At 46.3% G+C, this 281,206-nt stretch overlaps 3 protein-coding genes across 5 annotated transcripts; 2 read left to right on the top strand and 1 right to left on the bottom strand.

The window, feature by feature from the left end:
- Positions 1-46,968: 46,968 nt before the first annotated feature.
- On the bottom strand, positions 46,969-62,681 carry LOC106566262 (interleukin-10). The gene is made up of 5 exons (XM_045691997.1): positions 61,818-62,681; positions 59,847-59,906; positions 58,781-58,942; positions 54,467-54,529; positions 46,969-48,853 (listed from the first exon to the last, which is right to left on the bottom strand). Exons 1-5 carry the CDS (start codon positions 61,986-61,988, stop codon positions 48,758-48,760), a joined length of 552 nt encoding a protein of 183 aa, XP_045547953.1. The 5' UTR covers positions 61,989-62,681; the 3' UTR covers positions 46,969-48,757.
- A 37,355-nt stretch (positions 62,682-100,036) lies between these two features.
- Positions 100,037-221,418, top strand: LOC106566258 (sarcolemmal membrane-associated protein). 2 transcript variants are annotated; one of them, XM_045691995.1, is made up of 20 exons: positions 100,037-101,673; positions 112,439-112,586; positions 123,208-123,280; positions 134,079-134,115; positions 139,933-139,995; positions 151,306-151,401; positions 157,707-157,778; positions 160,130-160,270; positions 166,983-167,120; positions 167,448-167,616; positions 179,071-179,145; positions 182,592-182,672; positions 183,136-183,195; positions 186,135-186,335; positions 189,377-189,682; positions 196,409-196,526; positions 207,738-207,909; positions 209,271-209,399; positions 212,329-212,416; positions 219,292-221,418. In XM_045691995.1, the coding sequence occupies exons 1-19, from the start codon at positions 101,476-101,478 to the stop codon at positions 212,410-212,412; spliced, it is 2,361 nt and encodes a 786-aa protein (XP_045547951.1). In that variant the 5' UTR covers positions 100,037-101,475; the 3' UTR covers positions 212,413-212,416; positions 219,292-221,418. The 2 variants fall into 2 exon arrangements, with proteins under 2 accessions (XP_045547951.1, XP_045547952.1); XM_045691996.1 differs by lacking the exon at positions 179,071-179,145.
- A 26,274-nt stretch (positions 221,419-247,692) lies between these two features.
- Positions 247,693-253,064, top strand: LOC106566260 (uncharacterized). 2 transcript variants are annotated; one of them, XM_045692109.1, is made up of 3 exons: positions 247,693-248,345; positions 252,163-252,338; positions 252,669-253,064. In XM_045692109.1, the coding sequence occupies exons 1-3, from the start codon at positions 248,089-248,091 to the stop codon at positions 252,785-252,787; spliced, it is 552 nt and encodes a 183-aa protein (XP_045548065.1). In that variant the 5' UTR covers positions 247,693-248,088; the 3' UTR covers positions 252,788-253,064. The 2 variants fall into 2 exon arrangements, with proteins under 2 accessions (XP_045548065.1, XP_045548064.1); XM_045692108.1 differs by having other exon boundaries at positions 252,163-252,350.
- Positions 253,065-281,206: the final 28,142 nt, after the last annotated feature.

The raw sequence follows: 281,206 nt of genomic DNA, 5'->3' as shown, positions 1-281,206 counted from the left end.
GTGCAGTATGTAATGGAGTAGGGCCGCCAGCTACTGGGTGTGCAGTATGTAATTGAGTGGGGCCACCATCTACTGGGTGTGCAGTATGTAATGGAGTAGGGCCGCCAGCTACTGGGTGTGCAGTATGTAATGGAGTGGGGCCGCCAGCTACTGGGTGTGCAGTATGTAATGGAGTGGGGCCGCCAGCTACTGGGTGTGCAGTATGTAATGGAGTGGGGCCGCCATCTACTGGGTGTGCAGTATGTAATGGAGTGGGGCTGCCAGCTACTGGGTGTGCAGTATGTAATGGAGTGGGGCAGCCAGCTACTGGGTGTGCAGTATGTAATGGAGTAGGGCCACCATCTACTGGGTGTGCAGTATGTAATGGAGTAGGGCCGCCATCTACTGGGTGTGCAGTATGTAATGGAGTGGGGCCGCCAGCTACTGGGTGTGCAGTATGTAATTGGAGTAGGGCCGCCAGCTACTGGGTGTGCAGTATGTAATGGAGTGGGGCCGCCAGCTACTGGGTGTGCAGTATGTAATGGAGTGGGGCCGCCAGCTACTGGGTGTGCAGTATGTAATGGAGTGGGGCCGCCAGCTACTGGGTGTGCAGTATGTAATGGAGTGGGGACGCCAGCTACTGGGTGTGCAGTATGTAATGGAGTGGGGCTACCAGCCACTGGGTGTGCAGTATGTAATGGAGTGAGGCCACCATCTACTGGGTGTGCAGTATGTAATGGAGTAGGGCCGCCAGCTACTGGGTGTGCAGTATGTAATGGAGTGGGGCCGCCAGCTACTGGGTGTGCAGTATGTAATGGAGTAGGGCCGCCAGCTACTGGGTGTGCAGTATGTAATGGAGTGGGGCCGCCAGCTACTGGGTGTGCAGTATGTAATGGAGTAGGGCCGCCAGCTACTGGGTGTGCAGTATGTAATGGAGTGGGGCCGCCAGCTACTGGGTGTGCAGTATGTAATGGAGTGGGGCCGCCAGCTACTGGGTGTGCAGTAATTAATGGAGTTGGGCCTCGAGGCAACTGGGTGTGCAGTATGTAATGGAGTGGGGCCGCCAGCTACTGGGTGTGCAGTATGTAATGGAGTAGGGCCGCCAGCTACTGGGTGTGCAGTATGTAATGGAGTGGGGCCGCCAGCTACTGGGTGTGCAGTATGTAATTGAGTGGGGCCACCATCTACTGGGTGTGCAGTATGTAATGGAGTAGGGCCGCCAGCTACTGGGTGTGCAGTATGTAATGGAGTGGGGCCGCCAGCTACTGGGTGTGCAGTATGTAATGGAGTGGGGCCGCCAGCTACTGGGTGTGCAGTATGTAATGGAGTGGGGCCGCCAGCTACTGGGTGTGCAGTATGTAATGGAGTGGGGCCGCCATCTACTGGGTGTGCAGTATGTAATGGAGTGGGGTAGCCAGCTACTGGGTGTGCAGTATGTAATGGAGTAGGGCCTCCATCTACTGGGTGTGCAGTATGTAATGGAGTAGGGCCGCCAGCTACTGGGTGTGCAGTATGTAATGGAGTAGGGCCGCCAGCTACTGGGTGTGCAGTATGTAATGGAGTGGGGCCGCCATCTACTGGGTGTGCAGTATGTAATGGAGTGGGGTAGCCAGCTACTGGGTGTGCAGTATGTAATGGAGTAGGGCCACCAGCTACTGGGTGTGCAGTATGTAATGGAGTAGGGCCACCAGCTACTGGGTGTGCAGTATGTAATGGAGTAGGGCCGCCAGCTACTGGGTGTGCAGTATGTAATGGAGTGGGGCCGCCATCTACTGGGTGTGCAGTATGTAATGGAGTGGGGTAGCCAGCTACTGGGTGTGCAGTATGTATTGGAGTGGGGCCGCCAGCTACTGGGTGTGCAGTATGTAATTGGAGTAGGGCCGCCAGCTACTGGGTGTGCAGTATGTAATGGAGTGGGGCCGCCAGCTACTGGGTGTGCAGTATGTAATGGAGTGGGGCCGCCAGCTACTGGGTGTGCAGTATGTAATGGAGTAGGGCCGCCAGCTACTGGGTGTGCAGTATGTAATGGAGTGGGGCAGCCAGCTACTGGGTGTGCAGTATGTAATGGAGTGGGGCCGCCATCTACTGGGTGTGCAGTATGTAATGGAGTGGGGTAGCCAGCTACTGGGTGTGCAGTATGTAATGGAGTGGGGCCGCCAGCTACTGGGTGTGCAGTATGTAATGGAGTGGGGCCGCCAGCTACTGGGTGTGCAGTATGTAATGGAGTAGGGCCGCCAGCTACTGGGTGTGCAGTATGTAATGGACTGGGGCCGCCAGCTACTGGGTGTGCAGTATGTAATGGAGTGGGGCCGCCAGCTACTGGGTGTGCAGTATGTAATGGAGTGGGGCCGCCAGTTACTGGGTGTGCAGTATGTAATGGAGTGGGGCCGCCATCTACTGGGTGTGCAGTATGTAATGGAGTGGGGCCGCCAGCTACTGGGTGTGCAGTATGTAATGGAGTAGGGCCGCCAGCTACTGGGTGTGCAGTATGTATTGGAGTAGGGCCGCCAGCTACTGGGTGTGCAGTATGTAATGGAGTGGGGCCGCCAGCTACTGGCTGTGCAGTATGTAATGGAGTGGGGCCGCCATCTACTGGGTGTGCAGTATGTAATGGAGTAGGGCCGCCAGCTACTGGGTGTGCAGTATGTAATGGAGTGGGGCCACCAGCTACTGGGTGTGCAGTATGTATTGGAGTGGGGCCACCATCTACTGGGTGTGCAGTATGTAATGGAGTTGGGCCTCCAGCAACTGGGTGTGCAGTATGTAATGGAGTAGGGCCGCCAGCTACTGGGTGTGCAGTATGTAATGGAGTAGGGCCGCCAGCTACTGGGTGTGCAGTATGTAATGGAGTGGGGCCGCCAGCTACTGGGTGTGCAGTATGTAATGGAGTGGGGCCACCATCTACTGGGTGTGCAGTATGTAATGGAGTAGGGCCGCCAGCTACTGGGTGTGCAGTATGTAATTGAGTGGGGCCACCATCTACTGGGTGTGCAGTATGTAATGGAGTAGGGCCGCCAGCTACTGGGTGTGCAGTATGTAATGGAGTGGGGCCGCCAGCTACTGGGTGTGCAGTATGTAATGGAGTGGGGCCGCCAGCTACTGGGTGTGCAGTATGTAATGGAGTGGGGCCGCCATCTACTGGGTGTGCAGTATGTAATGGAGTGGGGCTGCCAGCTACTGGGTGTGCAGTATGTAATGGAGTGGGGCAGCCAGCTACTGGGTGTGCAGTATGTAATGGAGTAGGGCCACCATCTACTGGGTGTGCAGTATGTAATGGAGTAGGGCCGCCATCTACTGGGTGTGCAGTATGTAATGGAGTGGGGCCGCCAGCTACTGGGTGTGCAGTATGTAATTGGAGTAGGGCCGCCAGCTACTGGGTGTGCAGTATGTAATGGAGTGGGGCCGCCAGCTACTGGGTGTGCAGTATGTAATGGAGTGGGGCCGCCAGCTACTGGGTGTGCAGTATGTAATGGAGTGGGGCCGCCAGCTACTGGGTGTGCAGTATGTAATGGAGTGGGGACGCCAGCTACTGGGTGTGCAGTATGTAATGGAGTGGGGCTACCAGCCACTGGGTGTGCAGTATGTAATGGAGTGAGGCCACCATCTACTGGGTGTGCAGTATGTAATGGAGTAGGGCCGCCAGCTACTGGGTGTGCAGTATGTAATGGAGTGGGGCCGCCAGCTACTGGGTGTGCAGTATGTAATGGAGTAGGGCCGCCAGCTACTGGGTGTGCAGTATGTAATGGAGTGGGGCCGCCAGCTACTGGGTGTGCAGTATGTAATGGAGTAGGGCCGCCAGCTACTGGGTGTGCAGTATGTAATGGAGTGGGGCCGCCAGCTACTGGGTGTGCAGTATGTAATGGAGTAGGGCCGCCAGCTACTGGGTGTGCAGTATGTAATGGAGTGGGGCCGCCAGCTACTGGGTGTGCAGTATGTAATGGAGTGGGGCCGCCAGCTACTGGGTGTGCAGTATGTAATGGAGTAGGGCCGCCAGCTACTGGGTGTGCAGTATGTAATGGAGTGGGGCCTCCAGCTACTGGGTGTGCAGTATGTAATGGAGTAGGGCCGCCAGCTACTGGGTGTGCAGTATGTAATGGAGTGGGGCCGCCATCTACTGGGTGTGCAGTATGTAATGGAGTGGGGCCGCCAGCTACTGAGTGTGTAGTATGTAATGGAGTTGGGCCACCATCTACTGGGTGTGCAGTATGTAATGGAGTGGGGCCGCCAGCTACTGGGTGTGCAGTATGTAATGGAGTAGGGCCACCATCTACTGAGTGTGCAGTATGTAATGGAGTGGGGCCGCCAGCTACTGGGTGTGCAGTATGTAATGGAGTGGGGCCGCCAGCTACTGGGTGTGCAGTATGTAATGGAGTAGGGCCGCCATCTACTGGGTGTGCAGTATGTAATGGAGTGGGGCCGCCAGCTACTGGGTGTGCAGTATGTAATGGAGTAGGGCCTCCATCTACTGGGTGTGCAGTATGTAATGGAGTAGGGCCGCCAGCTACTGGGTGTGCAGTATGTAATGGAGTGGGGCCGCCAGCTACTGGGTGTGCAGTATGTAATGGAGTGGGGCCGCCAGCTACTGGGTGTGCAGTATGTAATGGAGTAGGGCCGCCAGTTACTGGGTGTGCAGTATGTAATGGAGTAGGGCCGCCAGCTACTGGGTGTGCAGTATGTAATGGAGTGGGGCCGCCAGCTACTGGGTGTGCAGTATGTAATGGAGTGGGGCCTCCAGCTACTGGGTGTGCAGTATGTAATGGAGTGGGGCCACCATCTACTGGGTGTGCAGTATGTAATGGAGTAGGGCCGCCAGCTACTGGGTGTGCAGTATGTAATGGAGTGGGGCCACCATCTACTGGGTGTGCAGTATGTAATGGAGTGGGGCCACCATCTACTGGGTGTGCAGTATGTAATGGAGTGGGGCTGCCAGCTACTGGGTGTGCAGTATGTAATGGAGTAGGGCCGCCAGCTACTGGGTGTGCAGTATGTAATGGAGTGGGGCCGCCAGCTACTGGGTGTGCAGTATGTAATGGAGTGGGGCCGCCAGCTACTGGGTGTGCAGTATGTAATGGAGTGGGGCCACCAGCTACTGGGTGTGCAGTATGTAATGGAGTGGGGCCGCCAGCTACTGGGTGTGCAGTATGTAATGGAGTAGGGCCGCCAGCTACTGGGTGTGCAGTATGTAATGGAGTAGGGCCGCCAGCTACTGGGTGTGCAGTATGTAATGGAGTGGGGCCGCCAGCTACTGGGTGTGCAGTATGTAATGGAGTGGGGCCTCCAGCTACTGGGTGTGCAGTATGTAATGGAGTGGGGCCTCCAGCTACTGGGTGTGCAGTATGTATTGGAGTGGGGCCACCAGCTACTGGGTGTGCAGTATGTAATGGAGTGGGGCCTCCAGCTACTGGGTGTGCAGTATGTAATGGAGTAGGGCCGCCAGCTACTGGGTGTGCAGTATGTAATGGAGTGGGGCTGCCAGCTACTGGGTGTGCAGTATGTAATGGAGTAGGGCCGCCAGCTACTGGGTGTGCAGTATGTAATGGAGTAGGGCCGCCAGCTACTGGGTGTGCAGTATGTAATGGAGTAGGGCCGCCAGCTACTGGGTGTGCAGTATGTAATGGAGTGGGGCCGCCAGCTACTGGGTGTGCAGTATGTAATGGAGTAGGGCCGCCAGCTACTGGGTGTGCAGTATGTAATGGAGTAGGGCCGCCAGCTACTGGGTGTGCAGTATGTAATGGAGTAGGGCCGCCATGTTTTTAAATGAGGATCCATCCTATATGATTGTAATCTCCTTCGTAACGTTACGGTTCAGTTGGTGTGTGGATGGATGTAAATAGAGCTCATATCCAGAGGAGGGTCTTTCTAAGTATTTATTTTGTTTTGACTAATGCTAAAGGTGTGTTCTTTCTGTGCTTTTACAAGAACTAACCCAAGATAGAGACCACGCCTGTCGATGCAAATTATTCATAGTGGGCAGAGCCAAACACCACCTAGCGAGATTCTATTGGCGTGTTTTAAGCATGTATTTGCATATTTAGATGAGGGAACAGGCCTTCCCTGTAGCTCAGTTGGTAGAGCATGCTGTTTGCAACGCCAGGGTTGTGGGTTCAATTCCCACGGGGGGGCCAGCACAGGAAAAAAAAATATATATATATCTGAAATTGTATGAAATGTATGCATTTACTACTGTAAGTCGCTCTGGATAAGAGTGTCTGCTAAATGACTAAAATGTAAAAAAAAATGTAAAAATGGACCGCCTCTGTGCCGATGCTCATATAATATTCCAATCTCCATGGCAACGCTATACAGACACTCCTGACCTGTTAAACCGATATATCATTTCAGGATTGGTTAAGTATAGGGGTTAGGTTTGATTAAGGGATCAGTTTCAGATTTTGAATAGTCGTTTTGCAAGTCAGCAGTGTGCTTTTGTCTCACAATCTCCACCACCAGCCTGCCTGCTCCTGCATTACCTCCAAATCACCAGCAGGTGGCAGCACTCAGCCAGGAATCACTGGGCCTGCAAGGTTACTCAGTGTGTGTGTGTGTGTGTGTGTGTGTGTGTGTGTGTGTGTGAATGCATTAGGGATCATAACCAGACGTGGCACCATAGGTTCAAAAGTGGTGTGGCAATCTCATAACCTGGTCAGGTAAAACTCTGGGTCCTATTTGTAGGCTATGACAAAATATTGTTATTCTAGATAGCTTCCTCTTTTTCTCTGTGCTAGGATTATATAGCTGGGGTTTTCTTGTCTGGTCATGTAAATTGGAAACACTCCAATCCTAAAGTGGATCAAACCCTTTCAAACTTCCACAAACCTTGTTATTAGTCCTTTTTAATTTGATATTATATCGAAAGAGCCAGAGACAACAACTTCAATGGACAACATCCTCTGTAGTTTAGTGAACTACTGTAGCAGGGCTGGACAACATCCTCTGTAGTTTAGTGAACTACTGTAGCAGGGCTGGACAACATCCTCTGTAGTTTAGTGAACTACTGTAGCAGGGCTGGACAACATCCTCTGTAGTTTAGTGAACTACTGTAGCAGGGCTGAACAACATCCTCTGTAGTTTAGTGAACTACTGTAGCAGGGCTGGACAACATCCTCTGTAGTTTAGTGAACTACTGTAGCAGGGCTGGACAACATCCTCTGTAGTTTAGTGAACTACTGTAGCAGGGCTGGACAACATCCTCTGTAGTTTAGTGAACTACTGTAGCAGGGCTGAACAACATCCTCTGTAGTTTAGTGAACTACTGTAGCAGGGCTGGACAACATCCTCTGTAGTTTAGTGAACTACTGTAGCAGGGCTGGACAACATCCTCTGTAGTTTAGTGAACTACTGTAGCAGGGCTGGACAACATCCTCTGTAGTTTAGTGAACTACTGTAGCAGGGCTGAACAACATCCTCTGTAGTTTAGTGAACTACTGTAGCAGGGCTGGACAACATCCTCTGTAGTTTAGTGAACTACTGTAGCAGGGCTGGACAACATCCTCTGTAGTTTAGTGAACTACTGTAGCAGGGCTGGACAACATCCTCTGTAGTTTAGTGAACTACTGTAGCAGGGCTGAACAACATCCTCTGTAGTTTAGTGAACTACTGTAGCAGGGCTGAACAACATCCTCTGTAGTTTAGTGAACTACTGTAGCAGGGCTGGACAACATCCTCTGTAGTTTAGTGAACTACTGTAGCAGGGCTGGACAACATCCTCTGTAGTTTAGTGAACTACTGTAGCAGTACTACTGTAGACTGACAAACTGGCTGACTAACAAACTGGCTGACTAACATTACTGGACTAAAAAACTGGCTGACTAACATTACTGGACTAACAAACTGGCTGACTAACAAACTGGCTGACTAACATTACTGGACTGACAAACTGGCTGACTAACATTACTGGACTAACAAACTGGCTGACTGAAATTACTGGACTGACAAAATGGCTGACTGACTTTACTGGACTAAAAAACTGGCTTACTAACATTACTGGACTAACAAACTGGCTGACTGACAAACTGGCTGACTGACATTACTGGACTGACAAAATGGCTGACTGACTTTACTGGACTAAAAAACTGGCTTACTAACATTACTGGACTAACAAACTGGCTGACTAACATTACTGGACTAAAAAACTGGCTGACTAACATTACTGGACTAACAAACTGGCTGACTAACATTACTGGACTGACAAAATGGCTGACTAACATTACTGGACTAAAAAACTGGCTAACTAACATTACTGGACTAACAAACTGGCTGACTAACATTACTGGACTGACAAACTGGCTGACTAACATTACTGGACTAACAAACTGGCTGACTAACATTACTGGACTGACAAACTGGCTGACTAACATTACTGGACTAACAAACTGGCTGACTGACAAACTGGCTGACTAACATTACTGGACTGACAAAATGGCTGACTAACATTACTGGCTGACTAACATTACTGGACTAACAAACTGGCTGACTGACATTACTGGACTGACAAAATGGCTGACTAACATTACTGGCTGACTAACATTACTGGACTGACAAACTGGCTGACTGACAAACTGGCTGACTAACATTACTGGACTGACAAACTGTCTGACTAACATTACTGGACTGACAAACTGGCTGACTGACAAACTGGCTGACTGACAAACTGGCTGACTAACATTACTGGCTGACTGACTAACTGGCTGACTGACATTACTGGACTAACAAACTGGCTGACTAACAAACTGGCTGACTGACATTACTGGACTAACAAACTGGCTGACTGACATTACTGGACTATCAAACTGGCTGAATGACAAACTGGCTGACTGACATTACTGGACTGACAAACTGGCTGACTGACAAACTGGCTGACTAACATTACTGGACTAACAAACTGGCTGACTAACATTACTGGACTGACAAAATGGCTGACTAACATTACTGGACTAACAAACTGGCTGACTAACATTACTGGACTGACAAAATGGCTGACTAACATTACTGGACTGACAAACTGGCTGACTGACAAACTGGCTGACTGACGTTACTGGCTGACAAACATTACTGGACTAACAAAATGGTTGACTAACATTACATTAAATTTTATTGATTATTTACGTTAAAAAATAACTAAAGTTGTATTAGGAAAGTTGTTTGAAATGTTTGGACAAAGATTACAGGAAACTTATGAGATATTTTGGAGTCATGTTGGGCGAGTTGGAACCGGTGTTTTTCTGGATCAAACGCGCCAAATAAATAGACATTTTGGAGATATAACGACGGAATTAATCGAACAAAAGGACCAGTTATGATGTTTATGGGACATATTGGAGTGCCAACAGAAGAAGATCTTCAAAGGTAAGGCATGAATTATATCGTTATTTCTAAGTTTTGTGTCGCGCCTGGCGGTTTGAATTATGATTGTCATGTGTTTGTTTGATGGGGTGCTGTCCTCAGATAATAGCATGGTTTGCTTTCGCCGTAAAGCCTTTTTGAAATCTGACACGGTGGCTGGATTAACAAGAAGTTCAGCTTTAATTTGGTGTATTGCACTTGTGAATGTATGAAAGTTAAATATTTCTAATCATTTTTTATTTTTTTGGCGCTCTGCCATTTCACCGGATGTTGTTGAAACGTTCCGCGAGCGGAACCCCCAGCCGTAAAAGGTTTTAAGGTAGTTTGTCAGTCCAGTAATGTTGTTGTGAAATTGTTAGATTACTTGTTAGATATTACTGCAGAATAGAAACCTTTTGCAGCAGCAGCAATAGTAACAGCAGCAGCAATAGTTACAGCAGCAGCAATAGTTACAGCAGCAGCAATAGTAACAGCAGCAGCAATAGTTACAGCAGCAGCAATAGTTACAGCAGCAGCAATAGTTACAGCAGCAGCAATAGTAACAGCAGCAGCAATAGTTACAGCAGCAGCAATAGTTACGAGCAACAGCAACAGGTTACAGCAACAGCAATAGTTCGCTGCAACAGCAATAGTTACAGCGGCAGCAATAGTCACGTTGCGGCAACAGCAATGTTGTTACAGCAACAGCAACGTTGCTGTTAACAGCAACGTTGCAGCAATAGTTCAACGCGTGCAACAGCAATAGTGCAACAGCAGCGTTGTTAGCAACAGCAACAGCATGTTGCGCAACAGCCACGGCGTAGCAACAGTCAACAGCAGCAGCAATAGTCACGTGCGTTAACAGCAGCAGCAATGTTGCAGCAGCAGCAAGTTGTTCAGCCAACAGCAATAGTTGCAGCAACAGCATGCGTTGCCAACAGCAGCTGTTGTTAACAGCAGCAATAGTTCGCTGCAGCAACAGTCACAGTTGCGGCAACAGCAACGTTGTTGCAAATAGTTACGGTTGCAGCAACAGCACAGCAGCGCAATAGTCACGTTGCCGCGGCAACAGTCACGGGCGGCAAATAGCAACGTTGCCGCAGCAACAGTCGCAGTTGTTGCAACAGCAGCAATAGTTGCAGCAACAGCAATAGTTGCAGCAACAGCATGTTGCAGCAATAGTTACAGCAGCAGCAATAGTTACAGCAGCAGCAATAGTAACGGCGGCAGCAATGTTGGCACAGCAGCAGCAACAGTTACAGCGGCGCAGCAATAGTTACGGTGCAGCAACAGCAACGTTGCTGCAACAGCAGCGTTAGCAACAGTCACGTTGCAGCAGCAATAGTTACAGCGTTGCAGCAAATAGCAACGTTGCAGCAGCAATAGTTACAACAGCAGTTGCTGGTAACAGCAGCAGCTGTTGAACAGCAGCTGCTGTTAAACAGCACGTTGTGCAACAGCAATAGTTACGCAGCAACAGCATGCAATAGTTACGGCAACAGCAATAGTTGCAAGCACGCGCAGCAATAGTTACAGCGGCAGCAGCAACAGTTGCCGCTGTTAACAGCAACGTTGCGCTGTTAACAGCAACGGCAGTTGCAACAGCACGGCGGCAGCAATAGTCACAGCTGCAGCAACAGCAACAGTTGCGAGCAACAGTCAGCGTTGCTAACAGCAGCGTGCAAATAGTAACAGCAGCAGCAACAGTCATTGTTGCAGCAAGCAACAGTTGTTGCGGCAAATAGTTACAGCAGCAGCTGCAACAGTCACAGCTGCAGCAATAGTAACAGCGCGGCAATAGTTACAACAGCAGCAATGTTGCAGCAGCAGCAATAGTTACAGCGGCGTGCAACAGCATTGTTGTTAAACAGCAACAGCGTGCAGCAATAGTTACAGCGTTGCAGCAACAGTCAGTTGTTGCGCAACAGTTACAGCAGCGGCAATAGTTACAGCGGCTGTGCAACAGCAACAGCGTTGCAACAGCACGTGGCAGCAATAGTTACAGCAGCAGCAATAGTTACAGCAGCAGCAATAGTCACAGCTGTTGCCAACAGTCACGTTGTTGCAAACAGCAGTAGTTGCAGCAACAGCAAGTTGCGTTAACAGCACGTTGCTAACAGCAGCGGTTGCAGCAGCAGCAATAGTTGCAGCAACAGCAACGTTGTTGCAGCAACAGCAATAGTTGCGGCAAACAGCAATAGTTGCGTTGCAGCAGCAGCAATAGTTACAGCAGCAGCAATAGTTACAGCAGCAGCAATAGTTGCAGCAGCAGCAATAGTTGCAGTTGCAACAGCAATAGTTGCGGCAGCAGCAATAGTACAGCCGTTGCTAGCAACAGCAACAGCGTTGCAGCAACAGCAATAGTTGCAGCAACAGCAATAGTTGCAGCAGCAGCAATAGTTCGCAGCAGCAATAGTTACAGCGAGCAGCAACAGTTACGGCAGCAACAGCAACAGTTGCGTTAGCAACAGCAATAGTTGCAACAGCACGTGTTGCAGCAACAGTCACAGCAGTTGCCAACAGTCAGCGAGCAATAGTCAACAGCAGCACATGTTGCAGCAACAGCAATAGTTGCAGCAACAGCAGCAGCTGTTGCCAACAGCAGCGTTGCTGCAACAGCACGCGCTGCTGCAATAGTTACAGCAGCTGTTGCGCAACAGCAATAGTTAGCAACAGCAGCAGCTGCTGTTGCAACAGCAGCTGTTGCGCAAACAGCAACACGTTGCGGCAACAGCAGCGTTGCGGCAGCAGCAATAGTTACAGCGGCAGAATAGTCACGGCAGCGGCTGCAACAGCAACAGCTGCTGCAGCGGCAGCAATAGCAACAGCAACAGCTGCAGCGGCTGCCAACAGCAACAGCTGCAACAGCAATGTTGCAGCAACAGCAACGTTGCGGCAACAGTCACGTTGCAGCAGCAACAGTCACGTTGCGGCAACAGCAATAGTTGCAGCAACAGGAATAGTTGCAGCAGCAGCAATAGTTACAGCAGCAGCAATAGTTACAGCAGCAGCAATAGTAACAGCAGCAGCAATAGTAACAGCAGCAGCAATAGTTACAGCAGCAGCAATAGTTACAGCAGCAGCAATAGTTACAGCAGCAGCAGCAATTGCAAAGCAGCAATTCAACAGCAGGTCAATTTAAAATACACCACTGTTTTTAACGTTGGACATTTTTATTTGAGTCTAGTTGGTGCAATCTCAGCTGATGTTATCAGCCAATGTAAACACTTTAGTTTACTGTCTGAATTGGCTCTGCATAGTTTATAGTACCTTAATCTCATGGCCTGTTGAGTTAAAGGAAGCTGACCCATTTCTCCTAAACCAGCTTAGTTCATATATTTTCACTGACTGTTTTATTACCACAAACGAGGTGTGAGAGATATGAAACCACTAAACATCCTTTATCTCTCTCTCACACAGTCACGTGCAATATGTCTTTACCTAACTTCTGTCAGTTGGGGACTTCCTCTCCCATCGTCGCAGCCGCAGTTTTCAGTAGTTATGCATAACTATCAGACCACAGCACTACAACGGTAGAAGAAAGAGCAGAACATTTCCATTAAGTTTGAACCATTTGTTAATTGTCTTTTGAGGTTGTATGTTAACGTGGTTGGTAAAGTTCAGATGGACTTGTCTCTCTAGGATGGCTTCTGAACTTCAATCACTCTCTCTCTTCCATCTCTCTCTCTCTCTCTCTCTCTCTCTCTCTCTCTCTCTCTCTCTCTCTCTCTCGTCCCTCTGTCTGTCTTACATTTCTCTCTCTCTCTCTCTCTCTCTCCTCGTCCCTCTGTCTGTCTTACATTTCTCTCTCTCTCTCTCTCTCTCTCTCTCTCTCTCTCTCTCTCTCTCTCTCTCTCTCTCTCTCTCTCTCTCTCTCGTCCCTCTGTCTGTCTTACATTTCTCTCTCTCTCTCTCTCTCTCTCTCTCTCTCTCTCTCTCTCTCTCTCTCTCCTCGTCCCTCTGTCTGTCTTACATTTCTCTCTCTCTCTCTCTCTCTCTCTCTCTCTCTCTCTCTCTCTCTCTCTCTCTCTCTCTCTCTCTCTCTCTCTCCTTGTCCCTCTGTCTGTCTTACATTTCTCTCTCTCTCTATCTCTCTCTCTCTCTCTCTCTCTCTCTCTCTCTCTCTCTCTCTCTCTCTCTATCTCTCTCTCTCCTCGTCCCTCTGTCTTTCTTCCATTTCTCTATCTCTATCTCTATCTCTCTCCCCTCGTCACAAACACCTGTGCCAAACACTCTGACTTTCATTTAAACTCATCTGTAGTGTGAAGAGCAGCTTGTGTGTGTGGTCAACCACACTTTAAGAGGGCGAGATTAGATGATTCTGCTGTGTGTGTTGCAGCATGGATGGGAAAAACTGCTCAGTCATATCCAGGACACCAGGCCTTCACAAAGAGAGGTATGACACACACACACACGTAAACAGTGTCTGAAATTGTCTCTGTTTGCTAACTGTGTGTGTTGCAGCATGGATGGGAAAAACTGCTCAGTCATATCCAGGCCAGAGGAGACCAGGCTCTTCACAAAGAGAGGTATGACACACACACACACACACACACACACACACACACACACACACACACACACCTCTGTACACACACACACACACACACACACCTCTGTACACACTCTCCATGCCTGAACTATTACATTTACATTTAAGTCATTTAGCAGACGCTCTTATCCAGAGCGACTTACAAATTGGTGCATTCACCTTATGATATCCAGTGGAACAACCACTTTACAATAGTACATCTATATCTTTTTTTTGGGGGGGGGGTAGGAGGATTACTTTATCCTATCCCAGGTATTCTATACAGTGTAAAGGTACGTTAAGATGGTTTAAAATCTTTAACCCCCCCAAAGAAGTACGATAAATCATGTGACATGGTTTGGACATAACTACTCATTCAAGGGTTTTAAACAAATCAAAATATATTTCAGATTTCAGATTCTTCAAAGTAGCCACCCTTTGCCTTGATGACAGCTTTGCACACTCTTGGCATTCTCTCAACCAGCTTCACCCGGAATACTTTTCCAACAGTCTTTAAGTAGTTCCCACATATGCTGAGCACTTGTTGGCTGCTTTTCCTTCACTCTGCGGTCCAACTCATCCCAAACCATCTCAATTGGGTTGAGGTCAGGTGATTGTGGAGGCCAGGTCATCTGATGCAGCACTCCATCACTCTCCTTCTTGGTCAAATAGCCCTTACACAGCCTGGAGGTGTGTTGGATCATTGTCCAGTTGAAAAACAAATGATAGTCCCACTAAGCCCAAACCAGATGGGATGGCGTATCGCTGCAGAATGATGTGGTAGCCATGCTGGTTAATTGTGCCTTGAATTCTAAATAAATCCTGACAGTGTCACCAGCAAAGCACCCCCAGAAATGTGAAAAATGTGCACAATTGTGGACTTCGTCATCCATTTCGTATGTGTACTACGTCATCCATTTCATATGTGCACTACGTCATCCATTTCGTATGTGTACTACGTCATCCATTTCGTATGTGTACTACGTCATCCATTTTGTATGTGTACTACGTCATCCATTTTGTATGTGTACTACGTCATCCATTTCGTATGTGTACTACGTCATCCATTTCGTATGTGTACTACGTCATCCATTTTGTATGTGTACTACGTCATCCATTTCGTATGTGTACTACGTCATCCATTTCGTATGTGCACTACGTCATCCATTTCGTATGTGTACTACGTCATCCATTTCATATGTGTACTACGTCATCCATTTCGTATGTGTACTACGTCATCCATTTCGTATGTGTACTACGTCATCCATTTTGTACGTGTACTACGTCATCCATTTCGTATGTGTACTACGTCATCCATTTCGTACGTGCACTACGTCATCCATTTCGTACGTGCACTACGTCATCCATTTCATCTACGTCATCCATTTCATATGTGTAATACGTCATCCATTTCATATGTGCACTACGTCATCCATTTCATCTACGTCATCCATTTCATATGTGTAATACGTCATCCATTTCATATGTGCACTACGTCATCCATTTTGTATGTGTACTACGTCATCCAATTCATCCATTTTGTATGTGTACTACATCATCCATCTCATATGTGTACTACGTCATCCATTTTGTATGTGTACTACGTCATCCATTTTGTATGACATTACAAAACATTGCCCAAAAAATGTGTATATATATATATATATATATACACATTTTTTGGGCAATGTTTTGTATATACAAACATATATATACAAAACATTGCCCAAAAAATGTGTATATACAAAACATTGCCCAAAAAATGTGTATATATATATATACACATTTTTTGGGCAATGTTTTGTATATATATATTCTGGGGGGGGATTGTTGAAATTTGTATGATATGTTGTGAATTCCTATTTGTACAATATGTTACAAATTTGTAATTGCTTAAGATCCCAGACTACATCATTAACCATTAGTGGGAGAAATGTAAAACTGGCCCAAGATCAGTGTCTAGGGGCAACTTCGCCCTACACCTCGAACATGCAGATATAATGCCTTACTCATGTCATTTCCACAGTGACGGAAGGAAGTGAGGACTTCACAAACTGAAGCAAAACACAAAACTCAGAGTTGTTGTGATGAATTCTCTATACATCCTAACACATGATGGGATCGTTAGAGAGATGGCCTCTTGTGACGATGTTTAGGGTAAGAGAGGGGCCCGTTGGTGACGATGTTTTCCTGGTTTTGGGGACGTTCAGCCATGCTGTCTATCTTTGACCTGTGCTGCATGGACATGCACGCACACACACACACACACGCACACACACGCACACACACACACACACGCACACATACACACACACACACACACACACACACACACACACACACACACACACACACACACATACACACATACACACATACACACACACACACACACACACGTACACACACACACACAGATAAATGGACCTCTCTGCCTCTATCTGAATCCTTGTACCTAGAAACATAATACTCTTGTGTTGTTTTGGAAACACTGTCTCGGTATGTTGCGTCAGAGTATGCTATTTGCTTTTTCTTGACGTTCTAAAATTCAGAAAGTATTCTTGAACGAACACACACTGAGACTACAGCTGTGTGCAGATGCAACACTGTCTATGGTTAGATGCACTCCACTGACATCATGCTCTATAGAAACATGGAAACTGAAAACCCAAAGTGACACCTGTAGTTTGGCATCTTTCTCAGCTGTTGACTGTTATGGTGAAGATCACTGTATCACTGTAACACAATCACTGTAAACACTGTATCCCTGTAACACAATCACTGTAAACACTGTATCCCTGTAACACAATCACTGTAAACACTGTATCCCTGTATCACTGTAAACACTGCATCACTGTATCACTGTAAACACTGCATCACTGTAAACACTGCATCACTGTATCACTGTAAACACTGCATCACTGCATCACTGTAACACCATCACTGTAAACACTGTATCCCTGTATCACTGTAAACACTGTATCCCTGTATCACTGTAAACACTGTATCCCTGTATCACTGTAAACATTGTATCCCTGTATCACTGTAAACACTGTAACACCATCACTGTAAACACTGTATCCCTGTATCACTGTAAACACTGTAACACCATCACTGTAAACACTGTATCCCTGTAAACACTGCATCACTGTATCACTGTAAACACTGTAACACCATCACTGTAAACACTGTATCACTGTAAACATTGTATCCCTGTATCACTGTAAACACTGCATCACTGTATCACTGTAACACCATCACTGTAAACACTGTAAACACTGTATCACTGTAAACACTGCATCACTGTAAACACTGTATCCCTGTATCACTGTAACACCATCACTGTGAACACTGTAAACACTGTATCACTGTAACACTGTATCACTGTAACAATGCAACACTGTATCACTATCACTGTAACATTGTAACACTATCACTGTATCACTGTACTCTATTGACTCAAATAACAAATAACTTCTTTCTTTTGACCTTTCCACTGCTGAGAGTCTTTGTACTATTTCTACCTCTATCAAATCAAATCAAAATGTATTAGTCACATGCGCCGAATACAACAGGTGTAGTAGACCTTACAGTGGAATGCTGAATACAAGCCCTTAACCAACAATGCAGTTGAAAAAATACCAATAAGAATAAGAAATAAAAGTAACAAGTAATTAAAGGGCAGTAGTAAAATAACAATGTGGAGGCTATATACAGGGTATTACGGTACAGAGTCAATGTGGAGGCTATATACAGGGGTACCGGTACAGAGTCAATGTGGAGGCTATATACAGGGGGTACCGGTACAGAGTCAATGTGGAGGCTATATACAGGGGGTACCGACAGAGTCAATGTGGAGGTTCAGGGTCGGTACAGAGTCAATGTGGAGGCTATATACAGGGGTATACGGTACAGAGTCAATGTGGAGACTATATACAGGGGGTACCAGTACAGAGTCAATGTGGAGGCTATATACAGGGTGTTACGGTACAGAGTCAATGTGGAGGCTATATACAGGGTATTACGGTACAGAGTCAATGTGGAGACTATATACAGGGGGTACCAGTACAGAGTCAATGTGGAGGCTATATACAGGGTGTTACGGTACAGAGTCAATGTGGAGGCTATATACAGGGGGTACCAGTACAGAGTCAATGTGGAGGCTATATACAGGGGGTACCGGTACAGAGTCAATGTGGAGGCTATATACAGGGGGTACCGGTACAGAGTCAATGTGGAGGCTATATACAGGGGGTACCGGTACAGAGTCAATGTGGAGGCTATATACAGGGGGTACCGGTACAGAGTCAATGTGGAGGCTATATACAGGGGGTACCGGTACAGAGTCAATGTGGAGGCTATATACAGGGGGTACCGGTACAGAGTCAATGTGGAGGCTATATACAGGGGTACGGTACAGAGTCAATGTGGAGGCTATATACAGGGGGTACCGGTACAGAGTCAATGTGGAGGCTATATACAGGGGGTATTACGGTACAGAGTCAATGTGGAGGCTATATACAGGGTATTACGGTACAGAGTCAATGTGGAGGCTATATACAGGGTATTACGGTACAGAGTCAATGTGGAGGCTATATACAGGGGGTACCGGTACAGAGTTAATGTGGAGGCTATATACAGGGGGTACCGGTACAGAGTCAATGTGGAGGCTATATACAGGGGGTATTACGGTACAGAGTCAATGTGGAGGCTATATACAGGGTATTACGGTACAGAGTCAATGTGGAGGCTATATACAGGGGTACCGGTACAGAGTCAATGTGGGGGCTATATACAGGGGGGTACCGGTACAGAGTCAATGTGGAGGCTATATACAGGGTATTACGGTACAGAGTCAATGTGGAGGCTATATACAGGGGGTACCGGTACAGAGTCAATGTGGAGGCTATATACAGGGTATTACGGTACAGAGTCAATGTGGAGGCTATATACAGGGTATTACGGTACAGAGTCAATGTGGAGGCTATATACAGGGGGTACCAGTACAGAGTCAATGTGGAGGCTATATACAGGGGGTACCGGTACAGAGTCAATGTGGAGGCTATATACAGGGTATTACGGTACAGAGTCAATGTGGAGGCTATATACAGGGGGTACCGGTACAGAGTCAATGTGGAGGCTATATACAGGGGGTACCGGTACAGAGTCAATGTGGAGGCTATATACAGGGTATTACGGTACAGAGTCAATGTGGAGGCTATATACAGGGGGTACCGGTACAGAGTCAATGTGGAGGCTATATACAGGGGGTACCAGTACAGAGTCAATGTGGAGGCTATATACAGGGGGGGACCGGTACAGAGTCAATGTGGAGGCTATATACAGGGGCTACCGGTACAGAGTCAATGTGGAGGCTATATACAGGGGTACCGGTACAGAGTCAATGTGGAGGCTATATACAAGGGATACTGGTACAGAGTCAATGTGGAGACTATATACAGGGGGTACCGGTACAGAGTCAATGTGGAGGCTATATACAGGGTATTACGGTACAGAGTCAATGTGGAGGCTATATACAGGGGGGTACCGGTACAGAGTCAATGTGGAGGCTATATACAGGGTATTACGGTACTGAGTCAATGTGGAGGCTATATACAGGGGGTACCGGTACAGAGTCAATGTGGAGGCTATATACAGGGGGTACCAGTACAGAGTCAATGTGGAGGCTATATACAGGGGGTACCAGTACAGAGTCAATGTGGAGGCTATATACAGGGGGTACCGGTACAGAGTCAATGTGGAGGCTATATACAGGGGGTACCGGTACAGAGTCAATGTGGAGGCTATATACAGGGGTTACCGGTACAGAGTCAATGTGGAGGCTATATACAGGGGGTACCGGTACAGAGTCAATGTGGAGGCTATATACAGGGGTACCGGTACAGAGTCAATGTGGAGGCTATATACAGGGGTACCGGTACAGAGTCAATGTGGAGGCTATATACAGGGGGTACTGGTACTGAGTCAATGTGGTGGCTATATACAGGGGTACCAGTACAGAGTCAATGTGGAGGCTATATACAGGGGGTACCGGTACAGAGTTAATGTAGAGGCTATATACAGGGGTACCGGTACAGAGTCAATGTGGAGGCTATATACAGGGGGTACCGGTACAGAGTCAATGTGGGGGCTATATACAGGGGGTACCGGTACAGAGTCAATGTGGGGGCTATATACAGGGGGTACCGGTACAGAGTCAATGTGGAGGCTATATACAGGGGGTACCGGTACAGAGTCAATGTGGAGGCTATATACAGGGGGTACCGGTACAGAGTCAATGTGGAGGCTATATACAGGGGGTACCGGTACAGAGTCAATGTGAAGGCTATATACAGGGGGTACCAGTACAGAGTTAATGTGGAGACTATATACAGGGGGTACCAGTACAGAGTCAATGTGGAGGCTATATACAGGGGGTACCGGTACAGAGTCAATGTGGAGGCTATATACAGGGGGTACCAGTACAGAGTCAATGTGGAGGCTATATACAGGGGGGGACCGGTACAGAGTCAATGTGGAGGCTATATACAGGGGGTACCGGTACAGAGTCATTGTGGAGGCTATATACAGGGGTACCGGTACAGAGTCAATGTGTAGGCTATATACAAGGGATACTGGTACAGAGTCAATGTGGAGACTATATACAGGGGGTACCGGTACAGAGTCAATGTGGAGGCTATATACAGGGTATTACGGTACAGAGTCAATGTGGAGGCTATATACAGGGGGGTACCGGTACAGAGTCAATGTGGAGGCTATATACAGGGTATTACGGTACTGAGTCAATGTGGAGGCTATATACAGGGGGTACCGGTACAGAGTCAATGTGGAGGCTATATACAGGGGGTACCAGTACAGAGTCAATGTGGAGGCTATATACAGGGGGTACCAGTACAGAGTCAATGTGGAGGCTATATACAGGGGTACCGGTACAGAGTCAATGTGGAGGCTATATACAGGGGTACCGGTACAGAGTCAATGTGGAGGCTATATACAGGGGGTACTGGTACTGAGTCAATGTGGTGGCTATATACAGGGGTACCAGTACAGAGTCAATGTGGAGGCTATATACAGGGGGTACCGGTACAGAGTTAATGTAGAGGCTATATACAGGGTGTTACGGTACAGAGTCAATGTGGAGGCTATATACAGGGGGTACCAGTACAGAGTCAATGTGGAGGCTATATACAGGGGGTACCGGTACAGAGTCAATGTGGAGGCTATATACAGGGTATTACGGTACAGAGTCAATGTGGAGACTATATACAGGGGGTACCAGTACAGAGTCAATGTGGAGGCTATATACAGGGTGTTACGGTACAGAGTCAATGTGGAGGCTATATACAGGGGGTACCAGTACAGAGTCAATGTGGAGGCTATATACAGGGGGTACCGGTACAGAGTCAATGTGGAGGCTATATACAGGGGGTACCGGTACAGAGTCAATGTGGAGGCTATATACAGGGGGTACCGGTACAGAGTCAATGTGGAGGCTATATACAGGGGGTACCGGTACAGAGTCAATGTGGAGGCTATATACAGGGGGTACCGGTACAGAGTCAATGTGGAGGCTATATACAGGGGGTACCGGTACTGAGTCAATGTGGAGGCTATATACAGGGGGTACCGGTACAGAGTCAATGTGGAGGCTATATACAGGGGGTACCGGTACAGAGTCAATGTGGAGGCTATATACAGGGGGTATTACGGTACAGAGTCAATGTGGAGGCTATATACAGGGTATTACGGTACAGAGTCAATGTGGAGGCTATATACAGGGTATTACGGTACAGAGTCAATGTGGAGGCTATATACAGGGGGTACCGGTACAGAGTTAATGTGGAGGCTATATACAGGGGGTACCGGTACAGAGTCAATGTGGAGGCTATATACAGGGGGTATTACGGTACAGAGTCAATGTGGAGGCTATATACAGGGTATTACGGTACAGAGTCAATGTGGAGGCTATATACAGGGGTACCGGTACAGAGTCAATGTGGGGGCTATATACAGGGGGGTACCGGTACAGAGTCAATGTGGAGGCTATATACAGGGTATTACGGTACAGAGTCAATGTGGAGGCTATATACAGGGGGTACCGGTACAGAGTCAATGTGGAGGCTATATACAGGGTATTACGGTACAGAGTCAATGTGGAGGCTATATACAGGGTATTACGGTACAGAGTCAATGTGGAGGCTATATACAGGGGGGTACCAGTACAGAGTCAATGTGGAGGCTATATACAGGGGGTACCGGTACAGAGTCAATGTGGAGGCTATATACAGGGTATTACGGTACAGAGTCAATGTGGAGGCTATATACAGGGGGTACCGGTACAGAGTCAATGTGGAGGCTATATACAGGGGGTACCGGTACAGAGTCAATGTGGAGGCTATATACAGGGTATTACGGTACAGAGTCAATGTGGAGGCTATATACAGGGGGTACCGGTACAGAGTCAATGTGGAGGCTATATACAGGGGGTACCAGTACAGAGTCAATGTGGAGGCTATATACAGGGGGGACCGGTACAGAGTCAATGTGGAGGCTATATACAGGGGGTACCGGTACAGAGTCAATGTGGAGGCTATATACAGGGGTACCGGTACAGAGTCAATGTGGAGGCTATATACAAGGGATACTGGTACAGAGTCAATGTGGAGACTATATACAGGGGGTACCGGTACAGAGTCAATGTGGAGGCTATATACAGGGTATTACGGTACAGAGTCAATGTGGAGGCTATATACAGGGGGGGTACCGGTACAGAGTCAATGTGGAGGCTATATACAGGGTATTACGGTACAGAGTCAATGTGGAGGCTATATACAGGGGGTACCGGTACAGAGTCAATGTGGAGGCTATATACAGGGGGTACCAGTACAGAGTCAATGTGGAGGCTATATACAGGGGGTACCAGTACAGAGTCAATGTGGAGGCTATATACAGGGGGTACCGGTACAGAGTCAATGTGGAGGCTATATACAGGGGGTACCGGTACAGAGTCAATGTGGAGGCTATATACAGGGGTTACCGGTACAGAGTCAATGTGGAGGCTATATACAGGGGGTACCGGTACAGAGTCAATGTGGAGGCTATATACAGGGGTACCGGTACAGAGTCAATGTGGAGGCTATATACAGGGGTACCGGTACAGAGTCAATGTGGAGGCTATATACAGGGGGTACTGGTACTGAGTCAATGTGGTGGCTATATACAGGGGTACCAGTACAGAGTCAATGTGGAGGCTATATACAGGGGGTACCGGTACAGAGTTAATGTAGAGGCTATATACAGGGGTACCGGTACAGAGTCAATGTGGAGGCTATATACAGGGGGTACCGGTACAGAGTCAATGTGGGGGCTATATACAGGGGGTACCGGTACAGAGTCAATGTGGGGGCTATATACAGGGGGTACCGGTACAGAGTCAATGTGGAGGCTATATACAGGGGGTACCGGTACAGAGTCAATGTGGAGGCTATATACAGGGGGTACCGGTACAGAGTCAATGTGGAGGCTATATACAGGGGGTACCGGTACAGAGTCAATGTGAAGGCTATATACAGGGGGTACCAGTACAGAGTTAATGTGGAGACTATATACAGGGGGTACCAGTACAGAGTCAATGTGGAGGCTATATACAGGGGGTACCGGTACAGAGTCAATGTGGAGGCTATATACAGGGGGTACCAGTACAGAGTCAATGTGGAGGCTATATACAGGGGGGGACCGGTACAGAGTCAATGTGGAGGCTATATACAGGGGGTACCGGTACAGAGTCATTGTGGAGGCTATATACAGGGGTACCGGTACAGAGTCAATGTGTAGGCTATATACAAGGGATACTGGTACAGAGTCAATGTGGAGACTATATACAGGGGGTACCGGTACAGAGTCAATGTGGAGGCTATATACAGGGTATTACGGTACAGAGTCAATGTGGAGGCTATATACAGGGGGGTACCGGTACAGAGTCAATGTGGAGGCTATATACAGGGTATTACGGTACTGAGTCAATGTGGAGGCTATATACAGGGGGTACCGGTACAGAGTCAATGTGGAGGCTATATACAGGGGGTACCAGTACAGAGTCAATGTGGAGGCTATATACAGGGGGTACCAGTACAGAGTCAATGTGGAGGCTATATACAGGGGTACCGGTACAGAGTCAATGTGGAGGCTATATACAGGGGTACCGGTACAGAGTCAATGTGGAGGCTATATACAGGGGGTACTGGTACTGAGTCAATGTGGTGGCTATATACAGGGGTACCAGTACAGAGTCAATGTGGAGGCTATATACAGGGGGTACCGGTACAGAGTTAATGTAGAGGCTATATACAGGGGTACCGGTACAGAGTCAATGTGGAGGCTATATACAGGGGGTACCGGTACAGAGTCAATGTGGGGGCTATATACAGGGGGTACCGGTACAGAGTCAATGTGGGGGCTATATACAGGGGGTACCGGTACAGAGTCAATGTGGAGGCTATATACAGGGGGTACCGGTACAGAGTCAATGTGGAGGCTATATACAGGGGGTACCGGTACAGAGTCAATGTGGAGGCTATATACAGGGGGTACCGGTACAGAGTCAATGTGGAGGCTATATACAGGGGTACCGGTACAGAGTCAATGTGGAGGCTATATACAGGGGGGTACCGGTACAGAGTCAATGTGGAGGCTATATACAGGGGGTACCGGTACAGAGTCAATGTGGAGGCTATATACAGGGGGTACCGGTACAGAGTCAATGTGGAGGCTATATACAGGGGGTACCGGTACAGAGTCAATGTGGAGGCTCTATACAGGGGGTACCAGTACAGAGTCAATGTGGAGGCTATATACAGGGGGGGACCGGTACAGAGTCAATGTGGAGGCTATATACAGGGGGTACCGGTACAGAGTCAATGTGGAGGCTATATACAGGGGTACCGGTACAGAGTCAATGTGGAGGCTATATACAAGGGATACTGGTACAGAGTCAATGTGGAGACTATATACAGGGGGTACCGGTACAGAGTCAATGTGGAGGCTATATACAGGGTATTACGGTACTGAGTCAATGTGGAGGCTATATACAGTGGGTACTGGTACAGAGTCAATGTGGAGGCTATATACAGGGGGTACCAGTACAGAGTCAATGTGGAGGCTATATACAGGGGGTACCAGTACAGAGTCAATGTGGAGGCTATATACAGGGGTACCGGTACAGAGTCAATGTGGAGGCTATATACAGGGGTACCGGTACAGAGTCAATGTGGAGGCTATATACAGGGGGTACTGGTACTGAGTGAATGTGGTGGCTATATACAGGGGTACCAGTACAGAGTCAATGTGGAGGCTATATACAGGGGGTACCGGTACAGAGTTAATGTAGAGGCTATATACAGGGGTACCGGTACAGAGTCAATGTGGAGGCTATATACAGGGGGTACCGGTACAGAGTCAATGTGGGGGCTATATACAGGGGATACCGGTACAGAGTCAATGTGGGGGCTATATACAGGGGGTACCGGTACAGAGTCAATGTGGAGGCTATATACAGGGGGTACCGGTACAGAGTCAATGTGGAGGCTATATACAGGGGGTACCGGTACAGAGTCAATGTGGAGGCTATATACAGGGGGTACCAGTACAGAGTCAATGTGGAGGCTATATACAGGGGGTACCAGTACAGAGTCAATATGTCGGGGCACCGGTTAGTTGAGGTAATATGTACATGTAGGTAGAGTTATTATGTGACTATGCATAGATAATAACAGAGAGTAGCAGCAGAATAAAGGGGGGGGGGGGGGCAATGCACATAGTCTGGGTAGCCATTTGATTAGATGTTCAGGAGTCTGATGGCTTGGGGGGAGAAGCTGTTTAGAAGCCTCCTGGACCTAGACTTGGCGCTCCGGTACCGCTTGCCGTGCGGTATCAGAGAGAACAGTCTATGACTAGGGATGCTGGAGTCTTTGACCATTTTTAGGGCCTTCCTCTGACACCGCCTAGTATAGAGGTCCTGGATGGCTGGAAGCTTGGCCCCAGTGATGGACTGGGCTGTACGCACTACCCTCTGTAGTGCCTTGCATTCGGAGGCTGAGCAGTTGCCATACCAGGCAGTGATGCAACCAGTCAGGATGCTCTTGATGGTGCAGCTATAGAACCTTTTGAGGATCTGAGGACCCATGCCAAATCTTTTCAGTCTTCTGAGGTGAAATAGGCTTTTGTCGTGCCCTCTTCACGACTGTCTTGGTGTGCTTGGACCATGTTAGTTTGTTGGTGATGTGGACACCAAATAACTTGAAGCTCTCAACCTGCTCCACTACAGCCCCGTCGATGAGAATGGGGGCATGCTCGGTCCTCCTTTTCCTGTAGTCCACAATCATCTCCTTTGTCTTGATCACATTGAGGGAGAGGTTGTTGTCCTTGCACCACACTGCCAGGTCTCTGACCTCCTCCCTATAGGCTGTCTCATCGTTGTCTGTGCTCAGGCCTACCACTGTTGTGTCTTCGGCAAACTTGATGATGGTGTTGGAGTCATGCCTGGCCATGCAGTCGTGAGTGAACAGGGAGTATAGGAGGGGGCTGAGCACGCACCCCTGAGGGGCCCCGTGTTGGATATCAGCGTGACAGATGTGTTGTTACCTACCCTTGCCACCTAGGGCGGCCCGTCAGGAAGTCCAGGATCCAGTTGCAGAGGGAGGTGTTTAGTCCCAGGGTCCTTAGCTTAGTGATGAACTTTGAGGGCTCTATGGTGTTGAACCCTGAGCCCTGTAGTCAATGAACAGCATTCTCACATAGGTGTTCCTTTTGTCCAGGTGGGAAAGGGCAGTGTGGAGTGCAATAGAGATTGACTCATCTGTGGATTTGTTGGGGCGGTATGCAAATTGGAGTGGGTCTAGGGTTTCTGGGATAATGGTGTTGATGTGAGCCATGACCAGCCTTACAAAGCACTTCATGCCTACAGACCTGAGTGCTACAGGTCGGTAGTCATTTAGGCAGGTTACCTTAGTATTCTTGGGCACAGGGACTATGGTGGTCTGCTTAAAACATGTTGGTATTACAGACTCAGACAGGGAGAGGTTGAAAATGTCAGTGAGACACTTGCCAGTTGGTCAGCGCATGCTCAGAGTACACATACTGGTAATCCGTCTGGCCCAGCGGCCTTGTGAATGTTTACCTGTTTAAAGGTCTTACTCACGACGGCTGCGGAAAGCGTGATCACACAGTCTTCCGGAACAGCTGGTTCTCTCAAGCATGTCTCAGTGTTATTTGCCTCGAAGCGAGCATAGAAGTAGTTTGGTACATATAATAACATCTCCTGTAAGTATGTTACCGTCTCCTGTATATTACATCTCCTGTATATTATCGTCTCATGTAAGTATGTTACCATCTCCTGTAAGTATAATACCATCTCCTATAAATATATTACCATCTCCTGTTGTATATTTCCATGTCCTGTAAATATATTACCATCTCCTGTAAATATATTACCATGTCCTGTAAATATATTACCATCTCCTGTTGTGTATTACTGTCACGTCCTGACCATAGAAAGATGTTATTTTCTATGGTAGAGTAGGTCAGGGCGTGACAGGTTTTTTTCTTCTTCTATGTTTTCTATTTCTATGTTGTCAGGGTCTAGTTTTGTATTTCTATGTTGGGGTTTTATTTGGGATGATCTCCAATTAGAGGCAGCTGGACTTTGGTCCGCTTCTCCTTACGACAGCCGTGACAGAATCTCCCACCACCAAAGGACCAAGCAGCGTGGTATGGACCAGTGGACTATTGAGGAGCTAAGGAGGAGTATATCCAGGGCTTTGGAGGATTTAGGGGCAGGAGAAATTTGCCTCCCATGGGAACAGGTGGAGGCAGCGAGAGCACGGCAACAAGGGAAGCACGAGAGGCAGCCCCAAAAACATTTTTTGGGGAGATTGGCAGAGTCAGGTTGGAGACCTGAGCCAACTCTTCGTGCTTACCGTGAGGTGCGTGTTACCAGTCTGGCGCCACCTGTGCCAGCCCCACGCATCAGACCTCCAGTGTGTCTTCCCAGTCCAGAGCTTCCGGCGACGTTCCCCAGTCCGGTGAGACCTGTTCCGGCTCCACGTAAGAAGCCTCCAGTGATGATCCATGGTCCGAAGCCTCCAGTGATGATCCATGGTCCGAAGCCTCCAGTGATGATCCATGGTCCGAACCCTCCAGTGATGATCCATGGCCCGGAGCCTGTAGGGATAATCCATGGCAAGAAACCTGTAGGGATGATCCATGGCACAAAGCCTCCAGTGGTGATCCATGGCACAAAGCCTCCAGTGGTGATCCATGGCACAAAGCCTCCAGTGATGATCCATGGTCCGTACCCTCCAGTGATAATCCATGGCCCGGAGCCTGTAGGGATAATCCATGGCAAGAAACCTGTAGGGATGATCCATGGCACAAAGCCTCCAGTGGTGATCCATGGCACAAAGCCTCCAGTGGTGATCCATGGCACAAAGCCTCGAGTGGTGATCCATGGCACAAAGCCTCCAGTGGTGATCCATGGCACAAAGCCTCCAGTGGTGATCCATGGTCCAAAGCCTCCAATGGTGATCCATGGCGCGGAGCCTGCAGTGACGATCCATGGCATGGAGCCTGCAGCAACGGTCCACAGTCCGGAACCTCCTGAGACGGCCCACAGTCCGGAACCTCCTGAGACGGTCCACAGTCCGGAACCTCCTGAGACGGCCCGCAGTCCGGAACCTCCTGAGACGGCCCACAGTTCGGAACCTCCTGAGACAGCTCTCAGTCCAGAGTCTTCAACGACGGCCTGCAGTCCAGAGTCTTCAACGACGGCCTGCAGTCCAGAGTCTTCAACGACGGCCTGCAGTCCAGAGTCTTTAACGACGGCCCCCAGTCCGGAACCTCCTGAGACGGCTCTCAGTCCGAACCCTCCGGCAACATTCCCCAGTCCAGAGTCTTCAACGAAGGCCTGCAGTCCAGAGTCTTCAATGACGGCCCGCAGTCCAGAGTCTTCAACGACGGCCCGCAGTCCAGAGTCTTCAACGACGGCCCGCAGTCGAGAGTCTTCAACGACGGCCCGCAGTCCAGAGTCTTCAACGACGGCCCGCAGTCCAGAGTCTTCAACGACGGCCCGCAGTCCAGAGTCTTCAACGACGGCCCGCAGTCCAGAGTCTTCAACGACGGCCTGCAGTCCAGAGTCTTCAACGACGGCCTGCAGTCCAGAGTCTTTAACGACGGCCCCCAGTCCGGAACCTCCTGAGACGGCTCTCAGTCCGAACCCTCCGGCAACATTCCCCAGTCCAGAGTCTTCAACGACGGCCCGCAGTCCAGAGTCTTCAACGACGGCCCGCAGTCCAGAGTCTTCAACGACGGCCTGTAGTCCAGAACCTCCAGCGGCGGTATGCATTCCAGAACCTCCGGTGATGATCCACAGTCCGGTAACACAAAAACAGATGGATCAGCGGGCGGAGCGGAGGTTACGCCCCGAACCGGAGCCGCCTTCTCTGTTGGAGGATCCGCGGGATGAGAAGGTTCTGCTTACTGCACCAGAGCCGCCATAGACATTAGACACCCTCCCTTTTTTTGGGGTTGGTTCTTTTGTTGTCGGTGCGTTCGAAGTCCGCACCTTTGGGGGGGGTACTGTCACGTCTATGTTTCTACTCTGCGTCATGGTTTGTTGTTTTTGTTCGTTCAGTTTATTTGTGTATGTATTGCAAAGTTTCACAGTGAGAATAAAATGTGGAACGACACACACGCTGCACTTTGGTCCGCTTCTCCTTACCACAGCCGTGACATCTTGTAAATATATTACCATTTCCTGTTCTGTATTACCATGTCTTATAAATATATTACTGTGTCCTGTAAATATATTACCATCTCCTGTTGTGTATTACCATGTCTTGTAAATATATTACTGTGTCCTGTAAATATATTACCATCTCCTGTTGTATATTACCATCTCCTGTAAATATATTACCATTTCCTGTTGTGTATTACCATGTCCTGTAAATATATTACCATTTCCTGTTGTATATTACCATGTCCTGTAAATATATTACCATTTCCTGTTGTGTATTACCATGTCCTGTAAATATATGACAATTTCCTGTTGTATATTACCATTTCCTGTTGTATATTACCATTTCCTGTTGTGTATTACCATTTCCTGTTGTATATTACCATTTCCTGTTGTATATTACCATGTCCTGTAAATATATTACCATCTCCTGTTGTGTATTACCATTTCCTGTTGTATATTACCATTTCCTGTTGTGTATTACCATGTCCTGTAAGTATATTACTGTGTCCTGTGTTTTAAAGTCGATCTGAGTTTTTACAACATTTTTACTTGCTATTCCTTTTTGGAATTCTAGTGATTATAGATCTAAAGATACAGTACAGTAGTAGTATGGTTTAATGTGGTCTCTCCTGATGTAGTTACAGTAGTAGTATGGTTTAATGTGGTCTCTCCTGATGTAGTTACAGTAGTAGTATGGTTTAATGTGTTAATGTGGTCTCTCCAGGTGTAGATACAGTAGTAGTATGTGTTAATGTGGTCTCTCCAGATGTAGATACAGTAGTAGTATGGTTTAATGTGTTAATGTGGTCTCTCCTGATGTAGTTACAGTAGTAGTATGGTTTAATGTGTTAATGTGGTCTCTCCTGATGTAGTTACAGTAGTAGTATGGTTTAATGTGTTAATGTGGTCTCTCCTGATGTAGATACAGTAGTAGTATTGTTTAATGTGTTAATGTGGTCTCTCCAGGTGTAGATACAGTAGTAGTATGGTTTAATGTGGTCTCTCCAGATGTAGTTACAGTAGTAGTATGGTTTAATGTGTTAATGTGGTCTCTCCTGATGTAGTTACAGTAGTAGTATGGTTTAATGTGGTCTCTCCAGATGTAGCTACAGTAGTAGTATGGTTTAATGTGGTCTCTCCAGATGTAGTTACAGTAGTAGTATGGTTTAATGTGGTCTCTCCAGATGTAGCTACAGTAGTAGTATGGTTTAATGTGGTCTCTCCAGATGTAGATACAGTAGTAGTATGGTTTAATGTGGTCTCTCCAGATGTAGCTACAGTAGTAGTATGGTTTAATGTGTTAATGTGGTCTCTCCAGATGTAGATACAGTAGTAGTATGGTTTAATGTGGTCTCTCCTGATGTAGTTACAGTAGTAGTATGGTTTAATGTGGTCTCTCCAGGTGTAGTTACAGTAGTAGTATGGTTTAATGTGGTCTCTCCTGATGTAGTTACAGTAGTACTATGGTTTAATGTGTTAATGTGGTCTCTCCTGATGTAGTTACAGTAGTAGTATGGTTTAATGTGTTAATGTGGTCTCTCCTGATGTAGATACAGTAGTAGTATGGTTTAATGTGTTAATGTGGTCTCTCCAGATGTAGATACAGTAGTAGTATGGTTTAATGTGGTCTCTCCTGATGTAGATACAGTAGTAGTATGGTTTAATGTGGTCTCTCCAGATGTAGATACAGTAGTAGTATGGTTTAATGTGGTCTCTCCAGATGTAGTTACAGTAGTAGTATGGTTTAATGTGTTAATGTGGTCTCTCCTGATGTAGTTACAGTAGTAGTATGGTTTAATGTGGTCTCTCCTGATGTAGATACAGTAGTAGTATGGTTTAATGGTTTAATGTGGACTCTCTAGATGTAGATACAGTAGTAGTATGGTTTAATGTGGTCTCTCCTGATGTAGATACAGTAGTAGTATGGTTTAATGTGGTCTCTCCTGATGTAGTTACAGTAGTAGTATGGTTTAATGTGTTAATGTGGTCTCTCCTGATGTAGTTACAGTAGTAGTATGGTTTAATGTGGTCTCTCCTGATGTAGATACAGTAGTAGTATGGTTTAATGTGGTCTCTCCTGATGTAGATACAGTAGTAGTATGGTTTAATGGTTTAATGTGGTCTCTCCTGATGTAGATACAGTAGTAGTATGGTTTAATGTGGTCTCTCCTGATGTAGTTACAGTAGTAGTATTGTTTAATGTGTTAATGTGGTCTCTCCAGGTGTAGATACAGTAGTAGTATGGTTTAATGTGGTCTCTCCTGATGTAGTTACAGTAGTAGTATGGTTTAATGTGGTCTCTCCTGATGTAGATACAGTAGTAGTATGGTTTAATGTGGTCTCTCCAGATGTAGATACAGTAGTATGGTTTAATGTGTTAATGTGGTATCTCCTGATGTAGATACAGTAGTAGTATGGTTTAATGTGTTAATGTGGTCTCTCCTGATGTAGATACAGTAGTAGTATGGTTTAATGTGTTAATGTGGTATCTCCTGATGTAGATACAGTAGTAGTATGGTTTAATGTGGTCTCTCCTGATGTAGTTACAGTAGTAGTATGGTTTAATGTGTTAATGTGGACTCTCCAGATGTAGATACAGTAGTAGTATTGTTTAATGTGTTAATGTGGTCTCTCCTGATGTAGATACAGTAGTAGTATGGTTTAATGTGGTCTCTCCAGATGTAGCTACAGTAGTAGTATGGTTTAATGTGGTCTCTCCTGATGTAGTTACAGTAGTAGTATGGTTTAATGTGTTAATGTGGTCTCTCCAGATGTAGATACAGTAGTAGTATTGTTTAATGTGTTAATGTGGTCTCTCCTGATGTAGATACAGTAGTAGTATGGTTTAATGTGGTCTCTCCAGATGTAGATACAGTAGTAGTATGGTTTAATGTGTTAATGTGGTCTCTCCTGATGTAGATACAGTAGTATGGTTTAATGGTTTAATGTGGTCTCTCCTGATGTAGATACAGTAGTAGTATGGTTTAATGTGGTCTCTCCAGATGTAGTTACAGTAGTAGTATGGTTTAATGTGGTCTCTCCAGATGTAGATACAGTAGTAGTATGGTTTAATGTGGTCTCTCCAGATGTAGTTACAGTAGTAGTATGGTTTAATGTGGTCTCTCCAGATGTAGTTACAGTAGTAGTATGGTTTAATGTGGTCTCTCCTGATGTAGATACAGTAGTAGTATGGTTTAATGTGGTCTCTCCAGATGTAGATACAGTAGTAGTATGGTTTAATGTGTTAATGTGGTCTCTCCTGATGTAGATACAGTAGTAGTATGGTTTAATGTGTTAATGTGGTCTCTCCTGATGTAGTTACAGTAGTAGTATGGTTTAATGTGGTCTCTCCTGATGTAGTTACAGTAGTAGTATTGTTTAATGTGTTAATGTGGTCTCTCCAGATGTAGTTACAGTAGTAGTATGGTTTAATGTGGTCTCTCCAGATGTAGATACAGTAGTAGTATGGTTTAATGTGTTAATGTGGTCTCTCCAGGTGTAGATACAGTAGTAGTATGGTTTAATGTGGTCTCTCCTGATGTAGATACAGTAGTAGTATGGTTTAATGGTTTAATGTGGTCTCTCCTGATGTAGATACAGTAGTAGTATGGTTTAATGTGTTAATGTGGTCTCTCCTGATGTAGATACAGTAGTAGTATGGTTTAATGTGTTAATGTGGTATCTCCTGATGTAGATACAGTAGTAGTATGGTTTAATGTGGTCTCTCCTGATGTAGATACAGTAGTAGTATGGTTTAATGTGTTAATGTGGTCTCTCCTGATGTAGTTACAGTAGTAGTATGGTTTAATGTGGTCTCTCCTGATGTAGATACAGTAGTAGTATGGTTTAATGTGGTCTCTCCTGATGTAGATACAGTAGTAGTATGGTTTAATGTGGTCTCTCCTGATGTAGTTACAGTAGTAGTATTGTTTAATGTGTTAATGTGGTCTCTCCAGATGTAGATACAGTAGTAGTATGGTTTAATGTGGTCTCTCCTGATGTAGATACAGTAGTAGTATGGTTTAATGTGGTCTCTCCAGATGTAGATACAGTAGTATGGTTTAATGTGTTAATGTGGTATCTCCTGATGTAGATACAGTAGTAGTATGGTTTAATGTGTTAATGTGGTCTCTCCTGATGTAGATACAGTAGTAGTATGGTTTAATGTGTTAATGTGGTATCTCCTGATGTAGATACAGTAGTAGTATGGTTTAATGTGGTCTCTCCTGATGTAGTTACAGTAGTAGTATGGTTTAATGTGTTAATGTGGACTCTCCAGATGTAGATACAGTAGTAGTATTGTTTAATGTGTTAATGTGGTCTCTCCTGATGTAGATACAGTAGTAGTATGGTTTAATGTGGTCTCTCCAGATGTAGCTACAGTAGTAGTATGGTTTAATGTGGTCTCTCCTGATGTAGATACAGTAGTAGTATGGTTTAATGTGTTAATGTGGTCTCTCCTGATGTAGATACAGTAGTAGTATTGTTTAATGTGTTAATGTGGTCTCTCCTGATGTAGATACAGTAGTAGTATGGTTTAATGTGGTCTCTCCAGATGTAGTTACAGTAGTAGTATGGTTTAATGTGTTGTGTCTCTCCTGATGTAGATACAGTAGTATGGTTTAATGGTTTAATGTGGTCTCTCCAGATGTAGATACAGTAGTAGTATGGTTTAATGTGGTCTCTCCAGATGTAGTTACAGTAGTAGTATGGTTTAATGTGGTCTCTCCAGATGTAGATACAGTAGTAGTATGGTTTAATGTGGTCTCTCCAGATGTAGTTACAGTAGTAGTATGGTTTAATGTGGTCTCTCCAGATGTAGTTACAGTAGTAGTATGGTTTAATGTGGTCTCTCCTGATGTAGATACAGTAGTAGTATGGTTTAATGTGTTTGTCTCTCCAGATGTAGATACAGTAGTAGTATGGTTTAATGTGTTAATGTGGTCTCTCCTGATGTAGATACAGTAGTAGTATGGTTTAATGTGTTAATGTGGTCTCTCCAGATGTAGTTACAGTAGTAGTATGGTTTAATGTGGTCTCTCCAGATGTAGATACAGTAGTAGTATGGTTTAATGTGTTAATGTGGTCTCTCCAGGTGTAGATACAGTAGTAGTATGGTTTAATGTGGTCTCTCCTGATGTAGATACAGTAGTAGTATGGTTTAATGGTTTAATGTGGTCTCTCCTGATGTAGATACAGTAGTAGTATGGTTTAATGTGTTAATGTGGTCTCTCCTGATGTAGATACAGTAGTAGTATGGTTTAATGTGTTAATGTGGTATCTCCTGATGTAGATACAGTAGTAGTATGGTTTAATGTGGTCTCTCCTGATGTAGATACAGTAGTAGTATGGTTTAATGTGTTAATGTGGTCTCTCCTGATGTAGTTACAGTAGTAGTATGGTTTAATGTGGTCTCTCCTGATGTAGTTACAGTAGTAGTATTGTTTAATGTGTTAATGTGGTCTCTCCAGATGTAGTTACAGTAGTAGTATGGTTTAATGTGGTCTCTCCAGATGTAGATACAGTAGTAGTATGGTTTAATGTGTTAATGTGGTCTCTCCAGATGTAGATACAGTAGTAGTATGGTTTAATGTGGTCTCTCCTGATGTAGATACAGTAGTAGTATGGTTTAATGTGGTCTCTCCTGATGTAGATACAGTAGTAGTATGGTTTAATGTGGTCTCTCCTGATGTAGATACAGTAGTAGTATGGTTTAATGTGTTAATGTGGTCTCTCCTGATGTAGTTACAGTAGTAGTATGGTTTGGTGTCTTGGTGTGGACTCTCCAGATGCGTGCCTCTCTTCAAATGGCACCCTATTCCCTATTTAGTGCACTACTTTTGACCAGGCCCACACGACTCTGTTCAAAAGTAGTGCACTATATAGGGAATGTGTTGCCATCTGCGATGCAGATACATACTCCTGTGACAACAGGCCTCAGTACGCTAACCTTTACCCTATACTCTGGATGAGTCAGAGCCTTCTCATCTTCAGCTGATGCTCTCAACTAGAAAGCTTTGATGAATTGCCTGGTAGTTAAGCAGAGTCAGTGTGAATTGCCTGGTGGTTCGGGTTAGAGTCAGTGTGAATTGCCTGGTGGTTCGGGTTAGAGTCAGTGTGAATTGCCTGGTGGTTCGGGTTAGAGTCAGTGTGAATTGCCTGGTGGTTCGGGTTAGAGTCAGTGTGAATTGCCTGGTAGTTAAGCAGAGTCAGTGTGAGTTGCCTGGTGGTTAGGGTTAGAGTCAGTGTGAATTGCCTGGTGGTCAGGGTTAGAGTCAGTGTGAATTGCCTGGTGGTCAGGGTTAGAGTCAGTGTGAATTGCCTGGTGGTCAGGGTTAGAGTCAGTGTGAATTGCCTGGTGGTTAGGGTTAGAGTCAGTGTGAATTGCCTGGTGGTTAGGGTTAGAGTTATGTTATGACTGTTTCACTGATTCACGTTCCAGAGATTATCTTCACACCGATTTAGCTACTTCCTGAGAATATCTCTGACTCCTGTTGGTGCAGTACAAGAATATATACACACACACACACGCGCGCATACACACACACACACATACACAAGTGTCTCTCTGCAGAAATGCGTCAGCATCGGTCTCAGATGGAAACCACAGATAGAAGCGCATTCGTCAGATAAAATATGTGGACTAAGGTTTAGTTTCAGTATGTTTTCTCATTTGCTTTCTAGAACCTAAAAAGGTTGTTCAGCTGTCCCCATAGGAGAGCCAAATAACCCATTTTGGAACCCTGTTTTCTAAGTATATTCAAACAACAAAACTGAACTTTGGTCAAATGTTTTTACTGGTTTGTTCCCGATTTTTAAAGGTGAGGCCAGTATGGTTGTCATTACAGTAAAGGTCCGTTGCCTGCTGGTAAGTGCTCTGGGGAAGGTTTGCTGCTGCTGGTAAATCAGTGTTGCCCCCCCCTGAGGTAGAGTGTAGAAACAAGTAGCTTCGGTTCTGCTGTTACGGTTAGGATTAACACATGGTGTCGACCCTCCCTCCGTCTGGTAGGATTAACACATGGTGTCGCCCCTCCCTCCGTCTGATAGGATTAGGATTAACACATGGTGTCGACCCTCCCTCCGTCTGATAGGATTAGGATTAACACATGGTGTCGACCCTCCCTCCGTCTGATAGGATTAGGATTAACACATGGTGTCGACCCTCCCTCCGTCTGGTAGGATTAACACATGGTGTCGACCCTCCCTCCGTCTGATAGGGTTAGGATTAACACATGGTGTCGACCCTCCCTCCGTCTGGTAGGATTAACACATGGTGTCGACCCTCCCTCCGTCTGATAGGATTAGGATTAACACATGGTGTCGCCCCTCCCTCCGTCTGATAGGATTAGGATTAACACATGGTGTCGACCCTCCCTCCGTCTGATAGGATTAACACATGGTGTCGCCCCTCCCTCCGTCTGATAGGATTAACACATGGTGTCGACCCTCCCTCCGTCTGATAGGATTAACACATGGTGTCGACCCTCCCTCCGTCTGATAGGATTAGGATTAACACATGGTGTCGACCCTCCCTCCGTCTGATAGGATTAACACATGGTGTCGACCCTCCCTCCGTCTGATAGGATTAGGATTAACACATGGTGTCGACCCTCCCTCCGTCTGATAGGATTAGGATTAACACATGGTGTCGACCCTCCCTCCGTCTGATAGGATTAGGATTAACACATGGTGTCGACCCTCCCTCCGTCTGATAGGATTAGGATTAACACATGGTGTCGACCCTCCCTCCGTCTGATAGGGTTAGGATTAACACATGGTGTCGACCCTCCCTCCGTCTGATAGGATTAGGATTAACACATGGTGTCGACCCTCCCTCCGTCTGATAGGATTAGGATTAACACATGGTGTCGACCCTCCCTCCGTCTGATAGGATTAGGATTAACACATGGTGTCGACCCTCCCTCCGTCTGATAGGATTAGGATTAACACATGGTGTCGACCCTCCCTCCGTCTGATAGGATTAGGATTAACACATGGTGTCGACCCTCCCTCCGTCTGATAGGGTTAGGATTAACACATGGTGTCGACCCTCCCTCCGTCTGATAGGATTAGGATTAACACATGGTGTCGACCCTCCCTCCGTCTGATAGGATTAGGATTAACACATGGTGTCGACCCTCCCTCCGTCTGATAGGATTAACACATGGTGTCGACCCTCCCTCCGTCTGATAGGATTAACACATGGTGTCGCCCCTCCCTCCGTCTGATAGGATTAGGATTAACACATGGTGTCGCCCCTCCCTCCGTCTGATAGGATTAACACATGGTGTCGACCCTCCCTCCGTCTGATAGGATTAGGATTAACACATGGTGTCGACCCTCCCTCCGTCTGATAGGATTAGGATTAACACATGGTGTCGACCCTCCCTCCGTCTGATAGGATTAGGATTAACACATGGTGTCGACCCTCCCTCCGTCTGATAGGATTAACACATGGTGTCGACCCTCCCTCCGTCTGATAGGATTAGGATTAACACATGGTGTCGACCCTCCCTCCATCTGATAGGATTAACACATGGTGTCGACTCTCCCTCCGTCTGATAGGATTAGGATTAACACATGGTGTCGACCCTCCCTCCGTCTGATAGGATTAACACATGGTGTCGACCCTCCCTCCGTCTGATAGGGTTAGGATTAACACATGGTGTCGACCCTCCCTCCGTCTGATAGGATTAGGATTAACACATGGTGTCGACCCTCCCTCCGTCTGATAGGATTAACACATGGTGTCGACCCTCCCTCCGTCTGATAGGATTAGGATTAACACATGGTGTCGACCCTCCCTCCGTCTGATAGGGTTAACACATGGTGTCGACCCTCCCTCCGTCTGAAAGGGTTAGGATTAACACATGGTGTCGACCCTCCCTCCGTCTGATAGGATTAGGATTAACACATGGTGTCGACCCTCCCTCCGTCTGATAGGATTAGGATTAACACATGGTGTCGACCCTCCCTCCGTCTGATAAGATTAACACATGGTGTCGACCCTCCCTCCGTCTGATAGGGTTAGGATTAACACATGGTGTCGACCCTCCCTCCGTCTGATAGGATTAACACATGGTGTCGACCCTCCCTCCGTCTGATAGGATTAACACATGGTGTCGACCCTCCCTCCATCTGATAGGATTAACACATGGTGTCGACCCTCCCTCCGTCTGATAGGATTAGGATTAACACATGGTGTCGCCCCTCCCTCCGTCTGATAGGATTAGGATTAACACATGGTGTCGCCCCTCCCTCCGTCTGATAGGATTAGGATTAACACATGGTGTCGACCCTCCCTCCGTCTGATAGGATTAACACATGGTGTCGACCCTCCCTCCGTCTGATAGGATTAGGATTAACACATGGTGTCGCCCCTCCCTCCGTCTGATAGGATTAGGATTAACACATGGTGTCGACCCTCCCTCCGTCTGATAGGATTAGGATTAACACATGGTGTCGACCCTCCCTCCGTCTGATAGGATTAGGATTAACACATGGTGTCGACCCTCCCTCCGTCTGATAGGATTAACACATGGTGTCGCCCCTCCCTCCGTCTGATAGGATTAACACATGGTGTCGACCCTCCCTCCGTCTGATAGGATTAACACATGGTGTCGACCCTCCCTCCGTCTGATAGGATTAACACATGGTGTCGACCCTCCCTCCGTCTGGTAGGATTAACACATGGTGTCGACCCTCCCTCCGTCTGGTAGGATTAACACATGGTGTCGACACTCCCTCCGTCTGGTAGGATTAACACATGGTGTCGACCCTCCCTCCGTCTGGTAGGATTAACACATGGTGTCGACCCTCCCTCCGTCTGATAGGATTAGGATTAACACATGGTGTCGACCCTCCCTCCGTCTGATAGGATTAACACATGGTGTCGACCCTCCCTCCGTCTGATAGGATTAACACATGGTGTCGACCCTCCCTCCGTCTGATAGGATTAGGATTAACACATGGTGTCGACCCTCCCTCCGTCTGATAGGATTAACACATGGTGTCGACCCTCCCTCCGTCTGATAGGATTAACACATGGTGTCGACCCTCCCTCCGTCTGATAGGATTAACACATGGTGTCGACCCTCCCTCCATCTGATAGGATTAACACATGGTGTCGACCCTCCCTCCGTCTGATAGGATTAGGATTAACACATGGTGTCGACACTCCCTCCGTCTGATAGGATTAACACATGGTGTCGACCCTCCCTCCGTCTGATAGGATTAACACATGGTGTCGACCCTCCCTCCGTCTGATAGGATTAACACATGGTGTCGACCCTCCCTCCATCTGATAGGATTAACACATGGTGTCGCCCTCCCTCCGTCTGATAGGATTAGGATTAACACATGGTGTCGACCCTCCCTCCGTCTGATAGGATTAGGATTAACACATGGTGTCGACCCTCCCTCCGTCTGATAGGATTAACACATGGTGTCGACCCTCCCTCCGTCTGATAGGATTAGGATTAACACATGGTGTCGACCCTCCCTCCGTCTGATAGGATTAGGATTAACACATGGTGTCGACCCTCCCTCCGTCTGATAGGATTAACACATGGTGTCGACCCTCCCTCCGTCTGATAGGATTAACACATGGTGTCGACCCTCCCTCCGTCTGATAGGATTAACACATGGTGTCGACCCTCCCTCCATTTGAAAGGATTAGGATTAACACATGGTGTCGACCCTCCCTCCGTCTGGTAGGATTAACACGTGGTGTCGACCCTCCCTCCGTCTGATAGGATTAACACATGGTGTCGACCCTCCCTCCGTCTGATAGGATTAACACATGGTGTCGACCCTCCTTCCGTCTGATAGGGTTAGGATTAACACATGGTGTCGACCCTCCCTCCGTCTGATAGGATTAACACATGGTGTCGACCCTCCCTCCGTCCAATAGGATTAACACATGGTGTCGACCCTCCCTCCATCTGATAGGATTAACACATGGTGTCGCCCCTCCCTCCGTCTGATAGGATTAGGATTAACACATGGTGTCGACCCTCCCTCCGTCTGATAGGATTAACACATGGTGTCGACCCTCCCTCCGTCTGATAGGATTAACACATGGTGTCGACCCTCCCTCCGTCTGATAGGATTAACACATGGTGTCGACCCTCCCTCCATCTGATAGGATTAACACATGGTGTCGCCCCTCCCTCCGTCTGATAGGATTAGGATTAACACATGGTGTCGACCCTCCCTCCGTCTGATAGGATTAGGATTAACACATGGTGTCGACCCTCCCTCCGTCTGATAGGATTAACACATGGTGTCGACCCTCCCTCCGTCTGATAGGATTAGGATTAACACATGGTGTCGACCCTCCCTCCGTCTGATAGGATTAGGATTAACACATGGTGTCGACCCTCCCTCCGTCTGATAGGATTAACACATGGTGTCGACCCTCCCTCCGTCTGATAGGATTAACACATGGTGTCGACCCTCCCTCCGTCTGATAGGATTAACACATGGTGTCGACCCTCCCTCCATTTGAAAGGATTAGGATTAACACATGGTGTCGACCCTCCCTCCGTCTGGTAGGATTAACACGTGGTGTCGACCCTCCCTCCGTCTGATAGGATTAACACATGGTGTCGACCCTCCCTCCGTCTGATAGGATTAACACATGGTGTCGACCCTCCTTCCGTCTGATAGGGTTAGGATTAACACATGGTGTCGACCCTCCCTCCGTCTGATAGGATTAACACATGGTGTCGACCCTCCCTCCGTCCAATAGGATTAACACATGGTGTCGACCCTCCCTCCATCTGATAGGATTAACACATGGTGTCGCCCCTCCCTCCGTCTGATAGGATTAGGATTAACACATGGTGTCGACCCTCCCTCCGTCTGATAGGATTAACACATGGTGTCGACCCTCCCTCCGTCTGATAGGATTAGGATTAACACATGGTGTCGACCCTCCCTCCGTCTGATAGGATTAGGATTAACACATGGTGTCGACCCTCCCTCCGTCTGATAGGATTAACACATGGTGTCGACCCTCCCTCCGTCTGATAGGATTAACACATGGTGTCAACCCTCCCTCCGTCTGATAGGATTAGGATTAACACATGGTGTCGACCCTCCCTCCGTCTGGTAGGATTAACACATGGTGTCGACCCTCCCTCCGTCTGATAGGATTAACACATGGTGTCGACCCTCCCTCCGTCTGATAGGAGTAACACATGGTGTCGACCCTCCCTCCGTCTGATAGGGTTAGGATTAACACATGGTGTCGACCCTCCCTCCGTCTGATAGGATTAGGATTAACACATGGTGTCGACCCTCCCTCCGTCTGATAGGATTAACACATGGTGTCGACCCTCCCTCCGTCTGATAGGATTAACACATGGTGTCGACCCTCCCTCCGTCTGATAGGATTAACACATGGTGTCGACCCTCCCTCCGTCTGATAGGATTAGGATTAACACATGGTGTCGACGCTCCCTCCGTCTGATAGGATTAACACATGGTGTCGACCCTCCCTCCGTCTGATAGGATTAACACATGGTGTCGACCCTCCCTCCGTCTGATAGGGTTAGGATTAACACATGGTGTCGACCCTCCCTCCGTCTGATAGGATTAACACATGGTGTCGACCTTCCCTCCGTCTGATAGGATTAGGATTAACACATGGTGTCGACCCTCCCTCCGTTTTATAGGGTTAGGAACATTGTACCTGAACTAGAAATGGAAAAACCTGGACTCACATAATTAGTCTTTACATTATAGTGTTATTTAACAGCAGCAAAGGTCAGAGACATTATAATGTTATTTAACAGCAGCAGAGGTCAGAGAAACGGATGTATATCAGCATTTATATACACTGCATTCGGAAAGTACCCAGATCCCTTTACTTCTACATTTTGGTATTTTATAACCTTGTTCTAAAATTAATTACATTTTTTTTCTCATCCATCTACACACAACACCTCATAATGACAAAGCTAAAACATGTCTTTAGAACTTTTTGCAAATTTATAAATAAAATAAAAAACTCATAACATTTACATAAGTATTCAGACACTTTTCTCAGTACTTTGTTGAAGCACCTTTGGCAGCGATTACAGCCTTGAGTCTTCTTGGGTATTACGCTACAAGCTTGGCAACACCTGTATTTGGGCAGTGTCTCCCTTTCTTCTCTGCAGATCCTCTCAAGCTCTGTCAGGTTGAATGGGGAGTGTTGCTGGACAGATATTTCCAGATCTCTCCAGAGATGTTCGATCGGGTTTAAGTCCGGGCTCTGGCTGGGTTACTCAAAGATATGTGTGCTTCCTGTTGGAAGGTGAACCTTCTCCCCAGTCTGAGATCCTGAGTGCTCTGGAGCAGGTTTTCATCAAGGATCTCTCTGTACTTTGCTCCGTTCATCTTTACCTCAATCCATTTTTTTCCTTCTAATCTTTACAGGAAAATGCCATGGGCACTATCTGATGTGTGGAGACATTTCACTGCAGCTAATGTAGAAGGAAAAGCTCTGTACATTTGCAAATACTGTGCCAAATCATATGTGAAGAATGCAACAAAGATGCAGAATCATCTGGCCAAGTGCATAAAGTTCCCTCAGCGCTCACAACAAGCAACCTCTGACTAAAGTCCCTCTACTTCTATTGGAGGTGAAAATGATGAATCAGACACCTTATCGATAGCAACAGCTAACGGTCCTCCTGGAATCAGAAGTTTATTTTGACTCAATGGAGGAACGTAGTCAGAGAAATGCTGATGAATGTCTCGCGCGAGCTGTGTTTGCAACTGGTTCACCTCTGGTGCTCACAGGCAATGTGTATTGGAAGAGGCTTCTGAATGTTTTTCACCCAGCATACACCCCTCCAACCAGACATGCTTTATTTACTAATTTGCTGGATGCAGAGTTCAACAGAGTTCAAGTGAAGGTCAAGCAAATCATAGAGAAAGCAGACTGCATTGCAGTCATCTCTGATGGGTGGTTGAATGTTCGTGGACAAGTGTCGTGTCTTTGGCATCATTAAACTGAAGACATGTTTATCAAATAACTCTCTGTAATTATTATTACGCGATTAAACTGATTAATCGTGTAACTGTAATTAACTAGGAGGTCGGGGCACCAAGGAAAATATTCAGATTACAAAGTTATAATTTTCCTAATATAACTTTCAGATATTATAATATCTGATCGATTAGTCTCCTGATTAATGCCGTATTATTTACCTCACGTCAGTCTCATTCCAAACGTCGTAAATTGTTGGTTATCTGCACGAACCCAGTCTTCACTATGAGTCATCCATACATCAATTGTCTTAAAATCATTTATTTACTAACTAAATAATTCACAGAAATGCATAGCAAACAGATATGGTTACAAGGAAATGATAGGAGAATGTGCCCTAGTGGGCTGAACCGGCATGGCGGCGTGTTAGACAAAAGGGGAGTGGTGGTCAGCTGAGAAGACACTACAGAGTTGATAAATATTAACAATTGAAATGCTAATCCTTTGCCCATGAACGCTCACTCATTCGGGAACAATGAGCAATCAATATATATTTACGCTCAGTGTGTCGTCGGGATCTTTGTTGAAAAGTTCGGTTCTGTTCGAGAGTTTTGTCCTCGCGTTCTCTCTCTCTCTCTCTCTCTCTCGGTTAGAATGGATATTTCAAAGTGACATTCATTAATGTCGTTATAGAACGGATGTTTCGTCGGTCTTCGCGTTCAATGATACCGAATTCCTAGCTGCAGACTAGTAATTAATATCAAAGACTTGTTATTATTCTGTCGGTATCAATAGTCTAAGAGTTTAACCACGTGGTATGGTTACAGTTCAGAACGAGGAATGCGTGGTCAAACCTTCAGCCAACTCTAATGGAGGTCAGCTCGGTCTGGTGATAGAAAATCTGGGTGGGGGTTATATTCGGAACATAGAAAAGGCTGTCTCATGATGCCAGGTCCTGTCTGTGTCCCTGGGGGCATGCCAAGGACGTAGTTAAGACTCCAAAGGGAATTTGAGTTTCCTTCACTAAACAGTCCAAAATCACATTACACAATATCACAAACAGTTCCATCCTTATTCATTAATTTTATACAACCATTAGATATAAGTCTCACAACTGAGGCTATTATATAAACAGAGCCATGGTAATGTGCCCTTATTGTCTCTCATGAGTTTCACAAAATTGTACCAAACGGACCAGTTCGTAGCTGGATTCTTCACCGATCTTTTATACCTTCTTACATAAATGACATAAATGTCATTCGGTTCGCCAGTCCTGTGAGGTGGAAGAATTCCTTTGACTCTCTATGAAAACACTGTCTTTATATTGTGGCCATGAGGCGGGACATTTTCTTATGAATTTACGACCCTCTCACAGGGCCTGGGTAGGGGGAGGTAGGGGGATGGTACATAGAAAACCCAAAGAGGGCAACGTCATGACACAAGGAACTAACTACATCATCTCCACCCCTCAACCAGTATTCTACAAGAGCACAGACACAAGGGACAACAGACACACCGGTCTCTACATTGCAGATGAGCTGAAGGCAGTCATCAATGACCTTGGACCACAGAAGGTATTTGCACTGGTGACAGACAATGCTGCGAACATGAAGGCTGCTTGGTCTAAAGTGGAGGAGTCCTTCCCTCACATCACACCCATTGGCTGTGCTGCTCATGCATTGAATCTGCTCCTTAAGGACATCATGGCACGGAAAACAATGGATACAGTCTACAAGAGAGCCAAGGAAATGGTTAGGTATGTGAAGGGTCATCAAGTTATAGCAGCAAACTACCTCACCAAGCAAAGTGAGAAGAATAAGAGCACCACATTGAAGCTGCCCAGCAGCACCCGTTGGGGTGGTGTTGTCATCATGTTTGACAGTCTCCTGGAGGGGAAGGAGTCTCTCCAAGAAATGGCCATATCACAGTCTGCCGATATGGACAGCCCCATCAAGAGGATCCTCCTGGATGATGTATTTTGGGAGAGAGTGGTAAGCAGCCTGAAACTCCTGAAACCTATAGCAGTAGCCATTGCACGGATTGAGGGAGACAATGCCATCCTGTCTGATGTTCAGACTCTGCTTGCAGATGTAAGAGAAGAAATCCGTACTGCCCTGCCCACTTCACTGTTGCTCCAAGCAAAGGAAACTGCAGATCTGAATACATCAAAAAGGGTGAAGACTTCTGCCTGAAGCCCATACACGCCGCAGCGTACATGTTGGACCTCAAGTAAGCTGGCAAGAGCATCCTGTCTGGTGCAGAGATCAACAAGGCCTATGGTGTCATCACTACTGTGTCTCGCCACCTTGGCCTGGATGAGGGCAAGGTTCTTGGCAGTCTGGTGAAAGTGCACTTCCAAGCAAGGGCTTTGGGATGGAGATGCAATATGGCAGTCGTGCCAACATATCTCATCAGCCACCTGGTGGAAGGGACTTTGTGGATCTGAGGCTCTTTCTCCTGTTGCCTCCATCATCCTCCAAATCCCGTCAACATCAGCCGCCTCTGAGCGCAACTGGTCCTTGTTTGGGAACACACACACACCAAAGCACGCAACAGGCTGACCAATACAAGGGGTGAAAAATTGGTGGCCATCCGGGCAAATTTGAGGCTTTTTGAGCCTGACAACGAGCCATCCTCAACAAGGTTGGAAAGTGACAGTGAAGATGAGGCCTCAGAGTCTGATGTTCAAGAGGTGGACATTGAGGAGGTCCAGGGAGAAGACATGGAAGCCTGAGAGGAAGACAACCAAAGCTTTAGTTTCTAGACTATCATTTTATGTTGAAAACGTTTTTGGGAGATGTGATGGATCATTGGGGATCATTCAATATTCCCTTTCTTTTGTTGTTCAGTGAAATCATCCCATGTGAAGAGTCAACTCATTTAATTAAAGTTCAATTCATAAATAAATTGGGTTTTTTTTCTATTGGAAGGATTTAATCATTTGCAATTATGTCTACTTATGATAAGGTAAATGGTTTATGTTTCTGTCTCCATATGATATGGTAAATATATCCAATGCAAAAAACATCTACAATAAAATGGTATTAATAGTAATTTGCATATTTTCCCTGTTAATTCCCATATATTTCTGTTAATTCCCATATATTCCCGTTAATTCCCACGGAAAGTGTCCACCTCTGAATATTCCCCAAAATGTGCAACCCTACCCATCGCTGAAGCGTTCTTAATGACGTGTGGAAGAACTGGCCCTCACTCACCACTTAAAAGGCTTTACAATTTAAAGGTAAACAAAAGCACTGAGGTAAAAATGGTTTCAAAGTAGTAGATTTATTTTAAAACTGCAGTTAAAATCATGAATAAATACCAAAACATTGCCAGCTAAAACACTTCAAAGTTGTTTTAAAAAAAATAAATACATTCTACCTCACAAACATTTAGGCACAACTATTTAAAATGCCAGGGGAGCTAATTATTAGTCAAAAACATAGACCATGAAGAGGTGGCAGTTATTGATTCTTCTACAAAACAAAATACGCTTTCAACATTATCCAATTAATAAATTATGGTGCAAAATTCCACTTTATTACAAAGACAGATTTAATTCAAATCAGTAGTGACATTGGTAATAAAAATAGGATATATTTTTAAAATGCCACAATATGTTGTAAACACGGTCATTCGTAATAATCATTATTACAGGCCAGTATATGATTCCTTACCACATCGTGGTTAGAATAACATCACATCATGATAATGCTAATATCCAAACTACACTAAACAAAAATATAAAACGCAACATGTAAAGTGTTGGTCCCATGTTTCATGAGCTGAAATAAAAAGATCGCAGAAATGTTCCGTACTCACAGAAAGCTTATTTCGCTCAAATGTTGCTTACCCCTTGGCCAAGATAATCCATCCACCTGACAGGTGTGGCATATCAAGAATCTGATTAAAAAAAGCATGATTATTACACAGGTGCACCTTGTGCTGGGGGACAATAAAAGGCCACTCAAAGATGTGCAATTTTGTCATTTTGATCAATGGCAATTTTATACCGTGACGAGATCCTGACGCCCATAGTCATGCTATTAATCCGCCACCATCACCTCATGGTTCAGCATGATAATGCACGGCCCCATGTCTCAAGGATCTGGACACAATTCCTGGAAATGGCCCAGTTCTTTCCATGGCCTGCATATTCACTCAGGATGTTTGGGATGCTCTGATTCGACGTGTACGACGGGCGTGTTCCAGTTCCAGCCAATATCCAGCAACTTCACGCAGCCATTGAAGAGGAAGTGGGGAAACATTCAACAGGCCACAAATCAACAGCCTGATCAACTCTATGCGAAGGAGATGTGCTTGAGGCAAATGGTGGTTTTCTGATCCACGCTCCTACCTTTTTTTTTTTAAAGGTATCTGTGACCAACAGATGCATATCTGTATTCCCAGTCATGTGAAAATCCATAGATTAGGGCCGAATGAATTTATTTAAATTGACTGATTTCCTTTATGTGAACTGTAACTCAAGTCAAATCTTTTGAATATTGTTACATGCTGCATTTATTTATATTTTAGTTCAATGTACTCGATTATCTGAAGAAGGACTTCCAGAAAGTGTTAATCATGAGAATCGATACAAAATGATACTTTACAGCAGAATGTTTTAGTCAATATGACTGATTAATAAACATGATGCTGATGATGAATGTGGTTCAGGACTTTAGTGAGAAGTTCCTGTGTGGCGTAGTTGGTAGAGCATGGCGCTTATTAGGTCATGAACACGGGTTGACTTCCCACTGGGCCCGTGCATACTAAAATGTATAAAGGCAGTACTGTACTGAACACGAATTAGGATAAGAAAATCATCTCTTAATAAATGGTAAATATTATAATTATTAGGTCTTCAGGACTTTAGAGAGTCGGTCTTCGAGAACGACTAAAGAGTAAGATTAAACACTAACGGGAGGACTTCTATTGAATGTTTGAAAAAAGGTTCCTTTAGTCTCGCTTCCGCAAAGACACAGATTCCTTCCTGGACTGAACATGCAGTTTAGAGGTTTAGGGTTGGAGGTTATTAGAGGTTTGAGGTTATCTACAGCACTCTGGGTAATTCTGGTTGGTCCATGCTCAGGGTCAGTGTGTCCTGGTTGGCTGAGGTAGTGGTTAGGGGTCAGTGTTTGGGTCTCTGAGAGACCAGGTACTCCTCAATGTAGTTGAAGAGCAGGTCCAGCTCTCCCATTGCCTTATAAAGGCCCTTATCCTGCATCTAGACACACAGGAAGCACACACTCAGGTTAGAGGAAGCACACCTTGTGAGGACACAGAATTCATGTTCCATTCAAAATCCTATTTTCCCTAACCCCTAACCCTAACCCATACTCTTACCCTAACCCTAACTTTAACCCAAAAACCTAACCTTAACACTAAACCTAATTCTAGTTCCTAACCCTAAAACTAACCCTAGCTCCTAACCAACCCTAAACCTTAACACTAATTCTAATCTTAAACCTAAACCCCCAAGAAACAGCATTTGACCTTGTGGGGACCAACAGAATGTTCCCAGTTGGTCAAGTCTCTGTTCTTTTACTATTCTTATGGGGATTTCTGGTCCAGTACACACACACCCACACACACACACACACACACACACACTCTATTAGGATCCCCATTAGCTAACGCCGTAACGCTAGCTAATCTTCCCGGGGTCCAACACCAATTAACAAGACATTACAAACAACCACAAATCAAGATTTCACAAACATTCAACAAGTAGACAATACAGACGATTAAAACACCTGACAGGAAACACATTTAACATTCAGTTGATGCTTTCTACTTCCTGTCCAGTCATATGGTCTATCACATTAGATGTTGTTTCTATTTCCTGTCCAGTCATATGGTCTATCACATTAGATGTTCTTTCTATTTCCTGTCCAGTCATATGGTCTATCGCATTAGATGTTCTTTCTATTTCCTGTCCAGTCATATGGTCTATCACATTAGATGTTCTTTCTATTTCCTGTCCAGTCATATGGTCTATCACATTAGATGTTCTTTCTATTTCCTGTCCAGTCATATGGTCTATCACATTAGATGTTGTTTCTATTTCCTGTCCAGTCATATGGTCTATCACATTAGATGTTGTTTCTATTTCCTGTCCAGTCATATGGTCTATCGCATTAGATGTTCTTTCTATTTCCTGTCCAGTCATATGGTCTATCACATTAGATGTTGTTTCTATTTCCTGTCCAGTCATATGGTCTATCACATTAGATGTTGTTTCTATTTCCTGTCCAGTCATATGGTCTATCACATTAGATGTTGTTTTCTACTTCCTGTCCAGTCATATGGTCTATCACATTAGATGTTCTTTCTATTTCCTGTCCAGTCATATGGTCTATCGCATTAGATGTTGTTTCTATTTCCTGTCCAGTCATATGGTCTATCACATTAGATGTTCTTTCTATTTCCTGTCCAGTCATATGGTCTATCACATTAGATGTTCTTTCTATTTCCTGTCCAGTCATATGGTCTATCACATTAGATGTTGTTTCTATTTCCTGTCCAGTCATATGGTCTATCACATTAGATGTTGTTTCTATTTCCTGTCCAGTCATATGGTCTATCACATTAGATGTTGTTTCTATTTCCTGTCCAGTCATATGGTCTATCACATTAGATGTTATTTAATTTTTTTCTTGAAGGTTGATTTACTTTTTGCCTGAGAAATATGGATTGGTAAAGAGTTCTAAGACAACCCAAGCCAAGGACAAATCACCTTAATACACAGTTTTATATAGAGACATAGCTGATTTCTGCCCTGAATTTGCCTGTCTGGTTTGGTGGTTATGCGTGTTGCTAGTATGTACTGGCCTGAAAAATACTGTTATATTTATATATAACATTCCTAAAGAAAATCAGAAGACAAGATAGTAATTTGTTTTCAATGTGAAGCCATGAGAGATTCTGAGGCATTTGGATAATATTAATACGGCTAGAGCGTATTAATATTATATTATTATGAATTCATTAATATTAATATTATTATGAAGAGCTAATCTGGCAGCCCTGTTCTGAGCAATGAAGAGCTAATCTGACAGCCCTGTTCTGAGCAATGAAGGGCTAATCTGGCAGCCCTGTTCTGAGCAATGAAGAGCTAATCTGGCAGCCCTGTTCTGAGCAATGAAGAGATAATCTGACAGCCCTGTTCTGAGCAATGAAGAGCTAATCTGGCAGCCCTGTTCTGAGCAATGAAGAGATAATCTGACAGCCCTGTTCTGAGCAATGAAGAGCTAATCTGACAGCCCTGTTCTGAGCAATGAAGAGCTAATCTGACAGCCCTGTTTTGAGCCATTTGGAGCTTTTTTATATCTTTCTTTGCTGCAGATGACCATATAACTGGACAGGACCAGGGATTGACCATACAACTGGACAGTACTCTAAGTGTGACAGGACCAGGGATTGACCATATAACTGGACAGTACTCTAAGTGTGACAGGACCAGGGATTGAACATATAACCAGACAGTACTCTAAGTGTGATTGGACCAGGGATTGACCATATAACTGGACAGTACTCTAAGTGTGACAGGACCAGGGATTGACCATATAACTGGACAGTACTCTAAGTGTGATTGGACCAGGGATTGACCATATAACTGGACAGTACTCTAAGTGTGATTGGACCAGGGAGTGACCATATAACTGGACAGTACTCTAAGTGTGATTGGACCAGGGATTGACCATATAACTGGACAGTACTCTAAGTGTGATTGGACCAGGGAGTGACCATATAACTGGACAGGACCAGGGATTGACCATATAACTGGACAGTACTCTAAGTGTAACAGGACCAGGGATTGACCATATAACTGGACAGTACTCTAAGTGTGATTGGACCAGGGAGTGACCATATAACTGGACAGTACTCTAAGTGTAACAGGACCAGGGATTGACCATATAACTGGACAGTACTCTAAGTGTGATTGGACCAGGGATTGACCATATAACTGGACAGTACTCTAAGTGTGATTGGACCAGGGAGTGACCATATAACTGGACAGTACTCTAAGTGTAACAGGACCAGGGATTGACCATATAACTGGACAGTACTCTAAGTGTGATAGGACCAGGGATTGACCATATAACTGGACAGTACTCTAAGTGTGATTGGACCAGGGATTGACCATATAACTGGACAGTACTCTAAGTGTGATTGGACCAGGGATTGAATCACCTGATTCAGTGTGATAGATGTTACATACTCTGAACATGTTCTTGTAACAGTAATTCCCTCACCCATCTTAATAACAATATTATCTATGTGTTCTGACCATGATGAAGCTGCTTCCAACATGATGCCTAGTAGTTTCATTTTTTTCACTTCCTCTACATGCATTCTATTCATCTACACATTCAATTGGGGATCATCAGCAAGCACATATCTTCAACCAAATACAATACATTTAGTTTTAGAAATGTTCAACACCAATTAGTTCATATCAACCCAGTCAGACACCATTCTTAGTTCACCTCTCAGTACATCTGTTAGCTCATTACATTGTGATGCTGCGCTATACATTGTAGGGTCATCAGCATACATGACCACTCTTGCTTTGTTCATTACTGAAGGTAAATCATTAGTAAAGACAGAGTAGAGAAGTGGTCCTAGGCAGCTTCCTTGAGGAACACCTCAGTGTATATCTTTACTGTTTGAAAAACTACCATTACAAAACACTTTTGGCCTTCTCCTGGATAGATAGCTTTCCATCCAGGATAGAGCTGCAGACTTCAAACCATAACATTTGAGTTTACCTAGTAACAGTTCGTGGTCAATTACATCAAAAGCAGCACTGAAATCCAGCAACACTGCACCAACTAACTTCCTGTCATCCATACTCTTTAACCAATCATCTGTCATATGTGCTAAGGCCGTACTCATAGAATGCCCTTCTTTGTATGCATACTGGAAACCCGTTATCAGACCATTACATGAGAAATAATACTTGATTCATACAGATACAATTTTTTCCAATAATTTACCTAACACAGCCAGCAAGTTTATATGATGATTATGAGGACCAGTGAATGCAGATTTTTTTTTATCCTTAGGTAGTGGAATAACCTTTGACTCTTTCCAGACTTCTGGGCACACCCCGTACATCAAGCACTTATTAAACATATGAGAGATTGGTGTAGATATTTGGTTAGCTGTAACTCTAAGTAATTTGTCGTCTAGATTATCTGTACCAGGCGACTTGTCATCCGAAAGAGACAACAGCATCCTTTCTACCTTTTCTCTTTCTACTTGATGACATTTGAACCTGCATTGCCTCTCCTTCATGATACAATCTTTTATAAGGGTGTATGACATGGAGCCATCGGTTGGAATCATAGCATTCCTCAACTTGTCCACTTTGCCTGTAAAATATTGATTCAAGTAGTTTGCGATGTCGTGTGGTTTTGTCAATAAATATACCCTCTGACATGTTCTGGTCATCCTAACCATGTTTAAGGATTATTTAAGATCTACTACACAATTAATGTATTTATAATGGTCATAATATTTGTGTTTTTTTAAATGCTAGTGCAGAATATTTATTATAAAACATTGTTCTAGTGTCACTGTATCAGTGGAAGTTACAGTGGCACGAGGTTACAGTGGCACGAGGTTACAGTGGCACGAGGTTACAGTGGCACGATGTTACAGTGGCACGGAGTTACAGTGGCACGAAGTTACAGTGTCACTGTATCAGTGGAGGTTACAGTGGCACGAGGTTACAGTGGCACGAGGTTACAGTGGCACGAAGTTACAGTGGCACGAAGTTACAGTGTCACTGTATCAGTGGAGGTTACAGTGGCACGAGGTTACAGTGGCACGAGGTTACAGTGGCACGAGGTTACAGTGTTGCTGTATCAGTGGAGGTTACAGTGGCACGAGGTTCCAGTGGCACGAGGTTACAGTGGCACGAGGTTACAGTGTCACTGTATCAGTGGAGGTTACAGTGGCACGAGGTTACAGTGGCACGAGGTTACAGTGGCACAAGGTTACAGTGGCACGAGGTTACAGTGGCACGAAGTTACAGTGTCACTGTATCAGTGGAGGTTACAGTGGCACGAGGTTACAGTGGCACGAGGTTACAGTGGCACGAGGTTACAGTGTCACTGTATCAGTGGAGGTTACAGTGGCACGAGGTTACAGTGGCACGAGGTTACAGTGGCACGAGGTTACAGTGGCACGAAGTTACAGTGGCACGAGGTTACAGTGGCACGAAGTTACAGTGACCATAACTTGGTTGCACTCACTAGGAAAACTACAATACCCAAGGCTGGCCCTAAGGTAATCTACTGCAGGTAGGACTCACTTGTGGATGAGATTACAAATGTGCAATGGTTAGAAGTGTGTAGTAAGGATGATCCTGAAATGTCACTAAATTTGTTTATGAAATGATTTATGAGTAGAGCTGATAAGCACGCCCCTTTAAGAAAATGCACTGTGAGGTCAAACGGTGCCCCATGGATTGATGACGAGCTGAGAAATTCCATGATTCAACTTTATGATGCCCAAAAAAGTAACAGATAAATCTGGAACTCTGATAAGCAAAGTTACTGTAAATGAAGAACATGTCCGCCTCTTTTGTTGAATCAGAGGGTATATTTATTACAAAACCACTCGACATCGCAAACGACTTTAATGAATATTTTATGTACACACACAGATACACACACACACACACACACACACACACACACACACACACACACACACACACACACACACACACCCATGAACACACACACACACACACACACACACACACACACACACACACACACACACACACACACACACACACACTCAGAGCCTGCAGGGGACTCACCTTTTTATATGAGGAGATGAAGTTGTTGATGTCAAACGGTTTCTTACAGGAGAAGTAGTTCCTCTGTGGGGAGAGGAAGAGATCAGATCTAGTGACAGCAATCCCCACGCTGCAATATTGTTGGGAGGCTTCAGGCTACTACAGTAGTACACTGGAAACAGACAGACAGACAGACAGACAGACAGACAGACAGACAGACAGACAGACAGACAGACAGACAGACAGACAGACAGACAGACAGACTCTCTCTCTAGCGTGAGGTTGTTCGATGCTGTGTAAGTTAGGAAGTAACCGTGTCAGTGTTGTGTGTTTGGGGTTAGACCGCCAGCTGGTCCCTAACTCTGTCCAGCTAGGGGGATAGAACCTGATGAAGCATTAATGATATGACACACATCCATGGAATATATAGGACCAGATTATATAGGACCAGACTATATAGGACCAGATTATATAGGACTATATAGGACCAGACTATATAGGACCAGACTATATAGGACCAGACTATATAGGACCAGATTATATAGGACCAGACTATATAGGACCAGATTATATAGGACTATATAGGACCAGACTATATAGGACCAGACTATACAGGACCAGTTTATATAGGACCAGATTATACAGGACCAGACTATATAGGACCAGACTACATAGGACCAGACTATATAGGACCAGTTTATACAGGACCAGACTATACAGGACCAGACTATACAGGACCAGACTATATAGGACTATATAGGACCAGACTATATAGGACTATATAGGACCAGACTATACAGGACCAGACTATACAGGACCAGACTATATAGGACCAGACTATATAGGACTATATAGGACCAGACTATACAGGACCAGACTATATAGGACCAGACTATATAGGACTATATAGGACCAGACTATACAGGACTATATAGGACCAGACTATATAGGACCAGACTATACAGGACCAGATTATACAGGACCAGATTATATAGGACCAGATTATACAGGACAAGACTATACAGGACCAGACTATATAGGACCAGACTATACAGGACCAGATTATACAGGACCAGATTATATAGGACCAGATTATACAGGACCAGATTATACAGGACCAGACTATATAGGACCAGACTATATAGGACCAGACTATACAGGACCAGACTATACAGGACCAGACTATATAGGACTATATAGGACCAGACTATATAGGACCAGACTATATAGGACCAGACTATATAGGACCAGACTATATAGGACTATATAGGATCAGATTATATAGGACCAGACTATACAGGACCAGACTATACAGGACTATACAGGTCCAGACTATATTGGACCACTCTATATAGGACCAGACTATATAGGACTATATACGACCAGACTATATAGGACCAGACTATATAGGACTATATAGGACCAGAGTATATAGGACCAGACTATATAGGACCATATAGGAATATATAGGACCAGACTATATAGGACTAAATAGGACCAGACTATACAGGACCAGACTATACAGGACCAGACTATACAGGACCAGACTATATAGGACTATATAGGACCAGACTATACAGGACCAGACTATATAGGACTATATAGGACCAGACTATACAGGACCAGACTATATAGGACTATATAGGACCAGACTATATAGGACTATACAGGACCAGACTATATAGGACCATATAGGAATATATAGGACCAGACTATATAGGACTATATAGGACCAGACTATATAGGACTATATAGGACCAGACTATACAGGACCAGACTATACAGGACCAGACTATATAGGACTATATAGGACCAGACTATACAGGACCAGACTATACAGGACCAGACTATACAGGACTATATAGGACTATATAGGACCAGACTATATAGTACCAGACTATACAGGACCAGATTATAGAGGACCAGACTATACAGGACCAGACTATATAGGACCAGGCTATATAGGACCAGACTATACAGGACCAGACTATATAGGACCAGACTATATAGGACCAGACGATACAGGACTATATTGGACCAGACTATATTGGACCAGACTATATAAGACTATATAGGACCAGACTATACAGGACCAGACTATATAGGACCAGACTATATAGGACCAGACTATACAGGACTATATAGGACCAGACAATATTGGACCAGACTATACAGGACTATATAGGACCAGACTATACAGGACCAGACTATACAGGACCAGACTATACAGGACTATATAGGACCAGACTATACAGGACTATATAGGACCAGACTATATAGGACCAGACTATACAGGCTATATAGGACCAGACTATATAGGACCAGACTATATAGGACTATATAGGACCAGACTATATAGGACCAGACTATATAGGACTATATAGGAACAGACTATATAGGACCAGACTATATAGGACCAGACTATATAGGACTATATAGGACCAGACTATATAGGACCAGACTATATAGAACTATATAGGACCAGACTATACAGGACTATATAGGACCAGACTATACAGGACCAGACTATATAGGACTATATGGGACTATATAGGACCAGACTATATAGGACCAGACTATATAGGACCAGACTATATAGGACTATATAGGACCAGACTATATAGGACTATATAGGACCAGACTATATAGGACTATACAGGACCAGACTATATAGGACTATATAGGACCAGACTATATAGGACTATACAGGACCAGACTATATAGGACCAGACTATATAGGACCAGACTATATAGGACCAGACTATACAGGACCAGACTATATAGGGCCAGACTATATAGGACTATATAGGACCAGACTATATAGGACTATATAGGACCAGACTATATAGGACTATATAGGACCAGACTATATAGGACTATATAGGACCGGACTATATAGGACTATATAGGACCAGACTATATAGGACTATATTGGACCAGACTATATAGGACCAGACTATATAGGACCAGACTATATAGGACTATATAGGACCAGACTATACAGGACTATATAGGACCAGACTATACAGGACTATATAGGACCAGACTATACAGGACCAGACTATATAGGACTATATAGGACCAGACTATATAGGACCAGACTATATAGCACCAGACTATATTGGACCAGACTATATAGGACCAGACTATATTGGACCAGACTATACAGGACTATATAGGACCAGACTATATTGGACCAGACTATACAGGACTATATAGGACCAGATTATACAGGACCAGACTATACAGGACTATATAGGACCAGATTATACAGGACCAGATTATATAGGACCAGATTATACAGGACCAGATTATATAGGACTATATAGGACCAGACTATACAGGACCAGACTATATAGGACTATATAGGACCAGACTATATAGGACCAGACTATATAGGACTATATAGGACCAGACTATATAGGACCAGACTATATAGGACTATATAGGACCAGACTATATAGGACCAGACTATATAGGACTATATAGGACCAGACTATATAGGACCAGACTATATAGGACTATATAGGACCAGACTATACAGGACTATATAGGACCAGACTATACAGGACCAGACTATATAGGACTATATAGGACTATATAGGACAAGACTATATAGGACCAGACTATATAGGACTATATAGGACCAGACTATACAGGACTATATAGGACCAGACTATATAGGACCAGACTATACAGGACCAGACTATATAGGACCAGACTATATAGGACCAGACTATATAGGACCAGACTATACAGGACCAGACTATATAGGACCAGACTATATAGGACTATATAGGACCAGACTATATAGGACTATATAGGACCAGACTATATAGGACCAGACTATATAGGACTATATAGGACCGGACTATATAGGACTATATAGGACCAGACTATATAGGACTATATAGGACCAGACTATATAGGACCAGACTATATAGGACCAGACTATATAGGACTATATAGGACCAGACTATACAGGACTATATAGGACCAGACTATACAGGACTATATAGGACCAGACTATACAGGACCAGACTATATACGACTATATAGGACCAGACTATACAGGACCAGACTATACAGGACTATATAGGACCAGACTATATAGGACCAGACTATACAGGACCAGACTATATAGGACCAGACTATATAGGACCAGACTATATAGGACCAGACTATATAGGACCAGACTATATAGGACCAGACTATATAGGACTATATAGGACCAGACTATATAGGACTATATAGGACCAGACTATATAGGACCAGACTATATAGGACTATATAGGACCAGACTACTCTAACAGGATATCTGACCAGGCTACTTACGCATTGGACGATCTCCTTCTTCAGCTCGTGGAAGATGTTTCCGATGGAGTCGATGGGAGATTTAAAGTTGTGTGTTCCGTTGTTGTTGTTCATGGCGTTGGGCAACACCGTGTTGAGGTAGAACTTCAGGATGCTGTCCATAGTGTGACACCCCACCGGGCTCTGATGATGAGGAAACAAGGTCATCAACATCACAACTTTGCTAGGTATTTCTGGAGAGAGGAGCAAACACACTCCCTAACTAACCTTAACCCTAACTGAAGATGAGGAATTTATAACTAACTAACCTTAGCTAACCTTAACCCCAACTGAAGATGAACTCACCTTGATGTGGTCTAGGATCCCCTCGTCTGTCAGAGGAGACAGTATGAACTCACCTTGATGTGGTCTAGAATCACCTCGTCTATCAGAGGAGACAGTATGAACTCACCTTGATGTGGTCTAGAATCACCTCGTCTATCAGAGGAGACAGTATGAACTCACCTTGATGTGGTCTAGAATCCCCTCGTCTATCAGAGGAGACAGTATGAACTCACCTTGATGTGGTCTAGGATCACCTCGTCTATCAGAGGAGACAGTATGAACTCACCTTGATGTGGTCTAGAATCCCCTCGTCTAGAAGAGGAGACAGTATGAACTCACCTTGATGTGGTCTAGGATCACCTCGTCTATCAGAGGAGACAGTATGAACTCACCTTGATGTGGTCTAGGATCCCCTCGTCTATCAGAGGAGACAGTATGAACTCACCTTGATGTGGTCTAGGATCACCTCGTCTATCAGAGGAGACAGTATGAACTCACCTTGATGTGGTCTAGGATCCCCTCGTCTATCAGAGGAGACAGTATGAACTCACCTTGATGTGGTCTAGAATCACCTCGTCTATCAGAGGAGACAGTATGAACTCACCTTGATGTGGTCTAGAATCCCCTCGTCTATCAGAGGAGACAGTATGAACTCACCTTGATGTGGTCTAGAATCCCCTCGTCTATTAGAGGAGACAGTATGAACTCACCTTGATGTGGTCTAGAATCCCCTCGTCTAGAAGAGGAGACAGTATGAACTCACCTTGATGTGGTCTAGAATCCCCTTGTCTAGAAGAGGTGTCTCCAGCTCATCATTAGCCTCCTGCAGACAACAAACAGCCCAGTTTAGTGAAGTCTGTTTTATATCATATCCAATCAAGCAGTGGGTGTAAACGGTACAATAAGGTACTTACTAAAGGGTTGTATATAAAGGGTAGATCAAGCAGTGGGTGTAAACGGTACAATGATATGCTTGGTAAGGGTTATATACAGTGCCTTCGGAAAGTATTGACCCATTTACTTTTTCCTACTTTTGTTAGGTTACAGCCTTGTTCTAAAATTGATTAAATAGTTTTTTTTCCCCCTCATCAATCTACACACAATACCCCATAATGACATCACAATACCCCATAATGACATCACAGTACCCCATAATGACAAAGCGAAAACAGGTTTGGAACCACCAAGACTCTTCCTAGAGCACTCAGGGGAGATGGTCCTTGGTCAGGGAGGTGACCAAGAACCCAATGGTCACTCTGACAGAGCTCCAGGGTTCCTCTGTGGAGATGGGAGAACCTTCCAGAAGGACAACCATTGCTGCAGCACTCCACCAATCAGGCCTTTATGGTAGAGTGACCAGACGGAAGCCACTCATCAGTCAAAGGCACATGACAGCCCGCTTGGAGTTTGCCAAAAGTCACCTAAAGGACTCTCAGACCATGAGAAACAAGATTCTCTGGTCTGATGAAAACAAGATGGAACTGTTTGGCCTGAATGCCAAGCGTCACGTCTGGAGGAAACCTGGCACCATCCCTACGGTGAAGCATGGTGGTGGCAGCATAATGCTGTGGGGATGTTTTTCAGCAGCATGGACTGGGAGACTGGTTAGGATCGAGGGAAGGATGAACGGAGCAAAGTACAGAGAGATCCTTGATGAAAACCTGCTCCAGAGCGCTCAGGACCTCAGACTAGGGCGAAGGTTCACCTTCCAACAGGACAACGACTCTCAGCACACAGCCGAAACAATGCAGGAGTGGAATCGGGACAAGTCTTTGAATGTCCTTGAGTGGCCCAGCCAGAGCCCGGACTTGAGCCAGATCAAACATCTCTGGAGAGACCTGAAAATAGCTGTGCAGCGACGCTCCCCATCCAACCTGACAGAGCTTGAGAGGATCTGCAGAGAAGAATGGGAGAAACTCCCCAAATACAGGTGTTTCAATCTTGTTGTGTCATACTCAAGCCTGGTTAAATAAAGGTTAAATTAAAGAAATATATATATATATATATATATATATATATATATATATATATATATATATATATATATATATATTCAGAATAAGGCCGTAACATAACAAAATGTGTAAAAAGTCAAGGAGTCTGAATACTTTCCTAAAGCACTGTGTAGAGTACTTACATAGTAGTATATTAATTGAAATATATACATATATATATAGAGTCCTTACATAGTAGTATATAAATGTATATATATTAGAGTACTTACATAGTAGTATATTCATATAAATGTATATATAGAGTACTTACATAATACTAATTCATATAATATATAAAAGTACTTACATAGTATATTAATATAAATGTATATATATATATATATATATATATATAGAGTACTTACATGGTAGTATATTAATATAAATGTATATATATTAGAGTACTTACATAGCAGTATATTAATATAAATGTATATATATTAGAGTACTTACATAGTAGTATATTCATATAAATGTATATATAGAGTACTTACATAGTACTAATTCATATAATATATAAATGTGTATATATATATATATATATATATAAGTACTTACATAGCATATCAATATAAATGTATATATATAGAGTACTTACATAGTGGTATATTCATATAAATGTATATATATAGAAAGTACTTTCATAGTAGTATGTTAATATACAAGTATATACATATTAGAGTACTTACATAGTAGTATATTCATATAAATGTGTATATATATATATATGGAGTACTTACGTAGTAATCTCTGATGGTGGAGAAGGCGGTGCGGAGTTCCTTCAGTCTGACGGGGAAGCCCTCTATAAAGGAGCAGCAACGGTCGGAGCACGGTGCACGTCTGCACTGGGCATGCTCACACTGCAGCGCTGCAGCCAGCAGCAGGGATAGGAGGAGAGAGCAGGGAGACATCCTGGAGTCTACTGGTGCTGGAGATACTGATCCTCTGGTCCTGGAGTCTACTGGTGCTGGAGATACTGATCCTCTGGTCCTGGAGTCTACTGGTGCTGGAGATACTGATCCTCTGGTCCTGGAGTCTACTGGTGCTGGAGATACTGATCCTCTGGTCCTGGAGTCTACTGGTGCTGGAGATACTGATCCTCTGGTCCTGGAGTCTACTGGTGCTGGAGATACTGATCCTCTGGTCCTGGAGTCTACTGGTGCTGGAGATACTGATCCTCTGGTCCTGGAGTCTACTGGTGCTGGAGATACTGATCCTCTGGTCTTGACACCGTCTGGTGCTGGAGTCTACTGGTTCTCCTTGTCCTGTAGATGTCCTGTTCAGCAGCAGACAGGAGAGCATGTGTACTGTCTGGCCTCAACCCTTCATCATTTATACCCTGAGAAACTCTATCCTCACCTATTTCCTTTGTGATGTGATCTGGTGATTCGGGGGAAGGGGGAGGGAGTTCCTGACAGAACTAGGGTTAACTCCGTAAACTTGATGTTCATGATGCAACATATTCAGTCATTTACATGTCTGTTGCGTTGGGGAAAGTTCTGACTGTGTAATTTACTTCCTCCTCATTCCAATTCTCTACATCATCTAGACCATAGACAGAAATAGAGAGAAATTCCTGGTATAGACATTTAAATAGATTTGAAAAAAAGGCATGATTCATGTGAAATATCTATTAATATGTTTCATTTGCTTTGTAGATTTATCCCCGTTTCACCCTATCATGATATAATTCTGCTAGTCCAGTGTTTCTCTCAATTATGTACTTACTGGTCTTATTAATTGTGCATCAATTAATTCAAACAGTTTCTTTTGACCCCATATGACAGTGTTTCCTAACTCCAGTCCTGCAGCACCCCACAACAGTGTTATTTGTTTACAAATACTGGCATGCTTAGATGACCTGCTGTAAAATTGGATTAGATTACCTGCTGTAAAATTGGATTAGATTATCTGCTGTAAAATTGGATTAGATTATCTGCTGTAAAATTGGATTAGATTATCTGCTGTAAAATTGGATTAGATTATCTGCTGTAAAATTGGATTAGATTACCTGCTGTACAATTGGATTAGATTACTGGATTAGATTACTTAGCCCACTTTGGCTAAGGACGTGAGGGTTTTATGTCTCCTCCTGCTCGGTGTGTGCCCAGTGTAAGGCTCCTAGACCCCTGCCCAGAGGTAAACTACATCCCTTACCTGTTCCACAACGACCTTGGTCACATCTGTCAGTGGATTTCCTAACGGATCTTCCTCCCTCACAGGGAAATACCACGATCCTGGTCGTTGTGGATCGTTTTTCTAAGTCCTGTCGTCTCCTCCCTCTGCCTGGTCTCCCTACGGCCTTACAGACTGCGGAGGCCCTGTTTACTCACGTCTTCCGGCACTACGGCGTGCCTGAGGAAATAGTGTCGGATCGAGGTCCCCAGTTCACGTCGAGAGTTTGGAAGGCGTTCATGGAATGTCTGAGGGTCTCGATCAGCCTTACCTCAAGTATTCACCCCGAGAGTAATGGGCAGGTAGAGAGAGTCAACCAGGATGTGGGTAGGTTTCTGCGGTCCTATTGCCAGGACCGGCCGGGGGAGTGGGCGGTGTTCGTGCCCTGGGCCGAGATGGCTCAGAACTCACTCCGCCACTCCTCCACTAACCTCTCCCCCTTCCAGTGCGTATTGGGGTACCAGCCGGTTCTGGCACCGTGGCATCAGGGTCAGACCGAGACTCCTGCGGTGGACGACTGGTTTAGGTGCGCGGAGGAGACATGCGAGTACGCCTGTGTCCATCTCCAGCGAGCCGCGCGTCGCCAGAAAGCCAGCGTGGACCGTCACCGCAGTGAGACCCCGGTGTTCGCACCTGGGGACCGGGTCTGGCTCTCGACCCGTAACTTGCCCCTCCGCCTGCCCTGCCGGAAGCTGGGTCCGCGGTTTGTGGAGCCATTTAAAGACCTGAGGAAGGTGAACAAGGTATGTTATAGATTACAGCTTCCCTCTGATTATCGTATTAACCCCTCGTTCCATGTTCCATGTCTCTCCTCAGGCCGGTGGTGGCTGTTCCGCTCCAGGAATCTGAGGTGCGGGAGGTCCCTCCACCCCAGCAGACATTGTTCGTTCCATCCTGGATTCGAGGCGTCGGGTGGGGGGCCTTCAGTACCTCGTGGAGTGAGAGGGGTACGGGCCGGAGGAGAGGTGCTGGGTTCCGGTTGCAGATGTTTTGGATCCTGAACTGCTGCGGGAGTTTCACCGTCGCCAGCCGGATCGCCCTGCGCCTCGTCCTCCGGGTCGTCCTCGAGGCCGGTGTCGGCGCGCCGCTGGAGCCGCGCGTCAAGGGGGGGGTACTGTCACGACTTCCACCAGAGTCGACTCCTCTCCTTGTTCGGGTGGCATTCGGCAATCGACGTCACCGGCTTTCTAGCCGCTCCATTTTTCATATATCCATTTGTCTTGTCTTGTCATTTACCCAGTGAAGCTACTTGTATTTAACCCTCTGTGTCACGTCCTGACCAATTTAGGGATTATTTGCTATTGTAGTTTGGTCAGGACGTGGCAGAGGGTATTTTGTTTATGTGTTTCGGGGTGGTGGTTTATGTAGTAGGGTGTTTGATTTATTATTTCTGGGTTTTGGTCTATGTTTGTATTTCTATGTTCTTTCTGGTTTGTTGTATTTCTATGTTTAGGTTGATGGGGGTTGGACTCTCAATTGGAGGCAGGTGCTTTCTCGTTGCCTCTGATTGAGAGTCCTATATATGGGTAATTGTTTGGTTTGGTGTTGTGGGAGATTGTTTCTTGTTTTGCCTGTGCGAGCCTGACAAGACTGTTTGGTTGTTCGTGCGTTCTTCGTTTTGTTATTTTGGTGTTCTCTTTATTTAAAATAAATAACAAGATGAGCATCCACATTCCTGCTGCGTTTTGGTCCTCTATTCCCGACGACAGCCGTTACAGAATCTCCCACCACAATAGGACCAAGCAGGGGAGAATGGAGCGATGGGAATATGATATGGACTGTCGGGAAAAGGAGACATGGGCAGAGTTGAGGAGAGGCATTTCCAGGGCTGTGGAGGATTTAAGGGAGCCTGAGAGGCAGCCCCAAGATTTGTTTGGGGGGGGCACACGGGTAGTTTGGCTGGGCGAGGAGTGTGCCCCAGGCCAAATCCCCGTACCTTTTTTGGGCAACCAGTGACTGGACAGGTCCCGTGCTTCGGGGTAATGGGTACTGTGGCGAGGCCAAGTATTTTTAGGCCGGTACGCGCAGTACCAGCGCCCCGCATTTGCCAGGGGGAAGTGGGCATCCAGCCAGTAAGAGCGATGCCAGTTCTGCGCTCGAGACCGCCAGTAAGCCTCTACGGTCCAGTGCGTCAGCCCAGTCCGACTCGTCCTGTTCTCGCTCCCCGCACTAGCCCTGAGGTGCGTGTTCCCAGGCTGATACCTCCAGTACCAGCACCACGCATCAGGCTTCCAGTGCGTCAACCCAGTCCGACTCAGCCTGTTCCCACTCCCCGCACTAGCCCTGAGGTGCGTGTCCCCAGACTGGCACATCCAGTACCAGTACCACGCATCAGGCTTCCAGTGCGTCAGCCCAGCCTCGAGAGTTCGGCAATAGTGTGCAGTCCAGAGTATCCAGCAACAGTGTGCAGTCCAGAGTATCCGGCACCAGTGTGCAGTCCAGAGTATCCGGCACCAGTGTGCAGTCCAGAGTATCCGGCAACAGTGTGCAGTCCAGAGTATCCGGCAACAGTGTCTCGTCCGGAACCGAGGGAGACTGCCTGCGACCCGGAACCGAGGGAGACTGCCTGCGACCCGGAACCGAGGGGGCCGGCCTGCGACCCGGAACCGAGGGGGTCTGCCTGCGACCCGGAACCGAGGGGGCCGGCCTGCGACCCGGAACCGAGGGGGTCTGCCTGCGACCCGGAACCGAAGGGGTCTGCCTGCGATCCGGAACCGAAGGGGTCTGCCTGTGACCCAGAACCGGGTGAGTCTGCCTATGACCCGGAACCAAGGGAGTCGATCAGCAACCCGGAACTGAGTAAGTCTGTTGACAATCCGGAGCTAAATATGATTAACTGTGTATCGAATGAGTCTGCCTACAGTGTGGAATGGAAGAGGTCTGCCTACGATCCGGAACGATGGGAGTCTGCCTACGGCCCGGAACTGAGCAAGTCTGTCTGCAGCCTGGAGGGCAGTAGGCCTGAGCCGGAACCACCTCCAGTTTAGGTGGGTTGGGGAGGGGGGGTGTAGCACAGGTGCCCGTCGTTGACGGCAGCCACCCTCCCTTCCCTGCCTTTAGTTTAGGGGGATTTTTGTCTGTTTTTGGGGATTATGTTTTTTTTGTGTAAGGTGCATCCGGGGTTTGCACCTTTAGGGGGGGTAATGTCACGTCCTGACCAATTTAGGGATTATTTGCTATTGTAGTTTGGTCAGGATGTGGCAGAGGGTATTTTGTTTATGTGTTTCGGGGTGGTGGTGTATGTAGTATGTAGTAGGGTGTTTGATTTATTATTTTCCGGGTTTTGGTCTATGTTCTATGTTTTGGTATTTCTATGTTCTTTCTGGTTTGTTGTATTTCTATGTTTAGGTTGATGGGGGGTTGGACTCTCAATTGGAGGTGTCACAGGATCCAACGAAAGTGGCGCCCCTCCTCGGTCGGGCGGCGCTCGGCGGTCGTCGTCGCCGGCCTATTAGCTGCCACCGATCGTTGTTTCTGTGTCGTTTAGTTTTGTCTGTCTGTTCCGCACCTGTTTTGTGTCTGTCATTAGTGGGGGCTTATTTAATGTGTGTTTTCAGTTGGGGTTTTGTGCGGGATTGTTTATTGTCCACTCAGGACGGTGGGACGTATTTTTGTACGTTGTGTTTCCGACAGTTTTGTCAAAAGATTTACCGGGCTGCGCCTCTTGCCTTTTGTGCCGTGGAATATATACCTTTTTGTGTTTTATGGGAATGTGTTTTTCCCAGGCAAACTTTGTGTAGCGCCCTGTGCTTTACGGCCTTTGTGTGTGTCATTTCATTAAAAGACACTCACCTCCAGCACCTCTGTCTCCTGCATCTGATTCCGCCTCTACACCAGTCCAAATCAGTTGTGACAGGAGGCAGGTGCTTTTCTCGTTGCCTCTGATTGAGAGTCCTATATTGTGGGAGATTGTTTCTTGTTTTGCCTGTGTGAGCCTGACAAGACTGTTTGGTTGTTCGTGCGTTCTTCGTTTTGTTATTTTGGTGTTCTCTTTATTTAAAATAAATAACAAGATGAGCATCCACATTCCTGCTGCGTTTTGGTCCTCTATTCCCGACGACAGCCGCGACGTTACACTCTGTTTCCCATCATGTTTTGTGTGTAATTGTTATTGTGGTGTTAGTTTTCGCGCTTTACTTTTATGTTCCGTTTTTTGAGCGCGTTTGATTTATGTAGTGCTCTCATTTTGGAACTATAATAAAAGTGTGCCTGTTCATTATACTCTGCTCTCCTGCACCTGACTTCGCCTCCAATACACCTTTCGACAGTGAGAGTGAGTATGAGAGCGAGAGAGAGAGAGAGAGAGAGAGAGAGAGAGAGAGAGAGATCATGTGCTAGTAAATCACATTTGAAAACGTCTCTTTTTTAAAAATATTATTTTGTGATTAAAAATACGTTTATTTTTAAGTTTTAAAGACCGCCCTACTCATCTTAAATACACTTGATGTCACTGAAAAAGAGAGAGATAAAAGAGAGAGAGAGAGAGAGATATGAGAGAAAGAGAAAAGAGATGAGAAAGAAAGGGTGTGTTTCACAGCTGTGACTCTTCTGTTCGTCTGCTCTGTGGTTCTCTCCGTCTCTTCTCATCTCTACTTACATAGTAGTATGTTAATATAAAAGTATATACATATTAGAGTACTTACGTAGTAGTATATTAATATAAATGTATATATATATATATATATATATATATATATATATATATATATATAATAGCCCGTGGTTCACTCCAGACCTGACTGCCCTTGACCAGCACAAAAACATCCTGTGGCATAAGGATTTAGCTTCAAATAGCCCCCGCGATATGCAACTTTTCGGGGAAGTTAGGAACAAATATACACAGGCAGTTAGGAAAGCCAAGGCTAGCTTTTTCAAACAGAAATTTGCATCCTGCAGCACAAACTCCAAAAAGTTCTGGGACACTAAAGTCCATGGAGAATAAGAGCACCTGCTCCCAGCTGTCCACTCCACTGAGGCTAGGAAACACTGTCACCACCGATAAATCCACAATAATTGAGAATTTCAATAAGCATTTTTCTACTGCTGGCCATGCTTTTCACCTGGCCACATCCCTACCCTGGTCAACAGCCCTGCACCCCCCACAGCAACTTGACCAAGCCTCCCCCATTTCTCCTTCACCCAAATCCAGATAGCTGATGATCTGAAAAAGCTGCAAAATCTGGACCCCTACAAATCAGCCAGGCTAGACAATCTGGACCCTCTCTTTCTAAAATGATCAGCCGAAATTGTTGCAATCCCTATTACTAGCCTGTTCAACCTCTCTTTCGTGTCGTCTGAGATTCCCAAAGATGGAAACTGCCGCGGTCATCCCCTTATTCAAAGGGGGAGACACTCTAGACCCAAACTGCTACAGAGCTATATCTATCCTACCCTGCCTTTCTAAGGTCTTCGAATGCCAAGTTAACAAACAGATCACCGACCATTTCGAATCCCACCGTACCTTCTCCGCTATGCAATCTGGATTCCGAGCTGGTCATGAGTGCACCTCAGCCACGCTCAAGGTCCTAAACGATATCATAACCGCCATCGATAAGAGACAATACTGTGCAGCTGTATTCATCGACCTGGCCAAGGCTTTCGACTCTGTCAATCACCACATTCTTATTGGCAGACTCAATAGCCTTGGTTTCTCAAATGACTGCCTCGCCTGGTTCATCAACTACTTCTCAGACAGAGTTCAGTGTGTCAAATCGGAGGTCCTGTTGTCCGGAACCTCTGGCAGTCTCTATGGGGGTACCACAGGGTTCAATCCTCGGGCCGACTCTTTTCTCTGTATACATCAATGATGTCGCTCTTGCCGCTGGTGATTCTCTGATCCAACTCTACGCAGACGACACCATTCTGTATACCTCTGGCCCTTCGTTGGACACTGTGTTAACTAAACTCCAGATGAGATGCAATGCCATACATCTCTCCTTCTGTAGCCTCCAACTGCTCATAAATGCAAGTAAAACTAAATGCATGCTCTTCAACCGATCGCTGCCCGCACCTGCCTGCCTATCCAGCATCTTTACTCTGGACGGTTCTGACTTAAAATATGTGGACAACTACAAATACCTAGGTGTCTGGATAGACTGTAAACTCTCCTTCCAGACTCACATTAAGCATCTCCAATCCAAAATTAAATCTAGAATCGGCTTCCTATTTCGCAACAAAGCATCCTTCACTCATGCTGCCAAAAATATCCTCGACAAACTGACTATCCTGCCGATCCTTGACTTCGGCAATGTCATTTACAAAATAGCCTCCAACACTCTACTCAGCAAACTGAATGCAGTCTATCACAGTGCCATCCGTTTTGTCACCAAAGTACCATATACTACCCACCACTGCAACCTGTACGCTCTCGTTGGCTGGCCCTCGCTTCACATTCGTCACCAAACCCACTGTCTCCAGGTCATCTATAAGTCTTTGCTAGGAAAAGCCCCGCCTTTTCTCAGCTCACTGGTCACCATAGCAGCACCCACCTGTAGCACGCACTCCAGCAGGTATATCTCACTGGTCACCCCCAAAGCCAATTCCTCCTTTGGTCGCCTTTCCTTCCAGTTCTCGGCTGCCAATGACTGGAACGAATTGCAAAAATCATTGAAGCTGGAGATCCATATCTCCCTCACTAACTTTAAGCACCAGCTGTCAGATCACTGCACCTGTACATAGCTCATCTGTAAATTGCCCATCCAACTACCTCATCCCCATACTGTATTATTTTTTTTATCTTACTCCTTTCACCCAAGTATCTCTACTTGCACATTCATCTTTTGCACATCTATCACTCCAGTGTTTATTTGCTAAATTGTCATTTTTTTCGCCACTATGGCCTATTTATTGCCTTACTTCCCTTATCTTACCTCATTTGCACACACTGTATATAGACGTTTTCTATATTGTGTTATTGACTGTATGTTTGTTTATTCCATGTGTAACTCTGTGTTTTTTTTGTGTCGCACTGCTTTGCTTTATCTTGGCCAGGGCACAGTTGTAAATGAGAACTTGTTCTCAACTAGCCTACCTGGTTAAATAAAGGTGAAATTAAACAATTTTAAAAAATTGGCAAATCTGACCATATTTCTATCCTACTGATTCTTACAAGCAAAAATTAAAGCATCTATAAAAAAGTGGTCCGATGAAGCAGATGCTAAACTACAGGACTGTTTTGCTATCACAGACTGGAATATGTTCTGAGATTCTTCCGATGGCATTGAGGAGTAGCCAGTCAACTAGCCATCCAGCCTCCGCACTGACCTAAAGGCTAGAGCTGCCGCTTTCAAGATGCGGGACTCTAACCTGGAAGCTTATAAGAAATCCTGCTATGCCCTCCGACGAACCATCAAAAAGGCAAAATGTCAACACAGGACTAAGATTGAATCGTACTACACCGGCTCTGACGCTCGTCGTATGTGGCAGGGCTTGCAAACCATTACAGACTACCAAGGGAAGCACAGCCAAGAGCTGCCCAGTGACACGAGCCTACCGGACAAGCTAAACTACTTCTATGCTCGCTTCGAGGCAAATAACACTGAAACATGCATGAGAGCACCAGCTGTTCCGGAAGACTGTGTGATCACGCTGTCCACAGCCGATGTGAGTAAGACCTTTTAAACAGGTCAACATTCACAAGGCCGCAGGGACAGACGGATTACCAGTATGTGTACTCTGAGCATGCGCTGACCAACTGACAAGTGTCTTCACTTACATTTTCAACCTCTCCCTGTCCGAGTCTGTAATACCAACATGTTTCAAGCAGACCACCATAGTCCCTGTGCCCAAGAATACTAAGGTAACCTGCCTAAATGACTACCGACCCGTAGCACTCACGTCTGTAGCCATCAAGTGCTTTGAAAAGCTGGTCATGGCTCACATTAACACCATTATCCCAGAAACCCTAGGCCCACTCCAACTTGCCTACCTCCTTAACAGATCCACAGATAATGCAATCTCAATTGCACTCCACACTGCCTTTTCCCACCTGGACAAAAGGAATACATATGTGAGAATGCCATTCATTGACTACAGCTTAGCGTTCTACACCATAGTGCCCTCAAAGCTCATCAATAAGCTAAGGACCCTGGGACTAAACACCTCCCTCTGCAACTGGATCCTGGACATCCTGAAGGGCCGCACCCAGGTGGTGAGGGTAGGTGACAACACATCCACCACACTGATCCTCAACACAGGGGCCCCTCAGGGGTGCGTGCTCAGTCCACTCCTGTACTCCCTGTTGACTGCATGACCGCATGGCCAGGCACGACTCCAACACCATCATTAAATTTGCTGATGACATAACAGTGGTAGGCCTGATCACCGACAACGACGAGACAGCCTATAGGGAGGAGGTCAGAGACCTGGCCGTGTGGTGCCAGGACAACAACCTCTCCCTCAACGTGATCAAGACAAAGGAGATGATTGTGGACTACAGGAAAAAGAAGACTGAGCACGCCCCCATTCTCATCGACGGGGCTGCAGTGGAGCAGGTTGAGACCTTCAAGTTCCTTGGTGTCCACATCAACAACAAACTATGGTCCAAGCACACCAAGACAGTCGTGAAGAGGGCACGACAAAACCTATTCCCCCTCAGGAAACTGAAAAGATTTGACATGGGTCCTCAGATCCTCAAAAGGTTCTACAGCTGCACCATCGAGAGCATCCTGACCGGTTGCATCACTGCCTGGTACGGCAACTGCTCAGCCTCCGACCGCAAGGCACTACAGAGGGCAGTGCGAACGGCCCAGTACATCACTGGGGCCAAGCTTTCTGCCAACCAGGACCTCTATACCAGGCGGTGTCAGAGGAAGGCCCTAAAAATTGTCAAAGACTCCAGCCAACCTAGACGTAGCCTGTTCTATCTGCTACCGCACGGCAAGCGGTACCGTACAGCCAAGTCTAGGTCCAAGAGGCTTCTAAACAGCTTCTACCCCCAAGCCATAAGAATCCTGAACATCTAATCAAATGGCTACCCAGACTATTTGCATTGCCTCCCCCCGCCCCTCTCCCCCTCTTTACACCGCTTCTACTCTCTGTTGTCATCTATGCATAGTCACATAATAACTCTACCTACATGTACATACTACCTCAACTAACCGGTGCCTCCACATTGACTCTGTACCGGTACCCCCTGTATATAGCCTCCACATTGACTCTGTACCGGTAACCCCTGTATATAGCCTCCACATTGACTCTGTACCGGTACCCCCTGTATATAGTCTCCACATTGACTCTGTACCGGTACCCCCTGTATATAGCCTCCACATTGACTCTGTACCGGTACCCCTTGTATATAGCCTCCACATTGACTCTGTACCGGTACCCCCTGTATATAGCCTCCATATTGACTCTGTACCGGTACCCCCCTGTATATAGCCTCCACATTGACTCTGTACCAGTACCCCCTGTATATAGCCTCCACATTGACTCTGTACCGGTACCCCCTGTATATAGCCTCCACATTGACTCTGTACCGGTACCCCCTGTATATAGCCTCCACATTGACTCAGTACCGTAATACCCTGTATATAGCCTCCACATTGACTCAGTACCGGTACCCCCTGTATATAGCCTCCACATTGACTCAGTACCGTAATACCCTGTATATAGCCTCCACATTGACTCTGTACCGGTACCCCCTGTATATAGCCTCCCCATTGACTCTGTACCGGTACCCCCTGTATATAGCCTCCACATTGACTCTGTACCGGTACCCCCTGTATATAGCCTCCACATTGACTCAGTACCGTAATACCCTGTATATAGCCTCCACATTGACTCAGTACCGGTACCCCCTGTATATAGCCTCCACATTGACTCAGTACCGTAATACCCTGTATATAGCCTCCACATTGACTCTGTACCGGTACCCCCTGTATATAGCCTCCACATTGACTCTGTACCGTAATACCCTGTATATAGCCTCCACATTGACTCTGTACCGGTACCCCCCTGTATATAGCCTCCACATTGACTCTGTACCGTACTACCCCTGTATATAGCCTCCACATTGACTCTGTACCGGTACCCCCTGTATATAGCCTCCACATTGACTCTGTACCGGTACCCCCTGTATATAGCCTCCACATTGACTCTGTACCGTAATACCCTGTATATAGCCTCCACATTGACTCTGTACCGGTACCCCCTGTATATAGCCTCCACATTGACTCTGTACCGGTACCCCCTGTATATAGCCTCCACATTGACTCTGTACCGGTACCCCCTGTATATAGCCTCCACATTGACTCTGTACCGGTACCCCCTGTATATAGCCTCCACATTGACTCTGTACCGGTACCCCCCTGTATATAGCCTCCACATTGACTCTGTACCGGTACCCCCTGTATATAGCCTCCACATTGACTCTGTACCGGTACCCCCTGTATATAGCCTCCACATTGACTCTGTACCGGTACCCCCTGTATATAGCCTCCACATTGACTCTGTACCGGTACCCCCTGTATATAGCCTCCACATTGACTCTGTACCGTAATCCCTGTATATAGCCTCCACATTGACTCTGTACCGGTACCCCCTGTATATAGCCTCCACATTGACTCTGTACCGGTACCCCCTGTATATAGCCTCCACATTGACTCTGTACCAGTACCCCCTGTATATAGCCTCCACATTGACTCTGTACCGGTACCCCCTGTATATAGCCTCCACATTGACTCTGTACCGTACTACCCCTGTATATAGCCTCCACATTGACTCTGTACCGGTACCCCCTGTATATAGCCTCCACATTGACTCTGTACCGGTACCCCCTGTATATAGCCTCCACATTGACTCTGTACCGTAATACCCCTGTATATAGCCTCCACATTGACTCTGTACCGGTACCCCCTGTATATAGCCTCCACATTGACTCTGTACCAGTACCCCCTGTATATAGCCTCCACATTGACTCTGTACCGTATACCCTGTATATAGCCTCCACATTGACTCTGTACCGGTACCCCCTGTATATAGCCTCCACATTGACTCTGTACCGGTACCACCCTGTATATAGCCTCCACATTGACTCTGTACCGTAATACCCTGTATATAGCCTCCGCATTGACTCTGTACCGGTACCCCCCTGTATATAGCCTCCACATTGACTCTGTACCGGTACCCCCCTGTATATAGCCTCCACATTGACTCTGTACCGTAATACCCTGTATATAGCCTCCACATTGACTCTGTACCGGTACCCCCTGTATATAGCCTCCACATTGACTCTGTACCGGTACCCCTGTATATAGCCTCGCTATTTCTGTTTTACTGCTGCTCTTTAATTACTTGTTACTTTTATCTCTTAGTCTTATCCCTATTTTTTGAAACTGCACTGTTGGTTAGGGACTCGTAAGTAAGAATTTCACTGTGAGGTCTACACCTGTTGTATTTGGCGCATGTGACAAATACAATTATATTTGATTTGATTTATCATGAAGCCTGTTCACTGGGACACAAACCTGACCTATATTATGAAGCCTGTTCACTGGGACACAAACCTGACCTATATTATGAAGCCTGTTCACTGGGACACAAACCTGACCTATATTCTCTTCTATTGAAATGATTTCTTCTTCTTCTTCTGTGTTCAGGATTTAAAATCAGTGCTTTACTTTTCTTCATTGGATTGGAGTAGTTCAAAATGGAAAATAAGATATGACAGTTTGTTGTTATGCTTTAGATTGAGATTGTGTGAGTCGGAGTCTCACTCCTGTTTCCCTGAGCATTTAAAAACGAATAAAACTAACACACACACTCACTCTCTTGTCTCACACGTCATCAAATCACATCTGCTCTGAAAACCTTGGGTTTTCGAAGTACAGTATGGCGTGAACACCTCCGGGAATGAGGATTGTGTTTTCGTACGAGGTGAGGTATGCTATTGGTTGTTCAGACTTTTCAGGTTTAAAAATCTTCCTAGCATGCAATGTTTAGTCTGATGTTCTCTCCCTAAGCAGGATGTGTCTGGGTGTTTTCATATCACACTGTGTGCACGTTTTGGTAATGTGCTGAAACTGTCTGACCTCATTTCAGATCAAACAGAGATGGTCAGAGGTGACTGGCTGACTCATTGGCTGACTGGCTGGCTGACTGGCTGGCTGGCTGGCTGACTGGCTGGCTGACTGGCTGGCTGACTGGCTGACTGACTAACTGGCTGGTTGATTGGCTGACTGACTCATTGGTTGACTGGCTGCATAACTGGCTGGCTGGCTGGCTGACTGACTGGCTGACTGACTGGCTGACTGGCTGACTGGCTGCATAACTGGCTGACTGACTGACTAACTGGCTGGCTGACTGGCTGACTGGCTGACTGGCTGCTGACTGGCTGACTGACTAACTGGCTGGTTGATTGGCTGACTGACTGACTGACTCATTGGTTGACTGGCTGCATAACTGGCTGGCTGGCTGGCTGACTGGCTGACTGACTAACTGGCTGGCTGACTGGCTGACTGACTAACTGGCTGGTTGATTGGCTGACTGACTGACTGACTCATTGGCTGACTGGCTGCATAACTGGCTGACTGACTGACTAACTGGCTGGCTGACTGGCTGACTGACTAACTGGCTGGCTGGCTGGCTGACTGGCTGATTGACTGGCTGACTGACTAACTGGCTGGCTGACTGGCTGATTGACTGGCTGACTGACTAACTGGCTGGCTGGTTGGCTGACTGGCTGACTGACTAACTGGCTGGCTGACTGGCTGACTGACTAATTGGCTGGCTGGTTGACTGGCTGGCTGACTGACTAACTGGCTGGCTGGTTGACTGGCTGACTGACTAACTGGCTGGCTGGTTGATTGGCTGACTGACTGACTGGCTGACTGGCTGACTGACTAACTTGCTGACTGACTGACTGGCTGGCTGGTTGGCTGAATGACTGGCTGGCTGAATGACTGGCTGACTGACTAACTGGCTGGCTGGTTGATTGGCTGACTGACTAACTGGCTGGCTGGTTGATTGGCTGACTGACTAACTGGCTGGCTGGTTGACTGGCTGACTGACTAAGTGGCTGGCTGGATGATTGGCTGACTGACTGACTGGCTGGCTGGCTGGCTGACTGGCTGGCTGGTTGTCTGACTGACTGGCTGGCTGGCTGACTGGTTCAATGACAGGTAAGTCATGGGATGTGAAGTTGTGTTATTATTGACATTGCTGCTTTTCAGATTAAGATTCATTTGTTCATTTACCATGAATGTGATTTCTGAGGATGTGGTCCTGTACAACAGTCTATTTATCCCCGTGTGTTTCTGTCTTTCAGCAGGTCAAATCAAATCAAACTTTATTTGTCACATGAGCCAAATACAACAACCTTACCGTGAAATGCTTACTTACAAGCCCTTAACCCACAATGCACTCCAATTCGCATACCACCACAACAGATCCACAGACGATGCAATCTCAATCGCACTCCACACTGCCCTTTCCCTCCTGGACAAAATGAACACCTATGTGAGAATGCTATTCATTGACTACATCTCAGCGTTTAACACCATAGTGCCCTCCAAGCGCATCACTAAGCTAAGGACCCTGGGACTAAACACCTTCCTCTGCAACTGGATCCTGGACTTCCTGATGGGCCGCCCCCAGGTGGTGAGAGTAGGTAACAACACATCTGCCACGCTGATCCTCAACACTGGGCCCCTCAGGGGTGCGTGCTTAGTCCCCTCCTGTACTCCCTGTTCACTCATGACTGCATGGCCAAGCACGACTCCAACACCATCATTTAGTTTGCTGACGACACAACAGTGGTAAGACTGATCACTGACAACAATGAGACGGCCTATAGGGAGGAGGTCAGAGACCTGGCAGTGTGGTGCCAGGACAACAACCTCTCCCTCAATGTGAGCAAGACAAAGGAGATGATCGTGGACTACTGGAAAAGGAGGGACGAACAGGCCCCCATTAACAACGACGGGGCTGAAGTGGAGCGGGTCGAGAGTTTTCAAGTTCCTTCAGTCCACATCACCAACAAACTATCATGGTCCAAACACACCAAGACAGTCGTAAAGAGGCCACGACAACAACTTTTCCACCTCAGGAAACTGAAAATATTTGGCATGGGTCCCCAGATCCTCAAAAGGTTCTGCAGCTGCACCATCGAGAGCATCCTGACTGGTATGGCAACTGCTTGGCATCTGACTGTAAGGCGCTACAGAGGGTAGTGGGTACGGCCCAGTACATTACTGGGGCCAAGCTTCCTGACATCCAGGACCTCTATACCTGGCGGTGTCAGAGGAAGGCCCAAAAAATTGTCAGACTCCAGTCACCCAAGTCATAGACTGTTTTCTCAAGTGATACCAAGTCTAGGACCAAAAGGCTCCTTAACAGCTTCTACCCCCAAGCCATATGACTGCTGAACAATTAATCAAATTGCCACCTGGACTATTTACATTGACACCCCTTTGTTTTTACACTGCTGCTACTCGCTGTTTATCATCTATGCATAGTCACTTTACAAATTACCTCGACTAACCTGTACCCCCGCGCATTGACTTGGTACCGGCACCCCCTGTATAGAGCCTCATTACTAACCGTCCCTACTAACGGCACCCCTGTAATAGTCATTACTACGGTACCCCCTGTATATAGTCTCATTACTAACCGGACCCCTTTAGTCCATTACTACTACCCCCTGTATATAGTCTCATTACTAACCGGCCCCCTGTATAGCTCATTACTAACCGGTACCCCCTGTATATAGTCTCATTACTAACCGGTACCCCCTGTATATAGCCTCATTACTACCGTCCCCGCTTTTCTCCCTTTTCCTCATTCTGTCCCCCTGTATATAGCCTCATTCTCCCCTGTATATAGTCTCGTAATTGTTATGTAATTTTCTTGTGTTACTTTATTTGAATTTTTTTTTCACTTTACTTTATGTAGTAAGTATTTTCTTAACTCTGTTTATTGAACTGCATTGTTGGTTAATGGCTAGTAAGTAAGCATTTCACAATAAGGTCTACACCTGTTGTGTTTGGCGCATGTGACAAATACAATTTGATCCAACAAGACTCCAGCTATAAACCCTTTGGCAGGTGCCCTGCTCCGAAGTTCAATTGTATCAGCTCAAGTCAGACTTCGGCTGCATATTTTCCGCCATTTTCTTCAAATCTGAAAACGTTGTGAAGCCACGGCCATTTTCTGAATTGCATTATGGGGCCCTAAAAGCACAGAAATAGTGTCCACTGCTTGTATACTTTGTATTTTGGCAAATGTAGTACAACATCCTGGAACTTTTGGCATACGAACTATATCCATACCATGACCAATAAGCATACTCTACATACATTTTTACATTTTGGTCATTTTTTTTGTACCGGCCCCCCGTGGGAATTGAACCCTCAACCCTAGCGTTGCAAACACCATGCTCTACCAACTGAGCCACAGGGAAGACTACGTACTCAATTTACGTCACAAATAGTATTGTTAGTGTGGTTAGTATGAGTATTCGTACACAGCTTCGGTTTGTATTGCTACTACTCTATAGATTGAGATTATGGTTAATTCTTTAGCTAGCTCGCTGGCTACATGTCTAAACAAAACACCCCAAGTTAAAGTGTACTGTTAGCTCGCCTGCTAATGTTATGTGCATGATCTGTGTTGTAATATTATCTCAAAAAGAAATGTCCATTGCTAGTTATAGCCTAATGTTAGCTAGCTAATTAATATTAAACGTAGCTGGTTAGCTTTAGCTAGCTTTGACAATCGGTTTGTATTGCTAGTACTCTATGGGTTAAAGTGGTTAATGTCCACACACAATGTGTTATGGTTGTGACTGGGGTTAGGGGTTACGGTTGTGACCAGGGTTAGGGGTTATGGTTGTGACTGGGGTTAGGGGTTACGGTTGTGACCAGGGTTAGGGGTTATGGTTGTGACCGGGGTTAGGGGTTACGGTTGTGACCGGGGTTAGGGGTTACGGTTGTGACCAGGGTTAGGGGTTACGGTTGTGACCAGGGTTAGGGGTTATGGTTGTGACCAGGGTTAGGGGTTATGGTTGTGACCAGGGTTAGGGGTTACGGTTGTGACCAGGGTTAGGGGTTACGGTTGTGACCAGGGTTAGGGGTTATGGTTGTGACCAGGGTTAGGTGATATGGTTGTGACTGGGGTTAGGGGTTATGGTTGTGACTGGGGTTAGGGGTTATGGTTGTGACCAGGGTTAGGGGTTATGGTTGTGACCAGGGTTAGAGTCAGGGGCAGGGTTAGGTGTTATGGTTGTGACCAGGGTTAGGTGTTAAGGTTGTGACCAGGGTTAGGTGATATGGTTGTGACCAGGGTTAGAGTCAGGGGCAGGGTTAGGTGTTATGGTTGTGACCAGGGTTAGGGGTTATGGTTGTGACCAGGGTTAGGGGTTATGGTTGTGACCAGGGTTAGGGGTTATGGTTGTGACCAGGGTTAGGGGTTATGGTTGTGACCAGGGTTAGGGGTTATGGTTGTGACCAGGGTTAGGTGTTATGGTTGTGACCAGGGTTAGAGTCAGGGGCAGGATTAGGTGTTATGGTTGTGACCAGGGTTAGAGTCAGGGGCAGGGTTAGGTGTTATGGTTGTGACCAGGGTTAGGTGTTATGGTTGTGACCAGGGTTAGAGTCAGGGGCAGGGTTAGGGGTTATGGTTGTGACCAGGGTTAGGTGTTATGGTTGTGACCAGGGTTAGGTGTTATGGTTGTGACCAGGGTTAGGTGGTATGGTTGTGACCAGGGTTAGAGTCAGGGGCAGGGTTAGGTGTTATGGTTGTGACCAGGGTTAGGGGTTATGGTTGTGACCAGGGTTAGAGACAGGGGCGGGGTTAGGTGTTATGGTTGTGACCAGGGTTAGGTGTTATGGTTGTGACCAGGGTTAGGAGTCAGGGGACCAGGGTTAGGTGTTATGGTTGTGACCAGGGTTAGAGTCAGGGCAGGGTTAGGTGTTATGGTTGTGACCAGGGTTAGGTGATATGGTTGTGACTGGGGTTAGGGGTTACGGTTGTGACCAGGGTTAGGTAATATGGCTGTGACCAGGGGTTAGAGTCAGGGGCAGGGTTAGGTGTTATGGTTGTGACCAGGGTTAGGGGTTATGGTTGTGACCAGGGTTAGGGTTATGGCTGTGACCAGGGTTAGAGTCAGGGGCAGGGTTAGGTGTTATGGTTGTGACCAGGGTTAGGTGTTATGGTTGTGACTGGGGTTAGGGGTTATGGTTGTGACCAGGGTTAGGGGTTATGGTTGTGACCAGGGTTAGGTGTTATGGTTGTGACCAGGGTTAGGGGTTATGGTTGTGACCAGGGTTAGGGGTTATGGTTGTGACCAGGGTTAGGTGTTATGGTTGTGACCAGGGTTAGGGGTTATGGTTGTGACCAGGGTTAGAGTCAGGGGCAGGGTTAGGTGTTATGGTTGTGACCAGGGTTAGGTGTTATGGTTGTGACCAGGGTTAGGTGTTATGGTTGTGACCAGGGTTAGAGTCAGGGGCGGGGTTAGGTGTTATGGTTGTGACCAGGGTTAGGTGTTATGGTTGTGACCAGGGTTAGAGTCAGGGGCAGGGTTAGGTGTTATGGTTGTGACCAGGGTTAGAGTCAGGGGACCAGGGTTAGGTGTTATGCTTGTGACCAGGGTTAGAGTCAGGGGCAGGGTTAGGGGTTATGGTTGTGACCAGGGTTAGGGGTTATGGTTGTGACCAGGGTTAGGTGTTATGGTTGTGACCAGGGTTAGAGTCAGGGCAGGGTTAGGTGTTATGCTTGTGACCAGGGTTAGAGACAGGGGCCAGGGTTAGGTGTTATGGTTGTGACCAGGGTTAGAGTCAGGGGCCAGGGTTAGGGGTTATGGTTGTGACCAGGGTTAGGTGTTATGGTTGTGACCAGGGTTAGAGTCAGGGGCCAGGGTTAGGTGTTATGGTTGTGACCAGGGTTAGGTGTTATGCTTGTGACCAGGGTTAGAGACAGGGGCAGGATTAGGTGTTATGCTTGTGACCAGGGTTAGAGACAGGGGCAGGGTTAGGTGTTATGGTTGTGACCAGGGTTAGAGTCAGGGGCAGGGTTAGGTGTTATGGTTGTGACCAGGGTTAGGGGTTATGGTTGTGACCAGGGTTAGGGGTTATGGTTGTGACCAGGGTTAGGTGTTATGGTTGTGACCAGGGTTAGAGTCAGGGGCAGGGTTAGGTGTTATGCTTGTGACCAGGGTTAGAGACAGGGGCAGGGTTAGGTGTTATGGTTGTGACCAGGGTTAGAGTCAGGGGCAGGGTTAGGGGTTATGGTTGTGACCAGGGTTAGGTGTTATGGTTGTGACCAGGGTTAGGGGTTATGGTTGTGACCAGGGTTAGGGGTTATGGTTGTGACCAGGGTTAGGTGTTATGGTTGTGACCAGGGTTAGGGGTTATGGTTGTGACCAGGGTTAGAGACAGGGGCGGGGTTAGGTGTTATGGTTGTGACCAGGGTTAGGTGTTATGGTTGTGACCAGGGTTAGAGTCAGGGGCAGGGTTAGGTGTTATGGTTGTGACCAGGGTTAGAGTCAGGGGCAGGGTTAGGTGTTATGGTTGTGACCAGGGTTAGGTGATATGGTTGTGACTGGGGTTAGGGGTTATGGTTGTGACCAGGGTTAGGTAATATGGCTGTGACCAGGGTTAGAGTCAGGGGCAGGGTTAGGTGTTATGGTTGTGACCAGGGTTAGGGGTTATGGTTGTGACCAGGGTTAGGTAATATGGCTGTGACCAGGGTTAGAGTCAGGGGCAGGGTTAGGTGTTATGGTTGTGACCAGGGTTAGGTGATATGGTTGTGACTGGGGTTAGGGGTTATGGTTGTGACCAGGGTTAGGGGTTATGGTTGTGACCAGGGTTAGGTGTTATGGTTGTGACCAGGGTTAGGTGATATGGTTGTGACCAGGGTTAGGGGTTATGGTTGTGACCAGGGTTAGGTGATATGGTTGTGACCAGGGTTAGGTGTTATGGTTGTGACCAGGGTTAGAGTCAGGGGCAGGGTTAGGTGTTATGGTTGTGACCAGGGTTAGGTGTTATGGTTGTGACCAGGGTTAGGTGTTATGGTTGTGACCAGGGTTAGAGTCAGGGGCGGGGTTAGGTGTTATGGTTGTGACCAGGGTTAGAGTCAGGGGCAGGGTTAGGTGTTATGGTTGTGACCAGGGTTAGAGTCAGGGGCAGGGTTAGGTGTTATGCTTGTGACCAGGGTTAGAGTCAGGGGCAGGGTTAGGGGTTATGGTTGTGACCAGGGTTAGGGGTTATGGTTGTGACCAGGGTTAGGTGTTATGGTTGTGACCAGGGTTAGAGTCAGGGGCAGGGTTAGGTGTTATGCTTGTGACCAGGGTTAGAGACAGGGGCAGGGTTAGGTGTTATGGTTGTGACCAGGGTTAGAGTCAGGGGCAGGGTTAGGGGTTATGGTTGTGACCAGGGTTAGGTGTTATGGTTGTGACCAGGGTTAGAGTCAGGGGCAGGGTTAGGTGTTATGGTTGTGACCAGGGTTAGGTGTTATGCTTGTGACCAGGGTTAGAGACAGGGGCAGGATTAGGTGTTATGCTTGTGACCAGGGTTAGAGACAGGGGCAGGGTTAGGTGTTATGGTTGTGACCAGGGTTAGAGTCAGGGGCAGGGTTAGGTGTTATGGTTGTGACCAGGGTTTGGGGTTATGGTTGTGACCAGGGTTAGGGGTTATGGTTGTGACCAGGGTTAGGTGTTATGGTTGTGACCAGGGTTAGAGTCAGGGGCAGGGTTAGGTGTTATGCTTGTGACCAGGGTTAGAGACAGGGGCAGGGTTAGGTGTTATGGTTGTGACCAGGGTTAGAGTCAGGGGCAGGGTTAGGTGTTATGGTTGTGACCAGGGTTAGGTGTTATGGTTGTGACCAGGGTTAGGGGTTATGGTTGTGACCAGGGTTAGGTGTTATGGTTGTGACCAGGGTTAGGTGTTATGGTTGTGACCAGGGTTAGAGTCAGGGGCAGGGTTAGGTGTTATGGTTGTGACCAGGGTTAGGTGTTATGCTTGTGACCAGGGTTAGAGATCAGGGGCAGGGTTAGGTGTTATGGTTGTGACCAGGGTTAGGTGTTATGCTTGTGACCAGGGTTAGAGACAGGGGCAGGGTTAGGTGTTATGGTTGTGACCAGGGTTAGAGTCAGGGGCAGGGTGTTAGATACTGTCGTGAGTGAAAAGCCCAGGAAGACTGTTGTTTCTGAGATCCTGGATCTGGCGTGCCTGGCATGTATGTATGTATGTATGTACGTATGTACGTATGTATGTATGTATGTATGTATGTATGCATGTATGTATGTATGTATGTGCAACATGTAAAGTGTTCGTCTCGTGTTTCGTGAGCTGAAATAAATAAAAAATCCATACATTTTCCATTCGTACAAAAAGCTTATTTACATTTACATTTAAGTCATTTAGCAGACGCTCTTATCCAGAGCGACTTATTGCTCTCAAATTTTGAAAACAAATTTGTTTATCGCTGTTCGTGAGCATTTCTCTTTTGTCAAGATAATTCATCCACCTGACAGGTGTGGCATATCCAGAAAATGATTAAACAGCATGATCATTACACAGGTGCACCTTGTGCTGGGGGCGTTAAAAGGTCACTTTAAAATGTTCTGTTTTGTCACACAACACAACAGGTTTTGAGGAAGTGTACAACTGACTGCAGAAATGTCTGTAATAAACCCCTTTTGTGGGGAAAAACTAATTCTGATTGGCTGGGCCTGGCTGCCAAGTGGGTTGGCCTATGCCCTCCCAGTCCCACCCATCGCTACACCCCTGCCCAGTCATGAGAAATCCATAGATTAGAGCCAATTTCATTTATTTCAATAGACTGATTTCCTGATATGAACTGTAACTCTTTAAAATATTTTAAATTGTTGCATGTTGTGTTTATTTTTGTACAGTATAGCAATACTGATACAGCATACACTGAGTTTACCAAACATTAGGAACACCTTCCTGTGATAGACTAGACAAGACAGAATATGGGTTAGCACTGCCATCTGCTGGTCATGTGGTGGTACTGACCTTCACTCGTCGCCCTTAGAAGAGCCTCAATTAGTCAGGGCATGTACTCGACAAGGTGTTGAAAGCGTTCCAATATGAGATGCTGTCCCATGTTGACTCCAATGCTTCCCACAGTCGTCAAGTTGGCTGGATGTACGTTGGGTGGTGGACCATTCTTGATACACACAGGAAATTGTTGAGCTTGAAAAACCCAGCAGCGTTGCAGTTCTTGACACTAACCGGTATGCCTGGCACCTACTACCATACCCCGTTCAAAGGCACTTAAATCTTTTGTCTTGCCCATTCACCCTCTGAATGACACATATACACAATCCATGTCTGAAGGCTTATTAAAAATCCTTCTTTAACCCGTCTCCTCCCCTTCATCTACACTGATTGAAGTGGCTTTAACAAATTACATCAATAAGGGATCATAGATTTCACCTGGATTCACCTGGTCAGTCTGTCAAGGAAAGAGCAGGTGTTCTTAATGTTTTGTATACTCCGTGTGTGTGTATGTGTATATATATTTACAGCTGAAGTCGGACGTTTACATAACACCTTAGCCAAATAAATTTAAACTCACGTAGCTAGCTAGCTATCTAGCCAACTTTACAGTTTTATCTCAATCTCTTCATTCAAAGACTCAATCATGGACACTCTTACTGACAGTTATGGCTGCTTTGTGTGATGTATTGTTGTCTCCTATATGTGTTTTGTCCTATATTTTTATTTAATTTATTTTAATTTTAATCTCAGTCCCCCTGCAGGAGGCCTTTTGCCTTTTGGTAGGCGCCATTGTAAATAAGAATTTGTTCTTAACTGACTTACCTAGTTAAATAAAGATTAAATAAAAAAAGACATACTGTATAGATAGGTAGCTGTTGATATTTAATCATCTTAGCTAGCTAACTTCATATTAGCTAGCTATCATAATGTATTTATCTCTGTATAACAAACTCCAAATGCATTTGTACATAGCTAGCTATCAGCCATGGAGGGTGAAAGGTTAGCAGCACCAACTCTCAGTGAGAGAGGAGGCTGTTCTGGATAGGGCAGGTACTTGTGTAGTTCCTGTCCCTAGAAGTGACGACAGAGATAATAATAACATAATATTCAGTACGGTGTAATTTGAGTATTATGAAGTCTGTTTCTTGTGAGGTTTTCTGTCCTCAGATAAAGAGCTCTGTGAAAGCCAGTCTACATATGAAAGAGGTCCCAATGAAGAGCAGTGGTTCTCAGTCCTGGTCCTTGGGACTCAAAGGGGGGCACAAGCTTCGAGTGGTATTTATGTATTCATTTGTGATGTTATCCTTGATATATGATCCTGTCACGACTTCCACCGAAGGTGGCTCCTCTCCCTTATTCGGGCGTCGCTCGGTGGTCGTCGTCGCCGGCCTACTGGCTGCCACCGATCCCATTTTCCCTTCTTCGTTTAGTACTGTCTGGTTTTACACACCTGTGTCTTGTTGTACTGGTTTCGGTGGGTTTATATTTCCCCGCTGCAGGTTAGGCTGTGTATTGATCCCCCCCCTCTCTTGCTAGAGGCATTGTTACAGATCCTGGTATTGATTCCCCCCCTCTCTTGCTAGAGGCATTGTTACAGATCCTGGTATTGATTCCCCCCCTCTCTTGCTAGAGGCATTGTTACAGATCCTGGTATTGAATCCTGTTTATGTCACATGAACATGTGTGTGTGCACATGCATCTATCAATCCAATGTTATCATAATATGTTATCAGGGATATTATACTTTAATAATCCACAATGACCTGGTGATGTAAAAGTCTAATAATGTCGTTATGTTCCATATTCCTACAGATACCTTGTAACTGGAGATTCCTTCAAAACGATGACCAACAGTTAACGTGTAGGGCACTGCAAGGTTGGGTGACCAGGGCCATCTGGGACTGCTTCCTGGAAGAATTCAGGTGTGTGAAGGCTACCTGTGTCCTGTATAACTTCATGAGGATGGAAACGAGGACCAGGAGGGGATCTGCAGCTCGCCGCCGCATGCCAGAGGAGAAGTCTGATGCTCTACTGCAGGATGTTTCAAGGATGGGGTCCAATAACGCGACAAGAGAGTCAATCCGTGTGCGGAAGATCTTCACCTCCTACTTCTTCGAAGAGGGTGCTGTTCCCTGGCAACACCACAGACTACACTATGCACAACCAAAGGCTCTTTCAAGAGCCATCCACATCGCAATAAGAGTATTCTTCCATTTACTTAGCGATGTCAATCGCCGCTGGTGATTTGAATCAAGTCGTAAATGTTTTACTTTTTCACAGCCTCCCACGCCACATTCGCACCACTTGACGGTGCCGCCGCGCCCTTTCTGAATGAATGGGAAGCTGTGTTTCACCGCACGGCACGCTAGTGAACACGGGGCGTTGTCCAGGACACGCTACAATGTCTACATTTTTTTTTATATTACCTTTATTTAACTAGGCAAGTCAGTTAAGAAGAAATTCTTATTTACAATGACGGCCTCGGAACAGTGGGTTAACTGCCTTGTTCAGGGGCAGAACGACAGATTTATACCTTGTCAGCTCGGGGATTTGATCTTACAACCATTTCAGGTACTAGTCCAACGCTCTAACCACTAGGCTACGCTGCCTCTAACCACTAGGCTACACTGCCACCACAAATTTGCTGATTCTGGACGTCCAGCTCAGAGATATATTCCTCAATAAGCTGACAGTTTCCACATTGGAAATTTGTCCAGACAATATTATCCCGGAACAGTGAAAAATAGGTACAGCTCCTACATGGGATGAAATGTTCACCGTAGTCTCTGAAGGTGGTTGCTTCCAATCAGGAAGAAGTCCGTTTCCTCGTATGGCAGAAAGTGGAAAATGCCATTTTGGAACAATTCTGTTAAAATCCATGCAAATAAAATAGGTTGTTGAGGAATCAGTTAAAAGTCAATCAATCCACAGTGTGATAGTCAGTTAGATTGAATCACTCAGTTTGTAGGATCACCACAGTGTGATAGTCAGTTAGATTGAATCACACAGTTTGTAGGATCACCACAGTGTGATAGTCAGTTAGATTGAATCACACAGTTTGTAGGATCACCACAGTGTGATAGTCAGTTAGATTGAATCACTCAGTTTGTAGGATCACCACAGTGTGATAGTCAGTTAGATTGAATCACTCAGTTTGTAGGATCACCACAGTGTGATAGTCAGTTAGATTGAATCACTCAGTTTGTAGGATCACCACAGTGTGATAGTCAGTTAGATTGAATCACACAGTTTGTAGGATCACCACAGTGTGATAGTCAGTTAGATTGAATCACACAGTTTGTAGGATCACCACAGTGTGATAGTCAGTTAGATTGAATCACACAGTTTGTAGGATCACCACAGTCACCACAGTGTGATAGTCAGTTAGATTGAATCACACAGTTTGTAGGATCACCACAGTCACCACAGTGTGATAGTCAGTTAGATTGAATCACTCAGTTTGTAGGATCACCACAGTGTGATAGTCAGTTAGATTGAATCACACAGTTTGTAGGATCACCACAGTGTGATAGTCAGTTAGATTGAATCACACAGTTTGTAGGATCACCACAGTGTGATAGTCAGTTAGATTGAATCACACAGTTTGTAGGATCACCACAGTGTGATAGTCAGTTAGATTGAATCACACAGTTTGTAGGATCACCACAGTGTGATAGTCAGTTAGATTGAATCACACAGTTTGTAGGATCACCACAGTCACCACAGTGTAAGGGGCTTTTATGTGGACTGGATCTTTATTATTTACCACTTGTATCCTGTTTCAGTAAAAGTGAAATCCGACCTTATTGCATGTTAATAACATGTTTCGAGTACATGGAGAAAAAAAAAGTGAAATACTGTCAGCTTTTATGACGCTTTTTTTTAATGATGAAGACAGATGGTATCTGAGATGGTATCTGAGCATTGCATTCTTTCAAGATGCAGAAATAAATAAATCATATTTCTCCACTCCTGTTCCCAAGTCCAAACTTGGCCTACTTTTGGTGTATAATTTTACTGCAAGAAATTGTTTAATTGTGCAGGAGTTCATTATTATAATTTTATTTTATTTCACCTTTATTTAACCAGGTAGGCCAGTTGAGAACAAGTTAATAATAAGGGTATGTGTGAGGTTATCAGTGGCAAACTCAAAACACAACACAACACTAAACAATACATGAATTGCACTATAATGATGATAAACGGTACCCACAAACTATTAGGGCCTACATAAAACTGTCCCAACAGTAGAGCTTTATTTTCAGCACCACGGGGGGCCAGCACAGAAAAAAAAAAAAATAATGTATGAAATGTATGCATTCACTACTGTAAGTCGCTCTGGATAAGAGCGTCTGCTAAATGACTAAAATGTAAATGTAAATGTAAATGAATCCTTACCACCGCTACACCTGGATATCAGCGGAGCCTCGTCTGGCAGCCACACAGTTCATTCAGCCTCATTTACTGCCGTTTTTAAAAAACATAGCTGATATGGCTGACTTGCTTAAACAAATGTGGTGGATAAGAGGCAATACTTAATTTCGATTAAGGCATTAATGAGCGAGCTAAGACGGACGTAGTCAATATAAACATTTGTTCAGCACTTTTGAAATGTGCAGCGACAGAATTCTGAACATGGGCCACTCTTAGAGTATTCTCCCTGTACACCAAGTCAGAACCGTAGGAAAAACGGCGGCATATAAGCAGACAATGGAAGCTCTTACAATATTCAACAATTACATTTCTCTGGCCTATGGTGTTTCATGTAAATGCTTATCCTTTACAGCTTGGAAAAGAAACCTTTTCAGATAGATGTTTTAAACCCAGAGTTGGACCACACACCCTCTCCACCGAATAGCAGAAAGGGGGAAGCAAAATAAGGATTGCTTTGCGACACTTGCAGTTAACCATTGATTCCTTCCAAACCGCTCATTGTTGAATTTATGATTTCCGACTTGTTGTCTAATGTTTATGTCCAATGACCGATGAGCACCGATACGTTTTATCTATAATTTCTCTTCATATGACAAGAAGTGAAAAGGATTTTCCAGTAGATTGTCGACGTGATTCATGATGACGACTGCTTTTCTAGCTGAGATTTGTAAGTATGATGTTGACATGATCAGTCCAATCAAAGCTGTGGTAGATATAACGTGATTTGACGTCATTTTATCTGTGGCCAATGACCTCGAGCCTTCTTGGATGGGCACTTCTAATGTTACTCTATGACAGCAGCCAAAGGGGCTTTAATTTTCTAGCTCTCCCTGTAGATTTTGCAGTGACGTAATGTCAACCAATCAGGCCGCAACTAGAGAAGATTACCAACCCCTACGCTCTGTATTTTCCGCTGGTTGCCCCATATATAAATATATGGATGAGCGGGTGATACCAGCCAGGGGAGTAGATTCATTTTAATCACAGCAATACGTCCTAACCAAGAGAGTGATACCACCCAGGGGAGTAGATTCATTTTAATCACAGCAATACGTCCTAACCAAGAGAGTGACAATGACAACCAACTAGTCAAATCATCCTTAATCTGTCGCAAGATTGAATTTAGATTAGATTTAACCATATCATCATGGCAGTATGGAACCCGTATTCCTAAATATTTAAACCCATTTGTATGAGAGCTGAAAGGGTGATGTCACTGGATTTTCTGGGTTCTTACATACGCCCAATGGTAACGGTCGTCGTATGTAATGGACAAAAGCGCAGCGGGTTGAGTGCTCATTTTAACTTTTATTTGAACACTTAACGAAACAAAACAAGAAAACGAACGAACGCACAGTAATGCTAAACACAGCAGTGCAAAAACAACTTCCCACAAAAGACAGGTGAAAACAGGGCTACCTAAGTATGACTCCCAATCAGCAAGAACGATATACAGCTGTTCCTGATTGAGAGCCATACCAGGCCAACAAAGAAATACACAACATAGAAAACCCATAGAAATACAAAACATAGAACAATACCCAAAAATCCCAGAACACAAAACAAACACCCCTCTTACATAAATACATATCCCAACAAACCCCGAACCACATAAAACAAACACCCCCCTGCCACGTCCTGACCAAACTACAATAACAAATAACCCCTTATACTGTTCAGGACGTGACACCAATGGTAGATTTCACTGTTTGATTTATACTCTTGAGAAGGAACTAAATGAATCAAAGACGTCCAGGACAGCTGGGACAGACTCGTTTGGGTCACTCAAGAACAGTAATACATCATCAGCATATAATATAAAACGTTATGCTCCCTTCTTTTTAGTCTCAATACCCTTGATGCTACGATGGGTTCTGATGGCTTCTGCCAGGGGTTTCATGACTAAAAGGGACAGCCTGGTCATGTGCCCCTTTCCAGAGAGAAGGGGGCAGATGTTGTTCCATCAACCTTAGAGGGGAAGAGTACAGAAGTCTAACCCTGTCTATAAATGTTTTACTAAGCGAGAACCAGTTGAACACATTGAATAAGTACGGCCACTCTATTCGGTCAAAAGCTTTCTCTGTGTCGAGTGAAACCACAGCAGATTTTTTTAATAACTGCTTTTATTTTAGAATATTGAATTACTCTAAGAAGCTCCATGAACGAAGCCAGTCTGATCTGGGTCAACAATGGACGGGAGAATTGTCACGTTTGTGTGTTGGAACGGTACCAAGCCGCAGCGTTTGTATCGTTCCACATCTTTATTAATATGTGAAACTATGCAAGACAATACAATACAACAAACCGTGACGACAGAGGGTGCAACATGCACTAACTCAAAAATAATCTCCCACAAAACAAAGGTGGGAAAAACAACTACTTAAATATGATCCCCGATCAGAGACAACGATGACAAGCTGCCTCTAATTGGGAATCATCCAACAACAAAAAAACATAGAAAAACAGAAACTAGACCCAAACAACATAGAAAAATTAAACTAGAATAAACCCTCCAGTCACGCCCTGACCTACTCTACCATAGAAAATAAGAGCACACAATGGTCAGGACGTGACAAGAATAGGATCCAATCTTTTAGCTAAGACCTTGGCAAGGATTTTCTCATCAACTTTCAGTAGGGAAATGGGTCTATAGGAAGAAGGCTCTTCCAAGTCTTTATTTTCTTGGGGTATTAACGTAATTGAGGCATTCTGAAGAGTCGGAGATAGAGATTCCACTAAGAGTGAGAATACATTCTGGTTAATAATGAGGCAAGGCAATTTTTAAACACTCTGGCCCTTAAACTTTTCCAGAGGGTAATTCATCGATTGATTGAGCTACTTCCGTACTAGTTATTGGCATGTTCAGGATTGAGCTGTCATGCTCCGAGACCTGACAAAGTTTTAAGCGATCAATATGTTTATCCGGCAGGTAGTTATGTTTTGAGAATCCTAAAGAGTATAGTAATTTATAGAACTGAGTAAACGTACTGTTAATCTCAGAGCTGAAACACTGGTTGCCTGATGCATCTTTAACGCATGCAATAGAGTTGTGATTAAGGCGACAACAACTCAGATTAGCTGAGAGGCTTCCAGATGTACCATGCTCATAGATTATTTCAGATACTTCCAGATGTACCATGTTTATAGATTAGCTCAGAGGCTTCCAGATGTATTACCATGCTCATAGATTATTTCAGATACTTCCAGATGTACCATGTTTATAGATTAGCTCAGAGACTTCCAGATGTACCATGTTTATAGATTAGCTCAGAGACTTCCAGATGTATTACCATGCTCATAGATTAGCTCAGAGGCTTCCAGATGTATTACTATGTTTATAGATTAGCTAAAATACTTCCAGATGTACCATGTTTATAGATTAGCTCAGAGACTTCCAGATGTACTACCATGCTCATATAGTTTTCTACTACTGAATAGCTTTTTTATGCTCTTTGAGAAAGCAGTGTGTTAAGAGCTGTCCTGCTAATAGCAGTAAAGCCAAATTCAATGTTACATCCAATATTTTTTTTTCTTTCAATAACTTTTTTGAAAAATTCTAAATCAAATAGCAAAATGATCCTTGGTATGACCATCTTAAAACAATTCCATGTGTTGGCTTAGAACCTCCCCCCCAGGTTTAGACAGGGCCCAGACAGGGCCTGCCGGGGCGGCAGGTAGCCTCGCGGTTAGAGCGGCAGGTAGCCTAGCGGTTAGAGCGGCAGGTAGCCTAGCGGTTAGAGCGGCAGGTAGCCTAGCGGTTAGAGCGGCAGGTAGCCTAGCGGTTAGAGCGGCAGGTAGCCTAGTGGTTAGAGCGTTGGACTAGTAACCAAAAGGTTGCGAGATCCAATCCCTGAGCTGACAAGGTACAAATCTGTCGTTCTGCCCCCTAAACAAGGCAGTTAACCCACTGTTCCTAGGCTGACATTGTAAAATAAGAATTTGTTCTTAACAGACTTGCCTAGATAAATAAAAACAGCACTTGGACTCTGAGGTTAAGAGCTGTCTTTGCCACCACCTTGGATGGGTATTTTATGTTCCTGTTCTAAATTAGAAAGTTGTAATTCCAGAAATATTGGTTCAGACATAAAAAAATATATATATATTTATGCACAATAATATGATATCAGGCCACGCAAATAATCTTTGGTGGTTTTCAATAACATAGATGGATTAGTGTCGTCGTTGTCATTCTCTTTAACAAAAAGTATCATGTCTTTACATATGCTCTCACGGGGAGTTGTGAGTTGTGTTCTTAAAGAAAAACTCCATAGAAATGAATGCGTGATAAGAAATATGGATTGAACCTATTGTACATCTCCTGACCAGACCAACAAGGTGTAAAGAGAAATAAGTCTAACCTCCCATATGAACCATGATGGTTAGAGAACAATGAGAAAGTAGTCTCACCTCCCATATGAACCATGATGGTTAGAGAACAATGAGAAAGTAGTCTCACCTCCCATATGAACCATGATGGTTAGAGAACAATGAGAAAGTAGTCTCACCTCCCATATGAACCATGATGGTTAGAGAACAATGAGAAAGTATTCTCACCTCCCATATGAACCATGATGGGTTAGTCTTTGGTTGAGGGATGTGTTAAACATTAAATATCAACCAGCCTTATTTCATTAGTAATTTTGCCCAAAACTTGAGAGCTTTTACCTATTGACTTACCTCTTGGTGACTTATCAAGAACACATTTCCAATCTCCGCCAATGATTGTTATTGGAGAATTAAAAGATTAAACAAATAAGAAGGGTCATTTTCTCAACATATAGATATCCCTGTATTAAAATATAGCAATCCTCCTAATCATACATTTTCTCCCCATATACAGTGCCTTCGGAAAGTATTCAGACCACTTGATTTTTCCACATTTTGCCTTATTCTAAATTTGATAAAAAAAATATATACACTGCTCAAAAAAATAAAGGGAACACTAAAATAACACATCCTAGATCTGAATGAATGAAATAATCTTATTAAATACTTTTTTCTTTACATAGTTGAATGCGCTGACAACAAAATCACACAAAAATAATCAATGGAAATCCAATTTATCAACCCATGGAGGTCTGGATTTGGAGTCGCACTCAAAATTAATGTGGAAAACCACACTACAGGCTGATCCAACTTTGATGTAATGTCCTTAAAACAAGTCAAAATGAGGATCAGTAGTGTGTGTGGCCTCCACGTGCCTGTATGAACTCCCTACAACGCCTGGGCATGCTCCTGATGAGGTGGCGGATGGTCTCCTGAGGGATCTCCTCCCAGACCTGGACTAAAGCATCCGCCAACTCCTGGACAGTCTGTGGTGCAACGTGGCGTTGGTGGATGGAGCGAGACATGATGTCCCAGATGTGCTCAATTGGATTGAGGTCTGGGAAATGGGCGGGCCAGTCCATAGCATCAATGCCTTCCTCTTGCAGGAACTGCTGACACACTCCAGCCACATGAGGTCTAGCATTGTCTTGCATTAGGAGGGACCCAGGGCCAACCACACCAGCATATGGTCTCACAAGGGGTCTGAGGATCTCATCTCGGTACCTAATGGCAGTCAGGCTACCTCTGGCGAGCACATGGAGGGCTGTGCGGCCCCCAAAGAAATGCCACCCCACACCATGACTGACCCACCGCCAAACCGGTCATGCTGGAGGATGTTGCAGGCAGCAGAACGTACTCCACGGCGTCTCCAGACTGTCACGTCTGTCACATGTGCTCAGTGTGAACCTGCTTTCATCTGTGAAGAGCACAGGGCGCCAGTGGCGAATTTGCCAATCTTGGTGTTCTCTGGCAAATGCCAAACGTCCTGCACGGTGTTGGGCTGTAAGCACAACCCCCACCTGTGGATGTCGGGCCCTCATACCACCCTCATGGAGTCTGTTTCTGACCGTTTGAGCAGACACATGCACATTTGTGGCCTGCTGGAGGTCGTTTTGCAGAGCTCTGGCAGCGCTCCTCCTGCTCCTCCTTGCACAAAGGCGGAGGTAGCGGTCCTGCTGCTGGGTTGTTGCCCTCCTACGGCCTCCTCCACGTCTCCTGATGTACTGGCCTGTCTCCTGGCAGCGCCACCATGCTCTGGACACTACGCTGACAGACACAGCAAACCTTCTTGCCACTGCTCGCATTGATGTGCCATCCTGGATGAGCTGCACTACCTGAGCCACTTGTGTGGGTTGTAGACTCCGTCTCATGCTACCACTAGAGTGAAAGCACCACCGGCATTCAAAAGTGACCAAAACATCAGCCAGGAAGCATAGGAACTGAGAAGTGGTCTGTGGTCCCCACCTGCAGAACCACTCCTTTATTGGGGGTGTCTTGCTAATTGCCTATAATTTCCACCTGTTGTCTATTCCATTTGCACAACAGCATGTGAAATGTATTGTCAATCAGTGTTGCTTCCTAAGTGGACAGTTTGATTTCACAGAAGTGTGATTGACTTGGAGTTACATTGTGTTGTTTAAGTGTTCCCTTTATTTTTTGAGCAGTGTATATTCCTCATCAATCTACACACAATCAAAAACAGGTTTGTAGAATTTTTGGGCTAATTTATAAAAAATGAAAAACTGAAATGTCACAATTACATAAGTATTCAAACCCTTTACTCAGTACTTTGTTCAAGAACCTTTGGCAGTGATTACAGCCTTGAGTCTTCTTGGGTATGACGCTACAAGCTTGGCACACCTGTATTTGGGGAGTTTCTCCCATTCTTCTCTGCAGATACTCTCAAGCTCTGTCAGGTTGGATGAGGAGCATTGCTGCACAGCAATTTTCAGGAGAGATGTTCGATTGGGTTCAAGTCTGGGCTATGGCTGGGCCACTCAAGGACATTCAGAGACTTGTCCCGAAGCCACTCCTGCGTTGTCTTGGCTGTGTGCTTAGGGTCGTTGTCCTGTTGGAAGGTGAACCTTCACCCCAGTCTGAAGTCCTGAGCGCTCTGGAGCAGGTTTTCATCAAGGATCGCTCTGTACTTTCCTCCGTTCATCTTTGCCTCGATCCTGACTAGTCTCCTAGTCCCTGCCGCTGAAAAACATCCCCACAGCATGATGCTGCCAACACCATGCTTCACCGTAGGGATGGTGCCAGGTTCATCCAGACGTGACGCTTGGCATTCAAGCGAAATTGTTCAATCTTGGTTTCATCAGACCAGAGAATCTTGTTTCTCATGGTCTGAGAGTATTTAGGTGCCTTTTGGCAAACTCCAAGCAGGCTGTCATGTGCCTTTTACTGAGGAGTGGCTTCCATCTGGCCACTCTACCATAAAGGCCTGATTGGTGGAGTGCTGCAGAGATGGTTGTCCTTCTGGAAGGTTCTCCCATCTCCACAGAGGAACCCTGGAGCTCTGTCAGAGTGGCCATTGGGTTCTTGGTCACCTTCCTGACCAAGGCCCTTCTCCCCCGATTGCTCAGTTTGGCCGGGCGGCCAGCTCTAGGAAGAGTCTTGGTGGTTCCAAACTTATTTCATTTAAGAATCATGGAGGCCACTGTGTTCTTGGGGACCTTCAATGCTGCAGAAATGTTTTGGTACCCTTCCCCAGATCTGTGCCTCGACACTCCTGTCTCGGAGCTCTATGGACAATTCCTTCGACCTCATGGCTTGGTTTTTGCTCTGACATGCACTGTCAACTGTGGGCCCTTTATATAGACAGGTGTGTGCCTTTCCAAATCATGTCCAATCAATTGAATTTACCACAGGTGGTTTCCAAGTTGTAGAAACATCTCAAAGATGATCAATGGAAACAGGATGCACCTGAGCTCAATTTCGAGTCTCATACCAAAGGGTCTGAAAACTTATGTAAATATTTCAGTTGTTTTTTTTTATACATTTTGTTTGTCATTATGGGGTATTGTATGTAGATTGATGAGGAATTTTGTTAATTTAATACATTTTAGAATACGGTTGTAACGTAACAAAATGTGGAAAAATTCAAAGGGTCTGAATACTTTCCAAAAGCACATTTCAGTCGACGCTCTTATCCAGAGCAACTTACAGTAGTGAATGCATACATTTCATACAATTTTTTTTTCTTCATATTTTCCTACTGGTCCCCCGTGGGAATCGAACCCACAACCCTGGCATTGCAAACACCATGCTCTACCAACTGAGCCACACGGGACTGTATTCGAGTTGAATGAACCAATGATCTGCTATCATACCGGCAGTAATTTACATAATGAGAGAATATCTTTATCCATAATAACACCATATAGCCTTGTACTCCAGTTATTTAATTCGTTTTTGTTTTGTTTCACACATGGTCATTATGATCCGTTCTACATGTAGGCTGCTGCGAATTATGAGATAGGCCTTATCATGCCCACAAGTGAGTCTCGCTTCTCATCACAAGCGGGAAAAAGAGTCATTACTTGCCGTGCAGAGTTGGTTTGATGGAATTGTTGTAATAGGCCTCTGCGTTTTGATGGTTAAAAAAAGGTTTTGGTAGTTCCTTGGAAGGTGATGATCAGTCTGGCAGGGGTGAATTATCCCGTTCTGTATTTCTGCCTCACGTAGGTGTGTTCTGATATGATTGAACATGGCTCTCATTCTGGACGTTTCGACAGTCATGTCGGGAAAGATCTTTACCTTCATCCCACGGAAGTTCATAGCTCCTTTTTTTTCCTTAACAGATGTATGATTGGATGTTTGATCTGGTACTGCTGCATCCTCACGATCAAGGGGTCTGTCAGCATGTGTAGATGGTTTCGGTCCAATTCGATGTGCATTCTCCACAGCTGATTCACCGGGAAGATCCTCAGCCTGGATAAGTTTTGTGAAAAAAGCTGTCATGGAAGCCATCCGATTTCCTTGTTCGATGTCATTATCAGGTCCTATGACACGAAGATTACATTTATGACTGTGCATTTCCAAAACGTCAAGCTTGTTGCGAAGTTTGGCGTTTTCTTCTGAGAAAAGGGATTCTTCAAATTCAGACACCCTGTCATCCACTTTAGACATGGCTTTATCGACTATGGCTATATTCTCATTACACTCCACGACTGATATCGTAGTGGTTTCCAGACTTGGTTGGAGCTTGTTGTCTATTGCTGTCAGGCGTGAAAGCAGATGTAATTTCTTATGCAATAGCCTAGAGTTTTTTAGGCATGTTGTATTCATTGTTTTACCAGTACGGCGTACCCCCACTATTTATTTTACTGGGATGCGGAACAGGTGTTGTGCTGAAAAGTTCCCCCCTGCCGAAATCGCACCCCCCCTTCTAATGTCCTTAATTTTGTGGCTAGAGTCAAATACTTTCTGTGGCAAACACTACTGGTCAACATGAGCTACCAACATGGTTCAGAAGTGTGCCAGGCCTTGCAGTCCCAAGATAGAAGGGAAGGGGATTTCAGTAGGCAAGAAAATAGCCCTGCCGAAATCCTACCCTCCCATTCTGATTTCCTTCATTTTGTGGAGACAAATACTTTCTGTGGCACACATCAGAGTCAAATACTTTCTATAGAACAAACTTCTTGTCAGGATAGGCAACCGAAATGAATAATTAATGAATGTGTGTTATATTAAACATAGAGGAGGGAGTAAAATGTAGGCAAGCAATAAACATTTCAGAACAACTACTAGTCGAATAAGAGATGGGAGAGATGATGAATTTTGGCAAAGATATTTATTTATAGACCAATACACTGAAACAAATATCCAAACCGAAAACTGCAGACATTACTAGTGCCTCCCCCGCGAACAAACCGACGTAAAATATTAAATGAAACGCAGCCTGACGTGATCATAAATCTCAACTAGCAAGCAAGTCGCAGCAATGAATAGAGTGCCTGCGCGTCCAAGCAAGTCGCAGCGCGTTCACGCGAAGGGGGGGCTTTTCGGTACAACCCCGGACCATACCATCTTACCACCGGACCATACCACCTTACCACCGGACCATACCACCATACCACCGGACCATACCATCTTACCACCGGACCATACCACCTTACCACCGGACCATACCACCATACCACCGGACCATACCACCTTACCACCGGAACATACCATCTTACCACAGGAACATACCATCTTACCACCGGACCATACCACCTTACCACCGGACCATACCACCTTACCACCGGACCATACCACCTTACCACCGGACCTTACCACCTTACCACCGGACCATACCACCTTACCACCGGACCATACCACCTTACCACCGGACCATACCACCTTACCACTGGACCTTACCACCGGACCATACCACCTTGCCACCGGACCATACCACCTTACCACCGGACCATACCACCTTACCACCAGACCACACCACCGGACCATACCACCTTACCACCGGACCATACCACCTTACCACCGGACCATACCACCTTACCACCGGACCACACCACCGGACCATACCACCTTACCACCGGACCATACCACCTTACCACCGGACCATACCACCTTACCACTGGACCTTACCACCGGACCATACCACCTTGCCACCGGACCATACCACCTTACCACCGGACCATACCACCTTACCACCAGACCACACCACCGGACCATACCACCTTACCACCGGACCATACCACCTTACCACCGGACCTTACCACCATACCACCGGACCAACACCACCGGACCATACCACCTTACCACCGGACCACACCACCGGACCATACCACCTTACCACCGGACCATACCACCTTACCACCGGACCACACCACCGGACCATACCACCTTACCACCGGACCACACCACCGGACCATACCACCTTACCACCGGACCATACCACCTTACAACCGGACCATACCACCTTACCACCGGACCACACCACCGGACCATACCACCTTACCACCGGACCATACCACCTTACCACCGGACCATACCACCTTACCACCGGACCATACCACCTTACCACCGGACCATACCACCTTACGTTCACCCTTGATTGCTGTTCCTATCTCTTCACTTATGATAGAGCGGGTAAGGATTCATTCAGCTCATGCTGTCCCCCTGCAAATTGTAAACCCGATTCGGTGCACCCCATTACATCGACAGTGCAGTTTCTCCGTTTTCTCGCTCATCTTTGTTCTTTCTTCTGTTTTGTCGCGTTAACGCGGTGACATCACCACATCAACTCGTTAATTAATGTTACCTACTTTCAGATAATGAAAGATTAGATTATTCTTGTAAATTCTAATTTAAACGGGGGCTCAACATTCCGTGCTCACTTCATCTTCTTAAAATCTAACCCTAACCTTAAATTAAGACCAAAAACCACATTTTTAATCTCATACATTTTTTTGTTTTTTTTTAATTTAGCCAAGTCTGACTTTGTGCTTGTGGTAACTAGTGACAACGGAAAACCGGATGTATGCACTGCAGCGCGTCATTAACGTCTATTTTGATTGGATCCCAGTCTGTCAATCTGTTTGTCAAGTTCCCGCCTCCAATTACGTTATGGGCATGTCGCGTGCGCTAATGGCGGTTGCGCTGTCCGGTTCGGTTTTTGTGTATATTGTTATGAGTATGGCGGCGGATACTTACGGAGGACGTCAACTTGTTAGAAATGTTCAGTTCAACTGAAGAAAGCTTTAATTCAAACTTTTTTTGTAATCGATAGCGTTTCGACGCGACACGTTTGTTGGACTTCAGAAGATTACTGGACAGGTGATGAGAGAGTGTAGCTAAACTTGTCTCCGTTTTTCCGAAGTCTGCTGTCAGTCAGCTAACTACCTAGTCTTCCTATGTAAAGTCTTTCCGACTCGGCTAACGTGAACTTTTTACAATGAGGACAGTTTATTATCTACTTGTTTTGAGTTGCTTGTCAAAAAATAACACAAGTTTACCTGAAGTAACACCATAGAACCGTTCCAGAGCTAGTTGATCACGACTTTTCACCCGAAGAGGCCCGACTACTATTCCAGCTAAATGACAAGTTCTTAGCGCGTTAGCATAACTAGCCATATAGCTAGCTAGTTTTTATAACAGTGTTATTGCACAAGGCCTGTCCAGCTCTACTTACCTCTACAATAGTCGTTTTAAGGCGTGTCTTTGAACCTGTTTGGAACATTATGCTTCACGATTAGAAGGATTTGTTGCTGTTTGGGGCCCTGAAAGTAAATATTAGCCTGTTAGCCTTCCTAAGTTGGGAGTGGCTAGAGGTTGCATTAGCTAGTTAGACATTTAGCTAGCAAACAACCTCAGATACACACTCTCTTTAGCACCCGTCCATAGTGAGTATGATAAACAACTTAATGTTAACTCAGCCTCTATGGGGGAAAAAACACTTATTGATGACATATTAAACCACGGTCAAATTGTCAACGGGTGTGTTTCAATGGCTAGCGGTATCATCAGCAGGCACAGTGATAGGAAACCGCGCAATGGTCAGATTGTGTAATATAGCTATCTGGATTTATCCGATGGGCTAAAGATTAGCTGCCTGCCGCTAACTTGCGCGGCATAATATAGCTTCTCTCGCTATACATGTTGATGGACGTGGGAAAATATTTTCTAGATTACTACTGTTGCTATCGTCAAATGGTTTTGGCTGTACTGTATTGTGGCCTGTACGTAGTCGTATTGAGTCATTCACTGGACGTAATGTAGCTCTGTAGAAAGAGACCATACATATATGTTTATTTAGTAATTTTTACATTAATACAGGAGGTTTTACGTGTCTCTTTGAATCAAAAGAAGAAAAAACGTCCAAATAAATGGCTAGCTAGCAGTACCTAACTTAAACAAAGAAGAGCCAGACAGCGAATAGCCAGGTTACATGGTTTTTAACACAACAGCCGAGGTTTGAAGACTGAAGTTAGTCAATCTGGATCAAGAAATCTTGTCTTTCGTCGCTGATTGGAGTAACACTCCCAAGCCATCATCAATGCCTTCAGCGCTGGCCATCTTCTCCTGCCGTCCGAATTCACACCCTTTTCAGGAACGTCATGTCTACCTGGACGAGCCGGTCAAGATCGGGCGCTCTGTGGCACGATGCCGACCCGCTCAGAACAACGCGACGTTCGACTGCAAGGTTCTGTCACGGAACCATGCCCTGGTCTGGTTTGATCACAAGACTGGCAAGGTGAGTCTCTCTCAACCAGTCGGCTAACTACTGGCTTTTACCTTGCATGGTACAGCTTTTACCTAGCATGGTACAGCTTTTACCTTGCATGGTACAGCTTTTACCTAGCATGGTACAGCTTTTACCTTGCATGGTACAGCTTTTACCTTGCATGGTACAGCTTTTACCTAGCATGGTACAGCTTTTACCTTGCATGGTACAGCTTTTACCTAGCATGGTACAGCTTTTACCTTGCATGGTACAGCTTTTACCTTGCATGGTACAGCTTTTACCTAGCATGGTACAGCTTTTACCTTGCATGGTACAGCTTTTACCTTGCATGGTACAGCTTTTACCTTGCATGGTACAGCTTTTACCTTGCATGGTACAGCTTTTACCTTGCATGGTACAGCTTTTACCTTGCATGGTACAGCTTTTACCTAGCATGGTACAGCTTTTACCTTGCATGGTCATTGTACTTTTTTTTTTAAATTTCACCTTTATTTAACCAGGTATTTATATATTATATATATATAACCCTTTATTTAACCAGGTAGGCCAGTTGAGAACAAGTTCTCATTTACAACTGAGACCTGGCCAAGATAAAGCAAAGCAGTGCGACACAAAGAACAACACAGAGTTACACATGGAATAAACAAACATACAGTCAATAATACAATAGAAAAAGTCTATACACAGTGTGTGCAAATGAGGTAAGATTAGGGAGGTAAGGCAATAAATAGGCCACAGTGGTGAAGTAATTACAATTTAGCTATTAAACACTGGAGTGATATAAATGTGCAAGTAGAGATACTGGGGTGCAAAGGAGCAAGATAAATAAATAAATAACAATATGGGGATGAGGTAGTTGGATAGATGGGCTGTTTACAGATGGACTATATACATGTGCAGTGATCTGTGAGCTGCTCTGACAGCTGGTGTTTAAAGCTAGTGAGGGAGATGTGAGTCTCCAGCTTCAGTGATTTTTGCAATTCGTTCCAGTCATTGGCAGCAGAGAACTGGAAGGAAAGGCGGCCAAAGGAAGAATTGGCTTTGGGGACGACCAGAGAGATATACCTGCTGGAGCGCGTGCTACGAGTGGGTGCTGCTATGGTGACCAGTGAGCTGAGATAAGGCGGGGCTTTACCTAGCAGAGACTTGTAGATGACCTGGAGCCAGTGGGTTTGGCGACAAATATGAAGCGAGGGCCAGCCAACGAGAGCGTACAGGTCGCAATGGTGGGTAGTATATGGGGCTTTGGTGACAAAACGGATGGCACTGTGATAGACTGCATCCAGTTTTCTGAGTAGAGTGTTGGAGGTTATTTTGTAAATGACATCGCCGAAGTCGAGGATCGGTAGGATGGTCAGTTTTACGAGGGTATGTTTGGCAGCATGAGTGAAGGATGCTTTGTTGCGAAATAGGAAGCTGATTCTAGATTTAATTTTGGATTGGAGATGTTTGATGTGAGTCTGGAAGGAGAGTTTACAGTCTAAACAGACACCTAGGTATTTGTAGTTTTCCACATATTCTAAGTCAGAACCGTCCAGAGTAGTGATGCTGGACGGGCGGGCAGGTGCGGGCAGCGATCGATTGAATAGCATAGATTGTCTAGCCCTGCTGATTTGTAGGGGTCCAGATTTAGCAACTCTTTCAGAACATCAGCTATCTGGATTTGGGTGAAGGAGAAATGGGGGAGGTTTGGGTAAGTTGATGTGGGGGGGTGCAGGGCTGTTGACCGGGGTAGGGGTAGCCAGGTGGAAGGCATGGCCAGACTTAGAAAAATGCTTATTGAAATTCTCAATTATTGTGGATTTATCGGTGGTGACAGTGTTTCCTAGCCTCAGTGCAGTGGGCAGCTGGGAGGAGGTGCTCTTATTCTCCATGGACTTTAGTGTCCCAGAACTTTTTGGCTTTTGTGCTGCAGGATGCATATTTCTGTTTGAAAAATCTAGCCTTTGCTTTCCTAACTGACTGTGTATTTTGGTTCCTGACTTCCCTGAAAAGTTGCATATCGCGGGGGCTATTCGATGCTAATTAACTGACTTGCCTAGTTAAATAAAGGTTAAATAAATGGTGGTCTCCCTCAATTTCACCCTTTACTCTTCCTCCTCACCCCTTCCTTCCCGTCAGGTCTGCCTGTGACAGTCTTTCTCAATAGCAAGGCTGCGGTCACTGAGTCTATACATAGTCAAAGATTTCCTTAAGTTTGGGTCAGTCACGGTGGTCAGGTATTCTGCCACTCTGTCTCTCTGTTTAGGGCCAAATAACATTCTAGTTCGCTCTGTTTTTTTTGTTGTTGTTAATTACTTGACACATTGGAAGTAATTATCTTTTTGTTTTCTCATGATTTGGTTGGGTCTAATTGTGTTGCTGTCCTGGGGCTCTGTGGGGTCTGTTTGTGTTTGTGAACAGAGCCCCAGGACCAGCTTGCTTAGGGGACTCTTCTCCAGGTTCATCTCTCTGTAGGTGATGGCTTTGTTATGGAAGGTTTGGGAATCACTTCCTTTTAGGTGGTTGTAGAATTTAACGGCTCTTTTCTGGATGTTGATAATTAGCGGTTATCAGTCTAGTTCTGCTCAGCATGCATTATTTAGTGTTTTATGTTGTACACAGGATATTTTTGCAGAATTCTCAACTTGCTGTTTGTTCCATTTTGTGAATTCTTGGTTGGTGACCCCAGGCCTCAACCATAAAGGGCAATGGCTTCTGTAACTGATTCAAGTATTTTTAGCCAGATCCTAATATGTATTTGAAATGTTATGTTCCTTTTGATGGAGGTAGAAGGCCCTTCTTGCCTTGTTTCTCAGTTGGTTCACAGCTTTGTGGAAGTTACCTGTAGCGCTGATGTTTAGGCCAAGGTATGTATAGTTTTCTGTGTGCTCTAGGGCAACGGTGTCTAGATGGAATTTGTATTTGTGGTCCTGACAACTGGACCTTTTTTGGAACACCATTATTTTTGTCATACTGAGATTTACTGTCAGGGACCAGGTCTGACAGAATCTGTGCAGAAGATCTAGGTGCTGCTGTAGGCCCTCCTTGGTTGGGGACAGAAGCACCAGATCATCAGCAAACAAACATTTTACTTCAGATTCTAGTAGGGTGAGGCTGGGTGCTGCAGACTGCTCTCTCTCTCTCTCTCTCTCTCTCTCTCTCTTTCTCTCTCTCCTGCCTGAACAGTCACTGCCAGACAGGCATGTTGAACAGGCTTGTAATCAGCCGCAGGTAACTCCATGGAATCGGTCAGTCTGCCACCTTACGAGAAATAATGGATCATAGCTGTTGACACACAATGACAGCCAGCTATGGCAACTGTACTGAGAAGTTCTGTTTTGTATAGGGTTATAGGGACAGTGCTTTTTGTGTCTACTTGTCTGTCTCAAATCAAATTTTTATTTGTCATATGCTTTGTAAACAATAGTCTGACTAACAGTGAAATCCTTACTGACAGGTCCCAATAATGCAGAGAAAAATAATAGAAAGTAAACATGATAAAAAATACACACTAATAACATGGCTATATACAGGGTACCAGTACTGAGTCAGTACTGAGTCAATGTGCAGGGGTACGACGTAATAACATGGCTATATACAGGGGACCAGTACTGAGTCAATGTGCAGTGGTATGAGGTAATAACATGGCTATATACAGGGGACCAGTACTGAGTCAGTACTGAGTCAATGTGCAGGGGTACGACGTAATAACATGGCTATATACAGGGTACCAGTACTGAGTCAGTACTGAGTCAATGTGCAGGGGTATGAGGTAATAACATGGCTATATACAGGGGACCAGTACTGAGTCAGTACTGAGTCAATGTGCAGGGGTATGACGTAATAACATGGCTATATACAGGGGACCAGTACTGAGTCAGTACTGAGTCAATGTGCAGGGGTATGAGGTAATAACATGGCTATATACAGGGTACCAGTACTGAGTCAGTACTGAGTCGATGTACAGGGGTACGACGTAATAACATGGCTATATACAGGGGACCAGTACTGAGTCAGTACTGAGTCAATGTGCAGGGGTACGACGTAATAACATGGCTATATACAGGGGACCAGTACTGAGTCAGTACTGAGTCGATGTACAGGGGTACGACGTAATAACATGGCTATATACAGGGTACCAGTACTGAGTCAGTACTGAGTCAATGTGCAGGGGTACGACGTAATAACATGGCTATATACAGGGTACCAGTACTGAGTCAGTACTGAGTCAATGTGCAGGGGTACGACGTAATAACATGGCTATATACAGGGTACCAGTACTGAGTCAGTACTGAGTCAATGTGCAGGGGTACGACGTAATAACATGGCTATATACAGGGGACCAGTACTGAGTCAGTACTGAGTCAATGTGCAGGGGTACGACGTAATAACATGGCTATATACAGGGTACCAGTACTGAGTCAGTACTGAGTCAATGTGCAGGGGTACGACGTAATAACATGGCTATATACAGGGTACCAGTACTGAGTCAGTACTGAGTCAATGTGCAGGGGTACGACGTAATAACATGGCTATATACAGGGGACCAGTGCTGAGTCAGTACTGAGTCAATGTGCAGTGGTATGAGGTAATAACATGGCTATATACAGGGTACCAGTACTGAGTCAGTACTGAGTCAATGTGCAGTGGTATGAGGTAATAACATGGCTATATACAGGGTACCAGTGCTGAGTCAGTACTGAGTCAATGTGCAGGGGTACGACGTAATAACATGGCTATATACAGGGGACCAGTACTGAGTCAGTACTGAGTCAATGTGCAGGGGTACGACGTAATAACATGGCTATATACAGGGTACCAGTACTGAGTCAGTACTGAGTCAATGTGCAGTGGTATGAGGTAATAACATGGCTATATACAGGGGACCAGTACTGAGTCAGTACTGAGTCAATGTGCAGGGGTACGACGTAATAACATGGCTATATACAGGGGACCAGTACTGAGTCAGTACTGAGTCAATGTGCAGTGGTACGACGTAATAACATGGCTATATACAGGGTACCAGTACTGAGTCAGTACTGAGTCGATGTGCAGGGGTACGACGTAATAACATGGCTATATACAGGGTACCAGTACTGAGTCAGTACTGAGTCGATGTGCAGGGGTATGAGGTAATAACATGGCTATATACAGGGTACCAGTACTGAGTCAGTACTGAGTCAATGTGCAGGGGTACGACGTAATAACATGGCTATATACAGGGGACCAGTACTGAGTCAGTACTGAGTCAATGTGCAGTGGTATGAGGTAATAACATGGCTATATACAGGGGACCAGTGCTGAGTCAGTACTGAGTCAATGTGCAGGGGTACGACGTAATAACATGGCTATATACAGGGTACCAGTACTGAGTCAGTACTGAGTCGATGTGCAGGGGTACGACGTAATAACATGGCTATATACAGGGGACCAGTACTGAGTCAGTACTGAGTCAATGTGCAGTGGTATGAGGTAATAACATGGCTATATACAGGGTACCAGTGCTGAGTCAGTACTGAGTCAATGTGCAGGGGTACGACGTAATAACATGGCTATATACAGGGGACCAGTACTGAGTCAGTACTGAGTCAATGTGCAGGGGTACGACGTAATAACATGGCTATATACAGGGTACCAGTACTGAGTCAGTACTGAGTCAATGTGCAGGGGTACGACGTAATAACATGGCTATATACAGGGGACCAGTGCTGAGTCAGTACTGAGTCAACGTGCAGTGGTATGAGGTAATAACATGGCTATATACAGGGGACCAGTACTGAGTCAGTACTGAGTCAATGTGCAGGGGTACGACGTAATAACATGGCTATATACAGGGGACCAGTACTGAGTCAGTACTGAGTCAATGTGCAGGGGTACGACGTAATAACATGGCTATATACAGGGTACCAGTACTGAGTCAGTACTGAGTCAATGTGCAGGGGTACGACGTAATAACATGGCTATATACAGGGGACCAGTGCTGAGTCAGTACTGAGTCAATGTGCAGGGGTACGAGGTAATAACATGGCTATATACAGGGTACCAGTACTGAGTCAGTACTGAGTCAATGTGCAGTGGTATGAGGTAATAACATGGCTATATACAGGGTACCAGTACTGAGTCAGTACTGAGTCAATGTGCAGGGGTACGACGTAATAACATGGCTATATACAGGGGACCAGTACTGAGTCAGTACTGAGTCAATGTGCAGGGGTACGACGTAATAACATGGCTATATACAGGGGACCAGTACTGAGTCAGTACTGAGTCAATGTGCAGGGGTACGACGTAATAACATGGCTATATACAGGGTACCAGTACTGAGTCAGTACTGAGTCAATGTGCAGGGGTACGACGTAATAACATGGCTATATACAGGGGACCAGTACTGAGTCAGTACTGAGTCAATGTGCAGGGGTACGACGTAATAACATGGCTATATACAGGGGACCAGTACTGAGTCAGTACTGAGTCAATGTGCAGGGGTACGACGTAATAACATGGCTATATACAGGGTACCAGTACTGAGTCAGTACTGAGTCAATGTGCAGTGGTATGAGGTAATAACATGGCTATATACAGGGGACCAGTACTGAGTCAGTACTGAGTCAATGTGCAGGGGTACGACGTAATAACATGGCTATATACAGGGTACCAGTGCTGAGTCAATGTGCAGGGGTACGACGTAATAACATGGCTATATACAGGGGACCAGTACTGAGTCTGTGTAGGGGTATGAGGTAATAACATCGCTATATACAGGGTAACAGTACTGAGTGTGTGTAGGGGTATGAGGTAATAACATGGTTATATACAGGGTACCAGTACTGAGTGTGTGTAGGGGTATGAAGTAATAACATGGCTATATACACAGGGTAACAGTACTGAGTGTGTGTGTAGGGGTATGAGGTAGATGCTGTATGTACAATTGAAGTGGGAGGTTTACATACACCTTAGCCAAATACATTTAAACTCAGTTTTTCACAATTCCTGACATTTAATCCTAGTAAAAATTCCCTGTCGTAGGTCAGTTAGGATCACCACTTTATTTTAAGAATGTGAAATGTCAGAATAATAGTAGAGAGAATGATTTATTTCAGCTTTTATTTCTTTCATCACATTCCCAGTGGGTCAGAAGTTTACATACACTCAATTAGTATTTGGTAGCATTGTCTTTAAATTGTTTAACTTGGGTCAAACGTTTCAGGTAGCCTTCCACAAGCTTCCCACAATAAGTTGGGTGAATTTTGGCCCATTCCTCCTGACAGAGCTGGTGTAACTGAGTCAGGTTTGTAGGCCTCCTTGCTCGCACAGTGGCTAGATGTGCCAAGCTTATAGAGACATACCCCAAGAGACTTGCAGCTGTAATTGCTGCAAAAGGTGGCTCTACAAAGTATTGACTTTGGGGGGGTGAATAGTTAAGCACACTCAAGTTTTCTGTTTTTTTGTCTTATTTCCTGTTTCACAATAAAATATATTTTCCATCTTCAAAGTGGTAGGCATGTTGTGTAAATCAAATGATACAAAACCCCCCCAAAAAAATCCTTTTTAATTCCAGGTTGTAATGCAGCAAAATAGTAAAAATGTGAAGGGGGGGGGGGGGGGGTGAATACTTTTGCAAGCCACTGTACAGGACTGTTTTGCTTGTGTAGACTGGAATATGTTCCGGGATTCATCCGATGGCGTTGAGGAGTTTACCACATCATCAGACACCAGCTTCCTGTTTGCCAAACTCTGCCCTCCTAAATAATAAATAATGTTGGGCGTCCAGGGGAGGTTTTAGTGTGCTTCCCAAATGGCACTCTATTCCCCATAGGGCTCTGGTCAAAAGTAGTGCACTATGTAGGGAATAGGATGCCATAGGGCTCTGATCAAAAGTAGTGCACTATATAGGGAGTAGGGTTCCATAGGGCTCTGATCAAAAGTAGTGCATTTCTTGTGACCACACCCCAAATCTAATGAGATGACCTTAACTGTAAATGTAGTTTTTTTTGTCATCAACCATTGACCTTCAATTAATTGCATTTAAATCAACTATCAAAATGAAAAGGAACCAATAAATACATTTACTCAAAATTGTCACATATTTTGGTGAATCCGTCTTTTGAATACAACTGCAAATTGCCACAGTTGCAAGGACATCTCAGGAAGTTAATGAGCCTGGATAAAAAGACTGTTAATGGAAGACACAAAACAAACGCCCCCCCTCCCCCCAGCTGCCTCAAGGCGACACCCCACCCAACATGCATTACATACCTCCCCCAAGGCCTTTCTCATGTACCCACATGCACATCAATCCAGTTCTGTAGTAGAATCGGCACGTTTCCTTGATGAAAAGGTCGTCGTTTTTGTCTGGCAGTAATGCTAGTAGGTTACTTTCACAGGGCTGAGAAACCCTTCAGATCAGTGAGTCCTGGACTGGGTACAGTATAGCACAGTTGGCACAGACCAGCCTACCTGAGAAGCCCTGGGCTTCAGTTGCACTAGGTCATGTGTGAGGAGTTCAATGTGATTCAAACTTTGACAGACAGATAATGTGTGCTTTTTCTCTGGATGTTTACCAAACCAGTTACTGTCCTCCACCCACTCCATATCAGTAGGCCTACAGTTCATCATGAACTAGTAAGTTTGCCTAACTGATTTCAGTGCTGCTGTAACCGGTCCTCTCCCTCAAATCCCTGGAGGACTAAATGGCTGTTTTATAAGCTAGGTGTCGATGTGCCATGTGCTTCCTGTTGCTATTAACCAGGCCTCTCTGAACATCTTAGTTTGAACAGCGTTATAGGTGCAGCAGACAGCGTCTGGAGGTGAATATAGACAGATTACACACCCCTTACTTGAAATGCAAGTCTTGCTCTTCCTACTAATACACTACATCCCCCTTGCTGCTTGAAGGACAAACCAGATCGTGCTGATAAAGCAGCGGGTGTCCTGTCTTCCCCGACCGCAGAACATCAGCCGTAAGGTCCTGTCTTCCCCGACCGCAGAACATCAGCCGTAAGGTCCTGTCTTCCCTGACCGCAGAACATCAGCCGTAAGGTCCTGTCTTCCCTGACCGCAGAACATCAGCCGTAACCTCCTGTCTTCCCCGACCGCAGAACATCAGCCGTAACCTCCCGTCTTCTCTGACCACAGAACATCAGCCGTAACCTCCCGTCTTCTCTGACCACAGAACATCAGCCGTAACATCAGCCGTAGCGTCCTGTCTTCCCCGACCACAGAACATCAGCCGTAGCGTCCTGTCTTCCCCGACCACAGAACATCAGCCGTAGCGTCCTGTCTTCCCCGACCGCAGAACATCAGCCGTAACTCTATACTGAACAAAAATATAAACACAACATGTAAAGTGTTGGTCCCATGTTTCATGAGCAAAGATAAAAGTTCTCTCTGAAATGTTCCATACGCACAAAAAGCTTTTCTCATTTTGTGCACATTCGTTTACATCCCAAAGCATTTCTCCTTTGCCAAGATATGCCACACCTGTCAGCATGGTCATTACACATGTGCACCTTGTGCTGCGGGGAAAAAAAGGCCACTCTAAAATGTGTAGTTTTGTCAACACAATGCGATTGGCTTGCTGACTGCAGGAATATCCACCAGAGCTGTTGCCGGAGAATTGCATTTAAATTTCTCTACCACAAGCCGCCTCCAACGTCGTTTTAGAGAATTTGGCAGTATGTCCAACCGGCCTCACAACCGCAGACCATGTGTAACCACGCCATCCCAGGACCTCCACATCCGGCTTCTTCACCTGCGGGATCGCATGCGCTCCAGCAGGTATATCTCACTGGTCACCCCCAAAGCCAACACCTCGTTTGGCCGCCTCTCCTTCCAGTTCTCTGCTGCCAATGACTGGAACGAATGGCAAAAATCACTGAAGTTGGAGACTTATATCTCCCTCACTAACTTTAAGCATCAGTTGTCAGAGCCGCTTACCAATCGCTGCAGCTGTACACAGCCCATCTGTAAACAGCCCACCCAACCAACTACCTACCTCATCCCCATATTTGATTTTTTCTTTCTGCTTTTTTGCACACCAGTATTTCTACCTGCACATCCTCATCGGTACATCTATCACTCCAGTGTCAATTGCTAAATTGTAATTACTTCGCCACTATGGCCTATTTATTGCCTTACCTCTTTACTTAATTTCCACACACACTGTATACAGATTTACTATTGTGTTATTGACTGTACGTTTGTTTGTTCCATGTGTAACTCTGTTTTTGTTGCACTGCTTTGCTTTATCTTGGCCAGGTCGCAGTTGTAAATGAGAACTTGTTCTCAACTGGCCTACCTGATTAAATAAAAAATTAAAGTCTGAGGGGGGTGGGTGCTGAGGAGTATTTCTGTCTGTAATAAATCCCCTTTGTTGGGATAAACTAATTCTGATTGGCTGGTCCTGGCTCCCCTGTGGGTGGGAATGTGCCCCTGCCCCGTCATGTGAAATCTATAGATTAAGGCCTAATGAATTTATTTCTTCATATGAACTGTATCTCAGTAAATTCTTTGAAGTTTTTGCATGTTGCGTTTTATATTTTGGTTCAGTATATTTCCAAATGTGTGTTCTCATGGCTCTCTTGTCCCTCTGCAGCAGACCTATGGTGAGCAATGTGTTTGGAACATCGCAATGCACATAGAATTGTGAAAATTGCAATGCATATTCTATCGGCACCAAAGTATCGTGATAATATCGTATCATAAGGTCCCTGGCAATTCCCAGCCCTAAACTATAGTATTGTAACTTGTTCTATAGTATTGTAACTGTGTATTCCTCTTCTCTGTATTTCAGTTCTACCTGCAGGACACTAAGAGTAGTAACGGGACGTTCATCAACAGCCAGCGTCTGAGCCGGGGGTCCGAGGAGAGTCCTCCCTGTGAGGTCCTCTCTGGTGACTTCATCCAGTTCGGTGTGGACGTCACAGAGAACACCCGTAAAGGTACACACACACACACACACAACGATGATGTCTGGTGTACAGTCGAAGTTGGAAGTTAACATGCACTTAGGTTGGAGTCATTAAAACTCGTTTTTCAACTCTCCACAAATTTCTTTTTAACAAACTATAGTTTTGGCAAGTCGGTTAGGACATTTACTTGACATCATGGGAAAATCGAAAGAAATCAGCCATGACCTCAAGAAAGAAAATTGTAGACTTCCACAAGTCTGGTTCATCCTTGGGAGCAATTTCCAAACGCCTGAAGGTACCACGTTCATCTGTACAAACAATAGTACGCAAGTATAAACACCATGGGACCACGCAGCCGTCATACCGCTCAGGAAGGAGAGGCATTCTGTCTCCTAGAGATTAACGTACTTTGGTGCGAAAAGTGCAAATCAATCCCAGAACAACAGCAAAGGACCTTGTGAAGATGCTGGAGGAAACAGGTACAAAAGTATCTATATCCACAGTAAAACAAGTCCTATATCGACATAACCTGAAAGGCCGCTCAGCCAGGAAGAAGCCACTGCTCCAAAACCGCCATAAAAAAGCCAGACTACGGTTTGCAACTGCACATGGGGCCAAAGTTGGTACTTTTTGGAGAAATGTCCTCTGGTCTGATGAAACAAAAATAGAGCTGTTTGGCCATAATGGTAATTGTTATGTTTGGAGTAAAAAGGGGGAGGCTTGCAAGCTGAAGAACACCATCCCAACCGTGAAGCATGGGGGTGGCAGCATCATGTTGTGGGGGTGCTTTGCTGCAGGAGGGACTGGTGCACTTCACAAAATAGATTGCATCATGAGGATGGACAATTATGTGGAAGTTGAAGCTTGGTCACAAATGGGTCTTCCGAATGGACGATGACCCCAAGCATATTTGGGGGCGGCAGGTAGCCTTGTGGTTAGAGCGTTGGACTAGTAACCGAAAGGTTGCAAGATCTAATCCCCGAGCTGACAAGGTACAAATCTGTCGTTCTGCCCCTGAACAAGGCAGTTAACCCACTGTTCCTAGGCCGTCATTGAAAATAAGAATTTGTTCTTAACTGACTTGCCTAGTTAAATAAATACTTCCAAAGTTGTGGCAAAATGGCATCAGGACAACAAAGTCAAGGTATTGGAGTGGCCATCACAAAGCCCTGACCTCAATCCTATAGAACATTTCTGGGCAGAACTGAAAAAGCGTGTGTGAGAAAGGAGGCCTACAAAGCTGACTCAGTTACACCAGCTCTGTCAGGAGGAATGGGCCAAAATTCACCCAACTTATTGTGGGAAGCTTGTGGAAGGCTACCCAAAACATTTGACCCAAGTTAAACCTTTTAAAGGCAATGCTACTAAATACTAATTGAGTGTATGTAAACTTCTGACCCACTGGGAATGTGATGAAAGAAATAAAAGCTGAAATAAATCATTCTCTCTACTATTATTCTGACATTTCACATTCTTAAAATAAAGTGGTGATCCTAACTGACAGGGAATTTTTACTAGGATTAAATGTCAGGAATTGTGAAAAACTGAGTTTAAATGTATTTGGCTAAGGTGTATGTAAACTTCCGACTTGTACAGTGGGGACAAAAGTATTTGATCCCCTGCTGATTTTGTACGTTTGCCCACTTAGAAAGAAATGATCAGTCTATAATTTTAATAGTAGGTTTATTTGAACAGTGAGAGACAGAATAACAACAAAAAATCCAGAGAAACGCATGTCAAAAATGTTATAAAATGATTTGCATTTTAATGAGGGAAATAAGTATTTGACCCCTCTGCAAAACATGACTTATTACTTGGTGGCAAAACCCTTTTTGGCAATCACAGAGGTCAGATGTTTCTTGTAGTTGGCCACCAGGTTTGCACACATCTCAGGAGGGATTTTGTCCCACTGCTCTTTGCAGATCTTCTCCAAGTCATTAAGGTTTCGAGGCTGACGTTTGGCAACTCAAACTTTCAGCTCCCTCCACAGATTTTCTATGGGATTAAGGTCTAGAGACTGGCTAGGCCACTCCAGACCTTAATGTGCTTCTTCTTGAGCCACTCCTTTGTTGCCTTGGCCGTGTGTTTTGGGTCATTGTCATGCTGGAATACCCATCCACGACCCATTTTCAATGCCCTGGCTGAGGGAAGGAGGTTCTCACCCAAGATTTGACGGTACATGGCCCCGTCCATCGTCCCTTTGATGCGGTGAAGTTGTCCTGTCCCCTAAGCAGAAAAACACCCCCAAAGCATAATGTTTCCACCTCCATGTTTGACGGTGGAGATGGTGTTCTTGGGGTCATAGGCAGCATTCCTCCTCCTCCAAACACGGCGAGTTGAGTTGGTGCAAAAGAGCTCCATTTTGGTCTCATCTGACCACAACACTTTCACCAGTTGTCCTCTGAATCATTCAGATGTTCATTGGCAAACTTCAGACGGGCATGTATATGTGCTTTCTTGAGCAGGGGGACCTTGGGGCGCTGCAGGATTTCAGTCCTTCACGGCGTAGTGTGTTACCAATTGTTTTCTTGGTGACAATGGTCCCAGCTGCCTTGAGATCATTGACAAGATCCTCCCGTGTAGTTCTGGGCTGATTCCTCACCGTTCTCATGATCATTGCAACTCAACGAGGTGAGATCTTGCATGGAGCCCAAGGCCAAGGGATATTGACAGTTCTTTTGTGTTTCTTCCATTTGCGAATAATCGCACCAAATGTTGTCACCTTCTCACCAAGCTGCTTGGTGATGGTCTTGTAGCCCATTCCAGCCTTGTGTAGGTCTACAATCTTGTCCCTGACATCCTTGGAGAGCTCTTTGGTCTTGGCCATGGTGGAGAGTTTGGAATCTGATTGATTGATTGCTTCTATGGACAGGTGTCTTTTTTTACAGGTAACAAGCTGTGGTTAGGAGCACTCCCTTTAAGAGTGTGCTCCTAATCTCAGCTCGTTACCTGTATAAAAGACACCTCGGAGCCAGAAATCTTTCTGATTGAGAGGGGGTCAAATACTTATTTCCCTCATTTAAAATGCAAATCAATTTATAACAATTTTGACATGTGTTTCTCTGGAGATTTTTGTTGTTATTCTGCCTCTCACTGTTCAAATAAACCTACCATTAAAATTATAGACTGATCCTTTGTCAGTGGGCAAACGTACAAAATCAGCAGGGGATCAAATGATTTCCCCCCCCCCACTGTATGTGTGTAGTATGTGGGTACTCATCAGAGTTGGATAGAGCCCCCTAATTATGGCTTCTCTTGTGACAGCATGGGCAGGGCCTTATTCCTAACCAAACTGAAAAGGTGCATACTGCCACCTACTGTGCTGGAGTTTGTGTGTAGTCTAAAAGCCTTCAACAGTGAAAGTACGTCCATCTCGATGGTTCACATAGGGTGCCTACAAAACAAGGCCTGCATCCCAATGATCTGTTCTCCCTCCCAAAGTGTGCACTCGTTCACTTCCATTCACTGATTCGAAAGGAAATGACTGGTATAAGAAAAGGTGAAAACTCTCCAGTCTATTCCTCCACCAATCCAATTCTTTTAGATTTATGGGAAGTAGTGAACGAGTGGAGTGTTCAATTCAAGAGAAAGGAGCCATTATTGGGTGGGTTTTGAGGTTAGTTTGCACTGCAGAAGAATGCCAACAGAGATGTAGTAGAACTTGCTATCAGCTTTTTTTTTGTCCCACACAGGATTCAATCCGTTTGCTCTTTGTTGGCTTTGGGTTGTTTTTAAAGGTAATTTCCAATTGAGCTATGAGGCGTTTTTACTGTTTAAAGGGGTACTTCAGGTTTAGCATGCTAGCAGATAACCGTAGACTTCCCGTCATTGCGTTGACGCTAGTTAGCATCGGCTCTTGAAACTACCTCTAACTTCCTTCACACTGAACACGGAGACATACAAGTGGTATCAACTGTCCATCTGATTCTGGGGAACGTGATGCTTCCAGGCTCTGCACATTAAACCGAAATGTCTGGAGGTGAGCCCACTACAATGTTTAGATGTCTGGACGGGAAGCCCACTAGAATGTTTAGATGTCTGGACGGGAAGCCCACTAGAATGTATAGATGTCTGGACCGGGAGCCCGCTGGAATGTATAGATGTCTGGACCGGGAGCCCGCTGGAATGTATAGATGTCTGGACCGGGAGCCCACTGGAATGTATAGATGTCTGGACCGGGAGCCCACTGGAATGTATAGATGTCTGGACCGGGAGCCCACTGGAATGTATAGATGTCTGGACCGGGAGCCCACTGGAATGTTTAGATGTCTGGACCGGGAGCCCACTGGAATGTATAGATGTCTGGACCGGGAGCCCACTGGAATGTATAGATGTCTGGACCGGGAGCCCACTGGAATGTATAGATGTCTGGACCGGGAGCCCACTGGAATGTATAGATGTCTGGAATGGGAGCCCGCTGGAATGTATAGATGTCTGGACCGGGAGCCCGCTGGAATGTATAGATGTCTGGACCGGGAGCCCGCTGGAATGTATAGATGTCTGGACCGGGAGCGCTCCTCCCATTTGCCGTTCAAGTGCATGGGCAACAGTAGGCAGGCTATCAGTGATTTACCCACCACTTTGCAATGTGAGTTGGAGGCAGAATGCATTTTGAAAACATACTGTACAGTCATGGCCAATAGTTGAGAATGACACACATATTAATTTCCACAAAGTTTGCTGCTTCAGTGTCTTTAGATATTTTTGTCAGATGTTACTATGGATACTGAAGTATAATTACAAGCATTTCATAAGTGTCAAAGGCTTTTATTGACAATTATATGAAGTTGATGCAAAGAGTCAGTATTTTCAGTGTTGACCCTTCTTTTTCAAGACCTCTGCAATCCACCCTAGCATGCTGTCAATTAACTTCTGGGCCACATACTGACTGACTGGCAGCCCATTCTTGCATAATCAATGCTTGGAGTTTGTCAGAGTTTGTGGGTTTTTGTTTGTCCACCCTCCTCTTGAGGATTGACCACAAGTTCTCAATGGGATTAAGGTCTGGGGAGTTTCCTGGCCATGGACCCAAAATATCGATGTTTTGTTCCCCGAGCCACTTATCACTTTTGCCTCATGACAAGGTGCTCCATCATGCTGGAAAAGGCATTGCTCGTCACCAAACTGTTCCTGGATGGTTGGGAGAAGTTGCTCTCGGAGGATGTATTGGTACCATTCTTTATTCATGGCTGTGTTCTTAGGCAAAATTGTGAGTGAGCCCACTCCCTTGGCTGAGAAGCAACCCCACACATGAATGGTCTCAGGATGCTTTACTGTTGGCATGACACAGGACTGATGGTAGCGCTCACCTTGTCTTCTCCGGACAAGCTTTTTTCCGGATGCCCCAAACAATCGGAAAGGGGATTCATCAGAGAAAATGACTACCCCAGTCCTCAGCAGTCCAATCCCTGTACCTTTTGCAGAATATCAGTCTGTCCCTGATGTTTTTCCTGGAGAGAAGTGGCTTCTTTGCTGCCCTTCTTGACACCAGGCCATCCTCCAAAAGTCTTCGCCTCACTGTGCGTGCAGATGCACTCACACCTGCCTGCTGCCATTCCTGAGCAAGCGCTGTACTGGTGGTGCCCCGAACCCACAGCTGAATCAACTTTAGGAGACGGTCCTGGTGCTTGCTGGACTTTCTTGGGCGCCCTGAAGCCTTCTTCACAACAATTGAACTGCTCTCCTTGAAGTTCTTGATGATCCGATAAATGGTTGATTTAAGTGCAATCTTACTGGCAGCAATATCCTTGCCTGTGAAGCCCTTTTTGTGCAAAGCAATGATGACGGTACGTGTTTCTTTGCAGGTAACCATAATTGACAGAGGAAGAACAATGATTCCAAGCACCACACTCCTTTTGAAGCTTCCAGTCTGTTATTTGAACACAATCAGCATGACGAGTGATGTCCAGACTTGTCCTCGTCAACACTCTCACCTGTATTAACGAGAGAATCACTGACATGATGTCAGCTGGTCCTTTTGTGGCAGGGCTGAAATGCAGTGGAAATATTTTTGGGGATTCAGTTCATTTGCATGGCAAAGAGGGACTTTGCAATTAATTGCAATTCATCTGATCACTCTTCATAACATTCTGGAGTATATGCAAATTGCCAGCATACAAACTGAGGCAGCAGACTTGGAAAATTAATATTTGTGTCATTCTTAACTTTTGGCCACTACTGTACATATACAGTACCAGTCAAAAGTTTGGACACCTTATTCCATGGTTTGTCTTTATTTTTTTATTTATTTTTTACTATTTTCTACTTTGTAGAATAACAGTGAAGACATCACAACTATGAAATAACACATGGAATCGTGCAGTTACAAACAAAAGTGTTATATTTGAGATTCTTCTATGTAGCCACCATTTGCCTTGATGACAGGTTTGCACACTCTTGGGATTCTCTCAACCAGCTTCAAGAGGTAGTCACCTGGAATGCATTTCAATTAGCAGCTGTGCCTTGTTAAAATTCATTTGTGGAATTTCTTTCCTCAATGCGTTTGAGCCGGTCAGTTGTGTTGTGACAATGTTGTTAGGGGTGGTATACAGAAGATGGCCCTAACACCAAGTCCATATTATGGCAAGAACAGCTCAAATAAGCAAAGAGAAATGAGAGCAAGTTTCATCATAGTGCTTGGTTTTTGCAGCTGCACTTAAAGAAACGTCCAGTTCTTTACATTTTTCAGATTGACTGACCTTCATGTCTTTATAGTAATGATCATAGTGAACATTTCACAAAAACCATCAAGCGCTATGATGAAACTGGCTCTCATGAGGACCTCCACAGGAAAGGAAGACCCAGAGTTACCTCTGCTGCAGAGGATGAGTTGATTAGTTACCAGCCTCAGAAATTGCAGCCCAAATAAATGCTTCAGAGTTCAAGTAACAGACATCTCAACATCAACTGTTCAGGGGAGACTGTGTGAATCAGGCCTTCATGGTCAAATTGCTGCAAAGAAACCACTACTAAAGGACACCAATAAGAAGAAGAGACTCGGTTAGGCCAAGAAATACGAGCGATGGACATTAGACCGGTGGAAATCTGTCCTTTGGTCTGGAGTCCACATTTGAGATTTTTGGTTCCAACCACCGTGTCTTTGTGAGAGTAGGTGAACGGATGATCTCCACATGTGTGGTTCCCACCGTGAAGCATGGAGGAGGAGGTGTGATGGTGTGGGGGTGCTTTGCTGGTGACACTGTGATTTATTTAGAATTCAAGGCACACTTAACCAGCAAGGCTACCACAGCATTCTGCAGTGATACGCCATCCCATCTGGTTTGGGCTTAGTGGGAATATCATTTCGTTTTTCAACTGGACAATGACCCAAACACACCTCCAGGCTGTGTAAGGGATATTTGACTCAGAAGGAGAGTGATGTAGTGCTGCATCAGATGACCTGGCCTCCACAATCACCCGACCTCAACCCAATTGAGATGGTTTTGGATGAGTTGGACCGCAGAGTGAAGGAGAAGCAGCCAACAAGTACTCAGCATAAGTGAGAACTCCTTCAAGACTGCTGGAAAAGCATTCCAGGTGAAGCTGGTTGAGAGAATGCCAAGAGTGTGCAAAGCTGTCATCAAGGCAAAGGATGGCTACTTTGAAGAATCTCAAATATATTTTGATTTGTTTAACACTTTTTTTTTGGTGTGTGTTATGCTGCTGGCCATTTTAAAATGCATAGTTAGGCCATGATGTAAGGATCTTGGCAGGGAGTCCAGGGTGTGTGTGTGTGTACACGCGTGCTCTCTGAGGAGAGAAGTGTTTTGGAGAGTTGACAGACGGCAGTAGTGTTTGATTGCACCTCTAGAAGTGTTGAAACCAGAACACATGAAATGGCTGCTTGCTTCATAATGCAAAAATAGCTTCTTAGTAACTCAAATACACTATATTAGGTTTTGGTGCGACCCAGATTTCCATACCGTTTCTGGACTATTCCGGGGTATACGATATTACCGAACGTGCACACAAGGGATGCTATTTTGGCAACAGGGATCCTGATCCAGGAGGAATGTTTTATCCAAGAAGCTTGACATTTAATATTTAGCCATTTAGCTAGCAAGTTAGCAAACCAAATGCACAGCTGGAGCTCTGAGTTGGATATAATTGGACACTTCTTAGATTTCTTATACTTACACATCATAGTTATAAGCAGTTCTGTATCATGCACACTGCCTCAAATGTATTTATGATTTTAAACGGTATTGTCCATTTTGAAATACTCTGGTGTATGGTTTAACCAGTATATTGCCCAAGCCTACACCATTTCATCACAGGGTCTTGGTAACTGACGGGTGATCTGCATCAGTGTGGTTGTTTCTCCACTATGAATAAATTAGTTGGAAGTTTACATACACTTTAGCCAAATACATTTAAACTCCGTTTTTAACAATTCCTGACATTTAATCCTAGTAAAAATTCCCTGTTTTAGGTCAGTTAGGATCACCACTTTATTTTAAGAATGTTAAATGTCAGAATAATAGTAGAGAGAATGATTTATTTCAGCTTTTATTTTATTTCATCACATTCCCAGTGGGTCAGAAGTTTACATACAGTCAATTAGTATTTGGTAGCATTGCCTTTAAATTGTTTAACTTGGGTCAAACGTTTTGGGTAGCCTTCCACAAGCTTCCCACAATAAGTTGGGTGAATTTTGGCCCATTCCTCCTGACAGAGCTGGTGTAACTGAGTCAGGTTTGTAGGCCTCCTTGCTCGCACACTCGCTTTCAGTTCTGCCCACATATCTTCTATGGGATTGAGGTCAGGGCTTTGTGATGGCCACTCCAATACCTTGACTTTGTTGTCCTGACGCCGTTTTGCCACAACTTTGGAAGTATGCTTGGGGTCATTGTCCATTTGGAAGACCCATTTGCGACCAAGCTTTAACTTCCTGACTGATGTCTTGAGATTTTACATTTACATTTTAGTCATTTAGCAGACGCTCTTATCCAGAGCGACTTACAGTAGTGAATGCATACATTTCATACGTTTCATACATTTTTTTTCTCCGTACTCTGTCAATATATCCACATAATTTTCCTCCCTCATGATGCCATCTATTTTGTGAAGTGCACCAGTCCCTCCTGCAGCAAAGCACCCCCACAACATGATGCTGCCACCCCCGTGCTTCACGGTTGGGATGGTGTTCTTCGGCTTGCAAGCCTCCCCCTTTTTCCTCCAAACATAACGATGGTCATTATGGCCAAACAGTTCTATTTTTGTTTCATCAGACCAGAGGACATTTCTCCAAAAAGTACAATCTTTGTCCCCATGTGCAGTTGAAAACCGTAGTCTGGCTTTTTTATGGTGGTTTTGGAGCAGTGGCTTCTTCCTTGCTGAGCGGCCTTTCAGGTTATGTCAATATAGGACTCGTTTTACTGTGGATATAGATACGTTTGTACCTGTTTCCTCCAGCATATTTACAAGGTCCTTTGTGCTGTTCTGGGATTGATTTGCACTTTTCGCACCAAAGTACGTTCATCTCTAGGAGACAGAACGTGTCTCCTTCCTGAGCGGTATGACGGCTGTGTGGTCCCATGGTGTTTATACTTGTGTACTATTGTTTGTACAGATGAACATGGTACCTTCAGGCCTTGAAATACATCCACAGGTACACCTCCAATTGACTCAAATGATGCCAATTAGCCTATCAGAAGCTTCTAAAGCCATGAAATCATTTTCTGGAATTTTCCATGCTGTTTAAAGGCACAGTCAACTTAGTGTATGTAAACTTCTGACCCACTGGAATTGTGATACAGTGAATTATAAGTGAAATAATCTGTCTGTAAACAATTGTTGTAAAAATTACTTGTCATGCACAAAGTAGACGTCCTAACCGACTTGACAAAACTATAGTTTGTTAACAAGAGAATTGTGGACTGGTTGAAAAACGAGTTTTAATGACTCCGACCTAACTGTATGTAAACTTCTGACTTCAACTGTATATGACACTAATAGATCCGCCTCCTCTTGCAGCCCTTTTTGTAGTACTGCCCGTAGGTACCCCCCTGTCAAGAACGCAACTCTTTTAGCTACACGGCTAATACTCCAGAACTGGAAGATGGCAGTTCCTCCATCTTGTAAATATTCGGTGGGAGTTTTGTGCTCTCTGAAATTAGACTTGTGGGAACCCCAAACTGTTTTATGAGGCTTGGGCTCCGTTCCGGGTCTCACTTTAAACAGTCCATCCTCTGATGGAATTCATATTAAAACCAAAATCGGTTTGTATTTGACCCCCCCCCCCGGTGACTTAAGGGCTGGATGAGCATTTCTTTGTGTTCTTTGGGGGGGGGGGCATTAAGGTTAATGACTATTGTTTCTTATTGAATGTGACTTGCGGATGCCTTGTTCATCTTGCCTTGTCAGAGACTGTGACATTGTTTTGCCCTGTTTTAAAAAAAATGTGTTTACAGTTACATAAAAAAAAATGTTTTACATTTTCTTTGTACATCTGCAAACGTTTCTAATAACCTGTTTTTACTTTGTTATTATGGAGTATTGTGTAGATTGATGAGAAAATAACTATCCATTTTAGAATAAGGTAACAAAATGTGGAAAAAGTCAAGGGGTCTGAATACTTTCCGAATGCGCTGTAGGAATGGGTCGTGACATGAGGGTGTATAATGAAGCGTGTTCTGTGGCTGTGTTGCAGTCACCCATGGCTGCATAGTGTCTACAATCAAGCTGTTTCTGCCGGACGGCTCGGAGGCACGACGACGATCAGAGTAAGTACTTTAGTAATACTAGTCAGGCAAACAACTAGGAAAACTGACTGTATAATTCCCGGTGTCTGCCCAGGTGTAAAATACATTTTACACCGTCAAATATGATTCTCCATCAACTGAATAATTCAATGGGGGTCTTTCTCTAACATGTAATTAACATTTATATCCAGAAAGTCATATTTTATATTTCGTAACCCTAATACATCTGATATCTCTGACAGACCACATGCTGAGATCTCTCTTTGTTTCTCAAAAAGCCAAATGAACATGAACCGAATTCACACGGAACAAAACAGATTAAATAAAATAAAAAATGTACCCTGCAGAATTAAATGGGGGGGAAAAACCTTCTAAATTAACATGACACAAACTGGATTACATGGAGAAACATCTAAATTAACATGACACAAACTGGATTACATGGAGAAACATCTAAATTAACATGACACAAACTGGATTACATGTATATATAAAAACAATTTTTTTTTTAATTGCCAATTGTGATGACTGGCTCGATTATGTAGTAAAATTTGAAGTGGTGCTTTTTACATTGGATAAAAGTAGAGACTCAGAGCTAGAAAATGGTATCGTACGCTGCAGTTGAGGAAACAATGGGGAAAGTCATTCTGCCTTGATAGTTGATGAACTTGTTACCTCACTTTTGAGAAAAATGGCCCTGGAATGTTTTGGTACACCTACTGGAGAGCTCTTCTTTGTCTCCACCCATTCAGCATCGTTCACACCCTCTTCAGCTTTAGCCCCACCCATCTCTTTAAGGATTCACATGTGAGGCTAAACGACCAAAGATTTCAAGACTAAAGGCTGGTTTATATTATGGGTGTGTTCATTCTGGAGTGCCAGTGTGTGCTCAGAGTGCGCTCTGGGTGTTTGTAAAGTCTGAGGGCACACTGGACGCTCTGGCCGAGGAGTAGGGTTGATCCGAGCGTTCTGACCTGACTGCACCCCCAAGCTAACTGGTTAACGTTTGCTAGCTACTTCCAGACAAATGAGGGAACAGCTCAATCTGACCATTTTACTTGCCCAAGCAAAGCTTGTTAACTGTTTTTACATTATCCGGAGGGTTGGTGACTGCAACTGTGCTGCTGGCAACAATTTGAATTACACTGGATGAGGTCTCCTCTCCTCTGTAGTGCAGTAGACTGGATGAGGTCTCCTCTCCTCTGTAGTGCAGTAGACTGGATGAGGTCTCCTCTCCTCTGTAGTGCAGTAGACTGGATGAGGTCTCCTCTCCTCTGTAGTGCAGTAGACTGGATGAGGTCTCCTCTCCTCTGTAGTGCAGTAGACTGGATGAGGTCTCCTCTCCTCTGTAGTGCAGTAGACTGGATGAGGTCTCCTCTCCTCTGTAGTGCAGTAGACTGGATGAGGTCTCCTCTCCTCTGTAGTGCAGTAGACTGGATGAGGTCTCCTCTCCTCTGTAGTGCAGTAGACTGGATGAGGTCTCCTCTTAGAGCCCATGTGTAGTACAGTAGACTGGATGAGGTCTCCTCTTAGAGCCCATGTGTAGTACAGTAGACTGGATGAGGTCTCCTCTTAGAGCCCATGTGTAGTACAGTAGACTGGATGAGGTCTCCTCTTAGAGCCCATGTGTAGTACAGTAGACTGGATGAGGTCTCCTCTTAGAGCCCATGTGTAGTACAGTAGACTGTTTAAGGATGTGTTTGTTTGCTTGTGTTTTACAAGGTGTGTGTGGTTATGGGACACATGACTTGCCCACATAATGTTTCCCTTGGCAGACCAGACCTCTCGCCCCCTCCTTTTTCTCACTCACTCACCCTCCCTCTCTCCCTCTCTCCCTCTCTCCCTCTCTCTCTCTCTTTGCCTTGGCTCCATCACAGGAGAGGTCTGATTTGCCAACTGTAACCACATGGAAAGCGTGTGGAAACAGGCCAGCCACCCAGACCATGCTTCAGCAGCGGGTTGTAGTCACTCAGCCAGCAGAGAGAAATAATACCCATTCAGGACTGGAATCTATAAAGACCTTTATGACATGAGCCTCAGGAAAACCGTGTGTTGTCCTGGCTGGCTGCAGTATGAGGCCTGGCTGGCTGGCTGGCTGGCTGCAGTATGAGGCCTGGCTGGCTGCAGTATGAGGCCTGGCTGGCTGCAGTATGAGGCCTGGCTGGCTGCAGTATGAGGCCTGGCTGGCTGCAGTATGAGGCCTGGCTGGCTGCAGTATGAGGCCTGGCTGGCTGCAGTATGAGGCCTGGCTGGCTGGCTGGCTGGCTGCAGTATGAGGCCTGGCTGGCTGCAGTATGAGGCCTGGCTGCCTGGCTGCAGTATGAGGCCTGGCTGGCTGGCTGCAGTATGAGGCCTGGCTGGCTGCAGTATGAGGCCTGGCTGGCTGGCTGCAGTATGAGGCCTGGCTGGCTGGCTGGCTGCAGTATGAGGCCTGGCTGGCTGCAGTATGAGGCCTGGCTGGCTGCAGTATGAGGCCTGGCTGGCTGCAGTATGAGGCCTGGCTGGCTGGCTGGCTGGCTGGCTGGCTGCAGTATGAGGCCTGGCTGGCTGCAGTATGAGGCCTGGCTGGCTGCAGTATGAGGCCTGGCTGGCTGCAGTATGAGGCCTGGCTGGCTGGCTGGCTGGCTGGCTGCAGTATGAGGCCTGGCTGGCTGGCTGGCTGGCTGGCTGCAGTATGAGGCCTGGCTGGCTGCAGTATGAGGCCTGGCTGCCTGGCTGGCTGCAGTATGAGGCCTGGCTGGCTGGCTGGCTGCAGTATGAGGCCTGGCTGGCTGCAGTATGAGGCCTGGCTGGCTGCAGTATGAGGCCTGGCTGGCTGCAGTATGAGGCCTGGCTGGCTGGCTGGCTGGCTGCAGTATGAGGCCTGGCTGGCTGCAGTATGAGGCCTGGCTGGCTGGCTGGCTGGCTGCAGTATGAGGCCTGGCTGGCTGGCTGCAGTATGAGGCCTGGCTGGCTGGCTGGCTGGCTGGCTGCAGTATGAGGCCTGGCTGGCTGCAGTATGAGGCCTGGCTGGCTGCAGTATGAGGCTTGGCTGGCTGCAGTATGAGGCCTGGCTGGCTGCAGTATGAGGCCTGGCTGGCTGGCTGGCTGCAGTATGAGGCCTGGCTGGCTGGCTGGCTGGCTGGCTGCAGTATGAGGCCTGGCTGGCTGGCTGGCTGGCTGGCTGCAGCAAGAGGCCTATCCCTCTCCCTCCCTCTGCTGGCTCAGACTTCGACAACACTATTTAAAACCCTCAGGGAGTGTAGGGCCCTATGAAATCTGTTGCGCAGAATGCGGACGGAATCTCGGAATAAACAGACAATGAAATGGAATTAATCAAATTTAGTAGGAAATCAACAAGGTATTGAACTAATTAGAAAATTCATTAATTTGCCCAAGATTACCAAGTTATGGTGGTAGTTTAAAAAAAATATATCTCTTTCTACTTTACCCATCCATCTATTATTGGTGGACAGTTACAGTATATTAGTATTGTCTATGTGGTCAGTTAAGTGAAATGGCCACCACAAATATTTGACTACTTACCAGATTTCCTATGGAATCTCAGGAAACTTACCTCTGGTTCATCACATCAACGAGAAGAAGTGTCTTTAAAAACCATGTTCTGCCAACTAGAAGCCGTCCCGGAGGAATCCAGGCTGGCCGAGGGTGCATCTATCAGGCCTACCAAAACTATCAGTCATGTAGAAGAGTCTTAACTGCAATAAAGAAAGCAGAATATACAAAAGCGTCCCACTCTCTGCCAAATATCCTAATCTGCAATTACAGATTCCTGCTTAAAAAAAAAATTCATCGATCATCCAGGGCAGAAATTGGTGATGTAATGAAAACATTTCAGATTCCCTAAACATAGAGGGTGTTCAGGTGTGACAGAATATGGAAGGAAGAGGGCTGGTCATGTATGTAGATGAGTCTCCGGGTCAGGAGACGGCACGACGTCGAGGAGTCTCCGGGTCAGGAGACGGGATGACGGCGAGGAGTCTCCGGGTCAGGAGACGATAGGACGTCGAGGAGTCTCCGGGTCAGGAGACGGCACGACGTCGAGGAGTCTCAGGGTCAGGAGACGTCGAGGAGTCTCCGGGTCAGGAGACGGGATGACGGCGAGGAGTCTCCGGGTTAAGAGACGGCGAGGAGTCTCCGGGTTAAGAGACGGCACGACGTCGAGGAGTCTCCGGGTCAGGAGACGGGATGACGGCGAGGAGTCTCCGGGTCAGGAGACGGGATGACGGCGAGGAGTCTCCGGGTCAGGAGACGGGACGACGTCGAGGAGTCTCCGGGTCAGGAGACGGCACGACGTCGAGGAGTCTCCGGGTCAGGAGACGGGATGACGTCGAGGAGTCTCCGGGTTAAGAGACGGCGAGGAGTCTCCGGGTTAAGAGACGGCACGACGTCGAGGAGTCTCCGGGTCAGGAGACGGCACGACGGCGAGGAGTCTCCGGGTCAGGAGACGGGATGACGTCGAGGAGTCTCCGGGTCAGGAGACGGCACGACGTCGAGGAGTCTCCGGGTCAGGAGACGGGATGACGGCGAGGAGTCTCCGGGTTAAGAGACGGCACGACGTCGAGGAGTCTCCGGGTCAGGAGACGTCGAGGAGTCTCCGGGTCAGGAGACGGGATGACGTCGAGGAGTCTCCGGGTCAGGAGACGGGATGACGTCGAGGAGTCTCCGGGTCAGGAGACGGGATGACGTCGAGGAGTCTCCGGGTCAGGAGACGGCGAGGAGTCTCCGGGTCAGGAGACGGGATGACGGCGAGGAGTCTCCGGGTCAGGAGACGTCGAGGAGTCTCCGGGTCAGGAGACGGGATGACGTCGAGGAGTCTCCGGGTTAAAAGACGGCGAGGAGTCTCCGGGTTAAGAGACGGCACGACGTCGAGGAGTCTCCGGGTCAGGAGACGGGATGACTAAGAGGAGTCTCCGGGTTAAGAGACGGCGAGGAGTCTCCGGGTTAAGAGACGGCACGACGTCGAGGAGTCTCCGGGTCAGGAGACGGGATGACGGCGAGGAGTCTCCGGGTTAAGAGACGGCACGACGTCGAGGAGTCTCCGGGTCAGGAGACGTCGAGGAGTCTCCGGGTCAGGAGACGGGATGACGTCGAGGAGTCTCCGGGTCAGGAGACGGGATGACGTCGAGGAGTCCTCCGGGTCAGGAGACGGCGAGGAGTCTCCGGGTCAGGAGACGGCGAGGAGTCTCCGGGTCAGGAGACGGGATGACGTCGAGGAGTCTCCGGGTCAGGAGACGGGATGACGTCGAGGAGTCCTCCGGGTCAGGAGACGGCGAGGAGTCTCCGGGTCAGGAGACGGGATGACGTCGAGGAGTCCTCCGGGTCAGGAGACGGCGAGGAGTCTCCGGGTCAGGAGACGGCACGACGTCGAGGAGTCTCCGGGTCAGGAGACGGCACGACGTCGAGGAGTCTCCGGGTTAGGAGACGGCACGACGTCGAGGAGTCTCCGGGTCAGGAGACGGCACGACGTCGAGGAGTCTCCGGGTCAGGAGACGGCACGACGTCGAGGAGTCTCCGGGTTAAGAGACGGCACGACGTCGAGGAGTCTCCGGGTCAGGAGACGGGATGACGGCGAGGAGTCTCCGGGTTAAGAGACGGCACGACGTCGAGGAGTCTCCGGGTCAGGAGACGTCGAGGAGTCTCCGGGTCAGGAGACGGGATGACGTCGAGGAGTCTCCGGGTTAAGAGACGGCGAGGAGTCTCCGGGTTAAGAGACGGCACGACGTCGAGGAGTCTCCGGGTCAGGAGACGTCGAGGAGTCTCCGGGTCAGGAGACGGGATGACGTCGAGGAGTCTCCGGGTTAAGAGACGGCGAGGAGTCTCCGGGTTAAGAGACGGCACGACGTCGAGGAGGCTCCGGGTCAGGAGACGGGATGACGGCGAGGAGTCTCCGGGTTAAGAGACGGCACGACGTCGAGGAGTCTCCGGGTCAGGAGACGTCGAGGAGTCTCCGGGTCAGGAGACGTCGAGGAGTCTCCGGGTCAGGAGACGGGATGACGTCGAGGAGTCTCCGGGTCAGGAGACGGGATGACGTCGAGGAGTCTCCGGGTCAGGAGACGGGATGACGTCGAGGAGTCTCCGGGTCAGGAGACGGGATGACGTCGAGGAGTCCTCCGGGTCAGGAGACGGCGAGGAGTCTCCGGGTTAAGAGACGGCACGACGTCGAGGAGTCTCCGGGTCAGGAGACGTCGAGGAGTCTCCGGGTCAGGAGACGTCGAGGAGTCTCCGGGTTAAGAGACGGCGAGGAGTCTCCGGGTTAAGAGACGGCACGACGTCGAGGAGTCTCCGGGTCAGGAGACGGGATGACGGCGAGGAGTCTCCGGGTTAAGAGACGGCACGACGTCGAGGAGTCTCCGGGTCAGGAGACGTCGAGGAGTCTCCGGGTCAGGAGACGGGATGACGTCGAGGAGTCTCCGGGTCAGGAGACGATAGGACGTCGAGGAGTCTCCGGGTCAGGAGACGGGATGACGTCGAGGAGTCCTCCGGGTCAGGAGACGGCGAGGAGTCCTCCGGGTCAGGAGACGGCGAGGAGTCTCCGGGTCAGGAGACGGCGAGGAGTCTCCGGGTCAGGAGACGGCGAGGAGTCTCCGGGTCAGGAGACGGCGAGGAGTCTCCGGGTCAGGAGACGGCGAGGAGTCTCCGGGTCAGGAGACGGCGAGGAGTCTCCGGGTCAGGAGACGGCGAGGAGTCTCCGGGTCAGGAGACGGCGAGGAGTCTCCGGGTCAGGAGACGGGATGACGTCGAGGAGTCCTCCGGGTCAGGAGACGGCGAGGAGTCTCCGGGTTAAGAGACGGCACGACGTCGAGGAGTCTCCGGGTCAGGAGACGGCACGACGTCGAGGAGTCTCCGGGTCAGGAGACGTCGAGGAGTCTCCGGGTTAAGAGACGGCGAGGAGTCTCCGGGTTAAGAGACGGCACGACGTCGAGGAGTCTCCGGGTCAGGAGACGGGATGACGGCGAGGAGTCTCCGGGTTAAGAGACGGCACGACGTCGAGGAGTCTCCGGGTCAGGAGACGTCGAGGAGTCTCCGGGTCAGGAGACGGGATGACGTCGAGGAGTCTCCGGGTCAGGAGACGGGATGACGTCGAGGAGTCCTCCGGGTCAGGAGACGGCGAGGAGTCTCCGGGTCAGGAGACGGCGAGGAGTCCTCCGGGTCAGGAGACGGCGAGGAGTCTCCGGGTCAGGAGACGGCGAGGAGTCTCCGGGTCAGGAGACGGCGAGGAGTCTCCGGGTCAGGAGACGGCGAGGAGTCTCCGGGTCAGGAGACGGCGAGGAGTCTCCGGGTCAGGAGACGGCGAGGAGTCTCCGGGTCAGGAGACGTCGAGGAGTCTCCGGGTCAGGAGACGGGATGACGTCGAGGAGTCCTCCGGGTCAGGAGACGGCGAGGAGTCTCCGGGTCAGGAGACGGCGAGGAGTCTCCGGGTCAGGAGACGGGATGACGTCGAGGAGTCCTCCGGGTCAGGAGACGGCGAGGAGTCTCCGGGTCAGGAGACGGCACGACGTCGAGGAGTCTCCGGGTCAGGAGACGGCACGACGTCGAGGAGTCTCCGGGTTAGGAGACGGCACGACGTCGAGGAGTTGAGTTTGAGGTGTATTTGGATCCAGTTGCATTTAGAGCGGCTTCCATGATCTCAACAGATGTTGACACTTTACCATCCTCTATGGTGTTGTGACTTTTTACTTTCATTCATCTGATGACTTATCTAATGTTTAATTTTTTATTAATCATTTAACAATTAACTCATTAGGTATTTGGGGCACCACGAGAGCTGTTGTTTTAAATGCTAATGCTCTTTACCATCACAACCATAAAACAGGCAACGTATTAATTATAACCTCTTATCATATCATCATTCTGAACAGTCGTAATCTTGGATTTGCAAAAAAACCCAACCTTTACTTGTGGTTCAGCACTACACATTGGTTTAATTATTTATTTACTAGGTAACTAAATAATAACACAGTATAAACATACACACTTAACTGACTTGCCTTTTTAAATAAAGGTAAAATAAAATAACTTTAAGACAAAGGTCAGTCAATACAGAACATTTCAAGAACTTTGAAAGTTTATTCAAGTGCAGTCGCATAAACCGTCAAGCGCTGTGATGAAACTGGCTCCCACAGGAAAGGAAGACCCAGAGTTACCTCTGCTGCACAGGATAAGTTCATTAGAGTTACCAGCCTCAGAAATTGCAGCCCAAATGAGTGCTTCACAGAGTTCAGGTAACAGACACATCTCAACATCAACTGTTTCAGGGGAGACTGCGTGAATCAGGCCTTCATGGTCGAATTGCTGCAAAGAAACCACTACTAAAGGACACCAATAAGAAGAAGAGACTTGCTTGGACCAAGAAACGCGAGCGATGGACATTAGACCGGTGGAAATGTGTCCTTTTGGTCAGTAGTCCAAATTGGTGATTTTCATCTTTGTGAGACTCTGTGTGGGTGAGCTGATATCCACGTGTATTTCCCACCGTGAAGCATGGAAGAGAAGGTGTGATGTTGTGGACGTGCTTTGCTGTGACACTGTCAGTGATTTATTTAGAATTCAAGGCACACTTAACCAGCATGGCTACCACAGCATTCTGCAGCGATACGCCATCCGGTTTGGTCTTAGTGGGACTGTCATTTGTATTTCAGCAGAACAATGACCCAACACCGTTTCAGGCTGTGTAAGGGCTATTTTTACTAAGATGGAGAGTGATGGAGTGCTGCATCAGATGACATGGCCTCCACAATCCCCCACCTCAACCAACTTGAGATGGTTTGGGATGAGTTGGACCGCAGAGTGAAGGAAAAGCAGCCATCAAGTTCTCAGCATATGTGGGAACTCCTTCAAGACTGTTGGAATTACTGGTGAAGCTGGTTGAGAGAATGCCAACAGTGTGCAAAGGGTGGCTGTTTGAAGAATGTCTGAAACCCTGGACCCACTCCAATTCGCATACCGCCCCAACAGATCCACAGATAATGCAATCTCAATCGCGATCCGCGCTGCGCTTTCCCACCTGACTTGGACAAAAGGAACAACTACGTGAGAATGCTGTTAATTGACTACAGCTCAGCATTCAACACCATAGTTCCACCAAACCTCATCACTAAGCTAAGGACCCTGGGACTAAACACCTCAGTCTGCAAATGGAGGGCCGAACAGGCCCCTATTAACATCGACTGGGCTGAAGTGGAGCGGGTCGAGAATTTCAAGTTCCTTGGTGTCCACATCACCAACAAACTATCATTTTCCAAACACACCAAGACAATTGTGAAGAGGGCACGACAAAACCTATTCCCTGGCATGGGTCCTCAGATCCTCAAAGTTCTTCAGCTGCACTATCGAGAGCATCCTGACCGCTTGCATCACTGCCTGGTACTGCAACTGCTCGGGCTCTGACCACAAGGCACTGCAGAGGGTAGTAAGAATGGCCCAAACTCCCTGACATCTGGGACAACTATACCAGGCGGTGTCAGAGGAAGGCCCCAAAAAATTGTTGGAGACTCCAGCCACCCAAGTCATACACTGTTTCTCTGCTGCCGCACGGCAAGCGGTACCGGAGTGCCAAGTCTAGGACCAAAAGGCTTCTTAACAGCTTCTACCCCCATAAGACTACTGAACAATTAATCAAATGGCCACCTAGACTATTTACACTGACCCCCCCCGTTTTTACACTGCTGCTACTCACTGTTTAGAATGAATGCATAGAGGACCAGAGCTGTTTTGCTATTCACTTTTATTATCTATTATCTATGCATAGTCACTCCAAATTACCTCGACTAACCTGTACCCCCCGCACATTGACTCTGTCCCGGAACCCCCTGTATGTACAGTTGAAGTCGGAAGTTTACGTACATCTTAGCCAAATACGTTTAAACTTAGTTTTTCACAATTCCTGACATTTAATCCTGTTTTTAGGTCAGTTAAGATCACCACTTTATTTTAAGAATGTGAAATGTCAGAATAATAGTAGAGAGAATGATTTATTTCAGCTTTTATTTCTTTCATCACATTCCCAGTGGGTCAGAAGTTTACATACACTCAATTAGTATTTGGTAGCATTGCCTTTAAATTGTTTAACTTGCGTCAAACTTTTCGGGTAGCCTTCCACAAGCTTCCCACAATAAGTTGGGTGAATTGTGGCCCATTCCTCCTGACAGAGCTGGTGTAACTGAGTCAGGTTTGTAGGCCTCCTTGCTCGCACACGCTTTTTCAGTTCTGCCCACAATTGTCTATAGGATTGAGGTCAGGGCTTTGTGATGCAGTGGCTTGTGAGGCCGGTTGGACGTACTGCCAAATTCTCTAAAAACGTCAATTGAGGCGGCTTATGGTAGAGAAATGAACATCCAATGCTCTGGTAGACATTCCTGCAGTCAGCATGCCAATTGCATGTTCCCTAAATTTGAGACATCTGTGGCATTGTGTTCTGTGACACAACTGCACATTTGAGTGGCCTTTTTATTGTTCGCAGGTTCAATTGTGTAATGATCATTCTGTTTAATCACTTTCTTCGTATGCCAGACCAAGCAGATGGATGGATTATTTTGGCAAAAGAGAAATGCTCACTAACAGGGATGTAAACAAATGTATGCACTAAATTTAAGAGAAATACCCTTTTTGTGCATTTGGAACATTTCTGGGATCTTTGTATTTCAGCTCATGAAACATGGAACCAACACTTTACATGTTGCGTTTTCTATTTTAGTTCAGTGTTGAATAGCCATTCAGACTATTATGTTAAACGTTGAATTACTGTTGTTTGTTATAAACTGTTGAATGCGCTTTATCATCCTCCTGAACTGAACTCTGATCTCTGTCCTCTCCACAGTGTCATCCAAGCACCTTTACCACTTCCTGTTGATAAGGTAGGCGGATTCGTCTGTTTGTGTGTGTGTGTGTGTGTGTGTGTGTGTGTGTGTGTGTGTGTGATGTGCATCACACCTTGTCTGCACGTCATCAGATGTACGTTTGTTGTTGTTGAAACGCTAAAACCTGAACTACAGACTTCGGTTTAAATCTGACATCGTTTTGAAATACTTTTATTTTGGATCCTACGGCTCTGTTGGGCTAAATTGCTGTGAGCGCTGCTATCTGTCCCGGGATCCTGCCAGTTTCCGCATAGGGGGAGAGACGTGAAAGCCCAGCCTAGCCTAGCTGGCTCGGCGATCTCAAATGGAGGCCGCTATTGAACGTTTCCAGTGCTGCAGGAGCTGTGTTTACTTTGCTTTGTTCCTGGACGATGTGGACCTCGCTGACTTTAAATGTAGCAACTACTTGCTTGCAGAGTGGCTACTCTTAGCAAGCAAGTAGCAAACCTACACAATCTACTGGGGAACCCTCGCCCGCCTACTTTTTTCTTCCACCCCGGACGCCGCTCTGGTCTGGTTTAAGTTTCGCCGCAGTGTCAGCTCTCCACAGCCAACTGGCTGGCAGGGTTCCATCCCCTGGAGAACGGAGCTGTTCTCGACCAAACCAACCAGTTATGGAGGTACGTCACTCGCCGTGGAAGTCGAAGAAAGCCTCCTCTGGCAACGGGGGGGGGGCCCTTTATCCAGAGGTTCTGGCGCCGCCTTCGTTGTGGGCTTTAAGATCGGATCCGGAGGTACCTGCATCTTCGTCCTCGGTTCTGTCTCCTTCTCCGGTGGCTTCTACCTCGGGTTCAGATCCTCTGAGTTCCCAGCCTCATCAGACCGTGAGGCTTCCTGAGAGACCGGCCCATTCAGCATCACCAGCTGTCATCATAGGCAGCTCTATGGTGTGAAATATCTCGGTTCCCAAGGTAAAAACACTGTTCTACACAGGAGCACGAGTACAGGACATCACAAGGCTGCTTCTGACTGTTCTAGGACAGATGCCGGGAGCTCATGTCGTTTGACCCCACATGGACTAACTCAGAACATTTTGAAAAAGGATTTTAAAGAACTGATTTTAGCTTTAAAAGACTCCAAAAAAATGGCCAATAATTTCATGTCCAGTACCATCGTTGGGTGTGAAAGATTCAGCAAACTGCTGGTGTTACACATCTGGCTGAAAGACTACTCTAGCTCTGCTGGAGTCACTTTTATAGATAACTTTGACACCTTCAGACATGCCAGCAACAAACGCTGACGCCACATCCTACTATATCGGACCATTTTATGAAAGACAAGAATTGTAACTTTTGAATTCCGTTAAGTCTGTGTGGAGAGGTGAAAAAAATGGTCTATCAACTAAAACAAGCCACCTGGGTCTGACAATCTGGATGGAAAATTACTGAGGATAATAGCAGACGATATTGCCACTCCTATTTGTCACATCTTCAATTTAAGCCGACTAGAAAGTGTGTGCCCTCAGGTCTGGAGGGAAGCTAAAGTCATTCCGCTACCTAAGAATAGTAAAGTCCCCTTTACTGGCTCAAATAGCACACCAATCAACCTGTTACCAACCATTTAGTAAACTTCAAGAAAACATTATTTGACCAGATACAATGCTATTTCACAGTAAACAAATTGACAACAGACATTTTTAGCACGCTTATAGGGAAGGACACTCAACAAGCACTTAAACAAATGACTGACTGGGAGAAATTGATGATAAAATGGTTGTGGGGGCTGTCTTGTTAGATTTCAGTGCGGCTTTTGACATTATTGATCATAGTCTGCTGCTGGAAAAACTTATGTGTTATGGCTTTACACCCCCTGCTATAATGGCTTTACACCCCCTGCTATAATGGCTTTACACCCCCTGCTATAATGGCTTTACACCCCCTGCTATAATGTGGATAAAGAGTTACCTGTCTAACAGAACACAGAGGGTGTTCTTTAATGGAAGCCTCTCCAACACAATCCAGTTAGAATCAGGAATTCCCCAGGGCAGCTGTCTAGGCTCCTTTTTCCATTTTTACTAACGACATGTCACTGGCTTTGAGTAAAGCCAGAGTGTCTATGTATGCGGATGACTCAACACTAAACACGTCAGCTACTACATCGACTGAAATGACTGCAACACTTAACAAAGAGCTGCAGTTTGTTTCAGAATGGGCGGCAGGGAATAAATTAGTCATAAATATTTCTAAAACTAAAAGCATTGTATTAGGGACAAATCATTCACTAAACCCTAAACCTCAACTAAATCTTGTGATAAATAATGTAGAAGTTGAGCAAGTTGAGCTGATTAAACTGGTTGGAGTTACCCTGGATTGTAAACTGTTATGGTCAAAACATATTGATACAACAGTAGCTAAGATGGGGAGAAGTCTGTCCATAATAAAGCGCTGCTCTGCCTTCTTAACAACACTATCAACAAGGCAGGTCCTACAGGCCCTAGTTTCTACCTTAACAACACTATCAACAAGGCAGGTCCTACAGGCCCTAGTTTCTACCTTCTTAACAACACTATCAACAAGGCAGGTCCTACAGACCCTAGTTTCTACCTTCTTAACAACACTACCAACAAGGCAGGTCCTACAGGCCCTAGTTTCTACCTTCTTAACAACACTACCAACAAGGCAGGTCCTACAGGCCCTAGTTTCTACCTTCTTAACAACACTATCAACAAGGCAGGTCCTACAGACCCTAGTTTCTACCTTCTTAACAACACTATCAACAAGGCAGGTCCTACAGGCCCTAGTTTCTACCTTCTTAACAACACTATCAACAAGGCAGGTCCTACAGACCCTAGTTTCTACCTTCTTAACAACACTACCAACAAGGCAGGTCCTACAGGCCCTGGTTCTGTCGCCCCTGGACTACTGTTCAGTCGTGTGGTCAGGTGCCACAAAGAGGGACTTAGGAAAATTGCAATTGGCTCAGAACAGGGCAGCACGGCTATCCCTTGGATGGATGTACCCACATTGCAAACATGAATATGCATGTCTGAGCTGTATGTTTAAACTACTGGCACACAGCTCAGACACCCATGCATACCCCACAAGACATGCAACCAGAGGTCTCTTCACAGTCCCCAAGTCCAGAACAGACTATGGGAGGCGCACAGTACTACATAGAGCCATGACTACATGGAACTCTATTCCACATCAGGTAACTGATGCAAACAGTAGAATCAGATTATTAAATAAAAGAATACACCTTATGGAACAGCAGGGACAGTGAAGCAACACATAGGCACAGACGTGTTCAAACGCACACGATAGCATAGGCACTATACACACATGTACACATGGCTTTTGTGTTGTAGATATGTGGTAGTGGCGTATGGGCCTGAGGGCACACACTCAGTGTGTTGTGAAATCTGTTCTGAATATATTGTATTGTTTTTAAAATTGTTTAACTGCCTTAATTTTGACGGACCCCAAGAAGAGTAGCTGCTGCCTTGGCAGGAACTAATGGGGATCCATAATAAACCCTAGGAAGAGTAGCTGCTGCCTTGGCAGGAACTAATGGGGATCCATAATAAACCCCAGGAAGAGTAGCTGCTGCCTTGGCAGGAACTAATGGGGATCCATAATAAACCCCAGGAAGTGTAGCTGCTGCCTTGGCAGGAACTAATGGAGATCCATAATAAACCCCAGGAAGAGTAGCTGCTGCCTTGACAGGAACTAATGGGGATCCATAATAAACCCCAGGAAGAGTAGCTGCTGCCTTGGCAGGAACTAATGGGGATCCATAATAAACCCCAGGAAGAGTAGCTGCTGCCTTGGCAGGAACTAATGGGGATCCATAATAAATTGGATCCGTCATTGTGTGCTTGTAAACAAGCACCACATGACTGCGGACTACCGCTAAGTTTCATAATGAAAAATTTGACAGGTGAAATGAAGAATCTAATCTCCTAACGTGTTGCACAAAAGTGAAAATTGTTTTGACAGTATTGAAAAACCATCCTGTGGCTATTTCCAAATACCCCGGGATGCTGCCCTGCTCTATACATACCCCGGGATGCTGCCCTGCTCTATACATACCCCGGGATGCTGCCCTGCTCTATACATACCCCGGGATACTTCCCTGCTCTATACATACCCCGGGATACTGCCCTGCTCTCTACATACACGGGATGCTGCCCTGCTCTCTACATACATGGGATACTTCCCTGCTCTATACATACCCCGGGATGCTGCCCTGCTCTATACATACCCCGGGATGCTGCCCTGCTCTATACATACCCCGGGATACTTCCCTGCTCTATACATACCCCGGGATGCTGCCCTGCTCTATACATACCCCGGGATGCTGCCCTGCTCTATACATACCCCGGGATGCTGCCCTGCTCTATACATACCCCGGGATACTGCCCTGCTCTATACATACCCCGGGATACTGCCCTGCTCTATACATACCCCGGGATACTGCCCTGCTCAATACATACCCCGGGATACTGCCCTGCTCTCTACATACACGGGATACTGCTCTGCTCTATACATACCCCGGGATACTTCTCTGCTCTCTACATACCCCGGGATGCTGCCCTGCTCTATACATACCCCGGGATACTTCCCTGCTCTCTACATACCCCGGGAGCTGCCCTGCTCTATACATACCCCGGGATACTTCCCTGCTCTCTACATACCCCGGGATGCTGCCCTGCTCTATACATACCCCGGGATACTTCCCTGCTCTCTACATACCCCGGGATGCTGCCCTGCTCTATACATACCCCGGGATACTTCCCTGCTCTCTACATACCCCGGGATGCTGCCCTGCTCTATACATACCCCGGGATACTTCCCTGCTCTCTACATACCCCGGGATGCTGCCCTGCTCTATACATACCCCGGGATACTTCCCTGCTCTATACATACACGGGATACTTCCCTGCTCTATACATACCCCGGGATGCTGCCTTGCTCTATACATACCCCGGGATACTTCCCTGCTCTATACATACACGGGATACTGCCCTGCTCTCTACATACATGGGATACTGCTCTGCTCTATACATACCCCGGGATACTTCCCTGCTCTATACATACACGGGATACTGCCCTGCTCTCTACATACATGGGATACTGCTCTGCTCTATACATACCCCGGGATACTTCCCTGCTCTATACATACCCCGGGATACTGCCCTGCTCTCTACATACATGGGATACTGCTCTGCTCTATACATACCCCGGGATGCTGCCTTGCTCTATACATACCCCGGGATACTGCCCTGCTCTCTACATACATGGGATACTGCTCTGCTCTATACATACCCCGGGATACTGCTCTGCTCTATACATACCCCGGGATGCTGCCCTGCTCTATACATACCCCGGGATACTGCCCTGCTCTATACATACCCCGGGATGCTGCCCTGCTCTATACATACCCCGGGATGCTGCCCTGCTCTATACATACCCCGGGATGCTGCCCTGCTCTATTCATACCCCGGGATGCTGCCCTGCTCTATTCATACACCAAGGCACATATTGGCTGGAACAGTGACATCCAGCTAGTCAGGAAAATTGGCACGGCCCTCCCTACCTATTTATCATAATACATGAAATTTCACTTGTTATTATTTCACTCTGAGTAGGTTGTGAGCATGTCGCGATCTCGCTGCCCTTTCCAGTTGATGAGCCTAGGTAGTAGGCTGCCTGATAAGGTGTGTGTTCAGGTGTGTGCGTAGACCCAGTGTCCCTGTCTTACCTGATGTGTGTGTGTGTGTGTGTGTGTGTGTGTGTGTGTGTGTGTGTGTGTGTGTGTGTGTGTGTGTGTGTGTGTGTGTGTGTGTGTGTGTGTGTCCTCCTCCTCCTGCAGGTTGCGGCCAACACCCCCATTATGTACTCTCAGGAACTCTTCCAGCTCTCCCAGTATCTGCAGGTATGTAAGGAACAACACTGACACCTACTGGCCACACACTGTTACTGCATGGCACTGTGCTCTTTATGTCTACTTTACTTTATCTGAAGATTTGAACTGTTCGCTCTTGCGATCAGCTCTGTATTATGCTGACTGGGCCCTACGTGTTATTATGCTGACTGGGCCCTACGTGTTATTATGCTGACTGGGCCCTACGTGTTATTATGCTGACTGGGCCCTACGTGTTATTATGCTGACTGGGCCCTACGTGTTATTATGCTGACTGGGCCCTACGTGTTATTATGCTGACTGGGCCCTACGTGTTATTATGCTGACTGGGCCCTACGTGTTATTATGCTGACTGGGCCCTACGTGTTATTATGCTGACTGGGCCCTACGTGTTATTATGCTGACTGGGCCCTACGTGTTATTATGCTGACTGGGCCCTACGTGTTATTATGCTGACTGGGCCCTACGTGTTATTATGCTGACTGGGCCCTACGTGTTATTATGCTGACTGGGCCCTACGTGTTATTATGCTGACTGGGCCCTACGTGTTATTATGCTGACTGGGCCCTACGTGTTATTATGCTGACTGGGCCCTACGTGTTATTATGCTGACTGGGCCCTACGTGTTATTATGCTGACTGGGCCCTACGTGTTATTATGCTGACTGGGCCCTACGTGTTATTATGCTGACTGGGCCCTACGTGTTATTATGCTGACTGGGCCCTCACGTGTTATTATGCTGACTGGGCCCTACGTGTTATTATGCTGACTGGGCCCCTACGTGTTATTATGCTGACTGGGCCCTACGTGTTATTATGCTGACTGGGCCCTCACGTGTTATTATGCTGACTGGGCCCTACGTGTTATTATGCTGACTGGGCCCTACGTGTTATTATGCTGACTGGGCCCTACGTGTTATTATGCTGACTGGGCCCTACGTGTTATTATGCTGACTGGGCCCTACGTGTTATTATGCTGACTGGGCCCTACGTGTTATTATGCTGACTGGGCCCTACGTGTTATTATGCTGACTGGGCCCTACGTGTTATTATGCTGACTGGGCCCTACGTGTTATTATGCTGACTGGGCCCTACGTGTTATTATGCTGACTGGGCCCTACGTGTTATTATGCTGACTGGGCCCTACGTGTTATTATGCTGACTGGGCCCTACGTGTTATTATGCTGACCGGGCCCTACGTGTTATTATGCTGACTGGGCCCTACGTGTTATTATGCTGACTGGGCCCTCACGTGTTATTATGCTGACTGGGCCCTACGTGTTATTATGCTGACTGGGCCCTACGTGTTATTATGCTGACTGGGCCCTACGTGTTATTATGCTGACTGGGCCCTACGTGTTATTATGCTGACTGGGCCCTACGTGTTATTATGCTGACTGGGCCCTACGTGTTATTATGCTGACTGGGCCCTACGTGTTATTATGCTGACTGGGCCCTACGTGTTATTATGCTGACTGGGCCCTACGTGTTATTATGCTGACTGGGCCCCTACGTGTTATTATGCTGACTGGGCCCTACGTGTTATTATGCTGACCGGGCCCTACGTGTTATTATGCTGACTGGGCCCTACGTGTTATTATGCTGACTGGGCCCTACGTGTTATTATGCTGACTGGGCCCTACGTGTTATTATGCTGACTGGGCCCCTACGTGTTATTATGCTGACTGGGCCCCTACGTGTTATTATGCTGACTGGGCCCTACGTGTTATTATGCTGACTGGGCCCTACGTGTTATTATGCTGACTGGGCCCTACGTGTTATTATGCTGACTGGGCCCTACGTGTTATTATGCTGACTGGGCCCTACGTGTTATTATGCTGACTGGGCCCCTACGTGTTATTATGCTGACTGGGCCCTACGTGTTATTATGCTGACTGGGCCCTACGTGTTATTATGCTGACTGGGCCCTACGTGTTTATTATGCTGACTGGGCCCTACGTGTTATTATGCTGACTGGGCCCTACGTGTTATTATGCTGACTGGGCCCCTACGTGTTATTATGCTGACTGGGCCCTACGTGTTATTATGCTGACTGGGCCCTACGTGTTATTATGCTGACTGGGCCCTACGTGTTATTATGCTGACTGGGCCCTACGTGTTATTATGCTGACTGGGCCCTACGTGTTATTATGCTGACCGGGCCCTACGTGTTATTATGCTGACCGGGCCCTACGTGTTATTATGCTGACCGGGCCCTACGTGTTATTATGCTGACCGGGCCCTACGTGTTATTATGCTGACTGGGCCCTACGTGTTATTATGCTGACTGGGCCCTACGTGTTATTATGCTGACTGGGCCCTACGTGTTATTATGCTGACTGGGCCCTACGTGTTATTATGCTGACTGGGCCCTACGTGTTATTATGCTGACTGGGCCCTACGTGTTATTATGCTGACTGGGCCCTACGTGTTATTATGCTGACCGGGCCCTACGTGTTATTATGCTGACTGGGCCCTACGTGTTATTATGCTGACTGGGCCCTACGTGTTATTATGCTGACTGGGCCCTACGTGTTATTATGCTGACTGGGCCCTACGTGTTATTATGCTGACTGGGCCCTACGTGTTATTATGCTGACTGGGCCCTACGTGTTATTACTACGTGTTATTATGCTGACTGGGCCCTACGTGTTATTATGCTGACTGGGCCCTACGTGTTATTATGCTGACTGGGCCCTACGTGTTATTATGCTGACGGGCCCTACGTGTTATTATGCTGACTGGGCCCTACGTGTTATTATGCTGACTGGGCCCTACGTGTTATTATGCTGACTGGGCCCTACGTGTTATTATGCTGACTGGGCCCTACGTGTTATTATGCTGACTGGGCCCTACGTGTTATTATGCTGACTGGGCCCTCACGTGTTATTATGCTGACTGGGCCCTACGTGTTATTATGCTGACCGGGCCCTACGTGTTATTATGCTGACTGGGCCCTACGTGTTATTATGCTGACCGGGCCCTACGTGTTATTATGCTGACCGGGCCCTACGTGTTATTATGCTGACTGGGCCCTACGTGTTATTATGCTGACTGGGCCCTACGTGTTATTATGCTGACTGGGCCCTACGTGTTATTATGCTGACTGGGCCCTACGTGTTATTATGCTGACTGGGCCCTACGTGTTATTATGCTGACGGGCCGAGATGTTTTTAGTCGAACAGTGACAAATGTATGAAGAAAAATAATGATGTAACACAAGACACCTGTCTGATTCGCACCTGTCTGTTTTTGCACCTGTCTGATTCTCACCTGTCTGATTCTCACCTGTCTGATTCTCACCTGTCTGAGTGGACTAATCCAATGCGGAGGCCGCGGGGATTGTTCACCAGTCGTACATTTACTGTTTACCATTTATAATTTACAATGTTTGTTTGTTTACAGTGATTTCTGTTAATGCATTCAATATATGTATTAGTACAGTCTTACCGTTGTCATCGAAGGAGTGGACACGTTGTTTGCAGAGCGCAGAACCGAGCCTACACTTGTGAGGATAAAGTTCTGGTTTATTTCATTCCATTTTGGAGTTGTCAATTTATTCATTGTCTTTTGTTTTTTGAGCACTCATGTCAATCTTGAGTAAGGACATGCACCTGATTATGAATATTACCTGGCCTGATTATGCATGGAGCTAGGCTACCTGGCCTGATAATGCATAGAGCTAGGCTACCTGGCCTGATAATGCATAGAGCTAGGCTACCTGGCCTGGTTATGCATAGAGCTAGGCTACCTGGCCTGGTTATGCATAGAGCTAGGCTACCTGGCCTGATTATGCATAGAGCTAGGCTACCTGGCCTGATAATGCATAGAGCTAGGCTACCTGGCCTGATAATGCATAGAGCTAGGCTACCTGGCCTGGTTATGCATAGAGCTAGGCTACCTGGCCTGATTATGCATAGAGCTAGGCTACCTGGCCTGGTTATGCATAGAGCTAGGCTACCTGGCCTGGTTATGCATAGAGCTAGGCTACCTGGCCTGATTATGCATAGAGCTAGGCTACCTGGCCTGGTTATGCATAGAGCTAGGCTACCTGGCCTGGTTATGCATAGAGCTAGGCTACCTGGCCTGGTTATGCATAGAGCTAGGCTACCTGGCCTGGTTATGCATAGAGCTAGGCTACCTGGCCTGATTATGCATAGAGCTAGGCTACCTGGCCTGATAATGCATAGAGCTAGGCTACCTGGCCTGGTTATGCATAGAGCTAGGCTACCTGGCCTGATAATGCATAGAGCTAGGCTACCTGGCCTGGTTATGCATAGAGCTAGGCTACCTGGCCTGGTTATGCATAGAGCTAGGCTACCTGGCCTGATTATGCATAGAGCTAGGCTACCTGGCCTGATTATGCATAGAGCTAGGCTACCTGGCCTGATTATGCGTAGAGCTAGGCTACCTGGCCTGATAATGCGTAGAGCTAGGCTACCTGGCCTGATTATGCGTAGAGCTAGGCTACCTGGCCTGATTATGCGTAGAGCTAGGCCACCTGGCCTGATTATGCGTAGAGCTAGGCTACCTGGCCTGATAATGCGTAGAGCTAGGCTACCTGGCCTGATTATGCGTAGAGCTAGGCTACCTGGCCTGATTATGCGTAGAGCTAGGCTACCTGGCCTGATTATGCGTAGAGCTAGGCTACCTGGCCTGGTTATGCGTAGAGCTAGGCTACCTGGCCTGGTTATGCGTAGAGCTAGGCTACCTGGCCTGATTATGCATAGAGCTAGGCTACCTGGCCTGATTATGCATAGAGCTAGGCTACCTGGCCTGATTATGCATAGAGCTAGGCTACCTGGCCTGGTTATGCATAGAGCTAGGCTACCTGGCCTGGTTATGCATAGAGCTAGGCTACCTGGCCTGGTTATGCGTAGAGCTAGGCTACCTGGCCTGATTATGCATAGAGCTAGGCTACCTGGCCTGATTATGCATAGAGCTAGGCTACCTGGCCTGATTATGCATAGAGCTAGGCTACCTGGCCTGGTTATGCATAGAGCTAGGCTACCTGGCCTGGTTATGCGTAGAGCTAGGCTACCTGGCCTGGTTATGCGTAGAGCTAGGCTACCTGGCCTGATAATGCGTAGAGCTAGGCTACCTGGCCTGGTTATGCGTAGAGCTAGGCTACCTGGCCTGGTTATGCATAGAGCTAGGCTACCTGGCCTGATAATGCATAGAGCTAGGCTACCTGGCCTGATAATGCATAGAGCTAGGCTACCTGGCCTGATAATGCATAGAGCTAGGCTACCTGGCCTGATAATGCATAGAGCTAGGCTACCTAGCCTGGTTATGCATAGAGCTAGGCTACCTGGCCTGATAATGCATAGAGCTAGGCTACCTGGCCTGGTTATGCATAGAGCTAGGCTACCTGGCCTGGTTATGCATAGAGCTAGGCTACCTGGCCTGATTATGCATTTAGCTAGGCTACCTGGCCTGATAATGTGTAGAGCTAGGCTACCTGGCCTGATAATGTGTAGAGCTAGGCTACCTGGCCTGATAATGTGTAGAGCTAGGCTACCTGGCCTGATAATGCGTAGAGCTAGGCTACCTGGCCTGATAATGCATAGAGCTAGGCTACCTGGCCTGATTATGCGTAGAGCTAGGCTACCTGGCCTGATAATGTGTAGAGCTAGGCTACCTGGCCTGATAATGCATAGAGCTAGGCTACCTGGCCTGATAATGCATAGAGCTAGGCTACCTGGCCTGATTATGCATAGAGCTAGGCTACCTGGCCTGATAATGTGTAGAGCTAGGCCTGGTATCAGATCCCCAAATGGGCACAATATATATTTCTGATTGTCTTAACTCCATCACTGGAGCTTCTCAAAGTAATTTTATCTTTGCCTCAAAAAGCAAGTAAACAAAGTGTGTTTTTACATCCATTGAGAATGACAATAGTTCCTCAATTTTGTCCTATTTAAAACCTCTTTCCAGTTCTCTCCCTTTCCATAACCACACGGCATGACAGGGGAAATATGTAATCTGGTGATAATGTCATAAAATAGGCCTACCTGATTACTCCTTATCCCTTGCAAATAGCCTACAGATGTTTCTGTCCAGAGCTCACTGGCACAGGGAAGCTCTGATACCATGTTGCAAGGTTGCTAGCCAGAGCTTCAGGCACAAGTTAATAGTTGACACAATGTTTCAAGTCCCTTGCGGACAGGCCATGCATAGCCAATGTGATTTATGGGATATTTATTTTTATCAGGATATTTTCTACCTGCAGGCTGCGATGTTTTTAATTTGTTGGCTTTATGAAGGCTATTTTTACATGTTGTCAATGGTTACTAGTTAGGTTTTTCCACTTTTTCATTTAGATTTGAATAGAATTTTGATTAACTACATGACAATGATTTTGACATATGAAGACGTTATTATAAATGAAATTAAACTGTTCCAAGAAATGTGTGCATATGAAAATCATAACTGGCAGGAACATCAGTAGAAATGGTAATTTCTAGGCCTAGCTGACCTGATAAAATGGAAAAGGCTGCCGACAGCCTATTACCTGCAACTTCAGGAGCGTAAGTGCAGAATCTGTGAAGGCCGGGAGGAGGAGGAGGAGGAGGAGGAGGAGGGTCGGAACAGGTTTTTTTATTCTGGTATCTTGATCTCTGGCTCCCTCTTTTTAGCAATGTGTCTTAATTTTTAATCACAGTGCTTAAAGCATCAGGCAAGCTCATTAGATGGATGACTGACGATGGATACAGCTTGGTGTGTGTGTGTGTGTGTGTGTGTGTGTGTGTGTGTGTGTGTGTGTGTGTGTGTGTTAGAGGTCGGCCGATTATGATTTTTCAACGCCGATTATTGGAGGGCCCCAAAAAAAAAGGCGCTGCCGATTAATCGGCCGATTTTCTATTTATTTGTAATAATGACAATTACAACAATACTGAATGAGCACTTATTTTAACTTAATATAATACATAAATAAAATCAATTTAGCCTCAAATAAATAATGAAACATGTTCAATTTGGTTTAAATAATGCAAAAACAAAGTGTTGGAGAAGAAAGTAAAAGTGCAATATGTGCCATGTAAGAAAGCTAACGTTTAAGTTCCTTGCTCAGAACATGAGAACATATGAAAGCTGGTGGTTCCTTTTAACATGAGTCTTTAATATTCCCAGGTAAGAAGTTTTAGGTTGTAGTTATTATAGGAATTATAGGACTATTTCTCTCTATACGATTTGTATTTCATATACCTTTGACTATTGGATGTTCTTGAAGGCACTTTAGTATTTCCAGTGTAACAGTATAGCTTCCGTCCCTCTCCTCGCTCCTACCTGGGCTCGAACCAGGAACACATCGACAACAGCCACCCTCGAAGCAGCGTTACCCATGCAGAGCAAGGGGAACAACTACTCCAAATCTCAGAGCGAGTGACGTTTGAAACGCAATTGGCGCACACCCGATAACTAGCTAGCCATTTCACATCGGTTACACCAGCCTCATCTTGGGAGTTGACAGGCTTGAAGTCATGAACATCGCAATGCATTGCGAAGAGCTGCTGGCAAAACGCACGAAAGTGCTGTTTGAATGAATGCTTACGAGCTGCTGCTGCCTACCACCGCTCAGTCAGACTGCTCTATCAAATCATAGACTTAATTATAATATAATAAACACACAGAAATACGAGCCTTAGGTCATTAATATGGTCGAATCCGGAAACTATCATCTCGAAAACAAAACGTTTTTTTCTTTCAGTGAAATACGGAACCGTTCCGTATTTTATCTAACGGGTGGCATCCATAAGTCTAAATATTGCTGTTACATTGCACAACCTTCAATGTTATGTCATAATTAATTACGGCCTTTGTTAGGAATAAACGGACTTCACACAGAGAAGTGACACAATTTCCATAGTTATAAGAAATTCATGTTAGCAGGCAATATTAACTAAATATGCAGGTTTAAAAATATATAATTGTGTATTGATTTTAAAGAAAGGCATTGATGTTTATGGTTAGGTACATTGGTGCAACAACAGTGCTTTTTTCGCGAATGCGCTTGTTAAATCATCACCCGTTTGTCGAAGTAGGCTGTGATTCGATTAGAAATTAACAGGCACCGCATCGATTATATGCAACGCAGGACACGTTAGAAACTAGTAATATCATCAACCATGTGTAGTTCACTAGTGATTATGTTAAGATTGATAGTTTTTATAAGATAGGTTTAATGCTAGCTAGCAACTTACCTTGGCTTCTTGCTGCCCTCGCGTAACAGGTAGTCAGCCTGCCATGCAGGCTCCTCGTGGAGTACAATGTAAGGCGTTGGACTAGTAACCAGAAGGTTGCAAAAACGAATCCCCGAATCCCCCCTGAACAAGGCAGTTAACCCCCGTTCCAAGGCCCTCATTGGAAATAAGAATGTGTTCTTAATCTGACCTGCCCAGTTAAATAAAGGTGTAAACAAAAAATAATCGGCAAATCGGTGGCCAAAAATACCGATTACCGATTTGTTATGAACACTTGAAATCGGCCCTAATTAATCGGCCATTCCAATTAATCGGTCGTCCTCTAGTGTGTGTGTGCAGCTGAAATCGGAAGTTTACATACACTTAGGTTGGAGTCATTAAAACTAGTTTTTCAGCGACTCCACAAATTTCTTGTTAACAAACTATAGTTTTGGCAAGTCGGTTAGGACATCTACTTTGTGCATGACACAAGTCATTTTTCCAACAATTGTTCACAGACAGATTATTTCACTTATAATTCACTGTATCACAATTCCAGTGGGTCAGAAGTTTACATACACTAGGTTGACTGTGCCTTTAAACAGCTTGGAAAATTCCAGAAAATGATGTCATGGCTTTAGAAGCTTCTGATAGGCTAATTGACATAATTTGAGTCAATTGGAGGTGTACCTGTGGATGTATTTCAAGGCCTACCTTCAAACTCAGTGCCTCTTTGCTTGACATCATGGGAAAATCAAAAGAAATCAGCCATGACCTCAGAAAAACAATTATAGACCTCCACAAGTCTGGTTCATCCTTGGGAGCAATTTCCAAATGCCTGAAGGTACCACGTTCATCTGTACAAACAATAGTATGCAAGTATAAACACCATGGGACCACGCAGCCGTCATACCGCTCAGGAAGGAGACGCGTTCTGTCTCCTAGAGATGAACGTACTTTGGTGCGAAAAGTGCAAATCAATCCCAGAACAACAGCAAAGGACCTTATGAAGATGCTGGAGGAAACAGGTACAAAACTATCTATATCCACAGTAAAATAAGTCCTATATCGACATAACCTGAAAGGCCGCTCAGCAAGGAAGAAGCCACTGCATCACAAAGCCCTGACCTCAATCCTATAGACAATTGTGGGCAGAACTGAAAAAGCGTGTGCGAGCAAGGAGGCCTACAAACCTGACTCAGTTACACCAGCTCTGTCAGGAGGAATGGGCCACAATTCACCCAACTTATTGTGGGAAGCTTGTGGAAGGCTACCCGAAAAGTTTGCCCCAAGTTAAACAATTTAAAGGCAATGCTACCAAATACTAATTGAGTGTATGTAAACTTCTGACCCACTGGGAATGTGATGAAAGAAATAAAAGCTGAAATAAATCATTCTCTCTACTATTATTCTGACATTTCACATTCTTAAAATAAAGTGGTGATCCTAACTGACCTAAAACAGGGAATTTTTACTAGGATTAAATGTCAGGAATTGTGAAAAACTGAGTTTAAATGTATTTGGCTAAGGTGTATGTAAACTTCTGATTAACTGTATATATATATATATATATATATATATATATATGAAATATATATATAACTGTATGTATGTGCCATGTTATGTTTCCTCATGGTTATGCCTTATTCACTGTGTATTCACTGTATATTTATTTATGTGCATTTCACCATTAGTGTCCAGGACCCAGTTGTACAGGGCGCGGTGCAGACCCAGTGTAATAATGAGCTTGGAGGGTACTATGGTGTTGATGGCTGAGCTATAGTCAATGAACAGTGTTTTGATGTAGGTATTCCTCTTGTCCAGATGGGACAGGGCAGTGGGCAGTGTGGCGGCGATTGCATCATCTGTGGATCTATTAGGGCGGTAAGCAAATTTAAAGTGGGTCTAGGGTGGCAGGTAAAGTAGAGGTGATATGATCCTTGACTAGTCTCTCAAAGAACTTCATGATGACAGAAGTGAGTGCTACGGGGCGATAGTCATTTAGTTCAGTTACCTTTGCTTTCTTGGGTACAGTAACAATGGTGGACATCTTGAAGCAGGTGGGGACAACAGACTGGGATAGGGAGAGAGTGAATATGTCCGTAAACACTCCAGCCAGCTGGTCTGCGCATGCTCCTAGGACGCAGCTAGAGATGCCCTCTGGTCCGGTAGCCCTGCGAGGGTTAACGCGCTTAAATGTCTTACTCACTTCGGCCACAGAGAACAAGAGCCCACAGTCCTTGGTAGCGGACCGCGTCGGTGGTGCTGTTACCCTCAAAGCGGGTGAATAAGGTGTTTAGCTTGTCCAGGAGCAAGACGTGGGTGTCCGTGACGTGGCTGGTTTTCCCTTTATAATTTCTGATTGTCTGGAGTCCCTGCCATACGTCTCATGTCTGAGCCGTTGAATTGCGACTCCACTTCGTCTCTGTACTGACATTTTGCCTGATTGATTGCCTTACAGAAGGAATAACTACACTGTTTGTATTTCAACCGTATTACCAGTCACCTTGCCATGGTTAAATGCGGTGGTTCGCGCTTTGTTTTGCGTGAATGTTGCCGTCTATCCTCAGTTTCTGGTTTGGGTAGGTTTTAATAGTTTCCTTACCTCGCCCCGCTCTCTCCTTCCTGCGTCCCTCCTTCCCGCTCCTCTCTCCTTCCTTCCCGCTCCTCTCTCCCTCCTTCCCGCTCCTCTCTCCCTCCTTCCCGCTCCTCTCTCCCTCCTTCCCTCTCCTCTCTCGCCCTTTCTCTCCCGGTCTCCTTCTCTCTCCTCCCCCCTCGTTCTCTCTGCTCTCTCGCCCTTCCTCTCCTATCGCTCTCTCTCCTTCCTGCGTCCCTCCTTCCCGCTCCTCTCTCCCTCCTTCCCGCTCCTCTCTCCCTCCTTCCCTCTCCTCTCTCGCCCTTTCTCTCCCGGTCTCCTTCTCTCTCCTCCCCCCTCGTTCTCTCTGCTCTCTCGCCCTTCCTCTCCTATCGCTCTCTCTCCTTCCTGCGTCCCTCCTTCCCGCTCCTCTCTCCCTCCTTCCCTCTCCTCTCTCGCCCTTTCTCTCCCGGTCTCCTTCTCTCTCCTCCCCCCTCGTTCTCTCTGCTATCTCGCCCTTCCTCTCCTATCGCTCTCTCCCTCCCTCGCCCCTCTCTCCCCCCGGCAGGAGGCCCTACACAGAGAGCAGATGTTGGAGCAGAAGTTGGCAACGCTGCAGTGCCTACTGGCCACCACGCAGGAGGCTTCAGAGAGCAGCTGGCAGGTACCGTTACACAGTATTTTGGGAATTTTATTGACAGATATAGGTTAAAATGGTGAGGTGGTGAGATGGATGAACTAATAGGTTAGAGGGATGCAACACAGGAAGTTGGCGGGAATAGAATGTAACCACTGCCTCCAGTGCCAATATGTGGTCCTGAGTCGTTAGCAGTACCACCAGACCCTGATACTTAAGCCCTGTGTGCCTTCCCTGTAGCTCAGTTGGTAGAGCGTGGTGTTTGCAACGCCAGGGTTGTGGGTTCGATTCCCACGGGGGACCAGCACAGAATTTTTTTTAAATGAAATTGTATGAAATGTATGCATTCACTACTGTAAGTCGCTCTGGATAAGAGCGTCTGCTAAATGACTAAAATGTAAATGTAAAATGTATCCAGCCCTGTGTTGTATCCAGCCCTGTGTTGTGACCAGCCCTGTGTTGTAACCAGCCCTGTGTTGTGACCAGCCCTGTAACCAGCCCTGTGTTGTGTCCAGCCCTGTGTTGTGACCAGCCCTGTAACCAGCCCTGTGTTGTGTCCAGCCCTGTGTTGTGTCCAGCCCTGTGTTGTAACCAGCCCTGTGTTGTGTCCAGCCCTGTGTTGTGTCCAGCCCTGTGTTGTGTCCAGCCCTGTGTTGTAACAAGCCCTGTGTTGTAACAAGCCCTGTGTTGTGTCCAGCCCTGTGTTGTAACCAGCCCTGTAACCAGCCCTGTGTTGTAACCAGCCCTGTGTTGTAACCAGCCCTGTGTTGTAACCAGCCCTGTGTTGTAACCAGCCCTGTGTTGTGTCCAGCCCTGTGTTGTGTCCAGCCCTGTGTTGTGTCCAGCCCTGTGTTGTGTCCAGCCCTGTGTTGTGACCAGCCCTGTGTTGTGACCAGCCCTGTGTTGTATCCAGCCCTGTGTTGTATCCAGCCCTGTGTTGTATCCAGCCCTGTGTTGTATCCAGCCCTGTGTTGTGACCAGCCCTGTAACCAGCCCTGTGTTGTAACCATCCCTGTGTTGTAACCATCCCTGTGTTGTGACCAGCCCTGTGTTGTGACCAGCCCTGTGTTGTAACCAGCCCTGTGTTGTGACCAGCCCTGTGTTGTGACCAGCCCTGTGTTGTGACCAGCCCTGTGTTGTGACCAGCCCTGTGTTGTGACCAGCCTTCACAGCTACTGAATCTGCACCACAACTGACCTTTTACTGCTTTTGTAAAACGCAGTTGCATTGCCTTACGCGGCTAAATGCTCTGTTTTCTGATGCGGCTAAATGCTCTGTTTTCGGACGCGGCTAAATGCTCTGTTTTCTGACGCGGCTAAATGCTCTGTTTTCTGATGCGGCAACATGCTCTGTTTTCTGATGCGGCTAAATGCTCTGTTTTCTGATGCGGCTAAATGCTCTGTTTTCTGATGCGGCTAAATGCTCTGTTTTCTGATGCGGCTAAATGCTCTGTTTTCTGACGCGGCTAAATGCTCTGTTTTCTGACGCGGCTAAATGCTCTGTTTTCTGACGCGGCTAAATGCTCTGTTTTCTGATGCGGCTAAATGCTCTGTTTTCTGACGCGGCTAAATGCTCTGTTTTCTGACGCGGCTAAATGCTCTGTTTTCTGACGCGGCTAAATGCTCTGTTTTCTGACGCGGCTAAATGCTCTGTTTTCTGACGCGGCTAAATGCTCTGTTTTCTGACGCGGCTAAATGCTCTGTTTTCTGATGCGGCTAAATGCTCTGTTTTCTGACGCGGCTAAATGCTCTGTTTTCGGACGCGGCTAAATGCTCTGTTTTCGGACGCGGATAAATCACACATAATGTTGCTGCTACCGTCTCTTAATGACTGAAAAGAGCTTCTGGACATCAGAACTGGGATTACTCACCTCCAATTGGACGAGGAGTTGTTCTTCGATGAGTCGGATATACTACGGACACCCGGCCCAGATCCCCGTGATTCGCTGGAAAAGGAAACGTAGGTTTTGCGGAAAGAGATCAGGATGCCTTGTGAGGATCAGACAACGAGTTTTGCTAGCTAACGTTCAATCGCTAGAAAACAAATTGGGACGAACTGAAAGCACGTATATCCTACCAACGGGACATTAAAAACTGTAATATCTTATGTTTCACCGATTCGTTGCTGAACGACGACATTAAGAAAATACAGAAGGCGGGTTATACACTCTATCAGCAGGATAGAGCAGCAGCCTCTGGAGACGGTGGCCAAGACGAGGACCTATGTAAGAATGCTGTTCATTGACTACAGCTCAGCATTCAACACCATAGTACCCTCCAAACTCGTCATTAAGCTGGAGGCCCTGGGTCTCTGCCCCTCCCTGTGCAACTGGGTCCTGGACTTTTCTGACGGGCCGCCCCCAGGTGGTGAAGGTAGGAAACAACATCTCCACTTCGCTGACCCTCAACACTGGGGCCCCACAAGGGTGTGTGCTCAGCCCTCTCCTGTACTCCTTGTTCACCCACGACTACGTGGCCATGCATGCCTCCAACTCAATCATCAAGTTTGCAGACGACACAACAGTAGTGGGCTTGATTACCAACAATGACGAGACGGCCTACAGGGAGGAGGTGAGGGCACTCAGAGTGTGGTGTCAGGAAAACAACCTCTCACTCAACATCAACAAAACAATGGAGATGATCGTGGACTTCAGGAAACAGCAGAGGGAGCACACCCCTATCCACATCGACGGGACAGCAGCGGAGAAGGTGGAAAATACCTGGGGGTACACATCACAGACAAACTGAAATGGTCCACCCACACAGACAGTGTGGTGAAGAAAGCGCAACAGCGCCTCTTCAACCTCAGGAGGCTGTCACTCAAAACCCTCACTAACTTTTCCAGATGCACAATCGAGAGCATCCTGTCTGGCTGTATCACATCCTGGTACGGCAGCTGCTCCACCCTCAACCGCAAGGCTCTCCAGAGGGTAGTGGGTAGTGAGGTCTGCACAACGCATCACCGGGGGCAAACTACCTGCCCTCCATGACACCTACACCACCCGATGTCACAAAAAGATCATCAAGGACAGCAACCACCAGAGCCACTGCCTGTTCACCCCACTACCATCCAGAAGGCGAGGTCAGTACAGGTGCATCAAAGCTGGGACCGAGAGACTGAGAAACAGCTTCTATCTCAAGGCCATCAGACTGCTAAACAGCCATCACTAACTCAGAGAGGCTGCTGCCTACATTGAGACCCAATCACTGGACACATTAATAAATAGATCACTAGTCACTTTAATATTGTTTACATATCTTACATTACTCATATCACATGTATATACTGTATTTTATGCCATCTACTGCACCTTGCCTATGCCGCTCGTCCATATACTTATATGTACATATACAATCAATCGATAATAAAATAGATCAACTACGAGCACATAAATCCTAGCAACGGGACATTAAAAACTGTATTGTCTTATGTTTCACCGAGTCGTGGCTGAACGACGAGATGAATAACATACAGCTGGCTGGTACCGGCAGGATAGAACAGCAGCTTCTGGTAAGACACGGGGCGGCGGTCTATGCATTTTTGTAAACAATAGCTGGTGCACGATATCTAAGGAAGTCTCAAGGTTTTGCTCGCCAGAGGTAGAGTATATCATGATAAGCTGTAGACCACACTACCTACCGAGAGAGTTTTCATCTGTATTTTTCGTAGCTGTTTACATTCCTCCACAGTCAGAGGCTGGCACTAAGACAGCATTGATTGTTATTCCGCCATAAGCAAACAACAGGAAACCGCTCACCCAGAGATGGCGCTCCTAGTAGCCGGGTACTTTAATGCAGGGAAACTTAAATCAGTTTTACCAAATTTCTGTCAGCATGTTAAATGTGCAACCAGAGGGGAAATAACTCTAGATCACCTTTACTCCACACACAGAGATGCATACAAAGCTCTCCCTCGCCCTCCATTTGGCAAATCCGACCACAACTCTATCCTCCTGATTCCTGCTTACAAGCTAAAATTAAAGCAGGAAGCACCAGTGACTCGGTCTATAAAAAAGTGGTCAGATGAAGCAGATGCTAAACTACAGGACTGTTTTGCACAGACTGGAATATGTTCCGGGATTCTTCCGATGGCATTGAGGAGTACACCACAGTCACTGGCTTCATCAATAAGTGCATCGAGGACGTTGTGCCCACAGTGACTGTACATACATACCCCAACCAGAAACCATGGATTACAGGCAACATTCGCACTGAGCTAAAGGCTTGAGCTGCCGCTTTCAAGGAGCGGGACTCTAACCCGGAAGCTGATAAGAAATCCCGCTATGCCCTCAGTCGAACCATCAAACAAGCAAAACGTCAATACAGGACTAAGATCGAATCGTACTACACTGGCTCTGACGCTCGTCAGATGTGGCAGGGCTTGCAAACCATTACAGACTACAAATAGAAGCACAGCCGAGAGCTGCCCAGTGACAGGAGCCTACCAGACAAGCCTAGTCACTTCTATGCTCGCTTCGAGGCGAGTAACACTGAAATATGCATGAGAGCACCAGGCGTTCCGGACGACTGTGTGATAACACTCTCGGTAGCCGATGTGAGCAAGACCTTTAAACAGGTCAACATTCACAAAGCTGCGGGGCCAGATGGATTACCAGGATGTGTCCTCAAAGCATGCACTAACCAACTGGCAAGTGTCTTCACTGACATTTTCAACCTCTCCTTGACTGAGTCTGTAATACCAACATGTTTCACATAGACCACCATAGTCCCTGTGCCCAAGGAAGCGAAGGTAACCTGCCTATATGATTACCGCCCCGTGGCACTCACGTCTGTAGCCAGGAAGTGCTTTGAAAGGCTGGTCATGGCTCACATCAACAGCATCCTCCCGGATCCCCTCCATAGCAGAGTAGCCGCACACAAGCCTAAGATCACCATGCCCAATGCCAAGCGTCAGCTGGAGTGGCGTAAAGCTCGCCCCCATTGGACTCTGGAGCAGTGGAAACGCATTCTCTGGAATGACGAATCACGCTTCACCATCTGGCAGTCCTGACGGACGAATCTGGGTTTGGCGGATACCAGCAGAACGCTACCTGTCCGAATGCATAGTGCCAATTGTAATGTTTGGTGGAGGAGGAATAATGGTCTGGGGCTGTTTTTCATGGTTCAGGCCCCTTAGTTCCAGTGAAGGGAAATCTTAACGCTACAGCATGAAATTACATTATAGACGATTCTGTGCTTCCAACTTTGTGGCATCAGTTTGGGGAAGGCCCTTTCCTGTTTCAGCATAACAATGCCCCTGTGCACAAAGCGAGGTCCATACAGAAATGGTTTGTCGAGATCGATGTGGAAGAACTTGACTGACCTGCACAGAGCCCTGACCTCAACCCCATCGAACACCTTTGGGATAAATTGGAACGCCGACTGCGAGCCAGGTCTAATCGCCCAACATCATTGCCCGACCTCACTAATGCTCTTGTGGCTGAATGGAAGCAAGTCCCTGCAGCAATGTTCCAACATCTAGTGTAAAGTCTTCCCAGAAGAGTGGAGGCTGTTATAGCAGCAAAGGGGAAACCAACTAAATAGTAATGGCCATGATTTTGGAATGAGATGTTCGACGAGCAGGTGTCCACATACTCTTGGCCATGTAGTGTATGTAAAACACTGGAAAATCCAATCTTTGACTGCACTGGGCCTTAATCTCGAGAGAAGACAGGTTAAAGGCTCAATGTTCTCTTACATATAGACCATGTCCAAAACAACTAACACTCTGAATTCAATGTTCAGTCATTTTAATCGTAAAGTCATGTCTTTCTACACAATACCACAAGACATTTTATTCCAATCTGGGAGGTAAACTCGATTTAAGAATTCAATCATTTTGCTATGTATTTACTGTATTTATTGTACTGACCCATCTCTCTCTGTCTCTCTGTCTCTCTGTCTCTCTGTCTCTCTCTGTCTCTCTCTGTCTCTCTCTGTCTCTCTCTGTGTCTCTGTCTCTCTCTGTGTGTCTCTCTCTCTCTCTGTGTGTCTCTCTCTCTCTCTGTGTGTCTCTCTCTCTCTCTGTGTGTCTCTCTCTCTCTCTGTGTGTCTCTCTCTCTCTCTCTGTGTCTCTCTCTCTCTCTGTGTGTCTCTCTCTCTCTCTCTCTCTCTCTGTGTCTCTCTCTCTCTCTCTCTGTGTCTCTCTCTCTCTCTCTCTCTCTCTCTCTCTCTCTCTCTCTCTCTCTCTCTGTCTCTCTCTCTCTCTGTCTCTCTCTCTCTCTCTGTCTCTCTCTCTCTCTCTCTCTCTCTCTCTCTCTGTCTCTGTCTCTGTCTCTGTCTCTCTCTCTGTCTCTCTCTCTCTCTGTCTCTCTCTCTCTGTGTGTGTGCTAGGCTCTGATAGATGAGGACCGGCTTCTCTCCAGACTAGAGGTGATGGGCAACCAGCTACAGTCCTACTCTAAAGTAAGAACATTTAAATTATAAATACTGAAGTAAGAAAATTTTTTAAAATAAGTCTGACCAAGACAATATATACTGAACAAAAATATAAACGCAACATGTAAAGTGTTGGTTTCATGAGCTGAAATAAAAAAAATCCCAGATTATTTTTCAGATGCACCAAAAAAAAAAGTATTTCTCTCAAATTTTTTGGCACAAATGTGTTTACGTTATTGAGCATTTCTCCTTTTGCCGAGATAATCCATCCACCTGACCAGGTGTGGCATATCAAGAAGCTGATTAAACTACATGGTCATTACACAGGCCTTCCAGGGCCAACCAATAGCCACAGCCCAGTCATGGGATAGCCATAGATTAGGCCTAACGAATTGACTGATTTTCTTTATACGAACTAAATCAGTAATATCGTTGAAATTGTTGCTTTAATATTTTTGTTCAGTATGTACAGTATGTTTGTACAGTGCATTTGGAAAGTATTCAGACCCCCTTGAATTCTACACATTTTTATTACATTACATACCTTAACCTGAAATTGATTTAAATTGTTTTATTTCGTCATCAGTCTATACAGAATACTCCATGACGACAATGCAAACACAGACCCTATTCCGAATGCAGTGTGTGTACAGTACCTGTCAAAAATGTACTCAATACTTTGTTGAAACACCTTTGTCAGCCTCGAGTCTTCTTGCGTATGATGCTACACGCTTGGCACACCTGTACTTGAGATGTTTTATTTGATCTATTTTAGAATAAGGCTGTAACGTATGTGGAAATAGGCAAGGGGTCTGAATACTTTCCGAATGCAGTGTACAGTACCTCTGTCAAAAATGTAGCCACACCTACTCATTCAAGGGTTTTTCTTTATTTTTTTACTATTTTCTACATTGTAGAATAATAGTGAAGACATCAAAACTATGAAATAACACATATGGAATCATGTAGTAAGCAAAAAAAGTGTTGAGGAAAAGTTTATTCAAGTGCAGTTGCAAAAACCATCAAGCGCTATGATGAAACTGTCTCTCATGAGGACCGCCACAGGAAAGGAAGACCCAGAGTTAACTCTGCTGCAGAGGATAAGTTCATTAGAGTTACCAGCCTCAGAAAATGCAGCCCAAATAAACACTTCAGAGTTCAAGTAACAGACACATCTCAACATCAACTGTTCAGAGAACTGTGAATCAGGCCTTCATGGTTGAAATGCTGCAAAGAAACCACTACTAAAGGACACCAATCAGAAGAAGAGACTTGCTTGGGCCAAGAAACACGAGCAACGTACATTAGACCAGTGGGAATCTGTCCTTTGGTCTGTTGAGTCCAAATTTAAGATTTTTGGTTCCAACCACCGTGTCTTTGTGAGAGACAGAGTAGGTGAGCGGATGATCTCCACATGTGTGGTTCCCACCGTGAAGCATGGAGGTGGAGGTGTGATGGTGTGGGGGTGCTTTGCTGGTGACAGTGATTTATTTAGAATTCAAGGCACACTTAACCAGCATGGCTACCACAGCATTCTGCAGCGATACGACATCCCATCTGGTCTGTGCTTAGTGGGACTATCATTTGTTTTTCAACAGGATAATGACCCAACACACCTCCAGGCTGTGTAAGGGTTAGTTGACCAAGAGGGAGAGTGATGGAGTGCTGCATCAGATGACCAGGCCTCCACAATCCCCTGACCTCAACCCAATTGGGATGAGTTGGACCGCGGAGTGAAGGAGAAGAAGCCAGCATGTGTGGGAACTCCTTCAAGACTGTTGGAAAAAATATTCTAGGTGAAGCTGGTTGAGAGAATGCCAAGAGTGTGCAAAGCTGTCATCAAGGCAAAGGGTGGCTACTTTGAAGAATCTCTTTGTTTAACACCTTTTTTATTTAATTTTTTATTTTTTTACCTTTTATTTAACTAGGCAAGTCAGTTAAAAACAAATTCTTATTTACAATGACGGCCTACCGGGAATTGTAAGAGTGACAGATTTTGTACCTTGTCAGCCCGGGGATTTGATCCAGCAACCTTTCAGTTACTGGCCCAACGCTCTAACCACTAGGCTACCTGCCGCCCCAAACTACATAACTACATGATGTGTTATTTCATAGTATGACTTTGACATACTAATAGACATGTATAACTATGGACATACTAATAGACATGCATGTTTTGTCATGTATTTGGTTAAGAGTTATTTTGAGGGGACGTCTCTCTCTCTCTCCCTCTTTTCTCTCTCTCTCTTTCTCTCTCTCTCTCTCTCTCTCCCTCTCTTTTTCTCTCTCCCTCTCTTTTTCTCTCTCTCTCTCTCTCCCTCTCTTTCTCTCTCCCTCTCTTTCTCTCTCCCTCTCTCTCTCCCTCTCTTTCTCTTCAGAACCAAATGGAGGATGGGATGCGTAACGAGCTGGTAACTCTGCAGGAAGACAAACACAACTATGAGATTACTGCCAAAGAGTCCCTGAGGAGGGTCCTACAGGAGAAGATAGAGGTGGCTAGGAAGCTGTCAGAGGTTGAGGTGAGACTGACCTACCTGTTGAATCCACCTCATTTTCTAGCGCTATTAAAGCACGGAAGCCAAACGTGGAAACAGCGGATACAACCTGTTCCATGCTCATGCGTTGTTTTAATGAATATGCGCCTCTAGAAATCCCAGCATTAGCATGTTTCTGTTAGCTGATCCACCGTATTATTGTCCTGCTGATGTGCCTGGACCTTTTTTAGGCTAAACTGCTGAGGAAAAACCCCATAACCCGTCCGATTTGGTTGCCCAATCAGGCGATCTAGATGCACTTATTTCTAAATGAATATGCATTCAAAACACCGGACTCATTCAAAAACACCGGACTCATTCAAAAACACCGGACTCATTCAAAAACACCGGACTCATTCAAAAACACCGGACTCATTCAAAAACACCGGACTCATTCAAAACACCGGACTCATTCAAAAACACCGGACTCATTCAAAACACCGGACTCATTCAAAACACCGGACTCATTCAAAACACCGGACTCATTCAAAACACCGGACTCATTCAAAACACCGGACTCATTCAAAAACACCGGACTCATTCAAAAACACCGGACTCATTCAAAACACCGGACTCATTCAAAAACACGGACTCATTCAAAAACACCGGACTCATTCAAAAACACCGGACTCATTCAAAAACACCGGACTCATTCAAAAACACCGGACTCATTCAAAAACACCGGACTCATTCAAAACACCGGACTCATTCAAAACACCGGACTCATTCAAAACACCGGACTCATTCAAAACACCGGACTCATTCAAAACACCGGACTCATTCAAAAACACCGGACTCATTCAAAACACCGGACTCATTCAAAAACACCGGACTCATTCAAAAACACCGGACTCATTCAAAAACACCGGACTCATTCAAAAACACCGGACTCATTCAAAAACACCGGACTCATTCAAAAACACCGGACTCATTCAAAAACACCGGACTCATTCAAAAACACCGGACTCATTCAAAACACCGGACTCATTCAAATGACGTGGGCTATTCACTGCAGTTTCCAGCCTAGAGTAGAGTTTTGTACTCACTTCAAAATGATTCTAACATTCTTCAGTACATTGTTTTTGTAGCCTGGGTAGGATACATTTGTTGGCCCTAAATTATGGTAGCTTTTGGACCTTGAACCTGGGGTCTGGGAGGGAGACCACTCAGCCTGGGGAGAGTACGTAGTGGAGCTACCTTGGACCCCTTGGCCTGGGAGGGAGACCACTCAGCCTGGGGAGAGTACGTAGTGGAGCTACCTTGGACCCCTTGGCCTGGGAGGGAGACCACTCAGCCTGGGGAGAGTACGTAGTGGAGCTACCTTGGACCCCTTGGCCTGGGAGGGAGACCACTCAGCCTGGGGAGAGTACGTAGTGGAGCTACCTTGGACCCCTTGGCCTGGGAGGGAGACCACTCAGCCTGGGGAGAGTACGTAGTGGAGCTACCTTGGACCCCTTGGCCTGGGAGGGAGACCACTCAGCCTGGGGAGAGTACGTAGTGGAGCTACCTTGGACCCCTTGGCCTGGGAGGGAGACCACTCAGCCTGGGGAGAGTACGTAGTGGAGCTACCTTGGATTTCATGATCTGATCAGTGTTTTTTTTTGTTGTCACTGTGTAAATTGACTGGATATATTATTTTCAGTATTAAGCCAAACATTGAGCTTTTGAACTCTGGGATAATATGCGTAGCATATGCTTCTTATCCAGGATATAGGCTGCGTCTGTCTTCATTGTTCTGTTGCGCAATTACCATGCTAACAGCCTATTGGAGGAGAGATGCATGCTTTCCCTTGCTCGCTGAATGTAGAATAGGCTACAGCAATAACAGGCGGGTAGTTGGAAAGAAGAAGCCCGTATTTTCCTATAGTTAACACTGGCCTACATCCTGACAAAATACACCATATGAGTTTCCTGCTAATGTAGCTTTCTGGACCTTCTGAACTGTGGAGAACGGACCCAGACTGATCCGGATGGTTGCGTGACCAGGCCTAGTGAGAACGGACCCAGACTGATCCGGATGGTTGCGTGACCAGGCCTAGTGAGAACGGACCCAGACTGATCCGGATGGTTGCGTGACCAGGCCTAGTGAGAACGGACCCAGACTGATCCGGATGGTTGCGTGACCAGGCCTAGTGAGAACGGACCCAGACTGATCCGGATGGTTGCGTGACCAGGCCTAGTGAGAACGGACCCAGACTGATCCGGATGGTTGCGTGACCAGGCCTAGTGAGAACGGACCCAGACTGATCCGGATGGTTGCGTGACCAGGCCTAGTGAGAACGGACCCAGACTGATCCGGATGGTTGCGTGACCAGGCCTAGTGAGAACGGACCCAGACTGATCCGGATGGTTGCGTGACCAGGCCTAGTGAGAACGGACCCAGACTGATCCGGATGGTTGCGTGACCAGGCCTAGTGAGAACGGACCCAGACTGATCCGGATGGTTGCGTGACCAGGCCTAGTGAGAACGGACCCAGACTGATCCGGATGGTTGCGTGACCAGGCCTAGTGAGAACGGACCCAGACTGATCCGGATGGTTGCGTGACCAGGCCTAGTGAGAACGGACCCAGACTGATCCGGATGGTTGCGTGACCAGGCCTAGTGAGAACGGACCCAGACTGATCCGGATGGTTGCGTGACCAGGCCTAGTGAGAACGGACCCAGACTGATCCGGATGGTTGCTTGACATTGTAGCCATTCCTCATTGGACTGTGATATTGTAGCCATTCCTCAATGGACTGTGACATTGTAGCCATTCCTCATTGGACTGTGATATTGTAGCCATTCCTCATTGGACTGTGATATTGTAGCCATTCCTCATTGCGCTGTGTTATTGGTAGAATACATTTTAGAGTATTTAATACATTGTAAATTGGGGACTACAGTAGCCGAGCTGTTAGACTGTCCTCGTGTATAGGTTGATGAGTCTATTGTCCTGCTAATGGCTCATCATGGAAACGTCGTTTGCAGAATTCACAGCCTGCTACGCTTGTGAAAAACAAAACGCCTCGAGCTGTCATCACTACTGTAAATAAACACTGTATCTAGTGGTACAAATATATTATTGTATTCAACAATTTTTTTTAATTACGCACATCATTTTACATTTTTTCCTAACAAGTGGTTGCCATGGTGAATAATCCAATAATAATTGGAATGACAAGGCTCTCGGAACTGATTTAAGAGGCGGATTCTAAATGAAAATACTTGCAGTGCAATAAAATGTCCCTGTAGATCTAATTACATTTAGAGGGTTGAAGGATTCTACATTTAATATCCATGGGGGCAAATCTGGTTTGTGATATTGATTTTAGAAATGTAAAACCTTACAGGGAATATCTAAGGGTGCTTTTATATAATTATAATGCAGGGTTAATACTATAATAATAACAGATGGGCTTCTATCTTCAATATAATCATTCATTCAGAAGGTTAAACACACAGGTTTTAGACCTGCGGTAGGTTATAATAATCTGCCTTCTGGGAATGTTAAAAAGTTATGGTTGGAGTTAGAAATTTGGCTGTCCAGAAGTATTAAAATCAACCAATGTCGGCCTTTAAATGCTTTATTATCCAAATGTTTAAAGTGCGTGTGGGCGACGGAGTGAAACAAAATGGTGCAGTTTGAGGCCATGAGGTGGAGAGTGATGCTGGAGATAAAATGAGTACCCCAAAAAAAGGGAAATAAAGCTTGCAACACGCATCTGATTATTCATTATGAATAAGATTTATTTTGTTTACATTCTTCATTGTAAACACAATGTCACAAATAAATAATTGAACACACACACGAGCAGATTAACTTCGTCGAAACATTTTTTATTCAAGACTACCAGAAAGAATGTTGGTACTTAATTATTTTGATCCAAAGCCAAGATTGATGGAGTCACTCTGCTTTATGCTGACAAATCCTCGCTGGACTCTTTCATTCAGTTTCTTCTTCAAGTCAGCAAAGAAGGACACCGTGTTTCAGAAACTCACTTTATATAGAGGGGCTATCACTCTTTCACTCTGTGGTAAATACAGACAGTTTGTTATTTAGAATGATTTCTTTCTGTTTTTAGTGGGAGAGAAACCAAAAGCACACTGTGCCTATTTTTCAAAAATCGTCAGTCCACATGTCAAGTGACATTCCCCTATTTGTATTTACCCAAGCTCTGTCTTAATTCCAGGACCACCGACAGTTTGTTATTGTTGCCTGATGCAGGACTCTAGTGCCAGAAGAGAGATTCTCAGACTGAAAACACCTCCATTAATTTATGAAAAGATCATTTGTGCCACAGTTTAGACTACTGATAGATCAGCGTTCTAACTCCCCCTTGTGATAGTGTGGCGCAGAGACAGAATGCCACCATCTACCACTAACGGTCGCGGCATAAACTCAAAACTTTTTCATGCCAACTTCAATTCAATTAATATAAAATTACACTTAGACTTGTATATTTGACCCTTTATAATCTAGAAGTTGACTCTTTCTAATAATTGACTCTGGTAAGTTTGCCACTGCCACTGCAGTAAGGAAGTAAAGTCGAATCCATTGCTTCCGTTGTTTGGCTGTGCCCACAGCAATGTTCCAAAATGAACTGGATAGGGGTAGATTTGAGACTAGGTGTAGAGCTGGTCAGGAAGCTGTCAGAGGACGAGGTGAGACAGACCTTCATACCTGGCTGGGGCCTGTTCAGTACAGCACAACGTTGCTAAACATTTTCCAACATTTGTCTATTAGACATGGTAAAATACATGATTAAGCTTGTCCTGGCTGACTGCTGGGTGGAGTGGTTAAATACATGATTAAGCTTGTCCTGGCTGACTGACTGCTGGGTGGAGTGGTTAAAAACATGATTAAGCTTGTCCTGGCTGACTGCTGGGTGGAGTGGTTAAATACATGATTAAGCTTGTCCTGGCTGGCTGACTGCTGGGTGGAGTGGTTAAATACATGATTAAGCTTGTCCTGGCTGGCTGACTGCTGGGTGGAGTGGTTAAATACATGATTAAGCTTGTCCTGGCTGACTGACTGCTGGGTGGAGTGGTTAAATACATGATTAAGCTTGTCCTGGCTGACTGACTGCTGGGTGGAGTGGATAAATACATGATTAAGCTTGTCCTGGCTGACTGACTGCTGGGTGGAGTGGTTAAAAACATGATTAAGTTTGTCCTGGCTGACTGACTGCTGGGTGGAGTGGTTAAATACATGATTAAGCTTGTCCTGGCTGACTGTTGGGTGGAGTGGTTAAATACATGATTAAGCTTGTCCTGGCTGACTGACTGCTGGGTGGAGTGGTTAAATACATGATTAAGCTTGTCCTGGCTGACTGACTGCTGGGTGGAGTGGTTAAATACATGATAAAGCTTGTCCTGGCTGACTGCTGGGTGGAGTGGTTAAATACATGATTAAGCTTGTCCTGGCTGACTGACTGCTGGGTGGAGTGGTTAAATACATGATTAAGCTTGTCCTGGCTGACTGACTGCTGGGTGGAGTGGTTAAATACATGATTAAGCTTGTCCTGGCTGACTGACTGCTGGGTGGAGTGGTTAAATACATGATTAAGCTTGTCCTGGCTGGCTGACTGCTGGGTGGAGTGGTTAAATACATGATTAAGCTTGTCCTGGCTGACTGACTGCTGGGTGGAGTGGATAAATACATGATTAAGCTTGTCCTGGCTGACTGACTGCTGGGTGGAGTGGTTAAAAACATGATTAAGTTTGTCCTGGCTGACTGACTGCTGGGTGGAGTGGTTAAATACATGTTTAAGCTTGTCCTGGCTGACTGTTGGGTGGAGTGGTTAAATACATGATTAAGCTTGTCCTGGCTGACTGACTGCTGGGTGGAGTGGTTAAATACATGATTAAGCTTGTCCTGGCTGACTGTTGGGTGGAGTGGTTAAATACATGATTAAGCTTGTCCTGGCTGACTGACTGCTGGGTGGAGTGGTTAAATACATGATTAAGCTTGTCCTGGCTGACTGTTGGGTGGAGTGGTTAAATACATGATTAAGCTTGTCCTGGCTGACTGACTGCTGGGTGGAGTGGTTAAAAACATGATTAAGCTTGTCCTGGCTGACTGACTGCTGGGTGGAGTTCCATATTTATGATTTTTTTTCCTTTTAGCGAAGCCTCAGTAACACGGAGGATGAGTGTTCCCACCTGAAGGAGATGAATGAATGTGTTGTGTATCTGATGTGATTCCTCCAGAGATCTCTCAGTAACACGGAGGATGAGTGTTCCCACCTGAAGGAGATGAATGAATGTGTTGTGTATCTGATGTGATTCCTCCAGAGATCTCTCAGTAACACGGAGGATGAGTGTTCCCACCTGAAGGAGATGAATGAATGTGTTGTGTATCTGATGTGATTCCTCCAGAGATCTCTCAGTAACACGGAGGATGAGTGTTCCCACCTGAAGGAGATGAATGAATGTGTTGTGTATCTGATGTGATTCCTCCAGAGATCTCTCAGTAACACGGAGGATGAGTGTTCCCACCTGAAGGAGATGAATGAATGTGTTGTGTATCTGATGTGATTCCTCCAGAGATCTCTCAGTAACACGGAGGATGAGTGTTCCCACCTGAAGGAGATGAATGAATGTGTTGTGTATCTGATGTGATTCCTCCAGAGATCTCTCAGTAACACGGAGGATGAGTGTTCCCACCTGAAGGAGATGAATGAATGTGTTGTGTATCTGATGTGATTCCTCCAGAGATCTCTCAGTAACACGGAGGATGAGTGTTCCCACCTGAAGGAGATGAAGGAGAGGAACCATGAGGAGCTCAGAGAACTGGCTAATAAATACAACGGAGCCATCAACGAGATCAAGGACCTCACTGACAAGATAAAGGTAGTGGTCAGAGGCCTCTATCTCAATTAGCTTTATTCCTCTCTTCCTATCTCCTCGCCTCCTTCTCACCTGTACTGGAGAGAAGGTACAGGGTCCTTCCCCTATGATCTTCTCCCATGGGTTTTGGAGAAAGAGGCGAGGAGATAGGATCCAGGAAATGGAGTAAAGATTCCTTGAGAAAAGTGCCAGGGTTTGGGGATGTGGAATAAGCCTTGACTTGATGTGGCAGAGCTGAGTGATATTGCTATTTTAGTGACCACCCCAACCAAAAAGTACCCATAGCATAATTTCGTGTGTGTGTGTGTTTGTTCCTGTGCCCGTGTGTAGCTGGCGGAGGGTCGTCGGGAGGAGTTGAATCAGAAGGGTCAGCTGGAGAAGAAGGAACTCCAGCTCTGTATTGATGAGCTGGAGGAGAAGGAGCAGGCTCTGCAGGCCCGTATCGAGGCCTTACAGGCTGATAACGACTTCTCTAACGAACGCCTCACTGCCCTGCAAGGTAATATAACACACACACACACTGGTGCTGCAGACCTTTGCTGCGTAGTCATGAAAGATGCCATGGGTTATGGGTTAAATCTCCTCTTGATTTATGACCGCTGAAATGTCACTGTGTGGGGAAGAGTTTTCCCTAACCAATCCCAGCAGGGGAAACGGTGATCTAGGATTGGCTTGTTTTAGTCACTCCACATCCTCTCTAATCTGTTGTCGTTGTTTCCAGTTGGTTTAGAACAGCTGCAGGAGAAAAGCATCAAGGACAACAACAGTTTAGGTGGGCCGGCGGTCTGGGTGGGCCAGCGGTCTGGGTGGGGCGGCGGTCTGGGTGGGCCGGCGGTCTGGGTGGGCCGGCGGTCTGGGTGGGCCGGCGGTCTGGGTGGGCCGGCGGTCGGCGGTCTGGGTGGGCCGGCGGTCTGGGTGGGGCCGGCGGTCTGGGTGGGGCGGCGGTCTGGGTGGGGCGGCGGTCTGGGTGGGGCGGCGGTCTGGGTGGGCCGGCGGCTGGCGGTCTGGGTGGGGCGGCGGTCTGGGTGGGGCGGCGGCGGTCTGGGTGGGCCGGGCGGCGGTCTGGGTGGGCCGGCGGTCTGGGTGGGCCGGCGGTCTGGGTGGGCGGCGGCCGGGCGGTCTGGGTGGGGCGGCGGTCTGGGTGGGCCGGGCGGTCTGGGTGGGCCGGGCGGTCGTCTGGGTGGGCCGGCGGTCTGGGTGGGGCGGCGGTCTGGGTGGGGCGGCGGTCTGGGTGGGCCGGCGGTTTGGGTGGGCCGGCGGCGGTTTGGGTGGGCCGGCGGCGGTCTGGGTGGGCCGGCGGCGGTCTGGGTGGGGCGGCGGTCTGGGTGGGCCGGCGGTCTGGGTCTATCAGTTACCTTGCATAACTCATCTTTTCTTCCGTTGCTTGTTCTTCTTTGTTCCGTCCCGACGTCCGTTTCCGTCAATCTTGCTTCTTGTGTTCTGTGTGAACAGTAGCTGGCTGCTGGTTACTGTAGATATTGGTTGTTTATCAAGCATGTAAGAATCCTGCTGTACCCAGGCTCTGTGTTTCTGTGTTGGGAGATCTGATACTGTATGGGATATGCAGTAGGAGTAACCATGATACTGTATGGGATGGGCAGTAGGAGTAACCACGATACTGTATGGGATATGCAGTAGGACTAACCAGGATACTGTATGGGATATGCAGTAGGACTAACCAGGATACTGTATGGGATATGCAGTAGGACTAACCATGATACTGTATGGGATATGCAGTAGGAGTAACCATGATACTGTATGGGATGGGCAGTAGCAGTAACCACGATACTGTATGGGATATGCAGTAGGAGTAACCACGATACTGTATGGGATATGCAGTAGCAGTAACCATGATACTGTATGGGATATGCAGTAGCACTAACCACGATACTGTATGGGGTGTGCAGTAGGACTAACCATGATACTGTATGGGGTGTGCAGTAGGACTAACCATGATACTGTATGGGGTGTGCAGTAGGACTAACCATGATACTGTATGGGATGGGCAGTAGCAGTAACCACGATACTGTATGGGATATGCAGTAGGAGTAACCACGATACTGTATGGGATATGCAGTTATTACCACTTATGGATATGCAGTAGGAGTAACCACGATACTGTATGGGATATGCAGTAGGACTAACCACGATACTGTATGGGATATGCAGTAGGATTAACCATGATACTGTATGGGATGGGCAGTAGGAATAACCACGATACTGTATGGGATATGCAGTAGGAGTAACCACGATACTGTATGGGATATGCAGTAGTAGTAACCACGATACTGTATGGGATATGCAGTAGGACTAACCACGATACTGTATGGGATATGCAGTAGCAGTAACCACGATACTGTATGGGATATGCAGTAGGATTAACCACGATACTGTATGGGATATGCAGTAGGAGTAACCATGATACTGTATGGGATGGGCAGTAGCAGTAACCACGATACTGTATGGGATATGCAGTAGGAGTAACCACGATACTGTATGGGATATGCAGTAGCAGTAACCATGATACTGTATGGGATATGCAGTAGGACTAACCACGATACTGTATGGGATATGCAGTAGGACTAACCACGATACTGTATGGGATATGCAGTAGGACTAACCATGATACTGTATGGGGTGTGCAGTAGGACTAACCATGATACTGTATGGGGTGTGCAGTAGGACTAACCATGATACTGTATGGGGTGTGCAGTAGGACTAACCATGATACTGTATGGGATATGCAGTAGGACTAACCATGATACTGTATGGGATATGCAGTAGGACTAACCACGATACTGTATGGGATATGCAGTAGGACTAACCACGATACTGTATGGGATATGCAGTAGGACTAACCATGATACTGTATGGGGTGTGCAGTAGGACTAACCATGATACTGTATGGGGTGTGCAGTAGGACTAACCATGATACTGTATGGGGTGTGCAGTAGGACTAACCATGATACTGTATGGGATATGCAGTAGGACTAACCACGATACTGTATGGGATATGCAGTAGGACTAACCACGATACTGTATGGGATGTGCAGTAGGACTAACCATGATACTGTATGGGATGGGCAGTAGCAGTAACCACGATACTGTATGGGATATGCAGTAGGAGTAACCACGATACTGTATGGGATATGCAGTAGGATTAACCACGATAGTGTATGGGATATGCAGTAGGAGTAACCACGATACTGTATGGGATATGCAGTAGGAGTAACCATGATACTGTATGGGATGGGCAGTAGCAGTAACCACGATACTGTATGGGATATGCAGTAGGAGTAACCACGATACTGTATGGGATATGCAGTAGCAGTAACCATGATACTGTATGGGATATGCAGTAGGACTAACCACGATACTGTATGGCATATGCAGTAGGACTAACCATGATACTGTATGGGATGGGCAGTAGGACTAACCATGATACTGTATGGGATATGCAGTAGGACTAACCACGATACTGTATGGGATATGCAGTAGGACTAACCATGATACTGTATGGGGTGTGCAGTAGGACTAACCACGATACTGTATGGGGTGTGCAGTAGGACTAACCATGATACTGTATGGGGTGTGCAGTAGGACTAACCATGATACTGTATGGGATGTGCAGTAGGACTAACCACGATACTGTATGGGATGTGCAGTAGGACTAACCATGATACTGTATGGGATATGCAGTAGGACTAACCACGATACTGTATGGGATATGCAGTAGGACTAACCATGATACTGTATGGGGTGTGCAGTAGGACTAACCACGATACTGTATGGGATATGCAGTAGGACTAACCACGATACTGTATGGGATGTGCAGTAGGACTAACCATGATACTGTATGGGATGGGCAGTAGCAGTAACCACGATACTGTATGGGATATGCAGTAGGAGTAACCACGATACTGTATGGGATATGCAGTAGGATTAACCACGATAGTGTATGGGATATGCAGTAGGAGTAACCACGATACTGTATGGGATATGCAGTAGGACTAACCACGATACTGTATGGGATATGCAGTAGCAGTAACCACGATACTGTATGGGATATGCAGTAGGACTAACCACGATACTGTATGGGATATGCAGTAGGAGTAACCATGATACTGTATGGGATGGGCAGTAGCAGTAACCACGATACTGTATGGGATATGCAGTAGCAGTAACCACGATACTGTATGGGATATGCAGTAGCAGTAACCATGATACTGTATGGGATATGCAGTAGGACTAACCACGATACTGTATGGCATATGCAGTAGGACTAACCATGATACTGTATGGGATGGGCAGTAGGACTAACCATGATACTGTATGGGATATGCAGTAGGACTAACCACGATACTGTATGGGATATGCAGTAGGACTAACCATGATACTGTATGGGGTGTGCAGTAGGACTAACCATGATACTGTATGGGGTGTGCAGTAGGACTAACCATGATACTGTATGGGGTGTGCAGTAGGACTAACCATGATACTGTATGGGATGTGCAGTAGGACTAACCACGATACTGTATGGGATATGCAGTAGGACTAACCATGATACTGTATGGGATATGCAGTAGGACTAACCACGATACTGTATGGGATATGCAGTAGGACTAACCATGATACTGTATGGGATATGCAGTAGGAGTAACCATGATACTGTATGGGATGTGCAGTAGGACTAACCACGATACTGTATGGGATATGCAGTAGGACTAACCATGATACTGTATGGGATATGCAGTAGGACTAACCACGATACTGTATGGGATATGCAGTAGGACTAACCATGATACTGTATGGGGTGTGCAGTAGGACTAACCACGATACTGTATGGGATATGCAGTAGGACTAACCATGATACTGTATGGGGTGTGCAGTAGGACTAACCACGATACTGTATGGGATATGCAGTAGGACTAACCATGATACTGTATGGGATGGGCAGTAGCAGTAACCACGATACTGTATGGGATGGGCAGTAGCAGTAACCACGATACTGTATGGGATATGCAGTAGGAGTAACCATGATACTGTATGGGATATGCAGTAGGACTAACCATGATACTGTATGGGATATGCAGTAGGACTAACCACGATACTGTATGGGATGGGCAGTAGGATACATGAGCTGAAATAAAAGATCCCATTAATTTTGCAGTAGCACAAAAACCTTTGGTTACAAATTTGTTTACGTTCCTGTTAGTGAACATGTCTCCTTTGCCAAGATAATCCATCCACCTGTGGCATATCCAGAAGCTAATTTAACAGCGTGATCATTACACAGGTGCACCTTGTGCTGGGGACAATAGAAGGCCACTCTAAAATGTGCAGTTTTTACACCACAATGCCACAGATGTCTCAAGTTGAGGGAGCGTGCAAATGGCATGCTGACTGAAGGAATGTCCACCAGAGCTGTTGCAAGAGAATTTGTTCATTTCTCTACCATAAGCCGCCTCCAACATTGTTTTAGAAAATGTAGCAGTACGTCCAACCGGCCTCAGTTCCGCTGACCACGTGTGGCCACGTCAGCCCAGGACCTCCACGTCTGGCTTCTAAACCTGCGGGATCGTCTGGTGGGGGGAATAAAGCCCTTTGCTTCGAGAAACTGGTTCTGATTGGCTGGGCCTGGCTCCCAAGGGGTGTGCCTATGGCTGCGTCCCTGCTCAGTCATGTCAAATCTATAGATTAGGGCCTAATATATGTTTATTTCAATTCACTGGTATGTATTGTAAAATCGTTGAAATTGTTGCATGTTACATTGATTTTTGTTGAGTATTGCATACAAATATAGGTTCTGCTGGTCTAGACTGGGGTACTGTATACTAATATAGGGTTCTGCTGGTCTAGACCGGGGTACTGTATACTAATATAGGGTTCTGCTGGTCTAGACCGGGGTACTGTATACTAATATAGGTTCTGCTGGTCTAGGCCGGGGTACTGTATACTAATATAGGGTTCTGCTGGTCTAGACCGGGGTACTGTATACTAATATAGGGTTCTGCTGGTCTAGACTGGGGTACTGTATACTAATATAGGGTTCTGCTGGTCTAGGCCGGGGTACTGTATACTAATATAGGGTTCTGCTGGTCTAGACCGGGGTACTGTATACTAATATAGGGTTCTGCTGGTCTAGACCGGGGTACTGTATACTAATATAGGGTTCTGCTGGTCTAGACCGGGGTACTGTATACTAATATAGGGTTCTGCTGGTCTAGACCGGGGTACTGTATACTAATATAGGGTTCTGCTGGTCTAGACCGGGGTACTGTATACTAATATAGGGTTCTGCTGGTCTAGACCGGGGTACTGTATACTAATATAGGGTTCTGCTGGTCTAGACCGGGGTACTGTATACTAATATAGGGTTCTGCTGGTCTAGACCGGGGTACTGTATACTAATATAGGGTTCTGCTGGTCTAGACCGGGGTACTGTATACTAATATAGGTTCTGCTGGTCTAGGCCGGGGTACTGTATACTAATATAGGGTTCTGCTGGTCTAGACCGGGGTACTGTATACTAATATAGGGTTCTGCTGGTCTAGACCGGGGTACTGTATACTAATATAGGGTTCTGCTGGTCTAGACCGGGGTACTGCATACTAATATAGGGTTCTGCTGGTCTAGACCGGGGTACTGTATACTAATATAGGGTTCTGCTGGTCTAGACCGGGGTACTGTATTCTGCTGGTCTGTTCTACAATGTAGAAAATAGTGAATATAAAGAAACTGGACTTTTTCCACTTTTTGTTACGTTTTTCCCCTCATTAATCTATACACAATACCCAATAATGACGTCACAATACCCAATAATGACATCACAATACCCCATAATGACATCACAATACCCCATAATGACATCACAATACCCCATAATGTGATGACGTCACAATACCCCATAATGACATCACAATACCCCATAATGACATCACAATACCCCATAATGACGTCACAATACCCCATAATGACGTCACAATACCCCATAATGACATCACAATACCCCATAATGACGTCACAATACCCCATAATGACGTCACAATACCCCATAATGACATCACAATACCCCATAATGACATCACAATACCCCATAATGACATCACAATACCCCATAATGACATCACAATACCCCATAATGACATCACAATACCCCATAATGACGTCACAATACCCCATAATGACGTCACAATACCCCATAATGACGTCACAATACCCCATAATGACATCACAATACCCCATAATGACGAAGCAAAAACAGATTTTTTTTAATATTTTGCAGATGTATTAAAAATAAACAAACAGAAATTACCTTTGCATAAGTATTCAGACCCTTAACTCAGTACTTTGTTGAAGCACCTTTGGCAGCCATTACAGCCTCGAGTCTTCTTGGGTATGACGCTACAAGCTTGACACACCTGTATTTGGGCAGTTTCTCCCATTCTTCTCTGCAGATCCTCTCAACCTCTGTCGGTTTGGATGGGGAGCGTCGCTGAACTGCAATTCTCAGCTCTCTTCAGAGATCTTAGTTCGGGTTCAAGTCTGGGCTCTGGCTGGGCCACTCATGGACATTCAGAGACTTGTCCCGAAGCCACTCCTGCGTTGTCTTGACTAAGCACACGCTTAGGGTCGTTGTCCTGTTGGAAGGTGAACCTTCTCCCCAGTCTGAGGTCCTGAGTAAAGGGTCTGAATAATAAACCTAATCATTTCTAAACCTGTTTTTGCTTTGTCATTATGGACTAATGTGTGAAGATTGAATATTTGTCTTATTCCATTTTAGAATAAGGCTGTAACGTAACAAAATGTGGAACAAGTGAAGGAGTCTTTTCAGAATCAACTCTCATAATAGGATGCCTGTGTATATGGCTGAGTCAACTCTCATAATAGGATGCCTGTATATATGGCTGAGTCAACTCTCATAATAGGATGCCTGTATATATGGCTGAGTCAACTCTCATAATAGGATGCCTGTATATATGGCTGAGTCAACTCTCATAATAGGATGCCTGTATATATGGCTGAGTCAACTCTCATAATAGGATGCCTGTATATATGGCTGAGTCAACTCTCATAATAGGATGCCTGTATATATGGCTGAGTCAACTCTCATAATAGGATGCCTGTATATATGGCTGAGTCAACTCTCATAATAGGATGCCTGTATATATGGCTGAGTCAACTCTCATAATAGGATGCCTGTATATATGGCTGAGTCAACTCTCATAATAGGATGCCTGTATATATGGCTGAGTCAACTCTCATAATAGGATGCCTGTATATATGGCTGAGTCAACTCTCATAATAGGATGCCTGTATATATGGCTGAGTCAACTCTCATAATAGGATGCCTGTATATATGGCTGAGTCAACTCTCATAATAGGATGCCTGTATATATGGCTGAGTCAACTCTCATAATAGGATGCCTGTATATATGGCTGAGTCAACTCTCATAATAGGATGCCTGTATATATGGCTGAGTCAACTCTCATAATAGGATGCCTGTATATATGGCTGAGTCAACTCTCATAATAGGATGCCTGTATATATGGCTGAGTCAACTCTCATAATAGGATGCCTGTATATATGGCTGAGTCAACTCTCATAATAGGATGCCTGTATATATGGCTGAGTCAACTCTCATAATAGGATGCCTGTATATATGGCTGAGTCAACTCTCATAATAGGATGCCTGTATATATGGCTGAGTCAACTCTCATAATAGGATGCCTGTATATATGGCTGAGTCAACTCTCATAATAGGATGCCTGTATATATGGCTGAGTCAACTCTCATAATAGGATGCCTGTGTATATGGCTGAGTCAACTCTCATAATAGGATGCCTGTATATATGGCTGAGTCAACTCTCATAATAGGATGCCTGTATATATGGCTGAGTCAACTCTCATAATAGGATGCCTGTATATATGGCTGAGTCAACTCTCATAATAGGATGCCAGTCGTTATGGCTGAGTCAACTCTCATAATAGGATGCCTGTATATATGGCTGAGTCAACATGTCTAGAGGAGTTGTCTGGGGGTCGATGTTAAACTGCCACGGTGAAGACGTCTGGGGGTCGATGTTAAACTGCCACGGTGAAGACGTCTGGGGGTCGATGTTAAACTGCCACGGTGAAGACGTCTGGGGGTCGATGTTAAACTGCCACGGTGAAGACGTCTGGGGGTCGATGTTAAACTGCCACGGTGGAGACGTCTGGGGGTCGATGTTAAACTGCCACGGTGAAGACGTCTGGGGGTCGATGTTAAACTGCCACGGTGAAGACGTCTGGGGGTCGATGTTAAACTGCCACGGTGGAGACGTCTGGGGTCGATGTTAAACTGCCACGGTGAAGACGTCTGGGGGTCGATGTTAAACTGCCACGGTGGAGACGTCTGGGGGTCGATGTTAAACTGCCACGGTGGAGACGTCTGGGGGTCGATGTTAAACTGCCACGGTGAAGACGTCTGGGGGTCGATGTTAAACTGCCACGGTGGAGACGTCTGGGGGTCGATGTTAAACTGCCACGGTGAAGACGTCTGGGGGTCGATGTTAAACTGCCACGGTGAAGACGTGGTTTGACTGGAGATGTTCCATGAAGTAATGCAGATCATATCCTCCACTGAGTCATCAATCAGCTCTGATGATCCAAACACAGCTGATCTCTGATTAAAAGGCCCGCGACCCCCTGAGCCATTACGTACACCAAGGTGAAGTCTAGTCCTATTCTGGCCAATCCAGAAATAACCTGGACAGGTAGCCAATTGGGAACCAGCTGGATGATATCCAGGCCAAGGTGCTTGAAACAATGACAACGGGTTTATTATCGTCTGATGAAGGGTCAATATTTCAGTTCTCTTACCTTTCAGAGACCTGCATGAGACCCAATTTGAGGGGCGGCATGCCTTGGTTTGCAGTGGTATGAGCCTGGTCGTTCCCACTGGTATGTAGTGGTAGGAGCCTGGTATGAGCCTGGTATGTAGTGGTAGGAGCCTGGTATGTGGTGGTAGGAGCCTGGTATGAGCCTGGTATGTAGTGGTAGGAGCCTGGTATGTAGTGGTAGGAGCCTGGTATGTAGTGGTAGGAGCCTGGTATGTAGTGGTAGGAGCCTGGTATGTAGTGGTAGGAGCCTGGTATGTAGTGGTAGGAGCCTGGTATGTAGTGGTAGGAGCCTGGTATGTAGTGGTAGGAGCCTGGTATGTAGTGGTAGGAGCCTGGTATGTAGTGGTTGGAGCCTGGTATGTAGTGGTAGGAGCCTGGTATGTAGTGGTAGGAGCCTGGTATGTAGTGGTAGGAGCCTGGTATGTAGTGGTAGGAGCCTGGTATGTAGTGGTATGAGCCTGGTAGGAGCCTGGTATGTAGTGGTAGGAGCCTGGTATGTAGTGGTAGGAGCCTGGTATGTAGTGGTAGGAGCCTGGTATGTAGTGGTAGGAGCCTGGTATGTAGTGGTAGGAGCCTGGTATGTAGTGGTAGGAACCTGGTATGTAGTGGTAGGAGCCTGGTATGTAGTGGTAGGAGCCTGGTATGTAGTGGTAGGAGCCTGGTATGTAGTGGTAGGAGCCTGGTATGTAGTGGTAGGAGCCTGGTATGTAGTGGTAGGAACCTGGTATGTAGTGGTAGGAGCCTGGTATGTAGTGGTAGGAGCCTGGTATGTAGTGGTAGGAGCCTGGTATGTAGTGGTTTGAGCCTGGTATGTAGTGGTAGGAGCCTGGTATGTAGTGGTAGGAGCCTGGTATGTAGTGGTATGAGCCTGGTATGTAGTGGTATGAGCCTGGTAGGAGCCTGGTATGTAGTGGTAGGAGCCTGGTATGTAGTGGTAGGAGCCTGGTATGTAGTGGTAGGAGCCTGGTATGTAGTGGTAGGAGAATGGTATGTAGTGGTAGGAGCCTGGTATGTAGTGGTAGGAGCCTGGTATGTAGTGGTAGGAGCCTGGTATGTAGTGGTAGGAGCCTGGTATGTAGTGGTATGAGCCTGGTATGTAGTGGTATGAGCCTGGTATGTAGTGGTAGGAGCCTGGTATGTAGTGGTAGGAGCCTGGTATGTAGTGGTATGAGCCTGGTATGAGCCTGGTATGTAGTGGTAGGAGCCTGGTATGTAGTGGTAGGAGCCTGGTATGTAGTGGTAGGAGCCTGGTATGTAGTGGTAGGAGCCTGGTATGTAGTGGTAGGAGCCTGGTATGAGCCTGGTATGTAGTGGTAGGAGCCTGGTATGTAGTGGTAGGAGCCTGGTATGTAGTGGTAGGAGCCTGGTATGTAGTGGTATGAGCCTGGTATGAGCCTGGTATGTAGTGGTATGAGCCTGGTATGTAGTGGTAGGAGCCTGGTATGTAGTGGTATGAGCCTGGTATGTAGTGGTAGGAGCCTGGTATGTAGTGGTAGGAGCCTGGTATGTAGTGGTAGGAGCCTGGTATGTAGTGGTATGAGCCTGGTATGAGCCTGGTATGTAGTGGTATGAGCCTGGTATGTAGTGGTAGGAGCCTGGTATGTAGTGGTAGGAGCCTGGTATGTAGTGGTATGAGCCTGGTATGTAGTGGTATGAGCCTGGTATGTAGTGGTAGGAGCCTGGTATGTAGTGGTAGGAGCCTGGTATGTAGTGGTATGAGCCTGGTATGAGCCTGGTATGTAGTGGTATGAGCCTGGTATGTAGTGGTAGGAGCCTGGTATGTAGTGGTAGGAGCCTGGTATGTAGTGGTAGGAGCCTGGTATGTAGTGGTATGAGCCTGGTATGTAGTGGTATGAGCCTGGTATGAGCCTGGTATGTAGTGGTAGGAGCCTGGTATGTAGTGGTAGGAGCCTGGTATGAGCCTGGTATGTAGTGGTAGGAGCCTGGTATGTAGTGGTAGGAGCCTGGTATGTAGTGGTAGGAGCCTGGTATGTAGTGGTAGGAGCCTGGTATGTAGTGGTAGGAGCCTGGTCGTACTATGTTAGTAATGGAATCTCCATGTCTTTGTCAGAGGTGATAGATGCCCACCTGCAGAACAGCCAGACAGCAGCAGGAGACCGCCTTGCCAATCCTGACAGACTCAAAGGTAAGGGAAGCTTTTGGTTCAACATGAGTCAGCAGGTAGCCTAGTGGGGCCATAGTGGTTAGAGCTTTGGGGCGTGGAACCAAAAGGTTGCTGGTTAGAATGATCTGTCTGTGCCCCTGAGCAAGGCACTTAATCCTAATTTGTGCCGTCCTACTATGGCTGACCCTGAAAAACAACACATTACACTGCAGCTATCGTCCTACTATGGCTGACCCTGAAAACAACACCTATCATACTACTATGGCTGACCCTGTACAACAACACATTACACTGCAGCTATCGTACTACTATGGCTGACCCTGTAAAACAACACCTATCATACTACTATGGCTGACCCTGTACAACAACACCTATCATACTACTATGGCTGACCCTGTACAACAACACCTATCATACTACTATGGCTGACCCTGTACAACAACACCTATCATACTACTATGGCTGACCCTGTACAACAACACCTATCATACTACTATGGCTGACCCTGTAAAACAACACCTATCATACTACTATGGCTGACCCTGTACAACAACACCTATCATACTACTATGGCTGACCCTGTACAACAACACCTATCATACTACTATGGCTGACCCTGTACAACAACACCTATCATACTACTATGGCTGACCCTGTACAACAACACCTATCATACTACTATGGCTGACCCTGTAAAACAACACCTATCATACTACTATGGCTGACCCTGTACAACAACACCTTTCACTGCACCTATCCAGTGTATGTGACAATGCAACATCTATAGATGGATAAGCTCCATTCTGACCAGCAGCACCACCCTGTGAACATACCAGATATAGCCTGGCACAGTGTTAGTTTCAGCTGTAATCTCGTTGGCCTGGGTCAGCTGATATCATGTCTCTGCAGGCTAAACCAGTTTAAAGTACAGCTGTAGTCTCGTTGGCCTGGGTCAGCTGGTATCATGTCTCTGCAGGCTAAACCAGTTTAAACTACAGCTGTAATCTCTTTGGCCTGGGTCAGCTGGTATCATGTCTCTGCAGGCTAAACCAGTTTAAACTACAGCTGTAATCTCTTTGGCCTGGGTCAGCTGGTATCATGTCTCTGCAGGCTAAACCAGTTTAAACTACAGCTGTAATCTCTTTGGCCTGGGTCAGCTGGTATCATGTCTCTGCAGGCTAAACCAGTTTAAACTACAGCTATAATCTCTTTGGCCTGGGTCAGCTGGTATCATGTCTCTGCAGGCTAAACCAGTTTAAACTGTAATAGAGAGGCAACCAATGTAATTTGCTGGGTCATTGTTACCAAATGATGCGCATAGTCTCATTCATTGGTCGGAGCGGGAGAAGCTAAATGCCGTGCTAATTTCTGAAGATTTAATATTGACATGGCACTGGCTCCCCAAAAAAACTGCTGGAACAATGACAATTTAATCAGTGGGTGATCTGGAATAAAATGACAACGTAATCAGTAGGTGAGGGGGATTTCAGTTAAAGTGGGGGGACAAAAAGCATACAATTCCCCCATCCATAATCTGATAGTGGGGTGGTAGATACTCAGTCTGCTCTATGAGGATCATTTTAAATGGGAAATGAATGTAAATGCAAAAAAAAAGTGCATAGAACCGAATCGCATCACTTTGTTCCCCTTATCAAACAGTTGCACCAAATCATTTAAGATTAAAGCGTATGGTTCCTGTATGTTATCAGAGCCCATCTACACTGAACAACAATATAAACACAACATGTAAAGTGTTGGTCCCATGTTTAATGAGCTGAACTTTTCCATATGCGCAAAAAGCTTTTTTCTCTCAAATTTTGCACACAAATTTGTTTACGTCCTTGTTTAGTGAGCATATCTCCTTTGCCAAGATAATCCATCCATCTGACAGTTGTGGCATATCAAGAAGCTGATTAAACAGCATGATTATTACACAGGTGCACCTTGTGCTGGGGACAATAAAAGGCTACTCTAAAATGTGTAATTTTGTCACACAACACAATGCCATAGATGTCTCACGTTTTGAGGGAGCGTGCAATTGGTATGCTGACTGCCGGAATGTTCACCAGAACTGTTGCCAGATTATTGAATGTTAATTTCTCAACCATAAGCCGCCTCCAACTTCTTTTTAGAGAATTTGGCAGTACGTCCAACCGTCCTTAGTACCGCAGACCAGGTGTAACCAGACCAGGTGTAACCAGGCCAGGTGTAACCAGGCCAGGTGTAACCAGGCCAGGTGTAACCAACCAGGACTTCCACTTCTGTCTTCTTCACCTGTGGGGATCGTCTGAGACCAGCCACCCGGACAGCTGATGAAACTGATTTTACACAACCAAAGATTTCTGCACAAACTGTCAGAAACCGTCTCAGGGAAGCTCTTCTGCGTACTCACCGATTCAGCGTTGTAACAGACTTCAAATGCTCACCTTCGATGGCCACTGGCACACTTGAGACGTGTGCTCTTCACAGATGAATCCCGGTTTCAATTGTACCTGGCAGTATGGCGTCGTGTGGGCGAGCGGTTTGTTGACGTCAACGTTGTGAACAGAGTGCCCCATGGTGGAGGTGGGGTTATGGTATGGGCCCCATGGTGGTGGTGGGGTTATGGTATGGGCCCCATGGTGGAGGTGGGGTTATGGTATGAGCCCCATGGTGGAGGTGGGGTTATGGTATGGGCCCCATGGTGGAGGTGGGGTTATGGTATGGGCCCCATGGTGGAGGTGGGGTTATGGTATGGGCCCCATGGTGGAGGTGGGGTTATGGTATGGGGCCCATGGTGGAGGTGGGGTTATGGTATGGGGCCCATGGTGGAGGTGGGGTTATGGTATGGGCCCCATGGTGGAGGTGGGGTTATGGAATGGGCCCCATGGTGGAGGTGGGGTTATGGTATGGGGCCCATGGTGGAGGTGGGGTTATGGTATGGGCCCCATGGTGGAGGTGGGGTTATGGTATGGGGCAGGCATAAGCTACGGACAACCAACACAATGGCATTTTATCAATGGTAATTTGAATGCAACAGAGATACCGTGATGAGATCCTGAGGCCCGTTGTCGTGCCATTCATCCACCGCCATCACCTCATATTACAGCATGATAACGCACGGCCCGTTGTCGTGCCAGTCATCCACCGCCATCACCTCATATTACAGCATGATAACGCATGGTCCAGTGTCAACAAGGATCTGTACACAATTCATGGAAGCTGAAAATGTCCAAGTTCTTCCATGGCCTCCATACTTACCAGACATATGTCACCCATTGAGCATGTTTGGGATGCTCTGGATCGACCTGTACGACAGCGTGTTCCAGTTCCCACCAATATCCAGAAACTTCACAGAGCCATTGAAGAGGAGTAGGGACAACATTCTACAGCCTGATCAACTCTACATTTGTAGACATGTTATTTCATGTGATTTTATTTGAAGTTCAGTGTTCTGAGAGTGTTTGTATCTTCCTGTCTCTCTGTAGAAAACCAACTGGATGCTAAAGACTCTGAAATGTCAGATACACTGAGCCCCAGCAAGGACCGCAGCAGTGACGACACGTCGGGTAACAACACCTCATAAATAGTAAAATATATAAACAAGACATCTTTTTTTTTTGGCTAAAAGATTAACAATTGTGAAGTTGTCAGAGTTATGTAAATATTTTATATTCATTTATGAGGACCGAAGAAGTAAAATAATTTGACTTTGTATATTAATTCATGATGCTAATAAATACGTTTTCGTGTTTATGAACTCAAAACATGTACGTAAATGTACAATATTAACATTGTAACGTTGTAAATGTATTGTTGTATTATTTGAACCCTGAATGATGAAATGATATAAGCAGTATTGTGTCCAGAACAGAGCCGTGGAATAACAATAGATCTCCTGTCACTCGTTTAGTTTTCTTGTTTGTCCTGGTCTGGTCCTAGCTCACTGTTAATCCTCTCTCACTCGCTCTGTTCACTCTTCCTCTGCTCTTTCTCTCTTTCTCTTCTTTCTCTCTGTCTCTGTGTGTGTAGATGGAAACATGGATGATCATGAGCTGAACGAGCCACAGAACAGGGTCGCCCTGCTCAAAGGTAATACATATTTAATGTTTTATTGCGTCTCGTTGCCATAAAATCTGTTGTCAAGAGGTAGCTGGATGGATCAAGAGTGCCAAACCTGGCTAGTGCCTGGGGGACTATTGAATATATATATTTGGAGGTTTGGGGGTGGAGTGGGATGGGGGACTATTGAATATATATGGAGGTTTGGGGGTGGAGTGGGATGGGGGAGTGGCTGCTGGAGGGGTGGGGTGGTGGACCCTGATGGAGTGGCTGCTGGATGGGGTGGTGGACCCTGATGAGTGGCTGCTGGAGGGGGTGGGGTGGTGGACCCTGATGGAGAGGCTGCTGGAGGGGGTGGGGTGGTGGACCCTGATGGAGAGGCTGCTGGAGGGGTGGGGTGGTGGACCCTGATGGAGAGGCTGCTGGATGGGGTGGGGTGGGGTGGTGGACCCTGATGGAGAGGCTGCTGGATGGGGTGGGGTGGGGTGGTGGACCCTGATGGAGAGGCTGCTGGAGGGGGTGGGGTGGGGTGGTGGACCCTGATGGAGAGGCTGCTGGAGGGGGTGGGGTGGTGGACCCTGATGGAGAGGCTGCTGGATGGGGTGGGGTGGTGGACCCTGATGGAGTGGCTGCTGGAGGGGGTAGTGTTGGGGGGCTGGACCCTGACGGAGTGGCTGCTGGAGGGGGTCGGGTTACAGGGGGGTGGAAACTCTCTTCCAACATATTCCCCAAGTGCAAAAATTGTCATGAAAGGACTGGAGTGGGTTAGAATGGGCTGGTCGAGGAGTGGACCCCCATCTGAAAGGACTGGAGTGGGTAAGAATGGGCTGGTCGAGGAGTGGACCCTCATCTGAAAGGACTGGAGTGGGTTAGAATGGGCTGGTCGAGGAGTGGCTCCCCATCTGAAAGAACTGGAGTGGGTTAGAATGGGCTGGTCGAGGAGTGGACCCCCATCTGAAAGGACTGGAGTGGGTAAGAATGGGCTGGTCGAGGAGTGGACCCTCATCTGAAAGGACTGGAGTGGGTTAGAATGGGCTGGTCGAGGAGTGGACCCCCATCTGAAAGGACTGGAGTGGGTAAGAATGGGCTGGTCGAGGAGTGGACCCCCATCCGAAAGGACTGGAGTGGGTTAGAATGGGCTGGTCGAGGAGTGGACCCCCGTCTGAAAGGACTGGAGTGGGTTAGAATGGGCTGGTCGAGGAGTGGACCCCCATCTGAAAGGACTGGAGTGGGTTAGAATGGGCTGGTCGAGGAGTGGACCCCCATCTGAAAGGACTGGAGTGGGTTAGAATGGGCTGGTCGAGGAGTGGCTCCCCATCCGAAAGAACTGGAGTGGGTTAGAATGGGCTGGTCGAGGAGTGGACCCCCATCTGAAAGGACTGGAGTGGGTTAGAATGGGCTGGTCGAGGAGTGGACCCCCATCTGAAAGGACTGGAGTGGATTAGAATGGGCTGGTCGAGGAGTGGACCCCCATCTGAAAGGACTGGAGTGGGTTAGAATGGGCTGGTCGAGGAGTGGCTCCCCATCCGAAAGGACTGGAGTGGGTTAGAATGGGCTGGTCGAGGAGTGGACCCCCATCTGAAAGGACTGGAGTGGGTAAGAATGGGCTGGTCGAGGAGTGGACCCTCATCTGAAAGGACTGGAGTGGGTTAGAATGGGCTGGTCGAGGAGTGGACCCCCATCCGAAAGGACTGGAGTGTGTTAGAATGGGCTGGTCGAGGAGTGGACCCCCATCTGAAAGGACTGGAGTGGGTTAGAATGGGCTGGTCGAGGAGTGGACCCTCATCTGAAAGGACTGGAGTGGGTTAGAATGGGCTGGTCGAGGAGTGGACCCCCATCTGAAAGGACTGGGGTGGGTTAGAATGGGCTGGTCGAGGAGTGGACCCTCATCTGAAAGGACTGGAGTGGGTTAGAATGGGCTGGTCGAGGAGTGGCTCCCCATCTGAAAGGACTGGAGTGGGTTAGAATGGGCTGGTCGAGGAGTGGCTCCCCATCTGAAAGGACTGGAGTGGGTTAGAATGGGCTGGTCGAGGAGTGGACCCTCATCTGAAAGGACTGGAGTGGGTTAGAATGGGCTGGTCGAGGAGTGGCTCCCCATCTGAAAGGACTTAAAATACTCCCGCACGGACCGGTAGTAATTAGGGACTGAGGCAGAGCCATGGTTGATTATTCATCACTGTAGTGTGTCACAAATCATTTGAGCAACAGGCAGCCAGCCACGTGTGGTGGTTATACAGATACGGTGCAGATGTCCGTATCTAGGCTTGGCGATATACCGTATGCTGGGGTGTTTAGAGCGTCGGACTGGTTAGAGCGTCGGACTGGTTAGAGCGTCGGACTGGTTAGAGCGTCGGACTGGTTAGAGCGTCGGACTGGTTAGAGCGTCGGCGATATACCCCGTATGCTGGGGTGTCTCGAAATACCGACGTCTCGTAGAGATGTTTGCTACGCCAGTGCATATAACTATTCAGTGAAGTATAACTGAGAAATCTAACAAGTGTGAAATGATCCAGCTCAGGGCTCCAGCGATGCATGTGGTTTGCTAACTTCCCAGCTGTGAAGATCAAGCTTCTTGGTAGCAGCTGAGACCTTCAACCCCCTCCTGGATCCAGATCCCTGTCTTTTTATTTTAAATAGCGCTTCTTCTGTGCACATTTGGGAATACCATATACCCTTGTATGGTACCGGAAACGGTATGAACATCTGCATACTGCCCAACCCTATCTGTAACTTCCTGATCAATTATGAAAACATAAATAAACAACTGACTTTGATTAGACATTTTTCTGTGGCTTGGGTGGCCTTTCAATCTAAGCCCCAGCTTTTGCATTCCATGTACTCTGTACACCTACCCAGCATGGGTTCAGATCCCACTCACCGCTCTAGCACCCTCATCTCTAGCACCCTCATCTCCTTACTTTCCTCTATGCCTATATCTAACTATATCCCACCTGTCCGTCCCGGTCTAGATGAGCTGCGGATGGCCAGCCTGGAGCCTGGGGACAGAGAGCAGGTGATTCACCACCTCCACAAACAGCTGCTGGAGACCCAGGAGTTGGCCAACACAGGCAAGCAGAAGTGTCTGGAGCTCCAGGCCTTACTGGAAGAGGAGAGGAGGAGTAACAGGCAGCAGACTGAGGAGTCAGCCAAGCAGATCCACTACCTACAGAGTGAGTATAGTACCGAGCGGTACCTGCAAGAGGGACTTAACTAGAGTTAACCATGGGGCGGCAGGTAGCCTAGTGGTTAGAGCGTTGGACTAGTAACCGAAAGGTTCCTAGATCGAATCCCTGAGCTGACAAGGTACAAATCTGTCGTTCTGCCCCTGAACAAAGCAGTTAGCTGTTCCTAGGCCGTCGTTGAAAATAAGAATTTGTTCTTAAGTGACTTACCTAGTGGCTGCTGGAGGGGTTGGGGTGGTTGACCCCTAAAGGTGAAATAAAAAAAACAGACTTGGATCACATACACACATATATATACAATATATATCCAATGCCTTCGGAAAGTATTCAGACCCCATGACTTTTTCCACATTTTGTTATTCTAAAATTATTCTTATTTATTTCTTATCAATCTACACACAACACACCAAAATGACAAAGCGAATACATGTTTTTAGAAATGTTCGCAAATGTATTAAATATAAATAAACAAACCTTATATAAATAAGTATTCAGACCCTTTGTTATGAGATATGAAATTGAGCTCAGGTGCATCCTGTTTCCATTGATCATCCTTGAGATGTTTCTACAACTTGATTGGAGTCCACCTGTGGTAAATTTGATTGATTGGACAGATTTGGAAAGGAAAACCCATGTCTGTATAAGGTCCCACAGTTGACGGTGCATGTCAGCTAAAACCAAGTAAGGGGATTGAAGGAATTGAACGTAGAGCTCCGAGACAGAATTGTGTCGAGGCACAGATCTGGGGAAGGGTACCAAAAAATGTCTGCAGCATTGAAGGTCCCCAAGAACACAGTGGCCTCCATCATTCTTAAATGGAAGAAGTTTGGAACCACCAAGACTCTTCCTAGAGCTGGCCGCCCGGCCAAACTGATCAATCAGGGGAGAAGGGCCTTGGTCAGGGAGGTGACCAGGAACCCGATGGTCACTCTGACAGAGCTCCAGGGTTCCTCTGTGGAGATGGGAGAAACTTCCAGAAGGACAACAATCTCTGCAGCACTCCACCAATCAGGCCTTTATGGGAAAGTGGCCAGACGGAAGCCCCTCCTCAGTAAAAGGCACATGACAGCCTGCTTGGAGTTTTGCCAAAAGGCCCTTAAAGGACTCTGACCATGAGAAACAACATTCTCTGGTCTGATGAAAGCAAGATTGACCTCTTTGGCCTGAATGCCAAGCGTCACATCTGGATGAAACCTGGCACCATCCCTACGGTGAAGCATGGTGTTGGCAGCATCATGCTGTGGGGATGTTTTTCAGCGGCAGGGACTGGGAGACTAGTCAGGATTGAGGGAAAGATGAACGGAGCAAAGTACAAAAAGATACTTGATGAAAACCTGCTCCAGAGCGCTCAGGACCTCAGACTGGGGTGAAGGTTCACCTTCCAACAGGACAATGACCCTAAGCACACAGCCAAGACAACACAGGAGTGGCTTCGGGACAAGTCTCTGAATGTCCTTGAGTGGCCCATCAAGAGCCCAGACTTGAACCTGATCGAACATCTCTGGAGAGACCTGAAAATAGCTGTGCCGTGATGCTCCCCTTCCAACCTGACAGAGGTTGAGAGGATCTGCAGAGAAGAATGGGAGAAACTCCCCAAATACAGGTGTGCCAAGCTTGTAGCGTCATACCCAAGAAGACTCGAGACTGTAATCGCTGCCAAAGGTGCTTCAACAAAGTACTGAGTAAATGTTTCAGTTGTTTAGTAAAAAAAAATGTATTAAACAATTATACATTTCTGCCATGCTAGAGTCAACTGTAAGTGCTGTTATTGTGAAGTGTAAACGTCTAGGAGCAACAACGGCTAAGCCGCAAAGTGGTAGGCCACACAAACTCACCGAACGGGACCGCCGAGTTCCGAGTTCGTAATAATCGTTTGTCTTCGGGTTGGAACACTCACTACCGAGTTCCAAACTGCCTCGTGCTGACATTGCTTCCAAAGCATTGTTCGTTGGGAGCTTCATGAAATGGGTTTCCATGGCCGAGCAGCCGCACACAAGCCTAAGATCACCATGCGCAATGCCAAGCGTCGGCTAGAATGTTGTAAAGCTCGCCCCCATTGGACTCGGGAGCAGTGGAAACGTATTCTCTGGAGTGATGAATCACTCACCATCTGGGTTTGGCGGATGCCTGGTGAATTCTACCTGCCCGACTGCATAGTGCCAACTGTAAAGTTTGGTGGACTAGGAATAATGGTCTGGGGCTGTTTTTCATGGTTCGGGCCCCTTAGTTTCAGTGAAGGGAAATCTTAACTCTTCAGCATGAAATTACATTATAGACGATTCTGTGCTTCCAACTTTGTGGAAACAGTTTGGGGAAGACCCTTTCCTGTTTCAGCATGACAATGCCCCCCCGTTCACAAAGTGAGGTTGTCTAGTGGAAAGCCAGAAGAGTGAAGGCTGTTATAGCAGTAAAGGGGGGACCAACTCTATGGTAATGCCCAAGATTTTGGAATGAGATGTTCGAAAAGCAGGTGTCAACATACTTTTACACATGTAGTGTACAAAACATTAAGGACACCTTCCTATTAATGACTTTCCCTCAGAACAGCCTCAGTTCATCAGGGTCATGGACTCTACAAGGTGTCAAGCGTCCCACAGGGATGCTGGCCCATGTTGACTCCAATGCTTCCCCACAGTTGTCCAGTTGGCTGGATGTCCTTTGGGTGGTGGATCATTCCTGATACACACTAGAAACTGTTGAGCGTTATAAACCCAGTAGCGCTGAAACAAACCGGTTCGCCTGGCACCTACTTCCATCCCACGTTCAAAGGCACTTAAATCTTTTGTCTTGCACGTTCACCCTCTGAATGGCACATGTACACAATCCATGTCTCAATTATCAAAAGGCTAAAAAAAATCCTTCTTTAACCTGTCTCCTCCCCTTCATCTACACGGATTGTAGTGGATTTAACAAGTGACATCAATAAGGGATCATAGCTTTCACCTGGATTCACCTGGTCAGTCCATGTCCTGAAAAGAGATGTTCTATATTATATAGTGTACATGAAAGTATATACGATCTGTTTCCAGGTCAGTTGGGGAAGCTAGCGGTAGACATGGAGGAGCTGAAGGAGCGAAGAGAGAGCAGCGTCAGCAGCACACAGGAGGAGCTGTACTCGACTCAGGAGGAGGTGCTCGTTCTCCACCACGCCATGGAGGCCGCCACAGCCGAGAGGGAGCGAGACATCGCCGCCCTGCAGAGGGACCTGGGAGGTGTCACGGCCGAGCTGGAGAAGTGGCGTCAGGCTGCGTCCAAATACGAACAGGAGATCAACTCCCTGCAGGCCACCTTCCAACAGCAGAGCCTGCACCAGCAGAGCACTAACGATCTACAAGGTACGATACTAAACCGAATCGCTGACCCCTAAACCCATCATCACTAGACTCCAGTGGTGATGTAGAACACTAGACTCTCCAGTGGTGATGTAGAACACTAGACTCTCTAGTGGTGATGTAGAACACTAGACTCTCTAGTGATGATGTAGAACACTAGACTCTCTAGTGGTGATGTAGAACACTAGACTCTCTAGTGGTGATGTAGAACACTAGACTCTCTAGTGGTGATGTAGAACACTAGACTCTCTAGTGGTGATGTAGAACACTAGACTCTCTAGTGGTGATGTAGAACACTAGACTCTCTAGTGGTGATGTAGAACACTAGACTCTAGTGGTGATGTAGAACACTAGACTCTCTAGTGATGATGTAGAACACTAGACTCTCTAGTGGTGATGTAGAACACTAGACTCTCTAGTGGTGATGTAGAACACTAGACTCTAGTGGTGATGTAGAACACTAGACTCTCTAGTGATGATGTAGAACACTAGACTCTAGTGATGATGTAGAACACTAGACTCTCTAGTGGTGATGTAGAACACTAGACTCTAGTGATGATGTAGAACACTAGACTCTAGTGGTGATGTAGAACACTAGACTCTCTAGTGGTGATGTAGAACACTAGACTCTCTAGTGATGATGTAGAACACTAGACTCTCTAGTGATGATGTAGAACACTAGACTCTCTAGTGGTGATGTAGAACACTAGACTCTCTAGTGATGATGTAGAACACGGCACTAGACTCTCTAGTGGTGATGTAGAACACTAGACTCTCTAGTGATGATGTAGAACACTAGACTCTCTAGTGGTGATGTAGAACACTAGACTCTCTAGTGGTGATGTAGAACACTAGACTCTCTAGTGGTGATGTAGAACACTAGACTCTCTAGTGGTGATGTAGAACACTAGACTCTCTAGTGGTGATGTAGAACACTAGACTCTCTAGTGGTGATGTAGAACACTAGACTCTCTAGTGATGATGTAGAACACTAGACTCTCTAGTGGTGATGTAGAACACTAGACTCTCTAGTGATGATGTAGAACACTAGACTCTCTAGTGATGATGTAGAACACTAGACTCTCTAGTGATGATGTAGAACACTAGACTCTCTAGTGGTGATGTAGAACACTAGACTCTCTAGTGGTGATGTAGAACACTAGACTCTCTAGTGGTGATGTAGAACACTAGACTCTCTAGTGATGATGTAGAACACTAGACTCTCTAGTGGTGATGTAGAACACTAGACTCTAGTGGTGATGTAGAACACTAGACTCTAGTGGTGATGTAGAACACTAGACTCTCTAGTGGTGATGTAGAACACTAGACTCTCTAGTGATGATGTAGAACACTAGACTCTCTAGTGATGATGTAGAACACTAGACTCTCTAGTGATGATGTAGAACACTAGACTCTCTAGTGATGATGTAGAACACTAGACTCTCTAGTGATGATGTAGAACACTAGACTCTCTAGTGATGATGTAGAACACTAGACTCTCTAGTGATGATGTAGAACACTAGACTCTCTAGTGATGATGTAGAACACTAGACTCTCTAGTGATGATGTAGAACACTAGACTCTAGTGGTGATGTAGAACACTAGACTCTAGTGGTGATGTAGAACACTAGACTCTCTAGTGGTGATGTAGAACACTAGACTCTCTAGTGGTGATGTAGAACACTAGACTCTCTAGTGATGATGTAGAACACTAGACTCTCTAGTGGTGATGTAGAACACTAGACTCTCTAGTGATGATGTAGAACACTAGACTCTCTAGTGATGATGTAGAACACTAGACTCTCTAGTGATGATGTAGAACACTAGACTCTCTAGTGATGATGTAGAACACTAGACTCTCTAGTGGTGATGTAGAACACTAGACTCTCTAGTGGTGATGTAGAACACTAGACTCTCTAGTGGTGATGTAGAACACTAGACTCTCTAGTGATGATGTAGAACACTAGACTCTCTAGTGGTGATGTAGAACACTAGACTCTCTAGTGATGATGTAGAACACTAGACTCTCTAGTGGTGATGTAGAACACTAGACTCTCTAGTGATGATGTAGAACACTAGACTCTCTAGTGATGATGTAGAACACTAGACTCTCTAGTGATGATGTAGAACACTAGACTCTCTAGTGGTGATGTAGAACACTAGACTCTCTAGTGATGATGTAGAACACTAGACTCTCTAGTGGTGATGTAGAACACTAGACTCTCTAGTGATGATGTAGAACACTAGACTCTCTAGTGATGATGTAGAACACTAGACTCTCTAGTGATGATGTAGAACACTAGACTCTCTAGTGATGATGTAGAACACTAGACTCTCTAGTGATGATGTAGAACACTAGACTCTCTAGTGATGATGTAGAACACTAGACTCTCTAGTGATGATGTAGAACACTAGACTCTCTAGTGGTGATGTAGAACACTAGACTCTCTAGTGGTGATGTAGAACACTAGACTCTCTAGTGATGATGTAGAACACTAGACTCTCTAGTGATGATGTAGAACACTAGACTCTCTAGTGATGATGTAGAACACTAGACTCTCTAGTGGTGATGTAGAACACTAGACTCTCTAGTGGTGATGTAGAACACTAGACTCTCCAGTGGTGATGTAGAACACTAGACTCTAGTGATGATGTAGAACACTAGACTCTCTGTTCTACATTATCTACATTATCTAACGTTTAAGTTCCTTGCTCAGAACATGAGAACATATGAAAGCTGGTGGTTCCTTTTAACATGAGTCTTCAATATTCCCAGTTAAGAAGTTTTAGGTTGTAGTTATTATAGGAATTATAGGACTATTTCTCTCTATACCATTTGTATTTCATATACCTTTGACTATTGGATGTTCTTATAGGCACTTTAGTATTGCGTAAAACTGACTATCCTACCGATCCTCGACTTTGGCGATGTAATTTACAGTATAGCTTCCGTCCCTCAGACAACAGTGAGTTGCAGTAGTCAGGACGGGAGATGACAAGTGCCTGGATTAGGACCTGCGCCGCTTCCTGTGTGAGGAAAGGTCGTACTCTACGGATGCCAAAGGGGGCGGTGTTTCAATCTACTGCAAAGATAGCCTGCAGAGTTCTGTATTACAATCCAAGTCTGTACCCAAACAATTCGAGCTTCTACTTCTAAAAATTCACCTTTCCAGAAACAAGTCTCTCACTGTTGCCACTTGTTATAGACCACCCTCTGCCCCCAGCTGTGCCCTCAATACCATATGTGAACTGATTGCCCCCCATCTATCTTCAGAGCTCATGCTACTAGGTGACCTAAACTGGGACATGCTTAATAACACCCCGGCCATCCTACAATCTAAGCTAGATGCCCTCAATCTCACACAAGGAACCTACCAGGTACAACCCCAAATCCGTGAACATGGGCACCCTCATAGATATCATCCTGACCAACTTGTCCTCTAAATACACCTCTGTTGTTTTCAACCAGGATCTCAGCAATCAATGACTCATTGCCTGCGTCCGTAATGGGTCCGCGGTCAAACAACCACCCCTCATCACTGTCAAACGCTCCCTAAAACACTTCTGCAAGCAGGCCTTTCTAATCGACCTGACCCGGGTATCCTGGAAGGACATTGACCTCATGGCGTCAGTTGAGGATGCCTGGTTGTTCTTTAAAAGTGCCTTCCTCACCATCTTAAATAAGCATGCCCCTTTCAAAAAAATGTAGAACTAAGAACAGATATAGCCCTTGGTTCACTCCAGACCTGACTGCCCTCGACCAGCACAAAAACATAATGTGGTGTACTGCACTAGCATCGACTAGTCCCAGCGATATGCAACTTTTCAGGGAAGTCCGGAACCAATATACACAGGCAGTTAGGAAAGCTAAGGCTAGCTTTTTCAAACAGAAATTTGCATCCTGTAGTACAAACTCCAAAAAGTTCTGGGACACTGTAAAGTCCATGGAGAACAAGAGCACCTCCTCCCAGCTGCCCACTGCACTGAGGCTAGGTAATACGGTCACCACCGATAAATCCATGATAATCAAAAATTTCAATAAGCATTTCTCTACGGCTGGGCCATGCTTTCCTCCTGGCTACCCCAACCCCGGCCAACAGCCCTGCACCCTCCACACCAACCCAGATGTTCTGAAAGAGCTGCAAAACCTGGACCCCTACAAATCAGCTGGGCTTGACAATCTGGACCCTCTCTTTCTAAAACTATCCGCCGCCATTGTTGCAACCCCTATTACTAGCCTGTTCAACCTCTCTTTCGTATCGTCTGAGATCCCCAAAGATTGGAAAGCTGTCGCGGTCAACTCCCTCTTCAAAGGGGGAGACACTCAAGACCCAAACTGTTACAGACCTATATCCATCCTGCACTTCCTTTCTAAAGTCTTTGAAAGCCAAGTTAACAAACAGATCACTGACCATTTCGAATCCCACCGTACCTTCTCCGCTGTGCAATCCGGTTTCTGAGCTGGTCACGGGTGCACCTCAGCTACATTCAAGGTCCTAAACGATATCATAACCGCCATCGATAAAAGACAATACTGTGCAGCCGTCTTCATCGACCTGGCCAAGGCTTTCAACTCTGTCAATCACCGTATTCTTATCGGCAGACTCCACAGCCTTGGTTTCTCAAATGACTGCCTCGCCTGGTTCACCAACTACTTCTCAGATAGAGTTCAGTGTGTCAAATCGGAGGGCCTGTTGTCCGGACCTCTGGCAATCTCTATGGGGGTGGCACAGGATTCAATTCTCAGGCCAACTCTTTTCTCTGTATATATCAACGATGTCGCTCTTACTGCGGGTGATTCTCTGATCCACCTCTACACAGACGACACCATTCTGTATACATCTGGCCTTTCTTTGGACACTGTGTTAACAAACCTCCAAACAAGCTTCAATGCCATACAACACTCCTTCCGTGGCCTCCAACTGCATGATCTTCAACTGATCGCTGCCCGCACCCTTCCGCCCGACTAGCATCGCTACTCTAGACGGTTCTGACCTAGAATATATGGAAAACTACAAATACCTGGGTGTCTGGCTAGACTGTAAACTCTCCTTCCAGACTCACATCAAGCATCTCCAATCCAAAATTAAATCTAGAATCGGCTTCCTATTTCGCAACAAAGCTTCCTTCACTCATGCTGCCAAGCATACCATCGTAAAACTGACCATCCTACCGATCCTCGACTTTGGCGATGTAATTTACAAAATAGCCTCCAACACTCTACTCAACAAGCTGGATGCAGTCTATCACAGTGCCATCCGTTTTGTCACCAAAGCCCCATATACTACCCACCGCTTCGACCTGTATGATCTCGTTGGCTGGCCCTCGCTACATATTCGTCGCCAGACCCACTGGCTCCAGGTCATCTGTAAGTCTATGCTAGGTAAAGCTCAGACTTATCTCAGCTCACTGCTCACTGGTCACCATAACAACACCCACCCGTAGCACACGCTCCAGCAGGTATATCTCACTGGTCATCCCCAAAGCCAACACCTCCTTTGGCCGCCTTTCCTTCCAGTTCTCTGCTGCCAATGACTGGAACGAATTGCAAAAATCACTGAAGCTGGAGACTTATATTTCCCTCACTAACTTTAAACATCAGCTATCTGAGCAGCTAACCGATCGCTGCAGCTGTACCTAGTTTATCTGTAAATAGCCCATCCAATCTACCTACCTCATCCCCATATTGTTTTTATTTACTTTTCTGCTCTTTTGCACACCAGTATTTCTACTTGCATATCATCATCTGCACATCTATCACTCGTGTTAATTTGCTAAATTATAATTACTTCGCTACAATGGCCTATTTATTGCCTTACCTCCTTACCTCATTTGCACACACTGTATATAGATTTTTTTTCTATTGTGTTATTGTCTGTATGTTTGTTTTACTCCATGTGTAACTCTGTGTTGTTGTTTCTGTCGCACTGCTTTGCTTTATCCTGGCCAGGTCGCAGTTGTAAATGAGAACTTGTTCTTAACTAGCCTACCTGGTTAAGTAAAGGTGAAAAAAATAAAATATTCTTATTTACAATAACGGCCTACCAGAAGGCAAAAGGCCTCCGACGAGGACCTGGGATTCATTTTTTTAAATAAATACAATATAAATATAGGACAAAACACACATCACAAGAGAGAGAACACTACATAAAGAGAAACCTAAGACAACAGCATGGTAGCAGCACAACATGGTTCATACTACCTACTATCATACTACCTACTACCATATCCCGTACCATACTACCATATCCCGTACCATACTACCATATCCCGTACCATACTACCATATCCCGTACCATACTACCATATCCCGTACCATACTACCATATCCCCTACCATACTACCATATCCCGTACCATACTACATACTACCATATCCCCTACCATACTACCATATCCCGTACCATACTACCTACTACCATATCACGTACCATATTACCTACTACCATATCCCGTACCATACTACCATATCCCGTACCATACTACCATATCCCGTACCATACTACCATATCCCGTACCATACTACCATATCCCGTACCATACTACCATAATCCGTACCATACTACCATATCCCGTACCATACTACCATACTACCTACTACCATGTTGCCTTGATCCTGTCTGTTACATGTGAACTAATGGCTCAAGAATAAATGTTATGAATGTTTTTAAGGCTGAGCACAATGACTGTTCAAAGAGGATTGTAACCTGTCTACATCTCCTCTCTGTAGGGGAGTTGGAGCGTCTTCAGAAGGGCTGTTCCAGTCTGCAGCAGGAGTGTGACTGTCTCCGTTCTGAGAAGACTACCCTGGTGGACAGACTACACAGACTGGAGACTGACCTGGACAGGTGGGTCTACACACTGCAGATTGGGGGGTCAACTGAACACCTTAGCCGTCACACTAGACCTGTTAGGTGGTGGGATGAGGTCACTCCCACCCCTGCCTCTACAATGGCATCCAACTAAAAGAAGTTGTCTGTTCTGCAAAGTGGTGCTTTTTTTTTCAGATTGAGGGTTTTTATAGTCACAGTATGGGGGGAGGAGGGGGGATGACCATAGAGGGAACAGCAGCATGATCATTGAGGAGGGGGGGAATGACCATAGAGGGAACAGCAGCATGATCATTGAGGAGGAGGGGGAATGACCATAGAGGGAACAGCAGCATGATCATTGAGGAGGAGGGGGGAATGACCATAGAGGGAACAGCAGCATGATCATTGAGGAGGGGGGGGATGACCATAGAGGGAACAGCAGCATGATCATTGAGGAGGAGGGGGGAATGACCATAGAGGGAACAGCAGCATGATCATTGAGGAGGAGGGGGGAATGACCATAGAGGGAACAGCAGCATGATCATTGAGGAGGAGGGGGGAATGACCATAGAGGGAACAGCAGCATGATCATTGAGGAGGAGGGGGGAATGACCATAGAGGGAACAGCAGCATGATCATTGAGGAGGAGGGGGAATGACCATAGAGGGAACAGCAGCATGATCATTGAGGAGGGGGGGGATGACCATAGAGGGAACAGCAGCATGATGTGGATGGAAGGGGGAGTGACCATAGATGATGTGGATGGAAGGGGGAGTGACCATAGACGATGTGGATGGAAGGGGGAGTGACCATAGACGATGTGGATGGAAGGGGAGTGACCATAGAAGATGTGGATGGAAGGGGGAGTGACCATAGACGATGTGGATGGAAGGGGGAGTGACCATAGACGATGTGGATGGAAGGGGAGTGACCATAGACGATGTGGATGGAAGGGGAGTGACCATAGACGATGTGGATGGAAGGGGGAGCGACCATAGACGATGTGGATGGAAGGGGGAGCGACCATAGACGATGTGGATGGAAGGGGAGTGACCATAGATGATGTGGATGGAAGGGGGGCGACCATAGATGATGTGGATGGAAGGGGGAGCGACCATAGATGATGTGGATGGAAGGGGAGCGACCATAGACGATGTGGACTGGAAGGGGGAGCGACCATAGACGATGTGGATGGAAGGGGGAGCGACCATAGACGATGTGGATGGAAGGGGGAGCGACCATAGACGATGTGGATGGAAGGGGGAGCGACCATAGACGATGTGGATGGAAGGGGGAGCGACCATAGATGATGTGGATGGAAGGGGGAGCGACCATAGACGATGTGGATGGAAGGGGAGCGACCATAGATGATGTGGATGGAAGGGGGCGACCATAGATGATGTGGATGGAAGGGGAGCGACCATAGATGATGTGGATGGAAGGGGAGCGACCATAGATGATGTGGATGGAAGGGGGAGCGACCATAGATGATGTGGATGGAAGGGGGAGCGACCATAGATGATGTGGATGGAAGGGGGAGCGACCATAGATGATGTGGATGGAAGGGGGAGCGACCATAGATGATGTGGATGGAAGGGGGAGCGACCATAGATGATGTGGATGGAAGGGGGAGCGACCATAGATGATGTGGATGGAAGGGGGAGCGACCATAGATGATGTGGATGGAAGGGGGAGCGACCATAGATGATGTGGATGGAAGGGGAGCGACCATAGATGATGTGGATGGAAGGGGAGCGACCATAGATGATGTGGATGGAAGGGGGAGCGACCACAGATGATGTGGATGGAAGGGGGCGACCATAGATGATGTGGATGGAAGGGGGACGACCATAGATGATGTGGATGGAAGGGGGAGCGACCATAGATGATGTGGATGGAAGGGGAGCGACCATAGATGATGTGGATGGAAGGGGGAGCGACCATAGATGATGTGGATGGAAGGGGGAGCGACCATAGATGATGTGGATGGAAGGGGGAGCGACCATAGATGATGTGGATGGAAGGGGAGCGACCATAGATGATGTGGATGGAAGGGGGAGCGACCATAGATGATGTGGATGGAAGGGGGAGCGACCATAGATGATGTGGATGGAAGGGGGAGCGACCATAGATGATGTGGATGGAAGGGGGAGCGACCATAGATGATGTGGATGGAAGGGGGAGCGACCATAGATGATGTGGATGGAAGGGGGGCGACCATAGATGATGTGGATGGAAGGGGGAGCGACCATAGATGATGTGGATGGAAGGGGGAGCGACCATAGATGATGTGGATGGAAGGGGAGCGACCATAGATGATGTGGATGGAAGGGGGAGCGACCATAGACGATGTGGATGGAAGGGGGAGCGACCATAGACGATGTGGATGGAAGGGGGAGCGACCATAGACGATGTGGATGGAAGGGGGAGCGACCATAGACGATGTGGATGGAAGGGGGAGCGACCATAGACGATGTGGATGGAAGGGGGAGCGACCATAGACGATGTGGATGGAAGGGGAGCGACCATAGACGATGTGGATGGAAGGGGAGCGACCATAGACGATGTGGATGGAAGGGGAGCGACCATAGACGATGTGGATGGAAGGGGAGCGACCATAGACGATGTGGATGGAAGGGGGAGCGACCATAGACGATGTGGATGGAAGGGGGAGCGACCATAGACGATGTGGATGGAAGGGGGAGCGACCATAGACGATGTGGATGGAAGGGGGAGCGACCATAGACGATGTGGATGGAAGGGGGAGCGACCATAGACGATGTGGATGGAAGGGGAGCGACCATAGACGATGTGGATGGAAGGGGAGCGACCATAGACGATGTGGATGGAAGGGGAGCGACCATAGACGATGTGGATGGAAGGGGGAGCGACCATAGACGATGTGGATGGAAGGGGGAGCGACCATAGACGATGTGGATGGAAGGGGGAGCGACCATAGACGATGTGGATGGAAGGGGGAGCGACCATAGATGATGTGGATGGAAGGGGGAGCGACCATAGATGATGTGGATGGAAGGGGGAGCGACCATAGATGATGTGGATGGAAGGGGAGCGACCATAGATGATGTGGATGGAAGGGGGAGCGACCATAGATGATGTGGATGGAAGGGGAGCGACCATAGATGATGTGGATGGAAGGGGGAGCGACCATAGATGATGTGGATGGAAGGGGAGCGACCATAGATGATGTGGATGGAAGGGGAGCGACCATAGATGATGTGGATGGAAGGGGGAGCGACCATAGATGATGTGGATGGAAGGGGGAGCGACCATAGATGATGTGGATGGAAGGGGGAGCGACCATAGATGATGTGGATGGAAGGGGGAGCGACCATAGATGATGTGGATGGAAGGGGGAGCGACCATAGATGATGTGGATGGAAGGGGGAGCGACCATAGATGATGTGGATGGAAGGGGGAGCGACCATAGATGATGTGGATGGAAGGGGGAGTGACCATAGATGATGTGGATGGAAGGGGGAGTGACCATAGATGATGTGGATGGAAGGGGGAGTGACCATAGATGATGTGGATGGAAGGGGGAGTGACCATAGACGATGTGGATGGAAGGGGGAGCGACCATAGACGATGTGGATGGAAGGGGGAGCGACCATAGATGATGTGGATGGAAGGGGGAGCGACCATAGATGATGTGGATGGAAGGGGAGCGACCATAGATGATGTGGATGGAAGGGGGAGTGACCATAGATGATGTGGATGGAAGGGGGAGCGACCATAGATGATGTGGATGGAAGGGGGAGCGACCATAGATGATGTGGATGGAAGGGGGAGTGACCATAGATGATGTGGATGGAAGGGGGAGTGACCATAGATGATGTGGATGGAAGGGGGAGCGACCATAGACGATGTGGATGGAAGGGGGAGTGACCATAGATGATGTGGAGTACGTCTCTCTGAGATACAACATTTACAAAGACTTCAGACTTCCGTCCATCTGCTGTCCTCCCCTTCAGTTCCAGGGAGCAGACTGGTGTGTTCAGACGATCCACTGGGCCCTGTTTGGACTATATCACAGTTCTGGACATGGTTTTATATGATCTCTTCCTCCCCTTCAGTTCCAGGGAGCAGACTGGTGTGTTCAGACGATCCACTGGGCCCTGTTTGGACTATATCACAGTTCTGGACATGGTTTTATATGATCTCTTCCTCCCCTTCAGTTCCAGGGAGCAGACTGGTGTGTTCAGACGATCCACTGGGCCCTGTTTGGACTATATCACAGTTCTGGACATGGTTTTATATGATCTCTTCCTCCCCTTCAGTTCCAGGGAGCAGACTGGTGTGTTCAGACGATCCACTGGGCCCTGTTTGGACTATATCACAGTTCTGGACATGGTTTTATATGATCTCTTCCTCCCCTTCTCTTCCAGGGAGCAGACTGGTGTGTTCAGACGATCCACTGGGCCCTGTTTGGACTATATCACAGTTCTGGACATGGTTTTATATGATCTCTTCCTCCCCTTCAGTTCCAGGGAGCAGACTGGTGTGTTCAGACGATCCACTGGGCCCTGTTTGGACTATATCACAGTTCTGGACATGGTTTTATATGATCTCTTCCTCCCCTTCAGTTCCAGGGAGCAGACTGGTGTGTTCAGACGATCCACTGGGCCCTGTTTGGACTATATCACAGTTCTGGACATGGTTTTATATGATCTCTTCCTCCCCTTCAGTTCCAGGGAGCAGACTGGTGTGTTCAGACGATCCACTGGGCCCTGTTTGGACTATATCACAGTTCTGGACATGGTTTTATATGATCTCTTCCTCCCCTTCAGTTCCAGGGAGCAGACTGGTGTGTTCAGACGATCCACTGGGCCCTGTTTGGACTATATCACAGTTCTGGACATGGTTTTATATGATCTCTTCCTCCCCTTCAGTTCCAGGGAGCAGACTGGTGTGTTCAGACGATCCACTGGGCCCTGTTTGGACTATATCACAGTTCTGGACATGGTTTTATATGATCTCTTCCTCCCCTTCAGTTCCAGGGAGCAGACTGGTGTGTTCAGACGATCCACTGGGCCCTGTTTGGACTATATCACAGTTCTGGACATGGTTTTATATGATCTCTTCCTCCCCTTCAGTTCCAGGGAGCAGACTGGTGTGTTCAGACGATCCACTGGGCCCTGTTTGGACTATATCACAGTTCTGGACATGGTTTTATATGATCTCTTCCTCCCCTTCAGTTCCAGGGAGCAGACTGGTGTGTTCAGACGATCCACTGGGCCCTGTTTGGACTATATCACAGTTCTGGACATGGTTTTATATGATCTCTTCCTCCCCTTCAGTTCCAGGGAGCAGACTGGTGTGTTCAGACGATCCACTGGGCCCTGTTTGGACTATATCACAGTTCTGGACATGGTTTTATATGATCTCTTCCTCCCCTTCAGTTCCAGGGAGCAGACTGGTGTGTTCAGACGATCCACTGGGCCCTGTTTGGACTATATCACAGTTCTGGACATGGTTTTATATGATCTCTTCCTCCCCTTCAGTTCCAGGGAGCAGACTGGTGTGTTCAGACGATCCACTGGGCCCTGTTTGGACTATATCACAGTTCTGGACATGGTTTTATATGATCTCTTCCTCCCCTTCACTTCCAGGGAGCAGACTGGTGTGTTCAGACGATCCACTGGGCCCTGTTTGGACTATATCACAGTTCTGGACATGGTTTTATATGATCTCTTCCTCCCCTTCAGTTCCAGGGAGCAGACTGGTGTGTTCAGACGATCCACTGGGCCCTGTTTGGACTATATCACAGTTCTGGACATGGTTTTATATGATCTCTTCCTCCCCTTCAGTTCCAGGGAGCAGACTGGTGTGTTCAGACGATCCACTGGGCCCTGTTTGGACTATATCACAGTTCTGGACATGGTTTTATATGATCTCTTCCTCCCCTTCAGTTCCAGGGAGCAGACTGGTGTGTTCAGACGATCCACTGGGCCCTGTTTGGACTATATCACAGTTCTGGACATGGTTTTATATGATCTCTTCCTCCCCTTCAGTTCCAGGGAGCAGACTGGTGTGTTCAGACGATCCACTGGGCCCTGTTTGGACTATATCACAGTTCTGGACATGGTTTTATATGATCTCTTCCTCCCCTTCAGTTCCAGGGAGCAGACTGGTGTGTTCAGACGATCCACTGGGCCCTGTTTGGACTATATCACAGTTCTGGACATGGTTTTATATGATCTCTTCCTCCCCTTCAGTTCCAGGGAGCAGACTGGTGTGTTCAGACGATCCACTGGGCCCTGTTTGGACTATATCACAGTTCTGGACATGGTTTTATATGATCTCTTCCTCCCCTTCAGTTCCAGGGAGCAGACTGGTGTGTTCAGACGATCCACTGGGCCCTGTTTGGACTATATCACAGTTCTGGACATGGTTTTATATGATCTCTTCCTCCCCTTCAGTTCCAGGGAGCAGACTGGTGTGTTCAGACGATCCACTGGGCCCTGTTTGGACTATATCACAGTTCTGGACATGGTTTTATATGATCTCTTCCTCCCCTTCAGTTCCAGGGAGCAGACTGGTGTGTTCAGACGATCCACTGGGCCCTGTTTGGACTATATCACAGTTCTGGACATGGTTTTATATGATCTCTTCCTCCCCTTCAGTTCCAGGGAGCAGACTGGTGTGTTCAGACGATCCACTGGGCCCTGTTTGGACTATATCACAGTTCTGGACATGGTTTTATATGATCTCTTCCTCCCCTTCAGTTCCAGGGAGCAGACTGGTGTGTTCAGACGATCCACTGGGCCCTGTTTGGACTATATCACAGTTCTGGACATGGTTTTATATGATCTCTTCCTCCCCTTCAGTTCCAGGGAGCAGACTGGTGTGTTCAGACGATCCACTGGGCCCTGTTTGGACTATATCACAGTTCTGGACATGGTTTTATATGATCTCTTCCTCCCCTTCAGTTCCAGGGAGCAGACTGGTGTGTTCAGACGATCCACTGGGCCCTGTTTGGACTATATCACAGTTCTGGACATGGTTTTATATGATCTCTTCCTCCCCTTCAGTTCCAGGGAGCAGACTGGTGTGTTCAGACGATCCACTGGGCCCTGTTTGGACTATATCACAGTTCTGGACATGGTTTTATATGATCTCTTCCTCCCCTTCAGTTCCAGGGAGCAGACTGGTGTGTTCAGACGATCCACTGGGCCCTGTTTGGACTATATCACAGTTCTGGACATGGTTTTATATGATCTCTTCCTCCCCTTCAGTTCCAGGGAGCAGACTGGTGTGTTCAGACGATCCACTGGGCCCTGTTTGGACTATATCACAGTTCTGGACATGGTTTTATATGATCTCTTCCTCCCCTTCAGTTCCAGGGAGCAGACTGGTGTGTTCAGACGATCCACTGGGCCCTGTTTGGACTATATCACAGTTCTGGACATGGTTTTATATGATCTCTTCCTCCCCTTCAGTTCCAGGGAGCAGACTGGTGTGTTCAGACGATCCACTGGGCCCTGTTTGGACTATATCACAGTTCTGGACATGGTTTTATATGATCTCTTCCTCCCCTTCAGTTCCAGGGAGCAGACTGGTGTGTTCAGACGATCCACTGGGCCCTGTTTGGACTATATCACAGTTCTGGACATGGTTTTATATGATCTCTTCCTCCCCTTCAGTTCCAGGGAGCAGACTGGTGTGTTCAGACGATCCACTGGGCCCTGTTTGGACTATATCACAGTTCTGGACATGGTTTTATATGATCTCTTCCTCCCCTTCAGTTCCAGGGAGCAGACTGGTGTGTTCAGACGATCCACTGGGCCCTGTTTGGACTATATCACAGTTCTGGACATGGTTTTATATGATCTCTTCCTCCCCTTCAGTTCCAGGGAGCAGACTGGTGTGTTCAGACGATCCACTGGGCCCTGTTTGGACTATATCACAGTTCTGGACATGGTTTTATATGATCTCTTCCTCCCCTTCAGTTCCAGGGAGCAGACTGGTGTGTTCAGACGATCCACTGGGCCCTGTTTGGACTATATCACAGTTCTGGACATGGTTTTATATGATCTCTTCCTCCCCTTCAGTTCCAGGGAGCAGACTGGTGTGTTCAGACGATCCACTGGGCCCTGTTTGGACTATATCACAGTTCTGGACATGGTTTTATATGATCTCTTCCTCCCCTTCAGTTCCAGGGAGCAGACTGGTGTGTTCAGACGATCCACTGGGCCCTGTTTGGACTATATCACAGTTCTGGACATGGTTTTATATGATCTCTTCCTCCCCTTCAGTTCCAGGGAGCAGACTGGTGTGTTCAGACGATCCACTGGGCCCTGTTTGGACTATATCACAGTTCTGGACATGGTTTTATATGATCTCTTCCTCCCCTTCAGTTCCAGGGAGCAGACTGGTGTGTTCAGACGATCCACTGGGCCCTGTTTGGACTATATCACAGTTCTGGACATGGTTTTATATGATCTCTTCCTCCCCTTCAGTTCCAGGGAGCAGACTGGTGTGTTCAGACGATCCACTGGGCCCTGTTTGGACTATATCACAGTTCTGGACATGGTTTTATATGATCTCTTCCTCCCCTTCAGTTCCAGGGAGCAGACTGGTGTGTTCAGACGATCCACTGGGCCCTGTTTGGACTATATCACAGTTCTGGACATGGTTTTATATGATCTCTTCCTCCCCTTCAGTTCCAGGGAGCAGACTGGTGTGTTCAGACGATCCACTGGGCCCTGTTTGGACTATATCACAGTTCTGGACATGGTTTTATATGATCTCTTCCTCCCCTTCAGTTCCAGGGAGCAGACTGGTGTGTTCAGACGATCCACTGGGCCCTGTTTGGACTATATCACAGTTCTGGACATGGTTTTATATGATCTCTTCCTCCCCTTCAGTTCCAGGGAGCAGACTGGTGTGTTCAGACGATCCACTGGGCCCTGTTTGGACTATATCACAGTTCTGGACATGGTTTTATATGATCTCTTCCTCCCCTTCAGTTCCAGGGAGCAGACTGGTGTGTTCAGACGATCCACTGGGCCCTGTTTGGACTATATCACAGTTCTGGACATGGTTTTATATGATCTCTTCCTCCCCTTCAGTTCCAGGGGAGCAGACTGGTGTGTTCAGACGATCCACTGGGCCCTGTTTGGACTATATCACAGTTCTGGACATGGTTTTATATGATCTCTTCCTCCCCTTCAGTTCCAGGGAGCAGACTGGTGTGTTCAGACGATCCACTGGGCCCTGTTTGGACTATATCACAGTTCTGGACATGGTTTTATATGATCTCTTCCTCCCCTTCAGTTCCAGGGAGCAGACTGGTGTGTTCAGACGATCCACTGGGCCCTGTTTGGACTATATCACAGTTCTGGACATGGTTTTATATGATCTCTTCCTCCCCTTCAGTTCCAGGGAGCAGACTGGTGTGTTCAGACGATCCACTGGGCCCTGTTTGGACTATATCACAGTTCTGGACATGGTTTTATATGATCTCTTCCTCCCCTTCAGTTCCAGGGAGCAGACTGGTGTGTTCAGACGATCCACTGGGCCCTGTTTGGACTATATCACAGTTCTGGACATGGTTTTATATGATCTCTTCCTCCCCTTCAGTTCCAGGGAGCAGACTGGTGTGTTCAGACGATCCACTGGGCCCTGTTTGGACTATATCACAGTTCTGGACATGGTTTTATATGATCTCTTCCTCCCCTTCAGTTCCAGGGAGCAGACTGGTGTGTTCAGACGATCCACTGGGCCCTGTTTGGACTATATCACAGTTCTGGACATGGTTTTATATGATCTCTTCCTCCCCTTCAGTTCCAGGGAGCAGACTGGTGTGTTCAGACGATCCACTGGGCCCTGTTTGGACTATATCACAGTTCTGGACATGGTTTTATATGATCTCTTCCTCCCCTTCAGTTCCAGGGAGCAGACTGGTGTGTTCAGACGATCCACTGGGCCCTGTTTGGACTATATCACAGTTCTGGACATGGTTTTATATGATCTCTTCCTCCCCTTCAGTTCCAGGGAGCAGACTGGTGTGTTCAGACGATCCACTGGGCCCTGTTTGGACTATATCACAGTTCTGGACATGGTTTTATATGATCTCTTCCTCCCCTTCAGTTCCAGGGAGCAGACAGACTGGTGTGTTCAGACGATCCACTGGGCCCTGTTTGGACTATATCACAGTTCTGGACATGGTTTTATATGATCTCTTCCTCCCCTTCAGTTCCAGGGAGCAGACTGGTGTGTTCAGACGATCCACTGGGCCCTGTTTGGACTATATCACAGTTCTGGACATGGTTTTATATGATCTCTTCCTCCCCTTCAGTTCCAGGGAGCAGACTGGTGTGTTCAGACGATCCACTGGGCCCTGTTTGGACTATATCACAGTTCTGGACATGGTTTTATATGATCTCTTCCTCCCCTTCAGTTCCAGGGAGCAGACTGGTGTGTTCAGACGATCCACTGGGCCCTGTTTGGACTATATCACAGTTCTGGACATGGTTTTATATGATCTCTTCCTCCCCTTCAGTTCCAGGGAGCAGACTGGTGTGTTCAGACGATCCACTGGGCCCTGTTTGGACTATATCACAGTTCTGGACATGGTTTTATATGATCTCTTCCTCCCCTTCAGTTCCAGGGAGCAGACTGGTGTGTTCAGACGATCCACTGGGCCCTGTTTGGACTATATCACAGTTCTGGACATGGTTTTATATGATCTCTTCCTCCCCTTCAGTTCCAGGGAGCAGACTGGTGTGTTCAGACGATCCACTGGGCCCTGTTTGGACTATATCACAGTTCTGGACATGGTTTTATATGATCTCTTCCTCCCCTTCAGTTCCAGGGAGCAGACTGGTGTGTTCAGACGATCCACTGGGCCCTGTTTGGACTATATCACAGTTCTGGACATGGTTTTATATGATCTCTTCCTCCCCTTCAGTTCCAGGGAGCAGACTGGTGTGTTCAGACGATCCACTGGGCCCTGTTTGGACTATATCACAGTTCTGGACATGGTTTTATATGATCTCTTCCTCCCCTTCAGTTCCAGGGAGCAGAGCAGACTGGTGTGTTCAGACGATCCACTGGGCCCTGTTTGGACTATATCACAGTTCTGGACATGGTTTTATATGATCTCTTCCTCCCCTTCAGTTCCAGGGAGCAGACTGGTGTGTTCAGACGATCCACTGGGCCCTGTTTGGACTATATCACAGTTCTGGACATGGTTTTATATGATCTCTTCCTCCCCTTCAGTTCCAGGGAGCAGACTGCCAGTCTGAACAGAAGTCTTCAGTTACTGGAGAAGTCCCAGGGAGAGATGCAGAGTAGACTGGGTTCACTGCAGGACCAACACCACCTGGACGCTAACGTACTGCAGACACAGCTGGCCCAGGCTGCGAGCAGGACACAGAGCCTGCAGAGAGAGGTAGGATATGGGTCTCATACTGCAGTCACAGCTAACCCAGGCTGCCAGCAGAGAGAGGTAGGATATGGTTAACATACTGCAGTCACAGCTAACCCAGGCTGCCAGCAGAGAGAGGTAGGATATGGGTCACATACTGCAGTCACAGCTAACCCAGGCTGCTAGCAGAGAGAGGTAGGATATGGGTCTCATACTGCAGTCACAGCTAACCCAGGCTGCCAGCAGAGAGAGGTAGGATATGGTTAACATACTGCAGTCACAGCTAACCCAGGCTGCTAGCAGAGAGAGGTAGGATATGGTTAACATACTGCAGTCACAGCTAACCCAGGCTGCTAGCAGAGAGAGGTAGGATATGGTTGACATACTGCAGTCACAGCTAACCCAGGCTGCTAGCAGAGAGAGGTAGGATATGGGTCACATACTGCAGTCACAGCTAACCCAGGCTGCTAGCAGAGAGAGGTAGGATATGGGTGACATACTGCAGTCACAGCTAACCCAGGCTGCCAGCAGAGAGAGGTAGGATATGGTTAACATACTGCAGTCACAGCTAACCCAGGCTGCCAGCAGAGAGAGGTAGGATATGGGTGACATACTGCAGTCACAGCTAACCCAGGCTGCCAGCAGAGAGAGGTAGGATATGGTTGACATACTGCAGTCACAGCTAACCCAGGCTGCCAGCAGAGAGAGGTAGGATATGGGTCACATACTGCAGTCACAGCTAACCCAGGCTGCTAGCAGAGAGAGGTAGGATATGGGTGACATACTGCAGTCACAGCTAACCCAGGCTGCCAGCAGAGTTAGGTAGGATATGGTTGACATACTGCATTCACAGAAAGAGGTATGGTACAAACACGTGTCTGACGCTTTCTGTTGCTTCTCTCTCTCCCCTTCTCCCTCTCTCTCCCCCCCTTCTCTCTCTCTCTCTCTCCCCCTTCTCTCTCTCTCTCCCCCCTTCTCTCTCTCTCTCTCCCCCCTTCTCTCTCTCTCTCTCTCTCCCTTTCTCTCTCTCTCTCTCTCCCCCTTCCCTCTCTCTCCCCCCCCTTCTCTCTCCCTCTCCCCCCCTTCTCTCTCTCTCTCTCTCCCCCTTCTCTCTCTCTCTCTCCCCCTTCTCTCTCTCTCTCTCTCCCCTTTCTCTCTCTCTCTCCCCCCTTCTCTCTCTCTCTCTCCCCCTTCTCTCTCTCTCTCTCTCTCCCCCCTTCTCTCTCTCTCTCCCCCCTTCTCTCTCTCTCTCTCTCTCCCCCCTTCCCTCTCTCTCCCCCCTTCTCTCTCTCTCTCCCCCTTCTCTCTCTCCTCTCTCTCCCTCTCCCCCCTTCTCTCTCTCTCTCCCCCCTTCTCCCCCTCTCCCTCTGTCTATCCCCCTATAGTATGAGGACACTCAGAACTTGCTGTGTGATCTGAGGCAGCGTTATGAGAGGACGGAGCAGGAGAAGCGCTCCATCAACGAGGAGCTGGAACAGTGTAAAGTTAACCTCAAACTGCTGCAGGGCAAGAATGTGAGTATTGACCCTCTGACCCTAAACACAGGCCACCGATCTCTCTCATCGCTCTGGTTCAGAGCCTGTACTGGATATGCTAAAGGAATCACAATGGGTGCTCTGGGACATCTATGTCTGTTTTATAAGAACCATTTAATGATGTTCCCAATGAAATGTTTTTTTTTTTGCAAGACATTTGATTGTGAGTAAGCATTGCCTGAGCCAGAATGTCCCATAGGGCATTTGATTGTGAGTAAGCATTGCCTGAGCCAGAATGTCCCATAGGGCATTTGATTGTGAGTAAGCATTGCCTGAGCCAGAATGTCCCATAGGGCATTTGATTGTGAGTAAGCATTGCCTGAGCCAGAATGTCCCATAGGGCATTTGATTGTGAGTAAGCATTGCCTGAGCCAGAATGTCCCATAGGGCATTTGATTGTGAGTAAGCATTGCCTGAGCCAGAATGTCCCATAGGGCATTTGATTGTGAGTAAGCATTGCCTGAGCCAGAATGTCCCATAGGGCATTTGATTGTGAGTAAGCATTGCCTGAGCCAGAATATCCCATAGGGCATTTGATTGTGAGTAAGCATTGCCTGAGCCAGAATGTCCCATAGGGCATTTGATTGTGAGTAAGCATTGCCTGAGCCAGAATGTCCCATAGGGCATTTGATTGTGAGTAAGCATTGCCTGAGCCAGAATGTCCCATAGGGCATTTGATTGTGAGTAAGCATTGCCTGAGCCAGAATGTCCCATAGGGCATTTGATTGTGAGTAAGCATTGCCTGAGCCAGAATGTCTCATAGGGCATTTGATTGTGAGTAAGCATTGCCTGAGCCAGAATGTCCCATAGGGCATTTGATTGTGAGTAAGCATTGCCTGAGCCAGAATGTCCCATAGGGCATTTGATTGTGAGTAAGCATTGCCTGAGCCAGAATGTCCCATAGGGCATTTGATTGTGAGTAAGCATTGCCTGAGCCAGAATGTCCCATAGGGCATTTGATTGAAATAAATTACAATCAGTCTTCACACATATATACCTTTTTATGAGATCTACAAAGACAGGTGAAAGTAGCTGACCAGAGTGTTGGAATGCCCGAAGACTATATACTACTACTACCATTTAGAGTTCCCAGCCGGAGGGAGAGATGACCAGAATAACCAAATGAATAATGAATAAATATGGTGGAACTCCCTCTAGCCTAGGCTACATCCACTCTAACGGCATAATGCTTTTATATCTAAGATGGAGGGTGAGCAAGCATACACCTCAGGGAGTTATAACTGGTTCTCACTGTTACTAGACCTCCCTAACACCTGTGTTCAGCTTCTAGATGTGATGTGACATATCTATACCTGTGTTCAGCTTCTAGATGTGATGTGACATATCTATACCTGTGTTCAGCTTCTAGATGTGATGTGACATATCTATACCTGTGTTCAGCTTCTTTATGTGCTCTATCCTGTGTTCACCTTCTTGTATGTGACATATCTACCTGTGTTCAGCTTCTAGATGTGATGTGACATGTTCCCTGTGTCCCCCCCTCCTGCCTCCCGTTTCCCCCCTCCTGCCTCCCGTTTCCCCCCTCCTGCCTCCAGTCCCCCTCCTGCCTCCAGTTCCCCCCCCTCCTGCCTCCAGTTCCCCCCTCCTGCCTCCAGTCCCCCCCTCCTGCCTCCAGTTCCCCCCCTCCTGCCTCCAGTCCCCCCCTCCTGCCTCCAGTCCCCCCCTCCTGCCTCCAGGTCCCCCCTCCTGCCTCCAGGTCCCCCCCTCCTGCCTCCAGTCCCCCCCTCCTGTCTCCAGTTTCCCCCCCTCCTGCCTCCAGTTCTCCTCCTGCCTCCAGTCCCCCCCTCCTGCCTCCAGTCCCCCCCCTCCTGCCTCCAGTTCCCCCCTCCTGCCTCCAGTTCCCCCCCTCCTGCCTCCAGTCCCCCTGCCTCCAGTCCCCCCTCCTGCCTCCAGTCCCCCCCTCCTGCCTCCAGTCCCCCCCCCTCCTGCCTCCAGTCCCCCCTCCCTGCCTCCAGTCCCCCCCCTCCTGCCTCCAGTCCCCCCCTCCTGCCTCCAGTCCCCCCCCTCCTGCCTCCAGTCCCCCCCTCCTGCCTCCAGTCCCCCCTCCTGCCTCCAGTCCCCCCCTCCTGCCTCCAGTCCCCCCCCTCCTGCCTCCAGTCCCCCCCCTCCTGCCTCCAGTCCCCCCCTCCTGCCTCCAGTCCCCCCCCTCCTGCCTCCAGTCCCCCCCTCCTGCCTCCAGTCCCCCCCTCCTGCCTCCAGTCCCCCCCCTCCTGCCTCCAGTCCCCCCCATCCTGCCTCCAGTCCCCCCCCCTCCTGCCTCCAGTTCCCCCCCTCCTGCCTCCAGTCCCCCCCCTCCTGCCTCCAGTCCCCCCATCCTGCCTCCAGTCCCCCCCCTCCTGCCTCCAGTCCCCCCCCTCCTGCCTCCAGTCCCCCCCTCCTGCCTCCAGTCCCCCCCTCCTGCCTCCAGTCCCCCCCCTCCTGCCTCCAGTCCCCCTCCTGCCTCCAGTCCCCCCCTCCTGCCTCCAGTCCCCCCCTCCTGCCTCCAGTCCCCCCCCTCCTGCCTCCAGTCCCCCCCTCCTGCCTCCAGTCCCCCCTCCTGCCTCCAGTCCCCCCCTCCTGCCTCCAGTCCCCCCCCTCCTGCCTCCAGTCCCCCCCTCCTGCCTCCAGTCCCCCCCCTCCTGCCTCCAGTCCCCCCCTCCTGCCTCCAGTCCCCCCCTCCTGCCTCCAGTCCCCCCCTCCTGCCTCCAGTCCCCCCTCCTGCCTCCAGTCCCCCCCTCCTGCCTCCAGTCCCCCCCTCTCCTGCCGTTACTATCCCCATGGCCCCACCATTCAGGTTTTTTGTTAATTGATTAGTTTTCATTTTTTATTAGTTGTCATTTCTTTGATTAGTTTACAATATTTGTTATTCTGTTTGATTATTCTCTCTGATTGATCCCCCCTCCTTTAGCCACCCATATTGCAGCCTGTCCAGGCCATTTTCATCGGCCTTATCCTGGCTTTGCTGTATTGGTGCTTCAGCCAGTTGTGGTAGAAAGGTACACAGTGTTCCTGTTGTGTTGATGTTGTCTGTCATCTGTCTGTTATCTTCATCATCTGTATCATCCTCTCTAATTCTCTTCATCAGTATCATCCTCTCTAACCAATCAAATCAAATGTATTTATAAAGCTCTTCTTACATCAGCTGATATCTCAAAGTGCTGTACAGAAACCCAGCCTAAAACCCCAAACAGTAAGCAATGCAGGTGTAGAAGCACGGTGGCTAGGAAAAACTCCCTAGAAAGGCCAACACCTAGGAAGAAACCTAGAGAGGAACCAGGCTTGAGGGTGGCTAGGAAAAACTCCTAAGCCCTAGGAAGAAACCTGAGAGGAACCAGCTATGAGGGGTGGCTAGACTCCTAGAAAGGCCAAAACCTAGAAAAACCTGAGAGGAACCAGGCTATGAGGGGTGGCTAAAAACTCCCTAGAAAGGCCAAAACCTAGGAAGAAACCTAGAGAGGAACCAGGCTATGAGGGGTGGCCAGTCCTCTTCTGGCTGTGCAGGGTGGATATTATAACAGAACATGGCGTCATCAGGCCAGGTAGTCCTGAGGCATGGTCCTAGGGCTCAGGTCCTCCGAGAGAAAAAGAGAGAGAATTAGAGAGAGCATATTTAAATACACACAGGACACCGGATAAGAGAGGAGAAATACTCCAGATGTAACAGACTGACCCTAGCCCCCCGACACATAAACTACTGCAGCATAAATACTGGAGGCTGAGACAGGAGGGGTCAGGAGACACTGTGGCTCTAACTACCTTCATCCTCTATCTTCGTCGGTATCATCCTCTCTAACTGCCTTCGTCGGTATCATCCTCTCTAACTGCCTTCGTCGGTATCATCCTCTCTAACTGCCTTCGTCGGTATCATCCTCTCTAACTGCCTTCGTCGGTATCATCCTCTCTAACTGCCTTCGTCGGTATCATCCTCTCTAACTGCCTTCGTCGGTATCATCCTCTCTAACTGCCTTCGTCGGTATCATCCTCTCTAACTGCCTTCGTCTGTGTCATCCGCTCTAACTGCCTTCGTCGGTATCATCCTCTCTAACTGCCTTCGTCTGTGTCATTCGCTCTAACTGCCTTCATCGGCGTCGTCCGCTCTAACTCTCCTCGTCGGCGTCGTCCGCTCTAACTCTCCTCGTCGGCGTCGTCCGCTCTAACTCTCCTCGTCGGCGTCGTCCGCTCTAACTCTCCTCGTCGGCGTCGTCCGCTCTAACTCTCCTCGTCGGTGTCGTCCGCTCTAACTCTCCAGTGCATGGCTATAATTGAACCACTCCTGCCGCTTGGCGAGAACCAACACTGGGGAACTACACTAAACCAGGGCTGGTCAACTCTGGTCCTGGAGGGCAAATTCACTTCTGGTTTTTCTTTCGACCTGGTAGTTGCACTAACCTGGTGTCCCAGGTCTGAATCAGTCCCTGATTAGAGGGAGAGGATGAAAACCAGAAGTGTTTTGTCTCTCCAGGACTGGAGTTGACCGGCCCTGCACTAAATTAACTTGTCAGCATTATCAGTCTATTATCAGTTGACCGGCCCTGCACTAAATTAACCTGTCAGCATTATCAGTCTATTACAGTTGACCAGCCCTGCACTAAATTAACCTGTCAGCATTATCAGTCTATTACAGTTGACCAGCCCTGCACTAAATTAACTTGTCAGCATTATCAGTCTATTATCAGTTGACCGGCCCTGCACTAAATTAACCTGTCAGCATTATCAGTCTATTACAGTTGACCAGCCCTGCACTAAATTAACCTGTCAGCATTATCAGTCTATTACAGTTGACCAGCCCTGCACTAAATTAACCTGTCAGCATTATCAGTCTATCACAGTTGACCAGCCCTGCACTAAATTAACCTGTCAGCATTATCAGTCTATTATCACAGTTGACCAGCCCTGCACTAAATTAACCTGTCAGCATTATCAGTCTATATTATCACAGTTGACCAGCCCTGCACTAAATTAACCTGTCAGCATTATCAGTCTATTATCACAGTTGACCAGCCCTGCACTAAATTAACCTGTCAGCATTATCAGTCTATTATCACAGTTGACCAGCCCTGCACTAAACTAACCTGTCAGCATTATCAGTCTATATTATCACAGTTGACCAGCCCTGCACTAAATTAACCTGTCAGCATTATCAGTCTATTATCACAGTTGACCAGCCCTGCACTAAACTAACCTGTCAGCATTATCAGTCTATATTATCACAGTTGATCAGCCCTGCACTAAATTAACCTGTCAGCATTATCAGTCTATTATCACAGTTGACCAGCCCTGCACTAAATTAACCTGTCAGCATTATCAGTCTATTATCACAGTTGACCAGCCCTGCACTAAATTAACCTGTCAACATTATCAGTCTATTATCAGTTGACCAGCCCTGCACTAAATTAACCTGTTAGCATTATCAGTCTATATTATCACAGTTGACCAGCCCTGCACTAAACTAACCTGTCAGCATTATCAGTCTATTATCACAGTTGACCAGCCCTGCACTAAATTAACCTGTCAGCATTATCAGTCTATTATCACAGTTGACCAGCCCTGCACTAAATTAACCTGTCAGCATTATCAGTCTATTATCACAGTTGACCAGCCCTGCACTAAACTAACCTGTCAGCATTATCAGTCTATATTATCACAGTTGATCAGCCCTGCACTAAATTAACCTGTCAGCATGATCAGTCTATATATTATCAGTTGACCAGCCCTGCACTAAATTAACCTGTCAGCATTATCAGTCTATATTATCACAGTTGACCAGCCCTGCACTAAATTAACCTGCCAGCATTATCAGTTGACCAGCCCTGCACTAAATTAACCTGTCAGCATTATCAGTCTATTATCACAGTTGACCAGCCCTGCACTAAACTAACCTGTCAGCATTATCAGTCTATATTATCACAGTTGATCAGTCCTGCACTAAATTAACCTGTCAGCATTATCAGTCTATTATCACAGTTGACCAGCCCTGCACTAAATGAACCTGTCAGCATTATCAGTCTATATATTATCAGTTGACCAGCCCTGCACTAAATGAACCTGTCAGCATTATCAGTCTATCACAGTTGACCAGCCCTGCACTAAATTAACCTGTCAGCATTATCAGTCTATATATTATCAGTTGACCAGCCCTGCACTAAATTAACCTGTCAGCATTATCAGTTGACCAGCCCTGCACTAAATTAACCTGTCAGCATTATCAGTCTATTATCACAGTTGACCAGCCCTGCACTAAACTAACCTGTCAGCATTATCAGTCTATATTATCACAGTTGATCAGTCCTGCACTAAATGAACCTGTCAGCATTATCAGTCTATTATCACAGTTGACCAGCCCTGCACTAAATTAACCTGTCAGCATTATCAGTCTATATATTATCAGTTGACCAGCCCTGCACTAAATGAACCTGTCAGCATTATCAGTCTATCACAGTTGACCAGCCCTGCACTAAATTAACCTGTCAGCATTATCAGTTGACCAGCCCTGCACTAAATTAACCTGTCAGCATTATCAGTCTATTATCACAGTTGACCAGCCCTGCACTAAACTAACCTGTCAGCATTATCAGTCTATATTATCACAGTTGATCAGTCCTGCACTAAATTAACCTGTCAGCATTATCAGTCTATTATCACAGTTGACCAGCCCTGCACTAAACTAACCTGTCAGCATTATCAGTCTATTATCACAGTTGACCAGCCCTGCACTAAACTAACCTGTCAGCATTATCAGTCTATTATCACAGTTGACCAGCCCTGCACTAAACTAACCTGTCAGCATTATCAGTCTATTATCACAGTTGACCAGCCCTGCACTAAACTAACCTGTCAGCATTATCAGTCTATTATCACAGTTGACCAGCCCTGCACTAAATTAACCTGTCAGCATTATCAGTCTATTATCACAGTTGACCAGCCCTGCACTAAACTAACCTGTCAGCATTATCAGTCTATTATCACAGTTGACCAGCCCTGCACTAAATTAACCTGTCAGCATTATCAGTCTATATATTATCAGTTGACCAGCCCTGCACTAAATGAACCTGTCAGCATTATCAGTCTATCACAGTTGACCAGCCCTGCACTAAATTAACCTGTCAGCATTATCAGTCTATATATTATCAGTTGACCAGCCCTGCACTAAACTAACCTGTCAGCATTATCAGTTGACCAGCCCTGCACTAAATTAACCTGTCAGCATTATCAGTCTATTATCACAGTTGATCAGTCCTGCACTAAATTAACCTGTCAGCATTATCAGTCTATATTATCACAGTTGACCAGCCCTGCACTAAATTAACCTGTCAACATTATCAGTCTATTATCAGTTGACCAGCCCTGCACTAAATTAACCTGTCAGCATTATCAGTCTATTATCAGTTGACCAGCCCTGCACTAAACTAACCTGTCAGCATTATCAGTCTATATTATCACAGTTGACCAGCCCTGCACTAAACTAACCTGTCAGCATTATCAGTCTATATTATCACAGTTGACCAGCCCTGCACTAAACTAACCTGTCAGCATTATCAGTTGACCAGCCCTGCACTAAACTAACCTGTCAGCATTATCAGTTGACCAGCCCTGCACTAAACTAACCTGTCAGCATTATCAGTTGACCAGCCCTGCACTAAACTAACCTGTCAGCATTATCAGTCTCCAGTGCATTCAGAAAGTATTCAGAACCTTTGACTTTTTCCACATTTTGTTACGTTACAGCCTTATTCTGAAATGGATTGAATAAAAAGATTTCCCTCATCAATCTACGTACAATACCCCATAATGACAAAGCAAATTTCTTTTTTGAAAATGTATTAAAAACAGAGATGAGACTGTAAATTGAGCTCAGGTGCATCCTGTTTCCATTGATCATCATTGAGATGTTTCTACAACTTGATTGGAGTCCACCTGTGGTAAATTCAATTGATTTGGACATGATTTGGGAAGAAACACACCATCATTCTTCAATTGAGGAAGTTTAGAACCACCAAGACTCTTCCTAGAGGTTGACACCCGGCCAAACTGCCCAATCAGGGGGAGAAGGGCCTTGGTCAGGGAGGTGACAAGAGTTCCAGAGTTCCTCTGTGGAGATGGGAGAACCTTCCCGAAGGACAACCATCTCTGCTGCACTCCACCAATCAGGTCTTTATGGTGGAGTGGCCAGACGGATGCCACTCCTCAGTAAAAGGCACATGACAGCCCGCTTGGAGTTTTGCCAAAAGGCACCTAAAGACTCTCAGATCATGAGAAACAAGATTCTCTGGTCTGATGAAACCAAGATTGAACTGTTTGGCCTGAATGCCAAGTGTCACGTCTGGAGGAAACCTGGCACCATCCCTACGGTGAAGCATGGTGGTGGCAGCATCATGCTGTGGGGATGTTTTTCAGCGGAAGGGACTGGGAGACTAGTCAGGATTGAGGGAAAGATGGACGGAGCAAAGTACAAAAAGATATTTGATGAAAACCTGCTCCAGAGCGCTCAGGACCTCCGACTGGGGTGAAGTTTCACCTTCCAACAGGACAACGACCCTAAGCACACAGCCAAGACAACGCAGGAGTGGCTTCGGGACAAGTCTCTGAATGTCCTTGAGTGGCCCATCAAGAGCCCAGACTTGAACGCGATCGAACATCTCTGGAGAGACCTGAAAATAGCTGTGCAGCAACGGTCGCCATCCAACCTGACAGAGCTTGAGAGGATCTGCAGAGAAGAATGGGAGAAACTCCCCAAATACAGGTGTGCCAAGCTTGTAGCGTCATACCCAAGAAGACTCAAGGCTGTAATCACTGCTAAAGATACTTCAACAAAGTACTGAGTAAAGGGTCTGAATACTTATGTAAATGTGATTAAACATTTCTTTTTTTTATTAATCAATTTGCCAAAATGTTAATCTGTTTTTGCTTTGTCATGGAGTATTGTGTGTAGTTTGACAGAAAAAAAATATATAATCCATTTTAGAAGAAGGCTGTAAAAGTCAATGGTCTGAATACTTTCCGAATGTACTGTATATATTATCACAGTCATTGATGCCCTCTGTCTTTCTTGGATCACTCTATACTAATTCATGCCTGTTGCCTGTCTGTCTTGGATCACTCTATGCTAATTCATGCCCTCTGTCTGTCTTGGATCACTCTATGCTAATTGATGCCCTCTGTCTGTCTGTCTTGGATCACTCTATACTAATTGGTGCCTGCTGCCTGTCTGTCTTGGATCACTCTATACTAATTGATGCCCTCTGTCTGTCTTGGATCACTCTATACTAATTGATGCCTGCTGCCTGTCTGTCTTGGATCACTCTATGCTAATTGATGCCTGTTGCCTGTCTGTCTTGGATCACTCTATACGCTTATTCTTTGGTTTCAAGTTTTTGTATTTTTTGGGTTGTATTTTGTTGTCATTATTGCTTTATGACATCATACTTCTGCAGCTTTTAAATGTCTTCCTGTTTTTAAAACAAATGAGCATGTATTCCTCCTTGTATTCCTCCTTGTATTCCTCCTTGTTCCCTCAGTCAGAACAGTCACGTTTGATTTTCTGATTATTTTTCTCCCGTGAGGAAACTGAACTGTCTCTCTCCCAGTAACTGTGCCACGCTGTTTCTCCCGCGCTTTTATTTTTCTCTCTCTCTCTCTCTCTCTCTCTCTCTCTCTCTCTCTCTCTCTCTCTCTCTCTCTCTCTCTCCAACCTGTGGCCTCAATCTCTCTCTCTCTCTCCAACCTGTGGCCTCAATCTCTCTCTCTCTCTCCAACCTGTGGCCTCAATCTCTCTCTCTCTCTCCAACCTGTGGCCTCAATCTCAGCCCTGGTGTAGGCTAGCTGACAGCCTAGACTAACCCAGTCCTCCTCTCTGTCCATCTGTCTCCTGCAGACCGGTTGGAGCCCCTGGATGCCAGTTGTAGCAGTGATGGTAGCAGTGACTGCTGCAGTGCTTTATCCCAACTTCTCCAAGAGCACCTCCACCTGAGACCTTACCTGCTACATGTCCTGTACCACGTGGTCTTCTGGCCTGGCATCTCTACCTCTGCCCACACCAATCCCTTGCCCATTTTGATTGATTCATTAATCCATGAATTAATCTATTGATGAATTGATTACCTCTGGTCGATTCCCCTACAGAAAGTCCCTCTGCTTTAAACTGTACAAAGTATAACTGTATATATATATATATATAGAGAGAGAGAGATCAAGGGAAGAAGAGAAGTAGTTTTTCTACCGTAGATATAGTAGTATTTCTACTGTAGATATAGTAGTATTTCTACCGTAGATCTAGTAGTATTTCTACCGTAGATCTAGTAGTATTTCTACCGTAGATCTAGTAGTATTTCTACCGTAGATCTAGTAGTATTTCTACCGTAGATCTAGTAGTATTTCTACCGTAGATATAGTAGTATTTCTACTGTAGATATAGTAGTATTTCTACCGTAGATCTAGTAGTATTTCTACCGTAGATCTAGTAGTATTTCTACTGTAGATATAGTAGTATTTCTACCGTAGATCTAGTAGTATTTCTACTGTAGATATAGTAGTATTTCTACCGTAGATCTAGTAGTATTTCTACTGTAGATATAGTAGTATTTCTACCGTAGATATAGTAGTATTTCTACTGTAGATATAGTAGTATTTCTACCGTAGATCTAGTAGTATTTCTACCGTAGATCTAGTAGTATTTCTACCGTAGATCTAGTAGTATTTCTACCGTAGATCTAGTAGTATTTCTACCGTAGATCTAGTAGTATTTCTACCGTAGATCTAGTAGTATTTCTACCGTAGATCTAGTAGTATTTCTACCGTAGATCTAGTAGTATTTCTACTGTAGATCTAGTAGTATTTCTACCGTAGATCTAGTAGTATTTCTACCGTAGATATAGTAGTATTTCTACCGTAGATCTAGTAGTATTTCTACCGTAGATCTAGTAGTATTTCTACTGTAGATATAGTAGTATTTCTACCGTAGATCTAGTAGTATTTCTACCGTAGATCTAGTAGTATTTCTACCGTAGATCTAGTAGTATTTCTACCGTAGATATAGTAGTATTTCTACCGTAGATCTAGTAGTATTTCTACCGTAGATATAGTAGTATTTCTACCGTAGATCTAGTAGTATTTCTACCGTAGATCTAGTAGTATTTCTACCGTAGATCTAGTAGTATTTCTACCGTAGATCTAGTAGTATTTCTACCGTAGATCTAGTATTTATCAGCAGTTCTTAATCAGTTTGATGATGGGAATATTGGTATTATTGTTAAAGTGGTTTAGTTTTTCTGATGGCTACCAAACCTTGATTTGTTTATTTTTTGGGGCTCCAGGATGTTTTAGCTGAGTTGACTTCCTGTGTGATTGGGTGTTCATGTTCTATTACATAACAGGGTTTATTATTAAAGCCTAATCATCAATCTGATTATTCTGAGGTTACGTCCCTAATTACACCCAATTCCCTGTATAGTGCCCTCGGCCCTGGTCAAAAGTAGTGCACTATATAGGGAATAGGGTGCCATTTGGCTGGTGTAAAGTAGTGCACTATATAGGGAATAGGGTGCCATTTGGCAGGTGTAAAGTAGTGTACTATATAGGGAATAGGGTGCCATTTGGCAGGTGTAAAGTAGTGTACTATATAGGGAATAGGGTGCCATTTGGCAGGTGTAAAGTAGTGTACTATATAGGGAATAGGGTGCCATTTGGCAGGTGTAAAGTAGTGCACTATATAGGGAATAGGGTGCCATTTGGGAATCATCTTTACGTTCATTGTGCACAAGGGGTTAAGTGCCTGTGGTAAGGAACAGCAGAGTTTGTGAAGACAGTGCCACTCCTACAGAGGCAGGTATTGAACTAAAACAACCCAGTTAATCACTTTAATAACTTTGTTGATAGATGATGACTATGTTCAGAGTAACTTTTATTCACCACGTGATGGTACTGTATGTCTGTACTACTGTCTTGTCTCAGCTGTGTGTTGTGAACAACTAGGACTAAATAATCCGAATGTTTCAAGAAAACACTACAGAACATGGATGTGTCATTTAAAATGGATAGTTTGATGTGCTACTTAGATGATTTTTGGTCATTTTGGAGCTTGTTGACTTCAACACCAGTTTTTTTTTGGGTCACTGGTTTGAGACAGTGGACACTGGAAGACATTATGGCCCACAAACCCCTTCAGGTTGATCGTCTGTGAAAGCTGTAGTGGACTGAACCAATTGTCTGTCTATGCTTTAAACTCTAGCCTGCTAACTCTGCTTTCTACTCTCTGGGTTCTAGTCCCAGACTCTGTTCTCTTGGTCTTCCCTTTCTCTCTCTTCTCTCTGTCTTCCTCTGTACTCTCTTCTGAACTCCTGGTTCTAGTAATTACTCTGTTCTAGTCCCACTCTGTTTCTTTACCTTTTTACTCTTTCGTCGAGCTCTGGGTTCTAGTCCCAGACTCTGTACTCTGGGTTCTCGTCCCAGACTCTGTTCTCTGGGTTCTCGTCCCAGACTCTGTTCTCTGGGTTCTCCCATGTACTCTGGGTTCTCGTCCCAGACTCAGTTCTCTGCGGTCTCTGGGTTCTAGACCCATACCAGTACGTTGTTGGTTTTAGTCCCCGGCCAGCCCACAGAAAGCCCTCCGTAGCGCTGATCAGATCACTACTACAGACTCATCAAAGGCTCTGGGATGATTCTGCTGCCTTACCTGTCTGTCTACCTGTCTGTCTCCCACCTGGACTGTCTGACCAGTCTGTCTCACCTCCAGACTCAATCTGGAGCAGAAAGCTTTAAACATGATGGACTGGTTGGTTTCGTATCATTTGTGATCCTACTAAGGACAGATCAATGTTCACTGAAACCAGTACCGTGTGGTTTAATATGAGGTGAAATGGCAGAGGTCAACCTCTGTGTGGAGAGACTGGATCTGATGAATGGGTAATGAGGCTGAATGTGAATCAGGAAGTGCTGAGAGGAAGACAACCGAATTAACTGTGGGGTGAAGGAAGGCTTAACGGTTCACCTCGTGTGTGTGTGTGTGTGTGCAGACTAAGTGCTGCTATCACTGATTTTGTCTGGTTTTACCACATTACTGCCCGCGCTGTTGCTGTAAATAAACACAGAGTCACTCCCAAGAACAAACGAGCTATTCATCATGTTCCACCGTGTCAACACTTTAACCTGACCCTGATCTAAACCCTTTCCTGTTGATCCACCACACAGCACAGGACTGGACAGAACTGTTCTATACACAGGAGGGAGGACAAACTACTATCAAGTAGACCGGAGGATGTAACTATAAACGCGTCTGTCCTTTAACAGCCGGCAGGCCACCTTGAACTAGAACCATGTTATGTTATTCACAGGGACACCCTGCAGCGTTCACGTGCTAGTCGGAACTAGGAAACGCTGAAATGTCTTGACTTCCTAACTGGTTGAACGCAGCACGTGTATAACTACAAGCAGTTAGCAAGTTGGGACATTTCACAGTTTCCTAGTTCCGACGAGTACGCGAACGCAGAAGTCTTAACACAGAGGCGTCCCTCAGTAACTGCGTGCTACATCGTAAGGTCATCCAGAAGGACAAGACAAAATATTTCCTTTTCACGCTTTTGGAAATGTGATGTTTTAACATTGCTACTATTGCTATAATATGGAGAAGAATTCAGTCGTAAAATCAGACACAATGTTTCTATGTTTGTGTGTAAATATAGACATTCTATACACCAAATAAAAGTTGAGTAACAGTGGTATTGGTGATGTCCGGCGTGCTGCTGGAGATGAGTAACAGTGGTATTGTCCAGCCTGTTAGTCTGAAATTGGTAAGTTCACATTTTACCCCCCACATTTACAGTTATCTTCATGTTCTCATGTTATAAAATACAGTTCGTAGTTTAGAATTTTTTTTACCTGCCCTCTGACTACCAGGTAAGTGTGAATAACAACGAATAGACATGAAACATGAACACACATGGATCGGGCCCTCTGTCGCCCCCTTATATAGAGGGGTCTGGCTGTAGGGTTATATAGAGGGGTCTGGCTGTAGGGTTATATAGAGGGGTCTGGCTGTAGGGTTATATAGAGGGGTCTGGCTGTAGCCCTTATATAGAGAGGGTCTGGCTGTAGGGTTATATAGAGGGGTCTGGCTGTAGGGTTATATAGAGGGGTCTGGCTGTAGGGTTATATAGAGGGGTCTGGCTGTAGGGTTATATAGAGGGGTCTGGCTGTAGGGTTATATAGAGGGGTCTGTCGCCCCCTTATATAGAGAGGTCTGGCTGTAGGGTTATATAGAGGGGTCTGGCTGTAGGGTTATATAGAGGGGTCTGGCTGTAGGGTTATATAGAGGGGTCTGGCTGTAGGGTTATATAGAGAGGTCTGGCTGTAGGGTTATATAGAGGGGTCTGGCTGTAGGGTTATATAGAGGGGTCTGGCTGTAGGGTTATATAGAGAGGTCTGGCTGTAGGGTTATATAGAGGGGTCTGGCTGTAGGGTTATATAGAGGGGTCTGGCTGTAGGGTTATATAGAGGGGTCTGGCTGTAGGGTTATATAGAGGGGTCTGGCTGTAGGGTTATATAGAGGGGTCTGGCTGTAGTGTTATATAGAGGGGTCTGGCTGTAGGGTTATATAGAGGGGTCTGGCTGTAGGGTTATATAGAGGGGTCTGGCTGTAGGGTTATATAGAGGGGTCTGGCTGTAGGGTTATATAGAGGGGTCTGGCTGTAGGGTTATATAGAGGGGTCTGGCTGTAGGGTTATATAGAGGGGTCTGGCTGTAGGGTTATATAGAGGGGTCTGGCTGTAGGGTTATATAGAGGGGTCTGGCTGTAGGGTTATATAGAGGGGTCTGGCTGTAGGGTTATATAGAGGGGTCTGGCTGTAGGGTTATATAGAGGGGTCTGGCTGTAGGGTTATATAGAGGGGTCTGGCTGTAGGGTTATATAGAGGGGTCTGGCTGTAGGGTTATATAGAGGGGTCTGGCTGTAGGGTTATATAGAGGGGTCTGGCTGTAGGGTTATATAGAGGGGTCTGGCTGTAGGGTTATATAGAGGGGTCTGGCTGTAGGGTTATATAGAGGGGTCTGGCTGTAGGGTTATATAGAGGGGTCTGGCTGTAGGGTTATATAGAGGGGTCTGGCTGTAGGGTTATATAGAGGGGTCTGTCGCCCCCTTATATAGAGGGGTCTGGCTGTAGGGTTATATAGAGGGGTCTGGCTGTAGGGTTATATAGAGGGGTCTGGCTGTAGGGTTATATAGCGGGGTCTGTCGCCCCCTTATATAGAGGGGTCTGGCTGTAGGGTTATATAGAGGGGTCTGGCTGTAGGGTTATATAGAGGGGTCTGGCTGTAGGGTTATATAGAGGGGTCTGGCTGTAGGGTTATATAGAGGGGTCTGGCTGTAGGGTTATATAGAGGGGTCTGGCTGTGGGCTTATATAGAGAGGTCTGGCTGTAGGGTTATATAGAGGGGTCTGGCTGTAGGGTTATATAGAGGGGTCTGTCGCCCCCTTATATAGAGGGGTCTGGCTGTAGGGTTATATAGAGGGGTCTGGCTGTAGGGTTATATAGAGGGGTCTGTCGCCCCCTTATATAGAGAGGTCTGGCTGTAGGGTTATATAGAGGGGTCTGGCTGTAGGGTTATATAGAGGGGTCTGGCTGTAGGGTTATATAGAGGGGTCTGGCTGTAGGGTTATATAGAGGGGTCTGGCTGTAGGGTTATATAGAGGGGTCTGGCGGTAGGGGTTATATAGAGGGGTCTGGCTGTAGGGTTATATAGAGGGGTCTGGCTGTAGGGTTATATAGAGGGGTCTGGCTGTAGGGTTATATAGAGGGGTCTGGCTGTAGGGTTATATAGAGGGGTCTGGCTGTAGGGTTATATAGAGGGGTCTGGCTGTAGGGTTATATAGAGGGGTCTGGCTGTAGGGTTATATAGAGGGGTCTGGCTGTAGGGTTATATAGAGGGGTCTGGCTGTAGGGTTATATAGAGGGGTCTGGCTGTAGGGTTATATAGAGGGGTCTGGCTGTAGGGTTATATAGAGGGGTCTGGCTGTAGGGTTATATAGAGGGGTCTGGCTGTAGGGTTATATAGAGGGGTCTGGCTGTAGGGTTATATAGAGGGGTCTGGCTGTAGGGTTATATAGAGGGGTCTGGCTGTAGGGTTATATAGAGGGGTCTGGCTGTAGGGTTATATAGAGGGGTCTGGCTGTAGGGTTATATATAGAGGGGTCTGGCTGTAGGGTTATATAGAGGGGTCTGGCTGTAGGGTTATATAGAGGGGTCTGGCTGTAGGGTTATATAGAGGGGTCTGGCTGTAGGGTTATATAGAGGGGTCTGGCTGTAGGGTTATATAGAGGGGTCTGGCTGTAGGGTTATATAGAGGGGTCTGGCTGTGGGTTATATAGAGGGGTCTGGCTGTAGGGTTATATAGAGGGGTCTGGCGGTAGGGTTATATAGAGGGGTCTGGCGGTAGGGTTATATAGAGGGGTCTGGCTGTAGGGTTATATATAGAGGGATCTAGCTGTAGGGTTATATATAGAGGGATCTAGCTGTAGGGTTATATAGAGGGGTCTAGCTGTAGGGTTATATAGAGGGGTCTGGCTGTAGGGTTATATAGAGGGGTCTGGCTGTAGGGTTATAGACGAGACGGCAACATAGAGACTAAGAGCGACGGCCACAGAAGAGGGCAGATAAGAGAGACGGCCACAGAAGACACTTGGGCTAATGGGCAGGAGTTCAAGCAGTTCATTGTTGATATGCCAGCTAAGCCTGGGACGATTTTTGAGCAGGAAACATGGCTCAAACCGAATGTGGAGTTTATCATACAGGGATATGTAGTAGTTCGTAGGGAAAGAATATGTGGAGGTGTGGTTGAGAGGAGGGGTGGTAGTGAACTGCTATAATCCCTGTCAGATATTGGACCTGGAAGTGCTGGAGAGGGTGGAGGGCCAGGATAGAAGTAAGGTAATGTGGTGTGGGGATGTTAATGCCTGACAACACACTCTGGGGTGGGGCGATGGATGGAAATGTGCAAGTGATGGAAAATCTGATAGAAATGAAAGATATGGTGCCTGAGTGATGGCCGAGGGACCAGGATTGATGTAGCCACAGGGATAGAGTCTGCCTTACACCTCACTCTGGGATCTAGTGCCATTGCAGGAATCTGTGAGGGGGAGGTATGGGAGGAGTCGACAGTAGGGAGTGATCACTACTATGCACAGTAGGCCGGAGGGAGGAGGAGGTGTCAGTGGATGGAGTAGGCAGGTGGGTGTTCGGAAGGGCAAAGTGGGATCAGTTTCAGGAGCTGAGTGAGCAGGTGATGGCTCGGGTGGATATGAGATGGGATGTGGATAGTATGAATAACTGGCTGAGAACAGCGTTAGTGGGGGCAGCTACTGAGGAGATACCTAAGAGTTCAGGGAGGAGGAGGAGGAAAAAGCAGTTCCATGGTGGAGGAATTTTTCTTCTACAACGAGTCGGACGGGAAGGATTTACTCCAGACACCCGACAAGGCCCTCATCCCCGTCATTCCCAGGAGGAAAAGACGGAGGTATCGTTTACGACGGTCCGGGTGCCTTGTAAGGATCCATCGCCGAGAGAGTAATCTACCTTTACCATCGGTCCTATTAGCCAACTTACAATCAATCGATAATAAAATAGATCAACTACGAGCACATAAATCCTACCAACGGTACATTAAAAACTGTATTGTCTTATGTTTCACAGAGTCGTAGCTGAACGACGACATGAATAACATACAGCTGGCGGGTTTTAAGCTTTTTCAGCAGGATAGAACAGTGGCCTCTGGTAAGACACGGGGCGGCGGCCTATGCATATTTGTAAACAAGAGCTGGTGCACGAAACCTAAGGAAGTCTCAAGGTTTTGCTCGCCTGAGGTAGAGTATCTCATGATAAGCTGTAGACCACACTATTTACTAGAGAGTTTACATCTATATTTTTCATAGCTGTCTTGTCTATATACCACCCCAGACTGACGCTGGCACTAAGACCACACTCAACCAGCTGTAAAAGGACCATAAGCAAACAGGAAAATGCTCATCCGCTCCTAGTGGCCGGGGACTTTAATGCAAGGAAAGTCAAATCAGTTTTACCTAATTTCTCATTTCTTTTACCTCATTTTCCAGAGGAAAAATAACTCTAGACCACCTTTACTCCACACACACAGACGCATACAAAGCTCTCCCTCGCCCTCCATTTGGCAAATCTGACCATAATTCTGTCCTCCTTGATTGCTGCTTACAAGCAAAAATTAAAGCAGGAAGCACCAGTGACTCGGTCAATAAGAACGTGGTCAGATGAAGCAGCTGCTAAACTACAGGACTGTTTTGCTAGCACAGACTGGAGCATGTTCCGGGATTCTTCCGATGCAATTGAGGAGTACACCACATCAGTCACTGGGTTCATCAATAAGTGCATCGATGACGTCGTCCCACAGTGACTGTACGTACATACCCCAACCAGAAGCCATGGATTACAGACAAGATCCGCACTGAGCTAAGGGGTAGAGCTGCCGCTTTCAAGAAGCGGGACTCTAACCCGGAAGCATATAAGAAATCCTGATATGCCCTCCAACAAACCATCAAATCGTCAAAGCATCAACACAGGACTAAGATTGAATCGTACTACACCGGCACCGACGCTCGTCGGATGTGCCAGGGCTTGCAACCATTACATACTACAAAGGGAATCACAGCCACGAGCTGCCCAGTTACACGAACCTACCAGATGAGCTAGATTACTTCTATGTTCGCTTCGAGGCAAGCAACACTGAAACATGCATGATCACACTCTCCGAAGCCAATGTGAGTAAGACCTCTTAAGGATCGGCCCCTTTTTTTCAAATTTTCGCCTAAAATGACATACCCAAATCTAACTGCCTGTTGCAAGGATATGCATATTATTGGTACCATTTGAAAGGAAACAATTTGAAGTTTTTGTAAATGTGAAATGAATGTAGGAGAATATAATACAATAGATCTGGTAAAAGATAATACAAAGAAAAAACCAACTGTTTTTTGTATTTTTTTGTACCATCTTTGAAATGCAAGAGAAAGGCCATAATGTATTATTCCAGCCCAGTTGCAATTTAGATTTTGGCCACTAGATGGCAGCAGTGTATGTGCAAAGTTTTAGACTGATCCAATGAACCATTGCATTTCTGTTCAAAATGTTGTATCATGACTGCCCAAATGTGCCCAATTTGTTTATTAACTTTTCATGTTCAAAACTGTGCACTCTCAAACAATAGCATAGTATTATTTCACTGTAATAGCTACTGTAAATTGGACAGTGCAGTTAGATTAACAAGAATTTAAGCTTTCTGCCAATATCAGATATGTCTATGTCCTGGGAAATGTGCTTGTTACTAACAACCTCATGCTAATCTCATTAGCCTACGTTAGCGCAACCGTCCCGCAGTGGACCCACCAATGCTAAAGAAGTTTTAAACAGGTCAACATTCACAAGGCCGCACGGATTACCAGGACGTGTACTCTGAGCGTGCGCTGACCAACTGACAAGTGTCTTCACTGACATTTTCAACCTCTCCCTGTCTGGGTCTGTAATACCAACATGTTTCAAGCAGACCACCATAGTCCCTGTGCCCAAGAACACTAAGGTAACCTGTCTAAATGACTACCGACTCGTAGCACTCACGTCTGTAGCCAGGAAGTGCTTTGAAAGGCTGGTCATGGCTCACATCAACACCTCCCAGAAACCCTAGACTCACTCCAATTTGCATACCGCCCCAACAGATCCACAGATGATGCAATCACTATTGCACTCCACACTGCCCTTTTTTTTATTTATGTATTTATTTCACCTTTATTTAACCAGGTAGGATAGTTGAGAACAAGTTCTCATTTACATCTGCTACCTGGCCAAGATAAAGCATAGCAATTCGACACATACAACAACACAGAGTTACACATGGAATAAACTAAACATACAGTCAATAATACAGTAGAACAAAAGAAAACAAAAAGTCTATATACAGTGAGTGCAAATGAGGCAAGTTAAGGAAATAAATAGGCCATGGTGGCGAAGTAATTACAATATAGCAATTAAACACTGGAAAGGTAGATGTGCAGAAGAAGATGAATGTGCAAGTAGAGATACTGGGGTGCAAAGGAGCAAGATAAATAAATACAGTATGGGGATGAGGTAGATAGGTGGGCTGTTTACATATGGGCTATGTACAGGACAAATGGAACAGCTACAGTTGAAGTCAGAAGTTTACACTTTGGTTGGAGTCATTTAAAAGTCAAATTTCAACCACTCCACAAATGTCTTGTTAACAAACTATAGTTTTGGCAAGTTTTTTTATTTTATTTGACCTTTATTTAACTAGGCAAGTCAGTTAAGAACAATTTCTTATTTTCAATGACGGCCTAGCGGGGAACAGTGGGTTAACTGCCTTGTTCAGGGTCAGAACGACAGAGTTCTTTCCTTGTCAGCTCGGGGATTTGATCTTGGAATCTTTTGGTTACTAGTCCAACGCTCTAACCACTAGGCTACCTGACCATCTACTTTGTGCAAGACACAAGTAATTTTTCCAACAATTGTTTACAGACAGATTATTTCACGTATAATTCACTGTATCACAATTCCAGTGGGTCAGAAGTTTACATACACTAAGTTGACTGTGCCTTTAAACAGCTTGGAAAATTCCAGAAAATGATGTCATGGCTTTAGAAGCTTCTGATAGGCAAATTGACATCATTTGAGTCAATTGGAGGTGTACCTGTGGATGTATTTCAAGGCCTATCTTCAAACTCAGTGCCTCTTTGCTTGAGATCATGGGAAAATAAAAATAAATCAGCCAAGACCACAGAAAAAACAATTGTAGACCTCCACAAGTCTGGTTCATCCTTGGGAGCAATTTCCAAAAGCCTGAAGGAACCACGTTCCTCTGTACAAACAATAGTGCGCAAGTATAAACACCATGGACCACGCAGCCGTCATACCGCTCAGGAAGGAGACGTGTTCCGTCTCCTAGAGATTAACGTACTATGGTGCGAAAAGTGCAAATCAATCCCAGAACAACAGCAAAGGAGCTTGTGAAGATGCTGGAGGAAACGGGTACAAAATCCACAGTAAAACGAGTCCTATATCGACATAACCTGAAAGGCCGCTCAGCAAGGAAGAAGCCACTGCTGCAAAACCGCCATAAAAAAGCCAGACTACGGTTTGCAACTGCACATGGGGACAAAGATTTACTTTTTGGAGAAATGTCCTCGATATAGGACTCGTTTTACTGTTATTTATATCTGTTGTGATATGAATACCGAGTATGTCTACTTCACCATCAGCCCATTTTATAGGTAAACTGCAGGGTAATGTAAACGGTTTTTAAGGATCCGAAACGTAATATTGTACACTTATCATAATTAGGTTTTAGTCCAGAGAGTACAGAAAAGTTATCTAGATCTTTAATGAGACATTGCAGATATCTAGCTTGCAGAGTTAATATAAAACTTGAGTTTTCGGCATACATGGACACCTTTGTTTTTAAGCCTTGGATTTCTAATCCTCTAATGTTGTTATTGGATCTGATTTTAATAGCTAGCATTTCGATGGCCATAACAAATAGATTTGGTGACAGCGGACACCCTTGTTTTACTCCTCTTGACAATTCAAAACTCTCTGAGAAATAGTTGTTATTTAGTATTTTACACCTAGGGTTGCTATTCATTATTTTGACCCATTTTATAAGAGAATTACCGAAAATGAAAATATCCAGGCATTTATAAATAAAATCCAGTCTTATTTTAGCAAATGCCTTTTCAAAGTCTGCTATAAATACCATTCCTGGCTTCTTATATGTTTCATGATGTTCTGTTATTTCTAGTAGTTGTCGTATATTATCTCCAATGTGTCGGCCATGTAAAAAACCTGTCTGATCAGGATGAACAATACCAGGTAAAACCCTTTTAATTCTGAGTGCTATGCATTTTGCTAGTACTTTTGCATGACAACATTGAAGTGTAAAAGGGGGCTCCAGTTTTTTTAGATAGACTGGGTCTTTATATTTGCCATCTGGGTCTTGTTTTAATAATAGAGAAATCAGTCCTTCCTGCTGAGTACCTGACAGACTACCATTTCTATAGGAGTAGTTAAAACAATCTAACAATGGAGCTTTTAGTGTATCAAACAAGGCTTGACATATCTCTACCGGTATGCCATCAAGCCCTGGGGTTTGATGGGTTTAATAGCCTCAAAGTTTTTCCTCTGTAATTTGGCTGGAAAAAATGTAGTTATAAATTATTTTGTCTTAGTTTAAAATTAAGTTGTCCTCCAGTAAACTTTGATTAAATTTCCAATATCCACGTGGAAAATCTATGAGTTAAGACTGTGTTATAGTCTCCTACCATAATGATTTGATCATTTGTTGCCTGTAAGTTCAATAAATTGGTATAAATGTTTTCAAAGATGTATGGATCATCCTGATTTGGACCATATAGATTAATGAGCCAAATCTCTTTTTCGGCCACTTTCAAATTCAAAAAGATCCACCTTCCTTGCGAATCATTCCTGACTATTTGCACACTCAGATGGAAATGTTTGTTAATTATTATCATCGAACCCTTTGAGTTCCTTTGCCCATGACAGAAAATTATTTCACTACACCATTCCTTTTTCCACACAACTTCATCTAAGGATGTAGAGTGAGTTTCCTGTAAACAGTATATGTTATATTCCTTTTATTTTAGCCATGTTACGACCAATCTTCTTTTTTTATAATCTGCTAAACCGTTACAATTATAACTGGCTATAGTTATTTCACCCCTTACCATAACTAGATACTATTCTCAGTCTAAACTGACCATAATTAGTGCTTGTAAAGTTACTGCCATCAGAGGTATTATGAAGGTCAAAACTAGAGCTTTCAAATGTCTGATATTTAGAATTCAACAAATAGGTTCTAGCAGTATTTGTTTTATTCCCTTGCCTGTTTGCCTGTGAGCCAATGCCACAGATGTTAGAAAATTGAGACGAGATATTATGTGTGTAGTAAATCTGAGTAGGTTGATGTGTGTAATATTGGATGTGATTTAGTGAGAGTGTGTATGATGTCTGTATAAGAGGAAGACTATAATGTGTGATGTCCAAATAAATAATAACTCTGTCAATTTGCGTGGTTGAGTGTCTGTGTGTGTAACATGTAGTGCGTATAGCCTTGATATTCATGATGATAATTGTAATCCATATCATATCAACATCATAGTTTCATCATAATTACCTTTAACATCATTGGAAAAACACATCCCAGCATTTCCATAGCAATTGACGTTTCACATGATCATGAAAGAGACCTTGCATTACTCTTCACTACAGTACAAATGTATTCCGTACAATATGTTACTATTCCCCAATGCCCCTATTCTGATATCTCCCTCTTGCTTGTTGTAAACATACATAAACATGTAGACAAATACATAGAAAAGATAGACAAACAATAAACATATTAAATTATAAAACAGTTCTCGACAATAGAGAGAGAGTGAGAGAAGGGAGCGAGATCAGGTGTGTGTGTGTGTGTGTGTGTGTGTCCGTCCGTATGTGTAAGCGAGCATGTAATTGAGTACTTGTGTGTTCATATCCACTTCATAATGTTCTGATATTTTTTACAGTTCCCATACCTTCTTTTTTTTTCTTCGTAACCTGAAGTCCCTGTAGAATTTAGTACAGCCACGGTGTTATGGAGCCGTCTCGGAATAGCTGTCCATCCACAGTGTTAATGAGTCTCCAGTTCTTCAGGTCACGTAGCAGACAAGACCTGCTTTATGATGTACTACAAACCCATGGCAGGATGAGACAGATGGGTAGACAGATCAGAGTTACTTGGGTCCCCATGTGGAGGGGAACGAGGCAGTTGATGTACTGACCAAACAAGCACTTAGCAGTGGGGATGTTGATGTACTGACCAAACAAGCACTTAGCAGTGGGGATGTTGATGTACTGACCAAACAAGCACTTAGCAGTGGGGATGTTGATGTACTGACCAAACAAGCACTTAGCAGTGGGGATGTTGATGTACTGGCCAAACAAGCACTTAGCAGTGGGGATGTTGATGTACTGACCAAACAAGCACTTAGCAGTGGCAAAAGGCCTGATATGGACAGTGATGGTGTAGAGATGGCAGGTTAAAAGCCTGATATGGACAGTGATGGTGTAGAGATGGCAGGTTAACAGCCTGATATGGACAGTGATGGTGTAGAGATGGCAGGTTAACAGCCTGATATGGACAGTGATGGTGCAGAGATGGCAGGTTAACCGCCTGATATGTACAGTGATGGTGTAGAGATGGCAGGTTAAAAGCCTGATATGGACAGTGATGGTGCAGAGATGGCAGGTTAACAGCCTGATATGGACAGTGATGGTGTAGAGATGGCAGGAGCAGGTTAACAGCCTGATATGGACAGTGATGGTGTAGAGATGGCAGGTTAAAAGCCTGATATGGACAGTGATGGTGCAGAGATGGCAGGTTAACAGCCTGATATGGACAGTGATGGTGTAGAGATGGCAGGAGCAGGTTAACAGCCTGATATGGACAGTGATGGTGTAGAGATGGCAGGAGCAGGTTAACAGCCTGATATGGACAGTGATGGTGTAGAGATGGCAGGTTAAAAGCCTGATATGGACAGTGATGGTGTAGAGATGGCAGGTTAACAGCCTGATATGGACAGTGATGGTGTAGAGATGTCAGGAGCAGGTTAAAAGCCTGATATGGACAGTGATGGTGCAGAGATGGCAGGTTAACCTGTTAGGGCTAGGGGGCAGTATTGTCAGCCGGATAAAAAACATACCCGATTTAATCTGGTTACTACTCCTGCCCAGTAACTTGAATATGTATATAATCATTGGCTTTGGATAGAAAACACCCTAAAGTTTCTAAAACTGTTTGAATGGTGTCTGTGAGTATAACAGAACTCAAATGGCAGGCCAAAACCTGAGAAGATTCCATGCAGGAAGTGGCCTGTCTGAGAAGTAGTGTTTCATCTTGGCTCTTTTTATTGAAGACTCAGGATCTGTGCAATAACGTGACACTTCCTACGTCTTCCATAGGCTCTCAGAGCCCGGGAAAACGTTGAATGATATCGAGGCAGGCTCTGGCTGAAACACTTTATCGCTTTTGGCAAGTGGCCACTCAGAGTACTATGGGCTTAGGCGCGTGCCCGCTTCGACCGAATGCTTTCTTTTCCTTTGTCTGTTTACCTAAACGCAGAGTTCCGGTCGGAATATTATCGCTTTTTTATGAGAAAAATGGCATAAAAATTGATTTTAAACAGCGGTTGACATGCTTCGAAGTACGGTAATGGAATATTTAGAATTTTTCTGTCACGAATTGCGCCATGCGCGCGACCCTTCTTTACCATTTCGGATAGTGTCTTGAACGCACGAACAAAACGCCGCTATTTGGATATAACAATGGATTATTTTGGACCAAACCAACATTTGTTATTGAAGTAGAAGTCCTGGGAGTGCATTCTGACGAAGACAACAAAGGTAATAAACATTTTCTTATAGTAAATCTGACTTTGGTGAGTGCTAAACTTGCTGGGTGTCTAAATAGCTAGCCCTGTGATGCCGGGCTATCTACTGAGAATATTGCAAAATGTGCTTTCACCGAAAAGCTATTTTAAAATCGGACATATCGAGTGCATAGAGGAGTTCTGTATCTATAATTCTTAAAATAATTGTTATGCTTTTTGTGAACGTTTATCGTGAGTAATTTAGTAAATTCACCGGCAGTGTTCGGTGGGAATGCTAGTCACATGCTAGTCACATGCTAATGTAAAAAGCTGTTTTTTGATATAAATATGAACTTGATTGAACAAAACATGCATGTATTGTATAACATAATGTCCTAGGGTTGTCATCTGATGGAGATCATCAAAGGTTAGTGCTGCATTTAGCTGTGGTTTGGGTTTATGTGACATTATATGCTAGCTTGAAAAATGGGTGTCTGATTATTTCTGGCTCGGTACTCTGCTGACATAATCTAATGTTTTGCTTTCGTTGTAAAGCCTTTTTGAAATCGGACAGTGTGGTTAGATTAACGAGAGTCTTGTCTTTAAAATGCTGTAAAATAGTCATATTTTTAAAAAATTGAAGTAATAGCATTTCTAAGGTATTTGAATAACGCGCCACAGGATTCAACTGGCTGTTGAGTAGGTGGGACGCAAGCGTCCCACCTAGCCCATAGAGGTTAACAGCCTGATATAGACAGTGATGGTGCAGAGATGGCAGGTTAAAAGCCTGATATAGACAGTGATGGTGTAGAGATGGCAGGAGCAGGTTAACAGCCTGATATGGACAGTGATGGTGTAGAGATGGCAGGTTAACAGCCTGATATGGACAGTGATGGTGTAGAGATGGCAGGAGCAGGTTAACAGCCTGATATGGACAGTGATGGTGTAGAGATGGCAGGTTAACAGCCTGATATAGACAGTGATGGTGTAGAGATGGCAGGTTAACAGCCTGATATGGACAGTGATGGTGTAGAGATGGCAGGTTAACAGCCTGATATGGACAGTGATGGTGTAGAGATGGCAGGTTAACAGCCTGATATGGACAGTGATGGTGTAGAGATGGCAGGTTAACAGCCTGATATGGACAGTGATGGTGTAGAGATGGCAGGAGCAGGTTAACAGCCTGATATGGACAGTGATGGTGTAGAGATGGCAGGTTAACAGCCTGATATGGACAGTGATGGTGTAGAGATGGCAGGAGCAGGTTAACAGCCTGATATGGACAGTGATGGTGTAGAGATGGCAGGTTAACAGCCTGATATAGACAGTGATGGTGTAGAGATGGCAGGAGCAGGTTAACAGCCTGATATGGACAGTGATGGTGTAGAGATGGCAGGTTAACAGCCTGATATAGACAGTGATGGTGTAGAGATGGCAGGTTAACAGCCTGATATGGACAGTGATGGTGCAGAGATGGCAGGTTAACAGCCTGATATGGACAGTGATGGTGTAGAGATGGCAGGTTAACAGCCTGATATAGACAGTGATGGTGTAGAGATGGCAGGTTAACAGCCTGATATGGACAGTGATGGTGCAGAGATGGCAGGTTAAAAGCCTGATATGGACAGTGATGGTGTAGAGATGGCAGGAGCAGGTTAACAGCCTGATATGAACAGTGATGGTGTAGAGATGGCAGGTTAACAGCCTGATATGGACAGTGATGGTGTAGAGATGGCAGGTTAACAGCCTGATATGGACAGTGATGGTGCAGAGATGGCAGGTTAACAGCCTGATATGGACAGTGATGGTGTAGAGATGGCAGGAGCAGGTTAACAGCCTGATATGGACAGTGATGGTGTAGAGATGGCAGGTTAAAAGCCTGATATGAACAGTGATGGTGTAGAGATGGCAGGTTAACAGCCTGATATGGACAGTGATGGTGTAGAGATGGCAGGTTAACAGCCTGATATGGACAGTGATGGTGCAGAGATGGCAGGTTAAAAGCCTGATATGGACAGTGATGGTGTAGAGATGGCAGGAGCAGGTTAACAGCCTGATATGGACAGTGATGGTGTAGAGATGGCAGGAGCAGGTTAACAGCCTGATATGGACAGTGATGGTGTAGAGATGGCAGGTTAACAGCCTGATATGGACAGTGATGGTGTAGAGATGGCAGGAGCAGGTTAACAGCCTGATATAGACAGTGATGGTGCAGAGATGGCAGGTTAACAGCCTGATATGAACAGTGATGGTGCAGAGATGGCAGGTTAACAGCCTGATATAGACAGTGATGGTGTAGAGATGGCAGGTTAACAGCCTGATATGGACAGTGATGGTGTAGAGATGGCAGGAGCAGGTTAACAGCCTGATATAGACAGTGATGGTGTAGAGATGGCAGGTTAACAGCCTGATATGGACAGTGATGGTGTAGAGATGGCAGGTTAACAGCCTGATATAGACAGTGATGGTGTAGAGATGGCAGGAGCAGGTTAACAGCCTGATATGGACAGTGATGGTGTAGAGATGGCAGGTTAAAAGCCTGATATGGACAGTGATGGTGCAGAGATGGCAGGTTAACAGCCTGATATGAACAGTGATGGTGCAGAGATGGCAGGTTAAAAGCCTGATATGGACAGTGATGGTGTAGAGATGGCAGGTTAACAGCCTGATATGGACAGTGATGGTGCAGAGATGGCAGGTTAACAGCCTGATATGGACAGTGATGGTGTAGAGATGGCAGGTTAACAGCCTGATATGGACAGTGATGGTGTAGAGATGGCAGGTTAACAGCCTGATATGGACAGTGATGGTGTAGAGATGGCAGGTTAACAGCCTGATATGGACAGTGATGGTGTAGAGATGGCAGGTTAACAGCCTGATATGGACAGTGATGGTGTAGAGATGGCAGGTTAAAAGCCTGATATGGACAGTGATGGTGTAGAGATGGCAGGTTAACAGCCTGATATGGACAGTGATGGTGTAGAGATGGCAGGTTAACAGCCTGATATAGACAGTGATGGTGTAGAGATGGCAGGTTAAAAGCCTGATATGGACAGTGATGGTGTAGAGATGGCAGGTTAAAAGCCTGATATGGACAGTGATGGTGTAGAGATGGCAGGTTAACAGCCTGATATGGACAGTGATGGTGTAGAGATGGCAGGTTAACAGCCTGATATGGACAGTGATGGTGTAGAGATGGCAGGAGCAGGTTAACAGCCTGATATGGACAGTGATGGTGTAGAGATGGCAGGAGCAGGTTAACAGCCTGATATGGACAGTGATGGTGTAGAGATGGCAGGAGCAGGTTAACAGCCTGATATGGACAGTGATGGTGTAGAGATGGCAGGTTAAAAGCCTGATATGGACAGTGATGGTGTAGAGATGGCAGGTTAACAGCCTGATATGGACAGTGATGGTGTAGAGATGGCAGGAGCAGGTTAACAGCCTGATATAGACAGTGATGGTGTAGAGATGGCAGGAGCAGGTTAACAGCCTGATATGGACAGTGATGGTGTAGAGATGGCAGGTTAAAAGCCTGATATGGACAGTGATGGTGTAGAGATGGCAGGTTAACAGCCTGATATAGACAGTGATGGTGTAGAGATGGCAGGAGCAGGTTAACAGCCTGATATAGACAGTGATGGTGTAGAGATGGCAGGTTAACAGCCTGATATGGACAGTGATGGTGTAGAGATGGCAGGTTAAAAGCCTGATATGGACAGTGATGGTGTAGAGATGGCAGGTTAACAGCCTGATATGGACAGTGATGGTGTAGAGATGGCAGGAGCAGGTTAACAGCCTGATATGGACAGTGATGGTGTAGAGATGGCAGGTTAACAGCCTGATATGGACAGTGATGGTGCAGAGATGGCAGGTTAACAGCCTGATATGGACAGTGATGGTGTAGAGATGGCAGGTTAACAGCCTGATATGAACAGTGATGGTGTAGAGATGGCAGGTTAACAGCCTGATATGGACAGTGATGGTGTAGAGATGGCAGGTTAACAGCCTGATATGGACAGTGATGGTGCAGAGATGGCAGGTTAACAGCCTGATATGGACAGTGATGGTGTAGAGATGGCAGGTTAACAGCCTGATATGGACAGTGATGGTGCAGAGATGGCAGGAGCAGGTTAACAGCCTGATATGGACAGTGATGGTGCAGAGATGGCAGGTTAACCGCCTGATATGTACAGTGATGGTGTAGAGATGGCAGGTTAAAAGCCTGATATGGACAGTGATGGTGTAGAGATGGCAGGAGCAGGTTAACAGCCTGATATGGACAGTGATGGTGTAGAGATGGCAGGTTAAAAGCCTGATATGGACAGTGATGGTGCAGAGATGGCAGGTTAACAGCCTGATATGGACAGTGATGGTGTAGAGATGGCAGGAGCAGGTTAACAGCCTGATATGGACAGTGATGGTGTAGAGATGGCAGGAGCAGGTTAACAGGCTGATATGGACAGTGATGGTGTAGAGATGGCAGGTTAAAAGCCTGATATGGACAGTGATGGTGTAGAGATGGCAGGTTAACAGCCTGATATGGACAGTGATGGTGTAGAGATGTCAGGAGCAGGTTAAAAGCCTGATATGGACAGTGATGGTGCAGAGATGGCAGGTTAACCTGTTAGGGCTAGGGGGCAGTATTGTCAGCCGGATAAAAAACGTACCCGATTTAATCTGGTTACTACTCCTGCCCAGTAACTTGAATATGTATATAATCATTGGCTTTGGATAGAAAACACCCTAAAGTTTCTAAAACTGTTTGAATGGTGTCTGTGAGTATAACAGAACTCATATGGCAGGCCAAAACCTGAGAAGATTTCAAGCAGGAAGTGGCCTGTCTGAGAAGTAGTGTTTCATCTTGGCTCTTTTTATTGAAGACTCAGGATCTGTGCAATAACGTGACACTTCCTACGTCTTCCATAGGCTCTCAGAGCCCGGGAAAACGTTGAATGATATCGAGGCAGGCTCTGGCTGAAACACTTTATCGCTTTTGGCAAGTGGCCACTCAGAGTACTATGGGCTTAGGCGCGTGCCCGCTTCGACCGAATGCTTTCTTTTCCTTTGTCTGTTTACCTAAACGCAGAGTTCCGGTCGGAATATTATCGCTTTTTTATGAGAAAAATGGCATAAAAATTGATTTTAAACAGCGGTTGACATGCTTCGAAAGTACGGTAATGGAATATTTAGAATTTTTCTGTCACGAATTGCGCCATGCGCGCGACCCTTCTTTACCATTTCGGATAGTGTCTTGAACGCATCGAACAAAACGCCGCTATTTGGATATAACAATGGATTATTTTGGACCAAACCAACATTTGTTATTGAAGTAGAAGTCCTGGGAGTGCATTCTGACGAAGACAACAAAGGTAATAAACATTTTCTTATAGTAAATCTGACTTTGGTGAGTGCTAAACTTGCTGGGTGTCTAAATAGCTAGCCCTGTGATGCCGGGCTATCTACTGAGAATATTGCAAAATGTGCTTTCACCGAAAAGCTATTTTAAAATCGGACATATCGAGTGCATAGAGGAGTTCTGTATCTATAATTCTTAAAATAATTGTTATGCTTTTTGTGAACGTTTATCGTGAGTAATTTAGTAAATTCACCGGCAGTGTTCGGTGGGAATGCTAGTCACATGCTAGTCACATGCTAATGTAAAAAGCTGTTTTTTGATATAAATATGAACTTGATTGAACAAAACATGCATGTATTGTATAACATAATGTCCTAGGGTTGTCATCTGATGGAGATCATCAAAGGTTAGTGCTGCATTTAGCTGTGGTTTGGGTTTATGTGACATTATATGCTAGCTTGAAAAATGGGTGTCTGATTATTTCTGGCTCGGTACTCTGCTGACATAATCTAATGTTTTGCTTTCGTTGTAAAGCCTTTTTGAAATCGGACAGTGTGGTTAGATTAACGAGAGTCTTGTCTTTAAAATGCTGTAAAATAGTCATATTTTTAAAAAATTGAAGTAATAGCATTTCTAAGGTATTTGAATAACGCGCCACAGGATTCAACTGGCTGTTGAGTAGGTGGGACGCAAGCGTCCCACCTAGCCCATAGAGGTTAACAGCCTGATATAGACAGTGATGGTGCAGAGATGGCAGGTTAACAGCCTGATATGGACAGTGATGGTGTAGAGATGGCAGGTTAACAGCCTGATATGGACAGTGATGGTGCAGAGATGGCAGGTTAAAGGCCTGATATGGACAGTGATGGTGTAGAGATGGCAGGTTAACAGCCTGATATGGACAGTGATGGTGTAGAGATGGCAGGTTAAAAGCCTGATATGGACAGTGATGGTGTAGAGATGGCAGGAGCAGGTTAACAGCCTGATATGGACAGTGATGGTGCAGAGATGGCAGGTTAACAGCCTGATATGAACAGTGATGGTGCAGAGATGGCAGGTTAACAGCCTGATATGGACAGTGATGGTGCAGAGATGGCAGGTTAACAGCCTGATATGAACAGTGATGGTGTAGAGATGGCAGGTTAACAGCCTGATATGGACAGTGATGGTGTAGAGATGGCAGGTTAACAGCCTGATATGGACAGTGATGGTGTAGAGATGGCAGGTTAACAGCCTGATATGGACAGTGATGGTGTAGAGATGGCAGGAGCAGGTTAACAGCCTGATATAGACAGTGATGGTGTAGAGATGGCAGGTTAACAGCCTGATATGGACAGTGATGGTGCAGAGATGGCAGGTTAACAGCCTGATATGGACAGTGATGGTGTAGAGATGGCAGGTTAACAGCCTGATATGGACAGTGATGGTGTAGAGATGGCAGGTTAACAGCCTGATATGGACAGTGATGGTGTAGAGATGGCAGGAGCAGGTTAACAGCCTGATATGGACAGTGATGGTGTAGAGATGGCAGGTTAAAAGCCTGATATGGACAGTGATGGTGCAGAGATGGCAGGTTAACCGCCTGATATGGACAGTGATGGTGTAGAGATGGCAGGAGCAGGTTAACAGCCTGATATGGACAGTGATGGTGTAGAGATGGCAGGTTAACAGCCTGATATGGACAGTGATGGTGTAGAGATGGCAGGTTAACAGCCTGATATGGACAGTGATGGTGTAGAGATGGCAGGTTAACAGCCTGATATAGACAGTGATGGTGTAGAGATGGCAGGTTAACAGCCTGATATGGACAGTGATGGTGTAGAGATGGCAGGTTAACAGCCTGATATGGACAGTGATGGTGTAGAGATGGCAGGTTAAAAGCCTGATATGAACAGTGATGGTGTAGAGATGGCAGGTTAACAGCCTGATATAGACAGTGATGGTGTAGAGATGGCAGGAGCAGGTTAACAGCCTGATATGGACAGTGATGGTGTAGAGATGGCAGGAGCAGGTTAACAGCCTGATATGGACAGTGATGGTGTAGAGATGGCAGGAGCAGGTTAAAGGCCTGATATGGACAGTGATGGTGTAGAGATGGCAGGTTAACAGCCTGATATAGACAGTGATGGTGCAGAGATGGCAGGTTAAAAGCCTGATATGGACAGTGATGGTGCAGAGATGGCAGGTTAACAGCCTGATATGGACAGTGATGGTGTAGAGATGGCAGGAGCAGGTTAACAGCCTGATATGGACAGTGATGGTGTAGAGATGGCAGGTTAACAGCCTGATATGGACAGTGATGGTGTAGAGATGGCAGGTTAAAAGCCTGATATGGACAGTGATGGTGTAGAGATGGCAGGAGCAGGTTAACAGCCTGATATGGACAGTGATGGTGTAGAGATGGCAGGAGCAGGTTAAAGGCCTGATATGGACAGTGATGGTGTAGAGATGGCAGGTTAACAGCCTGATATAGACAGTGATGGTGTAGAGATGGCAGGTTAACAGCCTGATATAGACAGTGATGGTGTAGAGATGGCAGGAGCAGGTTAAAGGCCTGATATGGACAGTGATGGTGTAGAGATGGCAGGTTAACAGCCTGATATAGACAGTGATGGTGTAGAGATGGCAGGAGCAGGTTAACAGCCTGATATGGACAGTGATGGTGTAGAGATGGCAGGAGCAGGTTAAAGGCCTGATATGGACAGTGATGGTGTAGAGATGGCAGGTTAACAGCCTGATATAGACAGTGATGGTGCAGAGATGGCAGGTTAACAGCTTGATATAGACAGTGATGGTGCAGAGATGGCAGGTTAACAGCCTGATATGGACAGTGATGGTGTAGAGATGGCAGGAGCAGGTTAACAGCCTGATATGGACAGTGATGGTGTAGAGATGGCAGGTTAACAGCCTGATATGGACAGTGATGGTGTAGAGATGTCAGGTTAACAGCCTGATATGGACAGTGATGGTGCAGAGATGGCAGGTTAACAGCCTGATATGGACAGTGATGGTGTAGAGATGGCAGGTTAACAGCCTGATATGGACAGTGATGGTGTAGAGATGGCAGGTTAACAGCCTGATATAGACAGTGATGGTGCAGAGATGGCAGGTTAACAGCCTGATATGGACAGTGATGGTGTAGAGATGGCAGGAGCAGGTTAACAGCCTGATATGGACAGTGATGGTGTAGAGATGGCAGGTTAACAGCCTGATATAGACAGTGATGGTGTAGAGATGGCAGGAGCAGGTTAACAGCCTGATATGGACAGTGATGGTGTAGAGATGGCAGGTTAACAGCCTGATATGGACAGTGATGGTGTAGAGATGGCAGGTTAACAGCCTGATATGGACAGTGATGGTGTAGAGATGGCAGGTTAAAAGCCTGATATGGACAGTGATGGTGTAGAGATGGCAGGTTAACAGCCTGATATGGACAGTGATGGTGTAGAGATGGCAGGTTAACAGCCTGATATGGACAGTGATGGTGTAGAGATGGCAGGTTAAAAGCCTGATATGGACAGTGATGGTGTAGAGATGGCAGGTTAACAGCCTGATATGGACAGTGATGGTGTAGAGATGGCAGGAGCAGGTTAACAGCCTGATATGGACAGTGATGGTGCAGAGATGGCAGGTTAACAGCCTGATATGGACAGTGATGGTGTAGAGATGTCAGGAGCAGGTTAAAAGCCTGATATGGACAGTGATGGTGCAGAGATGGCAGGTTAAAAGCCTGATATGGACAGTGATGGTGTAGAGATGGCAGGTTAAAAGCCTGATATGGACAGTGATGGTGTAGAGATGGCAGGTTAAAAGCCTGATATGAACAGTGATGGTGTAGAGATGGCAGGTTAAAAGCCTGATATGGACAGTGATGGTGTAGAGATGGCAGGTTAAAAGCCTGATATAGACAGTGATGGTGTAGAGATGGCAGGTTAACAGCCTGATATGGACAGTGATGGTGCAGAGATGGCAGGTTAACAGCCTGATATGGACAGTGATGGTGTAGAGATGGCAGGTTAACAGCCTGATATAGACAGTGATGGTGTAGAGATGGCAGGAGCAGGTTAACAGCCTGATATGGACAGTGATGGTGTAGAGATGGCAGGTTAACAGCCTGATATGGACAGTGATGGTGCAGAGATGGCAGGTTAACCGCCTGATATGTACAGTGATGGTGTAGAGATGGCAGGTTAAAAGCCTGATATGGACAGTGATGGTGTAGAGATGGCAGGTTAACAGCCTGATATAGACAGTGATGGTGTAGAGATGGCAGGAGCAGTGGAATAGAGATACTAATACAGAGAAAAGTCTGGGAGTGGAGGACTGCAGGAAGGGACATGAGAGAGGAGGCTATTTTTATTATTTTATTATTATTACAAGATTAATGGTGGGATAGGAAAGCATCCAACAGGAAATTGTGATTTTTGCCAGGAAACAGAGACCGTGGAGCATGTACTGATACAATGTGGGCAGTATCAGAGGGATGGAGAGAGGCTGAGGTCCAGTATCAGAGGGAAAGAGCGAGGCTGAGGTCCAGTATCAGAGGGAAAGAGCGAGGCTGAGGTCCAGTATCACAGGGATAGAGAGAGGCTGAGGTCCAGTATCAGAGGGATAGAGAGAGGCTGAGGTCCAGTATCAGAGGGAAAGAGAGAGGCTGAGGTCCAGTATCAGAGGGAAAGAGAGAGGCTGAGGTCCAGTATCAGAGGGAAAGAGAGAGGCTGAGGTCCAGTATCAGAGGGATAGAGAGAGGCTGAGGTCCAGTATCAGAGGGATGGAGAGAGGCTGAGGTCCAGTATGAGAGGGAAAGAGCGAGGCTGAGGTCCAGTATCAGAGGGAAAGAGAGAGGCTGAGGTCCAGTATCAGAGGGATAGAGAGAGGCTGAGGTCCAGTATCAGAGGGATAGAGAGAGGCTGAGGTCCAGTATCAGAGGGAAAGAGAGAGGCTGAGGTCCAGTATCAGAGGGAAAGAGAGAGGCTGAGGTCCAGTATCAGAGGGAAAGAGAGAGGCTGAGGTCCAGTATCAGAGGGAAAGAGAGAGGCTGAGGTCCAGTATCACAGGGAAAGAGAGAGGCTGAGGTCCAGTATCAGAGGGATGGAGAGAGGCTGAGGTCCAGTATCAGAGGGAAAGAGAGAGGCTGAGGTCCAGTATCAGAGGGAAAGAGAGAGGCTGAGGTCCAGTATCAGAGGGAAAGAGAGAGGCTGAGGTCCAGTATCAGAGGGAAAGAGCGAGGCTGAGGTCCAGTATCAGAGGGAAAGAGAGAGGCTGAGGTCCAGTATCAGAGGGAAAGAGAGAGGCTGAGGTCCAGTATCAGAGGGAAAGAGAGAGGCTGAGGTCCAGTATCAGAGGGTAAGAGAGAGGCTGAGGTCCAGTATCAGAGGGAAAGAGAGAGGCTGAGGTCCAGTATCAGAGGGAAAGAGAGAGGCTGAGGTCCAGTATCAGAGGGAAAGAGATGGGCTGAGGTCCAGTATCAGAGGGAAAGGGATATAGGATTATTAGTTTAAAGATTAAATTGATTAGAACGTCATTAGATATAGTCTTAAATATTTAATATTTTTTAAGAGCAACGGGGTCCATCTCTGGGATTCTTTCATCAGTTTTGGCTCATTGGACAGGTCAGAGTCTGTTTGAAGGTGTTGAGTGTTTTTTTTAGCTACTGTAATTGAGTACTGACAGTGTCTTCTGTGGAAGGTGCAAGTTACCTAAAAAAATATCAAATCTTGCAATTTTAATCTCAAACCAAATTCCTGCCTTTAGCTGTTGAAAATAGTTTTCTTTTTTTGTCAGGGGATAATGACCTTGGACCCCACTACCGGTTTTGGGATAAACCTCTAAATATCTTAAAATCCTAGAAACTTCCCCTGGTTATTGAACTCAACCTGCAGGAGGTTTGTTGTGATTGAGTTGGGGGGGACAGCTGCAGGCAAGGCTCTGACAGATGGGTGTGTCTTGGTGGTGCCAAGGGGTCCCCCCAACCCAACCCAACCCTTACCTATTTTAAATGTCAGCTTCAATTGGGTAGGGATGTCCCAAGGATCCCGGATAGCAAGGATAGTGGATGGCATACCAGAGTGTTGGCAAACATGCACACACCTTAAGAAAAACAGTGTTGCCGGGTAAATCAGTACTCTTCTATATAGACGGTATGCACAAGTTTTCAGACCCATATTAAACCTATTCCTGGAATAAAAATGGAGATTCTCTTTAAAGTATCATTGCTCAGCAGGGACCACAGTATGCAGACTCACAGAGAGAAAACACTACTTTAACATTACAGCGCCATCATCTGGACTGGAAGCAGAACTGCTCTCACTCCTTCTGTATATGCTGTGTTCCATCATGTTCTGTAGTTCTGTGAGTCTGGCTGGTGGGGGCACTGTGAGTCTGGCTGGTGGGGGCACTGTGAGTCTGGCACTGTGAGTCTGGCTGGTGGGGGCACTGTGAGGCTGGCTGGTGGGGGCACTGTGAGTCTGGCTGGTGGGGGCACTGTGAGTCTGGCTGGTGGGGGCACTGTGAGTCTGGCACTGTGAGTCTGGCTGGTGGGGGCACTGTGAGTCTGGCTGGTGGGGGCACTGTGAGTCTGGCTGGTGGGGGCACTGTGAGTCTGGCTGGTGGGGGCACTGTGAGTCTGGCTGGTGGGGGCACTGTGAGTCTGGCACTGTGAGTCTGGCTGGTGGGGGCACTGTGAGTCTGGCTGGTGGGGGCACTGTGAGTCTGGCTGGTGGGGGCACTGTGAGTCTGGCACTGTGAGTCTGGCTGGTGGGGGCACTGTGAGTCTGGCTGGTGGGGGCACTGTGAGTCTGGCACTGTGAGTCTGGCTGGTGGGGGCACTGTGAGTCTGGCTGGTGGGGGCACTGTGAGTCTGGCACTGTGAGTCTGGCTGGTGGGGGCACTGTGAGTCTGGCTGGTGGGGGCACTGTGAGTCTGGCTGGTGGGGGGCACTGTGAGTCTGGCTGGTGGGGGCACTGTGAGTCTGGCTGGTGGGGGCACTGTGAGTCTGGCTGGTGGGGGCACTGTGAGTCTGGCACTGTGAGTCTGGCTGGTGGGGGCACTGTGAGTCTGGCTGGTGGGGGCACTGTGAGTCTGGCTGGTGGGGGCACTGTGAGTCTGGCACTGTGAGTCTGGCTGGTGGGGGCACTGTGAGTCTGGCTGGTGGGGGCACTGTGAGTCTGGCTGGTGGGGGCACTGTGAGTCTGGCACTGTGAGTCTGGCTGGTGGGGGCACTGTGAGGCTGGCTGGTGGGGGCACTGTGAGTCTGGCTGGTGGGGGCACTGTGAGTCTGGCACTGTGAGTCTGGCTGGTGGGGGCACTGTGAGTCTGGCTGGTAAAATGAAATCTGTTTTCTACACACACACACACACACACACACACACACACTACACACACACACACACACACACACACACAAAGGCACCTGTCTGGAACGTTCTGGTCTCTGATTGGTTAACCATAGAGGGAGAGAGAGAGAGAAACCTGACAGACTGTTCTTAGGTTTCTGAATCTGAGCCACAAGGTTACGTTAGGTTTCTGACTGAGATAATACCTGTGGAAAAGCAGACAGAGTTCTGGTTCAGTGAGGGAGAAGATACATTTTCCGGAAGTCTCCACTCTGAAACCAACCAGGACAGGATACTAGAACAGCAGAACCAGCCAACCAGTGAAGCAACAGCCTTTTCTACAGACAGGTCAGAACAGTACAGGACATTCTAGAACATTCTAGAACATAAACTAGCATTCTAGAACAGAACAGGGCATTTTAGAACATTCTAGAACATAAACTAGCATTCTAGAACAGAACAGGGCATTTTAGAACAGGACACTCTAGAAGAGTACAGGACATTCTAGAACTGGACAGAACAATCTAGAGGATGAGGAACCTCCTGACCACCGAGAACCAGAACTGTTACCGGGAGCAGATAGAGAAGGAGCGTTACACCCGGCTGGCCTGGAAGAGCCGCTACGGACGAGACTACCCCACCAGCTTCGTCTCCCGCAGGGCCAATGAGCAGCTAGCGCTGAGGCTCCCTGAGCTCCCTCTGAACACCACCCCCACGACTAAGACCATCCTGCCACCTGTGTTATCTACCCTGGAGAGGAGGAGAGAGGTTGCAGTGCCCTTGGACAGGTGAGTGAATTAATACATTTTATTTGACACATTTTAAATACAACTAGAGTTGCCTCAGCCACAGGAGGAAAACAATTATTGATTTTGCCGACTACGCAGAAATGTGTGTGGTAACCTAAGCTCAGTGGTGGAAAAAGTTCCCAATTGTCATATTTGAGTAAAAGTAAAGCTACCTCAATTAGAAAATGACCAAATAAAAGTGCCCAGTAAAATACTTCTTAAGTATTCAAGTATCTAGTTTAAAATGTATTTATGTATCAAAAGTAAATGCTATACATCAAATTGCTTATATTTCCATTTTTTTTAAACTTTTTTAAAATTCTTTTCGGACAGCAAGGGCCATCCTCCAAAACACTCAGACAAAATGTATAAAATGCAGAACTTGTGTTTTGTGAGTCCGACAGATCAGAGGCAGTAGAGATGATGCATTCTCTTGATAAGTGTGTAAATTGGACAATTTTTTTCTGTCATGGCTGAGCATTTGGAATGTCATGAGTTATTTTGGGTGTCCAGGGACTTACTTTACTTCACTGCCTAGGGGTCTAAGGGGCCTGAGCCTAGGGGCCTAGGGGTCTAAGGGGCCTGAGCCTAGGGGCCTAGGGGTCTAAGGGGCCTGAGCCTAGGGGCCTAGGGGTCTAAGGGGCCTGAGCCTAGGGGCCTAGGGGTCTAAGGGGCCTAAGCCTAGGGGCCTAAGGGGCCTAAACCTAGGGGCCTAAGGGGCCTAAGCCTAAGGGCCTAAACCTAGGGGCATAAGGGGCCTAAGGGGCCTAAGCCTAGGGGCCTAAGGGGCCTAAGGGGCCTAAGCCTAGGGGCCTAAGGGGCCTAGGGGCCTAAGGGGCCTAAGCCTAGGGGCCTAAACCTAGGGGCCTAAGCCTAGGGGCCTAAGGGGCCTAAACCTAGGGGCCTAAGGGGCCTAGGGGCCTAAGGGGCCTAAGCCTAGGGGCCTAAGGGGCCTAGGGGCCTAAGGGGCCTAAGCCTAGGGGCCTAAGCCTAGGGGCCTAAGGGGCCTAGGGGCCTAAACCTAGGGGCCTAAGGGGCCTGAGCCTAGGGGCCTAGGGGCCTAAGGGGCCTAAACCTAGGGGCACAAGAGTCGGCTACGCCACCTTTTTGGTTTAATGAAAAGGAACTCAACCTTTTAAGACGGACCTATTCAGTCCCTACACTACACAGTACAGTACACAGTACAGTACACAGTATTCAGTTGTCCCTACAGTACACAGTACAGTACACAGTATTCAGTTGTCCCTTCAGTACACAGTACAGTACACAGTATTCAGTTGTCCCTACAGTACACAGTATTCAGTTGTCCCTACAGTACACAGTACAGTACACAGTATTCAGTTGTCCCTACAGTACACAGTACAGTACACAGTATTCAGTTGTCCCTACAGTACACAGTACAGTACACAGTATTCAGTTGTCCCTACAGTACACAGTATTCAGTTGTCCCTACAGTACACAGTACAGTACACAGTATTCAGTTGTCCCTACAGTACACAGTATTCAGTTGTCCCTACAGTTCACAGTATTCAGTTGTCCCTACAGTACACAGTACAGTACACAGTATTCAGTTGTCCCTACAGTACACAGTACAGTACACAGTATTCAGTTGTCCCTACAGTACACAGTATTCAGTTGTCCCTACAGTACACAGCACAGTACACAGTATTCAGTTGTCCCTACAGTACACAGCACAGTACACAGTATTCAGTTGTCCCTACAGTACACAGTACAGTACACAGTATTCAGTTGTCCCTACAGTACACAGCACAGTACACAGTATTCAGTTGTCCCTACAGTACACAGTACAGTACACAGTATTCAGTTGTCCCTACAGTACACAGTACAGTACACAGTATTCAGTTGTCCCTACAGTACACAGTACAGTACACAGTATTCAGTTGTCCCTACAGTACACAGTACAGTACACAGTATTCAGTTGTCCCTACAGTACACAGTACAGTACACAGTATTCAGTTGTCCCTACAGTACACAGTACAGTACACAGTATTCAGTTGTCCCTACAGTACACAGTACAGTACACAGTATTCCGTTGTCCCTACAGTACACAGTACAAAGTACAGTACACAGTATTCAGTTGTCCCTACAGTACACAGTACAGTACACAGTACAGTATTCAGTTGTCCCTACAGTACACAGTACAGTACACAGTACAGTATTCAGTTGTCCCTACAGTACACAGTACAGTACACAGTATTCAGTTGTCCCTACAGTACACAGTACAGTACACAGTATTCAGTTGTCCCTACAGTACACAGTACAGTACACAGTATTCAGTTGTCCCTACAGTACACAGTACAGTACACAGTATTCAGTTGTCCCTACAGTACACAGTACAGTACACAGTATTCAGTTGTCCCTACAGTACACAGTATTCAGTTGTCCCTACAGTACACAGTATTCAGTTGTCCCTACAGTACACAGTATTCAGTTGTCCCTACAGTACACAGTACACGGTATTCAGTTGTCCCTACAGTACACAGTACAGTACACAGTATTCAGTTGTCCCTACAGTACACAGTACAGTACACAGTATTCAGTTGTCCCTACAGTACACAGTATTCAGTTGTCCCTACAGTACACAGTATTCAGTTGTCCCTACAGTACACAGTATTCAGTTGTCCCTACAGTACACAGTACAGTACACAGTATTCAGTTGTCCCTACAGTACACAGTACAGTACACAGTATTCAGTTGTCCCTACAGTACACAGTACAGTACACAGTATTCAGTTGTCCCTACAGTACACAGTACAGTACACAGTATTCAGTTGTCCCTACGGTACACAGTATTCAGTTGTCCCTTCAGTACACAGTTCAGTACACAGTATTCAGTTGTCCCTACAGTACACAGTATTCAGTTGTTCCTACAGTACACAGTACAGTACACAGTATTCAGTTGTCCCTACAGTACACAGCACAGTACACAGTATTCAGTTGTCCCTTCAGTACACAGTACAGTACACAGTATTCAGTTGTCCCTACAGTACACAGTATTCAGTTGTCCCTACAGTACACTGTATTCAGTTGTCCCTACAGTACACAGTATTCAGTTGTCCCTACAGTACACAGTATTCAGTTGTCCCTACAGTACACAGTATTTAGTTGTCCCTACAGTACACAGTATTCAGTTGTCCCTACAGTACACAGTACAGTACACAGTATTCAGTTGTCCCTACAGTACACAGTACAGTACACAGTATTCAGTTGTCCCTACAGTACACAGTACAGTACACAGTATTCAGTTGTCCCTACAGTACACAGTACAGTACACAGTATTCAGTTGTCCCTACAGTACACAGTACAGTACACAGTATTCAGTTGTCCCTACAGTACACAGTACAGTACACAGTATTCAGTTGTCCCTACAGTACACAGTATTCAGTTGTCCCTACAGTACACAGTATTCAGTTGTCCCTACAGTACGCAGTATTCAGTTGTCCCTACAGTACACAGTACAGTACACAGTATTCAGTTGTCCCTACAGTACACAGTATTCAGTTGTCCCTTCAGTACACAGTACAGTACACAGTATTCAGTTGTCCCTTCAGTACACAGTACAGTACACAGTATTCAGTTGTCCCTACAGTACACAGTACAGTACACAGTATTCAGTTGTCCCTACAGTACACAGTACAGTACACAGTATTCAGTTGTCCCTACAGGCTCAGAAAACACCAGATGAAGACGTTATTAGGAAAAACAGTACAATTCCATATAAAAAAAAAAAAATCTTTGAGGATTTAAAACATATTTAATGTCTACCTAAATGATATTAATAGTTACCTTTAAACCAGGTCACTGAGCGAGGCTCCCCTCGATGAGAGTAGTGACGCCCCAGACCAAGGAATCTCTCTACCAGGGTTTTTCCAAGGAGGGCGCCGCCTGTACCTCCACACACGCACCCTGAAAGACCCAGAGGAGAAGTTTGATCACCTTCTGCTGTCTTCCTGGCACTACGGATGGAGACTGGGTGAGACCTTTGGTAATCTTCTACTTGAAGCTTTAATACTTGTTATAAGCGTGTATGACACTATATGACTATGGATGGAGAGTTGAATGAAATGTACGGTAACACTATACCATTTTAATAACACTTTTACGTCTGCAGGTATAACGCTTCATTACCTGGTTATAAGCATGTATGAGCCTTTATAATGACTATAGATGGAGATTGGTTCTGGGTATTTTATAAAATAAAATTGTGTTTGTTTGAGTATGTTTATCACAAAGCAGTGCATGTTAAAGAAAGATATTTATTAAATGGGGTATTACAAGCGTCGACATTCGGTTCTGTGTCTAGGTGAATACGGAAGAGACTACAGGTCGCCAGCCAATGGAAGATCAGGAGTCGTGAGGAACACTTTTTACTCCAGGAATGGAATTTTCAATATTCCCTCCGAAACTGATCGCCTTGGATGACGAACGAAAGGCTTCATTTTTCAGCTGGTTTTATACTTTATTATTCGATTCTCTTCATATTGACGACGAATAACTTTAATTTGTTTTCACTGTATAAGTATGCTATCTTTTGTTTGATTTATAACAACTATATTCTCTTCTATAGGATGTACAGATGTGGGTTAGCTATAAATGATGTTCATCTGAAAACACTGTTACTTTACATATACAAACTGTTATAACCGTTGGAGAAAATGTGTTGATATAATAACATCTCGATAAACCTTTTTTCTAGTTATTTGCTGTCAGGTTTGTGTGGTTAAAACATTCCTGTGTGAAAATAATAGATGTGAAAGAGTTGCCAAGCATGAAGAGAAAGCAGGCTGCCACGCTCGACATGAAGAGAAAGCAGGCTGCCACGCTCGACATGAAGAGAAAGCAGGCTGCCACGCTCGACATGAGGAGAAAGCAGGCTGCCACGCTCGATATGAGAAAGCAGGCTGCCACGCTCGACATGAGGAGAAAGCAGGCTGCCACGCTCTACATGAGGAGAAAGCAGGCTGCCACGCTCGACATGAAGAGAAAGCAGGCTGCCACGCTCGACATGAGGAGAAAGCAGGCTGCCACGCTCGATATGAGAAAGCAGGCTGCCACGCTCGACATGAGGAGAAAGCAGGCTGCCACGCTCGATATGAGAAAGCAGGCTGCCACGCTCGACATGAAGAGAAAGCAGGCTGCCACGCTCGACATGAGGAGAAAGCAGGCTGCCACGCTCGACATGAGGAGAAAGCAGGCTGCCATGCTCTACATGAAGAGAAAGCAGGCTGCCACGCTCGACATGAGGAGAAAGCAGGCTGCCACGCTCGACATGAGGAGAAAGCAGGCTGCCACGCTCGATATGAGAAAGCAGGCTGCCACGCTCTACATGAGGAGAAAGCAGGCTGCCACACTCTACATGAGGAGAAAGCAGGCTGCCACGCTCTACATGAGGAGAAAGCAGGCTGCCACGCTCTACATGAGGAGAAAGCAGGCTGCCACGCTCGACATGAGGAGAAAGCAGGCTGCCACGCTCGATATGAGAAAGCAGGCTGCCACCCTCTACATGAGGAGAAAGCAGGCTGCCACACTCTACATGAGGAGAAAGCAGGCTGCCACGCTCTACATGAGGAGAAAGCAGGCTGCCACGCTCGACATGAAGAGAAAGCAGGCTGCCACGCTCTACATGAGGAGAAAGCAGGCTGCCACGCTCGACATGAAGAGAAAACAGGCTGCCACGCTCTACATGAGGAGAAAGCAGGCTGCCACGCTCTACATGAGGAGAAAGCAGGCTGCCACGCTCGACATGAAGAGAAAGCAGGCTGCCACGCTCTACATGAGGAGAAAGCAGGCTGCCACGCTCTACATGAGGAGAAAGCAGGCTGCCACGCTCGACATGAAGAGAAAGCAGGCTGCCACGCTCTACATGAGGAGAAAGCAGGCTGCCACGCTCGACATGAGGAGAAAGCAGGCTGCCACGCTCTACATGAGGAGAAAGCAGGCTGCCACGCTCGACATGAGGAGAAAGCAGGCTGCCACGCTCGACATGAGGAGAAGGCAGGCTGCCACGCTCTACATGAGAAAGCAGGCTGCCACGCTCTACATGAGGAGAAAGCAGGCTGCCACGCTCGACATGAGGAGAAAGCAGGCTGCCACGCTCTACATGAAGAGAAAGCAGGCTGCCACGCTCTACATGAGGAGAAAGCAGGCTGCCACGCTCGACATGAGGAGATAGCAGGCTGCCACGCTCTACATGAGGAGAAAGCAGGCTGCCACGCTCTACATGAGGAGAAAGCAGGCTGCCACGCTCTACATGAGGAGAAGGCAGGCTGCCACGCTCTACATGAGGAGAAAGCAGGCTGCCACGCTCTACATGAGGAGAAAGCAGGCTGCCACGCTCTACATGAGGAGAAAGCAGGCTGCCACGCTCTACATGAGGAGAAAGCAGGCTGCCACGCTCTACATGAGGAGAAAGCAGGCTGCCACGCTCTACATGAGGAGAAAGCAGGCTGCCACGCTCTACATGAGGAGAAAGCAGGCTGCCACGCTCGATATGAGAAAGCAGGCTGCCACGCTCTACATGAGGAGAAAGCAGGCTGCCACGCTCGACATGAGGAGAAAGCAGGCTGCCACGCTCTACATGAGGAGAAAGCAGGCTGCCACGCTCTACATGAGGAGAAAGCAGGCTGCCACACTCTCCATGAGGAGAAAGCAGGCTGCCACGCTCTACATGAGGAGAAAGCAGGCTGCCACACTCTACATGAAGAGAAAGCAGGCTGCCACGCTCTACATGAGGAGAAAGCAGGCTGCCACACTCTACATGAGGAGAAAGCAGGCTGCCACGCTCTACATGAGGAGAAAGCAGGCTGCCACACTCTACATGAAGAGAAAGCAGGCTGCCACGCTCTACATGAAGAGAAAGCAGGCTGCCACGCTCTACATGAGGAGAAAGCAGGCTGCCACGCTCGACATGAGGAGAAAGCAGGCTGCCACGCTCGACATGAGGAGAAAGCAGGCTGCCACGCTCGATATGAGTTGGTCACAGGTTCAACTGGTCTCCTAGCAACAAGGAAACACACATCTTAAATGTTGTGGTTTATAATTAACAAGCTAGCATGGTCTGGTCACCTCTTCATCTGTTGCCTGGTATAAATACTCTGAGCTATGACTGGCACGGTACAGATTCATACTCACATGTTCATCATTTTGCTGGAGCGGTTAGGGTTAAGTGTCTTGCTCAAGAGCACATCGACAGATTGTTTTACCTAGTCTGCTCGGGGATTCGAACCAGCCACCTTTTGATTACTGGCCCAATGCCTCTTAACTGCTAGACTACTGAGGACTAATGAATGAACAGAGTGGAAAAAGAAAAACTCTGGGCCCTAGTAATAGGCCCGTGTATCAACGCCCTGACATTCTGTCTGGGGCACAGTGTATGGGGATGATTCATCCTGGGGATGATTCATTCTGGGGATGATTCATTCTGGGGATGGTTCATTCTGGGGATGATTTCATTCTGGGGATGATTTCATTCTGGGGATGATTCATTCTTGGAGAGTACGTCACTGATTCATTCTGGGGATGATTCATTCTGGGGATGATTCATTCTGGGGATGATTTCATTCTGGGGATGGTTCATTCTGGGGATGGTTCATTCTGGGGATGATTTCATTCTGGGGATGATTTCATTCTGGGGATGATTTCATTCTGGGGATGATTTCATTCTGGGGATGATTTCATTCTGGGGATGATTTCATTCTGGGGATGATTTCATTCTGGGGATGATTCATTCTTGGAGAGTACGTCACTGATTCATTCTGGGGATGATTCATTCTGGGGATGATTCATCCTGGGGATGATTCATTCTGTGGATGATTCATTCTTGGAGAGTACGTCACTGATTCATTCTGGGGATGATTCATCCTGGGGATGATTCATTCTGGGGATGATTCATCCTGGGGATGATTCATTCTTGGAGAGTACGTCACTGATTCATTCTAGGGATGATTCATTCTGGGGATGATTCATTCTTGGAGAGTACGTCACTGATTCATTCTGGGGATGATTCATTCTGTGGATGATTCATTCTTGGAGAGTACGTCACTGATTCATTCTGGGGATGATTCATCCTGGGGATGATTCATTCTGGGGATGATTCATTCTGGGGATGATTCATTCTTGGAGAGTACGTCACTGATTCATTCTAGGGATGATTCATTCTGGGGATGATTCATTCTTGGAGAGTACGTCACTGATTCATTCTGGGGATGATTCATTCTGTGGATGATTCATTCTTGGAGAGTACGTCACTGATTCATTCTGGGGATGATTCATCCTGGGGATGATTCATTCTGGGGATGATTCATTCTGGGGATGATTCATTCTTGGAGAGTACGTCACTGATTCATTCTGGGGATGATTCATTCTGGGGATGGTTCATCCTGGGGATGATTCATTCTTGGAGAGTACGTCACTGATTCATCCTGGGGATGATTCATTCTGGGGATGGTTCATCCTGGGGATGATTCATTCTTGGAGAGTACGTCACTGATTCATCCTGGGGATGATTCATTCTGGAGATGATTCATTCTGGGGATGATTCATTCTTGGAGAGTACGTCACTGATTCATCGTGGGGATGATTAGCCCTAGTTAAAGGGCTATAACCACGCAGTAATAGGCTAGAACTAGAGTCCTGAGCTTTTCCCTGCCAGGTTGCAGGATCGGGAGAATCTCCAAGCCTTCGCCCAAACACCTCAATGGCTCCTTTTGTTTTTTTCACTGAGTGACCATGATTGGCTGAAGTCTAAGAAGTCCCAAACTGATGGATGTAGCATGCATGGGGCCTAAGGTGACTGATTCAGCTTGTAAAGCACCTAATGTCCAGCAGCCTGCCGCGTCGCCTAACGTCCGGCAGCCCGGCCGCGTCGTCTTGGTACTTCTAAATATTTCTAGATGGTGAAGTCTACATGCAAGTAATGAATTTTCAATCTTGCCAAGAATCACTCTATTAAATTAATCAAAACAGGAACATTTTATATTTGGCTAGAAATTCTAAAGGAAATTATCTCAACCTATATCCCCCCACTAGAATCCCCATATTTTAATCAAATCAAATCAAATTTATTTTTATATAGCCCTTCGTACATCAGCTGATATTCTCAAAGTGCTGTACAGAAACCCAGCCTAAAACCCCAAACAGCAAGCAAAGCATGTGAAAGAAGCACGGTGGCTAGGAAAAACTCCCTAGGAAAAACTCCCTAGAAAGGCCAAAAACCTAGGAAGAAACCTAGAGAGGAACCAGGCTATGAGGGGTGGCCAGTCCTCTTCTGGCTGTGCAGGGTGGATATTATAACAGAACATGGTCAAGATGTTAAAATGTTAAAATGTTCATAAATGACCAGCATGGTCAAATAATAATAATCATAGTAGTTGTCGAGGGTGCAACAAGCACGTCCGGTGAACAGGTCAGGGTTCCATAGCCGCAGGCAGAACAGTTGAAACTGGAGCAGCAGCACGGCCAGGTGGACTGGGGACAGCAAGGAGTCATCATACCAGGTAGTCCTGAGGCATGGTCCTAGGGCTCAGGTCCTCCGAGAGAAAGATAGAAAGAGAGAAAGAGAGAATTAGAGAGAGCATATTTAAATACACACAGGACACCGGATAAGACAAGAGAAATACTCCAGATGTAACAGACTGACCCTAGCCCCCCGACACATAAACGACTGCAGCATAAATGAATGAAGACAGCTTCTCCATCCTACCTATATCTCCCACTAGAATCCCCATACTTTAATGAAGACAGCTTCTCCATCCTACCTATATCCCCCTACTAGAATACCCATACTATAATGAAGACAGCTTCTCCATCCTACCTATATCCCCCCACTAGAATCCCCCTACTATAATGAAGACAGCTTCTCCATCCTACCTATATCTCCCACTAGAATCCCCATACTTTAATGAAGACAGCTTCTCCATCCTACCTATATCCCCCCACTAGAATCCCCATACTATAATGAAGACAGCTTCTCCATCCTACCTATATCCCCCCACTAGAATCCCCATTCTTTAATGAAGACAGCTTCTCCATCCTGGAGGGGGAAATCAATTATTTCCAGGCCCAGGGACATGTACTAGTCTGTGGTGACCTAAATTCCAGAACCGGACAAGAACCTGACACCCTCGGCACACAGGGGGACAAACACCTGCCTGGAGGTGACAGCATTCCCTCCCCCATATGCCCCTTTAGGCAAAACTATAATGGTAGGCTTGGAGGAGACTCCTATGGTCGGTACACCTATAGCTCATCTCTTGGCAGTAGTACTGTAGACTACTTTATCACTGACCTCAACCCAGAGTCTCTCAGAGCGTTCACAGTCAGCCCACTGACCCCCCTATCAGATCACAACAAATCACACTCTACTGGAACAGAGCAATACTCAATCATGAGGCATCAAAGCCAAAGGAACTGAATAATATTAAGAAATGCTATAGATGGAAGGAATGCACTGTGGAAACCTACCAAAAAACAATTAGGCAACAACATATTCAGTCCCTTTTAGACAACTTCCTGGACAAAACGTTCCACTGTAATAGTAAAGGTGTAAACTTGGCAGTAGAAAACCTAAACAGTATATTTGACCTCTCAGCTTCCCGATAAAATCAAAACATTTCAAACAGAAAACCGAAGAAAATGAACAACAATGACAAATGGTTTGATGAAGAATGCAAAAACTTAAACATAGAGACCTAGAAAACCTGAGTCTACGCCTTCACTATGGTGAATCACTAAAACAATACAGAAATACACTACGGAAAAAGAAGGAACAGCACGTCAGAAATCAGCTCAATGTAAATGAAGAATCCATAGAATATAACCACTTCTGGGAAAATTGGAAAACGTAAACAAACAACACGAAGAATTCTATTCAAAATCTATCCAAAATGGAAGACTATTAAAGATGACCAGAACCCACTGGATTCTCCAATTACCTTGAATGAACTACAGGACAAAATACAAACCCTCCAACCCAAAAAGGCCTGTGGTGTTGATGGTATCCTCAATGATATGATAAAATATACAGACAACAAATTCTAATGGGCTATACTTAAACTCTTTAACATCATCCTCAGCTCTGGCATCTTCCCCAATATTTGGAACCAAGGACTGATCACCCCAATCCACAAAAGTGGAGACAAATTTGACCCCAATAACTACCGTGGGATATGCGTCAACAGCAACCTTGGGAAAATCCTCTGCATTATCATTAACAGCAGACTCGTACATTTCCTCAGTGAAAACAATATACTGAGCAAATGTCAAATTGGCTTTTTACCAAATTACCGTACGACAGACCACGTATTCACCCTGCGCACCCTAATTCACAAACAAACAAACCAAAACAAAGGCAAAGACTTGGGATGCTTTATTGATTTCAAAACAGCTTTTGACTCAATTTGGCCTGAGGGTCTGCTATACAAATGGTGTTGAGGGAAAAAAATATGACATTATAAAATCCATGTAAACAAACAACAAGTGTGCGGTTAAAATAGGCAAAAAAACAACAACATTTATTTCCACAGGGCCGTGGGGTGAGACAGGGATGCAGCAAAACCAAACCCTCTTCAATATATACAGAACCAGTCAAAAGTTTGGACACACCTACTCATTCAAGGGTTTTTCTTTATTTTTTACAATTTTCTACATTGTAGAATAATAGTGAAGACATCAACACTATGAAATAACACATAAGGAATCATGTAGTAAGCAAAAAAGTGTTAATCAAATCAAAATATATTTAAGATTTTAGATTGTTCAAAGTAGCCACCCTTTGCCTTAATGACGGCTTAAATTGAATTGAAATTGAATTGATTTGAGACTGAAAGAGAAAAATACAGAGCGAGTGAGACCAGAAAGAGAGAGACAGACAGAGAGAGACACAGAGACAGCATGCTCGGTGAGTCCTTAGGCCTGTGAAGTTGAACACATCCAGAAAGGTTGGGTTGACTGCCTGGATCATCGTGTTCCTGTTGAGGACGACGGACCGACCGACCGACAAAAAGGAGGGGTCAGACAGGAGCAGAAAGAGATTCTTAAATGTACTTCCTGGTTGATTAACAGTCACTTTGACATCACAACACTGTTGAGCTAAAACAAAAATAATTTACATAAGTATTCAGACCCTTTTACTCAGTGCTTTGTTGTTTGTCTCGGAGCTCTACGGACAATTCCTTCGACCTCATGGCTTGGTTTTTGCTCTGACATGCACTGTCAACTGTGGGACCTCATATAGACAGGTGTGTGCCTTTCCAAATCATGTCCAATCAATTGAATTTACCACAGGTGGACTCCAATCAAGTTGTAGAAACATCTCAAGGATGATCAATGGAAACAGGATGCACCTGAGCTCAATTTACAGTCTCATAGAAGAGGGTCTGAATACTTATGTAAATAAGTTATTTCTGGGTTTACATTTTTATATATATTTGCAAATATTTAAAAAAAAAATGTTTTCGCTTTGTCATTGATGAGAAGAAAATAAATATTTAATCCATTTTAGAAAAAGGCTGTGACGTAACAAGATGTGGAGAAAGTGAAAGGGTCTGAAAACTTCCCAAATGCACTGTATGTTTCTATGGTGACGTTTTCTGCCCCGCCGTAGGCACATTGTGTGGACTCCATCACAGTGGCGTCGATGGTGTCGCCCGTCAGCTGCTGTCAGACCGCAGACGGATGCTGCCCCACTGCCTCTTGGGTATGTAGCCACAGGACATGTTGAAGTCCCCTATGATGATCACATTCCGAGGAAAGCAGATGTGAGACTGAAGCTAGGTTTCCATACAATTGGTGACTAGAATTATAAAAAAATGTTTGAACCTTTATTTAACTAGGCAAGTCAGTTAAGAACAAATTCTTATTTTCTATGACGGCCTAGGAACAGTGGGTTAACTGCTTTGTTCAGGGGAACAGTGGGTTAACTGCTTTGTTCAGGGGAACAGTGGGTTAACTGCTTTGTTCAGGGGAACAGTGGGTTAACTGCTTTGTTCAGGGGAACAGTGGGTTAACTGAATTGTTCAGAGGAACAGTGGGTTAACTGCTTTGTTCAGGGGAACAGTGGGTTAACTGCTTTGTTCAGGGGAACAGTGGGTTAACTGCTTTATTCAGGGGAACAGTGGGATAACTGCCTTGTTCAGGGGAACAGTGGGTTAACTGCTTTGTTCAGGGGAACAGTGGGTTAACTGCTTTGTTCAGGGGAACAGTGGGTTAACTGCTTTGTTCAGGGGAACAGTGGGTTAACTGCTTTGTTCAGGGGAACAGTGGGTTAACTGCCTTGTTCAGGGGAACAGTGGGTTAACTGCTTTGTTCAGGGGAACAGTGGGTTAACTGCTTTGTTCAGGGGAACAGTGGGTTAACTGCTTTGTTCAGGGGAACAGTGGGTTAACTGCTTTGTTCAGGGGAACAGTGGGTTAACTGCTTTGTTCAGGGGAACAGTGGATTAACTGCTTTGTTCAGGGGAACAGTGGGTTAACTGCTTTGTTCAGGGGAACAGTGGGTTAACTGATTTGTTCAGGGGAACAGTGGGTTACCTGATTTGTTCAGGGGAACAGTGGGTTAACTGCCTTGTTCAGGGGAACAGTGGGTTAACTGCTTTGTTCAGGGGAACAGTGGGTTAACTGCCTTGTTCAGGGGAACAGTGGGTTAACTGCTTTGTTCAGGGGAACAGTGGGTTAACTGCCTTGTTCAGGGGAACAGTGGGGTAACTGCCTTGTTCAGGGGAACAGTGGGTTAACTGCTTTGTTCAGGGGAACAGTGGGTTAACTGCTTTGTTCAGGGGAACAGTGGGTTAACTGCTTTGTTCAGGGGAACAGTGGGTTAACTGCTTTGTTCAGGGGAACAGTGGGTTAACTGCTGTGTTCAGGGGAACAGTGGGTTAACTGCTTTGTTCAGGGGAACAGTGGGTTAACTGCTTTGTTCAGGGGAACAGTGGGTTAACTGCCTTGTTCAGGGGAACAGTGGGTTAACTGCCTTGTTCAGGGGAACAGTGGGTTAACTGCCTTGTTCAGGGGAACAGTGGGTTAACTGCTTTGTTCAGGGGAACAGAGGGTTAACTGTTTTGTTCAGGGGAACAGTGGGTTAACTGCCTTGTTCAGGGGAACAGTGGGTTAACTGCTTTGTTCAGGGGAACAGTGGGTTAACTGCCTTGTTCAGGGGAACAGTGGGTTAACTGCCTTGTTCAGGGGAACAGTGGGTTAACTGCCTTGTTCAGGGGAACAGTGGGTTAACTGCTTTGTTCACGGGAACAGTGGGTTAACTGCCTTGTTCAGGGGAACAGTGGGTTAACTGCCTTGTTCAGGGGAACAGTGGGTAAACTGCTTTGTTCAGGGGAACAGTGGGTTAACTGCCTTGTTCAGGGGAACAGTGGGTTAACTGCTTTGTTCAGGGGAACAGTGGGTTAACTGCTTTGTTCAGGGGAACAGTGGGTTAACTGCCTTGTTCAGGGGAACAGTGGGTTAACTGCTTTGTTCAGGGGAACAGTGGGTTAACTGCCTTGTTCAGGGGAACAGTGGGGTAACTGCCTTGTTCAGGGGAACAGTGGGTTAACTGCTTTGTTCAGGGGAACAGTGGGTTAACTGCTTTGTTCAGGGGAACAGTGGGTTAACTGCTTTGTTCAGGGGAACAGTGGGTTAACTGCTTTGTTCAGGGGAACAGTGGGTTAACTGCTGTGTTCAGGGGAACAGTGGGTTAACTGCTTTGTTCAGGGGAACAGTGGGTTAACTGCTTTGTTCAGGGGAACAGTGGGTTAACTGCCTTGTTCAGGGGAACAGTGGGTTAACTGCCTTGTTCAGGGGAACAGTGGGTTAACTGCCTTGTTCAGGGGAACAGTGGGTTAACTGCTTTGTTCAGGGGAACAGAGGGTTAACTGTTTTGTTCAGGGGAACAGTGGGTTAACTGCCTTGTTCAGGGGAACAGTGGGTTAACTGCTTTGTTCAGGGGAACAGTGGGTTAACTGCCTTGTTCAGGGGAACAGTGGGTTAACTGCCTTGTTCAGGGGAACAGTGGGTTAACTGCCTTGTTCAGGGGAACAGTGGGTTAACTGCTTTGTTCACGGGAACAGTGGGTTAACTGCCTTGTTCAGGGGAACAGTGGGTTAACTGCCTTGTTCAGGGGAACAGTGGGTAAACTGCTTTGTTCAGGGGAACAGTGGGTTAACTGCCTTGTTCAGGGGAACAGTGGGTTAACTGCTTTGTTCAGGGGAACAGTGGGTTAACTGCTTTGTTCAGGGGAACAGTGGGTTAACTGCCTTGTTCAGGGGAACAGTGGGTTAACTGCTTTGTTCAGGGGAACAGTGGGTTAACTGCTTTGTTCAGGGGAACAGTGGGTTAACTGCCTTGTTCAGGGGAACAGTGGGTTAACTGCTTTGTTCAGGGGAACAGTGGGTTAACTGCCTTGTTCAGGGGAACAGTGGGTTAACTGCTTTGTTCAGGGGAACAGTGGGTTAACTGCTTTGTTCAGGGGAACAGTGGGTTAACTGCTTTGTTCAGGGGAACAGTGGGTTAACTGCTTTGTTCAGGGGAACAGTGGGTTAACTGCTTTGTTCAGGGGAACAGTGGGTTAACTGCTTTGTTCAGGGGAACAGTGGGTTAACTGCATTGTTTAGGGGAAAAGTGGGTTAACTGCTTTGTTCAGGGGAACAGTGGGTTAACTGCTTTGTTCAGGGGAACAGTGGGTTAACTGCTTTGTTCAGGGGAACAGTGGGTTAAATGCTTTGTTCAGGAGAACAGTGGGTTAACTGCTTTGTTCAGGGGAACAGTGGGTTAACTGCTTTGTTCAGGGGAACAGTGGGTTAACTGCTTTGTTCAGGGGAACAGTGGGTTAACTGCTTTGTTCAGGGGAACAGTGGGTTAACTGCTTTGTTCAGGGAACAGTGGGTTAACTGCTTTGTTCAGGGGAACAGTGGGTTAACTGCTTTGTTCAGGGGAACAGTGGGTTAACAGCTTTGTTCAGGGGAACAGTGGGTTAAATGCTTTGTTCAGGGGAACAGTGGGTTAACTGCTTTGTTCAGGGGAACAGTGGGTTAACTGCTTTGTTCAGGGGAACAGTGGGTTAACTGCTTTGTTCAGGGGAACAGTGGGTTAACTGCTGTGTTCAGGGGAACAGTGGGTTAACTGCTTTGTTCAGGGGAACAGTGGGTTAACTGCTTTGTTCAGGGAACAGTGGGTTAACTGCTTTGTTCAGGGGAACAGTGGGTTAACTGCTTTGTTCAGGGGAACAGTGGGTTAACTGCTTTGTTCAGGGGAACAGTGGGTTAACTGCTTTGTTCAGGGGAACAGTGGGTTAACTGCTTTGTTCAGGGGAACAGTGGGTTAACTGCTTTGTTCAGGGGAACAGTGGGTTAACTGCTTTGTTCAGGGGAACAGTGGGTTAACAGCTTTGTTCAGGGGAACAGTGGGTTAAATGCTTTGTTCAGGGGAACAGTGGGTTAACTGCTTTGTTCAGGGGAACAGTGGGTTAACTGCTTTGTTCAGGGGAACAGTGGGTTAACTGCTTTGTTCAGGGAACAGTGGGTTAACTGCTTTGTTCAGGGGAACAGTGGGTTAACTGCTTTGTTCAGGGGAACAGTGGGTTAACTGCTTTGTTCAGGGGAACAGTGGGTTAACTGCTTTGTTCAGGGGAACAGTGGGTTAACTGCTTTGTTCAGGGGAACAGTGGGTTAACTGCTTTGTTCAGGGGAACAGTGGGTTAACTGCTTTGTTCAGGGGAACAGTGGGTTAACTGCTTTGTTCAGGGGAACAGTGGGTTAACTGCTTTGTTCAGGGGAACAGTGGGTTAACTGCCTTGTTCAGGGGAACAGTGGGTTAACTGCCTTGTTCAGGGGAACAGTGGGTTAACTGCCTTGTTCAGGGGAACAGTGGGTTAACTGCTTTGTTCAGGGGAACAGTGGGTTAACTGCCTTGTTCAGGGGAACAGTGGGTTAACTGTCTTGTTCAGGGGAACAGTGGGTTAACTGCCTTGTTCAGGGGAACAGTGGGTTAACTGCCTTGTTCAGGGGAACAGTGGGTTAACTGCTTTGTTCAGGGCAACAGTGGGTTAACTGCCTTGTTCATGGGAACAGTGGGTTAACTGCTTTGTTCAGGGGAACAGTGGGTTAACTGCTTTGTTCAGGGGAACAGTGGATTAACTGCTTTGTTCAGGGGAACAGTGGGTTAACTGCTTTGTTCAGTGGAACAGTGGGTTAACTGCTTTGTTCAGGGGAACAGTGGGTTACCTGATTTGTTCAGGGGAACAGTGGGTTAACTGCCTTGTTCAGGGGAACAGTGGGTTAACTGCCTTGTTCAGGGGAACAGTGGGTTAACTGCTTTGTTCAGGGGAACAGTGGGTTAACTGCTTTGTTCAGGGGAACAGTGGGTTAACTGCTTTGTTCAGGGGAACAGTGGGTTAACTGCTTTGTTCAGGGGAACAGTGGGTTAACTGCCTTGTTCAGGGGAACAGTGGGTTAACTGCTTTGTTCAGGGGAACAGTGGGTTAACTGCTTTGTTCAGGGGAACAGTGGGTTAACAGCTTTGTTCAGGGGAACAGTGGGTTAAATGCTTTGTTCAGGGGAACAGTGGGTTAACTGCTTTGTTCAGGGGAACAGTGGGTTAACTGCTTTGTTCAGGGGAACAGTGGGTTAACTGCTTTGTTCAGGGGAACAGTGGGTTAACTGCTGTGTTCAGGGGAACAGTGGGTTAACTGCTTTGTTCAGGGGAACAGTGGGTTAACTGCTTTGTTCAGGGGAACAGTGGGTTAACTGCTTTGTTCAGGGGAACAGTGGGTTAACTGCTTTGTTCAGGGGAACAGTGGGTTAACTGCTTTGTTCAGGGGAACAGTGGGTTAACTGCTTTGTTCAGGGGAACAGTGGGTTAACTGCTTTGTTCAGGGGAACAGTGGGTTAACTGCTTTGTTCAGGGGAACAGTGGGTTAACTGCTTTGTTCAGGGGAACAGTGGGTTAACTGCCTTGTTCAGGGGAACAGTGGGTTAACTGCCTTGTTCAGGGGAACAGTGGGTTAACTGCCTTGTTCAGGGGAACAGTGGGTTAACTGCCTTGTTCAGGGGAACAGTGGGTTAACTGCCTTGTTCAGGGGAACAGTGGGTTAACTGTCTTGTTCAGGGGAACAGTGGGTTAACTGCCTTGTTCAGGGGAACAGTGGGTTAACTGCCTTGTTCAGGGGAACAGTGGGTTAACTGCTTTGTTCAGGGCAACAGTGGGTTAACTGCCTTGTTCATGGGAACAGTGGGTTAACTGCTTTGTTCAGGGGAACAGTGGGTTAACTGCTTTGTTCAGGGGAACAGTGGATTAACTGCTTTGTTCAGGGGAACAGTGGGTTAACTGCTTTGTTCAGTGGAACAGTGGGTTAACTGCTTTGTTCAGGGGAACAGTGGGTTACCTGATTTGTTCAGGGGAACAGTGGGTTAACTGCCTTGTTCAGGGGAACAGTGGGTTAACTGCCTTGTTCAGGGGAACAGTGGGTTAACTGCTTTGTTCAGGGGAACAGTGGGTTAACTGCTTTGTTCAGGGGAACAGTGGGTTAACTGCTTTGTTCAGGGGAACAGTGGGTTAACTGCTTTGTTCAGGGGAACAGTGGGTTAACTGCCTTGTTCAGGGGAACAGTGGGTTAACTGCTTTGTTCAGGGGAACAGTGGGTTAACTGCTTTGTTCAGGGGAACAGTGGGTTAACTGCTTTGTTCAGGGGAACAGTGGGTTAAATGCTTTGTTCAGGGGAACAGTGGGTTAACTGCTTTGTTCAGGGGAACAGTGGGTTAACTGCTTTGTTCAGGGGAACAGTGGGTTAACTGCTGTGTTCAGGGGAACAGTGGGTTAACTGCTTTGTTCAGGGGAACAGTGGGTTAACTGCTTTGTTCAGGGGAACAGTGGGTTAACTGCTTTGTTCAGGGGAACAGTGGGTTAACTGCTTTGTTCAGGGGAACAGTGGGTTAACTGCTTTGTTCAGGGGAACAGTGGGTTAACTGCTTTGTTCAGGGGAACAGTGGGTTAACTGCTTTGTTCAGGGGAACAGTGGGTTAACTGCTTTGTTCAGGGGAACAGTGGGTTAACTGCTTTGTTCAGGGGAACAGTGGGTTAACTGCCTTGTTCAGGGGAACAGTGGGTTAACTGCCTTGTTCAGGGGAACAGTGGGTTAACTGCCTTGTTCAGGGGAACAGTGGGTTAACTGCTTTGTTCAGGGGAACAGTGGGTTAACTGCCTTGTTCAGGGGAACAGTGGGTTAACTGTCTTGTTCAGGGGAACAGTGGGTTAACTGCCTTGTTCAGGGGAACAGTGGGTTAACTGCCTTGTTCAGGGGAACAGTGGGTTAACTGCTTTGTTCAGGGCAACAGTGGGTTAACTGCCTTGTTCATGGGAACAGTGGGTTAACTGCTTTGTTCAGGGGAACAGTGGGTTAACTGCTTTGTTCAGGGGAACAGTGGATTAACTGCTTTGTTCAGGGGAACAGTGGGTTAACTGCTTTGTTCAGGGGAACAGTGGGTTAACTGCTTTGTTCAGGGGAACAGTGGGTTACCTGATTTGTTCAGGGGAACAGTGGGTTAACTGCCTTGTTCAGGGGAACAGTGGGTTAACTGCTTTGTTCAGGGGAACAGTGGGTTAACTGCTTTGTTCAGGGGAACAGTGGGTTAACTGCTTTGTTCAGGGAACAGTGGGTTAACTGCTTTGTTCAGGGGAACAGTGGGTTAACTGCTTTGTTCAGGGGAACAGTGGGTTAACTGCCTTGTTCAGGGGAACAGTGGGTTAACTGCTTTGTTCAGGGGAACAGTGGGTTAACTGCTTTGTTCAGGGGAACAGTGGGTTAACTGCTTTGTTCAGGGGAACAGTGGGTTAAATGCTTTGTTCAGGGGAACAGTGGGTTAACTGCTTTGTTCAGGGGAACAGTGGGTTAACTGCTTTGTTCAGGGGAACAGTGGGTTAACTGCTTTGTTCAGGGAACAGTGGGTTAACTGCTGTGTTCAGGGGAACAGTGGGTTAACTGCTTTGTTCAGGGGAACAGTGGGTTAACTGCTTTGTTCAGGGGAACAGTGGGTTAACTGCTTTGTTCAGGGGAACAGTGGGTTAACTGCTTTGTTCAGGGGAACAGTGGGTTAACTGCTTTGTTCAGGGGAACAGTGGGTTAACTGCTTTGTTCAGGGGAACAGTGGGTTAACTGCTTTGTTCAGGGGAACAGTGGGTTAACTGCTTTGTTCAGGGGAACAGTGGGTTAACTGCTTTGTTCAGGGGAACAGTGGGTTAACTGCCTTGTTCAGGGGAACAGTGGGTTAACTGCCTTGTTCAGGGGAACAGTGGGTTAACTGCCTTGTTCAGGGGAACAGTGGGTTAACTGCTTTGTTCAGGGGAACAGTGGGTTAACTGCCTTGTTCAGGGGAACAGTGGGTTAACTGTCTTGTTCAGGGGAACAGTGGGTTAACTGCCTTGTTCAGGGGAACAGTGGGTTAACTGCCTTGTTCAGGGGAACAGTGGGTTAACTGCTTTGTTCAGGGCAACAGTGGGTTAACTGCCTTGTTCATGGGAACAGTGGGTTAACTGCTTTGTTCAGGGGAACAGTGGGTTAACTGCTTTGTTCAGGGGAACAGTGGATTAACTGCTTTGTTCAGGGGAACAGTGGGTTAACTGCTTTGTTCAGTGGAACAGTGGGTTAACTGCTTTGTTCAGGGGAACAGTGGGTTAACTGCTTTGTTCAGGGGAACAGTGGGTTAACTGCCTTGTTCAGGGGAACAGTGGGTTAACTGCTTTGTTCAGGGGAACAGTGGGTTAACTGCTTTGTTCAGGGGAACAGTGGGTTAACTGCTTTGTTCAGGGGAACAGTGGGTTAACTGCCTTGTTCAGGGGAACAGTGGGTTAACTGCTTTGTTCAGGGGAACAGTGGGTTAACTGCTTTGTTCAGGGGAACAGTGGGTTAACTGCTTTGTTCAGGGGAACAGTGGGTTAACTGCTTTGTTCAGGGGAACAGTGGGTTAACTGCTTTGTTCAGGGGAACAGTGGGTTAACTGCCTTGTTCAGGGGAACAGTGGGTTAACTGCCTTGTTCAGGGGAACAGTGGGTTAACTGCTTTGTTCAGGGGAACAGTGGGTTAACTGCTTTGTTCAGGGGAACAGTGGGTTAACTGCCTTGTTCAGGGGAACAGTGGGTTAACTGCTTTGTTCAGGGGAACAGTGGGTTAACTGCTTTGTTCAGGGGAACAGTGGGTTAACTGCCTTGTTCAGGGGAACAGTGGGTTAACTGCTTTGTTCAGGGGAACAGTGGGTTAACTGCTTTGTTCAGGGGAACAGTGGGTTAACTGCTTTGTTCAGGGGAACAGTGGGTTAACTGCTTTGTTCAGGGGAACAGTGGGTTAACTGCTTTGTTCAGGGGAACAGTGGGTTAACTGCCTTGTTCAGGGGAACAGTGGGTTAACTGCTTTGTTCAGGGGAACAGTGGGTTAACTGCTTTGTTCAGGGGAACAGTGGGTTAACTGCTTTGTTCAGGGGAACAGTGGGTTAACTGCTTTGTTCAGGGGAACAGTGGGTTAACTGCTTTGTTCAGGGGAACAGTGGGTTAACTGCTTTGTTCACGGGAACAGTGGGTTAACTGCTTTGTTCAGGGGAACAGTGGGTTAACTGCTTTGTTCAGGGGAACAGTGGGTTAACTGCTTTGTTCAGGGGAACAGTGGGTTAACTGCTTTGTTCAGGGGAACAGTGGGTTAACTGCCTTGTTCAGGGGAACAGTGGGTTAACTGCTTTGTTCAGGGGAACAGTGGGTTAACTGCCTTGTTCAGGGGAACAGTGGGTTAACTGCCTTGTTCAGGGGAACAGTGGGTTAACTGCCTTGTTCAGGGGAACAGTGGGTTAACTGCTTTGTTCAGGGGAACAGTGGGTTAACTGCCTTGTTCAGGGGAACAGTGGGTTAACTGCTTTGTTCAGGGGAACAGTGGGTTAACTGCTTTGTTCAGGGGAACAGTGGGTTAACTGCTTTGTTCAGGGGAACAGTGGGTTAACTGCTTTGTTCAGGGGAACAGTGGGTTAACTGCTTTGTTCAGGGGAACAGTGGGTTAACTGCTTTGTTCAGGGGAACAGTGGGTTAACTGCTTTGTTCAGGGGAACAGTGGGTTAACTGCTTTGTTCAGGGGAACAGTGGGTTAACTGCCTTGTTCAGGGGAACAGTGGGTTAACTGCCTTGTTCAGGGGAACAGTGGGTTAACTGCTTTGTTCAGGGGAACAGAGGGTTAACTGCTTTGTTCAGGGGAACAGAGGGTTAACTGCTTTGTTCAGGGGAACAGTGGGTTAACTGCCTTGTTCAGGGGAACAGTGGGTTAACTGCTTTGTTCAGGGGAACAGTGGGTTAACTGCCTTGTTCAGGGGAACAGTGGGTTAACTGCCTTGTTCAGGGGAACAGTGGGTTAACTGCCTTGTTCAGGGGAACAGTGGGTTAACTGCTTTGTTCAGGGGAACAGTGGGTTAACTGCCTTGTTCAGGGGAACAGTGGGTTAACTTCCTTGTTCAGGGAACAGTGGGTTAACTGCTTTGTTCAGGGGAACAGTGGGTTAACTGCTTTGTTCAGGGGAACAGTGGGTTAACTGCCTTGTTCAGGGGAACAGTGGGTTAACTGCTTTGTTCAGGGGAACAGTGGGTTAACTGCTTTGTTCAGGGGAACAGTGGGTTAACTGCCTTGTTCAGGGGAACAGTGGGTTAACTGCTTTGTTCAGGGGAACAGTGGGTTAACTGCTTTGTTCAGGGGAACAGTGGGTTAACTGCTTTGTTCAGGGGAACAGTGGGTTAACTGCTTTGTTCAGGGGAACAGTGGGTTAACTGCTTTGTTCAGGGGAACAGTGGGTTAACTGCTTTGTTCAGGGGAACAGTGGGTTAACTGCTTTGTTCAGGGGAACAGTGGGTTAACTGCTTTGTTCAGGGGAACAGTGGGTTAACTGCTTTGTTCAGGGGAACAGTGGGTTAACTGCTTTGTTCAGGGGAACAGTGGGTTAACTGCTTTGTTCAGGGGAACAGTGGGTTAACTGCTTTGTTCAGGGGAACAGTGGGTTAACTGCCTTGTTCAGGGGAACAGTGGGTTAACTGCCTTGTTCAGGGGAACAGTGGGTTAACTGCTTTGTTCAGGGAACAGTGGGTTAACTGCTTTGTTCAGGGGAACAGTGGGTTAACTGCTTTGTTCAGGGGAACAGTGGGTTAACTGCCTTGTTCAGGGGAACAGTGGGTTAACTGCTTTGTTCAGGGGAACAGTGGGTTAACTGCCTTGTTCAGGGGAACAGTGGGTTAACTGCCTTGTTCAGGGGAACAGTGGGTTAACTGCTTTGTTCAGGGGAACAGTGGGTTAACTGCTTTGTTCAGGGGAACAGTGGGTTAACTGCTTTGTTCAGGGGAACAGTGGGTTAACTGCTTTGTTCAGGGGAACAGTGGGTTAACTGCTTTGTTCAGGGGAACAGTGGGTTAACTGCCTTGTTCAGGGGAACAGTGGGTTAACTGCTTTGTTCAGGGGAACAGTGGGTTAACTGCTTTGTTCAGGGGAACAGTGGGTTAACTGCTTTGTTCAGGGGAACAGTGGGTTAACTGCTTTGTTCAGGGGAACAGTGGGTTAACTGCTTTGTTCAGGGGAACAGTGGGTTAACTGCTTTGTTCACGGGAACAGTGGGTTAACTGCTTTGTTCAGGGGAACAGTGGGTTAACTGCTTTGTTCAGGGGAACAGTGGGTTAACTGCTTTGTTCAGGGGAACAGTGGGTTAACTGCTTTGTTCAGGGGAACAGTGGGTTAACTGCCTTGTTCAGGGGAACAGTGGGTTAACTGCTTTGTTCAGGGGAACAGTGGGTTAACTGCCTTGTTCAGGGGAACAGTGGGTTAACTGCCTTGTTCAGGGGAACAGTGGGTTAACTGCCTTGTTCAGGGGAACAGTGGGTTAACTGCTTTGTTCAGGGGAACAGTGGGTTAACTGCCTTGTTCAGGGGAACAGTGGGTTAACTGCTTTGTTCAGGGGAACAGTGGGTTAACTGCTTTGTTCAGGGGAACAGTGGGTTAACTGCTTTGTTCAGGGGAACAGTGGGTTAACTGCTTTGTTCAGGGGAACAGTGGGTTAACTGCTTTGTTCAGGGGAACAGTGGGTTAACTGCTTTGTTCAGGGGAACAGTGGGTTAACTGCTTTGTTCAGGGGAACAGTGGGTTAACTGCTTTGTTCAGGGGAACAGTGGGTTAACTGCCTTGTTCAGGGGAACAGTGGGTTAACTGCCTTGTTCAGGGGAACAGTGGGTTAACTGCTTTGTTCAGGGGAACAGAGGGTTAACTGCTTTGTTCAGGGGAACAGAGGGTTAACTGCTTTGTTCAGGGGAACAGTGGGTTAACTGCCTTGTTCAGGGGAACAGTGGGTTAACTGCTTTGTTCAGGGGAACAGTGGGTTAACTGCCTTGTTCAGGGGAACAGTGGGTTAACTGCCTTGTTCAGGGGAACAGTGGGTTAACTGCCTTGTTCAGGGGAACAGTGGGTTAACTGCTTTGTTCAGGGGAACAGTGGGTTAACTGCCTTGTTCAGGGGAACAGTGGGTTAACTTCCTTGTTCAGGGGAACAGTGGGTTAACTGCTTTGTTCAGGGGAACAGTGGGTTAACTGCTTTGTTCAGGGGAACAGTGGGTTAACTGCCTTGTTCAGGGGAACAGTGGGTTAACTGCTTTGTTCAGGGGAACAGTGGGTTAACTGCTTTGTTCAGGGGAACAGTGGGTTAACTGCCTTGTTCAGGGGAACAGTGGGTTAACTGCTTTGTTCAGGGGAACAGTGGGTTAACTGCCTTGTTCAGGGGAACAGTGGGTTAACTGCTTTGTTCAGGGGAACAGTGGGTTAACTGCTTTGTTCAGGGGAACAGTGGGTTAACTGCTTTGTTCAGGGGAACAGTGGGTTAACTGCTTTGTTCAGGGGAACAGTGGGTTAACTGCTTTGTTCAGGGGAACAGTGGGTTAACTGCTTTGTTCAGGGGAACAGTGGGTTAACTGCTTTGTTCAGGGGAACAGTGGGTTAACTGCTTTGTTCAGGGGAACAGTGGGTTAACTGCTTTGTTCAGGGGAACAGTGGGTTAACTGCTTTGTTCAGGGGAACAGTGGGTTAACTGCTTTGTTCAGGGGAACAGTGGGTTAACTGCTTTGTTCAGGGGAACAGTGGGTTAACTGCCTTGTTCAGGGGAACAGTGGGTTAACTGCCTTGTTCAGGGGAACAGTGGGTTAACTGCCTTGTTCAGGGGAACAGTGGGTTAACTGCTTTGTTCAGGGGAACAGTGGGCTAACTGCTTTGTTCAGGGGAACAGTGGGTTAACTGCTTTGTTCAGGGGAACAGTGGGTTAACTGCTTTGTTCAGGGGAACAGTGGGTTAACTGCTTTGTTCAGGGGAACAGTGGGTTAACTGCTTTGTTCAGGGGAACAGTGGGTTAACTGCTTTGTTCAGGGGAACAGTGGGTTAAATGCTTTGTTCAGGGAAACAGTGGGTTAACTGCTTTGTTCAGGGGAACAGTGGGTTAACTGCTTTGTTCAGGGGAACAGTGGGTTAACTGCTTTGTTCAGGGGAACAGTGGGTTAACTGCCTTGTTCAGGGGAACAGTGGGTTAACTGCTTTGTTCAGGGGAACAGTGGGTTAACTGCTTTGTTCAGGGGAACAGTGGGTTAACTGCCTTGTTCAGGGGAACAGTGGGTTAACTGCCTTGTTCAGGGGAACAGTGGGTTAACTGCCTTGTTCAGGGGAACAGTGGGTTAACTGCCTTGTTCAGGGGAACAGTGGGTTAACTGCCTTGTTCAGGGGAACAGTGGGTTAACTGCTTTGTTCAGGGGAACAGTGGGTTAACTGCTTTGTTCAGGGGAACAGTGGGTTAACTGCTTTGTTCAGGGGAACAGTGGGTTAACTGCTTTGTTCAGGGGAACAGTGGGTTAACTGCTTTGTTCAGGGGAACAGTGGGTTAACTGCTTGTTCAGGGGAACAGTGGGTTAACTGCTTTGTTCAGGGGAACAGTGGGTTAACTGCTTTGTTCAGGGGAACAGTGGGTTAACTGCTTTGTTCAGGGGAACAGTGGGTTAACTGCTTTGTTCAGGGGAACAGTGGGTTAACTGCTTTGTTCAGGGGAACAGTGGGTTAACTGCTTTGTTCAGGGGCAGAACAGATTTTTTATCAGCTCGGGGATTCGATCTAGCAACCTATCGGTTACTGGCCCAACAACTCTTAACACTTGGCTACCTGCCGCCACTAACATGGTCTCATCACATACGCTGCTGCTGCCGTTTGTGTCACTTTATTCACAGTTCTATGTCTACATCAATGACTATCTGCATTAAACCTTTTTGCACCATTTTATTTAACTAGGGAAGCCGGTTAAGAACAAATTCTTATTTTCTATGACGGCCTAGGAACAGTGGGCTAACTGCCCAGCAGCTAGCAGATACAGTGCCAGTAGGCTACCTGCATGATGAGATTATTATGTCAAACGGAAGCCGAGCATCGATCATCACGTCACCAGAATAAGACCCTCGATATTTATTGGAAAGGAGCATCAAGCTCATCACTGTGTACTTTCACCACCCTGGGAAGTTTATTCTGTAGCCTAAAAAACTGCTTTCCCCGAGTCGTAGTGGGGAAAGTCACTGATGTCATGTAAATGCATTATAAACCATTAATAAATGGGTTAACAAATTGGTCAAAATAGCCAGTCAGTGTTTTGCCAAATAGTGAGCCACTATTTACCTCCAGCCATTAACCATTTCTAAATTCACTTACAAATGTGTATAACGTTGAATGAACCCTTATGCGTCATCATGCAACCTTATTTTCAGTGGTTGCACAGTTCAATAATAGCTATTTTCCTCACATTTGGGTGTAATGCATTGTTGCTCTGTCCCAGGAACATAAATGGGTTGCCCCACGTTTGAAACCCTGATGATGCATTGGTACACACTTATTTATTCCAGGAATGAAGGCCTTGTGAATATCTCAAGCCATTTTATTGGTGTGGTCCACTGGATTTTGAGCAATTCCCCCCAACGTTCATGAAATCTGTCCATCTGTGAAACTCGCTATCATGTGAAGAATCAGGATGGAAGTGGCTATGAGAAGTGTGAAAAGGCCATACAGAAGAGATTCCGTGAAAAAAAAAAAAAAAATAAACGTTCAGAATATAAACAATTTTGACAGATGAGAGAGGATAAATTCTCTATGCAATTTGTTACACTTTTGGATACAGAAGTTCTGCTGGATGATTTAGCCCGCTGCTCAGCTAGCTAAGTAGCTAGCTTGCTAACGTTTGCTAGCACCTCTGTCCTACCTAGCTAGCTAGGAAACATTAGCTAGCTATCTAGCTAGCATTAGGTAAAACCTAAAACATTTTTCAATATTGAAATTCTGCTAGACGATTTAGTACAAGATAACCTTTAGCATGATGTATTTAGCTAGCTAAGTAGATCACATTTGCTGGGTAGTTAACTTCGCTAGCGAGCTAGAAAACGTTAACTGCCAGGTAGCAATAGGAATGCGTGGGTAAAATCGCTGGGCAAGCCAAGCCAGAACAAAATGTCATATTACAACCTGTGTGTTGTGATAATTGTGTTGTTTGCTCTATAAGCTGTTCATAGGCCTTGCGACCGTGATATATACTGTAGGCATCAGGCTGAGATAATAACAAGACATTGGCAGAATGAATTCAACCACATCTTTGTTTCATCAGAAAACCTTGAGAGCAACATCTGTCTGGTGAAGTCCACAAAGCATTTTGCATGAAACAAACAGTTACATGACCTGCAGTAGGGTCAAGCAAGTTAATGTTTCCTACATTTTCAGATAAACTAAACAACTATTGATTTAGAACCAGAGAATTACCACAAGTTGCAAAGAAACTATTCCACTATTCCTGCACCATTTCAACTTCATCATCAAATCACCTACAGTATGCACCTACAGTATGCACCTACAGTCTAACACCTACAGTATGCACCTACAGTATGCACCTACAGTATGCACCTACAGTCTAACACCTACAGTCTAACACCTACAGTATGCACCTACAGTATGCACCTACAGTCTAACACCTACAGTATGCACCTACAGTATGCACCTACAGTCTAACACCTACAGTCTAACACCTACAGTATGCACCTACAGTATGCACCTACAGTCTAACACCTACAGTATGCACCTACAGTATGCACCTACAGTCTAACACCTACAGTATGCACCTACAGTATGCACCTACAGTCTGCTTAGTCTAATAGTTACAACGAAAAGATACCAAAAACTATTTAGTCCAATCATTGTAATTATTGATATGATTTGGTTTTTCATGGTTCTGATTTCTCTCTCTGTGTGTGTGTGCGTGCAAGTAGAAAAACATTGACTCACCCTGCTGGTAGAGAAACGCCATCCTCTTTCATGTTGACGAAACGGTCTATGACTCTGTTATTCAGTACACGCTTTTAGTTTTTGTTGTCCTAAGCTACCTGGCTAAAATGCTCGCTCGCTAGCCTAACTTCCTTTCACGGGCAATGATTAGCCAGCTGGTTAACATTAGCCTGGTACATCTAGCTACATATTGAACTTCCATCCTCACATGACAGCGGCACAATGTATGAATTTATGATTGGATCAGAATCGCCGTTTTATAATCATTGGCCAGTACGGAGAATTAAGTAAAACCAGAAGTGTCCATCCATGGCTAATTTAGGAAAGTGATTATTTTTAGATAGCTAGCTAGCCACCAGAGGACAACAACACAACAAGATGCAACAATTAAAAACATTTCTGTCATTAGATATTTTGCTCTCGATGTGATGTAATTGGTGTGAAGCCAAATCCAAACTGGCTTCCCTTGACACTTTTTGTTTTGGTGCGCTAACACCATTCGCAGTTGAGCGCACTCAGTTTAGCTAAATGCTGATTTGGCAATTATTTATTTTTATTATAAAGGGAAGCCAAAGGCTCGCTGGCTTCCCTTGCATTCAATGTTACGGGCGACAACAATGTCATACTCTATTTGACCAGACAGCATCAGATAGATGGGCTACACATAAAGAGACAGCCCTGTGCAGGGTGCTGTCTTTCACATGAGACATTAAACGGGTGTCCTGACTCTGTGGTCACTAAAAATCCCACTTATCGTAAGAGCAGGGGTGTTAACCCTGGTGTCCTGGCTAAATTCCCAATCTGTCTCTCATACCATCATGCTCACCTACTCATCAGTGGCGGTTCTAGACCATTTCAACTGGGGGGGCCAAGCTGGGGCCAGTTGTACTGTTAGAGGGGCCTGTTACATTAGACGTTATTGTTGTCATATCGTTTTCTTCACTGCATTAGCAGGCAAAAGACCATGTTCCGCGTTGCCACTGTCTAATAACGGATGTAAAAAAAAGAACGATAGCAAAAATGTGTTATGTAAGAATTGTTTCATACTCCACATTTAGGGGGGCCACAGGGGGGGGTCCAAAATTGTTGTCACAGGGGCACTGCCCCCCCCCAGAACCGCTAGTGCTACTCATCCCCAGCTTCCAATTGGCTCATTCCTCCTCTCCCCTGTAACTATTCCCCAGGTAATAGCTGTAAATGAGAATGTGTTCTGAGTCAACTTACCTGGTCAAATAAAAAAATCCAAAATAATTTTTGGGATGGCTGGCTTCCCTTGGCATGCATGAATACACTCCACTGCCAGCTAGCTAGCTAGCTAACATCCAAATGACAGTATTTCCATGCAATTTGGGGGGGATTAGCATGCTAGCTTAGATGGTTATCTAACCTTTGAACTCATGTACTGTATCTAGCTAGGTCGCTGGTACGTTAGCTAGCTAGCATCCTTTGTCAGTTCCAATTTTAAGACTAACTTACTATCTAGCTAACTAGCTAGTGTATTAGCAAAAATTGGGATAATTAGCTAACCCCTTTAATCTGTGTTAGCTAGCTATTAGTGTTAGAAAGTTAGTGTTAAACACTTTTAAAACATTCAACATTGTGAGAGGATGCGTCCTCCCAACGTTTTACCAACCAAAGATATTAAGGACTAACTGGTTACCATTTCACACCAGAGCGTTCACCATACTATCACAGAGGACTGGTTACCATTTCACACCAGAGGGTTCACCATACTATCACAGAGGACTGGTTACCATTTCACACCAGAGCGTTCACCATACTATCACAGAGGACTGGTTACCATTTCACACCAGAGGGTTCACCATACTATCACAGAGGACTGGTTACCATTTCACACCAGAGGGTTCACCATACTATCACAGAGGACTGGTTACCATTTCACACCAGAGGGTTCACCATACTATCACAGAGGACTGGTTACCATTTCACACCAGAGGGTTCACCATACTATCACAGAGGACTGGTTACCATTTCACACCAGAGCGTTCACCATACTATCACAGAGGACTGGTTACCATTTCACACCAGAGGGTTCACCATACTATCACAGAGGACTGGTTACCATTTCACACCAGAGGGTTCACCATACTATCACAGAGGACTGGTTACCATTTCACACCAGAGGGTTCACCATACTATCACAGAGGACTGGTTACCATTTCACACCAGAGCGTTCACCATACTATCACAGAGGACTGGTTACCATTTCACACCAGAGCGTTCACCATACTATCACAGAGGACTGGTTACCATTTCACACCAGAGGGTTCACCATACTATCACAGAGGACTGGTTACCATTTCACACCAGAGGGTTCACCATACTATCACAGAGGACTGGTTACCATTTCACACCAGAGGGTTCACCATACTATCACAGAGGACTGGTTACCATTTCACACCAGAGCGTTCACCATACTATCACAGAGGACTGGTTACCATTTCACACCAGAGGGTTCACCATACTATCACAGAGGACTGGTTACCATTTCACACCAGAGGGTTCACCATACTATCACAGAGGACTGGTTACCATTTCACACCAGAGCGTTCACCATACTTGGACTATCACAGAGAACTGGTAAGTGTGTTGATATAATATGATAAAGGGTAATATGTTATGAATGATGATTGAAGAATGTTACGGATGTAAATTTGGCCAGGGCATCAGGGTTTAAAAAGTGCGTCAAAACATCATGAAAACCAGCCTCGTCTGTTCCTGGGACAGGGCACCACAATGCATCACTCCAAAAGTGAGAATATAACTATTGTTCAACTTGGCAACTGTTGAAAATAAGGTAGCAGGATAATACGTAAGGGTTCATCTTATAATAATTAATTGCATTTATAACAACTGGAGGTTAATATCGGCTCACTATTTGGCAAACACTGACCAGTTGTTGCACTATTTTGACCAATGAGATATAACCGTTTAATACATTTACAAATTATGAATCATTCATAATGTAATGTAATTATAACCTCTTCATAAACCCTTTAGAAATGGAACCTTATTGTAAAGTGTTACCATAGTTAGTATATCAATATTAGTTATACTGACCGCCATTTCTCTCATTATTAATTTTAGACACAAATAGATCCCACCTTGTCTATCTTATTTTGTTTTGTCAACATTTGGAAAGTTCACTCATAAATGTGCTGTTTCCATCAGGCCTGTCGTGACATGTTTATATACGACATCTACTTTACTCGCATAAAAAAAGTTGGATGGAAACCTAGTTTGAGACTGGAAACTAACACAGGGGGACAAAGTAGAAAAATGTAAGTTTTTTTGTTTTCCTGGACCCAGATTAAGTCTGCTCCTGGACTAAAAAAAGCTTGATGGTTATGTTTTAGCCCTGGAATAAACTGCCTTAATCTTGCATAGATTACAGTTTATATTACACAGAAAGGTGTTCCGCAAGGTTCCATTTTAGGGCCTGTTTTGTTCACCATTTATATAAACGATATCGGCGAAGACCCATAGTAATATAAACATTTGCAGTGAAGTTGTATGATGAAAACAATATGGAAACAGGAAGGTCTGTATGAGCTCATCACAGCGAGGTAACCTGAAGCCCTGCGAGTCTCTGTGAAGGTGAAACCACCTGCACTGAACTAAAATGTCAGGAGGATGTATCCATTTCAGTCACTGAAAGAAAGGCTTCTCTAGTGTCAAGCCTTGACCCTGGCAGTACCTCATATAGCCCAGATTACACACACTGTTACAAACATCACACACAACGGAGACCATTGAGCTCTACTGTTATTGTGGGCTGTTGTGGTTTACCATTTTACCAGTGGAGATATTTGAGCTTGTAGCTATTATTAGGAGATCTGATGTTGTTTACGTTTTCTACCAGGTGAATACATAAATGATAAGCCACTAGGAAATGATACAACTACTATTATAAACTGGGTGGTGTGAGCGCTGAATGCTGATTGGCTGACAACCCTGGTATATCAGACGGTTTACCACGGGTATGACAAAACATTTCGATTTATTGCTCTAATCACATTGGTAACCAGTTTATAATTGCAATAAGGCTCCTCTGGGGTGATATATGGCCAATATGCCATGGCTACGGGCTGTGTCCAGGCACTCCACGTTGCGTCGTGCTTAAGAACAGCCCTTAGCCGTGATAAATTGGCCATATACCACACCCCCTCGGGCCTTACTGCTTAAATAAACCACTAAGAAATGGGGGCATGTAAAGGAAATAGGTCAACTTTCATATCAATAAGGTGTTCTGCCATTGGTCATCCTTGCAGATAGGGGGATATTTGCGAACTTCAATTCATTCCAGTCTGAATTCTATTCAAGCGGTAAAGTCACATTCTGAAATAGTGCATTCTATTTAAGTATTTACAATAGTTACGAGTTCACTATGTACATTTCCTGATATACAGTACCAGTCAAAAGTTTGGACACACCTACTCATTCCAGGGTTTTTCTTTATTTTTACTATTTTCTACATTGTAGAATAACAGTGAAGA

Source organism: Salmo salar, chromosome ssa12 (assembly GCF_905237065.1).
Source record: "Salmo salar chromosome ssa12, Ssal_v3.1, whole genome shotgun sequence".
In the NCBI taxonomy this organism is placed as follows: Eukaryota; Metazoa; Chordata; class Actinopteri; order Salmoniformes; family Salmonidae; genus Salmo; species Salmo salar.
The sequence above is the reverse complement of the archived record's forward strand: the minus strand, read 5'-3'. Positions and strand labels throughout refer to the sequence as shown.

Coding starts and splice junctions, on each gene's coding strand:
- LOC106566262 (XM_045691997.1), bottom strand. CDS start 61,988: ATGTCTCCCTGCTCTCTCCTCCTATCCCTGCTGCTGGCTGCAGCGCTG. Junction 54,530..58,780: donor AGAAGGAGATCGTCCAATGC/GTAAGTAGCCTG, acceptor CTCTCCCCACAG/AGGAACTACTTCTCCTGTAA. Junction 48,854..54,466: donor TCATCTCCTCATATAAAAAG/GTGAGTCCCCTG, acceptor CTGTGTGTCTAG/ATGCAGGATAAGGGCCTTTA.
- LOC106566258 (XM_045691995.1), top strand. CDS start 101,476: ATGCCTTCAGCGCTGGCCATCTTCTCCTGCCGTCCGAATTCACACCCT. Junction 123,281..134,078: donor GAGGCACGACGACGATCAGA/GTAAGTACTTTA, acceptor TCCTCTCCACAG/TGTCATCCAAGCACCTTTAC. Junction 207,910..209,270: donor CACAGAGCCTGCAGAGAGAG/GTAGGATATGGG, acceptor ATCCCCCTATAG/TATGAGGACACTCAGAACTT.
- LOC106566260 (XM_045692108.1), top strand. CDS start 248,089: ATGAGGAACCTCCTGACCACCGAGAACCAGAACTGTTACCGGGAGCAG. Junction 248,346..252,162: donor GTTGCAGTGCCCTTGGACAG/GTGAGTGAATTA, acceptor CCTTTAAACCAG/GTCACTGAGCGAGGCTCCCC. Junction 252,351..252,668: donor GAGACTGGGTGAGACCTTTG/GTAATCTTCTAC, acceptor TTCTGTGTCTAG/GTGAATACGGAAGAGACTAC.